Consider the following 288,358-nt stretch of genomic DNA (forward strand, 5'->3'; position numbering starts at 1 on the left):
TATCTATGAATTATTATTTATTTACTGCATTATTATACCCTCTTATTATGCACTGATGTACTCCGCACAGATTACATATACCCTGATGTACTCCGCACAGATTACATGTGCCCCCACATTATAAACTGAAACACCAGTAAAACCCTAAACAGAACTATTACCAAGCAAAATCTGCGCTCCAAAAGCAAAATGCCGCTCCCTCCCTTCTGACCCCTGCAGCGTACCCAAACAGCACTTTGCGCCCACATATATGGCATCACCATACCCGGGAGAACCCGCTTAACATTTTATGAGGTATTTGTCTTCAGTGGCACAAACTGGGCACAACATATTATGCACTAAAATGGCATATCAGTGGAAAATTGCAATATTCACTTTGAACCATCCGCTGTGCATTAACCACCTTGCGCACTATGACTTAATTGCACTTCACGGTGCGGGGGTTGATGTATGGAGCGGGCTCATGTGCTGAGCCCGCTCCATACACTGCAGGTGTCAGTTGTCTATTACAGCTGACACCCAGGACTAACGGACAGGAACAGCGATCGTGCTATTTACGAAGCCTGTAAAAATAACAATATACTGCAATACATTAGTATTGCAGTATATTGTACCAGCGATCCAATGATCGCTGGTTCAAGTCCCCTAAGGGGACTAATAAAATGTGTAGAAGAATTAAAGTTTTTAGTAGTGAGAGAAAAAAAATTTAACGTTAAAAAAAACAAAACTTTTCCCATTTTTCTTCTAAAGTAATGTAAAAAAATAAACAAAATTGGTATCGCTATGTCCGTAAAAGGCCAAACTATTACAATATACCATTATTTAACTCGCGCGGTGAACACCGTATAAAACTTAAATAATTTAAACGGCCAAAATCGTTGTTTTTTTTGTCACCTTAGCTCTCAAAAAAAATTTAATACAACTTTTTAATCACTTTTTATGTACCAAAAATGGTACCAATAAAAACTACGGCTCGTCCCGCAAAGAATATGTCCTCCCACCGCTCAATCAACCAAAAAATAAAAAAGTTATGGCTCTCAGCATGTGGTGAAACAAAACTATTTTTATTTTAACAATTCGATTTTTCTTTGTAAAAGTAGTATAATATAAAAAACTATATTAATTTGGTATCACCTTAATTGTATTGAGCCACAGAATAAAGTAAAGTTGTCGTTTTTACGGCACGGCGAAAGCTGTAAAAAGGAAACCCCCAAAAAATAGAATCAGATTTTTTCCAATTTCAGCCAGCAAATAATTTTTTTTCAGTTTCCCAGTACATTTTATGGTACTTTAAATTGTGTTAATAGAAACTACAACTCCTCCAGTGAAAAACGAAAATAAGAAAGCAAAAAAATGGATCAGTCCTGAAAGGGTTAATTCATTTCTAATGAAAAAATGTATGACCACATGTGGGGTATTTCCGTACTCGGGAAAAATTGCTTTACAAAAATTGTTTTGTTTTTTTTCCTTTATCCCTTGTGAAAATGAGAAAATTCAACATTTTAGTGGAAAAAATTGTGATATTCATTTTCGCGGCCTAATTCTAATAAATTCTGCAAAAAACCTGTGGGGTCTAAATGCTCACTATACCCCTAGAAAAATTCCTTGAGGTGTGTTTCCAAAATGGGGTCACTTTTGGGCGGTTTCTACTGTTTTGGTCCCTCCAGGGCATTGCAAACGCGACATGGCACTGAAAACCAATCCAGCAAAATCCGTGCTCCAAAATCCAAAAGGCGCTCCTTCCCTTCTGAGCGCTGCCATGGGTCCAATCAGCAATTTATTACCACATATGGGGTATTGCCGTAATCAGGAGAAAATGTTTTACAAGTGTTTTGGTTCTTTTTTCTTTTATGCCTTGTATAAATGAAAAATGTCTATGTTTTTTCAGAAAAAAAGTAGATTTTCATTTTTACAGACTAATTCCAATATATTTAGCGAAAAACCTGTGTGGTCAAAGTGCTAACTACACCCTTAGATACATTTCTTGAGATGTGTAGTTTCCAAAATGGGGTCACTTTTGGGGTGTTTCCACTGTTTTGGTACCACAAGACCTCTTCAAACCTGACATGGTGCCTAAAATATATTCTATAAAAAAGGAGGCCCAAAATCCACCAGGTGCTTCTTTGCTTCTGAGGCCGGTGTTTCAGTCCATTAGCGCACTAGGACCACATGTGGGATATTTCTAAAAACTGCAGAATCTGGGCAATAAAATATTGAATTGCATTTCTCTGGTAAAACCTTCTGTGTTACAAAAAAAAAATGTACTAGAAATGAATTTCGGCAAAAAAATAATAATTTGTAAATTTCACCTCTACTTTGCTTTAATTCCTGTGAAACGCCTAAAGGGTTAAAACACTTTGTGAATGCTGATTCGAATACCTTGAGGGGTGCAGTTTTCAAAATGGGGTAATTTATGGGGATTTTCTAATATATAAGGCCCTCAAAGCCACTTCAGAACTGAACTGGTCCCTGAAAAAATGGCCTTTTGAAATTTTCTTTAAAACATGAGAAATTGCTGCTAAAGTTCTAAGCCTCGTAACGTCCTAGAAAAATAAAAGTACGTTCAAAAAACGATGCAAATATAAAGTAGACATATGGGAAATGTTAATTAGTAACTATTTTGTGTGGTATTACTATCTGTTTTACAAGCAGATACGTTTCAATTTAGAAAAATGCTAATTTTTGCAAATTTTCTCAAAATGTTGGTGTTTTTCAGAAATAAATACCAAATTTAACGACCAAATTTTTTCACTAACATAAATTACAACATGTCACGAGAAAACAATCTCAGAATCGCTTGGATAGGAAAAAGCATTCCGAAGTTATTACCACATAAAGTAACACATGTCAGATTTGAAAAAATCGGGTGTGTCCTGAAGTCCAAAACATTCTGGGTCCTGAAGGGGTTAACCAAAGGGCTTTTGTTTTTTACAGGGAAGACATGACAGGTTGAGTACAAGTAAAAAAGCCACTGCTAAGATTGCAAAAAAAAAAAAAGACTTGCCTGGGCCAAGCAGCACCTCCAGTGGATTACTGAAGAGGGGAAGAAGGTCCTCATGGACTGATTAATCAAAATGTTACATCTTTGGTACATCACACAGGGTTTTTGTACGTCGTCAAGTACGTGGAAGGGTAACTCAGTTAGTGACACCAACTGTCAAACATAGAGGAGGAAGCGTGATGGTCTGGGGCTCTTTTGCTGGATCCAGAGTTGGCAACTTGCACAGCGTTACTGGCACACTGGATAAAAAGGTCCACCACTGCATTTTGATGCGCCATGCAATACCCTCTGGTATACGCCTACTTGGTCAAGGGTTCATATTACAGCATATTCAAAACATACATCTAGGTTATGTCAGAACTACCTAAGAAGACAAGAAGAAGCCGATAGGCTTTTAAGAATGGAATGGCCTGCACAGTCTCCAGACTTAAACCCCATTGAGCTTGTTTGGGATGAACTGGACAGAAGAGTGAAAGCAAAGCAACCTACAAGTGCAGCACATTTGTGGGAACTTCTGCAACAATGTTGGAAAGAAATTTCTGAACAATATTTGAATGCAATTGTAGAAAGAATGCCTCGATTGTGTAAAGGTGTTATATCAGCTAGAGGATACTACTTTCAAGAGTCAAAAATCTAGATTTAATTTGTTGAAACAAAGCTAATCCTTATTTTTATTCATCTTAACTTATTTATTTCTTCATTTCAAAATACATTTGAGACATTAAACTGTGTAAATATCAACAAAAACTAGAAAAATGTATGTGTTCTATAACTTTTGACTGGTAGTGTATTTGTAACACATTTCTGGATGACGACCTAATATTGCATGACCTCTGTTTCAGCGTTTTTGAGAGGACAAGGTCTTCACACCTTAATTATTTTTGCATTGTTTTTGTGTATAGAACTCTGCTTGTATGTAAGTTTTAGGCGCAAATGTATGTCATAATGCATTTCCTTTTTAAAAGAATTCCTGTTTGTCACAAGGTTACGTGAAGGTAGACATGCCTGCCTACAGTACGTCAAGAAAACGGCAATTCTCAGGTTGTCTACTTTCAGGAAATAAATAGGGTTTGGGGGATGCACTTACTTTTTAAGGTGTGTTATTCCTGTATTTTATAGGTTATTACCGTTTTAAGATTTTCAACCTAAAACCAGATTTTTGGTCTCTTCAATTCTGGTGATTTTATGAAGTTAAGTGCATGTAGACTTACATATGGTATGGTATGTATGAACTCTGCAGATATTGAACTTTTATTTTTAGGATGTATGGTGCATCAAATTTTCTGCTTGGGTCACACTTTAAGCCACAAATATCAGTTTTTATACTTTTTTTTTTAAATGAAAAATTGCACTTTGATACAAATTGGCATGACGGTGCCTGTGTGTTTAAAGTGCTGAGTGGCATTTTGACAATGTTTTTAAAGTGTCTACTTTCAGAAAACATATTGGTATCGAGGTTTAGTATGATTTTTTTCATTTCGTTTTATTTCTACCTTTCAAAAGTGTGAAAATTGTCCTGGCTACCAGAGGTGGAAAATGTCCAAAAACTCCTGCCAGTAAAAGGGTTAAGCCCTGCCCCTTTTTAACTAAACCACGCTTCATTTTCTTCTAGGCCACGCAAGATGCAAAAAGTGTCTAAAACAGTAACAGGAATTCTGGCTTAATTTGAAAGTATATCTGCCACAGTATTTGACAAAATTCTTTAAATGTGTTTGTCTGAAACATAGATTAGGGTGTAGTGTAAAACGAGAATGTTCCTACCAAAGCCTCCTATTTAGCTGAAGCAAAGATGCCTTTGTATGAATTCTTTAAAGAGGGTGGAGAAGACTAACTGGTTCTACTGCAAGGAATGATGGGTGTAATCAGAACATGGAATATATTACTTTTTCTATAATGGCAAGTCAAAGAAACCTCTAGAACAGTGCTTCTCAAACTGTGAAGTGCCCCCAGTTTTGGTGAGGTGCAGCTGGGGAGGCCATTTTGACAGAAGTGAATGTATATGATGCCCTAGTCGTCTTCTAGCTGCAGCTATTTCTGGTTTATTAACTAACTGACTCCATTTGTGCTTATGTAATGCTAAATGGGATTCAATTTTTTTGACACAGACTATGCCCAATGCTAAGGTCCAGACATTAACATGTGGAGCTGGTGAGGCCCCAGTAGAGAAAGACAATGTTCCATAAGTGTTTTTTTTTTTTATTATACTGTACATTTATTATTTAGTTTATGTCTGATTTTGGAGGAAATTTTCCAGGTTATAAATTTGCATCTAAAGTTTGCGACATATGTCTGCTGGCTCCAAAAAATAAAACATTCGAGAAAGGTGGTCGTGGGCAAACTGTAAATCTAATTTTAGCCCTATTTGTCAATGCAAAAAGAGGTGCAAAATAGTGGCGCAAATGTATGGCTACTCATAGCAGACATAAATAGTCAGATAATTCTAAATATACCAGACTTATAAACAGGTCTGCACCTCTTAATAAAATAGGCACAATTCTCACCAACTACTCTCTCAAATTTTATTGATACAAAACACGGCATTATCAATAAATGTGGGCCAATACATTTATATTTACATTTGTTTGTTTGTGTTTGTATGACCAGCCCCAGACAGTTATCCTTTTATATTCAATAAGAAGCAGGTTAATTGTTCCACAGGCTTGATGTGACACTCTGTGTTATACAGTATTATTGTATAATCTTTTGGGTCTTCCTACTAAGGGCTTTATGGAATATTTCACAGAAGACTGGGGAGACTAAAGGTCCCCTTACATGGCCAGACGTGGGCCGTGGAAATGAGCGCCGATCAACGAGACGGCTCGTTGATCGGCGCTTGATTGCTCCTTTCACAAGGAGCAAGTATGAGGACAAGAGCTCGTTACTCTGATCGCTCGTCCCCATACATTTATAACATGTCGGCAGCACATCAGATAGATGTGCTGCCGACAACGATAATATTTTTGCCATTTAAAACCATACAATTAGATGAACGAACACTTGCTCATTCATCGGCTGGTCATTGCCCTGTTTCCACAGGGCAATTATCGGGAATGAGCGTTCTGTGAGAGCTCATTTGCCCAATAATTGGCTGGTGTAAAAGGGCCCTTAATTTTAATGCCAGTTAAAGAATAAGAGACAATTTTATTAACATAAATTATTAAAACATTTACAACCGCTTTACTGAAATTTGTCATGTGTTAAATTTACAGATTCTAAGGCAAAAGAATGCAACGTGTGAAGATATAATTTTCCTAAAAAGTCGAGTAACTTAGTAAAATCATTGCATTACTTATCATGTATTGGTTTACAGCCCGTATTATAATGCAGAGCTACATTCACAATTCTGAGGTGACTGGCAGCGGCTTACTCCCCTTTCTCCATTTGGAATATATGCATGCTCAGCCAAGTGTGAATGTGTACAAGGGTCCAGGAGGAAAAGCTGTCAGCTGAAGAGCATTTGGCCGAGAAGCTATCTAATGTGTATGGGCAGCCTAAGGCCTGTCTGCAGTTGGTGACTCCACATATCAACTATTGACAATACTAAAACTATCTTTCATACCCTTTGGAATTCGTATCAGATGGTTGAGATTGGATGCAATTTATAGAAGGTAGGTTATTATCTTTATTTATTTATATAGCGCCAACATATTACGCAGCACTTTACAATTTATATTTATTATACAAAGTTGGGCCTCTAGAACATGGCAAAAAAATAATAATCTGTAGGCGCTATTCTACCGTAGAAGCAATACTCCACATGAAATCAGAGGCAAGCGAAGGTATGTGCCATATTATGGCTCCGTACAATTCGAAGATTGTTTGGAGCTGTAATACGGTCACGTGCATGAGGGTCAATGATTTTTATTCAGCATCTGTATAGAACAATAGTTGCCATTTCTGAATCACAGGGTTAAATACTTGTTAGTACCCTTCAGCCCTAAAGCTTGTAACATGATAAGCAGCATTCTCCGGGTTCTTCGGTGTCTACCCTCCAGCACTATATATATGAAGTAGTTATGTGTCTATGAGATTTTAGCATACCATAATAAAAGTTGTATTGGTAAATGTACTTATTCTAAAACACAAAACATCACAGAGGGTGCAGCCCCTGGCCTATGAATTACTGATTTTCTGTAGTTATGACAAAAATGTGAAAGAGCTTTGACACACACACAAACTTAGCAGGTCGAAGGAATTTGCAGGTAACACCCTTTCCACACCCCGCCTCCCAGAAGACTGAGTCATAATCTATGAGGTAGAAGTCATACGGATGTTTTTTGCCTTCAGTCACTAGAGTCTGTCTATACCTACACAAGAGGTGACTACTATACCTACTTGATCAGAGCACTGGTCCTTCTGCAGAGTGAGTAGTATATATACTTTTCTCACTGTTGCTTACTGTTTCATATATATATATATAACTGCATTCCTTATAATCTTGGAAATTCAGTTATCTTGCTCGGCTGGATTATTTTGTCATCAAGAGTAAATGTGTACATAATGATATCTTCTGTGTGGGTTACAGTACTTGATTAGTTATATTTGACATGTAAGTATCTTTTCAGTTATTGTAATTTCTACAAATCCTTTAGTCACCAATAACATGTCAATTACACACACAGGAACAGCAACACTACCACCAACAAATGCACTGATATGTGTTTACATGATTGAAGTTAGATACTTTAATTACAAAAAACACTATAAAGTTATTTACATACATAGTGTTGCTGTTCTTTTATCATTTCATGATTATATCTTACATATGAGTACTCTAGGATTAGGACTAGTTCTTTTGGTTACTTTTGTGTTGTTTTATTTATTTATTTATATGTACTTTGTATAACGTTTGCTTATGGATTTGAGCAAATATATATATATATATATATATATATATATATATATATATATATATATATATACACTTAGATCTGTTCTGGCAAACATTGCTAAATTAGTGTTCAAGATGGGTACTAATATTGTACATAAATAATTTATTTTAATACAGTATATGTCGTTGCTATTGAATTATTTAACACTGAATAAATAATGTAATTAGATGTCAATTTATAATAGATCCAATCATTTTGCACAAATGATTGTAATAATGACATCTCTCTTGGGAATGTGCAGAGTGCCTCTGAAATGACGCAATACAATTAGTGTTCTCCCCTTCACTCTGTACAGGCCACTTATAAAAAGACAGGCTTACCCACCCTAACCTGGAAAAACCAGTTCACTTACTCTTCATAGTCATGAGTAGACAGAGATTGCATTTGTAGAAATATCTGCACTTTTCTTGCCTAATGATTCTAAATTGTCAAATTTGTCAGACTAGGTGGGATCATCTGGGCTTACAAGACAGGCATGATTATAATTGTTGTTGGTTATGATGTGGTATTTTTAGGCTGCTAATACTGTTCAATTTACTGCGTTGGTAATAACAACTCCATTCATTACTACAGTAGCTCTGCTAAAGAAAATCCCTGTGGGATATGAAAAATAGATTTTCAAAATTGTTACCAAGACCTTTTCTGTGGGTGGTGTAAACTATAGCATCATAAAATCCATCTACAATGAAAGGTCGGATTTGGCATACCCAGCTAAACATGGCAGTGGCGTCAAAGCTCAATGGGAGCATGCCAGTACAAGAGGACTCAAGCTGTGTTCACACTGGGTTGATCTATTGTTAAAGAGTCACATTAGTGTTATATAGACAAGTTTTATTAGAAGTGTTTGTACTGTAATTACATACTCAGCAGCATTTCACTCTTACAACCATAAAAAAACTACATGACTGATGGAAATTACATATCTCAGCATTTATTGGATACTTAACTTCTAGAGCTAACATGTGAATTTTATAGATGTAATGGAAATATGTATGGGAAGAGAGAATTATTGCAATAATAATATCTCAGCATATTCGCAATATCACTGTTCTCCTGAAGTATCTAAGCACATAGTGGGTACAACGTTACTTCTGAATTTTAACTAGTTGGCAGTGTTTTTATAACACATTAGAAATAGTGTATTGACTATGACTAATAGGTTCAGTGAGGCATTCACTTTTTTAAGGTAAAAACCAAGAAAAGAGCCTTCAACTTCCACCATAGGGATCCTGGTTTCACAATTGACCAGGACAACATCTGCTTGGAGTCTGCATATGTACGGTGTGTTTGTGAAGCTACCCTCTAGGTAGAGTTTCCTCCCACACGATAAAAACATGATGGTTTGCTAACTGGCTTTCTACAAGATTGTATGCAGGTGTATGTCTGAAAGATAGGACTAGAAGGTGAACCCTATTGAGAACAGAGACAGATGTGAGTGTATACAACACTGTGGAATACGTTGGTGCTATATAAATAACAAGAGAGAATTTTCACATGGCAGGCGTCAACCTGACGGGTGTTAACCACTTCGCTACAGCCAGTTATTTTTTTCATTTTCGTTTTTTCTTGCACGTCTTTCAGGATATTTTTTTTTTTTTGCAGGAGGAGTTGTTGTCACCATTGAATGTACAGGGTGGGCCATTTATATGGATACAGCTAAATAAAATGGGAATGGTTGGTGATATTAACTTCCTGTTTGTGGCACATTAGCAACACCGCAGAAGAAATGCCTCCCGATCTGACCCCCTTAGACTTTTATCTTTGGGGTCATCTGAAGGCAATTGTCTATGCTGTGAAGATACAAGGTGTGCAGCAACTGAAACTACGGATACTGGAAGCCTGTGCTAGCATTTCTTCTGCGGTGTTGCTATCAATGTGTGAAGAGTGGGAGAAGAGGGTTGCATTGACAATCCAACACAATGGGCAGCACTTTGAACAGATTTTATAAGTGGTCAGAAACTTGTAAATAACTCATGAAAGAATAAAGTAACGTTAAAACCAAGCACACCATTGTTTTTCTTGTGAAATTCTCGATAAGTTTGACGTGTCACATGACCCTCTTCCCATTGAAAAAAACTAAAGTTGGATACAAAATGGCCGACTTCAAAATGGCCGCCATGGTCAACACCCAGCTTGAAAAGTTTCCCCACTCCCATATACTAATGTGCCACAAACAGGAAGTTAATATCACCAACCATTCCCATTTTATTTAGGTTTATCCATATAAATGGCCCACCCTGTACAATAGAATGTACTGAGAAACTTAAACAAAAATATTTTGAGGGATAAAATTTAAAAATAAAAACAGCATTTCCTCCATAGTTTTTTGGGTTTTATTTTTACGGGGTTCAGCGTGCGGTAAAAATAATATGTTAACTCTAAGGGTCAATACGATTATGCCAATAACAAATGTATAATTTTTTTATGTTTTACTACTTTAACAAAAAAAACAATTTGTTCAAAAAAAATTGCATTGTGTTGCCATATTCTGAGACTCATATCATTTTTATTTTTTCATCCATAGAACTGTGTGAGGGCTTGTTTATTTTTGCAGTGCAAGCTCCAGTTTTTATTCATTTTCAGGTACATATGACTTTATGATCATCCATGTTTTTAGGAGTAGAGGTAACCCACTAGCAGTTCTGGCCTTTTTAATTTGTTTATCTTTTACAGTGTTCACCGTGCGGAAAAGAAAACATTATATTGTTTTAGTTCAGATTGTTACGGATGTGTCAATACCAATTAAGTTTATTTTTTATTGTTTACTATTATTTTTCAGTAATATTTTTTTATTAAACACATTTTTTTTTCTTTTAGTCCCACTAGGGGACTTGAACGTATGATCGTTTGATCGTTTGCACAATACGCTTCAAACAATGTATTGTAGTGTATTGTGCTTTTTGAGTTCCACTATTAAGCCCTGCTTCTGGTAGGGCTCAATAGAAGTACCAAGATGGCAGACCTGCCAATGCATCAGCACCCTGTGATCGGTTCCCCCCCTCTGACGGCCTAGGTGCTGCTTTCACTATTGACGGCAGCATCTAAGTGGTCAAATGGCCAGAATTGGAGTTTTCTCCAATCCCGGCCGATAGTGTGGGGTGTCAGAGGTAATATACAGCTATGAATGAAGCGGGTTCAGCTGCTGATCTTGCTTTATACGTGCCCTTCTCGACTATGACATACATGTTTGTCAAATGTCAGGAAGGGGTTAATGGCTAGGCATGTCAACAAGAAATCAGTTGTTTATCATATTTAATATTTAGTGTACATCATGTTTGTTTGAACCTAGTGGAGAAAACTGGAGTGTTGGCTGTGAGTTGTCCATTTACCAAAATGTTACAAATTTCTGGGAATTATTAGGACAGCTTCAGTACATCCTATGTTCAGACTCTGCGGAAAATCTGCATGTGAAAGATAGACCTTACTAGCAATGTTAAGAGGGTCAGATGTAGTCAAATAAGGATCTCCAAGTGCACATGGATACCTATGAGATCTTAAAGAATAAACTTCCACTCTTTAAGATATTACTATTATGCTACAATACTGATCACACGTGGATGTAAACAAGGAAGGGGTACAGAATGTTCCTGTAACAAAAATATCACTAAAAATCAGTTTGGTGCAGAACATAACAGATGCCTTCACCGGATAGGAATATATCAAGTTAATGAGTAGCTCTTGACAGATTATCTTTAAATCTGGTCACATGTTACCGAATGTTCGCTAAATCTTTCTCAATCCTTCTTTCATATCTAGACATTAGGTCTATACGCAGGAAAAAGTCTTCTCCAGTTGACCAACAAAGCTGATATTTAGCCTTTCACCAGTTTATGGAATATTATCATGGCTAGGAGGTCATCCTTAGGGTATGTTCACACGAGGTCACTACGTCCGTAATTGACGGACGTATTTCGGCCGCAAGTCCTGGACCGAACACAGTGCAGGGAGCCGGGCTCCTAGCATCATAGTTATGTACAATGCTAGGAGTCCTTGCCTCTCTGCAGGACAACTGTCCCGTACTGTAATCATGTTTTCAGTACGGGACAGTAAATGCACGGAGAGGCAGGGACTCCTAGCGTCGTACATAACTATGATGCTAGGAGCCCGGCTCCCTGCACTGAGTTCGGTCCGGGACTTCCGGCCGAAATACGTCCGTCCATTACGGACTTTAATGTGCTCGTGTGAACCCAGCCTTAGAGTATGCTGGAAAGTTATTTTTAGATTTTATTTATTGCATGTCATATCATTGCAACTCAGTCAACGCTGATTTCCATGGTGTATGGTAACTACTTTAAAAATTAGGTAATTTAACCCCTCTTTGAAATTAAGCGTTCCCAGCAATCAGCCATACAAATCTAGTATTAGATGTCTACCATTCAAATAAATAGCAAGCCATGTGGTAAATGGACGGGCCTGGTATTCACTGTACGCTCTCTATGATGTCGATATGCCCTAATAGAGCAGATGAAAATGGGTTGTCTTAGTGAGACAACCCCTTTAAATTTGATAGAAATTCTGTCAGTATTATTGAATTTGATCAAATTGATCAATGTATGAGGTGGAACTTTAAAAGTATTTTTTTTTATATCCTTTCATGAAAATGCCTTTACTATTTTATAACTCAGGAGTTGCACCATGAAAAGATCATTTAAACATATTTTCATCATCACGCCAGCTAACCAATATCTTCCATTACATGTAACCAGTTTATCTTGAAATGCAACAACGAGTAAAGATCTAGTATAACTGAAAACTTGACTCAACAGTTTGGATTGTTCTTTAAGCAGAGACAAGCCTATTTCACACACCCATTATTTTTAGCAGAGTAAAATACTTTCCTGAGAGACAGAATTCAGAAATAGGACTTGTTTCATATCTCTAATATACAGTATTTGCCAATTAACTTTAACTTGAAAGGAAATTTTCCATCTACTACATTTGGATATTAAAAAGAAATATTCATGAATTTCATGAATTCATACAATTTTGTATGAGATCTATGCTCATTTTTAATTTCATCTTGTTTTATATGTATTTGGTAATAAATTGAGTTTAGTTTTCAATGTTAAAAGATGGGATATGACATAAATGTTTGATAATTGGGAGTCCAGGGTGAATCCTTTCTTCTCTATGGGAGATGGAGCCATGTGATTGGCTGTTTCTGTATCTCATCTGGAATGCCGCAAGTGTGACATAGGGGAGTGGGATATCTGGGTACTGTAAGGGTATGTTCGCGCGCAAACTCAAAAAAGTCTGAAAAGATGAAGCTGTTTTCAAGAGAAAACAGCTCCTAATTTTCAGAAGTTTTTTTAATAACTCGCGATTTTCGCAGCGTTTTTTACGGCCGTTTTTGGAGCTGTTTTTCAATAGAGTCTATGAAAAACGGCTCCAAAAATGGCTCAAGAAGTGACATGCACTTCTTTTTCGCAGCCGGTTTTTTTACGCGGCCGTCGGATTACGCGCCTGAAAAACGGCCGAAAATAAGCCGTGTGAACATATCGTTACTGTGTTCACATCCTGAGTTTTTAGGCTTTGAGTAGAATAAGGCCCTGTTCACACTGAGTTTTTTTACAGGTTTTTCTTTGATGCAGAATCCGCGTCGGAAACCGTGTCGGAAAACGCGCCTAAAAACAGCCGAAAGTGCCTCCCATTGATTTCAATGGAAGGCGGAGGTGTTTTTTACCGCGAGAGGAAAAACAGTTTCGTGGGAAAAAGAAGCGATATGCCCTATCTTCGGGCATTTATGTCCCTGACCTCCCATTGACATCAATGGGAGGCAAAGAAAGTGTTTTTCGCTGCGTTTTTGCCCACGGCGCTCGAAGACGGAATTTTGAGGCAGCATTTTCTGCCTGCAAAAAACTCAGTGTGAACAGGGCCTAAGGCTTCAAGTTTTAAGTGACACTGAATGCTCTGTTTTGGTAACATTGCCTGTCGAGCTGCTATAAACATGGAGATAATTTACTAGATAATATCTCCCATAGAAAATGGGAGTTGGATGCAAATGTAATGTGATTTGTAGCAAACCTCAAGTTACCTTTGCAACAAAATTTAATAAAAGTGGAGCTTCTGCATTTATACTATTGCAGACAAAAAGTGGAACAGTTGCCCATAGTAGCCAATCGGATACCAACGTTTTTTGTTTTTTTTAAATCCTGAGTAGGTTAGAAAATTAAAGCAGCTTTATGTTTAAAATGTAATTCTATATTTAACGTTTCACATTTAAAACTTACCTAGCTTAATGGGGGTCTGTCACCAGGACAGCCATCTTTAACTTAGGGCATCTGCCTTAGAAAAGCAAGTCTAACACCACAAGAAAGAATAGAACCTATGTAAAATGAAATGTTTTGCTGTGCTGATTGGCTGAGAGGAACTATGTGGCCACACCCATGGCACTGTAGCATGTAAAGTGCCATGGGAACACCCATGTACTTCCACTCGGTTAGTTATCCAAACTGTTAGATGACCTAAATAAAAAGGACTTTCCTCTTGGCAGATTCCCTATGAGTAACTAGTAAGTATTAATAAATATTTTCTTTACTGTTTTTGGTCCGATTGTGAATTATTATTTTTTTAATTTTCTCCCTTCTTTTAAGTGAATGCTCTTAAAATTCTGCTTAGAATTCTCCTTAGAGATAGATAATGATTTCGCTTCATTTCATAGTCAGACATGTGACCTAACAGCTGAGCTCTAAGGCCAAGGCCAGACATGGTGAATATTTTCTGCGGCATAGTAAATAGTGAAATCTTTGGTAAAAATCCGCAGCAGCATTCTAAATTTAGCTTTAGGTTTGAATAGAGGAGAAAGCCTGATGCAGCGTCATGAATCATCAAGAAAGTGAATGAAATGTGTAAGGCATTGTTCACATCTGCGTTCAGTGGTTCCATCGAGGCTTTCATTGGAATTTCCAGTATTTTTAGTGGCAATATTAGTGCAGATGTTATCCGTGGAATAATGTAAATTGTTGTTCAAAAGAGTTTTCCTTTAAACTGGAAGGCTATTAACCAAGGTAATAAAGTTTATAAATGTGCTCATTATTGCTCATTATAACCTAATTCAACTTATACTAACAATAAAAACATTATTGCTTAAAAAAATTACATATGTCACTGGTGGCTGGTTATGTAACTACAATGGACAACCATTTAACTATTTTACAGGTTCAGTCTAGGTTGAGATTTGGTTTAAATTTATGCCCAAGTAACTAGGCCAAGGTACATATATTGTCCACTTATAAACTATGTACTTTTTTTAATATTTCAGTTTACCTCAAATGTACATTTTTCCATTTTAGTATTAAGAAAAGTTATAGTGGGAGAAGGAAAGAACATTATATATGTTGCAGAGAGAAGGTTCAGATTTAGGCATCTTCTGACATGTCATTGACACAACAGAAGATGTCATTTAGGGGCTTAGTGGAAATCCTCACCATTTGTAAAATTGAAAGAGACCACAGCACTCTTCATATATCTGTTATTCCAAAGAGTGAGTTATCCCAAAATCAATTGGACTTTAATGTAAATTAAAGGAGTTGTCTCATGACAGACATTTATGGCATATCCCCAGGATATGTCATAAATGTGATAGGTCCCACCTCTCAGACCCGCACTTATCTTCCAAATTGGGGCTCGCCAGCTCACCAACCCTGTCCCCGTCTGGTGAGGCAACTACTGGGCACCGCATCCAGGTGGAGAATCAGTGTAGAGCAGGATGGGATTCCGGAAACAGCGGAGCTTGCTGAGCTACGCTGTTTCCGTAATTCTAATAGAAGTACATGGGAGTTATGGACACGGCATATCAAAACAAAGTATTTGCGCAAATTGCAACTTTTCTACGCCAAAAAGCTGGCGTCGAGTGTTTTATAAATCCCCCCTACAGTGCTTTCTTTACGTCGTCCGTTATAATATTATTAGTGTTAATCTACAGCCATTTTTTGACGGCAGGCGAAAAGGCACAGAAGCTTTTTGATTCAGTGGTTTGTAGAGACTAGAGACATTGCATATGTAAAGGCCCATTTACACTGGTCAGTTATTATCATGATCCACTCGTTTCTGAACTGTCGTAACAATTATTTCCCAGTGTGAATGCAGGAAATGGTCAGTGATAAATAATCAATAAGAATAAAAAAATCATTGTTATTGATAGCACAACCTATATGTAAATGCTGTAATTCATATTTACTATAGGCATTGTTGTCTGGCATAAGAGCCGTCGCTAAGTAGTAAAGATACTCCTTGCTCTGCCGGTAGAGAATTCCTACCTGCCGCCTGCAAGCATCGTTCTGATGGAAATGTCCATCATATTCTTACCAATGATTTTTCAAACTACAATCGTTCCTTCATGGTTTGAAAAACTGTTGCATGTAGGCACCTAAAGACACTTTTTCTTGACATTACAGTGAGTACAACATTTATTTGAAGGAAAACACACTGAAGGCCATTTCTGAGAAAGGGTTGTAAGGCAACAGCAAGAAAAAGACCTCTGCTCAATAACTTACGTGTTAAAGTTACATTTTAATATAGGCACAGTACCTTGTAACATCTACGTAGATGAGTTCCATTGGCAGGATCAATAACTTTATAAACTGCTGGAGGACTGATTTTCATTTACATATACTGTATTCAGAGGAGATTTTCTGCCTTAGGCCTCATGCACACTTCCATCACCGTTTTATCGGCCGTTTTTGACGGATCCGTGTGTCCGTTTTTGTTTCCGTGTGCACTCCGTTTCCGTTTCGTGTTTCCGTTTTACACGGATGTTGTGCTTCCATTTGGCTTCCGTTTTTCCGTTTAAAAAACGGAAAGTAAACGTCATTAGAACTTGTCCCAGAAAACACCAATAGGAAGGTTACAAGAAGTTTTTGGTGCTGTTTTCTGTACCTTTCAGAGCATGGAGAACAGTTTGAGATTACTCTGCTTGGCTTGCTTTAGTTTTTTTGGATTTTTGGAGTGAAATGTGTGCATTTACTTACTTATGTTGTGACGCTGGGCACTAGTTCCCTGCTGCCATCTGTACGTCAAAAGCTCCTTGGCAAGTTCCTCCCACGTGGCGCCCTTTTTATAGTGGTCGTGGTAGCATTCTGCCCGCGTATCCCACAGTTCTCTGTGATCATGCACCAATGCTATGAGTCTCACCACATCCATCTTCAGGAATGGATGTGTACTGTAGTCTGTGAACTTTGGCTCACCCAGCCATTGCTATGGCAACAGATCCGTCAGGAATGGACGGCACACGGAAGCCTTCCGTGTGCCATCCGTTTTTTGGACTGACCCATTGACTTCTATGGGCCACACGGTCGCTGAATCACTGACCAAAGTACGACATGCTCTACTTTTGACGGAACGGAACAACGGACCCGTTTAAATAACTGAAGTGTGCATGGGCCCATTGAAATGAATGGGTTCAGGGTGCTATCAGTGAAACAAACGGATAGCACCCTGAAGAAAAAGACTGAAGTGGGCATGAAGCCTTAGAAGTACAAATTTTGCTGAAAAAGGCATAAAACATTTGGGGCTTGTCATTGTGCAGATTTTTTGTTACCCTCACTGGTGCCATGTATTTAGCCCAACACTTTTAGAATTTTATATATGACCCCAGTTCATAGCCCTCTGTACATTACCTGTCTAAAATACTATATAATATGGAAACAATATATATATATATATATATATATATATATATATATATAGATCTGTAAAAAAAAGAGGGAAGTTGCAAATGATATCACCAACATGTTGCATAGCAATGCTTCCGTAAATACGGATGGTTTACGGATGCACATCCATAGCCGTGCGTATTTACGGAAGCTCCCATAGGCTCCTATGGGAGAGTCCGTGCCATAATTACGGACAAGAATAGGACAGGTTCTATATTTTTTTCAGCATGGACACCCATCCGTAAAAATACTGAAAGGTGTCCGTGGCGAATAGAAATGAATGGGTCCGTAATTATAGATGAAATATCCGGTCGTGTGCATGGGGCCTAGGAATGTTTGGTAAATCAGTTGCACAAATCTCCCTAACACAAACAAAATTTGCTTGTGTTGGTAAAAGTGGCATAGGACCTTCATAGATATGGCATTTTTTCAATACAATTATGCCATATAACTAGTGTAATTGGATTGATATAATGAGGTGTAAGAGTGGGAGCACCCACATCCTGTTCACCAGCGCAACAACACTGTACCATGAAAGAGAGCAGACATTTATTCAATTACTTGTTCCCCACTCTAAAATCTCGAGTTTGCATGGCCCAACAGTTACAGAGACACCTATGTACACATGTTCTCATGTTTCTACGCTTTCATATTGGGAATAAGCTCTTATATATATATGAGGCCCATTTTGTGTCATAAATTACCTTTATGAAAACACCTAAATGCTATATAGTATGTTTCATGGTTTATTCATTTTACTGTGCTACAAATTAGTCAGCAATTGTCTCTAAATGTGACAATAGCAATAATAATGTAATAAAATAGTGTAATAAAAATGTAATTTCTTCATATACAGTAGGTATAAAGATTAGTCATTGGTGAATGTTTCCTTGCAATTCTGATTTCAAATCCCACATGGACAGTAACTGTATGGGGTTTGTATGTTCCCCCCAGTGCTTGAATGGATTTTCTCTGGATATTCTAATGTATAAAACATATTTGTATAGGTCATTTGGCTTTCTATAAAATTGCAAGTAGTATGTGTGTGAACTAGGTGAGTGAATCAGCTTTATTAAGGACAGGAAATTATATGATCATTTTGGCCTGAGGTTCTATTTTGATTTTGACCTTTTTGTTACATGAGCGAACGTGACAGATGCCATCTGAAGACATACATATCTATGGAATAGTTGATCTGCTGTGTTTTCAGTTGTGGTTGGGTAGAGTCAAAGTAAAGTCATTCATGTTAAATGACAGATCTGTATCCCATTGATAGAAGTCCAAACCAGTCCACAAATCAAGGCAGAGATCTATCATTGAGTTAACGTTTTAACTTATGGCGTTGTCGTCCAAATCGACAACCTCCATAGACTGACCATGATGGACAGCTTTAGTTTATGATATAATTTTTGGTTTGGGTTAAAGGGGTTTTCACATCTCATAAAGTAATTGAATTTTGCTAGGATATTCCATTATTTTATAATCGGTGGGGGTCCCGACAGTTGGTCTTCCACTCCTGAGAATGAAGGGGTCACAGTGTTTAGCACCGCATCCCCTTTACAGTTGTGCTGCTTTTCCTTGCCTGGTCGGTGTCTAGGAGCGCTGCTCTGCAGTAAAACAACTGAAGGGGAGCTAAACCAGTGCAATGGCTGCTTCATTCCCAGGATTGATGGGGACAATCAGTCACAAAGTGATGCCATATCTTAGCTACCCACAGATTACACCCATGGCGGGTTGCAGGAGGTACAAGTTCTCCCCCTCAATTACGTTGATAATTATCCTGAACACAGATCAATGTGCCCAGTCAATCTGGAATCTGTAAGACCCAAAAGATTACCACTCTGAGCCCAAATAAAAAAAAAAAAACAATGGGACAAAAAGGAGAATTTACTGACTTTGAAAAGTCAAAAATTCTTAAAAGTATTTTAGAGGGATGCAGCACTCTTGAAATTGCTAAGACATTGGGGCGTGATCACAGCACCATCCAAAGTTTTAATGCAATTAGTCATGCAAATGTTGAGAAAAAACCCCGCAAATTAACTGTCAAGGATTTGAGAAGAATCAAACGTGAAGCGACCAGGAACCCATTATCCTCAGTGCTGTCATATTCCGGAATTGCATCCTCCCTGGAGTACAAAGTGTTTAGTGCTCGGAGACATGCCCCAGGTAAGGAAGCCTGAAACACGACCACCACTGAACAAGACACATAAGTTGAAAAGTCAAGACTAGGCCAAGAAATATCTGAAGATAGATTTTTCAAAGGTTTTATGGACTGATGAGATGAGAGTGACTCTTGACGGACCAGATGGATGGGCCCGTGGCTGGATCAGTGACGGGCAGAGAGCTCCATTTAGACTCAGGCACCAGCAAGGTGGAGGTGGGGTACTGCTATGGGCTGGTATTATTAAAGATGAGCTAGTTGGACCTTTTCGTGTTGAAGATGGACTAAAAATCAACTCCCAAACCTACTGCCAGTTTTTAGAAGACAATTTCATCAAGCAGTGGTACAGGAAAAAAATCTGCATCTTTCAAGAAAACCATGATTTTTATGTAGGACAATGCTCCATTGCATGCATCGAAGTACTCCACTGCATGGCTAGCCACTAAAGGCCTTAAAGGTGAAAAAATAATGACATGACCCACTTCCTCACCTGACCTAAACCTTATTGAGGACTTGTGGGCCCTTCTTAAACGGCAGGTTTACGGTGAAGGAAACCGGTACACCTCTCTGAACAGAGTCTGGGTGACTGTGGTTGCTGCTGCACAAAAAGTTGATCGTCAACAGATTAAGAAACTGACAGACTCCATGGATGGAAGGCTTATGACTCTTATTGAAAAGAAGGGGGGGGGGCTATATTAGTCATAGTTTTGTTTTTTTCGGAAATGTCAGAAATGTGTATTTGTAAATTTTGAGTTGTTTGGTTATTATTCTCACTTTAACAGATGAAAATAAACAAGTGAAATGCGAAAATTTTCCTTTTTCATTTAGTTACATAATAATTCTGCACACTAATAGTTGCCTAATAATTATGCACGCAGATATTCTCCTAAGAAAGCTAAAACCTCACTTTCCTAAATATTCAGATTTGAGGTTTATTAACATTTGGGTTTTCCCATTAGAGACATTTATGATATATCCACAGGATATGTCATAAATGTCAGATAGATGCGGGTCCCAGCACTGGGACCCGCACCTATCTTTAGAACGGGGTCCCCTAAACCCCATTCTAGTTTTTTGCGTTCACGCTGCCTCTCGAACACTTACCGATTAAATGGTCGGGAGATACGGAAACAGCGTAACTCGATGATCTACGCTGTTCCATAACTCCCATAGAACTGCATAGTAGTTACGGAAACAGCGTAGCTCACATGCTACGCTGCTTCCGTTACTGCCATTCACTACTATGGAAGTTATGGAAATAGCGTAGCTCATCGAGTTACGCTGTTTCCATAACTTCCGACCATATCCCGACCATGTAATGAGGAAGTGGCCGGGAGTCAGTGTGAGCCTAAAAAGCTAGAACAGGGTTTAGGGGACCCCGTTCTAGAAATAGGTGCTGGTCCCAGAGGTGGGACCCTCATCTATCTGACATTTATGACATATCCTATGGATATGTCATAAATGTCCCTCATGGGAAAACCTCTTTAATCCTCAAAAATACAACTTGTCTAATAATTGTGCACACAGTGTATATAGAAATAATGAAAATAATACCAAATAACTACACAGCATATATGCATATTTAAATGTTATGTTATGACTTAATGAGATAATGGAAATTAAACTGGTGTTTTTTTCCGTATATAAGTACAGCAGGTTGTTTGACCATAAACTGCCAGATTTATTAATTATTTCATATTTCATAAATAATTATCTCCATTTTATTGTACAGACAGTCGCTACTAAATTAGGAGAGCAAATGGTACCTTGCCAAGACAGGGGGTGTAGATGTAATTGGAATGCCTGAGGAGTAGCAAGAACAGTACATATGTATAATATATTATGCCAGGAACACAAGCACAATTTACAGCATGCTGTTCATGAAGTTCCTGAAGAATTTAAAGAGAGCGTTCGACATAGGAAAAACTAAACCAGTTAAGTAACCACCATCTTAGTGCTTAGGTCTCAGTGTGTGGTGGAAGTACTGTACATATTTTTACCCACAAAATGATGTATGTACAGATAGTACTTCCTCCCTCATTCATCACTATGCAGTGAAGGAAGGAACTCCCTGACACACCAGACTGCTCTGTAGCTCTCATAACCAATTTAGCTTTAGAACATAGGCCCTGTACTGAATTTAAGGAGACACCAGATTATCTGTTCTTCATTTTATGGACATGAACAATTCCAGGCTGCAATATCAGAACACAGGAGGGTAGTTATCTAGTTGGATAGTCAGTTGGCTAAAGACATATTTTTTAAAATACATATTCTAAGTTCTGCAAAATATATATATACATTTTACGTCACTCGAGGTACATTTTAAGGGTGGTGGACGTGCAATAATAAAGGTAGAAAACAGAGATGGTAACAGCACACCGTGTGATGTGCTTGTGGTTCTATGGTGCACGCCAAGTTGGTACCATACAATAATAAAGGAGAACTATTGGGAGACCAATACTTTTTCACAGGACTGTCTAAATTGTATAGTCTTAGGCTTCGTTCACATGTGCGTCAGGGCTCTGTTCTGACGTTTCGTCTGAGCTTTCCGTCGGAACAGAGCTCTGACTGACGCAAACGGAAACCATAGGTTTCCGTTTCCATCACCATTGATTTCAATGGTGACGGATCCCGTGCCAATGGTTTTTGTTCCTGTCAGTTGTGCAAGGGTTCTGTCATTTTGACAGAATGAATACTGTAGTTGACTGCGCTATTCTTTCCTTGAAAACGACAGAACCCTTGCACAACTGACACAAACGAAAACCATTGGCATCGGATCCGTTTCCATTGAAATCAATGGTGATGGAAACGGAAACCTATGGGCTCCGTTCCGACATTCCGCCGGAACGGAGCCCATAGGTGTGAACGAAGCCTTAGTAATACAACCTTAATATAGCCCCAAAAGATCTTCAATGACTTATATCGACCTTATCACATACTTGAAAGAGGGTGGGGATTATTTTACACAAAAAAAAAATCTTTCCTTTCTGACATAGTACCTATCTCAGGAAAAACAGGGTGGATTATGGGAGTGCCCTGAGAGTAATTACAGGGGATGCTGAGTTCACTATAAGGGCAAGAGATTAGTAATTCTATTCAAGGAGGGAATAGTGAATTTGTGGAGAAATTTACATATGGGAGAAGCACACGTTAAAGTGACAGCTATGAATAACCACGTTAGAAAAGACTATCTGTTTACGTCAAACACCTCAAACACAAACCCATGTGCAGAAAACTTTCTCCAATAATTTCTCTTTAAGATCCCTACATTTCTTAAATTACTTGAGTAGCATCTGAATCTCCTCCCCTCTCGTTCAATATTATGCAATATTTATATTTTTTTCACACTACCCCAAATTCTATTGGTATTGTTTTCACTTACTCAATTGTTTCCCTCTGAATAAGCTACGCTACTATGGTGACAAGCTCACAATAGTACGATATGCATGCAACGCAAATGGTTAAAGCAAGTGTAAGGGCAAAGCCACACGTGGCGGAATTGCTCTTGAATTCCGCTGCGGACACTCCGCAGCGCTAATCCGCAGCGGAGCCGTTTCTCCATTGACTTCCACTTCTATTTAGTAGGGATCGTTTAGACGAGGCTGAAAATTCCGCTGCGGAGCATAGGCTGCGTTGCGGAATTTGGTGTCCGCAGCATGCAATGGATGTTGCGGAGTTGTGGCGGACTGGTTGCGGACTCATGGCGGAATTTCTCCATTGACTTCAATGGAGATTCTAATTTCCGCAATGAAGTCCGCAGCTGTCATGCATATGTTATGTGTGCTGCGGATGCGTCTTGCTTTTTTGACATGATATTTCTTCATTCTGGCTGGACCTATGTATTTCTAGGTCTACAGCCAGACTGAGGAAGTCAATGGGGCTCCCGTAATTACGGGAGCGTTGCTTGGAGACGTCAGTAAATAGTCACTGTCCAGGGTGCTGAAAGAGTTAAGCGATCGGCAGTAACTGTTTCTGCACTCTGGACAGTGACTACCGATCCCAATATACAGCAACCTGTAAAAAAAATAGAAGTTCATACTTACCGAGAACTCCCTGCTTCTGTCTCCAGTCCGGCTTCCCAGGATGACGTTTCAGTCTAAGTGACGGCTGCAGCCAATCACAGGCTGCAGCGGTCACATGGACTGCCGCGTCATCCAGGGAGGTCGGGCTGGATGCCGAAAGAGGGACGCGTCACCAAGACAACGGCCGGTAAGTATGAAATTCTTTTACTTTCACTAGGGAAAGTGCTGTCCCTTCTCTCTATCCTGCACTGATAGAGAGAAGGGAAGTACTTTTCCCGCAATACGCAGCAGCTAGTCCGCATCAATTTACTGCACATTTTGGGCAGATCCGCCACAGACTCTGCAACGCAGATTCTGTGCGGCATTGATGCGGACAGTTGCGGAGGAAATCCGTCACGTGTGGGCATGCCCTAATAGTTACCGGCTAGATCAGCAAGGTCAGAAAGAAAACATGCTGTAACTACAGCACCTCTTTGATCTCCATATAGGTTTCACTAGCTAGATGTCATGGATCTCACTAATAGATCTAGCTCGTTGCATGACGATATTCCAACATATTGGAACATTTCTGTACAGTTCTGTTCATGGTCTGAAGTGCTTTGTGCTATATGCAGCTTAATTCTCCCAAGCCTGCTGGGTTGGTCTGTAGAATTTATTTGTGTTTAGTCAGCCGGACACAGATATGTCAGTTACAGAATTGTGACAATGTCTACGTGAGGTACGTCAAATACAGGGTCATATTTTTACCTAAAGCCTGCAGGGCTATTGTTTTGCATAATTTGGCATTGGTCCTGGCACTATCGTTGAAACGTATTGCATGTATGTATGTCTTTTTTTTTATTAAGGTCATAGATTTTATTTATACATTAACTAAAAGGCAATAAAAACAAGAGATAACTAAACTTGTCTGGTTGCCTGTCAATGTCTTTTCCACCTGGCAATGTTCCATGTTCGTTGATAAGTTGAATAGGTATTATTCAACAATATATTAGCTTCTAAATCCATCAGTGGACATTGTCCTGATGTGGATATCATGACGGATACCCGATTTTCAGGTCCTAATTTTTAACCCATTGTAATAACCTCAGGTGGCCAGGTATTGAGGCATCACATCTAGTAGTATTTATATGCTTGTCCCATAATAATTAATCCTGGAGAGACACACACAACTGTTTGTGATATTTTATGATACAATAAGCTGTAACTATGTTATTATTAGGACACAAAATGGACAAAGGCAACAAAGCCATAAGCCTAGGGCAGCAGAATTGCTGGACTGACAGGTTATTACATTCTTATTAACTCTGTATAAGCTGCATTACTGTAGTGGAGAGACTGGTACGATAGAAATATGCCCTTCCCAGAATACAAATATCAAATGTTATTCATAATATAATTTTTTTTACATTTCATAATATAGTATGAGTATATTTAGAATAAATTGTTCAGCGGAATACACAGGGATGGAACTATCAAAAAGTTTTACAATAAAAGTATCTGCCATGCTCATGAATTATAAATGAGAAATCAGTATTGACCCTGCTGTATAAAGGCTGTCCTAAACGTCATGGTCAATAGTCAACAGTTGCTAGTTCCCAATATTATGCTTCAGCAAACCATTTTTTATATTAAACCTAAAATTTTAATAAAATAACCAACGTGGTAAATTGTAAATCATTTAAGTTTCCAAACTACTGTATGTCAGATTTGTTGTCGAAGTTAAAATGTCCATAGATGCCTTTATTTTAGCCCTGATTATTATCTTAAAGGGAATCTGTTATGTCAAACAAGCAGTTAGATCTGTTTGCAGAATGCTATAGAACAGAAGGAGCTGAGCAAATTCATATATAGTTGTGTGTGAAAAGGATCAGTATAACCTGCATTTATTGATTGAAATCCCCGCTAACTCTAGGCTTAAGAGTCCAGTGTGTGGTCCTACTAATTTGTTGCTGTCATTTGTTTTAAAGGCGTTATCAAGGAATTGATTTTTTTTTAGTAGAGGCTGCAAATGAAATAAATAAACTGAAAAAAATACTTATCTATGATTTCCCCTAGCGATCCAGCACTGAGGCTCCGGCGGCACTAACGCTGGTTGTTTACATGCACGTTGCATGTAACCACTGCAGCCAATCAGAGGGCTCAGCAGGGCTTTGCGGTGACGAATCGTATTTCTGTCATAATGCCAGAAATACAGCATATGGCCGCTGAGCCCTCTGATTGACTGCAGTGGTCACATGCTACATGCATGTAAACAAGTACCGGTAGTGCCACCGGAACCTCAGTGCTGGATCGCCAGGGGAAAGGATAGGGAAGTATTGTTTTTTTTGGTTTATTTATTTAATTTGCATCCCCTACTAAAAAAAATATCACTTCCCAGATTACCCCTTTAACTACCATCAGTACAGAATTTGTGTTGAAATTTGTTTGTATCATTTTATGCCTTCAATACAGTTGTTCTTCTATGACAGTCGTTATGTATATAGTACTGTCATTAGAAACAAGTATCTGAACAGTCAAAGAAAATATTTGGCAACATGCAATGCAGGAGTGACTGTAAAACCCGCCAGTTTCACTGAGTGTATCTGCATATTTTACAGAGGTGTGGAGTCTGAGTCATCTTCATTTAATCCGCCATCATGCTTTAGAAGTTAAACAGACTTTAGTGTCTAGAGTTTAGACTCTATAAAGAAACATCTAGAAGTTTTGATGAGAAGAGAAAAAAAAACTAAAGTTTTTCAGTTACTAAAAGATTCATCCTGGTCTAACCATTACAAAAAGCTCAAACATTGTACATGGTTTATTATATACCTGTCCATATAGTAATAATCAGTCAATAATTATTATTATTGAAAAAATATTCTAAATTAATTTTGCATGGAAAAGCAGTTTCTATTTGGAGCATTTTAAAGTCTGAGCAGGATTGGATACCGTAGAGTACATCATTATTGTCACAGTTTGTAAGTCATTCTTTTGTTTTATATTTTTTCAGGTTCGAAACACCAAACAAGATGTCTACTTTCAGCTTTAACAAATCTGAAAACGGTAATGTTTTTATAAAGAATTTATATAAGCAAATAAATAAAACTTTGCATGGTTTAAAAGAATATGTATTAAAGAGACACTCCAGCGACTTTTTTTTTTTATTATTGCTACGGTTTGTACAGTACACCTGGTAAAAGGTTGTGCAGGTCACCCTCTTACCGGGAAATTTGTTTCAGAAATATCATGTGACCGCATGGTGACCGACCGATTTATACTGCGTCTGCTGTGTGGACTGGAAGGCTCTTTCTCCGTGCATTCCTATGAGATTCACATTGAGCGTCTCATAGGAATGCTTAAAGAAAGAGACTTCCGGTCCACACAGCAGACTCTGTATGAATCGGCCGGTCAAAATGCGGTTACGTGATCGCATTGCGACCGGGATATTTCTGAAACAAAGCACCCAGTAAGAGGATGGCCTGCCCAACCTTTTACCAGATGTACTGTACAAACGATAGTAATAGTAAAAAAAAATTAAAAAAAATCGCTGGAGTGTCTCTTTAAGAAATTAATGGAGACAGTCAGAATTATATTGAGCTAGTATCAAGAAAGTTAAAAGTTAAAGCGTAATATAGAGCAGTGTTTCTTAAAGTTTCTAAGCCTTGAGCCCCTTTCTCAAATAAATAGCATCAAAGTACCTCCAAAGCTTTGACCATATACTGTGCTGCACATTAAAAAGCACTTCATTAGGACAGTGCGAGTACCCTTAAGATATTTGACGTACACCGTCTGGGGTACTCTAAGTCTTTTTTTTTTTATCACTTTTGTTATTAAAAAAAAAATGGGTAACAATTTCTCAATTAGAGGTCTCTACAGGCAAATAATTCAGTTTTTTTTCTCTGTCCCACTGAATAGATGCCAAAAGTAACACGCTGGGATCGATGAACAGGCAGAATGTAATACAGGAGACAAACAAAAAAAGAACCCTGCTAAAGGACAGTAGCTGGATAAAAAGCCGACCAGAAGAGGAAGACGAAAAGATGTAAAAAGACATAGCTACCATACCATCATCATTATGTTCCAGTGTTTAGGTTATTTCTGTTTGTGTGAACAAACTCTCTTTCTATTTGTTACAGCAAAGATGAAAACTTTGGGAAAAGCATTCTAAACAGATATAAGTCACAGGAGGACTTGGACAGGTAATACTTTTTTGGAGATATTGTATTTGAGGCTTTACTCCTGAAAATCCTTTACTTGTCCTGATATAATTGCAACAGATTTGTCAAGTGCTACTTTCCTTTGGTTAGGAGCCTTAAAGGGGGTGTCCCACCATTAAATATCAAATTCATTGTATAGATCCTAAAAAAAAATTTACATGCTGTTCAACAAACGAAGTGACATTTACTTCCATAGTATGACGCCACCTGGTGTTCAAAGTGTATAGCAATGTTCAGCTTATGAGCAGAGTGCTGGTAGACACACATGCTCAGTCACTCTCCCCACAGCCAGTTCCCCTCATACTATACCTAAATGGAGAACACCAAGAGAATCCCTAGAATGCTCATTGTAAATATACAGTACATCCCAATTGATGTGTGATGTCTGAAGGGAAACGGGCAATCAAGCCCATAGTAAGCATGGTGGTAACGGTGAAACCCGCTGAATGAAACAAATACCTAAAGATTGGAGTCTGACACACCAAAGATTAATTAAAACAATATAAATTTATTGAATCAATTATAAAAAATAAACACATTAAAAACATAGAGATGATTGCCACAGTGCAGATAGACAACTAGCTAATACAGTACAGAAAATGTTACAAGTGCACATGGGAAGTTATTATGTAAGTGTTTAAAAACTAGTAATGGGTATGGTGAATTATACGTAAAATATATATATATATGTATGTATATATTTGTACATACATATATACATGATCCATTGTGTATGTCTGAGCATATCAGACTATGGAAAATTGTGATAATAATCACCAGATACTGGCAATTTATCAGTTAGGAAGGTGAAAAATGATAAAATAAAATATATAAAATATAAAATAAATAAAATATAATATGACAAAGTGACAAACTAAAAAGCCATGAATGATAAAATATAATAATAATGAATGGGATTTAAACATAGTGACAATGTCTATCTGCACTGTGGCAATCATCTCTATGTTTTTAATGAGTTTATTTTTTATAATTGATTCAATAAATTTATATTGTTTTAATTAATCTTTGGTGTGTCAGACTCCAATCTTTAGGTATTTGTTTCAGTTCTCTGCATAGTCATCCTCTGTTCACTGCGGGTCAGCCAATAGAATAACTTTCTTCCCTGCTTGTCAGGGAAGGAGCAGGTCCTCTGCAGTCGAATGGCAGTATAGCTGAGTAAACTCCTCAGCTTTTTAGGACTGCAAAGCTCTAAATCTTGTTAGCATATATGAACCCTGCGCATGCCCACTCAGTCTTTAGTGTTTTATATTATTAGATTTTCATTGATTTCTAAGAGAGTGCATACTGTCCCACAGTTTATAAATTCATTTCTCTGGATTCCATGTTACCTAAATGAGGAAAAAGTAAGAAGGGACTATATTGTCAGCTGCCAGATGGGGAAGGAGAGTGATTCTGCTCAGAGACTTTCCCCCAGCACAGATTAGTAGCAGCACCAAGTAGCAGAACCAGGGGGAAGCAAAAAAAAAAAAAAAAGATGAGTAAGCTCTGTATGCGCTGACTTCCTGGTGAGTTTGTGATAGACCTGTGTTTATATAAAGCAGCCAATCTGAAGAAGCAGAACTGCAGTGGGGAGGGAGAGAGAAGCAGCCTGAACCAATGATAAGACAGGAGGTGGAATTCAGATTATCACAGAACCTGTGTGGGCACTGTAGCTAAGCGGTAGTCATAGATCACAGCTTTGCCCTAATGGATCTGAGCAAAAAGCAGCCTAGCATCAAGCACTGAGGAAAGACATAGCAGGTATATGTCACCTAGTATTGACTTGGCAGTCACTTTAATGTGTGGCAATAAATGTGAAGAACCCAACTTTATCCATATCCATTGCATGCACTCATGGTCAGCTACATTTTGGAAATATCTCATTAACTTAAGAAAACAAAACAAAACATACAAATGTGGTATCATATTGGATTATACTCATGAGGCTGTTTTCTACACTGGTAGGAGAAGGATTCCAAGCCATAGGCAGGTTAGTTGCCATAGCTATGCCTTGAATTCCCTATTAGTTAAACATATTGATTTCATTTTCAGTCATTGTGAGTTGTTGTATTATATATGTGGAGTGCTACTTGCAATATACCCGTTTAGGGTATGCTCACACTTGTCCAATTTGCCATATGCATATCTGACACGTATTTCCTGCAGGATCCACGTCAAAAATCCTATCAACTACGAAAACCTCATTCGCATTCATGGGATTCAAATTATCATCAGATTTGACACGGATTCTGGTGCGGAATCTGCGCTGTAATCTGTATCGAATCCTGAACGTATGGTCAGGCTCTAACTGTGAAACTTTAGATTCTTGTAGGGGTTGAAGGTAGTAGTTAGCTACACTGCACTCGATTGTACTGGGATTTCCAAGTTCATATGGCCCTTTAGTTTTGCTATATTTTTATTTTCCTCACAAATACAGATAGACATAAGGTAATATTAAGTGCTGTTGACTTCCAGATGGATTTTGGAGAAGGATTGTTACTTGCAGATAATGACATATTTAATGGATTAATTATCATATATTAATAATATAAGAAGGACAACGCCTTTGAAACTGAATTTCCTAAGTCAGTCTATTGTGTGCCTATTGTATACCAATATCTGCAATGTTGAAATGGCAGAAGTCTCAACTGGGTCAGATAATTTCCAAAACAACTGAAATGCTTTAAATAGAACCAGATTTGGATGTTTTATTTCAACATAAACTGTGGTCTATGTTGTGTTGCAGCGCCTTTGGTAAAGAAGAGAAGAAACCTATACACAACCGATTCAAGTCGGATGATGCTTTAGACAGGTATGTCGTTCGATGTTATATTTGTATATTTCTAGCAGTCATCAGATTTCTGTGGATAATATATCATTACATTGATTATTTCAAGATGTTTTCCTTAATAATAAATGCCGATGACTTAACTCTCCTACTATCCCAAAAAGGGATGTTATTTTAACCCATCTTTCAAACTATGCGGTGGGTTTCTATATATCTGAACTGCTTTGTTTAGACCACAATGGAAGGACTATTATTTGAAGTTGTAGATTAATTAAAGTGTACCTTCAATTATATATTAAAAATAATATGCAGCAGGACTTACCATGGTGTGCTACATTATATATCTCACGTTCTGTGCAGCGTTGAAGTTAGAATAGCACACACTGTCCAATGACACTGCTGCTCGCTGCAATCTGATAGAGCGGACGCTGCTTCCAAGGATCCCGTATTCAGTACTGGAGCTCCCTGAGTGGCTACTGTTACAATGATGAGAAGTTTTGCGGCAAAAATCCCAAACTGAATATAACATCCAAGGAGATAGAGACCACGCAACAGTCAACCAAAAGGCTGCCGACATCATTAATGAAGAATATTACACATAATGGTATGTCCTGTCACATATTATTATTATAGCATTGGAGGTACCCAATAGTTTTCCATTTGGAATTGGAAATCATGGGATTGTCATGGAATTGCATCACTTTGCCTTCTTTGTCACAGATTCACAGTAGCACTCAGTGAGTTTAAATGTGTATTTTCTAAATCCCCAAGACAATACATATTGAAGATGCCTATATCTGGACTGTATCTGTAACAAATTCTATAAATATGTAAAAATGTTTGCTCACCTACAGACCCCGTCTGTCATTAGACCCAAGGCAGAATATTGTCAGTTCTCTTCTGTGTTCTAGTAAATAGATCCATAGAGTCATAATAAAGGAAAGTTGGGAGTATAAGCTGTCTCTTCATGTAGTGCGAAAACATGCAATACTTGGAATATATATGTCACATTTTAGATCAGATTTTAACTTTTTTTTTTTTTACTATCCCAAGATTTGGACCGCTCATGGGTCCAGTGAACTGAACTTAGATTGGTAGGGGGTTCTACAGGGATCTAAATTCAGTTCAGCAGAATTATGGGGGGGACCCGGGTGTTGTGGCCGCAATACAGATATTAAAATAAGGTTATATTATGGCTGACTGAAACCGGTATAATAGACAGGCCGGCATAGCTAGATAGTTCCAGTTCCCCACTCTGTGACCATGGGAAATCAGCAGGAGGTTTTTGATAGTCTTCACCATGAACAAGTATTCGCCAATATTAATTAGGCGATATGACCACTAATCACAATTTATACAAAGTTACAAACATAAGTTTATGCATATATTAACGTCAATGGTGAATTATTTATGTAGAATCCCTTTCATATAGTATCATTTCAGTAATGTAGCTGCAGAAAGAACGAAGCATGTCTTGTAAGGAATGATTTTGTTATTTGAAGTTATACTATATATGCATTTCTATTTTCTGTCTTGGTAGCTTAATGTATGGATATATCAATAAGAAGCAAAGTAAACTATGAAATAGAATCAACCGTTTGGTTATGTATTTAAAATGTAATTTGAAATGTGTCATATGTAATCCATACAGTATATGACGCAACTCATTTGCATGTTTTATCCTTTTCTTACTAATAACTTACATGACTTAATACCGTGTAACACTATTAATACGATGCTGCAGTACTATGACTTTAAAACTCCATTCTCCTATTTCATGAGTTGTGAGTAACTATAATGAGTGAGGACAATACCCAATCTTTATTAATGGAAATTATATAAGAATGATAATATCAGGCATTATCAATGTCATCATCCTAATCCTTGCAAACCCTGGTATCTCATAAAGTTAAAGTGGATCTGACATCAGACTATGCTGCCCAATATAAGGACAGCCTAGTATGGAGAAAGGTCCGCTCTCCTATTAGCCAAAATGGCACAAACAATATTTGTCTCTATTGCTAAAGGAGCGTTCAAACACTACACCAGACTCATAGTTACAAGTCTGGTGTATTCTTGAGGGGAGTTCTCTGCCTGTCTCTTCCAGCCTCCCCTGGGAGCACTGCCCGCATGAATATTCTATGAATCCGGTGTATCCTTTGATCTATCCTATTAGCCATATGGCACTATATTCTTTTATGCCATTTTGGCTATTAGGAAAGGACCTGTCCCCATACTATACTGCACTTACATAAGACAGCATTGTCTGATGACATATTCACTTTAAGATGTATATATTGCAATCATTCAACTAAGATCTACTTAGAAGAAAAGGATCATTCCATATAGCATGAGTCTGATCAGAGGTTTTCATTGAATGTTATGATTACTTTTGTTTTGGCACCAAAATATCGGATTCAAGTTACATTTTAGATGTCCTCAATATCTAGATGTTGTAGATGTTGTATGCTAAATGCACTTTCTTAATGGCCTCGAACGAGCCTCTTTGTAGTAAAAAAATATTTTTAAGGAAAGAACGGTAAGAAGATACAATGTGTGCAGATAAAGCAGTGTAACACCCTATGCAAAGGCCTATTTCCCCAAAGTCATGCACCAGCACTGGAAAGTGGGGAAAGGTGTGTGTGCATGTGTGTGTGTGTATGTGTGTGTGTGTGTGTCTGGTGTTGAAAATGTATGTAAACTGTGGGTATCGGGGGCAAATAAATATCTCCTTTTTCCCTATTTTTCCACATATATGAGTAGGTGGCAAATATGATCTAAGTAGAGGATGAGGTAGTGTTTCTCGTGTTATTTTTAAGTTATAATTTCTTTACTTGTTCCATTATGGTATGGCTCACTGTACTTGAACGATGGTTTAGTAGGAGGAATAGTAAGATAATTCCCTAAGGCTGCCCTTACCTTGCTTGGCTGCAGGAAGAAAGTGGATGGACAAAGGTGCCAGAAATGTATATTCTTTTTGGTTTTGAGCTTCCAACGTAAGAAGTTGGAAACCCAACTGGTATCTTAAAAAACCTGGCAAATGATTGGGATCTGAATGGCCAAATGTTTGCATCTTGTTGATGGATTGGTACAATACACTTCTATAAACATAATGACTGGGTGTAATTCAATTTTTAAATATGTCAAAATTCAACTATAGAGAGAATCAACATTCTACAGATTTTTTAGAATCGATTCACTGTATTTTAACCTTTACAATTTCATTGCAGCATATTCTACAGTACACCATGTTACCATTTTAGCATTAAACTACAGTAACACAGATTATCAAAAAAAGAATCTGTGATAACTTTTTTTTTACTACCTGTGGTTCCATATTTCCTCACAGAATTCCATCAAGAAGTACATTTGAAGGAGGAAATAAAGCAGCCACTCTGGAAAGAGTACCCATGAGGTAGTTCCTAGTGAATAAAGGAGTGCGCAGAGTTGCCTTTAATGGTGGATGATTGTTACCCTAGCACTGGGCAGTTAGCTGTAAAGCTTGGCAGTATTGCATTTGTATCTAGAGCATTGATCTAAGGCTACACTTCTGCCATTTAATCAATGTTCATTATCTTAACACTACGGAGCTCACAATACAAGTTGTCTTATTTAGCCAAGCTAATAACATTGACAAAAACATGACATGTTATTTACAAGACAAAAACGTCTGTATGGGAAAATTTATTTTCTTAGTCTTAAAAAATGTGAACCCTTGGCTATATTTAAAAAACTTGTATTTAAGTTTGGTGGCTTTTTATAAATTCGCTGTACCTGAGATATTTGACATTCTGACAAATCCTATTTTGCTACTTCTTTTTTTTTCCCCAGTGATATTCTGACCACTTGTGACCACATGTGGGGAATTGGTGGTTCATCATTGGTGTTATGAATGTTGTCAATTGGTTGGCACAGGTTGATTCCATTGTCACAACATTGAAATATAAGGTTCATGAATAGAATGAGGTGTCTTTATCTATTTTTTGTTCAGTGTAATACAAAGCTCAATAAAAAATATTGAACTTATTATACACCTGTTAATATGTGGTATTTACTACAGGAGAAGAACCAATTATATGTTAATTAAAGAACCACCTGTAATGATACTGGCTAGCAATTTCCATGTTAAACATGTTCACCTATAGTAAGTACATTATAATAGATGTACATGTATTAGCGCTACACCCTCATCTGGGTAAATGTGTGTCAAACCACTTCTTAACATTTAACTGTTTCAGAACATTGGGAATGATGTATCAAATTGCTGGTCTAATGAAGTGACCAACTGAGGTTAAATGATACAAGAACATGTCAGACGTTAAAGGTCACGACTACAGCCCCCTATGAAAGTTCCATTCGCAGAATACAGGCTGCTATATATGGTACTTTTATTCTGATGATGTCATCTCCAGGAAAGTGGTTCGGGATTTAATTTAGCCACAGCCTTTCGGCTTATTATCAAAATCACTAACATATTGTATGTAAAGCAGGCAATATCGATAATATACTAATATAAAGGAATTGTTCATATTGTATAATAAAAAGTTATGCAACATTGTAATATACTTTGTGTTCCAATTCCTCACTATTTTCAAGCTCTCTGCTAGCTGTCATTGAATTATTGTTTACATCTAAAAACTGAATATCTGTTTTGACCTAGTGCTTCCCACACCTGTTAGTTTGTTACATTGTATCGATGTAGGCAATCTAGCTGCAGGAATTCATCTCCCGTCCTGGACTCCAGGCTGAAAGCGCTTACCAAAACGGATGCATTATAACAAAGTGCAGCTCTTTGGGCAGAGATACTGATGGGGTTTGAGCCTCTGAGAGTAAGACATGTACCTGTGGCACACTACTCATCTCTCTTCCTGTAACCCCCCTACCACCATCTGTTTAAGTTTCAGATATGGAACTGCTTCTCAGTCGATAACGATGTTGTTCAAGTTCCTTTACCGCTTCGGCTCCCATGCTTTGGAGTTTGCGAATATTGGTTGGAATTTTGTTTCAACATAGGTTTGTTACTAAGATGGTAGTAGAGGTTGAGATCAGACTGCAGCAACTGTATGTCATCCCGCTATTGGTATATAATGCGTTTCACTTCTTTTAACATTCGAGGTTTCAATACACCACAAAAGCATAGCCAAATTTTTACTCTATTACGATAGTCCAAGGTGGACGTGGTCTTTTTTCAAAAGACACATTTTCACTTTATTCATATTCTGGACCTTTTACACAGATGGTTCCCGAGCTGGTATATCAGTGCCTTCTCTACAGCCTCTAGAGGCACTAGTATAGCCTTCAAATGTCATGTACCTTTTAAACAGTATTGGAAAAAGTATCCCTCTTCACCAAGGGAACTCTAATTTTTGGAGGGGATATGAACACGATTCTAGCCCCACCTTGGATTCATTCTTGAGCAATTGTGCTCCCTCCCATAAATTATTAAGGAAGGTGAAACTTTTGTTTGTCATCTCTTGATCTCAGAGATGCTTGGAGAAGCTTTAATGAGAATCGGAAAGATTTTCCCTTTTTTCTCAGGTAGATATTAGTAATATCACAGGTTGGATTATATATATTTCATTCTGAGTGAATGTTACCAGCAGTAGTCAACACTAATAGTAAGTAGATATCTTAAAAATAGTGAGAAATTGGAACACAAAGCATATAAAAAAAGTTGCATAACCTTTATGCAAGATAACACTAGAGAACCCCCTTCAATGGGCTGCAAATTAGAACTTCCCCTTAAATTTATCAGTGCTTATAACTTTTTGAGTTCTACAAAGAAACAGACAATAATAAACACTGCAACCTACTTTTTACAGCGGCTAATGGTTGTTTAGATTGAGCTTCCTATTTCTACTGAACAGTTTCTATTCCTACGCTTTGGCTGTTGATCAATCATATTGATTTTATTATATATCTTTTGATTTGCATGCTTAGCGCAAGCTCCATACAGAAGATGGCTTTATGCTCATGTGTGAGTTCAAGTGTGTTTGCAGTACTTATTGTATGTAAAAAAAAAAATTCTGTTTTTATGAAAAGCAAGGCTTGTATCATCTGGTTTTTAAAAATGAAGAGCTATTTTATGGTAATCTTATAATTTTGTTATATAGTGTCAGAAGCAAATAGTAGGCTAGGCTAATTTACTTATCACACAGTCCTATGCTCTTTGTTACTGAGGTAGACATATTATAAAATATAAATTATATGCTATTTTAATATACTTCCATCTTATAGCGGGTGGCTCTGAGCGGACGATAATGCTAATAAGGGTTCTTTGCAAAAATTAAATGCAATGTGTGAAAAAATTGTATTCATATTTAGTCTGTTTCAAATGGTTATAGTCCATACGCCTAATTTCTAACAACATTTGTTTTTGCATGATAATCACCTAATCCCAGGCTTTACACCACATATATTAATTTCCGACTTTATTTTAACATATGTTTTACCCCTAAAACTGTTCCATTAATCATAGTTTATTTTTGGTTTAACCGTTCATATTAACAACATCCTTAACTGGCGTCTCTATAAACAGAAGTCACTTTGCAGATATACATGTAAATATATTTTATCTTAGAGATTTAACCTTGCGTTAAAGAAAACAGCAGGGACCATAACAGTGGGAATTTCCTCAAGAGACAGTGAACTACTAAAGTTATTCGATAGATATGATCATTATCACAGTTAATAGCGCCACCTATTGGGCACCAACGGCTTTTCTCCTGACTGAAGTAGAATATGTCATGACTAAGACACCTCCAGCATGTGATTTTATTACCTTTGGTAATGAATATGATCCTTTTCTTATAATAGTCCTGTAAATATGGCAGATGAAAACGCAAGTAATAATGATATTTCTACACAGTAACCTTCGTACAAGCCTTGTAGACCTTGGATTTATTTGTGTTTAAGATTTGGCAGCCTTACGTATATTCTTGGCTGAGGTTTTCTTAATGCCACTCCTCTTTTTTATTTCTATTTAGTGGAACAGAAGTCACCAACAAAAGGTAGGTTTCTCATTTATGGGTTTAGTTTGATGTGCACATCACATTTTTTTGTTAGGCAGTGAATCTGACACAATAAATTAATCTTTACATTTTTACAGACAATCCTGGGCTCCAAGTAACAAGACATCAACTACAACAACGACTACAGAGGAATCCAAAAGGTACAGTATGTATGACAGCAACAGATAATGCCCCCTCACGGTCATGTATTGCTGTTATGTGCCCTTCAACGGAGAACCCTTCTAGAGATCCCTATCTTCACAACTCAGTAGTGTCTAAATATTTTTGAGGGGAAAAAAACTAAAAAAATTAGTCAATAATTTTTGTTACAATGCCTTTAATTGTTCATTACAGTATTCATTAAATATATTAATAATCTATCTTTTAAGGAAAAAAAATAGTGACAGACTGGACATTAAGTGTATGTTCAGTCACTTAGGCACCTGACTGCAGCGTTCCTTTAACTACAGAAAGAGAGAGGGGGAGGCCCATAGGAAAAATCTAAATGGCCCCTCTTCCCCCTTCCCAGTGCTCATTCTCATCATTTTTCCTTCCTATCTGTTGTACCTCCAGTTTGATTTCTAGTGGCACATGTGGAAAGACTTAGCCTTGGGCAAGTTCCTGCCATCCATAAGGAAATGGAATTAAGTCGATCAGAGATTCTGGCTTTCATTTCCACAAGCACCAAAGTATATACAAGGGCTATCTTACCGGTGTATATACCATTGCCTTTAAAGAAAACTTGTTAGGTCATATTAGGCACCTAAACTGCCACCACACTGTTATACATGACGTTACAATGTTTCCACGGATGCGCTGTGGCCTTGTACACCCCGGGCATGTGCAGTGTGTTGATGTAGCCGGGGCACAGTACACCTAACTACACTGCGCATGCCCGGGGAGTAAAGGGCACTGGCGCATCCATGCAAGTTGGAGGAGGCTGGTAGTGACATAGAACTGCCATGGGGAAGGTCAATCAAGCCTGAAAAGGCGGGTATGGAAACAGGACTGTGTGACTCTTCACCACCCACATGACTCCTCAATGGCATGTACCGTTTTAAAAGTTAATTTTCTAGATTTTGCTGCATCTGAAAAAACATACAGGGACATGTTTGGAAACATTGTCAGATCATGTATATGGAATTATGGCGGTTTAGGGTCTAAAACGATCTGACAGGTTCCTTTAACTACAGAAAAAAAATCATAATATGAATGGTTGGCAACATCTCCTTCCATTTATCTTAGGGTAAGGCTTGAATGTCATATATAAAATGCTACAGTTTGGCAATACTTTTACATTGATGAAAGGTAAAGCACTATGTATGGTTTACCTATCACATATCATAGCTTAAATAGCAGAATACTATTGTACAAATCTCAAGGGTGGGTTTTACTACTCCTGCGTGATATTACCACAATAGTCAAACAAAATGCTACATTTTAATTTTATTTAATGTAACACATTAACCTGCACTTTTATATCATAAAAAGGTACGAATAGTGTAGGTGGTTATTTTTAGATATTATTTTTGTGTTGATGAAGTAAAAAACTCTTTGCAAAAACTGCATTAGAGCCTGCTCACATTAGTGTTTGCCTTCCATTTGGGTTTTCCATTCATCTGATCCGTCAGAGGAACGGATAATCGGAAAGACAAACGGAAAGTATTGTTTCCGTTTGCAATACCATTGATTTCAATGGTATTTTTTTGGTTTCAGTTTGTTTCAGCTTGCGTTCGTTTTGCTAGGTTTCCGTTTTTTTCACAGAAACAGTAGAGCAGCACACTACGCTATTGTTTTCGTGACAAAAAAAAAAGAAACCTAGCGGAACGGACGCAAACTGAAACAAATTAAAACCCCAAAAATACCATTGAAATCAATGGTATTGCAAACGGAAACAATATTTTCCGTTTATATTTCCATTCATCTGTTCCTCTAAAAGAAAGTCGAAAGCAAGGCAGACGCTGATGTAAACAGGCGCTTACACTACCATTTATGACACATTGTAACTGCATGTAAAGTGCATAGGATTTGTAAGGCTGGGTTCACACACACTATTTACAGACATAATTCGGGCGTTTTAACCTCGAATTACGTTCAAAAATACGGCACCAAAGCGTCGGCAAACATCTGCCCATTCATTTGAATGGGCTTTACGATGTTCTGTGCCGACGGTCATTTTTTTTATGCGCCGCTGTCAAAAGACGGTGCGTAAAAAAGACGCCAGCGTCAAAGAAGTGCCTGTCACTTCTTGAGACGTAATTGGAGCAGTTTTCCATTGATACCATGGAAAACAGCTCCAATTACGTCCGTAATGGACGCAGTGAAAAGCGCCTGCACTTGCCATTACGTCTGAAATGCCGGAGCTGTTTTCTCCTGAAAACAGCTCCGTAATTTCAGCCGTAACGGAGGCTGCCGTGTGAACATACCCTAAGGCTTAGGGTATATTCACATGGCAGCGTCCGATATGGCTGAAATTACAGAGCTGTTTTCAGGAGAAAACAGCTCCGGCTTTTCAGACGTAATGGCATGTTGCAGGCGCTTTTCGCTGTGTCCATTACGGATGTAATTGGAGCTGTTTTTCCATGGTGTCAATGGAAAACGGCTCAAATTAAGTCTCAAGAAGTGACAGGCACTTCTTTGACGCGGGCGTCTTTTTTACGAGCCGCCTTTTGACAGCGGCGCGTAAAAAAAATGACCGTCGGCACAGAACATCGTAAAGCCCATTCAAATGAATGGGCAGATGTTTACCGACGCTTTGGAGCCATATTTTCGGACGTAATTCGAGGCTAAACGCCCGAATTACATCCGTAAATAGGGTGTGTCAACCCAGCCTTAGAATTAGTTCTAATTTATTTGCTGTACTATCAAATCACAGCTAGATATCAGGGTTTCCCAGTGGACACATTTTTAACAAAAATAATAGAATCCAAGGATATGCATAAGTGCTATGGCGTTCAGCTAGTCAAAAATAAAACAGGGTAACAGAAAGGTGGGAATACTCATAAAGCAGCACAATAATACAACACTGTAGAGAGGTACATCAAAGTGTCCCCAAGTCCAGAGGCGTAGCTAGGTTCTCCTGCACCCGGGGCAAAGATTCAGATTGGCGCCCCCCAACTTCTTTCCCGACATCGCCTTCCCCCTCGCCATGTTTACTTTCTCTACCAATCAATGAGGTGTAATTTTTTCACAATTCTTTATAATGTAACTTGAGCATAAAACCATTCCTACATTTTACAAGCAATATAGTTATATAAGGTAGTTTAACATAACAATAAATTAAAAGAAAATTAATTAAAGAGGCTACACACAGCCCCCTTGTAGATAGTGCCACACAGCCCCCTGTAAATAGCGCCACACATAGCCCCTTGTAGATAGCGCCACACACAGCCGGCTTGTAGATAGCGCCACAAACACAGCCCCTTTGTAGATAGCGCCACACACACAGCCCCCTTGTAGATAGCGCCACACACACAGCCCCTTTGTAGATAGCGCCACATACACAGCCCCTTTGTAGATAACTCCACACACAGGCCCCTTGTAGATAGCGCCAAACACAGCCCTCTTGTAGTTAGCGCTACACACAGCCCCCTTGTAGATAGCGCCACACACAGCCCCCTTGTAGATAGCACCACACAGCCCGCTTGAAGATAGCGCCACAACTCCGCCCTTGGAAATAGCTCCACACACAGCCCACCCCTTGTAGATAGTGCCGCACACAGCCCCTCTCTTGTAGTTAACGCCACACATATCACCTCTCTTGTATATAATGCCACACAGCTCCCCTCTTGTAGATAGCGCCACACAGCCCCCTCTTGTAGACAGCGCCACACACAGCCCCCCTTATAAATAGAACCACACATTGCCCCCCCGTGTAGATAGTGCCACACACAGCCCCCTGTAGATAGCACCACACACACCCCCTTGTACTTAGTACCACATCCCCCCTTGTACTTAGTGCCACACTGCCCCCCTTGTACTAAGTGCCCCACTACCCCCTTGTACTTAGTGCCACACCCCCGTGGTACTTAGTACCACACTGACACCCCTTGTACTTAGTGCCACACAACCCCCCTCCCCATTGTACTTAGTGCCACACTGCCACCAGAGAGGAGAGCAGGTCTGCCTGACGTGACTCACCATTTGGAGGAGCCAGGAGGTCATGCGGCGGCATTCTGACTGGGGTCGGTGCCAGCCCGGGAGTGGACCAGTCCACTCAGACCGCTGCATGACCTCCTGGCTCCTCCTCCTAAAGCTGATTGCTGCTGCAGCCGTTCGGCATACAGGGCACCTTTCAGCAGCGATCAGCTGTTTTTATACGGCTGCTCTGCAGCGCCCCCCCTTTCCTACATCCTAGTTGCTCACGGAGCGCATGCCCCGTCTGCACACCCTAGCTACGCCCCTGTCCAAGTCTATGATCATACACTGTGCTGCACCTACTAAAAGCACAGCATGAGGACAGCACAAGTACCCCCTAGAGACATGGCATATACCTCCTCAAGTGGAGTACCGCAGGTTGAAAATATAGGCTCTAGAGCACCGATGTCCAACTGGCGGCCCAGAGTCTTCACTTCAGGTCAATGTACGCCTCTCTTGATGTTTTTCTCATGGAGTACCTACAATTTTATTGTAAGTTTTAAATACATTTTCTAACCCAAGGCTCTGACTATATAAAAATAAATATGTCTACTTGTAATTATTTTTCATGTTTCACTCATATGTATTTGATCTTAATATTACATTCAACTAATAGAGATAGCAATGTAAATCCAAAAGGCATCATGTATCAAAACTGTCTCTGGGAAAAAATGGCCAATTTGCACACAGCAACTAACAAAAATCCATGTGTCACGTTTCCCAGTGCAGTTTACAAAATGAAGGCTGAACTCACTGTTCAGATATAATTGGAACTACAGTACTATTATCTTGCTTTACTACACAGCTCAGCATTTGTTACTAAGTGTTTTCTTATCCTAGTAACCTAGCGAGCATGTCCTTAGAGAATACTATGACCTTTCTATGTCAGTTTAAGCTATTTACTAAATCTCCTCTGCACTTATAATATTTAGAGTGCTTAAATTTAGAGTGCTTAAATTCAGGATAAACTGTACTTTTAGGCTACATGCACAAGTTCGCTGCAAAATACGCACCAAAACCGCACCAATACGAAGGAATTTGGCAGGTAAAAACCGCACCGGATCACGTTTTTTTATGCGTTTTTCATAGCAGTTTATACGTTTTGATGCGTAAATCGCTGCGTGTTCATGCTGCGTGTTTTTGGTTAGTTTTTCCGCTGCACTACGTAGATAGAATTCGCAAGCCAAAATGCAAGATAAATTGACATGCTGCGGAAAAATACTGCAGCGTGTACATCAGATTTCAGAGAATCTCATTGTCTATGCTGGTACTGTATTACGTTACCACATGTAATTACCTTTAGGCCACACACACACACACACACACACACACACACTAAACGTGCCCATAGGGCTCCATTAGTCCAACGGTGGCCAAAAGAGTGTTCTATGTCAGAGTACTTTTTTTGCGGAAGGAATGGCATAGTAGACTCTGCTTTTCCATACCAAGGAAGTCTGTAGGAAACATCAATACCGCGCAGTATAATTTTTTTTAAATGGGAGCTTATGGGTGATGTATGTCACTGTGTGGCATACGTCACAAGTATACGTTTAACGTATACGTCATGGGCTTTTTCATTGTCTTTCATTACGTGTACGTTAAATGGATACTATTAAATTCTATGGTTGATTTATGCGTTAAACAGTTGCCTAACAGTGGCATCCGATACCCATAGACTGCAATGGTATCTGTTTAAGTCATAAACAGGGTCATGAGAGTCCATGACGTATGCGTTTAACGTATACCATTAAACCTTATGGTGACGGATTCCACTTTTAGGGCATCCGTTTAATGTATAAGTCAGGAGCTTTTTCTGGCTAGACATTTTCTGGCTAGGTTAAACGTTGGCAAAAAATGTGATATGCACAGAGCCTAAAACTGGCGTATGAAATGCCAATCTTAGTAAATCTGCCCTTTTGTTCTCTTGTTAAAGTGGATCTGTCAGCTGAATATGCTGCTCTATGTTAGGGCAGAATATTAAGGCCCTATGCATTTTTACGGTCGTGTGCATGGGGCCTAAAGCTACAATTCCATACTCCTACTAGCCAAAATGGCACAAAAAACATTTGTGCTGTTTGGCTAATAGGAGAGCTGAAAGAATACAGTGGACTCATTCTTATGAATCCACTATATTCGTGAGCAGGAGTGCTCCCCCCACCTCTCCCCTTCAGGCCCGGGATTTACAGGCTGTTGTGTTTATGTGCGTACAGAGCTGACTGTCAGTAACCGCAGAGAGTGGGGCAAGGAGAGGCGGGGGAGCGCTCCTCTCATGAATGCAGTAGACCGTTTTTGTTGCCGTTCTGGCTGCTTGGAGTATGGATCTGTAGCTGTAATGTGCTGCCCTTACAGCTGACAGATCCACTATAATAATTCCCATGCTCCTCCATACAACAATAAGGGTATGTTCACACGGCAGCGTCCGATACGGCTGAAATTACGGAGCTGTTTTCAGGAGAAAACCGCTCCGTAATTTCAGACGTAATTGCTCGTACTCACATTTTGCGAGGCGTTATTGACGGCCGTAATTTAGAGCTGTTCTTTATTGATGTCAATGAAAAAACGCTCAAATTACGTCCAAAGAAGTGTCCTGCAGTCATTTTACGCATCGTCGTTTGACAGCTGTCAAACGACGACGCGTAAATTACAGGTCGTCGGCACAGTACGTCGGCAAACCCATTCAAATGAATGGGCAGTTGTTTGCCGACATATTGGAGCCGTATTTTCAGGCGTAAATCGAGGCATAATACGCCTAGTTTACGGCTGAAAATAGGTCGTGTGAACCCAGCCTTAGGGTATGTTCACACGGCAGCCTCCTTTACGGCTGAAATTACGGAGCTGTTTTCAAGAGAAAACAGCTCCGGAATTTCAGATGTAATGGCATGTTGCAGGCGTTTTTTACTGCGTCCATTACGGACGTAATTGGAGCTGTTTTTCCATGGAGTCAATGGAAAACGGCTCCATTTACGTCTCAAGAAGTGACAGGCACTTCTTTGACGCGGGCGTCTTTTTTACACACCGTCTTTTGACAGCGGCGCGTAAAAAAAATGACCGTCGGCACAGAACATCGTAACCCCATTCTAATGAATGGGCAGATGTTTGCCGACGCTTTGGAGCCGCATTTTCGGACGTAATTCGAGGCTAAAACGGCAGAATTACGTCCGTAAATAGGGTGTGTGAACACAGCCTTAGAATGACCTCTTATGTCAAGGCATTTACAGTCTCTTCTGTTTGCTTTCATTGTTGATTTTAAGATTACCCTATGGATACAAATTATGCATGATTTATTTTAAACATCTTGTTCCCCGGATGTAATATTATTACAAAGCTTTGTCAGTGTATTACCAAAATTACTTCTGTTCCACACTTCCATTTCCCAGTGCCCCTCCAATTCCATCTGGGATTGACACTATTACCAGGGCATTAATGCTATTGTATACAGCAAATCAAGGATTGTATGGATTACAATCCTGCCTGAAGTTTAGTATTTAGCTAGCACCTTTACCACACATGACTTCAAGAAGTAACATTGCATTTTGTGAATCATTCATTTTGATAGGCCAGGAAGTATATTCTAAGGCCCCATGCATACGACTGTAGATTTCGTCCGTTATTACGGCAATTACGGTCCGTAATTAGAAAACTTCCGTAAAAAAATTTCCTATTTTTTTATTTTACGGATTGTGCTCCCATACTTTCTAATCTGTCCGCAGCCGCTACGGCTGGCCGAGCCCGTAATCACAGACTATGATTACGGGCACGGTTGTGTGCATGGGATCAGGTAATTATAGATCAAATTGCGAACCCATTCATTTCTACTGGCCACGGACACCTTACCGTATATTTACGGACGTGTGTTCGGGCCGTAGAAATTATTTGCAAAATATAGAACGTGTCTTATACTTGTTCGCAATTGTGTCACTGACCCGTTCATAGAAGTATATGGGCACTTCTGCCATTGCGGACGCCTACGTGTTTGTGGATCCGTATTTGCGGACAGTAAAAACCCTAAGGCCTCATGCACATGACCGTAGCCATGTGCACGCCTGTGATTTTCGGGTCGGCCGGCAAGCCGCCCACAAATCGCGGGCAATGCACATGGCCGCGGCCATTATTTTCAGTGAGCCCAGACCGCAGAAGACGGCCGTAATAAGACATGTCCGTTCTTTCTGCGGTGCGGGCTACCGGGCCATGCACAGACCGTAAAAACTACGGTCGTGTGCATGGCCCCATAGAAATGAATGGGGCCGCAATTCTCCCGTGGATTTTCGAGGGAATTGCGGCCGCAAAAGCACGTTCGTATGCATGGGACCTTTGGCCCCATGCACACGACCGTAAAAAACCTCAGTTTTTTGGACCCATTCAATTTCATTGAACGCGGACACCTTTCCGTAGCGCTATGGGTGGGTGTCCGTGCCATAGAAATGTTCAGAAAATTATGGAACATGTCCGTTCTTTTGCATTTTGCGGGCCGTGCTCCCATACTTTGTATGGGAGCATGGCCCGGAAATGCGCGTGGCAGTCGGCGGCCGGCCGTGCCCGCAATCACGGTTCCCGAAATACTGTCCGTAAATACTGATCCGTATGCATCCGTATTCCATCTGTATATGTGGACGGGTGTCCGTAAATACGGTCCGTATTGCTTCCGTATTCCATCCGTGTATACGGATCCGTGCAAAAAGAGGGAGGTTGCAAATGATGTCATCAACATGTTGCCTAGCAATGTTTCCGTATATACGGACAGGTTACGGATGCACATCAATAGCCGTCCATATTTACGGAAGCTCCCATAGAATTCTATGGAAGAGTCCTTTCCGTAATTACTGACAAGAATAGGACATGTTCTATAATTTTTTCAGGACGGACACCCATCAGTAAAAATACTGAAAGATGTCCGTGGCCATTAGAAATGAATTGGTCCGTAATTACTGTCAGTAATTACTGTCCATAATTACTAATGTAAAATACTGTTCTCCACACATTCTAAAAGCCATAACTTTTCTATTTTTCAATCGATAATGCCATATGAGGGCTTGATTTAGAGTTGTAGTTTTTCATTGCGCCATTTACTGTACCATACTGGAAATCGAGAAATAAATTCTTTGTGGAGTAGAATAGGAGAAAAAAACAGCAATTCCTCCAAATTGTTTTTTGGGTTTCGTTTCAACATCATAAACCGTGCAATATAAACAACATGTTAACTTAATTCTGCGAGTCAATACGATTACGGCGATACCAAATATATATATTTTTTTATTTTCTACTACCTTTACAAGGGAAAAACGAATTGTTAAAAATAAAATTTGTTTTGTGTCGCAATATTAGAAGACCAATAACTTTATTATTTTGCCTTTAGTTGAGCGGTATGAGGGCTTGTTTTTTGTGGGTCGATTTTTATTGGTACCATTTTTGGGTACATAGGTGCATTTGATCACTTTCTATTCTATTTTTATTGGGAGACGAGGTGACCAAAAAACAGCAATTTTTGCGTTTTTTTTTTGTTTTTTTTACGCCGTTCACATTGCCGGTTAAACAATGTTAAATTGTAATAGTTCAGACTTTTACGGACGCAGCGATACCAATTATGTTTTTTTTTTGTTCTTTACATTGCTTTGTCCCCCAATGGGAAAAAGTTTTTTTTTTCAAAATTATAAATTGGTTTTGTTTTGTATGGAAAAAAAGGTAATTATTTTTTTATTAGTCCCCCTAGGAGACTTGAACAGCTATCGTTGGATTGCTTGCCCCATATACTGCAATACTAATGTATTGAAGTATATCGTAATTTTTACAGGCTCCTATTAAGCCCTTTCTCTGGTAGGGCTTAATAGGATCACAAAGATGACAGACCTGGGGGCCTTCATTAGGCCCCCGGCCGGCCATGACAACCATTGGCACATCGCCATCTTATCGTGAGGGAGCGGATGGGACATCAGAGGAGGCTACAACATTCACTTAGTATAGAGCGGGCTTAAGGTCCTCTTACATAGCCCGACTTGGGCTGTGTAAACGAGTGCCGATCAATGAGATAGCTCGTTGATCGGCGCTCATTTGCTCCTTTCACAAGGAGCCATGTATGGGGACGAACGCTCGTTACTCCGATTGCTCATCCCCATACAGTTGTATCATGTCGGCAGCACATCCCTAGGGAGATGTGTTGCCGACAACGATAAAAGTTTATGCATTTAAAACTATGCAATCAGCCTGTGTATGAGCATTTGCTCGTTTATCGGCTGATCATTGCCCTGTTTACACAAAGCAATTATCGGGAAAGAGCGTTCTATGAACACTCGTTTGCCCAATAATTGGCCAGTGTAAATAGGCCTTTAGCTCCATACTTCCCCTAGCTGACTATTTTGTAAGTGTACGTCAAATGTTGACAAGGGGTTAATGACCAGTGCTTCCATTCAACAGCAAAGAAGCAGTAAGGGTATGTTTACATGAGTAGTTTTAGTTGTTGTGGTTTTTGACGAAATCATGGTTATCACTGCAAAAGTGCAAATTTTTTTTGTAAAAACCTACTTTTTTTGCAGCGATTCCATAAAGTGTGACAAAAAAAAACGTATCAGGTGAACATAACTGGAGTCAGCACTTTTAGCATTGCTTTTTAAACAGCATATTCATCCTTGCAAATCATTCAAAATTCTTTGCTGATTAATTTCATAATATATCTTTATAAAGGTTGGAGCTCTGTTTTTCTGATACAGAGCTCCAGATTCCTGAAAGAGACATATATTTTGGGTGACTACAACCACCATTAGGGGGAGCTAAAAAGCCTATTGCATACTGCTTTATAATTGCTTTCAATGTATAAACAGTGTGCAGTGATCTCCTATGCTCATGCTAGTAATGGCTGCAGGGGGGCAGAATTTTATCATGTAACTCTACGTCGCTACAGGGGATTTGGAGCTCTGTATTATAAAAAGTAGTTCTGACCGCTTTAAAGATATATTAAAAAGTTAATCAGCATAGAATTTTGGATGCAGTTTCTTTAAGCAGTTACCTTGCTGACTTTCTAGTTTGGGGAAGTATACCATGCACTTTTTTGGAACCACTGTCTAATCATTTATGAAATTACATGACACCATACATGACATCATACATGATGATTTTAAGCTGTAACGGATCTGTCTATGTACAGTATAACAATAAAATATTAATGTTACAATAAAAATGACGCAATTTCTTGCAAAGTACAATTTTTACCACAGCAAATTCATATATTGCTCATGCATCTCTTTTATGTTCCATCTGAATTTTTCAAATATCCTTATCGAATTGACTTTGGATAACTATTCTTTAATGGAAGGTATGGCCGTGTCCTTCAAGTATTTTAGGAGTAATGCTTTTGTTGCATTAAGTAGATGTGGAATTGCTGATTTGCGGTTTAAGATTTTACGCGTTATGTCAATGTTGAGAAGAACCACAGTTATAGTTTGATTGTGATATGCTCAGACTCCCACGAGCTCTTTCAGTATAATTATGACATATGACATACGGTCTTTAAAGAGGTTTTCCAGTCATTTAAAATGTATGGCCTATCCTCAAGATAGGCCATCAATATCTGATAGGTCGAGGTCCGACTCCCGTGACCCCTGCTGATCAGCTGTTTTGAAGAGGGTGCAGCGCTCGTACGAGCGCTGCTTCTGTTCATTTCTACTTTATGGCCTATGCTGATGATAGGCCATCCGTTTTTAGGGACTGGAAAACCTGTTTAATAAGAAATACAGGTTACCCAAGTTTAATAGATTCTAATAGTGCAATAGTGTTTTAATGAGACTGCATCTGTGGGAATCTTCTGTTTGGATTATTTTTATAATGAACAATCGTATGAATCACTGTTTGTGCTGGACAAGCGTTGCTTACTTTGGCTTTATTCTAAACATTGTACTTCATAGTTACAGAAGAATCATGAATGAATTCAGTGTTCTTTGCAGTCAGCACTGCTATTGTCTTTAGTTTAGTAAAATAAATGAATAAGGCGACACTAATAGTGACCATAATATATGCATCGAAGTGCAAATTGTAATGCAGACAAAGTAGGCACTTTTTTAAAACATTTTTTACATTACGATTGAAAAATGTATAAAAAAACAACTTTTTGTCTATTAATCCAATGTACAATATCCATTGTGCAGTTGGAATATATGCACGGAGCATCCTATAAGTACAATAAGGATTTATTAATATATTTTCTCATCATTCTTAAGTATAAATATGCATTTTGTTTTGGCTATTACAATTGTTGTATAATTGAAATGACCTTTAGAATCATATATCAAGTATAATCATTGTTTTGTTTCACATACAGAAAATCCTGGGCTCCTACAAACAGGAACAACACTACTACTACTACGACTACAACAACAACTGAGAATAGACAGTAAGAGAAATAACAAGTTAAACAATTGTTGCAAAAAAATTTGGGAGTTTGCGGTTTACATTTTTAGCCTTCATTTAAATTTTACCCTCAGCATCTACATAACTGCAGTATTAAAAATCAAAATACCCAAAAGTCTAGTGCTGAATCTCAGCTGCCATATTTCTCTCCTTGGCAGCTGAGACCAGAAGTAGTGCTAGTGTGTATAAATATGACCACAGCCGGGTAGGACACATCAGATTTTGTTCAGTGTAAACTATATGCCATGGCTTGAAAATTGGACCAAACAGCACCTTTACCCAGAGGTGCAGTGTGCCCTGGCATCTGCCCAACTTGGTGCTGATACCGGCCATATATACATTTCTCAAGAGGACTTAGTTATGCTATTACAAAAGTAGCTTTTACTTGATTATATATATATATATATATATATATATATATATATATATATATATATATATATACACACAGTGAAGGAAATAAGTATTTGATCCCTTGCTGATTTTGTAAGTTTGCCCACTGTCAAAGACATGAACAGTCTAGAATTTTTAGGCTAGGTTAATTTTACCAGTGAGAGATAGATTATATTTAAAAAAAACAGAAAATCACATTGTCAATTATATATATATTTATTTGCATTGTGCACAGAGAAATAAATATTTGATCCCTTTGGCAAACAAGACTTAATACTTGGTGGCAAAACCCTTGTTGGCAAGCACAGCAGTCAGACGTTTTTTGTAGTTGATGATGAGGTTTGCACACATGTTAGATGGAATTTTGGCCCACTCCTCTTTGCAGATCATCTGTAAATCATTACGATTTTGAGGCTGTCGCTTGGCAACTTGGATCTTCAGCTCCCTCCATAAATTTTCGATGGGATTAAGGTCTTTAGACTGGCTAGGCCACTCGATGACCTTAATGTGCTTCTTTTTGAGCCACTCCTTTGTTGCCTTGGCTGTATATTTCGGGTCATTGTTGTGCTGGAAGACCCAGCCACGAGCCATTTTTAATGTCCTGGTGGAGGGAAGGAGGTTGTCACTCAGGATTTGACGGTACATGGCTCCATCCATTCTCCCATTGATGCGGTGAAGTAGTCCTGTGCCCTTAGCAGAGAAACACCCCCAAAACATAATATTTCCACCTCCATGCTTGACAGTGGAGACGGTGTTCTTTGGGTCATAGGCAGCATTTCTCTTCCTCCAAACACGGCGAGTTGAGTTAATGCCAAAGAGCTCAATTTTAGTCTCATCTGACCACAGCACCTTCTCCCAATCACTCTCAGAATCATCCAGATGTTCATTTGCAAACTTCAGACGGGCCTGTACATGTGCCTTCTTGAGCAGGGGGACCTTGCGGGCACTGCAGGATTTTAATCCATTACGGCGTAATGTGTTACCAATGGTTTTCTTGGTGACTGTGGTCCCAGCTGCCTTGAGATCATTAACAAGTTCCCCCCGTGTAGTTTTCGGCTGAGCTCTCACCTTCCTCAGGATCAAGGATACCCCACGAGGTGAGATTTTGCATGGAGCCCCAGATCGATGTCGATTGACAGCCATTTTGTATGTCTTCCATTTTCTTACTATTGCACCAACAGTTGTCTCCTTCTCACCCAGCATCTTACTTATGGTTTTGTAGCCCATTCCAGCCTTGTGCAGGTCTATGATCTTGTCCCTGACATCCTTAGAAAGCTCTTTGGTCTTGCCCATGTTGTAGAGGTTAGAGTCAGACTGATTAATTGAGTCTGTGGACAGGAGTCTTTTATACAGGTGACCATTTAAGACAGCTGTCTTTAATGCAGGCACCAAGTTGATTTGGAGCGTGGAACTGGTCTGGAGGAGGCTGAACTCTTAATGGTTGGTAGGGGATCAAATACTTATTTCTCTGTGCACAATGCAAATAAATATATATAATTTTGACTATGTGATTTTCTGTTTTTTTTTTTTATATAATCTATCTCTCACTGGTAAGAATTAACCTAGCCTAAAAATTCTAGACTGTTCATGACTTTGACAGTGGGCAAACTTACAAAATCAGCAAGGGATCAAATACTTATTTCCTTCACTGTGTATATATATATATATATATATATATATAAACAGGGCCAGCTCCAGGTTTATGTGGGCCCTCGGGTGACACAGACTTAGTAGGCCCCTTTGCGGGGAAACTCACGGGGCCAGTAAAATGGCAGAAAACTTCACTTTGTGCCCCCATATAAACGTTAGGCCCTGTTTATGTGCCCATATAGAAGTTAGGCCCCCAGTTTGTACCCCCATAAATTTAGTCCCCTCCCAGATAGTACAACACAGCCCCCCAGGTAGTGCCACACAGCTCCTACCTCTCAGGTAGTGCCACACAGCCCCCCTCCCAGGTAGTGCCACACAGACCCTCCTCCCAGGTAGTGCCCACAGCCCCTCCTCCCAGGTATTGCCACACAGCCCCCTCCTCCCAGGTAGTGCCACACAGCCCCCTCCCTAGAAGTGCCACCGAGCCACCCTCCCTGGTAGTGCCACACAGCCAACCTCTCTGTAGGTAGCGCCTTTGGGGTTCCCTCTAGGAATTGAAACCCCAGCCAGAGCATTGCCGACGCTCTGCCTGGGGATTCCGCTTCAGGAGAAGCCCCTGACGTCACTGTCCATATATCGACAGTGTTGTCAGGGGCAACCCCAGAGCCATAGTCCTGGGCAGAGCACTACTAGCACTCTGCCTGGGACTCCTGCTCTGCTCCTGATATCACTGTCCATATATGGATAGTGATGTCCGGAGCAGAGCTGAAGTCCTGGGCAGAGGACTAGTAAAGGCTCTGCTCTGGTACTCTGGCTCTGGGGAAGCCCCTGACATCACTGTCCATATACGGCTAGTGATGTCAGGGGCAACCCCAGAGCCAAAGTCCCGGCAGAGCGCTACTAGCACTCTGCCTGGGACACTGCTCTGCTCCTGGCAACACTGTCCATATATGGACAGTGATGTCAGGGGCTTCCCCAGAGACTGAGTCCCGGAGCAGAGCCGCTTCTAGCTCTCTTCCTGTGACGCCTTCTCTCCTCCTGACATCACTGTCCATATATGGACACTGATGTCAGGAGAGAAGGAGTCCTCCTGACATCACTGTCCATATATCGACAGTGATGTCAGAAGAGGAGAAGGAGTCCCTGGCAGAGCGCTAGAAGCAGCTCTTCTCCGGGACTCCATGTCTGGGGGGTGCCCCTGACAGTCAGGGACTTCCCCAGAAATGGAGTCCCGGAGCAGCGCCACTTCTAGCGCTCTGCCTGGGACTCCTCCTCTCCTCCTGACATCACTGTCCATATATGGACAGTGATGTCAGGGGCTTCCCCAGAGACAGAGTCCCTGAGCAGAGCCGCTAACGCTCTGTCTGGGACTCCTTCTCTAATCCTGACATCACTGTCCATATATGGACAGTGATGCCGTGACTATGGCAGCGTCAGCACCCGGAGGCCTAGTGGGCCCCCCAAGGGTAGTGGGAGGCTGTATCTGTAGACATCCGACTTTTAGGACCCACGCCTATCAGCAAAATGAAGGGGCAACTCCTGCTTCATGGGTTACTCAGGCACAGCACCGTTGATACAGTTGTGGCTGTGTCTTGTACTGCAGCCTAGTCCTATTTACTTAAAAGGGGGTTGTCGAGGTCATTCATTTAATTGAAGAGCACTACTGCATACAAATCTTTTCCTAGATGTAAAAATTATATATAACACTTGATTCAAGTTGCAATCTACTACATTGGTCTGAGCAGTCATCATTCATGCTTCAAACATTTCACGGTCATTAGTGGCAAACACTACGATAGCAGCATTTCCTGTACTATTTCTCAGAAAAGAATATGCAAATGCATGATCATCTCCATGATACAAAAAGTATGGCTATTTTAGGTTTAGTGAATCTTTGGAATTTACATAATCTGTCACTAAGACGATTTTAACCCTCACATTGACTCGATGTGTGAGCTTTGACTGGTGGGGTTTTTGGCATTTCATGTGAATTAATGGAAGACACTATCTCCTCATCATAAATGAAGGCATGTGTAAGATTCTCTACAAGTTTTTCTATAAAGGTGTATATCATGTAATCATGGCAGTTAATTACCCCCCCCCCCCCAACAGGGTTGTGCCAGGCAAACCAGAAGGACAAAAAATGTAAGTACTGCTCTTTTTTAACTTTTCAGGAAATTTTAAAGACTATAAATTCATAAGTACATTTAGGGGGAGTGAAATATTGAGGGATGTAAAGAAAAATGGAATTATACTTGAAAACACAATGATAAAACAGCAGCAATATGTTATCTCTAATTTCATTGTATTTTGTTGTAATACTCCACACATCATGGCTAGGTACTTGCTTTACAAAACAGAAACTTTCCAAACAAGAGTTCCTGTTTTTACTATTACCATATTAATTTTTTGCCTCAAGTGGTCAAATATTTAGGTCTAGGTCTCTGGTAAATACAATACATAAGACCTAGTCATTTGGTAACAGAGGTATTATAATAATCTCTAAGAATAAAACTCATAACATACTACTGGTGGACTGGACACCCACCTTAATGTAGTTTTTATTAATAAGTTGGATAAGAAATATTTTGGGTTAGTGTAATAACAGATGCTACTAAACACAAAATCATATTCATGCCAATCCATATTAATTAAATATAACTCTGCCATCTTATCCATTAGCACGATTTTCTCATCGGATACCAGGACAACGGATAAACAACCCAGAGGCAGCATTGTTGATAGTGCCAGATCAAGGTACAGTAAACTGATATTGTGAATCGGAATATTCTTTGTTTTCAAGTTAAAAAAATGTAGTAGCAAAGTAAAAAAAGTGGTAATGAAACAAAATTGTTGTAATAAAATGGAATATGTATATATATATATATATATATATATATATATATATATATATATATATATATATATATATATATATATATATATATACATATATATACAGCCATAGAGATCTATGTACATACCACTTGTATCAAGAGCTACTGTACCTGTGTGTGTGCATAAAATCCACCCCAGCAGTAAATTTATACCAATGCATATCAGAAAATGTTGGAGAGGGCAAAGCAGTGATATAAGTAAGCTCAATAAGCCGGGATTTTTGAGCCTGTGGAACAGTGGTTCTATTTGTTATAGTAAATTGCCTTCTATTCGATAGTGACTTAAAATTAAGCATTCTTTTTTTACATTTGCATATCTATATATGCTGTATGTATGTATCTATATATGTTATACTGTACGTACATTACTCTTTATATGTGTATGATTTCCATAGAGCATATCACAAATTACAATATTGATTCAGAGAGGTTGAGATAATTGTTACGTCATAAATAAGAGCACGGTATGTACTCTATTAGTTGATTTACTAAAACTTTCTGATTATGGTAGCTTCCTGGCTTCTTTTATGTCACATGTGATTTATCTGGTGTTATAGCATAGTCAAAAATGAACCCTCCCTTCAAATAGTAAATAAAGCACGGGAACCATGATGAAAATAAATATTAATAATAATAATATAATAAAGCCATGGACTTGTAGCACTTAGGCTGGGTTCACACGTGGCAGAATTTCACTTAAATTCCGCTGCGGACACTCCGCAGCGTTAATCCGCAGCGGAGCCGTTTGTCCATTGACTTACACTTTAATTTAGCAGTGTTCGTTTAGACGATGCGTACAATTCCGCTGCGGAGCATAGGCTGCGGAGCGGAATTTGGTGTCCGCAGCATGCTCTGTCTGTTGCGGAGCAGTGGCGGACTCATGGCGGAATTTCTCCATTGACTTCAATGGAGATTCTAATTTCCGCAATGAAGTCCGCAGATGTCATGCACATGTTATGTGTGCTGCGGATGCGTCTTGCTTTTTTAACTTGACATTTCTTCATTCTGGCTGGACCTATGTATTTCTAGGTCTACAGCCAGACTGAGGAAGTCAATGGGGCTCCCGTAATGACGGGAGCGTTGCTAGGAGACGTCTGTAAATAGTCACTGTCCAGGGTGCTGAAAGAGTTAAGCGATCGGCAGTAACTGTTTCTGCACCCGGGACAGTGACTACCGATCACAATATACATCAACCTGTAAAAAAATATAAGTTCATACTTACCGAGAACTCCCTGCTTCTGTCTCCAGTCCGGCCTCCCAGGATGACGTTTCGGTCTAAGTGACGGCTGCAGCCAATCACAGGCCAAGCACAGGCTGCAGCGGTCACATGGACTGCCGCGTCATCCAGGGAGGTCGGGCTGGATGCCGAAAGAGCGACGCGTCACCAAGACAACGGCCGGTAAGTATGAATTTCTTTGACTTTCACAAGGGAAAGTGCTGTCCCTTCTCTCTATCCTGCACTGATAGGGAGAAGGGAAGTACCTTTCCCGCAGTCCGCAGCAGCTAGTCCGCATCAATTTACTGCACATTTTGTGCAGATCCGCAGCAGAATCTGCAACGCAGATTCTGTGCGGCATTGATGCGGACAGTTGCGGAGGAAATCCGCCACGTGTGGTCATGCCCTAAGGCTATAAACAGGTGTGGAATAGTCGTTCAGTGAGTGCATAAAGGAGGAGGCTAGAGGACCAGGTAAGGAAATTTGTCGGTTAATATAACCAATTCTAGTGTAATTCTTTGCAGTTCACTGAAAGCGATAATTTACATTTTGTAGGTTGCTATGGTAACGGCTCGCCCTTTGAACTGCACATTCAGTGCATGATCCACAATGTCACTGTTGTAAGCAATACATTACTAATTGTCAAATTTGAACAAAACCACTGCTGGTAGATTGCATGCAATTAAAATAAGAAATACATATCGTGGGATACATAGGAAATAAAATAATTTAATGTTTTTTTTTTAGATTTGAAAAGACTGAGGAAAAGCCAATCCCACCCACCTCATCCAGGTAAAACGTTCACCTTTGTAACTTCTGGGTGTTCTTCAACTGTAGTCTTTTATTGACTTCCATGCATTTGTCATATATTAGTAGAATAATCTTCAAATGCAAGGTTAGTGACTAGTGCGTTAATGAAGATCCATTGTGGTTTCCGTTTATTTTTTACGGCATGAATAGCACATACTGGAACGATAAACATATCTGAAAAAATTGTCATAGTTCTGTTATAAATGGAAGTCATGACCCTATTGTGAGCACAGCCTAAGGGCATGACCACACATGGCGGAATTCCTCCGCAACTGTCCGCATCAATGCCGCACAGAATCTGCGTTGCAGATTCTGCAGCGGATCTGCACAAAATGTGCAGAAAATTGATGCGGACTGGCCGCTGCGGACTGCAGGAAAAGTGCTTCTCTTCTCCCTATTCAGTGCAGGATAGAGAGAAGGGACAGCACTTTCCCTAGTGAAAGTCAAAGAAATTCATACTTACCGCCCGTTGTCTTGGTGACGCGTCCTTCTTTCGGCATCCGGCCCGACCTCCCTGGATGACGCTCCAGTCCATGTGACCGCTGCAGCCTGTGCTTGGCCTGTGATTGGCTGCAGCCGTCACTTACACTGAAACGTCATCCTGGGAGGCCGGACTGGAGACAGACGCAGGGAGTTCTCGGTAAGTATGAACTTATATGTTTTTTTACAGATACATGTATATTGAGATCGGTAGTCACTGTCCCGGGTGCAGAAACAGTTACTGCCGATCGCGTAACTCTTTCAGCACCCTGGACAGTGACTATTTACAGACGTCTCCTAGCAACGCTCCCGTCATTACGGGAGCCCCATTGACTTCCTCAGTCTGGCTGTAGACCTAGAAATACATAGGTCCAGCCAGAATGAAGAAATGTCATGGTAGTAAAAACAATACGCTCCGCAGCACACATAAGATCTGCGGACTTCATTGCGGAATTTTGACTCTCCATTGAAGTCAATGGAGAAATTCCGCCATGAGTCCGCAACCAGTCCGCCACTGCTCCGCAACAGACAGAGCATGCTGCGGACACCAAATTCCGCTCCGCAGCCTATGCTCCGCAGCGGAATTGTACGCATCGTGTAAACGAACACTGCTAAATTAAAGTGAAAGTCAATGGAGAAACGGCTCCGCTGCGGATTAACGCTGCGGAGTGTCCGCAGCGGAATTTAAGTGAAATTCCGCTATGTGTGAACCCGCCCTAAGTGTATCAACCATCACCAGCATCAATGCTTTTATCTTAATTCCCAATTTTCGGCCAGTTTCTAATGTGGCATAACATCGCTTAAATCACATAGATAAATAAAATGACTACATCTATGACAGGTTTTGAAGGTCAATGCAGCATCCAGAATCATATAATTATTCTCAGCTCAAGATAGCTGGCTTATTTTATATGCCATCGTCCAATATATATGGAGTTCACAGACATTTTATCTTATCCAAGGATATGTTCACACGTGGCAGATTTATTGGCGAAATTTCTGTGACTGTTATTTATCTGAATGGGGTCTGAAAAAAAGTCATGGACATTCTGCAGAAACAACACCATTCAGATGTATGGAACACATTTTGAGATGTAGAATTTTCTACAACAAATTTTGCCATGTCAACATAACCTAACCCCTGTAAAATAGTCAATGTCTCCCAGAGATGTTATAGAGTTAGATCCATGGTACAAAGGGGAACAAAGTAACATACAAAGTTTTGCCATCTTGACAACAGATGGTCTAGCAGGTACTTGTTAAGTAGTATATCATTGGCCTCTTATCAGAGACACCCCGTTTCACATTGAAGCTGTCGCAGTAATCAGCTTCCCCGGCAGACAGCTGATATTGCTGGGCAAAGTCTTCTCTGACCACACATTTGGCAACAGACAGACATTTGTAGTATTACATAGCGGTCATTCAGATGAATAGCCTCCGGTGCGCCAGAACGGGAGCTGCTTTGACTGAGCGGTTCTCCGTTCTGGCTCATAGAGGCGGGTCCTGAGTCAGTTTAATAGGGCGCTTAGAAAATAGGGCATATGGAAAGGGATACTCTTCATGAGACAACCCATTTAGATATTGTAGTTATGCCTAGTGCAGGGCTTGAGGGGGTGGTAAATGACACATCAATTTTCTCTACGGTGTTCTTCAAACCCCTATGTCCTGTATCGTCAGCTTAGGGCCCTGTTCATACAGAGTTTTTTTGCAGGCAGAAAAATCTGCCTCACAATTCCTTGAGGAATTTTGTGTCAGATTTTGACCTGCCTGCAAATTCTTGCCGCGATTTTCGCTGCAATTTTTGCCCACGGCCGTTGTGCGCCGCGAGCAAAAACTCAGCAAAAAATGCTTTCAATTGATTTCAATGGGAAGTCAGAGGCGGAACCACGGCAAGAAAGAGCATGCCGCTTTTTTTACCGCAAGTGGCTAAAAACCGCCACGGAAAAAAACACTTCCGCCTCCCATTGAAATCAATGGGAGGTGGTTTCGGCCGTTTTTTGCCGCTGATTCCGACGTGGTTTCCGCGTCAAAATAAGCATAAAAAAACTCAGTGTGAACTGGGCCTAGGTCCTGTAGTAGACATAACACGGTGTATCAGTTTTGCTTGGAATGTTGTATAAATGTAGAAGCTCTACAAACATTGCCTTGATTTGATTGAGCGTGTTGGAAGTTGAGAGTGTAATTGATCAATATAAGATGCTTACAGTTTCACTTGAACTTCATCATTTGAACATAAGTGATGTCTGTCATCATTTGTAAAAAAATAAATAATATATGAGTTTTATCACTTTTGTCAGAGTTCCAAATGTTGATGAAAAGTCAAAGTTACCTCCCAGATCACCTAGTGGCAAAATTGATGACCGGTAAGTAAACTTTATTTTCTAACATAATTTACATAGATCTATGGTCAAGCTCTCATCATATTTGGCTTGGAGAACACTCTGGCTTTTTTGGATATCATGTAACCAGTTCATAATTTTATAGCCATATAATAAAAATAGTAATTCTTATTATCAACCATTGACTAGTAAACACAGGCAGATGGGTTATACAACTTGTGAGCTGCTGAGACATTAGTGATATGTAAAAGTTGAAAAGAACTATGTAAAAGATCAACAGAGAAAGCCATTCTTTGAGTTAGGGGTTCTCTATCTTTCCCAAAGGCTACAGCGGCAACAGCAAGGGGAATAATTAGACAGGAGAATACAGGTCCAATAGACGCAAAGCTAAGAGCAGACAGTAATGCATAGAGGATATAGGTTTAAGACCTGGAAAATCCTTACAGCAATATTTTCTTGGTCAGAAATAAATTTACACATAAAATATTTTATTTTAAAGTTACATTTTTAGAGATAGTTGGCAGCCATTGCCTCTTCGCCTTAAATTACATTCAAATATTGGTTAATAAAATGAAAAACATGCTTACACAAATATGTTATATTATAATTAATATCATCATAGGCCTTCATACCCCAGTAAGCGTGTTATTCCAGAGAATGGAGAAAGAAGAAGTGCAGTGGAAAGAAAGCAGAGGTATGGTTGATTCAAGTCAGCAGATTAACCTACAATGCATACTTTTCATATACATTTGTATAGATAGCTAGATAGAGCACTAATAAACTAATAATTGACAAAAAAAAAAAAGAAGCTCTATCTGTCCAATTCCTTAGGCCTTATTCACATGGACGTGTCCGTTTTGCGCGCGCAAAAGGTCCGTGTGGCATCAGCATATGGTGCGTGGCTGCGTGATTTCCGCACAGCCGGTATCATTATGACACTCTGTTTTTATGTTTACAAACAGAAAAGCACGAGGTGCTTTTCTGTTTTCATTCATTTATTTTACTACTGTAGCGCGCATCACGCGTGGCACCCGGAAGTGCTTCCGTGTGCCGTGAGTGATTTGCACACACCCATTGACTTCAATGGGTGCGTGCTGCGTGGAACACGGGCAAGTATAGGACATGTCATGAGTTTCACGCAGCGCACATACGCTGCGTGAAATTCACTGACAGTCTGAACGGCCCCATTCACTAACATAGGTCCGTGCGACGCGCGTGAAAATCACGCGCGTATCACGGACGTATAACACGTTCGTGTGAATAAGGCCTTATTATGTTGAACCCCCACAAATCTCCCACCACATGAACCCACGGGACTAAAAAAAAAATTACAAAATAAATATATCTAGTAAAATATGCTAGGACTACTATCCAGGGCTAGGAGCAGAGGAGTAACCCCGATATTGTACTAGCATATGGAGTGCAAATAGCCATACCATACAGCACTTACAGATGTGTCCTTCTTTAACTTATCTCTAAGGCTCAGTTCACATCTCGTTTTGTGCACGTTTGTACAGGGTGGGCCATTTATATGGATACACCTGAATAAAATGGGAATGGTTGGTGATATTAACTTCCTGTTTGAGGCACATTAGTATATGGGAGGGGGGAAACTTTTCAAGCTGGCCATGGTGTTGACCATGGCGGCCATTTTGAAGTCGGCCATTTTGTATCCAACTTTAGTTTTTTCAATGGGAAGAGGGTCATGTGACACATCAAACTTATCGAGAATTTCACAAGAAAAACAATGGTGTGCTTGGTTTTAATGTTACTTTATTCTTTCATGAGTTATTTACAAGTTTCTGACCACTTATAAAATCTGTTCAAAGTGCTGCCCATTGTGTTGGATTGTCAATGCAACCCTCTTCTCCCACTCTTCACACACTGATAGCAACACCGCAGAAGAAATGCCTCCCGATCTGACCCCCTTAGACTTTTATCTTTGTGGTCATCTGAAGGCAATTGTCTATGCTGTGAAGATACGAGATGTGCAGCAACTGAAACTACGGATACTGGAAGCCTGTGCTAGCATTTCTTCTGCGGTGTTGCTATCAGTGTGTGAAGAGTGGGAGAAGAGGGTTGCATTGACAATCACAGACTAATTCAAATAAATTTAGCAAAAAACATGTGGGGTTAAAAAGCTAACTGTACCCCTAGATAAATTCCCTGAGGGGTGTAGTTTCCAAAATGGGGTAACTTTTGGGTGGTTTCCACTGTTTTGGCACCACAAGACCTCTTCAAACCTGACATGGTGCCTAAAATATGTTCTTAAAAAGAGAAGGCCCCAAAATCCACTGGGTGCTCCTTTGCTTCTGAGGTCAGTGTTTCAGTCCATTAGCACACTAGGGTCACATGTGGGATATTTCTAAAAACTGCAGAATTATTGGCAATAAATATTAAGTTGCATTTCTTGGGTAAAACCTTCTGTGTTAGAGAAAAAAATGTATTACAAATGAATTTTGGCAAAAAAAATATGAAATTTGTAAATTTCTACTTTGCTTCAATTCCTGTGAAGCGCCTAAAGGGTTTAAACACTTTCTGAATACTGTTTTGAATACTACGAGGGGTGCAGTTTTCAAAATTGGGTGTTTTATGGGGGTTTCTAATATATGGGCCCGTCCCTGAAAATATTGCCTTTCGAAATTTTCTTGAAAATGTGAGAAATTGCTGCTAAAGTTCTAAGCCTTGTAACATCCTAGAAGAATAAAAGGATGTTCAAAAAACGATGGCAACATAAAGTAGACATATGATAAATGTTAATTAGTAACTATTTTGTGTGGAATTACTATCTGTCTTACAAGCAGATACATTTAAAATGAGAAAAATCATAGTTTTTTAAAATGTTCTCTAAATTTTGGAATTTTTCACAAATAAGCAATGAATTTATCAAACAAATTTTTCTACTAACATAAATTACAATTTTTCACGAGAAAATAATCTCAGAATCGCTTGGATAGGTTAAAGCATTCAGGAGTTATTACCATATAAAGTGACACGTCATATTTGAAAAAATGGGGCTGGTCCTGAAGGCCAAAATGAGCTTGGTCCTGAAGGGGTTAATGTAATTTAATTTAAGACACGTTTCACTGTGCCTAAAGACCCTGTTGCATCAGTGATAGTTAAACACTATATTTCCTCAGGAGGTCTGACTCAATGACTGTATATATTACTTGTTATAACTGAATTTTATGTATGCAGTACATGTCAATTATAATGTCTCCTATATTTGTTAACAGAAGTCAAGATATTGATAATCTCATTGACGTTTCAACCTCAAAGGTTTCCAACAATAAAGGGTAATCTATTTTTTATTTTCTAATGTATCTACATGAATGCAATAAATATATATTAACCTTTTATTTTTCCTATGTGCAGTCACTTCTTATAAGTGGTTTCTGAAATACTTTGTAGACATGCATTCAGCCATATTCAGGAGCTGCATCACATGGGTGCTGAATATGGTGCCCATAAAATTGCATGGGCAATAACATGGTGCCCAAAGAAGGGCATGGGCCATACTGTTCCTCAGTCTGCTTCTGGTTTTTACATGGAGGCACACAGAGTTTTTTTCAACTGATTCTGTGAGAATTCCGTGAGAAACAACATTGTGGCATGCTCCAACACATGTCATGTTACAGAGGTATTCTCCCCTAGAAGAATTGCTCCTAGTGGAGAATGCTGTGCCTCACAGAGGTTCACAGAGGCACATGGAGGCACCACACGGCAGCACACAGAGTGCAATACAGGTCCATACTACGTCCAATTCTTCTGTTTCTTCTATGGTGTGCTTGAGTCCTAATGTCTCAGATAACAGGTTGCAATATAAACTGAAGGTTCCGTGCACGTGAATGTGTGAACAAGCCCCAGTAGTGTTCTTCACCTCAGAAACAGAAAATCATTGGTAATTAGATCAAAATAGAAATCTCTGAATGAGCTAGTTTTTTTTTTTTAACATGTGGTTCTTATTATACATCTGTATAAAAGAGGTATAAAGCCACTTGCCATATGGCAACCTCATGCCATGGCAGGATAGCCTGGTGAGCAACCGTGGCACATCACAGCACAGAGTAGGGTCTCAGCTGTGACAAAGGCTGCTGCATAGCATTGCAGAGGGTTGTAGTTAGCTAAAGGGGTGCAGAAGTAGAAGTTACACCCAGACCCCAGTGACTGAGGGGGCCCAAAGGTTCCTCTACCACATAAATAGACACCAGTGTAATAAATAGCACATGGTAGTAGGGGGCCCTGTTACACATTTTACAAGATTCTACATGTAAGACCTCCGGCTTTGCACTCGTGTAAATAGATTTTTAAAAAAAATCTCCCCTCTGTTCTCTGTGTTGAGTGGGACTATTATTATTACATCTGTAATCTCTTTAGTACATTTAATAATGTAGTTAGAAAGTGTGACCAGCTGTGATCATCTGTTTTCGTGTCTGCTAAGGCATTTTTGGAATAGATTATGTTTTTTTACTCTTTGTTTTTTTTATTGATTTAATAGTACTCAAGATATTGACAACCTTATTGACATCAAACCCACCTCCGACAAAGGAAAGAAAAGGTAAATACAACCCAAGAAATGTATTGTGCATCATGAAGCCTCATAAGGTTTGACATTCGCACTGATCACGCAATATAAAATAATGATCAATATTGAAAAGAAAGATATTCAAGATTAGAAATAATACCTCAAATTTTAGGAAAAAAACGTCAAATATGATATTTATTCATACAAATATATCTATTATTACCAGGGCCAGATTAAGACTGCCAGCAGAATGGAGCAGTTATTTATGATGCCCCCCCACCCAACTAGCACAGGGTTCTCCACGACAATGCTTCTAGGCATTTGAAGCTTAGTACAATCTATTATAAACTGTGCCCCACAAAATAGAAGCCAGAGTGCTTGAGATATTAAAAGTCCACTAAGTTAAAAATTAGAAGCAGTGACTTACATTTGATGCCCATCGTTCTTCGCTCTGTACCCATAGATGGTGGGTGGCATGTAGTGAGTGTAAGTTCGTCTTTGCTAAGTGATAAAAAGAAATGCAGATAACATTACACATATTCATATACTGTATATACTGTATATTATATATAAAATATGTATAGTAAAATATGATTTCTCATCTCATAAATTGACTGCATATCCACAGGATAGCACAGCGAGCTACACTGTTTTCGTAACTCAGGAGTCTTATATATTATCTTATACATTTATGGTATATCCACAGAATAACACGCTGTGCTATTTGTTTAATCCAATTGACTTCTATTGGAGTTATGCAAACAGCTGAAAACAGCCTGTTCGGCTATTTCTGTACCTCCCGTCCACTTTAGAAGACATGACAGGTGTGAGGAGACCTGCGTTCTCGAGATGGATGCAGGTCCCAGAAGTGGTTCCTGCATCTATCAGACATTTATAGCATATCATGGGGATATACAATGAATTTATGAGATGGGATTCAAAAACCCATTTAATGACTGCAATATTTCTCAAAAGCAAAGAACAGTGAGGTTCTTGTCACACAGTTTAACTGCTTCCCGACTGCCCACAGTAAATTCACGTCGGCACTTGCTGGGCTCTGTGCAGCGCCAACATGAATTCACGGTGGGTGTTAAAAGCACGTTCCGGGTGTCTCAGAGTAGCGCTGACACCCGGATCCACTGTTAACCCCTGCCTCTGGTCCCAGAGACATGATCGGGACCTGATTGGTTCAGGTCCCGATCATGTGATCGCAGGGAAAGTTTGTTGTAGCAACGAACTGGAAAGTTTGTTACTATAACAAACTGGAAAGTTTGTTGCTACAACAAATTTCCCGGGGACCGATTGCGGGTGCTGCAGTCGGTTGCATGGCAAAACCGGAGGCCATACAACAGCCCCCGGGTCTGCCATGCACAGCAGCCAATGAGTACCAGCCGGAGGCCGGTCCTCATAGGCTTCCTTTCAGTGTGACTCTCAGCGTCACACTGACAGTTTATAATACGTTACACTACCTAGGTATTGTAATGTATTATAGCAGCTATCAGTGCTACAGGTCTTCAAGTAAAAAGTAAAAAAAATGTAATAAAAATGTTTTATAAAAGTGTAAAAACAAGTTATATGTTACAAAAACAAAAAATGCTTTTTTTCCTATAATAAGTCTTTTATTATAGGAAAAAAATGAAAATGTTAAAAAAGTAAACATATTTGGTATCACCGCGTTCACAACGACCCAAACTATAAAACAATAATAATATTTTTCCCGCACGGTGAACACCGCAAAAAAAAATAAAGAAGCAATATCGGGATCACTAGTTTTTTTGGTCATCAACCCTCCCAAAATATAGAATATAAAGTGATCATAAAGTTGCATGTACCCCAAAATAGTACCAATAAAAACTACAACCCATCCCGCAAAAAACAAGACCTTACATTACGCTTTTTTGACTGGAAAAATAAAAAAGTTATGGCTCTCAGAATATGGTGACACAAAAAAATAAATAATTTTATCGAAGTGATTTTATTGCGCAAACGCCACAAAACATAAAAAAATATATACATATGGTATCGCCGTAATCGTATCAACACGCAGAATAAAGTAAAATGTCATTTATAGTGCACGGTGAACACTGTAAAAAAAAAATGACAAAAAACATTGTCAGAATTTAAGTTTTTTTGTCACTTTGCTTGCCAAAAAAATCTAATAAAAAGTGATAAAAAAATCACATGTACCCTAAAATGAAACCAATGAGAAGCTACAGATTGTTCCGCAACAAATAAGGCCTCAAACAGCTCCGGTGAAGAAAAAATAAAAAAGCTCTGTCTCTCAGAATATAGCGACAGAAATTGTGCAGTGTCCAAAAGCGGATAAGATCGGGCGCCATTTATCAGTTCGACACCGGCCACATATCTATGAATTATTATTTATGTACCCCATTATTATACCCTCTTATTTTGCCCTGATGTACTCTGCCCAGCTTACATATACCCCCACATTATAAACTGAAATACCAGCAAAACCTCAAACAGAACTATTACCAAGAAAAATCTGCGCTCCAAAAGCCAAATGGCGCTCCCTATATTCTGAGCCCTACAGCGTGCCCAAACACCAGCTTACGTTCACATATATGACATTTTATATCCGGGAGAACCCGCTCAACATTGTATGAGGTATTTGTCTTCAGTGGCACAAACTGGGCACAACATATTGTGCACTAAAATGGCATATCAGTGGAAAATGTGAATTTTCACTTTGCACCATCCGCTGCGCATTGACGCCTTCGCGCACCACGACTTAATAGCTTGTCGTGGTGTGGGGGCTAATACATGGAGCGGGCTCATGCGCTGCACTAGCTCCATATTCTGCAGGTGTCAGCTGTGTATTATAGCTGACACCCGGGACTAACCGACAGAAACAGCGATCGCGCTGTTACAGGAGCCTGTAAAAATGACATTATACTGCAATACATTAGTATTGCAGTGTATTGTACCAGCGACCGAATGATGGGTCGTTCCAGTCCCCCAAAGGGACTTTTGGGAGGTTTCCACTGTTTTGGTACCTCAGGGGCTTTGCAAATGCGACATGACACCCGAAAACCATTCCTGCTAAATTTGAGCTCCAAAAGCCAAATATTGTTCCTTCCCTTCTGAGTCCTGCCATGGGTCCAAACAGCAGTTTATTACCGCATATGGCGTATTGCTGTAATCAGGACAAATTGCTTTACACATTTTGGGGTGACTTTTCTCCTTTATTCATTGTAAAAATTAAACATATCTTAGATTTTCATTTTCACGGTCTAATTCCACTAAATTCAGCAAAAAAACTGTGGGGTCAAAATGCTAACTATACCACTAGAAAAATTCCTTGAGGAGTGTAGTCTCCAAAATGGGGTCACTTTTGGGGGGGTTTCCACTGTTCTGGTCCCTCCAGGGTGTTGCAAACGTGACATGGCACTGAAAACCAATCCAGCAAAATCTGAGCTCCAAAATCAAAATGGCGCTCCTTCCCTTCTGAGCTCTGCCGTGGGTCCAAACAGCAGTTTAGTACCACATATGGGGTATTGCCGTAATCAGGAGAAGTAGCTTTACAAGTTTTGTGGTGCTTTTTATTCTTTATTCCTTGCAAATATAATTTTTTTTCAGAAAAAAATGTAGATTTTCACTTTCACAGACAAACTCCAATAAATATAGCAAAAAACCTGTGTGGTCAAGATGCTAACTATACCCCTAGATAAATTCCTTGCGGTGTGTAGTTTCCAAAACCGTGTCACTTTTGGGGTATTTCCAGTGTTTTGGTCCCAAAAGACCTCTTCAAATCTGACATGGTGCCTAAAATATATTCTAAAAAAAAAGGAGGCCCCAAAATGCACTAGGAGAACCTTTGCTTCTGAGGCCGATGTTTCAGTCCATTAACACACTAGAGCCACATGTGAGATATTTCTAAAAACTGCAGAATCTGGGCAATAAATATTGAGTTGCGCTTCTCTGGTAAAACCTTCTGTGTTACAGAATTTTTTTTATTACCAATTAATTTCAGCAAAAAAAATTTAATTTGTAAATTTCCCCTCTACATTGCTTTAATTCCTGTGAAGCGCCTAAAGGGTAAAGAAACTTTCTGAATGCTGTTTTGAATACTTTGAGGGGTGCAGTTTTTAATATGGGGTGATTTATGGGGTCTATCTAGTACATAAGGCCCTCAATACTAATGTATTTCAGTACATTGTTATTCTTACAGGCTTCTGTAACCGCACGATCGCTGTTCCTGTCCGTTAGTCCTCGGTGTCAGCTGTTTTACACTGGCTGACACCCGCAGCGTATAAAGCACGTGAGCCCGCACCATACATCAACCCCCGCACCATGACGTGTTATTAAGTCATAGTGCGCAAAGGGGTTAATGCACAGCGGATGGTGTGAATATTGCAATTTTCCACTGATATGCCAATTTAGTGCATAATATTTTGTGCCCAGTTTGTGCCACTGAAGACCAATACCTCATAAAACGTTAAGCGCGTTCTCCCGGGTAAGGCGATGCCATATATTTGGGCGCAAACTGCTGTTTGGGCACGCTGCAGGGCTCAGAAGGGAGGGAGCACCATTTTGCTTTTGGAGCGCAGATTTTGCTTGGTAGTAGTTCTGTTTGGGGTTTTGCTGGTATTTCATTTTATAATGTGGGGGGCATGTGTAAGCTGGGTAGAGTACATCAGGGCATAATAAGAGGGTATAATAAAGCGGTAAATAAATAATAATTCCTAGATGTGTGGCCAGTCTCGCACTGACAAATGGCGCCCGATCTTATCCGCTTTTGGAACACCATATTCTGAGAGCCAGAACTTTTTTATTTTTTCTCCTCTGGAGCTGTGTGAGGGCTTATTTGTTGCGGGACAATCTTTAGTTTTCATTGGTACCATTTTCGGGTACATGCGATTTGTTTGATCAGTTTTTATTCAATTTTATTGCAAGGCGGGTGACCATAAACAAACAATTCTGACAATGTTTTTTAGTTTATTTTTTGCGCTATAAATGACAGATCTGCAAATCGATAAGATTACGGCGATACCATATGTATATAGATTTTTTTATGTTTTGCAGCATTTGCGCAATAAAATCACTTTTTTATAAAATAATTTATTTTCTGTGTCACCATATTCTGAGAGCCATAACTTTTTTATTTTTTAGTCAAAAAATCTGTGTAAGGGCTTGTTTTTTGCGGGACGGGTTGTAGTTCTTATTGGTACATGCAAATTTTTGATCACTTTTTATTCTCTATTTTGGGAGGGGTGGTGACCAAAAAACAGCGATTCTGGTGTCGTTTTTTATAGATTTTTTTAGGGTGTTCATTGTGCGGGAAAAATAAGATTATAGTTTTATAGTTTGGGTCGTTACAAACGGGGCGATACCAAATATGTGTACTTTTTTTAACGTGTTCATTTTTTTCTATAATGAAAGTCTTATTATAGGAAAAAAAGCATTTTTTTGTTTATATAACATAACTTTTATTTTTACACTTTTTTAAAAAACATTTTTATTGCTTTTTTTTACTTGTTCCACTAGGGGACATTTAGACTTGCAGCTTTGATCGCTGCTAGAGTACATTGCACTACCTATGTAGTGTAATGTGTTCTAACTGTCATTGTGACGAGACAGTCATTCTGACAAGAAGGCTCGGAGAACCGGCCCGGAGGCTGCTCCTCCGAGGCTTCCATACATGGCAAACCGGAGGTCATTGTCTGGCCTCCGATTGCCACGCCAAGCATCGGCAGCCCTCACAATCACTTCGTGGGGGCTGCCGATGTGCTTCAAACCCCTTAAATGCGGCGATCGCAATCGGTCGCAGCATTTATGGGGTTATTTGCCGAAATCAGCGGTGATGGTCCGCTGACCGGCAAGACTGGAGTGTCAGCTGCCGGGGACAGCTGACCACCCGGTTCCCGGACACTGTCCGTTAGAACAGTGCGCGCCGGGAACCGCTTCGCAACGGTACGTCTTGGTGCGGGAAGCAAGCCCTCTGCAGGACGCACAGTTGCGGCGCAGCGCATGAAGAGGTTAAATAATAACTACACTGTAATCAAACTTTTGAAATGTCATAGACACATACCAGAAGTGGGTCTGGGTACTGAGACCGCCACCGCAAAATGAAGGTGCAGACGTACTCAGCTGAGAGCTTTGCATCTTCGTCTGTGAGTAGCTCTCCCTGTCAGACTGAAGACGGCTTACATAGAACATCTATGAGAGCCATCTTCAGCCTGACAATGAGCGCTGCTCACTGCCGAAAGTGCAAAGCGCTCAGCTGAGTACTTCTGCAGCTTCGTTTCAGCAACAGTGGCGGTCTCATTTAAAAAATTAATGTACTTTAGGCAGCATATTTCTATTTTTAAAGGGGTTGTCCAGGACTCTAAAAAAGTGTTGTTTTTTTAAACAGCATCACGTCGGTCCATGGGCTGCGTCTGGTATTGCAGCTCTGCTCCATTCACTTAAATGAGGATGACCTGAAATATGAGACAGCCCATGGACAGAGGGCTCTTAGCATATTTCATTGAGGCTGGTGTCACAGTTTTTTGTCACAGTTTTTTGAGTTAAACACAGAAGTGGATCCTAAAAGTATAAAGAAAATATAGATATGTCTCTCTTTTGTATACACTCCTGTGTTTGGCTAAAAAAATTGCTCAAAAACTGCCAGAAAAAAAAAGTGACATCAGGCTAACACAACCTATAAATCATCCCCTTTCTATCTAGAAGGGGCAAGTTCAATTCTATGCCAACTAGGCAGCCAGCACACAGGAAATACAGGTAGAAGGAGCCTGGAATCTACTAACACTAAGTAGAGTGGTCAGGTTCTTCACGTCATCTAAAGAAAAAAGTAAATACGTTAATACAGCTACTTTTTAACACATTAGTCAGTTCCTAACCTGTCCCACCTCATGATTTACTAACATAGCAGCATCACTTCCATTGCACCATGCCAATCAAGTATGAGCCCCTCCCCCAAAATGACTTTCAAATTGAAAAAAGTGATCTTGACCTATCCCACTCTGTTTAATACTACACTGTCTACACATAGGTTCGTCAAATACTCACCAGTTGTAAACTACACCAAAGGGACAAGTTAAATTTTATGCATGCTAGTGACGGCAGGGCGTTGCAAGCATCAACTGGGAACGGGACAATGTCAAATTATCGTTTGTGGCCTCCGACGGGGCCCAGCCGGGAGGCTATGTATATTAACATAATATGCATCTATACCAGGGGCGATGTTAGGGTCTTATAAGATCAGGGGCACAAGGCCCAAAACATGCACCACCTCCAAACAAAAAAAAAAAGATAAATACATCTAAAAGACTATGACTCCTATAGCTACACCACTGAATAGAATTAGATACATTGTCTCAGCAGACATTATCAGATATGATCGGATTAGATACCACAGTTCAGCAGTGTCAGACAATACATTTAGTTGCCGCTGCTCAGCAAACAGTATCATGATAAGATTAGATACAACAAATCAGCAGACAATATCACACGATAGGCTTAGATACAGCGGATCAGCAGACAGTATCACACATTGCCTCCTGTAGATAGTGCCACACAGTGACCTCTCTAGACAGTGTTACTCAGTGGCCCTGTAGACAGTGCCACACAGTGGCCCCTTTAGAGAGTGCCCCACCTCCGTCTGTAGATAGGGCCACCCCCCCTGTGGGTACTGCCACACATATCCCCTGTGGGTAGTGCCACACAGATCCACTGTAGGCAGTGCCACACACATCCACTGTAGGCAGTGCCACACACATCCACTGTAGGCAGTGCCACTCACGTCCACTGTAGGTAGTGCCACACACATCCACTGTAGAGAGTGCCACACATCCCACCTTGTAGATAGTGCCACAGAGCCCCCTCTTGTAGATAGTGCCACACAGCCCCCCTTGTACATCGTTCCATACACCCCCTCTTGTAGATCGTGCCATACACCCCCTCTCCCTGTAGATAGTGAAACACACACCTCCCTGCATATAGCACCCCCAAGAAATAATTAAAAAAAAACCTGTACTCACCGAGCCCGGGCCGTTCCCGTGATGGACCAAGCTCCAGCCTACTCAGCCACATTAGGATTAGGCCTGAAGCGTACACCAGAGCGATGACTTCATCGCGCCTGCGCAGGGATCCAATCCCTGTGTTCTATAGGTTGTAGCGAATAGCGAACAAGTTCGCTAGCTCCCTGCAGCTTGGTCGTTGTATTCAATTATACCTGCATCCTGAGAACGCAGGTACAGTTGAATATGGAAGTCGCCGGGGGCCGGGCCCCCCCCCTGAGCAAGGGGGAATGCGGGGCCTGGAGCTGGAGCTCCAAGAGCACCAATGATAATCCGGCCCTGATTATTACGGCTACAAGGTGGAGTCATTTATTTAGTGCCAAGGATGAGATTGGATCATATGGTGAATTTCGATCCTGTCCTTGGCAGAAAATATATTGTTCCTGAATTCAGGCCAGGGTATGTGCATTTAAATAACATGTCAAGAAACCTAGCAAAAATGCCTAAATTCACACATGCCATTTTTATTAGTGACATATTTTTATGTGTTTATTAGTAATATGTTTTTAATTGTTTATTAGTGGTATATCTTTTAAAATTGTGTCTTTTAGTACAAGTAGTTTTGTAATCATATTGAAAAGGCTATAAAGAAATGTGACTGAAAAATGCCATACCTTCAGCATGCTATATTTTGAGAAAAAAAACGTCATTGACCCCCAAAAAATGCAACTGTGTGTGAAAGCACCCAAAGGGCATGGCCAGACGTGGCGTATTTCTGCCGACACTGTCCGCATCAATGCCGTACATAATCTGCGTTGCAGATTCTGTTGCGGCTTTGCCTAAAATGTGCAGTAAATTGATGCGGATTAGTCGTTGCGTATTCAGGTGAAGAGTACTTCCTGCTGTCTTTTAAAACATTTCATCTAAGGCCCCATGCACACAAACGTAAAAACGCCCGTAATCACGGGCCGTAATTACGGCACGGGTAGGCCCATAGAAGTCTATGAGGCTCCCGTAATTACGGGTGACTACGTGTGTGCATGGGATAATCACTGTCCAGGGCGCTGAAAGAGTTAAACGATAGGCAGTAACTCTTTCAGCACACTGGACAGTGACTACCGATCACAATATAGATCAACGTGTAAAAAAAATAGAAGTTCATACTTACCCAGAACTCCTTGCTTCTTTCTCCAGTCCGGCCTCCCGGGGTGACGTTTCAGCCCATGTGACCGCTGCAGCCAATCACAGGCCAATCACAGGCTGCAGCGGTCACATGGACTGCCGCGTCATCCAGGGAGGTTGGGCTGGATGTTGAAAGAGGGACGCGTCACCAAGACAACGGCCGGGTAAGTATGAATTTCTTTTACTTTTACTACGGAAAGGGCTGCCCCTTATCTTTATCCTGCACTGAAAGAGAGAAGGGGCTGCCGATTAGTGCAGTGCAATTTTGCAGCGAAAACGTACCCGTAAATACTGGTGCAATACGGGTCGAATACGTGTGACCAAGGACCCGTATTTACGCCAATATTTACGGGAGGCAAAAAATAAGTTCGTGTGCATGAGACCTCAGTCTGGCTATAGACCTCGAAACACATAGGTCCAGCCAGAATGAAGAAATATCCTGTTTTCAAAACCAATACGCAACACAGCACACATAACATCTGCGGATTTCATTGCAGAATTTTGAAACTCTGTTGAAGTCAATGAAGAAATTCTGCAATAAGTCTGCAACAAGTACGCTACACGCCCGCAACAGCCAGTGTATGCTGCGGACACCAAATTCCGCACTGCAGCCTATGGTCCGCAGCGGAATTTTCCACAACGTGTGCACGAACCTTACTAAAAAGGTGTGGAATCCAATGGAGAAACTGTCCGCTGCGCATTTCCAGAGCAATTCCACCACGTAACGGAAGGGCTCGTCCACACGTAACGGAATTGCCGTGTTTTTTCCAGAAAGAATTTTGTCCAGAAAAAACCGCTGCAGAATACAGTAGCAGCATAGTGGGTGAGATGTAACAAATCTCATCCACATGCTGCGTAAATTTTCTGAGCTGAAATTGACCTGCCGTGCGTTATTTACAGACAGCAGCATGTCAATTCCTGCTACGGAAAATGTGCAGAATTGCTGCGTTTTTCAGAGGAAATGTCTCCATCTCTTAACATTGGGAAAAACGCAGCAATTTCCGCAATTTTGTGCTGTAAAAAACGCAGGAAATCGTTTTTGCCACAGCAGAAAGCCTTTGACTTTCAACGGAATTGATGCAGAAATATTCTGCAGCAATTACGTTGTGTGTGGACAAGCCCTAATAGTATTATAATTTTATTGTATACTTCCACTGATCCAATCCTGGCTTTGGCTAAAAAACTAAATTAAAAACTATATGTATGAGTCCACTCTGGTCCCTGTAACTCCATATACCTCAGATTCCATACGGAGGCATTCAGGCTTTTTTTCTGTTGGATTTTATATAAATGTGTCCATAGACTTTGGTGGGCAAATATGCCAAAAGGGTGTCCCGCAGCCCCAACTGTATTGAAAACTCATACTTCTCTGTATAAGTTTTATTTTATTTGGGCCCCTCAAAGCCACTTCAAAACTGTACTTGTCCCTGAAAATATAGCCCTTTGAAATTTTCTTGAAAATGTGAGAAATTGCTACTAAAGTTCTAACGCTTGTAACGTCCTAGAAGAATAAAAGTATGCTCAAAAAACTATCCCAACATAAAGTAGACATATGGAATATGTTAAATTGTAACTATTTTGTGTGGTATTACTATCTGTTTTACAAGCAAATACATTTAAAATGAGAAAAATCATACTTTTTGAAACATTTTCTCAATTTTTGTATTTTTCACAAATAAGCAATGAATTTATTAAACAAATTTTTCCACTAACATAAATTACAATGTGTCACAAGAAAACAATCTCAGAATCGCTTGGATAGGTAAAAGCATTCAGGAGTTATTACCATATAAAGTGACACGTCAGATTTGAAAAAATGGGGCTGGTCCTGAAGGCCAAAATGAGCTTGGTCCTGAAAGGGTTAATGTAATTCAATTTAAGACACGTTTCACTGTGCCTAAAGACCCTGTTGCATCAGTGATAGTTAAACACTATATTTCCTCAGGAGGTCTGACTGAATGACTATATATTACTTGTTATAACTGAATTTTATGTATGCAGTACATGTCAATTATAATATCTCCTATTTTTGTTAACAGAAGTCAAGATATTGATAATCTCATTGACGTTTCAACCTCAAAGGTTTCCAACAATAAAGGGTAATCTATTTTTCATTTTCTAATGTATCTACATGAATGCAATAAATATAATATATTAACCTTTTATTTTTCCTATGTGCAGTCACTTCTTATAAGTGGTTTCTGAAATACTTTGCAGACATGCATTCAGCCATATTCAGGAGCTGCATCACATGGGTGCTGAATATGGTGCCCATAAAATTGCATGGGCAATAACATGGTGCCCAAAGAAGGGCATGGGCCATACTGTTCCTCAGTTTGCTTCTGGTTTTCACATGGAGGCACACAGAGTTTTTTCAACTGATTCTGTGAGAAACAACATTGTGGCATGCTCCAACACATGTCATGTTACAGAGGTATTCTCCCCTAGAAGAATTGCTCCTAGTGGAGAATGCTGTGCCTCACAGAGGTTCACAGAGGCACATGGAGGCACCACACGGCAGCACACAGAGTGGAATACAGGTCCATACTACGTCCAATTCTTCTGTTTCTTCTATGGTGTGCTTGAGTCCTAATGTCTCAGATAACAGGTTGCAATATAAACTGAAGGTTCCGTGCACGTGCATGTCTGAACAAGCCCCAGTATGTTCTTTACCTCAGAAATAGAAAATCATTGGTAATTAGATCAAAATAGAAATCTCTGAATGATCTAGTTTGTTTTTTTAACATGTGGATCTTATTATACATCTGTATAAAACATGTATAAAGCCACTTGCCATATGGCAACCTCATGCCATGGCAGGATAGCATGGTGAGCAACCGTGGCACATCACAGCACAGAGTAGGGTCTCAGCTGTGACAAAGGCTGCTGCATAGCATTGCAGAGGGTTGTAGTTAGCTAAAGGGGTGCAGAAGTAGAAGTTACACCCAGACCCCAGTGACTGAGGGGGCCCAAAGGTTCCTCTACCACATAAATAGACACCAGTGTAATAAATAGCTCATGGTAGTAGGGGGCCCTGTTACACATTTTACAAGATTCTACATGTAAGACCTCCGGCTTTGCACTCGTGTAAATAGATTTAAAAAAATCTCCCCTCTGTTCTGTGTGTTGAGTGGGAATATTATTATTACATCTGTAATCTCTTTAGTACATTTAATAATGTAGTTAGAAAGTGTGACCAGCTGTGATCATCTGTTTTCGTGTCTGCTAAGGCATTTTTGGAATAGATTATGTTTTTTTACTCTTTGTGTTTTTATTGATTTAATAGTACTCAAGATATTGACAACCTTATTGACATCAAACCCACCTCCGACAAAGGAAAGAAAAGGTAAATACAACCCAAGTAATGTATTGTGCATCATGAAGCCTCATAAGGTTTGACATTCGCACTGATCACGCAATATAAAATAATGATCAATATTGAAAAGAAAGATATTCAAGATTAGAAATAATACCTCAAATTTTAGGAAAAAAAACGTCAACTATAATATTTATTCATACAAATATATCTATTATTACCAGGGCCAGATTAAGACTGCCAGCAGTATGGAGCAGTTACTTATGATGGCCCCCCCCCCCACCCAACTAACACAGGGTTCTCCGTGACAATGCTTCTAGGCATTTGAAGCTCAGTACAACCTATTATAAACTGTGCCCCACAAAATAGAAGCCAGAGTGCTTGAGATATTAAAAGTCCACTAAGTTAAAAATTAGAAGCAGTGACTTACATTTGATGCCCATCGTTCTTCGCTCTGTACCCATAGATGGTGGGTGGCATGTAGTGAGTGTAAGTTCGTCTTTCCTAAGTGATAAAAAGAAATGCAGATAACATTACACATATTCATATACTGTATATACTGTATATTATATATAAAATATGTATAATAAAAGATGTTTTCTCATCCCATAAATTGATTGCATATCCACAGGATAGCACAGCGAGCTACACTGTTTTCATAACTCAGGAGTCTTATATATTATGGTATATCCACAGGATAGCTCGCTATGCTATTTGTTTAATCCAATTGACTTCTATTGGAGTTATGCAAACAGCTGAAAACAGCCCGTTCGGCTATTTCTGTACCTCCCGTCCACTTTAGAAGACTTGACAGGTGTGAGGAGACCTGCGTTCTCGAGATGGATGCAGGTCCTAGAAGTGGTTCCTGCATCTATCAGACATTTATAGCATATCATGGGGATATACCATGAATTTATGAGATGGGATTCAAAAACCCATTTAATTACTGCAATATTTCTTAATAGCAAATAATAGTGAGGTTCTTGTCACACAGTTTAACTGCTTCCCGACTGCCCACAGTAAATTCACGTCGGCACTTGCTGGGCTCTGTGCAGCGCCAAAATGAATTCACGGTGGGTGTTAAAAGCGCGATCCGGATGTCTCAAAGTAGCGCTGACACCCGGATCGGCTGTTAAACCCTGCCTCTGGTTGTTACTATAACAAACTGGAAAGATTGTTGCTACAACAAACTTTCCCGGGGACCGTTTGCGGGTGCTGCAGTCGGTTGCATGGCAAAACCTGAGGCCATACAACAGCCCCCGGGTCTGCCATGCACGGCAGCCAATGAGTACCAGCCGGAGGCCGGTCCTCATAGGCTTCCTGTCAGTGTGACTCTCAGCGTCACACTGAGAGTTTATAATACGTTACACTGCCTAGGTAGTGTAATGTATTATAGCAGTTATCAGTGCTGCAGGTCTTCAAGTAAAACAAGTAAAAAGTAAAAAAAAATGTAATAAAAATGTTTTATAAAAGTGTAAAAACAAGTTATAAATTACAAAAACAAAAAATCCTTTTTTTCCTATAAGGGCATGACCACACGTGGCGGAATTGCTCTGGAATTCCGCTGCAGACAGTCAACAGCGGAAATCCGCAGCGTACACGTTACTCCATTGCCTTCCACAGCTTTTTAGTTGGGTTCGTTTACACGTTGCGGACAATTCCGCTGCGGAGCATAGGCTGCGGTGCGGAATTTGGTGTCATGCACTGACTGTTGCGGACGTGTAGTGAACTTGTTGCGGACTCATTACGGAATTTCTCCATTGACTACAATGGAGAGTCAAAATTCTGCAATGAAGTCTGCAGATGTTATGTGTGCTGCGGAGCGTATTGGTTTTACTACCATGAAATTTCTTCATTCTGGCTGGACCTATGTATTTCTAGGTCTACAGCCAGACTGAGGAAGTCAATGGGGCTCCCGTAATTACGGGTGACTACGTGTGTGCACCTGTAATTACGGGAGCGTTGCTAGGCGACGTCAGTAAATAGTCACTGTCCAGGGTGCTGAAAGAGTTAAGCGATCTACAGTAACTGTTTCAGCACCCTGGACAGTGACTTCCGATCAAAATATACATCAACCTGTAAAAAAATAGAAGTTCATACGTACCGAGAACTCCCTGCTTCTTCCTCCAGTCCAGCCTCCCAGGATGACGTTTCAGTCCAAGTGACGGCTGCAGCCAATCACAGGCTGCTGCGGTCACATGGACTGCCGCGTCATCCAGGGAGGTCGGGCTGGATGGCGAAAGAGGGACACGTCACCAAGACAACGGCCGGGTAAGTATGAATTTCTTTTTACTTTTACTAGGGAAAGGGCTGTCCCTTCTCTCTATCCTGCACTGATAGAGAGAAGGGAAGCCCTCTTCCCCTGAATACGCAATGGCTAGTCCGCATCAATTTAATGCCCATTTTAGGCAAAGCAGCAACAGAATCTGCAACGCAGATTTTGTGCGGCATTGATGCGGACAGTGGCGGAAGAACTCCGCCACGTCTGGGCATACCCTAATAAGTCTTTTATTATAGCAAAAAAATGAAAATGTTAAAAAAAAAAAACATATTTGGTATCACCGCGTTTGTAACGACCCAAACTATAAAACTATAATATTATTTTTCCCGCACGGTGAACAGCGCGAAAAAAAAACAATATTAGGATCACTAGTTTTTTTGGTCATCAACTCTCCCAAAATATAGAATAAAAAGTGATCAAAAAGTCGCATATACCCCAAAATAGTACCAATAAAACCCGTCCCGCAAAAAACAAGACCTTACATTACGCTTTTTTGACTGGCAAAATAAAAAAGTTATGGCTCGCAGAATATGGTGACACAAAAAATAAATAATTTTATCGAAAAGTGATTTTATTGCGCAAACGCCACAAAACATAAAAAAATATATACATATGGTATCGCCGTAATCGTATCGACACGCAGAATAAAGTAAAATGTCATTTATAGCGCACCGTGAACACTGTAAAAAAAAAAAAGACAAAAAACATTGTCAGTTTTTTTGTCACTTTGCTTGCCAAGAAAATGTAATAAAAAGTGATTAAAAAAATCACATGTACCCTAAAATGGTACCAATGAAAACTACAGATTGTTCCGCAACAGATAAGGCCTCAAACAGCTCCGGTGAAGAAAAAATAAAAATGTTCTGTCTCTCAGAATATAGCGACAGAAATTAACAGAAATTAAGCAGTGTCCAAAAGCGGATAAGATCGGGCGCCATTTATCAGTGTGACACCGGCCACATATCTATGAATTATTATTTATTTACCCCATTGTTTTACCCTCTTATTATGCCCTGATGTACTCTGCCCAGCTTACATATACCCCCACATTCTAAACTGAAATACCAGCAAAACCCCAAACTATTACCAAGCAAAATCTGCGCTCCAAAAGCCAAATGGCGCTCCCTCTCTTCTGAGCCCTACAGCGTGCCCAAACACCAGCTTACGTTCACATATATGACATTTTATATCCGGGAGAACCCGCTCAACATTGTATGAGGTATTTGTCTTCAGTGGCACAAACTGGGCACAACATATTGTGCACTAAAATGGCATATCAGTGGAAAATGTGAATTTTCACTTTGCACCATCCGCTGCGCATTATCGCCTTCGCGCACCACAACTTAATAGTATGTCGTGGTGTGGGGGGTTATATATGGAGCGGGCTCATGCGCTGCACTCGCTCCATATTCTGCAGGTGTCAGCTGTGTATTACAGCTGACACCCGGTACTAACAGACAGAAATAGCGATCGCGCTGTTACAGGAGCCTGTAAAAATGACATTATACTGCAATACATTAGTATTGCAGTGTATTGTACCAGCGACCGAATGATGGGTCGTTCCAGTCCCCCAAAGGGACTTTTGGGAGGTTTCCACTATTTTGGTACCTCAGGGGCTTTGCAAATGCGACATGACACCCGAAAACCATTCCAGCTAAATTTGAGCTCCAAAAGCCAAATATTGTTCCTTCCCTATTGAGTCCTGCCGTGGGTCCAAATAGCAGTTTTTTTTACCACATATGGCGTATTGCTGTAATCAGGACAAATTGCTTTACACATTTTGGGGTGACTTTTCTCCTTTATTCATTGTAAAAATTAAACATTTCTATGTTTTTTTCTGAAAAAAGAAGATTTTCATTTTCACGGTCTAATTCCACTAAATTCAGCCAAAAAACTGTGGGGGTCAAAATGCTAACTATACCACTAGAAAAATTCGTTGAGGAGTGTAGTCTCCAAAATGGGGTCAACAATGGGTTTCCACTGTTCTGGTCCCTCCAGGGTGTTGCATTCGCGACATGGCACTGAAAACCAATCCAGCAAAATCTGAGCTCCAAAATCCAAATGGCGCTCCTTCCCTTCTGAGCTCTGCCGTAAGTCCAAACAGCAGTTTAATACCACATATGGGGTATTTGTAATCGGGAGAAGTAGCTTTACAAGTTTTGGGGTGCTTTTTATTCTTTATTCCTTGCAAATATAATTTTTTTCAGAAAAAATTTAGATTTTCACTTTCACAGACAAACTCCAATAAATATAGCAAAAAACCTGTGGGGTCAAAATGCTAACTATACCCCTAGATAAATTCCTTGAGTTGTGTAGTTTCCAAAACCGTGTCACTTTTGGGGGATTTCCACTGTTTTGGTCCCACAAGACCTCTTCAAACCTGACATGGTATAAAATATATTCTAAAACAAAGGAGGCCCCAAAATGCTCTAGGTGCTCCTTTGCTTCTGAGACCGATGGTTCAGTCCATTAACACACTAGAGCCACATGTGGGATATTTCTAAAAACTGCAGAACCTGGGCAATAAATATTGAGTTGCGCTTCTCTGGTAAAACCTTCTGTGTTACAGAAAAAAATGTATTACAAATTAATTTCAGCAAAAAAAAAAAAATTTGTAAATTTCCCCTCTACATTGCTTTAATTCCTGTGAAGCGCCTAAAGGGTAAAGAAACTTTCGGAATGCTGTTTTGAATACTTTGAGGGGTGCAGTTTTTAATATTGGGTGATTTATGGGGTCTATCTAGTACATAAGGCCCTCAAAGCCACTTCAGAACTGAACTGGTCCTTGAAAAATAGCCTTTTGAAATTTTCTTGAAAATGTGAGAAATTGCTGCTAAAGTTCTAAGCCTTGTAATGTCCTAGAAAAATAAAATAATGTTCAAAAAACAATGCAAATATAAAGTAGACATATGGAATATGTGAAATAGTAACTATTTTGTGTGGTATTGCTATCTGTTTTACAAGCAGATACATTTAAAATTAGAAAAATCATAATTTTTGCAAATTTTCTCTAAACTTTGGTGTTATCCACAAATAAGCAATGAATTTATTGACAAAATTTTTCCACTAACATAAAGTACAATATGTCACGAGAAAAAAATTTGTGAATTGCTTGGATAGGCAAAAGCATTCCAGAGTTATTACCACATAAGTTGACACGTCAGATTTGAAAAAATGGGGCTGGTCCTGAAGGCCAAAATGAGCTCGGTCCTGAAAGGGTTAATCAAATTTTATAAAATTGTGTGAGTCCTCCTGCCCCGACAAGGCAGCCTCATTCAGATGGGTACAAGAAACGGCATGAGCAGCAGTGCTAACCAGTGCTTTCCTGACTAAGGGCACATTCAGACGTGGTGGAATTGCTGTGGAATTCCGCTGCGGACAGTCCGCAGTGGAATTCTCCAGCGGCCGTTTTTTACATTTGTTTCAATACATTTTTAGGCAAGTTATTTCAGACGTTGCGGAAAACTCAGCTGCTGACCATAGGCTGCGGTGCGGAATTTTCAGTCCACAGCATGCACTGTCTGTTGCGGAGAAGAAGCGGAATTTCATTGCGTATTTCAGCCTTTGCAATGCAAAAACTGAAATCTGTGGCAGGTCCGCTGTGTTTTCTGCAATGTCTGAATTACCTGTCAAATATGCAAATGTTGGTGCAGATTCATTGCGTAATTGCCCCAAATCTGCATCAACATTTTCAGCGGAAAAATTCCACCACGTCTGAACGTGCCCTAAAAAAAATATATTTTTTTAAAGGAAAAGCTGTACAAACTTTGCTAACAGCAACAGATTCTTGTTAAAAATCCAACATACTAAAATTCTGCTTTAAAACATGTTTTAACAATAACCCCTTCAGGACCCAGCCAGTTTTGGCCTTCAGGACACAGCCGATTTTTTCAAATCTGACATGAGTTACTTTATGTGGTAATAACTTCGGAATACTTTTACCTATCCAAGCGATTCTGAGACTGTTTTCTCATGACATGTTGTACTTTATGTTAGTGAAAAAATTTGGTCGATAATTTCGGTATTTATTTCTGAAAAACACCAAAATGTAGAAAAAAATGTGCAAAAATTTTCATTTTTCTAAACTTAAACGTATCCGCTTGTAAAACCTGATAGTAATACCACACAAAATATTTACTAGTTAACATTTCCTATATGTCTACTTTATGTTTGCATCGTTTTTTTGAACGTCCTTTTATAAAAGGATGTTACAAGGCTTAGAACTTTAGCAGCAATTTCTCATATTTTAAAGAAAATTTCAAAAGTCCATTTTTTCAGGTACCAGTTCAGTTCTGAAGTGGCTTTGAGGGCCTTATATTTGAGAAAATCCCCAGAAGTCATCCCATTTTGAAAACTGCACCCCTCAAGGTATTCGAATCAGCATTCACAAAGTGTTTTAACCCTTTAGGGCACGTCCAGACATGGCAGAGTTTTTCCGCTGCAAATGTTGGTGCAGATTTGGGGCACTTACGCAACGAATCTGCACCAACATTTGCATATTTGACAGGTAATTCAGACGTTGCAGAAAAGACAGCGGACTTGCCACAGTTTTCAGTTTTTGCATTGCAAAGGCTGAAATCCACAGTGAAATTCTGCTTCTTCTCCGCAACAGACAGTGCATGCTGCGGAGGGAAAATTCTGTGCCGCAGCGTATGGTCCGCAGTGGAGTTTTCCACAACGTCTGAACTAACTTGCCTGAAAATGTATGTAAACAACTGTAAAAAACGTCCGCTGGAGAATTCCACTGCGGACTGTCTGCAGTGGAATTCCACAGCAATTCAGCCACGTCTGGCCGTGCCCTTAGGCGTTTCACAGGAATTAAAGCAAAGTAGAAGTGACATTTACAAATTTTATTTTCTTTGCCGAAATTCATTTGTAATACATTTTTTTCTTGTAACACAGAAGGTTTTAGCCGAGAAATGCAACTCAATATTTTATTGCCCAGATTCTGCAGTTTTTAGAAATATCCCACATGTGACCCTAGTGCGCTAATGGACTGAAACACAGGCCTCAGAAGCAAAGGAGCACCCAGTGGATTTTGGGCCTCCTTTTTAAAAAAAATATATTTTAGGCACCTTGTCAGGTTTGAAGAGGTCTTGTGGTGCCAAAACAGTGGAAACACCCCAAAAGTTACCCAATTTCAGAAACTACACCCCTCAAGAAATTTATCTAGGGGTATAGTTAGCATTTTGACCACACAGGTTTTTTCGCAAAATTTATTGGAATTAGTCTGTAAAAATGAAAATCTACTTTTTTTCTGAAAATACATAGAACTTTTTAATATTTACAAGTAATAACGAAGAAAATGCACCCCAACATTTGTAAAGCAATGTCTCCCGATTACGGCAATACCCATTATGTGGTAATAAACTGCTGATTGAACCCACAGCAGGGCTCAGAAGGGAAGGGGCGCCATTTGGATTTTGGAGCACAGATTTTGCTGGAATGGTTTTCAGTGCCATGTCGCATTTGCAATGCCCTGGAGAGACCAAAACAGTGGAAACCCTCCAAAAGTGACCCCATTTTGGAAACTACACCTCTCAAGGAATTTATCTAGGGGTTTAGTTAGCGTTTTGACAACACAGGTTTTTTGCAGAATTTAGTGGAATTAGGCCGTGAAAATGAAATTCTACTTTGTTTCTGAAAATGCATAGAAATGTAAAATTTTTACAAGGAATAAAGGAGAAAAAGAACCACAACATTTGTAAAGCATTTTCTCCTGATTACGGCAATACCCCATATGTGGTAACAAACTGCTGATTGGACCCATGGCAGCTCTCAGAAGGGAAGGAGCGCCATTTCGATTTTGGAGCACAGATTTTGCTGGATTGGTTTTTGGTGCCTTGTTGCGTTTGCAACGGCCTGGAGGGACCAAAACAGTGGAAACACCTCAAGTTAACCCATTTTGGAAACACACCTCAAGGAATTTTACTAGGGGTATAGTGAGCATTTAGACCCCACAGGTTTTTTCAGAACTTATTAAAATTAGGCCGCAAAAATGAATATCACAATTTTTTTCCATTAAAATGTTGAATTTTCTCATTTTCACAAGGGATAAAGGAGAAAAACAACCAATTTTTGTAAAGCAATTTCTCCCGAGTAGGGAAATACCCCACATGTGGTGAAACGTTTTTTTTCCATTAGAAATTAATTAACCCTTTCATTTTTTGCTTTCTTATTTTAGTTTTTCACTCCCCGCATTCCAAGAGCCATAACTTTTTTCTTTTTCAGTCAACAGAGTGATGTGGGGGCTTATTTCTTGCAGGAGGAATTGTAGTTTCTATTGACACCATTTAAAGTGCCATAAAATGTACTGGGAAACTGATAAAAAAAACTTTGGGGGCTGATATAGGAAAAAAATCTGATTCCATTTTTTTGGGTTTCCGTTTTTACAGCTTTCGCCGTGCGGTAAAAACGAAAACGACAGCGATTTTGGCGGTTTCAATTATTTAAGTTTTTTACGGTGTTCACCGTGCGAGTTAAATAATGGTATATTGTAATAGTTTTCCTTTTACGGACGTAGCGATACCAATTTTGTTTATTTTTTTACATTACTTAAGAAAAATGGGAAAAGTTTTTTTTTTAAAACATTTTTCTTTCTCACTACTAATAACTTTAATTCTTCTACACATTTTATTAGTCCCCTTAGGGGACTTGAACCAGCGATCATTGGATTGCTGGTACAATATACTGCAATACTAATGTATTGCAGTATATTGTTATTTTTACAGGCTTCTGTAACCGCACGATCGCTGTTCCTGTCCGTTAGTCCTGGGTGTCAGCTGTAATACACAGCTGACACCCGCAGCGTATAAAGCGGGCTCAGCACGTGAGCCCGCTCCATACATCAACCCCCGCACCATGACGTGTTATTAAGTCATAGTTAGCAAAGGGGTTAATGCACAGCGGATGGTGTGAATATTGCAATTCTCCACTGATATGCCAATTTAGTGCATAATATGTTGTGCCCAGTTTGTGCCACTGAAGATAAATACCGCATAAAACGTTAAGCGGGTTCTCCCGGGTATGGCAATGCCACATATGTGGGCGCAAACTGCTGTTTGGGCACGCTGCAGGGCTCAGAAGGGAGGGAGTGCCATTTTGCTTTTGGAGCGCAGATTTTGCTTGGTAGTAGTTCTGTTTGGGGTTTTGCTGGTATTTCATTTTATAATGTGGGGGGCATGTGTAAGCTGGGTAGGGTACATCAGGGCATAATAAGAGGGTATAATAATGCGGTAAATAAATAATAATTCATAGATGTTTGGCCAGTGTCGCACTGATAAATGGCGCCGGATCTTATCCGCTTTTGGAACACTCTGCACATTTTGCATCGCCATATTCTGAGAGCCAGAACTTTTTTATTTTTTCTCCTCCGGAGCTGTGTGAGGGCTTATTTGTTGCGGGACAATCTGTAGTTTTCATTGGTACCGTTTTCTGGTACATGCGATTTGTTTGATCAGTTTTTATTCAATTTTTTTGCAAGCCGGGTGACCATAAACAAAGAATTCTGACAATGTTTTTTAGTTTATTTTTTTGCGGCGTTCACCGTGCGCTATAAATGACAATTTTACTTTATTCCTCAGATCGATACGATTATGGCGATACCATATGTATATAAGTTTTTTTTATGTTTTGCAGCGTTTGCGCAATAAAATCACTTTTTTTATAAAATAATTTATTTTCTGTGTCACCATTTTCTGAGAGCCATAACTTTTTTATTTTTTAGTCAAAAAATCTGTGTAAGGGCTTGTTTTTTGCGAGACGGGTTGTAGTTTTTATTGGTACATGCGACTTTTTGATCACTTTTATTCTCTATTTTGGGAGGGGTGGTGACCAAAAAATAGCAATTCTGGTTTAGTTTGTTAGTTTATTGATTTTTTTTTGGGGTGTTCATTGTGCGGGAAAAATAACATTATAGTTTTAGAGTTTGGGTCGTTACAAACGGGGCGATACCAAATATGTGTACTTTTTTTTAATGTGTTCATTTTTTTCCTATATTGAAAGTCTTATTATAGGAAAAAAAGCATTTTTTGTTTATATAACATAACTTTTATTTTTACACTTTTTTAAAAACATTTTTATTGCTTTTTTTTAATTGTCCCACTAGGGGACATTTAGACTTGCAGCTTTGATCGCTGCTAGAGTACATTACCCTACCTACGTAGTGTAATGTGTTCTAACTGTCATTGTGACGTGACAGTCACTCTGACAGGAAGGGTCGGAGGACCGGCCGGAGGCTGCTCCTCCGAGGCTTCCGGAGGTTATTGTCTGGCCTCCGATTGCCACGACAAGCATCGGCAGCCCTCACAATCACTTTGTGGGGGCTGCCGATGTGCTTCAAACCCCTTAAAAGCGGCGATCGCAAGCGGTCGCAGCATTTATGGGGTTATTTGCCGAAATCAGCGGCGATGGTCCGCTGACCGGCAAGACTGGAGTGTCAGCTGTCGGGGACTGCTGACTTCTCGGTTCGTTAGGGCAGTGTGCGCCGGGAACAGCTCCGTAACTGTACATCTTGGTACGGGAAGCAAGCCCTCTGCAGGATGTACAGTTGCGGCGCAGCGCGTGAAGAAGTTAAATAATAACTACACTGTGATCAAACTTTTGAAATGTCATAGACACATACCAGAAGTTGGTCTGGGTGCTTAGACCGCCACCGCTAAAACGAAGGTGCAGACGTACTCAGCTGAGAGCTTTGCATCTTCGTCTGTGAGCAGCTCTCCCTGTCAGACTGAAGACAGCTTAGATAGTACTTAGATAGACTGAGCCATCCTCAGTCTGACAATGAGCGCTGCTCACTGCCGAAAGTGCAAAGCGCTCAGCTGAGTACCTCTGCACCTTCGTTTCAGCAACAGTGGTGGTCTAATTTTTAAAGGGGTTTTCCAGGGCTCTAAAAAAGTGGTGTTTTTTTAAACAGCATCACGTCGGTCCATGGGCTGCGTCTGGTATTGTAGCTCAGCTCCATTCACTTAAATGAGGATGACCTGAAATATAAGACAGCACATGGACAGAGGGCTCTTAGCATATTTCCTTGAGGCTGGTGTCACAGTTTTTTGTCACAGTTTTTTTGAAGTGGATCCTAAAAGTACAGTATAAAGAAAAAATAGATATGTCTCTCTTTTGTATACACTCCTGTGTTTGGCTAAAAAAATTGCTCAAAAACTGCCAGAAAAAAAAGTGACATCAGGCTAACACAATCTATAAATCATCCCCTTCCTATCTAGTACAGTGTTATAAATAAGACAATTGACTACTCACCAGTTGTAAACTACACCAAAGGGGCAAGTTCAATTCTATGCCAACTGGGCAGCCAGCACACAGGAAATACAGGTAGAAGGAGCCTGGAATCTACTAACACCAAGTAGAGTGGTCAGGTTCTTCACGTCATCTAAAGAAAAAAGTAAATACGTTAATACAGCTACTTTTTAACACATTAGTCAGTTCCTAACCTGTCCCACCTCATGATTTACTAACATAGCAGCATCCACTTCCATTGCACCATGCCAATCAAGTATGAGCCCATCCCCCAAAATTAGTTTCAAATTGAAAAAAGTGATCTCGACCTATCCCACTCTGTTTAATACTACACTGTCTACACATAGGTTCGTCATCTACTCACCAGTTGTAAACTACACCAAAGGGACAAGTTAAATTTTATGCATTCTAGTGACGGTGGGGCGGTGCAAGCATCAACTGGGAACGGGGCAATGTCAAATTATCGTTTGCGGCCTTCGACCGGGCCCAGCCGGGAGGCTATGTATATTAACATAATATGCATCTATACCAGGGGCGATGTTAGGGTCTTATAAGATCAGGGGCACAAGGCCCAAAACATGCACCACCTCCAAACAAAAAAAAAGATATATAAATCTAAAAGACTATGACCCCTATAGCTACACCACTGAATAGAATTAAATACATTGTATCAGCAGAAATTATCAGATATGATAGAATTAGATACCACAGTTCAGCAGTGTCAGACAATACATTTAGATGCCGCGGCTCAGCAAACAGTATCATGATAAGATTAGATACAACAGCTCAGCAGACAATATCACATGATAGGCTTAGATTTAGCGGATCAGCAGACAGTATCACACATTGCCCCCTGTAGATAGTGCCACACAGTGACCTCTGTAGATAGTATCACTCAGTGGCCCCCGAATACAGTGCCACATAGTGGCCCCTGTAGAGAGTGCCCCACATCCGTCTGTAGATAGGGCCACACATATCCCCTGTAGGTAGTGCCACACACATCCAATGTAGGCAGTGCCACTCACATCCACTGTAGGCATTGCCATATACATCCACTGTAGGCAGTGCCACACACATCCACTGTAGGCAGTGCCACACACATCCACTGTAGGCAGTGCCACACACATCCACTGTAGGCAGTGCCACTCACATCCACTGTAGGCATTGCCATATACATCCACTGTAGGCAGTGCCACACACATCCACTGTAGGCAGTGCCACTCACATCCACTGTAGGTAGTGCCACACACATCCACTGTAGGTAGTGCCACACATCTCCCCTTGTAGATAGTGCCACAGAGCCCCCTCTTGTAGATAGTGCCACACAGTCCCCCTTGTAGATTGTTCCATACACCCCCTCTTGTAGATCGTACCATACATGCCCCCTTGTAGATCGTGCCATACACCCCCTCTCCCTGTAGATAGTGAAACACACACCTCCCTGCATATAGCACCCCCAAGAAATAATTTAAAAAAAACCTGTACTCATTGAGCCCGGGCCGATCCCGCGATGAAGCAAGCTCCAGCCTACTCAGCCACATTAGGCCTGAAGCGTACACCAGAGCGATGACTTCATCGCGCCTGCGCAGGGATCCAATCCCTGTGTTTTATAGGTTGTAGCGAATAGGGAACAAGTTCGCTAGCTCCCTGCAGCTCGGTCGTTGTATTCAATTGTACCTGCATCCTGAGAACGCAGGTACAATTGAATATGGAAGTCGCCGGGGTGACATATTTTCATGTGTTTATTTGTAATATGTTTTTAATTGTTTATTAGTGGTATATTTTTTTAAATTGTGTCTTTTAGTACAAGTAGTTTTGTAGTCATATTGAAAAGGCTATAAAGAAATTTGACTGAAAAATGCCATACCTTCAGCATGCTAAATTTTGAGAAAAAAAACTTCATTGACGCCCAAAAAATGCAGCTGTGTGTAAAAGCACCCAAAGGGCATGGCCAGACGTGGCGTATTTCTGCCGACACTGTCCGCATCAATGCCGCACATAATCTGCGTTGCAGATTCTGTTGCGGCTTTGCCTAAAATGTGCAGTAAATTGATGCGGATTAGCCGTTGCGTATTCAGGTGAAGAGTACTTCCTGCTGTGTTTTAAAACATTTCATCTAAGGCCCCATGCACAGAAACATAAAAACGGGCTGTAATTACGGCATGGGCAGGCTCATAGAAGTCTATGAGACTCCCGTAATTACGGGTGACTACGTGTGTTCATCCGTAATTACGGGAGCGTTGCTAGGTGACATCATGGGATAGTCACTCTCCAGGGTGCTGAAAGAGTAAAACGATAGGCAGTAACTCCTTCAGCACCCTGGACAGTGACTACCGATCACAATATAGATCAACGTGTAAAAAAAATAGAAGTTCATACTTACCCAGAACTCCTTGCTTCTTCCTCCAGTCCGGCCTCCCGGGATGACGTTTCAGCCCATGTGGCCGCTGCAGTCAATCACAGGCCAATCACAGGCTGCAGCGGTCACATGGACTGCCGCGTCACCCAGGGAGGTCGGGCTAGATGTTGAAAGAGGGAGGCGTCACCAAGACAACGGCCGGGTAAGTATGAATTTCTTTTACTTTTACTACGGAAAGGGCTGCCCGTTCTCTTTATCCTGCACTGATAGAGAGAAGGGGCTGCCGATTAGTGCAGTGCAATTTTGCAGCAAAATCGTGCCCGTAAATACTGGTGCAATACGGGTCGAATACGTGTGACCAAGGACCCGTATTTACGCCAGTATTTACGGGAGGCAAAAAATAAGTTCGTGTGCATGAGGCCTCAGTCTGGCTATAGACCTCGAAACACATACTGTAGGTCCAGCCAGAATGAAGAAATATCCTGTTTGTTAAACCAATACGCAACACAACACACATAACATCTGCGGATTTCATTGCAGAATTTTGAAACTCCATTGAAGTCAATGGAGAAATTACGCAATGAGTCCGCAACAAGTCCGCTACACATCCGCAACAGCCAGTGTATGCTGCGGACACCAAATTCCGCATGCAGAGTAATTCCACCACATCTGGCCATGCCCAAAGGGCTTGTCCACACGTAATAGAATTGCCGTGTTTTTTCCGGACAGAATTTTGGCCAGAAAAAAACGCTGCAGAATACAGTAGCAGCATAGTGGGTGAGATTTAACAAATCTCATCCACATGCTGCGTACATTTTCTGAGCCAAAATTGACCTGCCGTGCGTAATTTACAGACCGCAGCATGTCAATTCTTGCTACGGAGAATGTGCAGAATTGCTGCGTTTTTCAGAGGAAATGTCTCCATCTCTTAACATTGGGAAAAACGCAGCAATTTCTGCACCATTTTGTGCTGTAAAAAATGCAGGAAATCGTTTTTGCCACAGCGGAAAGCCTTTGACTTTCAATGGAATTGCTGCAGAAATATTCTGCAGCAATTACGTTGTGTGTGGACAAGCCCTAATAGTATTAGAATTTTATTGTATATTTCCACTGATCCAATCCTGGCTTTGGCTTAAAAACTAAATTAAAAACTACATGTGAGAGTCCACTCAGGTCCCTGTAACGCCATATACCTCAGATTCCATACGGAGGCATTCAGGGTTTTTTCTGTTGGATTTTATATAAATGTGTCTGTAGACTTTGGTAGACAAACTTATGCCAAAAGGGTGTCCCGCAGCCCCAACTGTATTGAAAACTCATACTTCTCAGTATATGTTTTATTTTATTTGGGCCCCTCAAAGCCACAAAACTGTACTCGTCCCTGAAAATATAGCCTTTTGACATTTTCTTGAAAATGTGAGAAATGGTGAGAAGTTGCTGCTAAAGTTCTAAGGCTTGTAACACCCTTGAAAAATAAAAGTATGCTCAAAAAATGATCCCAACATAAAGTAGACATATGGAATATGTTACATTGTAACTATTTTGTGTGGTATTACTATCTGTTTTACAAGCAAATACATTTAAAATGAGAAAAATCATACTTTTTTAAAAATTTTCTCCAACTTTTTGTATTTTTCACAAATAAGCAATGAATTTATCAACCAAATTTTTCCACTAACATAAATTACAATGTGTCACAAGAAAACAATCTCAGAATCGCTTGGATAGGTAAAAGCATTCAGGAGTTATTACCATATAAAGTGTCACTTCAGATTTGAAAAAATGGGGCTGGTCCTGAAGGCCAAAATGAGCTTGGTCCTGAAATTGTTAATGTAATTCAATTTAAGACACGTTTCACTGTGCCTAAAGACCCTGTTGCATCAGTGATAGTTAAACACTATATTTTCTCAGGAGGTCTGACTCAATGACTGTGTATATTATTTGTTATAACTGAGTTTTATGTATGCAGTACATGTCAATTATAATATCTCCTATTTTTGTTAACAGAAGTCAAGATATTGATAATCTCATTGACGTTTCAACCTCAAAGGTTTCCAGCAATAAGGGGTAATCTATTTTTCATTTTCTAAAGTATCTACATGAATGCAATAAATATGATATATTAACATTTTATTTTTTCTATGTGCAGTCACTTCTTATAAGTGGTTTCTGAAATACTTTGTAGACATGCATTCAGCCATATTCAGGAGCTGCATCACATGGGTGCTGAATATGGTGCCCATAAAATTGCATGGGCAATAACATGGTGCCCAAAGAAGGGCATGGGCCATACTGTTCCTCAGTTTGCTTCTAGTTTTCACATGGAGGCACACAGAGGTTTTTTTTAACTGATTCTGTGAAAATTCCGTGAGAAACAACATTGTGGCATGCTCCAACACGTCATGTTACAGAGGTATTCTCCCCTAGAAGAATTGCTCCTAGTGGAGAATGCTGTGCCTCACAGAGGTTCACAGAGGCACATGGAGGCACCAAACGGTAGCACACAGAGTGCAATACAGGTCCATACTACGTCCAATTCTTCTGTTTCTTCTACGGTGTGCTTGAGTCCTAATGTCTCAGATAACAGGCAATATAAACTGAAGCTTCCGTGCACGTGAATGTGTGAACAAGCCCCAGTAGTGTTCTTCACCTCAGAAACAGAAAATCATTGGTAATTAGATCAAAATAGAAATCTCTGAATGATCTAGTTTTTTTGTTTTAACATGTGGATCTTATTATACATCTGTATAAAACAGGTATAAAGCCACTTGCCATATGGCAACCTCATGCCATGGCAGAATAGCATGGTGAGCAACCGTGCCACAGCACAGCACAGAGTAGGGTCACAGCTGTGATAAAGGCTGCTGCATAGCATTGCAGAGGGTTGTAGTTAGCTAAAGGGGTGCAGAAGTAGAAGTTACACCCAGACCCCAGTGACTGAGGGGGCCCAAAGGTTCCTCTACCACATAAATAGACACCAGTGTAATAAATAGCACATGGTAGTAGGGGGCCCTGTTACACATTTTGCAAGGTTTTACAAGATTCTACATGTAAGACCTCCGGCTTCGCACTCGTGTAAATAGATTTAAAAAAATCTCCCCTCTGTTCTGTGTGTTGAGTGGGACTATTATTATTACATCTGTAATCTCTTTAGTACATTTAATAATGTAGTTAGAAAGTGTGACCAGCTGTGATCATCTGTTTTCGTGTCTGCTAAGGCATTTTCTGAATAGATTATGTTTTTTTACTCTTTGTGTTTTTATTGATTTAATAGTACTCAAAATATTGACAACCTTATTGACATCAAACCCACCTCCGACAAAGGAAAGAACAGGTAAATACAACCCAAGAAATGTATTGTGCATCATGAAGCCTCATACATGTAAGACCTCCGGCTTTGCACTCGTGTAAATAGATTTAAAAAAATCTCCCCTCTGTTCTGTGTGTTGAGTGGGACTATTATTATTACATCTGTAATCTCTTTAGTACATTTAATAATGTAGTTAGAAAGTGTGACCAGCTGTGATCATCTGTTTTCGTGTCTGCTAAGGCATTTTTGGAATAGATTTTTTTTTTTTACTCTTTGTGTTTTTATTTATTTAATAGTACTCAAAATATTGACAACCTTATTGACATCAAACCCACCTCCGACAAAGGAAAGAAAAGGTAAATACAACCCAAGTAATGTATTGTGCATCATGAAGCCTCATAAGGTTTGACATTCGCACTGATCACGCAATATAAAATAATGATCAATATTGAAAAGAAAGATATTCAAGATTAGAAATAATACCTCAAATTTTAGGAAAAAAAAACGTCAACTATAATATTTATTCATACAAATATATCTATTATTACCAGGGCCAGATTAAGACTGCCAGCAGTATGGAGCAGTTACTTATGATGGCCCCCCCCACCCAACTAGCACAGGGTTCTCCACGACAATGCTTCTAGGCATTTGAAGCTTAGTACAACCTATTATAAACTGTGCCCCACAAAATAGAAGCCAGAGTGCTTGAGATATTAAAAGTCCACTAAGTTAAAAATTAGAAGCAGTGACTTACATTTGATGCCCATCGTTCTTCGCTCTGTACCCATAGATGGTGGGTGGCATGTAGTGAGTGTAAGTTCGTCTTTCCTAAGTGATAAAAAGAAATGCAGATAACATTACACATATTCATATACTGTATATACTGTATATTATATATAAAATATGTATAATAAAAGATGTTTTCTCATCCCATAAATTGATTGCATATCCACAGGATAGCACAGCGAGCTACACTGTTTTCATAACTCAGGAGTCTTATATATTATGGTATATCCACAGGATAGCTCGCTATGCTATTTGTTTAATCCAATTGACTTCTATTGGAGTTATGCAAACAGCTGAAAACAGCCCGTTCGGCTATTTCTGTACCTCCCGTCCACTTTAGAAGACTTGACAGGTGTGAGGAGACCTGCATTCTCGAGATGGATGCAGGTCCTAGAAGTGGTTCCTGCATCTATCAGACATTTATAGCATATCATGGGGATATACCATGAATTTATGAGATGGGATTCAAAAACCCATTTAATTACTGCAATATTTCTTAATAGCAAATAATAGTGAGGTTCTTGTCATACAGTTTAACTGCTTCCCGACTGCCCACAGTAAATTCACGTCGGCAGTTGCTGGGCTCTGTGCAGCGCCAAAATGAATTCACGGTGGGTGTTAAAAGCGCGATCCGGATGTCTCAAAGTAGCGCTGACACCCGGATCGGCTGTTAAACCCTGCCTCTGGTTGTTACTATAACAAACTGGAAAGATTGTTGCTACAACAAACTTTCCCGGGGACCGTTTGCGGGTGCTGCAGTCGGTTGCATGGCAAAACCTGAGGCCATAAAACAGCCACCGGGTCTGCCATGCACGGCAGCCAATGAGTACCAGCCGGAGGCCGGTCCTCATAGGCTTCCTGTCAGTGTGACTCTCAGCGTCACACTGACAGTTTATAATACGTTACACTGCCTAGGTAGTGTAATGTATTATAGCAGCTATCAGTGCTGCAGGTCTTCAGGTAAAACAAGTAAAAAGTAAAAAAAAATGTAATAAAAATGTTTTATAAAAGTGTAAAAACAAGTTATAAATTACAAAAACAAAAAATCCTTTTTTTCCTATAAGGGCATGACCACACGTGGCGGAATTGCTCTGGAATTCCGCTGCAGACAGTCAACAGCGGAAATCCGCAGCGTACACGTTTCTCCATTGCCTTCCACAGCTTTTTAGTTGGGTTCGTTTACACATTGCGGACAATTTCGCTGCGGAGCATAGGCTGCGGTGCGGAATTTGGTGTCATACACTGACTGTTGCGGACGTGTAGCGGACTTGTTGCGGACTCATTACGGAATTTCTCCATTGACTACAATGGAGAGTCAAAATTCCGCAATGAAGTCTGCAGATGTTATGTGTGCTGCGGAGCGTATTGGTTTTACTACCATGAAATTTCTTCATTCTGGCTGGACCTATGTATTTCTAGGTCTACAGCCAGACTGAGGAAGTCAATGGGGCTCCCGTAATTACGGGTGACTACGTGTGTGCACCCGTAATTACGGATGACTACGTGTGTGCACCTGTAATTACGGGAGCGTTGCTAGGCGACGTCAGTAAATAGTCACTGTCCAGGGTGCTGAAAGAGTTAAGCGATCTGCAGTAACTGTTTCAGCACCCTGGACAGTGACTTCCGATCACAATATACATCAACCTGTAAAATAAATAGAAGTTCATACGTACCGAGAACTACTTGCTTCTTCCTCCAGTCCAGCCTCCCAGGATGACGTTTCAGTCCAAGTGACGGCTGCAGCCAATCACAGGCTGCTGCGGTCACATGGACTGCCGCGTCATCCAGGGAGGTCGGGCTGGATGGCGAAAGAGGGACGCGTCACCAAGACAACGGCCGGGTAAGTATGAATTTCTTTTTACTTTTACTAGGGAAAGGGCTGTCCCTTCTCTCTATCCTGCACTGATAGAGAGAAGGGAAGCCCTCTTCCCCTGAATACGCAGCGGCTAGTCCGCATCAATTTAATGCCCATTTTAGGCAAAGCAGCAACAGAATCTGCAACGCAGATTCTGTGCGGCATTGATGCGGACAGTGGCGGAAGAACTCCGCCACGTCTGGGCATACCCTAATAAGTCTTTTATTATAGCAAAAAAATTAAAATGTTAAAAAAAGTAAATATATTTGGTATCACCGCGTTCGTAACGACCCAAACTATAAAACTATAATATTATTTTTCCCGCACGGTGAACAGCGCAAAAAAAATAAAAAAACAATATTAGGATCACTCGTTTTTTTGGTCATCAACTCTCCCAAAATATAGAATAAAAAGTGATCAAAAAGTCGCATATACCCCAAAATAGTACCAATAAAACCCGTCCCGCAAAAAACAAGACCTTACATTACGCTTTTTTGACTGGCAAAATAAAAAAGTTATGGCTCGCAGAATATGGTGACACAAAAAATAAATAATTTTATCGAAAAGTGATTTTATTGCGCAAACGTTCTAAGTTCTAAGCCTTGTAATGTCCTAGAAAAATAAAATAATGTTCAAAAAACAATGCAAATATAAAGTAGACATATGGAATATGTGAAATAGTAACTATTTTGTGTGGTGTTACTATCTGTTTTACAAGCAGATACATTTAAAATTAGAAAAATCATAATTTTTGCAAATTTTCTCTAAACTTTGGTGTTATCCACAAATAAGCAATGAATTTATTGACCAAATTTTTCCACTAACATAAAGTACAATATGTCACGAGAAAAAAATCTCTGAATTGCTTGGATAGGCAAAAGCATTCCAGAGTTATTACCACATAAATTGACACGTCAGATTTGAAAAAATGGGGCTGGTCCTGAAGGCCAAAATGAGCTCGGTCCTGAAAGGGTTAATCAAATTTTATAAAATTGTGTGAGCCCACCTGCCCCGACAAGGCAGCCTCATTCAGATGGGTACAAGAAACGGCATGAGCAGCAGTGCTAACCAGTGCTTGCCTGACTAAGGGCACATTCAGACGTGGTGGAATTGCTGTGGAATTCCGCTGCGGACAGTCCGCAGTGGAATTCTCCAGCGGCCGTTTTTTACATTTGTTTCAATACATTTTTAGGCAAGTTATTTCAGACATTGCGGAAAACTCAGCTGCGGACCATAGGCTGCGGTGCGGAATTTTCAGTCCACAGCATGCACTGTCTGTTGCGGAGAAGAAGCGGAATTTAATTGCGTATTTCAGCCTTTGCAATGCAAAAACTGAAATCTGTGGCAGGTCCGCTGTGTTTTCTGCAATGTCTGAATTACCTGTCAAATATGCAAATGTTGGTGCAGATTCATTGCGTAATTGCCCCAAATCTGCATCAACATTTGCAGCGGAAAAATTCTGCCACGTCTGAACGTGCCCTAAAAAAAATATATTTTTTTAAAGGAAAAGCTGTACAAACTTTACTAACAGCAACAGATTCTTGTTAAAAATCCAACATACTAAAATTCTGCTTTAAAACATGTTTTAACAATAACCCCTTCAGGACCCAGCCTGTTTTGGCCTTCAGGACACAGCCGATTTTTTCAAATCTGACATGTGTTACTTTATGTGGTAATAACTTCGGAATACTTTTACCTATCCAAGCGATTCTGAGACTGTTTTCTCATGACATGTTGTACTTTATGTTAGTGAAAAAATTTGGTCGATAATTTCGGTATTTATTTCTGAAAAACACCAAAATGTAGAAAAAAATGTGCAAAAATTTTCATTTTTCTAAATTTAAACGTATCCGCTTGTAAAACCTGATAGTAATACCACACAAAATATTTACTAGCTAACATTTCCTATATGTCTACTTTATGTTTGCATCGTTTTTTTGAACGTCCTTTTATAAAAGGACGTTACAAGGCTTAGAACTTTAGCAGCAATTTCTCATATTTTAAAGACAATTTCAAAAGTCCATTTTTTCAGGTACCAGTTCAGTTCTGAAGTGGCTTTGAGGGCCTTATATTTTAGAAAATCCCCAGAAGTCATCCCATTTTGAAAACTGCACCCCTCAAGGTATTCGAATCAGCATTCACAAAGTGTTTTAACCCTTTAGGGCACGTCGAGACATGGCAGAGTTTTTCCGCTGCAAATGTTGGTGCAGATTTGGGGCACTTACGCAACGAATCTGCACCAACATTTGCATATTTGACAGGTAATTCAGACGTTGCAGAAAAGACAGCGGACTTGCCACAGATTTCAGTTTTTGCATTGCAAAGGCTGAAATCCGCAGTGAAATTCTGCTTTTTCTCCGCAACAGACAGTGCATGCTGCGGAGGGAAAATTCTGCGCCGCAGCGTATGGTCCGCAGTGGAGTTTTCCACAACGTCTGAACTAACTTGCCTGAAAATGTATGTAAACAACTGTAAAAAACGTCCGCTGGAGAATTCCACTGCGGACTGTCTGCAGTGGAATTCCACAGCAATTCAGCCACGTCTGGCCGTGCTCTTAGGCGTTTCACAGGAATTAAAGCAAAGTAGAAGTGACATTTACAAATTTTATTTTCTTTGCCGAAATTCATTTGTAATACATTTTTTTCTTGTAACACAGAAGGTTTTAGCCGAGAAATGCAACTCAATATTTTATTGCCCAGATTCTGCAGTTTTTAGAAATATCCCACATGTGACCCTAGTGCGCTAATGGACTGAAACACAGGCCTCAGAAGCAAAGGAGCACCCAGTGGATTTTGGGCCTCCTTTTTAAAAAAAATATATTTTAGGCACCTTGTCAGGTTTGAAGAGGTCTTGTGGTGCCAAAACAGTGGAAACACCCCAAAAGTTACCCAATTTCAGAAACTACACCCCTCAAGAAATTTATCTAGGGGTATAGTTAGCATTTTGACCACACAGGTTTTTTCGCAAAATTTATTGGAATTAGTCTGTAAAAATGAAAATCTACTTTTTTTCTGAAAATACATAGAACTTTTTAATATTTACAAGTAATAACGAAGAAAATGCACCCCAACATTTGTAAAGCAATGTCTCCCGATTACGGCAATACCCATTATGTGGTAATAAACTGCTGATTGAACCCACAGCAGGGCTCAGAAGGGAAGGGGCGCCATTTGGATTTTGGAGCACAGATTTTGCTGGAATGGTTTTCAGTGCCATGTCGCATTTGCAATGCCCTGGAGAGACCAAAACAGTGGAAACCCTCCAAAAGTGACCCCATTTTGGAAACTACACCTCTCAAGGAATTTATCTAGGGGTTTAGTTAGCGTTTTGACAACACAGGTTTTTTGCAGAATTTAGTGGAATTAGGCCGTGAAAATGAAATTCTACTTTGTTTCTGAAAATGCATAGAAATGTAAAATTTTTACAAGGAATAAAGGAGAAAAAGAACCACAACATTTGTAAAGCATTTTCTCCTGATTACGGCAATACCCCATATGTGGTAACAAACTGCTGATTGGACCCATGGCAGCTCTCAGAAGGGAAGGAGCGCCATTTCGATTTTGGAGCACAGACTTTGCTGGATTGGTTTTTGGTGCCTTGTTGCGTTTGCAACGGCCTGGAGGGACCAAAACAGTGGAAACACCCCAAGTTAACCCATTTTGGAAACACACCTCAAGGAATTTTTCTAGGGGTATAGTGAGCATTTAGACCCCACAGGTTTTTTCAGAACTTATTAAAATTCGGCCGCAAAAATGAATATCACAATTTTTTTTCCATTAAAATGTTGCATTTTCTCATTTTCACAAGGGATAAAGGAGAAAAACAACCAATTTTTGTAAAGCAATTTCTCCCGAGTAGGGAAATACCCCACATGTGGTGAAACTTTTTTTTTCCATTAGAAATGAATTAACCCTTTCATTTTTTGCTTTCTTATTTTAGTTTTTCACTCCCCGCATTCCAAGAGCCATAACTTTTTTCTTTTTCAGTCAACAGAGTGATGTGAGGGCTTATTTCTTGCAGGAGGAATTGTAGTTTCTATTGACACCATTTAAAGTGCCATAAAATGTACTGGGAAACTGAAAAAAAAAACTTTGGGGGCTGATATAGGAAAAAAATCTGATTCCATTTTTTGGGGTTTCCATTTTTACAGCTTTCGCCGTGCGGTAAGAACGAAAACGACAGCGATTTTGGCGGTTCCAATTATTTAAGTTTTTTACGGTGTTCACCGTGCGAGTTAAATAATGGTATATTGTAATAGTTTTCCTTTTACGGACGTAGCGATACCAATTTTGTTTATTTTTTTACATTACTTAAGAAAAATGGGAAAAGTTTTTTTTTTTAAAACATTTTTCTTTCTCATTACTAATAACTTTAATTCTTCTACACATTTTATTAGTCCCCTTAGGGGACTTGAACCAGCGATCATTGGATTGCTGGTACAATATACTGCAATACTAATGTATTGCAGTATATTGTTATTTTTACAGGCTTCTGTAACCGCACGATCGCTGTTCCTGTCCGTTAGTCCTGGGTGTCAGCTGTAATACACAGCTGACACCCGCAGCGTATAAAGCGGGCTCAGCACGTGAGCCCGCTCCATACATCAACCCCCGCACCATGACGTGTTATTAAGTCATAGTTAGCAAAGGGGTTAATGCGCATGGTGTGAATATTGCAATTCTCCACTGATATGCCAATTTAGTGCATAATATGTTGTGCCCAGTTTGTGCCACTGAAGATAAATACCGCATAAACGTTAAGCGGGTTCTCCCGGGTATGGCGATGCCACATATGTGGGCGCAAACTGCTGTTTGGGCACGCTGCAGGGCTCAGAAGGGAGGGAGTGCCATTTTGCTTTTGGAGCGCAGATTTTGCTTGGTAGTAGTTCTGTTTGGGGTTTTGCTGGTATTTCATTTTATAATGTGGGGGGCATGTGTAAGCTGGGTAGAGTACATCAGGGCATAATAAGAGGGTATAATAATGCGGTAAATAAATAATAATTCATAGAAGTTTGGCCAGTGTCGCACTGATAAATGGCGCCGGATCTTATCCGCTTTTGGAACACTGCACATTTTGCATCGCCATATTCTGAGAGCCAGAACTTTTTTATTTTTTCTCCTCCGGAGCTGTGTGAGGGCTTATTTGTTGCGGGACAATCTGTAGTTTTCATTGGTACCGTTTTCTGGTACATGCGATTTGTTTGATCAGTTTTTATTCAATTTTTTTGCAAGCCGGGTGACCATAAACAAACAATTCTGACAATGTTTTTTAGTTTATTTTTTTGCGGCGTTCACCGTGCGCTATAAATGAAAATTTAACTTTATTCCTCAGATCGATACGATTACGGCGATACCATATGTATATAAGGTTTTTTTTATGTTTTGCAGCGTTTGCGCAATAAAATCACTTTTTTTATAAAATAATTTATTTTCTGTCTCACCATATTCTGAGAGCCATAACTTTTTTATTTTTTAGTCAAAAAAACTGTGTAAGGGCTTGTTTTTTGCGGGACGGGTTATAGTTTTTATTGGTACATGCGACTTTTTGATCACTTTTATTCTCTATTTTGGGAGGGGTGGTGACCAAAAAATAAGGATTCTGGTTTAGTTTGTTAGTTTATTGATTTTTTTTGGGGGTGTTCATTGTGCGGGAAAAATAACATTATAGTTTTATAGTTTGGGTCGTTACAAATGGGGCGATACCAAATATGTGAACTTTTTTTTAATGTGTTAATTTTTTTCCTATATTGAAAGTCTTATTATAGGAAAAAAATCATTTTTTGTTTATATAACTTATAACCTTTATTTTTACACTTTTTATTAAAACATTTTTATTGCTTTTTTTTACTTTACCACTAGGGGACATTTAGACTTGCAGCTTTGATCGCTGCTAGAGTACATTACACTACCTACGTAGTGTAATGTGTTCTAACTGTCATTGTGACGTGAAAGTCACTCTGACAGGAAGGGTCGGAGGACCGGCCGGAGGCTGCTCCTCCGAGGCTTCCGTACATGGCAAACCGGAGGTTATTGTCTGGCCTCCGATTGCCACGACAAGCATCGGCAGCCCTCACAATCATTTTGTGGGGGCTGCCGATGTGCTTCAAACCCCTTAAAAGCGGCGATCGCAATCTGGAGTGTCAGCTGTCGGGGACTGCTGACCTCTCGGTTCGTTAGGGCAGTGTGCGCCGGGAACCGCTCCGTAACTGTACATCTTGGTACGGGAAGCAAGCCCTCTGCAGGATGTACAGTTACGGCGCAGCGCGTGAAGAAGTTAAATAATAAGTACACTGTGATCAAACTTTTGAAATGTCATAGACACATACCAGAAGTGGGTCTGGGTGCTTAGACCGCCACCGCTAAAACGAAGGTGCAGACGTACTCAGCTGAGAGCTTTGCATCTTCGTCTGTGAGCAGCTCTCCCTGTCAGACTGAAGACAGCTTAGATAGTACTTAGATAGACTGAGCCATCCTCAGTCTGACAATGAGCGCTGCTCACTGCCGAAAGTGCAAAGCGCTCAGCTGAGTACCTCTGCACCTTCGTTTCAGCAACAGTGGTGGTCTAATTTTTAAAGGGGTTTTCCAGGGCTCTAAAAAAGTAGTGATTTTTTAAACAGCATCACGTCGGTCCATGGGCTGGGTCTGGTATTGCAGCTCAGCTTCATTCACTTGAATGAGGATGACCTGAAATATGAGACAGCCCATGGACAGAGGGCTCTTGGCATATTTCCTTGAGGCTGGTGTCACAGTTTTTTGTCACAGTTTTTTTGAAGTCGATCCTAAAAGTACAGTATAAAGAAAAAATAGATATGTCTCTCTTTTGTATACACTCCTGTGTTTGGCTAAAAAAATGGCTCAAAAACTGCCAGAAAAAAAAGTGACATCAGGCTAACACAATCTATAAATCATCCCCTTTCTATCTAGTACAGTGTTATAAATAAGACAATTGACTACTCACCATTTGTAAACTACACCAAAGGGGCAAGTTCAATTCTATGCCAACTGGGCAGCCAGCACACAGGAAATACAGGTAGAAGGATCCTGGAATCTACTAACACTAAGTAGAGTGGTCAGGTTCTTCACGTCATCTAAAGAAAAAAGTAAATACGTTAATATAGCTACTTTTAACACATTAGTCAGTTCCTAACCTGTCCCACCTCATGATTTACTAACATAGCAGCATCACTTCCATTGCACCATGCCAATCAAGTATGAGCCCATCCACCAAAATGAGTTTCAAATTGAAAAAAGTGATCTTGACCTATCCCACTCTGTTTAATACTACACTGTCTACACATAGGTTCGTCATCTACTCACCAGTTGTAAACTACACCAAAGGGACAAGTTAAATTTTATGTATGCTAGTGACGGCGGGGCGGTGCAAGCGTCAACTGGGAACGGGGCAATGTCAAATTATCGTTTGCGGCCTTCGACGGGGCCCAGCCGGGAGGCTATGTATATTAACATAATATGCATCTATACCAGGGGCGATGTTAGGGTCTTATAAGATCAGGGGCACAAGGCCCAAAACATACACCACCTCCAAACAAAAAAAAAAGATATATAAATCTAAAAGACTATGACCCCTATAGCTACACCACTGAATAGAATTAGATACATTGTCTCAGCAGACATTATCAGATATTGTAATGATGGGGGTAGGGAAACGGACAAGTGAGCCCTAATCTACCCACCACTCTGTCCCTGCCTACTTGTAACGACCCGCCCTAGGCGACGGGGTACAACTGGGCGGCGGTCCTTACGCTCAGTAAGTGCACGAGACAAACAGACAAGGGTAAACAAAGCTAAGGGAAATGGGGCAGTTGCCCACGGCAACACCGTGAGCAACAAGAGTGGTGAACGAGCCGAGTCAAACCAGGAGTGAACGAGGTACCAAACGCAGAGCAGGAGAGTAGTCAGAAAGCCAGGGTCAGTATGGAGCAGGATCAAATAGTCAGAAGCTGTAGCTGGGCCAGGAAACCACACGAGAAGAATCACAAGCAAAGGAGGAACAGGAAAGGCAGGTATAAATAGACAGAGGGCCAGGCTGCGATAGGCTCTCCCACTCCTAAGCCTGCCATCCTGAGTGGTGGAAGATGGAGTCAGTCTCAGAGGCATAGACTCAGGTGCAGACTGATTACCTATGGGCGTATACACAGAAGTTGTGCCTGGCAGATCCTTTACAGTACCCCCCCTTTTATGAGGGGCCACCAGACCCTTTCTAAGTGGACCTGGTTTATTGGGGAAACGAAGGTGGAACTTCCTGACCAATACCCCAGCGTGAACTTCCCGGGCGGGTACCCAAGTCCTCTCCTCAGGCCCGTATCCTCTCCAATGGACCAGGTACTGAAGGGAGCCTTGGACCATCTTGCTGTCCACAATCTTGGCCACCTCGAATTCCACCCCCTCAGGGGTGAGAACGGGAACAGGAGGTTTCCTTGAGGGAGCCAAGGACGGGGAGCAGCGTTTAAGGAGGGAGGCATGAAACACGTTGTGTATTCGAAAAGATGGGGGTAACTCCAGTCGGAAGGAGACAGAATTGAGGACTTCAATGACCTTATACGGCCCAATAAACCGGGGAGCAAACTTCTTGGACGGGACCTTAAGGCGCAAGTTCCTAGACGATAACCACACCAGATCCCCGACCATAAACAAGGGGTTAGCAGAACGTCTTCTATCAGCCTGAGTTTTTTGTACGCTCTGGGACGCCTCTAGGTTCTTCTGAACCTGGGCCCAAACTGTGCACAGATGCCGATGAACGACCTCTACCTCGGGATTGTTGGAACTACCAGGTGAAACGGAGGAGAACCGTGGATTAAACCCAAAATTACAGAAAAAGGGGGAGACCCCTGATGAGTTACTGACCCGGTTATTAAGGGAAAATTCGGCGAGGGGAATGAATGAGACCCAATCATATTGACAGTCAGAGACAAAACACCTTAAATATTGTTCTAGAGATTGATTAGTCCTCTCCGTTTAGCTATTAGTTTCAGGATGGAAGGCAGAGGAGAAGGACAGATCAATCTCCAACTTTTTACAGAAGGCTCTCCAAAACAATGAAACAAATTGTACCCCTCTGTCAGAAACAATATTGACAGGGGCCCCATGGAGACGCAGGATGTGTTTGACAAACAAGGTAGCTAATGTCTTGGCATTGGGTAGTTTCTTGAGGGGCACAAAGTGGCACATCTTACTGAAGCGGTCTACTACAACCCACACCACCGACTTGCCTTGAGATGGAGGCAAATCGGTGATAAAATCCATGGAGATATGGGTCCAAGGTCTCTGGGGAATGGGCAAAGAATGTAGTAAGCCCGCTGGTCGGGACCTGGGAGTCTTGGACCTAGCACAAACCTCACAAGCGGCGACGTAAGCCTTAACGTCTTTAGGCAACCCAGGCCACCAATAGTTTCTGGCAATGAGGTGCTTGGTACCCAGGACGCCTGGATGACCCGATAGTGCGGAGTCATGATTCTCCCTAAGTACCTGTTAGGGATCTGCCAGGTACTTCATCTAGGTATACTCCTGGGATTAATCAATCCACACCTGAGGCCAGACCTGTTCGACTGACACCATCTCCCACCAACCAGGGTGGCAGGCTCAGGAGTGGGAGAGCCTATCGCGGCCTGGTCTGTCGGAGTTAGCTCCGCCCCCTGTCCTTTATTACCTGCCCTGTTCTCTCCCTCAGTGCTTGTAATTCTTTTGGATTTCTGGCCCCACTGCTGCTTGCTCCAGCCTGCTTCTGCCGTGCTTCTGCCTTGCTGCAGTTCTGCTTGACCTGCTTTGCTTTGCCCCTGGCTTGCTTCTGTCTCCTTGCCCGCTTGGGTGTACTCACTTCGTCCTGGTCCTGACTGTCCGTTCGCCGCTCCGTTTCCTCGTGGCAATCCGTGGCTACTGCCCCTTCCCTTGCATGTTCCCTGTTTGTTTTCCTGTGCACTTAGACAGCGTAGGGACCGCCGCCCAGTTGTACCTCGTCGCCTAGGGCGGGTCATTGCAAGTAGGCAGGGACAGGGCGGTGGGTAGATTAGGGCTCACTTTCCCTTCACCTCCTTCCGGCCATTACATAATTACAAGCCTTTACCTAGTCTACCATTTCTCCTACGCTGACGCTATCATGGACCCCCTTGAGACCCTGGCCCAGCAGATGCAGGGCCTCTCCCTACAGGTCCAGGCCCTGGCCCAAAGGGTCAATCAGGGTGACGCTGCTTTAGTAGTACCCCTCACCTCACCTCTAGAACCCGACCTCAAGTTACCTGACCGGTTCTCAGGGGACCGTAAGACGTTTCTCTCCTTCCGGGAGAGTTGCAGACTGTATTTCCGCCTAAAGCCCCACTCCTCAGGTTCCGAGAACCAGCGGGTGGGTATCATCATATCCCGACTCCAGGAAGGGCCCCAAGAGTGGGCCTTCTCCTTGGCTCCTGACGCCCCTGAACTTTCCTCTGTTGATCGTTTTTTCTCTGCCCTCGGACTCATTTACGACGAGACTGACAGGACTGCCTTAGCCGAGAGTCAGCTGGTGACCTTACGTCAGGGTAGGAGACCGGTTGAGGAATACTGTTCTGATTTTAGGAAGTGGTGCGTAGCTTCTCAGTGGAACGATCCGGCCCTAAGGTGCCAGTTTAGGTTAGGATTATCTGACGCCCTGAAGGATCTGCTGGTTAGCTACCCCTCGTCTGACTCCCTTGACCAGGTTATGGCCCTAGCAGTACGACTTGACCGACGTCTCAGGGAACGTCAGCTAGAACGCTTCAGTGTGCTCCCCTCTGACTTTTCTGCGATCCCCCCCGAGGTCCCGTCTCCTCGCCCCTCCACGGAGGACTCGGAGGTACCTATGCAACTCGGGGGCTCCATGTCCCCTCGACAACGTAGGGAGTTTCGCAGAATGAATGGTCTCTGCTTCTACTGTGGGGACGACAAGCATCTACTGAACACCTGTCCCAGGCGCAAGAATAAGAAGCCGGAAAACTTCCGCGCCTAAGTGATCATCGGGGAGGTCACTTGGGCGCACAGGTATTTCCCGTTAATGTGAAACGCAATAAAATTTTGCTTCCCTTTCAGGTCTCGTTTGCTGGCCGGGCTGCCACGGGCAGTGCTTTCGTGGATTCAGGGTCATCTGCTAATATCATGTCTGCGGAATTTGCTATGTCTCTAAAGATGCCTTGTATTGATTTACCTTATCCTATCCCTGTAGTAGGAATCGACTCAACTCCCCTTGCTAATGGTTATTTTACTCAGCATACTCCTGTTTTTGAACTCCTTGTTGGCTCCATGCATTTGGAGCAGTGCTCTGTACTGGTGATGCAGGGATTATCGTCTGATCTGGTATTAGGTCTTCCCTGGTTGCAGTTGCATAATCCCACGTTTGATTGGAATACTGGGGATCTCACCAAATGGGGTAGTGAATGTCTTATGTCATGTCTTTCTGTTAACTCTATTTCTCCCCGGGAGGAGGTAAACACGCTTCCTGAGTTTGTTCAGGACTTCGCCGATGTGTTTTCTAAGGAGGCCTCCGAGGTGTTGCCCCCCCATAGAGATTACGATTGCGCTATCGATTTGGTGCCTGGTGCCAAGCTTCCTAAGGGTAGGATATTTAATCTTTCATGTCCTGAACGTGAAGCCATGAGGGTGTATATCCAAGAATGCCTGGCCAAGGGTTTCATTCGCCCCTCGACTTCTCCTGTAGGTGCTGGCTTCTTCTTCGTGGGGAAGAAGGATGGTGGTCTTAGGCCGTGCATTGATTATCGTAACCTGAATAAGGTCACCGTAAGGAACCAGTACCCACTTCCTTTGATTCCGGATCTTTTTAATCAGGTTCAGGGAGCCCAATGGTTTTCTAAGTTCGATCTACGGGGGGCATATAACCTTATCCGCATCAAAGAGGGGGATGAGTGGAAAACTGCGTTCAACACACCCGAGGGTCATTTCGAATACCTGGTCATGCCCTTTGGGTTGTGTAATGCCCCTGCTGTCTTCCAGAATTTTATTAATGAAATCCTGAGAGAGTACCTGGGTAATTTTCTTGTTGTGTACCTTGATGACATACTGGTGTTTTCCAAGGACTGGTCCTCCCACGTGGAGCATGTCAGGAAGGTGCTCCAGGTCCTTCGGGAGAATAATCTGTTTGCTAAGACTGAAAAATGTGTCTTTGGGGTACAGGAGATACCATTTTTAGGGCAAATCCTCACTCCTCATGAATTCCGCATGGACCCTGCCAAGGTTCAGGCTGTGGCGGAATGGGTCCAACCTGCCTCCCTTAAGGCGTTACAGTGTTTTTTAGGGTTCGCCAACTATTACAGGAGATTTATTGCCAACTTCTCGGTCGTCGCTAAGCCTCTTACGGACCTTACCCGCAAGGGTGCTGATGTCCTCCATTGGCCCCCTGAGGCCGTCCTGGCCTTTGAGACCCTCAAGAAGTGCTTTATCTCGGCCCCCGTGCTGATTCAGCCCAACCAAGAGGAGCCATTTATTGTGGAGGTTGAGGCTTCCGAGGTGGGAGTGGGGGCCGTCTTGTCCCAGGGTACCAGGTCCCTCACCCATCTCCGCCCCTGTGCTTACTTCTCTAGGAAGTTTTCGCCCACGGAGAGTAACTATGATATTGGCAACCGCGAACTTCTAGCCATTAAATGGGCTTTTGAGGAGTGGCGGCACTTCCTGGAGGGGGCCAGACACCAGGTAACGGTCCTTACGGATCACAAGAATCTGGTTTTCCTAGAATCGGCCCGGAGGCTTAATCCTAGACAAGCTCGGTGGGCACTATTCTTTACCAGATTTAATTTCTTGGTTACCTATAGGGCTGGGTCCAAGAATATTAAGGCTGATGCTCTGTCACGTAGTTTCATGGCCAATCCTCCTTCTGAGAAGGATCCTGCTTGTATTTTACCCCCTGGTATAATCGTCTCTGCCACGGATTCTGATTTAGCTTCTGATATCGCGGCTGATCAGGGTGCAGCTCCCGGGAACGTCCCTGGGGACAAACTGTTTGTTCCCCTGCAATACCGGCTGAGGGTACTCAGGGAAAACCATGACTCCGCTCTATCTGGTCATCCTGGCATCTTGGGCACCAAACACCTCATTGCCAGAAACTATTGGTGGCCTGGGTTGCCTAAAGACGTTAGGGCTTACGTCGCCGCTTGTGAGGTTTGCGCTAGGTCCAAAACCCCTAGGTCCCGACCTGCGGGCCTACTACGTTCCTTGCCCATTCCCCAGAGACCTTGGACCCATATCTCCATGGATTTTATCACCGATTTGCCTCCATCTCAGGGCAAGTCGGTGGTGTGGGTGGTAGTCGACCGCTTCAGCAAGATGTGCCACTTTGTGCCCCTTAAGAAGCTACCTAACGCCAAGACGTTAGCTTCTTTGTTTGTGAAACACATCCTGCGTCTCCATGGGGCCCCAGTCAATATCGTTTCTGACAGAGGGGTACAATTTGTTTCCTTATTTTGGAGAGCTTTTTGTAAAAAGTTGGAGATTGATCTGTCCTTCTCCTCCGCCTTCCATCCCGAAACTAATGGCCAAACGGAAAGGACCAACCAATCCCTGGAACAATATTTAAGATGTTTCATCTCTGACTGTCAATTCGATTGGGTCTCATTCCTTCCCCTTGCTGAATTTTCCTTGAATAACCGGGTCAGTAACTCGTCAGGGGTCTCCCCGTTTTTCTGTAATTTCGGGTTTAACCCAAGATTCTCCTCCGTCTCCCCTGGTTGTTCCAATAATCCTGAGGTAGAGGATGTTCATCGGGAACTGTGCACTGTCTGGGCCCAGGTTCAGAAGAACCTAGAGGCGTCCCAGAGCGCACAAAAGATTCAGGCGGATAGTAGACGTTCTGCTAACCCCCGGTTTGTCGTCGGGGATTTGGTCTGGTTGTCGTCCAGGAACTTGCGCCTTAAGGTCCCGTCCAGGAAGTTTGCTCCCCGATTTATTGGACCTTATAAGATCATTGAAGTCCTCAACCCTGTATCCTTCCGTCTGGAGCTCCCCCCATCATTTCGCATACATGACGTCTTCCATGCCTCCCTCCTTAAACGCTGCTCCCCGTCCTGGTCCCCCTCGAGGATACCTCCTGTTCCCGTTCTCACCCCTGAGGGGGTGGAATTCGAGGTGGCCAAGATTATGGACAGTAGGATGGTCCAGGGCTCCCTCCAGTACCTGGTCCATTGGAGAGGATACGGGCCGGAGGAGAGGACTTGGGTACCTGCCCGTGATGTTCACGCTGGGGTATTGATCAGGAGGTTCCACCTTCTCTTCCCCACTAAACCGGGTCCCCTTAGTAAGGGTCCGGTGGCCCCTCATAAAAGGGGGAGTACTGTTAGGGATCTGCCAGGTACTTCATCTAGGTATACTCCTGGGATTAATCAATCCACACCTGAGGCCAGACCTGTTCGACTGACACCATCTCCCACCAACCAGGGTGGCAGGCTCAGGAGTGGGAGAGCCTATCGCGGCCTGGTCTGTCGGAGTTAGCTCCGCCCCCTGTCCTTTATTACCTGCCCTGTTCTCTCCCTCAGTGCTTGTAATTCTTTTGGATTCCTGGCCCCACTGCTGCTTGCTCCAGCCTGCTTCTGCCGTGCTTCTGCCTTGCTGCAGTTCTGCTTGACCTGCTTTGCTTTGCCCCTGGCTTGCTTCTGTCTCCTTGCCCGCTTGGGTGTACTCACTTCGTCCTGGTCCTGACTGTCCGTTCGCCGCTCCGTTTCCTCGTGGCAATCCGTGGCTACTGCCCCTTCCCTTGCATGTTCCCTGTTTGTTTTCCTGTGCACTTAGACAGCGTAGGGACCGCCGCCCAGTTGTACCTCGTCGCCTAGGGCGGGTCGTTGCAAGTAGGCAGGGACAGGGCGGTGGGTAGATTAGGGCTCACTTTCCCTTCACCTCCTTCCGGCCATTACAGTACCCTTAGCCGGAATTGCAGGGGAACAAACAGCTTGTCCTCAGGAAGGTTCCCGGGAGCGGAACCTTGATCGGCCGCAATTTCAGAGACTAAATCAGAATCAATAGAAGAAATGATTATACCAGGAGGCAAAATACAAGCAGGATCCTCCTCCGAAGGAGGGCTGGCCATGAAGCTACGCGACAGTGCATCAGCCTTAATATTTTTAGACCCAGCCCTATAGGTAACCAAAAAGTTGAATCTGGTAAAAAATAGTGCCCATCGAGCTTGTCTCGGGTTTAGCCTCCGGGCAGATTCTAGGAAAACCAGATTCTTGTGGTCCGTAAGGACCGTTACCTGGTGCCTAGCCCCCTCCAGGAAGTGGCGCCACTCTTCAAATGCCCATTTAATGGCTAAGAGTTCGCGGTTGCCAACATCAGAGTTACTCTCAGTGGGCGAAAACTTCCTCGAGAAGTAGGCACAGGGACGGAGATGGGTGAGGGACCTGGTACCCTGGGACAAGACAGCCCCCACTCCCACCTCGGATGCGTCAACTTCCACGATAAATGGCTCCATTTGGTTGGGCTGAACCAGCACCGGGGCCGAGATAAAGCACTTCTTAAGGACCTCAAAAGCCTGGATAGCCTCAGGAGGCCAGTGGAGGAGATCAGCACCTTTGCGAGTGAGGTCCGTAAGAGGCTTAGCGATGACCGAGATGTTAGCAATAAATCTCCTGTAATAATTAGCGAACCCCAAGAAACACTGTAACGCCTTCAGGGAGGCAGGTTGGACCCATTCCGCCACAGCCTGGACCTTGGCGGGGTCCATGCGGAATTCATGAGGAGTGAGGATTTGACCCAAAAATGGTATCTCCTGTACCCCAAACACACATTTTTCGGTTTTCGCAAACAGTTTGTTTTCCCGAAGGACCTGGAGCACCTTCCTGACATGCTCAATGTGGGAGGACAAGTCCTTGGAAAACACCAGTATGTCATCAAGGTACACTACAAGAAATACCCCCAGGTAATCTCTTAAAATCTCATTTATGAAATTCTGGAAGACCGCAGGAGCATTACACAACCCAAAGGGCATGACGAGGTATTCGAAATGACCTTCGGGCGTGTTAAACGCAGTCTCTCACTCATCCCCCTCTTTGATGCGGATAAGATTATACGCCCCCAGTAGATCAACCATTGGGCCCCCTGAACCTGATTAAAGAGATCAGGAATCAAAGGAAGGGAATACTGGTTCCTTACAGTGACCTTATTCAAGTTACGGTAGTCAATGCATGGCCTAAGACCACCATCCTTCTTCCCTACGAAGAAGAAGCCAGCACCTACCGGGGAGGTAGAGGGGCGAATGTAACCCTTGGCCAGGCATTCCTGGATATACTCTCTCATGGCTTCCCGTTCGGGACAAGAGAGATTAAATATCCTACCCTTAGGAAGCTTAGCTCCTGGTACCAATTCGATAGCGCAATCGTATTCTCTATGAGGAGGTAACACTTCGGAGGCCTCCTTAGAGAAAACATCAGTGAAGTCCTGAACAAACTCAGGTAGCGTGTTCACCTCCTCAGGGGGAGAAATAGAATTAACAGAAAAACATGACGTCAAGCATTCATTACCCCATTTGGTAAGCTCCCCAGTATTCCAGTCAAACATGGGATTATGCAACTGCAACCAGGGAAGGCCTAAAACCAAATCGGACGATAATCCCTGCATCAACAGTACAGAGCACTGCTCCAAATGCATGGAGCCAACAAGGAGTTCAAAAACAGGGGTATGCTGTGTAAAATAACCATTAGCAAGAGGAGTGGAGTCGATACCCACTACAGGGACAGGTTTAGGCAAATCAATCAAAGGCATAGCTAGAGACATAGCAAATTCCACAGACATGATATTAGCAGAAGACCCTGAATCCACGAAGGCACTGCCGGTAGCAGACCTACCACCAAAAGAGACCTGAAAGGGAAGCAAGATTTTATTACGTTTCATATTTACGGGAAATACCTGTGCGCCCAAGTGACCTCCCCGATGATCACTTAGGCACGGAAGTTTTCCCGCTGCTTATTCTCACGCCTAGGACAGGTGTTCACTTGATGCTTGTCATCCCCTCAATAGAAGCAGAGACCATTCTTCCTGCGGAACTCTCTACGTTGTCGGGGGGACACGGAGGCCCCGAGTTGCATAGGTACCTCCGAGTCTTCCGTGGAAGAGCGAAGCAACGGGACCTCGGGAGGCATCATGGGGGAGTCAGAGGGGAAAACACAAAAACGTTCAAGTTGTCGTTCCCTGAGACGTCGGTCAAGTCGTACCGCTAAAGCCATAACCTGGTCAAGGGAGTCAGAAGAGGGATAGCTAACTAGCAGGTCTTTCAGGGCGTTCGACAGGCCCAACCTAAACTGGCATCTTATGGCAGGGTCATTCCACCGAGAAGCTACGCACCACTTCCTAAAGTCAGCACAATACTCCTCAACAGGTCTCTTACCCTGACGTAAGGTCACCAGCTGACTCTCAGCAAAGGCAGTCCTGTCAGTCTCGTCATAAATGAGTCAGAGAGCAGAAAAGAAACGATCAACGGAGGAAAGTTCAGGGGCGTCAGGAGCCAAGGAGAAGGCCCACTCTTGGGGCCCTTCCTGGAGCCGGGACATAATTATACCCACCCGCTGGCTCTCAGAACCTGAGGAGTGAGGCTTTAAGCGAAAGTAGAGCCTACAACTCTCCCGAAAGGAGAGAAAAGTCCTCCGGTCCCCTGAGAACCGGTCAGGCAACTTGAGGTGGGGTTCAAGAGGTGAGGTGAGGGGCACTACCATGGTAGCGTCAGGCTGGTTGACCCTCTGAGCCAGGGCCTGGACCTGTAGGGAGAGACCCTGCATTTGCTGGGCCAGGGTCTCAAGGGGGTCCATAGTAGTGTCAGGGACCAGGGTAGACTAGGTATAGGGCTTGTGATTATGTAATGATGGGGGTAGGGAAACGGACAAGTGAGCCCTATTCTACCCGCCACTCTGTCCCTGCCTACTTGCAACGACCCGCCCTAGGCGACGGGGTACAACTGGGCGGCGGTCCCTACGCTCAGTAAGTGCACGAGACAAACAGACAAGGGTAAACAAAGCTAAGGGAAATGGGGCAGTTGCCCACGGCAACACCGTGAGCAACAAGAGTGGTGAACGAGCCGAGTCAAACCAGGAGTGAACGAGGTACCAAACGCAGAGCAGGAGAGTAGTCAGAAAGCCAGGGTCAGTATGGAGCAGGATCAAATAGCAAGAAGCTGTAGCTGGGCCAGGAAACCACACGAGAAGAATCACAAGCAAAGGAGGAACAGGAAAGGCAGGTATAAATAGACAGAGGGCGGGAGCTAGCTCCGACTGATTACCTATGGGCGTATACACAGAAGTTGTGCCTGGCAGATCCTTTACAGATATGATAGAATTAGATACCACAGTTCAGCAGTGTCAGACAATACATTTAGATGCCGCGGCTCATCAAACAGTATCATGATAAGATTAGATACAACAAATCAGCAGACAATATCACACGATAGGCTTAGATACAGCGGATCAGCAGACAGTATCACACATTGCCTCCTGTAGATAGTGCCACACAGTGACCTCTGTAGACAGTATCACTCAGTGGCCCCCGAATACAGTGCCACACAGTGGCCCCTGTAGAGAGTGCCCCACGTCCGTCTGTAGATAGGGCCACCCCCCCTGTGGGTAGTGCCACACATATCCCCTGTAGGTAGTGCCACACACATCCACTGTAGGCAGTGCCACTCACATCCACTGTAGGCATTGCCATATACATCCACTGTAGGCAGTGCCACACACATCTACTGTAGGCAGTGCCACACACATCCACTGTAGGCAGTGCCACTTACATCCACTGTAGGTAGTGCCACACACATCCACTGTAGGTAGTGCCACACATCTCCCCTTGTACATAGTGCCACAGAGCCCCCTCTTGTAGATAGTGCCACACAGCCCCCCTTGTAGATTGTTCCATACACCCCCTCTTGTAGATCGTACCATACATGCCCCTTTGTAGATCGTGCCATACACCCCCTCTCCCTGTAGATAGTGAAACACACACCTCCCTGCATATAGCACCCCCAAGAAATAATTTAAAAAAAACCTGTACTCACCGAGCCCGGGCTGTTCCCGCGATGAACCAAGCTCCAGCCTACTCAGCCACATTAGGCCTGAAGCGTACACCAGAGCGATGACTTCATCGCGCCTGCGCAGGGATCCAATCCCTGTGTTTTATAGGTTGTAGCGAATAGGGAACAAGTTCGCTAGCTCCCTGCAGCTCGGTCGTTGTATTCAATTGTACCTGCATCCTGAGAACGCAGGTACAATTGAATATGGATTCGCCGGGGTGACATATTTTCATGTGTTTATTAGTAATATGTTTTTAATTGTTTATTAGTGGTATATTTTTTAAAATTGTGTCTTTTAGTACAAGTAGTTTTGTAGTCATATTGAAAAGGCTATAAAGAAATTTGACTGAAAAATGCCATACCTTCAGCATGTTACATTTTGAGAAAAAAAACGTCATTGACCCCCAAAAAATGCAGCTGTGTGTGAAAGCACCCAAAGGGCATGGCCAGATGTGGCGTATTTCTGCCGACACTGTCCGCATCAATGCCGCACATAATCTGCGTTGCAGATTCTGTTGCGGCTTTGCCTAAAATGTGCAGTAAATTGATGCGGATTAGCCGTTGCGTATTCAGGTGAAGAGTACTTCCTGCTGTGTTTTAAAACATTTCATCTAAGGCCCCATGCACAGAAACATAAAAACGGGCTGTAATTACGGCATGGGCAGGCTCATAGAAGTCTATGAGACTCCCGTAATTACGGGTGACTACGTGTGTGCATCCGTAATTACGGGAGCGTTGCTAGGTGACATCATGGGATAGTCACTCTCCAGGGTGCTGAAAGAGTAAAACGATAGGCAGTAACTCCTTCAGCACCCTGGACAGTGACTACCGATCACAATATAGATCAACGTGTAAAAAGTTCATACTTTCCCAGAACTCCTTGCTTCTTCCTCCAGTCCGGCCTCCCGGGATGACATTTCAGCCCATGTGACCGCTGCAGTCAATCACAGGCCAATCACAGGCTGCAGCAGTCACATGGACTGCCGCGTCATCCAGGGAGGTCGGGCTAGATGTTGAAAGAGGGACGCGTCACCAAGACAACGGCCGGGTAAGTATGAATTTCTTTTACTTTTACTACGGAAAGGGCTGCCCCTTCTCTTTATCCTGCACTGATAGAGAGAAGGGTCTGCCGATTAGTGCAGTGCAATTTTGCAGCGAAAACGTGCCCGTAAATACTGGTGCAATACGTGTCGAATACGTGTGACCAAGGACCCGTATTTACGCCAGTATTTACGGGAGGCAAAAAATACGTTTGTGTGCATGAGGCCTCAGTCTGGCTATAGACCTCGAAACACATACTGTAGGTCCAGCCAGAATGAAGAAATATCCTGTTTGTTAAACCAATACGCAACGCAACACACATAACATCTGCGGATTTCATTGCAGAATTTTGAAACTCCATTGAAGTCAATGGAGAAATTACGCAATAAGTCCGCAATAAGTCCGCAACAGCCAGTATATGCTGCGGACACCAAATTTCGCATGCAGAGCAATTCCACCACATCTGGCCATGCCCAAAGGGCTCGTCCACACGTAATGGAATTGCCGTGTTTTTTCCGGACAGAATTTTGGCCAGAAAGAAACGCTGCAGAATACAGTAGCAGCATAGTGGGTGAGATTTAACAAATCTCATCCACATGCTGCGTACATTTTCTGAGCCGAAATTGACCTGCCGTGCGTAATTTACAGACCGCAGCATGTCAATTCTTGCTACGGAGAATGTGCAGAATTGCTGCCTTTTTCAGAGGAAATGTCTCCATCTCTTAGCATTGGGAAAAACGCAGCAATTTCTGCACCATTTTGTGCTGTAAAAAACGCAGGAAATCGTTTTTGCCACAGCGGAAAGCCTTTGACTTTCAATGGAATTGCTGCAGAAATATTCTGCAGCAATTACGTTGTGTGTGGAAAAGCCCTAATAGTATTATAATTTTATTGTATACTTCCACTGATCCAATCCTGGCTTTGGCTAAAAAACTAAATTAAAAACTACATGTATGAGTCCACTCAGGTCCCTGTAACTCCATATACCTCAGATTCCATACGGAGGCATTCAGGGTTTTTTCTGTTGGATTTTATATAAATGTGTCTGTAGACTTTGGTGGACAATCTTATGCCAAAAGGGTGTCCCGCAGCCCCAACTGTATTGAAAACTCATACTTCTCAGTATATGTTTTATTTTATTTGGGCCCCTCAAAGCCACAAAACTGTACTCGTCCCTAAAAATATAGCCTTTTGAAATTTTCTTGAAAATGTGAGAAATTGTGAGAAATTGCTGCTAAAGTTCCAAGGCTTGTAACACCCTTGAAAAATAAAAGTATGCTCAAAAAATTATCCCAACATAAAGTACACATATGGAATATGTTAAATTGTAACTATTTTGTGTGGTATTACTATCTGTTTTACAAGCAAATACATTTAAAATGAGAAAAATCATACTTTTTTAAAAAATTTCTCCAACTTTTTGTATTTTTCACAAATAAGCAATGAATTTATCAACCAAATTTTTCCACTAACATAAATTACAATGTGTCACAAGAAAACAATCTCAGAATCGCTTGGATAGGTAAAAGCATTCAGGAGTTATTACCATATAAAGTGACACGTCAGATTTGAAAAAATGGGGCTGGTCCTGAAGGCCAAAATGAGCTTGGTCCTGAAAGGGTTAATGTAATTCAATTTAAGACGCGTTTCACTGTGCCTAAAGACCCTGTTGCATCAGTGATAGTTAAACACTATATTTTCTCAGGAGGTCTGACTTAATGACTGTGTATATTATTTGTTATAACTGAATTTTATGTATGCAGTACATGTCAATTATAATATCTCCTATTTTTGTTAACAGAGGTCAAGATATTGATAATCTCATTGACGTTTCAACCTCAAAGGTTTCCAGCAATAAGGGGTAATCTATTTTTTATTTTCTAATGTATCTACATGAATGCAATAAATATGATATATTAACCTTTTATTTTTCCTATGTGCAGTCACTTCTTATAAGTGGTTTCTGAAATACTTTGTAGACATGCATTCAGCCATATTCAGGAGCTGCATCACATGGGTGCTGAATATGGTGCCCATAAAATTGCATGGGCAATAACATGGTGCCCAAAGAAGGGCATGGGCCATACTGTTCCTCAGTTTGCTTCTAGTTTTCACATGGAGGCACACAGAGGTTTTTTTTAACTGATTCTGTGAGAATTCCGTGAGAAACAACATTGTGGCATGCTCCAACACATGTCATGTTACAGAGGTATTCTCCCCTAGAATAATTGCTCCTAGTGGAGAATGCTGTGCCTCACAGAGGTTCACAGAGGCACATGGAGGCACCACACGGCAGCACACAGAGTGGAATACAGGTCCATACTACGTCCAATTCTTCTGTTTCTTCTATGGTGTGCTTGAGTCCTAATGTCTCAGATAACAGGTTGCAATATAAACTGAAGGTTCCGTGCACGTGCATGTCTGAACAAGCCCCAGTATGTTCTTTACCTCAGAAATAGAAAATCATTGGTAATTAGATCAAAATAGAAATCTCTGAATGATCTAGTTTGTTTTTTTAACATGTGGATCTTATTATACATCTGTATAAAAGAGGTATAAAGCCACTTGCCATATGGCAACCTCATGCCATGGCAGGATAGCATGGTGAGCAACCGTGCCACAGCACAGCACAGAGTAGGGTCTCAGCTGTGACAAAGGCTGCTGCATAGCATTGCAGAGGGTTGTAGTTAGCTAAAGGGGTGCAGAAGTAGAAGTTACACCCAGACCCCAGTGACTGAGGGGGCCCAAAGTTTCCTCTACCACATAAATAGACACCAGTGTAATAAATAGCACATGGTAGTAGGGGGCCCTGTTACACATTTTACAAGGTTCTACATGTAAGACCTCCGGCTTTGCACTCGTGTAAATAGATTTAAAAAAATCTCCCCTCTGTTCTGTGTGTTGAGTGGGACTATTATTATTACATCTGTAATCTCTTTAGTACATTTAATAATGTAGTTAGAAAGTGTGACCAGCTGTGATCATCTGTTTTCGTGTCTGCTAAGGCATTTTTGGAATAGATTTTTTTTTTTTACTCTTTGTGTTTTTATTTATTTAATAGTACTCAAAATATTGACAACCTTATTGACATCAAACCCACCTCCGACAAAGGAAAGAAAAGGTAAATACAACCCAAGTAATGTATTGTGCATCATGAAGCCTCATAAGGTTTGACATTCGCACTGATCACGCAATATAAAATAATGATCAATATTGAAAAGAAAGATATTCAAGATTAGAAATAATACCTCAAATTTTAGGAAAAAAACGGCAACTATGATATTTATTCATACAAATATATCTATTATTACGGCTACAAGGAGGAGTCATTTATTTAGTGCCAAGGATGAGATTGGACCATATGATGAATTTCGATCCTGTCCTTGGCAGAAAATATATGGTTCCTGAATGCAGGCCAGGGTATGTGCATTTTTTTTAAATGTTTATTAAAAATGCAACAAATAACATGGCAAGAAACCTACCGAAAATGCCTAAATTCACACATGCCATTTTTATTAGTGACATTTATTTATGTGTTTATTAGTGACATATTTTTAATTGTTTATTAGTGGTATCTTTTTTAAAATTGTGTCCTTTAGTACAATTAGTTTTGTAGTCATATTGAAAAGGCTATGAAGAAATTTGACTGAAAAATGCAATACCTTCAGCATGCTACATTTTGAGAAAAAAAACGTCATTGACCCCCAAAAAATGCAGCTGTGTGTGAAAGCACCCTAAGGGCTCTTCCACACGTAACAGAATTGCCGTGTTTTTTCCGGGCAGAATTTAGAATACAGTAGCAGCATAGTGGATGAGATTTAACAAATCTCATCCACATGCTGCGTAAAATTTCCGAGCTGGAATTGACCTGCAGTGCATATTTTTCGGACCGCAGCATGTAAAGTTCTTCTACGGAAAGTGTGCAGAATTGCTGCGTTATTCAGAGGAAATGTCTCCATCTCCTAACATTGGGAAAAATGCGGCAATTTCCGCACCATTTTGTGCCGTAAAAACCGCAGGAAATGGTGCATTTTTGCCACAGCGCAAAGCCTTTGGCTTTTAACGGAATTTCTGCAGAAATTTGCTGCAGCAATTCCGTTGTGTGTGGACAAGCCCTAATAATATTATAATTTTATTGTATACTTCCACTGATCCAATCCTGGCTTTGGCTAAAAAACGAAATTAAAAACTAAATGTATGAGTCCACTCAGGTCCCTGTAACTCCATATACCTCAGATTCCATACGGAGGCATTTAGGATTTTTTCTCTTGGATTTTATATAAATATGTCCGTAGACTTTGGTGGGCGAACTTATGCCAAAAGGGTGTCCCGCAGCCCCAACTGTATTGAAAACTCATACTTCTCAGTATATGTTTTATTTTATTTGCAGTCAATGGAAGATATATGCAAGTGTGTATGCATACGTCTGTCTATACATTTCAAACAGTCCCGCTGAACATGGTGTGACTTTAGCTTAACTGTTTTGAAGCAACTCTTAACAAATATGTAATTTTTGCTTTTTCCTCAAAATACCAACAAAACTACGCTTGCTCTAGTATCCTCTTTATTGTAAAATGACAATAGGAGCAAGAAACATAAAGTGATTTATAGCATTTATGTGAATTTTACATTGTGGATCACATTTTTCATATTGTAAGTTTTGTTTTAAGGGAACAGCTGGATGACTTTATTGAAATATCAGATAATGCAAAGAACTTTAAAAAAAAGTAAGTGTCAGAACAATCTCCAAAGACACATTCATGCATATTGTATTTCATCTTATGTCTGTACTATCTTAAAAAGCTTTATCATTGCATAATAACCAAGAACTTTTTATTTATAAATGTGTACAAAAAACACGTGGAGTTGCATAAAAACGTCTTCTATATATATAATGTTGAGCAAGAAAATGTCTCATGTGACACATAATTTTGTCTCAAGAAAATGTCTCATGCGTCATATGCATAAAAATGTCTCACATATGAGACCACTTATTATGAAAGCAACTTTTGTAATTGATGCATGGGAACAAAAATATTCACTGTTTACGTCTAGTGGCTGGAAACCTGTCCTTTTTAGAGGCAAATTTATCGTGGATTTTTTTTTTAGATTCTGCACCAAATGTACTGTACAATGATTTAGAGCAGTGGTTCCCAACCGGGGTGCCGTGAGAACTGTTCAGGGTGCCACGACACTCCGCTCATCCAACCCATTTTTGCAACAAGCTCCGCCCCTGATGCTTACTCCAACTATGCTTGTAGCAGACGTGACACATGCACGTCTTCTACAAGTACCACCCACCACTTCCCACTAGAGAGTAGCCATTAACGCTGGGTAGCGTAAGTATTTTTTCTATAGTTTGTTAGCAATTGTGTGAGAACTGGAGCCGGGGGAATGCTGGAAGTTGTAGTTCTCTCCTCTTATACCTTTTCCCTGTAATGTCCTCTGATATCACATAATAACAGCCTGGACATGCTAGGAGTTGTAGTTCTCTCCTCTTATACCTCCTCCCTGTAATGTCCTCTGATATCCCATAATAACAGCCTGGACATCCTGAGAGTTGTAGTTCTCTAATTTTATACTTCCTTATTTATTCCTTCCCCAGGAGTAAGCACTCTTTCTGTCTGTGATGGTCACTTTACTGGAGGGGCTGATGGTCATTTTACTGGGGGGGGGGCTGATGGTCTCTTTACTGGGGGGCTGATGGTCATTTTGCTGTGAGTGGGGGGCTGACGGTCACTTTACTGGGGGGGCTGAGGCTGATGGTCACTTTACTGGGGAGGCTGATGGTCACTTTACTGGGGGGGCTGAGGTTGATGGTCAATTTACTGTGGGGGGGGGGCTGAGGCTGATGGTCACTTTACTGGAGAGGCTGAGGCTGATGTTCACTTTACTGAAGGGTGCTGAGGCTGATGTCATTTTACTGTAAGTGGGGGGACTGATGGTCACTTTACTGTGAGAGGGGCTGATGGTCATTTTACTGTGAGTGGGAGGCTGATGGTCATTTTACTGTGAGTGGGGGGCTGACGGTCACTTTACTGGAGGGAGCTTATGGTCTCTTTACTGGAGGTGGCTTATGGTCTCTTTACTGGGGGAGCTGAGGCTGATGATCAGGCTGATGGTCATTTTACTGTGAGTGGGGGGCTGATGATCATTTTACTGTAAGTAGGGGGCTGATGGTCATTTTACTGTGAGTGAGGGTCTGATGGTCTTTGAGTGGTTTCCACCACTGACCTCCTATTGAAATTAATAGGATGCAGAAAAAACTTGCGGTGCTCATTTGGAGTGCTTTTTTTGCCTGCAGTTTTTGCATTAGCATCAACGGCTTAAAAAAAAACGTGGGCAAAAAACACAGCAAAAAAATAACGCAAAAAAAAAAAGCGTCAAACAATGCTGTCAATTCAAAATCTTCTCTTTAGGAATTTTGAGGCAGATTTTTATTTTCTGGCTTACAAAAAAACGCCATGTGAACATACCCAAGAGTGTAGTGCTTGCTTTTAAGCCATTTTTTAGGTGCCCTGAAGATTTTTTTTTCCAGGGGTGCCTCGAGCCTAAAAGGTTTGGGAGATTCTGTTTTAGAGAATCCCATTCACACAACTTAGAAAAATCTGCAATACGCTCTGTTCTGCTTCAGATTCCCCATAAAAATTTCACCCATTACATTGAAATGGAAGACACCTGTCCAACCATTTTCAGATCAATTATACACCATTCATGTCTAAATTATTTATAACTCTTACTGCCATTTGTCAGTAAATAATCATCTAGCCCTGTTTTAATGTGGTTATTGTATCTGCCATTACTACTTCTTGGGGTAGGGCATTTTATAGTAAAACTACTCTAAGGTCGGATTTACACGAGCGTGTGCGTTTTGCGCGCGCAAAAATGCGGCGTATTGCGCACGCAAAAGGTACTTAACAGCTCCGTGTGTCAGCCGCGTATGATGCGTGGTGCTTTTCTGTTTTCATTCATACTTTTTACTGCTGTTTCGCGAATCACACGCGTCACACAGAAGTGCTTCCGTGTGGTTCGCGTGATTTTAATGCACCCATTGACTTCAATGGGTGCGTGATGCGTGAACAACGCACAAATAAAGGATATGTCGTGAGTTTTACGCAGCGGACACACGCTGCGTGAGACTCACGGACAGTCTGCATGGCCCCATAGACTAACATAGGTCCGTGCGAGGTGCGTAAAAATCACGCGCGTTGCACGGACCTATTATACGTTCATCTAAATAAGTCCTAACTGTAAAGAACACTTTCCTATATTGATGTTTGAAATGCCTTTCCGTCACATATAAAGAATGTCCCCTGGTCCTTTGCACAGTTCTTGAATAATAAATCATATGCCAGTTCTTTGTATTGACCACACATATATTTATACAGCGTCTTTAAGTGTATGTTCACACGGCAGCGTCCAATACGCCTGAAATTTCAGAGCTGTTTTCAGGCGAAAACAGCTCCTGAATTTCAGACGTAATTGCTCGTACTCGCGTTTTTCGCGGCGTCCATTACAGACGTAATTGGAGCTGTTTTTCAATGGAGTCAATTGAAAACGGCTCCAATTACGTCTCAAGAAGTGACAGCGGCGCGTAAAAAAAAAGTCTGTTTGCACAAAACATCGTAACGCCATTGATTTCAATGGGCAGATGTTTGCCGGCGGTTTGGAGCCGTATTTTCGGACGTAATTCGAGGCGTAAAACACTAGAATTACGTCCGTAAATAGGGCGTGTGAACATACCCTTATCCAAGCTGTAATTTGAAAAAAATATATAATAATTTCAAAGGTGTACCTAGCCTTTAAGCATTACAGAGTGCCCATTCATATCTATGGGCTGTTTGTGTAGGACAGGATGGGGCCTCCAGATTGAGAGATGCACTTTGTAGATGCTCCTCACCTTGGCAAAGAGATGAGGATCCTGAACAGAGGACCCCCTCTATTAACTCAGAACTTCCTAATAGGATGTATGATAATGGGTTTTCTAAACTGGACAACCCCTTTAATAGAAAGATTAAATAGAATTGGACCCAACACAGATCTTTGTCGTACCACACTGCTGACTTTAGCCCATTTTGACCGTGTACCATTAATAAGGATTCTTTGTTTTCTGTTGAAAAACCAATTTTTTACAGAAAAAACATGAATAATCAATTCTTTATCTATTTACATACATTGCCAGTCCCTGCTTCTGCTGTCAAAATGTAATTTTCCATAAAAACATGCATGATTATATTATGTATTTGTTATGCAGATTTTCCGGTGGATTCCTTGTGGACCCTTGAATATGGCCATAATTTGCTACTCACAATTTGCATTTGTCCTTACAAGAGGGAGCTGTGATACACTAATGCCTCATGCACATGGCTGTGTGTGCCGGCCGGGTCCCGTCAGTGATCCGTGGAAAGATAGGACATATCCTATCTTTCCACTGATCGGAAAGTCGGTCTGTGAACTATCGGGTGCCACTCGGATGCCGTGAAAAACGTCCAGAGTGGCACTCGGTCGTGTGCAATGGGCATTAGGCTATTTTCACACATGGGAGATTTGTTGCAGGAGTTTCAGCAACTGAAAATTTGTTCCATACAATGTGCATGTGTCCTTACAAGAGAGAGCTGTGATACACTAATGCCAGGTCCCGTCAGTGATCCGTGGAAAGCTAGGACACAAAAATTGGAAATCCCCTTTAATTTTTGTCTATTATATAAAATATCTACTATAGCCTACAGTACTTAAAGTACATATTGCTTTGCATTGTTTTGCTATCCACATGTAAACCTGTATACATTTCTTTATTACATTTATAGGGATGACAACCTTGACAACTTGATTGAAATTAAAAAGTTTGATGTTAAAACCAGGTAACTATTCCTTCTTTGTTTCCTTTAGGGCAATAAGGCAAGAGCTATACATAGTGACTATTGTATCAGAGATGGTGTAAACTGAAAGCAAAGTAGTTTACCATATCAACCAATTAGGTCACTGCTTTCATTTTTCTGAGAGGTGAAATCTGATCAAATATGCAATTGTGAATGAGGCCTTATGATATGCACATTTTGCTGTGGATTTCACTCCTTTCAATACAAGGGATGAAATCCTAAGCATTTCATAGGAAATCTGCAGATAGGACATACTGAAGATTATAATTCCCCCAGTAACACGTTTTTTCTTCTCTTTTCAGAAACCAAAATCTTGATAACCTCATAGATATTAAAAGGACTACTTCTAGTTTAAAGAAAGGGTAAGGGAGATTTATGTTCATGTAACACTGAACTTAATTTGATATATATGGAATTTTCTAAAATACTGCTGGCATCTTTCCGTGTAATTAAAACTATGAAGCAATGCAATAATATAATACAATAGGAAGTAAACCAATTTTTGGCTGGGCCTTTTGCAGTCTACCATTATCCTAAACTAAAACAGTGTGGCTGGCATTAAATGGTTAGAAAAATGTATATTTTGAAGGAAGTTTACACTTAGGACACATGGACAAAGTAATTCCGTGAGCACGGATCCTGCAATGCGCTGCACAGACTGAAGTTTGGGTTCATAATACTGACTGAACGATTGGTTCCATAGATACTCTGGGGAATCCTTATTAATATTGTCTTAAAGAGAATGTATGACCTATATATTTTTGTATAATTAAAACCAGATAGTAAAACATATCCTTCTTTTTTTTATAGTGTATATTATTTTATATTTTATATCTTTTTTTTATTTTTATTGTAGATTTGTTTCAATTCTATTTTCTGTACATGATTATAGGGGCAGCCATCTTGCCTGAGCTGCTGTTGACAGTATTTAGGGATATGCTTTACAGCAGCCATGTGGACCATAGGAACTTGTGTACAGGAGGGGACACATTATGTGTCTATCACCTATTGTCAATGGTGGACCCTATGTTATCTATATATAGGTGTTACCATTCATTGTAAGCCTGTCTGTGATGATAATGAGATGACTGCTGAGAAGTGATCTCTACAAAACAGGAAGTGTCAGTCTATTATGCGGCTCAGTGGCCAATGTGAAAACGGCAAGATTTCAGTCTTTTTCAAATATAAATAGTGGCATAGAAAATGAAAAAAAAAATCACCAAAATTCCTAAAATGGATCATTTTCTCATGACACATTCCCATTAAAGATAGACAGTATAAAACTAGGCCATATGTCTCCAAGGGGTTAAATGTAATCTGCCATGTATTTTACAATCAAGCTGAGTTTTAAGTATCCTGCAAAATGTTGTATCATCAGCAAAAACTGATACTTTCCGTCCAATCCACAAGATCATTAAAGGGGTTTTCTCCATCTATAATCTGTAAGAAAACCAGGCAATAAGTGCTTGATTTCTCTGAAGTGCCACCACAGGAAAATTAGATATTATACTTTGTCCATTCAAATCTATGGGTTGTCTGTGTAATGCAGGACAGGACGGGGCCTCCAGAGTGAGGGATGCTTCTCTCCTTGGCCAAGAGATGAGGATCCTGAACAGAGGACCCCCTCTATTAACTCAGAACTTCCTAATAGGGTATATGAAAATGCGTTTTCTAAACTACTTCAATAGAAAAATGTAATAAAATCAGACCCAACACAGATCTATGTGGTACCACACTGCTGACTTTAGCCTATCTTGACTGTGTACCATTTATAACAACTCTTTGTTTTCTGTGCCATAACCCATTTTTTACCAAAAAAATATAAATAACCAAATCTTTACGCATGCTTACACACCTAGTCCCTGCTTTAGAGTTCAAATTTAGTGTCAAGTTTTCTGTAAAAACCTGCATGATTATCTTGTGGATTTTTCTATTCAGATTTTGAGGTGGACCACTTGTGGACCCTTATACGTGGCCATAATGTGCTACTCAAAATGTGCATGTGTCCTTACAAGAGAGAGCTGTGATAATATAAGGCCGAGACCACTCGCACAGTTTTGATGCAGTTTTTGGCTCTTTTTTTTTTAACCTAACACAGGAGTGAACCCAAAAGAAAGGAGATGTATTAGTCTTTTCTTTATACCTTTCCTTCCTTTTGGATCCACTTCTGGCTTTGGCGCAAAAAAAAAAAAAACAGCCAAAAACTGCACTATATACTGTGTGTGTGGTTCTGGCCTAAGGCTATTTCACACATGGGAGATTTCAGCAACTGAAAATCCATTCCATACAACTGAATGGGGATGTTTCTGCAACAAATCCGCGTGTGAATAAGGTCCATATTCACAAAAATGTGAAAACCCCTTTAATCAATCTTCTTTCTCTATTGTATAAAATATCTACTATAACCTACAGTACTAACGTACATATTGCTTTGCATTGTTTTGCTATCCACATGTAAACGTGTACAAATTTCTTTATTAAATTTATAGGGATGACAACTTTGACAACTTGATTGAAATTAAAAAGCCTGATGTTAAAACCAGGTAACTGTTCATTCTATGTTTCTTTTACAGTAGGTCACTAGGCAAATGCTACATGTAGGGGCTGATGTATCAAAAATAGTGCAAACGAAAAGCGGAGTAGTTTTCCATCTGAACCAATCAGGTCACTGTTTCATTTTTCTGAGAGGTGAAATCTAATAGGTTGCTATGGGCAACTACTCCACTTTTCCTTTGCACCAGTTTCAATACATATCACCCTATAAAAGATAGCAGATTGTCACGTAAGAGTTGCAATCCATAGAAACACATTGGCTCACAAATACATGCAATTTTTTATTATAATTGCAACTGCCATGCAACATATACTGTATATTAATAAGAGTTCACACCCTGTATTCTTTCTGTAGCATCCAAGTAAGGCTTCGTTCACATCTGCGTCAGGGCTCCAATTAGGTTTTTATTGGTATGGAATCAGGACTAAAATCTACATCAATTCAACAGCGTAAACGTGGCCTAGCAGTTCAATTTGAACTTCAATGTATTGTAATGTAATTGTATAATGTATTGTTATATTAGTCATTTGGTTTACTTTTAAAATAATTCTATTAGTACTAATGTTTTTTTCTTCTTTTTTCAGAAACCAAAATCTTGACAACCTCATAGATATTAAAAGTGCTACTTCGAGTGTAAAAAAAGGGTAAGGGAGATTTATGTTCACGTAACACTGAACATCATTTGATATAGAATTTTCTAAAATACTGCTGGCATCTTTCCATGTAATAAAAACTATGAAGCTCTGCAATAACTTAATACAATAGGTAGTAAACCAATTTTTGTCTGGGCCCTAAGAAGTCTACCATTATCCTAAACTGAAACCTCCATCACAGTGTGGCTGGCATTAATGTGGGTGAAGTCCTGCAAAATATATAAGGCACAATAGTAAAATGTATATTTTCAAGGGAGTTTACACTTAGGGCACATGGGGCACATGGACATAGCAATTCCGTGTGTACGGATCCTGTAAGGCGTTGCACAGACTGAACAACGGGTTCATAATACAGACTGATCTACAGGTTCATAATACAGACTGAACTATGGGTTCCAAAGACCCTCTGGGGGGTATTTATTAATATTGTCTGAAAGGGAATATATCAACTATATATTTTATTTTTCATATTCAAAACCAGGTAGTCTATTTTATAAAAAAAAAATAATTGTAGATTTTTTAATTTAATTTTCTATTCTATTGTACATGATTATGGGGGCAGCTATCTTGCCTGAGCTACTGTTAACAGCATTTAGAGTTATTATTTTAGAGCAGCCACATGGACCATAGGAACCTATGAATAGGAAGGGACCCATTGATTTTTATTGGAAAGTGCGTTAGGCATGCTCTGTGGGCTGTTCAGAGGTCATTGGTCAGGAAGGGATTGGAGGGGAGCTGTGTCCATCCCCTATTGTCAATGGTAGATCTTGTGTTATCTATCTATAGGTGTTACCTTTTGGTATAATCCTGCCTGTGATGATAATGAGATGACTGCTGAGAAATGATCTCTACAGAACAGGAAGGCTCAATCTATTGTGAGACTCAGTGGTCAGGGTGAAAACTGCAAGATTTCAGGATTCTTTTTAAATATACATAAATCTTTAACATATAAGGGCCCATGCACATGAACATGAATAACGTCAGTGTGCTGCGCATGGAAATCACGCGCAGCACACGGACCCATTGATTTCAATGGGGCCGTTCACACATGCATGTCCTATATTGGTGCGTTTTCTCGCACCTACGTGCACATTGAAGTCAATGGGTGCGTGAAAACCACGCACCACACACAGGTGCACATCCGCGTGCAGGTGCGTGATTTGTGAGTCAATTCAATTGAAAATAATAATAAAAAAGAAATAAAAAAAGATGTGCTTTGCAAGTGCATGAATAACGCATGCCACTTGCAAAGCACACTGATGCATAACGCAACACACACACACGGACCAGATTCACGCGCGTTTTTCACACGCGTGAATCTGATACGCTCGTGTGAGTGTAGTCTAACTTGATTTAAACCATGGATCATTTGTTGATGATACATTCCCTTTAAAGATAAGCAGTATAAAACTAGATCAGACAGGAATAAACTCCGCCAAATTTATCATAGTTGTGCACGCTGTATGATAATTTGGTGCATCTTGCTTGACATGTTAGACACTTTTCTCTTTCTTACACTACATCTTGGCTGGAGTACTTTACACTAATATTTTACACCAAAAAATGTGGATGCCATTAATAAATCTAGCTCATTTTGTCACTTTTTCCTGCCACGACCCCCTTTTCTAGAGACTTTTAAAAGCTGTCTAGGAAAGTGATTTTTTTTTTCTAAAACACATGATAAATTTGGTGCACACCATGTACACAACCTTTTTGGTGCAATTTTTGCCAGAATTCTGGTACATAGTAATTTTAGAAGTAATGCTTCTAGGGGAGAAAACCCATCACAATACAGCCTCTAAAGGAGCATGCTACAATATTTTTATGTTGTATTCAGTATAAAGTATGCTTTTATATGAAATCCGAGACATACAGAGGTACAGCAAGCCCCGATACACTTATTTGAGTGTTCTATTACAACTCCCTTCAACTCTGAGGATGTATAGAGTCATAACACAGTGATGTGCATGAGGCCTTAGAGATTATCTTGTTTGTGGGTTTAATTTGCTTATTTCCTATTAACCCCCCTACTGATTATCCCAAGCTTTGCTTGTTCAACTGGAAAAGGCCAGCAGTGTTTTGAATGATCACAGCTTGGCCCTCAGTGGACAGCTCAGTGGAGAACAATTAGTACAAATGTGTTCTTCCTTACCTTTCCTCTTATTTCAACATATCCTAAGATGAGAGGCGCAAGATGACCAGTTGCTGGAGCTGGAGCAAGGAGCTGACAGCTTCTTTCACCAGCATTCACTATGCCGTGAGCGGCTCGGCGCAGACAGGCACAATGGGGTGATGTCATCGCACCTGTCTGCGCTTTAGCCACACAATGCACAGACCGGAGGAGCAGACAAATCTCCTCCACCCGTTATGGGAATGGGCATAGGTGAGTATGTATTTTATTATTTATATTAGGCACAATTGGGGCTGTGTGGAGGCAGTTATGAGGGCATTATGCTGCGTGGGGGCAGCTGTGAGGTGGCAGATATGGGGAGGGCTTTATATTGTGAGGAGGGCAGCTATGGTGGTGGTTATGGGTATATCATAATGTGTGGGGACAGCTATCAGTGCATTTTACTGTGTAGGAGCAGCTATGGGGGGCATTATACTGTGGAGAGGACAGCTATAGGAGCATTATACTGTGTGGCGGCAGCTATAGGGGCCTTATCCTGTGTGGGAGCAGCTATTGGGGCATTATACTGTGTGGGGGCAGCTATAGGGGCATTATACTATGTGGGTCAGCTATGGGGGCATTATACTGTGTGGGGCAGCTATAGGGCATTATGCTGTGTGGGGGCAGCTATAGGGGCATTATACTGTGTGAGGGTAGCTATGGGGGTATTATACTGTGTGGGGGTGGCTACAGGGGCATCATACTGTGTCTGGGCAGCTATAGGGACATTATACTGTGTGGAGGCGGCTATAGGGGCATTATAGTATGTGGGGCAGCAATGAGAGAATTATTCTGTGCGGGCGCAGCTATAGGGCATTAAACTGTGTGTGGGGGCACTAATGGGTCATTATACTGTGTGTGGGCAGCTATGGGGGCATTATAGAGTGGGGGGGCACTAAGGGGTCATTATACTGTATAGCAATAGCTATGTGGGCATTATACTGTGTGGTGGCAGCTATAGGGGCATTACCCTGTGTGGGGGCAGCTATAAGGGCATTATACTGTGGGGGGGCACTAAGGGGTCATTATACTGTGTAGCAATAGCTATGTGAGCATTATACTGTGTGGTGGTGGCTATATGGGAATTATCCTGTGTGGAGGCAGCTATAAGGGCATTATACTGTGTGGGGGCCACTAAGGGGTCATTATACTGTTTGGGTGTCCACTGGGTTGGGCTCCACTAAGATGTGTTTCACCCCCCTGTGCTAAACCCCTAGCTAAGTCTCTGATGGCCACTAATGGATGGGCCGGGTCACATGACCCACCATCAGCAGTCATAGTTGGGCCTCAGCAACACACAGCAGCAGGATACCTTGAGCCTGCCCCATCCCCCACCCATACAATTGTCATTGTTTTTGATGTTGCAGGGACTTATTTTTCAAATGGAGCTAAGTACCGGCATCTAACTACGAATGATGTTGACATTATTTTTGTAATGGAGCTAAGTACCGGCATCTAACTGCGAATGATGTTGACACTATTTTTGTAATGGAGCTAAGTACCGGCATCTAACTGCGAATGATGTTAACATATGTCAGACGAAATGGGGCTAAGTACGATAGTGGGGGTCCTAAATAAAAGTCTTGGACAAAAGTGGGTCCCGCCCTCAGAGTTTGGGAACTACTAGTTTATGCTATATATGTCTGTGTGGCCACCCAGTGATTGTGATGTGAATTGCAGCCTGTCAAGGGTTTTGCTAGCATGTTGCGATATTGTATTGAGTTTTTTTCATTACAAATTGAAATCTTTACCAAATTTAAGCAAAGGTAAAGGTGATCACACAAGCTTAGGCTGATAGAAGATAAAATAGAGTAAAAGCATGAAATGCTCCTCCCTCTCCGACTCTCCGATGCTCCGTGCATATGGCCCCCATGACCACTTTCCCTTTCTGCATCTCCTCCATGCTGCCTCCTCCGTGCTGCTCTCTCTGCATATCTGTGTACTTGCGTCTCCTAATTCAGAGCCACCTCGTCAGCGGGCACAAGTCACTGACAGTTTGTGCTGCCCAGGCTGGATACATGTGCTGTGGCCTATGACAAGGAGGATCTGGACTAGTGTGATGATGTTACTTCTCACCTTCCTGTGGCTCTTGGTGTCTTGTGTAAAAAATCTGAGAATGCTATCTCGTACGCCGCTTTGCTTCCTTGATCCCTGCCTTTAGATACTTACCTTGGTGTTTTCCTCGATGTGGTCACTGCTGCTGCTGGTCCATGGATCCTCCCTCCTGGATGCTGGAACGCTGTCCTCTCGCCTCTTGGACTACTGGGACTGCTTGGCAATTAGATTTGTTCCTGGTGTCTTGAATTATTTCACTCCTCAGCCGGACTAGCTAGATGAAATCACCTCCTGGTACTTTTGTTGACCCTGGTGACCTGATATTCTCAAACAGTGGAGATACCAGCTTCTCTTCATGAGAAGACTGTATGACAAGGCTGCAGCTGCTCTAATTTCATTATCCCTGAGGTGGCAACCTTTTTTGCTGAACCTTGCTGGATCCTGAAGCCTGAAAGCACAGTACAAAATTTGTCAACTCTGATGGAATTTTCCGCCTACCAAGTAACGATATTAACCCTGGGTTTGGTGAGTGCCAAGTTGGGTGGCATTTAGAATTACTCTAGAACTATAACAGAGTGCATTTATCTTTATTAGTGTGTAACAAACATCTTGGCTAAAGGTCCAATTTCGCATGGGAGAGGTGTTTCAATATTGATTTTTGTTAACTACTCTACTTTTTACTGTTACTGCTACCACTATGACTTGAACTGCCAGTGCAACAAAACAAAAATCAACCAGGGTACAAACAGTCACCTGCTAAGAAAATGAATGCGGAGCAGGTAAAAGGCTTTGATGGTAAGTTGAAAAAGATTTGGAACTCCCCTGGCACATCTAAACTTTCTAAAAATGCAAAAGACTCTGCGGTGGGCAGGCATGGGGATTTCCCTACACATGTCATGGGGGGAAAGGTATTTACTACCTAATTCATCTCAAACCCCTTAGCCTGATACTGCATTGGCGCACACTAAAAATCTTGTAGACCAGGCATGTGTGGGACAAGCACTGTCATCTCAATCAGCTTTAAATACTTCTCCTCAGCCTACGCTTCGTGATACATCACTTCCCTTGCCGATCAAACAGTACATATTAAATCTAATATTTCTCTGCTGAGGATGGACATACAACAATATAGAGTGCAGCTGACTAAGACTGAGAACAGGATGGATGTGATGGAGGAGAAATTGACTAAAATGAGCAAACCGATTAGAAAATTAGCTACCACGAATGCTCAGCTGGAATCTAAAGTGACTGTTCTGGAAGATTGTTCTCGCTGGTGTAATCTCCGCTTTCAGGGGTTTCCAGAAGGCAGTAAATCTGGTACCCCTGTCACCTTCATTCATAATTGAATAATAGAGATATTTAGTCAGGAACGTCTGTCGGACCAATTCTGCATTAAAAGGGCAGGCCTCGAGCTATGCCCAATAAATGTCTGTCTTCAGTGGATAGAGACTTTCTGCTTTGTCAGGCGAGAAACAAAGATCTCACTTATTGCGAGACCAAAATAAGTGTTTATCTGGACTATGCTTCTATTACACAAAAAAAAGGGCATCTGAGGGTCATTTATTGAAATAAAACGCAGTTTTCAGGATGCACAGGAAGCATCTGATTGGCTGGACTCCATTCTATAATTACAACTGCTTGCTGCTTTTTTGTATCAACCTCTTTTAGTTATATGGAGGCACAAGGTTGATGAAGGCTTGAATCAACAATGTTATTTGCAGGAAGCATTTGAAAGTTTGGTAGTAGTTTATAATACTTGTTTGTAGCAATATGTTGTTCTTGTAAATCAATCTTTTATAGTTATTGGGGCATGAGATGTCTAATTCAACAATTTTCTTTTTGCAAGAAAAAATATTTTTTTTAGCTATTATATGGCATGACACGCAGGGATGGGGAGGTAGCAGAGTGTCATGAACCAATGGAGGTGGGATGGATAGGATCTTTTTTTTAATGAAAAGGTCAATCAGTGTTTTGTGCAACTTTATAATTAGTTTTTATTAAAAATTATTTTTATTTTTAGAGATACGGTTGCTTTTTATTCTGTATACAGTGCAGCTGTATCGTGGGCTAAGAGCTGATAACATGGATAACAGGTGCTTCCTTACAGCTATGAAAATAAAAATTGAAGGCATAAATGACTATTGCTGGCAGAAACGAACGTATTCTGGTGCCAGCTATAGAAACCCCCAAATACTACCTAAATGGAAACTGTGGAGTAATAGCTCGCTCAGCACATACCTGCAGATTTATAGGTTTATTTTCGAACCTAACATTTTCCTATTCCATTCCATTATCAGATCTAGACCAGAATCATTCTGTATTATTCTTGTACTAAATTTGTACTATTTCTGTGCTATTTTGTACCATTTCTGTACTATTTTTGTACTATATTCCATACTATGTTGTTATTTATTTTTCAGTTTTGTTACCTTTCAACAACTTGATAGGAAATCAATCAATGTGGGTTTTTTTTTTATTACTATATTTTGTAAAACTTTTAAGAATAGACTGGATTCTGCGTGTCGGAGACATGCAGGACCCGCTGGCACTGAACCCGTCAGTCCCGTGGACGGATGAAGTATGGACGGATGACTGTTCCAGATTTTAAAGGGTATTTTCTAGTGGCTTAGTCGCAACATTTGATAGGATGGTGGGAAAAACCTTTCTACAGCCTATGTTTAGCTCATGAACTAAATCCATTTTTGGGATATAATGTAGAGTGGGAGAGTGGGATTGTTGGCAAATTTTTGGTAAAAGGATTCAACAAGTTTGGGACACTAAAAAAACGTTTAGTGATAGGATTTTCTCTTTTTCCCCTATCTGGGGTTATAAATGGGGACACTTTGAAACACTTGACTGTAAGCCATTTTGGCATCAGAAAGGTTTATGATTTATGTTTGAATTTCCAGATGAAGATTTTCTAAGTTATCATCAGATGACGCTTGCTATATCTGCATAATGTGCACTCAAGGGGTTTAGGGAGGAATCTTCTGAATTTTTTAAATTCTTGTTTGACAGCAAAATAAAATTGGAAAAACGTGAAAATTTCAAGGTTATATAATACCTTGATAAGACACAATGTAGAAGAAATATGGGCTGATATTTAAAGAAAATGGGACACAGAAATAGGTAATTTTACTCAAGACAGATAGCGTAGAATACTCTACATAACACCATCGATGTTGAAAAGTAGTTCATATCAATCTTCACAGCTATTCACGATTCATATGGCTTATTATACCCCTAAACAGCTGAGGTACTTTTACATTTACAATAAGGAGGAAAGCAAATGCCTGAGATGTAACAACACAGGTGCGGATATGATTCACATGTACATGAGATACGCAAAGATAGTTGGATGCTGGAAGGATATTGAATTTGCATTGCAGGATATGTTCAAATTACAGATCAATATGGATGTAAATTCGTGTGTATTAGGTGAAGATTGGGCATTCCCAAGCTCCAGGGCAGACAAGAATGTTTGGATTACAGTACTCTTTTTGGCTATAAGAATAACTTCTTATAATTGGAATAAAAGCGCTCCTCCTGATTCAGCATGGGTCTTCTCTCAAGAGTGAGAATGACTAGAAAAGCTATATGTGAAAAAATACAGTGTAATTAATAGGGGAAGAAGCTCCATATCTATTGGAAAAAGTGGATGGAAAAAAATGTTTTGCAATAATTAAAATCTCTTTCTTTATTTATTTTTTTACTCCCTCCTCCCTTTGGTCGTTGTTGGGTGGGTGGGTAAGGGATACCAGCTTTTTCTTTGTTCTTCTGTATTTAAAAAAATGGCTCTTTTGCCGTTTACCTTTTAATAAAAATAGAAAAAAAAAATTCACCTTGGACCTTCTCTCCTCCTTGCCCCATCCTCTATCATCTCCTGCTCCATTTCACTTGTCGTCCAATGTCACTTATCCTTCAATGTGTCTTCTTCCTGCCTCAGTAAATTCAAGGGTTTGAGCCCCCTTCCCTTTTCTAAAACTATTTTCCTCACTCCTGGAGTGAGGATATTTAAAATGTATATTTTTTAAGTAACTTTTCAGGAAAATTGTGACAGTGAGAGGGTTAATCCTAAGTTAAAAATACAAACAACTTTTTTCCCTTACACAATGTTTTATTATTGAAAAAATAAAAAGAAGAAAAACCCCCCACACATAATTGGTATCTTTATAAAATCAACACATTATTTATCCCACATAGTAAACACCATAAAAAAAACTAAAAACATTGCCAGACTTGCTTTTTTTCTGCTTATCTCCCCTCTCAAAAGACAGGAATCAAAAATAATCACAAAGTTGTAAGTACCCCAAAATTTTACCATTGTAATCTACAATATGTCCCACTAAAAATAAGCCCTCATACGGCTCTGTCGATGAAAAAAGTAAAAATGTTACAAAAACAATTTATTTTTACAAAAAGTGTTTTTTAATAAAGTTTGCTTTTATGCTAAAGTTGTAAGACATAGCAAAAACTATATAAATTTGGTATCGCCGTAAACATAACAACTCGTAGAATAGAGTTAACATATTGTTTATACCACACGGGGAACACCGTAAAAATAAATCCCAAATAACAATAGCGAAATTGCACCTGAGTTATGTGCCAGGTGTATTTACTTGAGGTATAAATTCATGGAACTGTATTTTTGGCTTTTAATAGAATGCAGGCTAAAATAGAGATCTGTCTTTATGCCTCCATTGTCTTAAACATGGGAAATGGGGGTAGTTTGATGATCAGCGAACGTGTGAGCTTTTAGCATTTGCCTTATTAATTTACTATATATCTCAAAAACCAGGGTGAAGGAAGAAGCTAAAACATTTATTAGTCATAGTAAACAGTATGAGGGCACATTCACCATAGCGTCTTTTAAACCTGTATGAATGTATGTTCATATATAGAAGGAATTGGATGCGCAAAAGGGATTAAATGGGTTGATCAGGATTATCATTCTTTAGCTTTTAATTGTAATGTTTTAAAAAAAAAATCCCTCTCTTCCGACACACCATAGATTTGATCGCTGCTGCATGTAAACACTGCAAATGCACTCAGTCTGTACATTGCTGCCCCCACCCTCCCAGCCTGTATAATATATGGGACACCCTGTATTTTTTTCGCTGCGGCTGTGTCACATACTGTCACATAACGAGACGACTACTCCTTTTCTGTGCAATGTATGGGTTCCAGTGGGAAGCGAAGTACAGACTCCGCTGCAATGTTTACATGTAGCAGTGCTCATCTTCTCATGTCTAAAAGAAGACACTACTATAAAAGCTTACTCTTAATACATAGTGTTTTATAGGAAAAGGGATAGGCAAATATTACTACAATACAATCTTCTGCCCTTACGTAAAACCAATATGGAAATCTTTATATGTCTCAGCAAAGTAAAATCACTACTAACGCTTGATCAATTTGTAACTCAGTCTGTTTTAAATATTTAACATATCATGTTTTAGTCTAATGGCCTGCAGTAAGAACTGCATTGATTGACTTGCAGATGTCAGTACTATTGAGTTACTTATATAGCATTACAATGTTCTGAATATTAAGATACTAGAATAATTGAAACATTCAGTGTCCTATGTATTTGTTAATTGAAATGGTAAGTTGAGCACGCCAGTTGTAATGTGGTGGTCCCCGTAGGAAGGATATTGCAGCCCATAATATCTAGAAATATTTGACTCTCAAACAGGTTAGAGGAAAAAAATTTATTGTCCAATTTACAATCCAATATTCATATCCATAGTATAGTCAGCAGGAGAATGCGATACTTTCCAATATATCGGGATGTTTCAGGCCTAGACACTTGAAAGTTGAGGCCAAGACAGTAGGTAATTTTATATGAAGTCTTTGTTCACATCTGCATCCTGGTTTCAGTTTATAACGGAAACCAGGATGCAGTACTGGATCCATCGCATGGCGGATATCATTGGCGCCCGGCGTTCCCAATTGATTTATAATGAGTACCGTCATAGTCTGTCAAGGTGTCTGTCAAATGTCAGAATCTGTGGTGCTGATATGAACGTAATCTCAACACTGAAAGAGTTTATTGATCACGTTGCATTGCAAAACAATGCTATTATTCTTAGTGCAATACAATATTTTTTTTATACATTTCATAGTAATTCGTTTTTGTTGTGAAAGAGAAAGTCAGGAAGACACTTCTATAACCCTAGATACACTATTTTAAACACGTTGTCATTTTAGCTGTTGATGTTGGACAAATTCATGATTCCTTTATTTTGTATTTCATTATTTAAGAAGTCAAGATTTGGATGACCTCATTACCATAACTGGAGATGGAAATAAAGGGTAAGAATTGTATCTGTAAATGGAACTGAAATTGATTAATATACAATGACTTTATGGTATAGCACCTAGGAAACAAAGCATCCAACTATTAGTGATTTAACGTTCCAGTTCCTTGAAACCCAGTATCTAATTACTGATGAACTATGGGTACACCATCATGTCTGGTGAACAAGGGCAGAATTACCAATGTTTGGAGACTCAGTGGCACAGCATTCATTTTTTGATGACCTGATGCCAACACATGACCACATCATATCAAATCCCTGGATTTAATCTAAACCCAGTGATTCCTTCTCGGTGATGACCTAGTGATGTAATACTAAGTTCCATACTATTTTATAGTGGTCACTATACCGGAACAAAATTTTGGATAGGGTAAAATAAGAAAGGTGTTTCCCCCCTATAGGAAGTGATGACATATCACTTCCTAAGGATATGCCAAGACTTCCAAATCATTAGGACTGCCACTACCATGACCCCCCCATGATTCTCAAAATAAAGAGGTCGCAGCGCTAGTTAACTGTGCAGGGAACTACAACACAGTTCCCCAGCAAAGTAGGTGGCCGGGATCACTGTTGTGCAGGAGAACTGTTGAAGGGGCATATATTCCTTCATTTTAGGGATCTGTGGGTCCTTGAGTTTGGACCTCTACTAATCAGAATGTTATGGAATCTTCTAGCAATATGCTCTTACATTAGAACATGGGAATACCCATCTAAAAATTTATCTGGGTGTCTTTCTGTTACTTGCAATACTCTTATCATTAATAGCATTACCCTGTATATACTTCATGTTCACTATATGTCATTTTCACCCAGAAAAAAATCATGGTCATCCCCTTCGAACACTTACCTATTGCAACCAACCAGATCACTATTTGTGCCTTTGGAAACTAAAATCTGGATTCTGACTGGTTGCTATAGAAAAAGCTCCATTAATTAAAATAATAAACAAGTCTGGAACAAATTCAATGACAATGATCCATGTAAGCTGCAAAAGGAGCAATAGACCCTCATCTCTCTTGTTTATTTAAAAAAAAAAATCTGGAACTACAAATGGCAACTGAGTCCTTGATATACATGGAAATCATTAACAGGCATCAGAAAACATTGGGGGATGAACATTTGTGACTAATTTCAGCTGCACTAAAGTGATGCTTGCTAAATTTAGAGTCTGAATGTGGAGCATTATTATAGTTCATAATTACTGCCATTCACACACAGGATGCTTTGTCATGCTGTATACCAAATAATAGGCATGGAGAAGAGGAATATTCATTGTTACATGCATACTGAGCAGAAACACATCAAAGATAAAGATAATGCAAATGTCTAGTGGCCGTACAAAAAAGCAAAATTTTTTTTAATGAAGTTATTCTCTCCTAGTAGCATTGCTTTTTGGGGAGAATATTTCACTAACTATGGAGTCTGGCAGAGCTTGTACATTGAGGCTCTACGACTGTGTACTTAAGCTAGCCATACAGGCTTCATGCACTACCATACAGGCTCCATGCCAGAGTGCATGTGCTCTTAAAGTAATATTATTATCGGATTCTTGGTTTGTATGAAGCTTCTGATTATTACCTAAATATTGAATAGATGCAATAAAAGCTGGTCACAGGTGTGATATAGTATTTCTCTTGGCTCTAATCATCAACATGCACACTTGGCATGTTAGTTTCAATGGTAAGAGGATAATAAGTCACTCTCACACACTTTTAGCAGTGGTTGATCTCATGTAGAAAAAAAGGATCGGCAAGTTGAGATCCAACGTGCCTTTTGATCCCTCTTTCCCCTGACATCTGGGATGGAGGAGAGCCAGGAAGTTCCATACACATTAGACCTTTGGCAGATCCCAATGAAATTGGCAGCTTCGGATGACCTGTATATCATGTATATCATGTATATCATGTATATCACCTGTATATCACCTGTATATCAGCTTTATTTATTGATTTCACAATGCTGCTGCCTGCCTCTGGGCAATGAGGATCACCATGTAGTCCTAGCCTTGCAGTCCAGAGATACAGTAGTGTAATAGGGGTTCTCATTTTCCCCCTAGTACCTTAATATTAGTCCAAAGATTTGTAGCGATTGGTTGTGGAAGTACTTACATGATCATTTTATAGAGAATGTACAGTAGCTTTCAGCAGAGATTGCATGCTGTACCTGAAGGCTCCTCCTGAAATGTCATTAAAAACATTGGAAAACAAAAGTAACCCATTCACAGTAATCTAGGGTGCATTACATGTATTAAAATTATTATTTTATTTTATTATATTAGCACAACCAAGCCAGCTAGTAATAGTACGAATCTCCCAAATCGAAGTTCAACCACAACTACCACCTACAATATTAAGGAAGAAACCAATGATGCACCAAACAGACGTTCAACCACAACTACTACATACAATGCTAAGGAAAAAAACAATGATGCACCAAACAGAAGTTCAACCACAGCTACCACGTACAATGTTAAGGAAGAAATTAATGATGCACCAAACAGACGTTCAACCACAACCTCTAAAGTTACTGACTACCAGGATGGGCCAAGCAGACGGTCAACCCCATCATCAACCTACAAAGTCACTGAGGATAGCTATAATTCTCCCACTCGCCGTTCAACCACATCTTACAAGGACACCACTGATGGACAGAACTCTCGCTCAAATGTAACCGTCACTCAAGAGACAAGGTAATGTAATAACATAGTGAAATCTCTTATGTGAATTTGACCACTGTGAATATGACATTGTCTATTGTTATTTCTTAGGTTCTTTATTGCAACCATCTCCATTATAATAATTCCAATTCATTGTCAGTATTTATTTTGAATAATTGACAAACAGGATTTTAGAGAGAATTGAGAATGTTTTTCAAAATTAACAAACGTATTTGTCTATATTTTTCAGTTATTCATCTCTACCAAATTCATCTTATGGAGACGTAAGGTATAATTCATTTAGATCTATGTTCTAAATACAAATTTTTATTAGTTGAATAATCAGTGATATCCCACCCAAACATCAGCAGAGGAGCTTAAAAATTGTACATTTTCACCTCCGACACAAACATTGATGCTGTTGGCAATGAACTGACTGTCAATGATACATTTGCTTCTTACATACCAAATGGAAAACTGGCATAAGTGAAATTCAGTACAACTTCAGCAATGAGGAAGGCAGGGAAGAGGGTCTCTAAGATTACACTCTATTCCAACATACCAACTAAGTTATATATATGGCCAATACAAAATTATGAAAAATGAGTCCACCCTGGCATAGTATGTAATTATTAGAGACTTTGAATAGACTGGGTTATTGCTTGACTATTCGTAAACTGATTGTTTGCTATCAGCATCTCTATTCCTAGAGGTTCCTAAAATGTCCACCACTGAAATTGAAATAAACACTTTTATTAGAACAAATATAGAATCAATATTTTCCTGTCAGTTTAAAAAACAAAAAGTGGCAGATATGCAATAAAAATGCCACATGCGAACATAACCTGAGGGAAGAGATAATTGCTTTGAGTATATTTCTTTAACAAAAAATATTGACCACTTTTTACTACACAATCACTTATTACTGTAAGTTGTATGGAGCTGTAATATGATGCCTATATATTTCTATAGTGCCCTACTGTACCGACATATAACTCCAATTTCATTCGGAAACATACAGAGTTTCTTGTTTTTGTCGGATTCCATATGAATCCGACAGAAACAAAACTGAACCATATTATGGAAGTATTATGCCATGTTATGGAAAATCTGCGTTTTGCCGTGCCATACATAGCCACCATATGGCAGACACAAAGAGTGTCTCAGAAGCCAAAATGTTTCCATGTGCCTGCGCATAGCCTCCATGCACATGGCTCTGCTGTGTGAATGAGGCCTAATACTTCAACTTTCGAAAAAGATTTTCATATCTAAAGTTGCTTTAGGGGCATAAATATTAACATACATATAAATCAGACCAGTAGAATATGTAACACATTCTGTAAAATATTCTGTAATTTATTAATGATTCCCCACAGTTACACATATTTACATTAAAGTTGGCAATTTGATAAGTTGGTATATACAGTATAGTCAGAATTATTGCTAAATGGTGACCTCATGTGACCAGCATTAGGGCAGTTGGTTAAAGGGGTTCTCCGCTTTGGAAAATCCTTACTCGGTAGAAGGGTCTTGTCAAGGTCTGTAGCAAAGTTCAGTTCACAGAAAAGCGGCAATAGTTTCTAGCATGAGGCAGAGACGTGGTCATCCAAGTTTGGTACACAAAGAAGCAGCAATAGTTTGTAGAAAGGCAGCAAGGAACTACACAACATACATGTAGCTTAGTAGTCTGGCAATCAGAAAGTGCAAGGCCCAGGCCAAAAAGGGGAGACTAGTAAGGCAATTACGGTAAGGAATATAAAAAGGCAAGAATCAAGAGAACCTGTAGAATAGATCCAAAAGTGGAGCTGTCCAACATTTCAGATGGCTCAGCAGAAAAGAGCTACTGCCTGGGACACAGGAGCTTCCGAGTTTGAATCCTGACAGGTATCTTGATAATAAGCAGATCTTAAGTGTCCCCCTGTGGGCCTCCCAGCGATCAGCTGTTATCTGTGGGGAAACCTAGCAGTAATTATTTTATTTCCCTGCAGCACCGCCTCAGGGGAAAATAAGCATTACACAGTGCCCATTCAAATGAATGAGTTGCATGTGTAATGCAGGACAGGTCCTCCAGACCAAGAGATGTTCTTTGTAACTGCTCTCCACTCTGGTCAAGAGATGAAGATTCTGAACAGAGAACCCTCTCTATTAAGTCTATTAATTGGACAACACATCTATCTAGATTTTTCCTATGATGCTTTCTTTCCTCTATTGACCCGCAGTCTACAATCATATTCAAGTTTTATTGCAAATCCTACTTTGTCAGAAACACCAATACATTGACATTTTTAATAAAACAAATAATTTCTTTTAGCAGGAATTCCTCCTCTAATACATATGAAAAGAACATTGTATCAAATTCCATTAAAACTGTTTACTCTACATCTGACCGGTAAGTACCACTGGCATATTATTTTGCTGTTAAAATGTTATATATAACGCTACTATTTTTTATTTGTTATTGGAAACCAACAAGAAAAATAGATGATTTCAATAAGTTTCCTTTATGATCAACAAATACAGGTTTTAAAGTCAGATAGCAGGTTCAGGTATCATTTAAACTTTAAAAACTTTAAAGACCTACTAATAACACACAAAAATAGCCCACAACATTATATATACCGTATATATCGGCGTACAAGACGACTTTTTACACCCTTAAAAAAATTTCAAAAGTGTGGGGTCGTCTTATATGCCGGATATTGTCTACATTAGGGATGCACATTGCAGCCGCACAGCTCAGTATAATACACATGAATGTATGGGAGCGCGGCTGCGGCTGTGTAATTCAGCCACAGCCCCGCTCCTGAGTCATAAGTTCGCGGGGTCAGGATGATGCAATGCGGCCAGCGCTGCACTAATGAGCGGCGGCACTGGAGACAGAACATGGCGGGCGCGCTACAAAACACCCCCATGTTCTGTCTTCAGTGCCTGAACTGCCGCTCATTAGTGCAGCACCGGCCGCATCACCTCATGCTGACCGCGCGCGCACTTCCTGTCAGGAGCGGGGCAATGGCTGTATTACACAGCCGCAGCCCCGCTCTATAACGGCGGAGATCAGAGAAACCGCTCATCTCCGCCGTTCTTCCCCTGAATGCTGCGATCACAGCTGACTGCAGCATTCAGGGGAAAGTGAGAAGGGGGGATGCCCCTGGATCGCGTCACAGGGAATTCCTGTGACGCGACCGAGGGCCATACCATATATGGGCAGACAGCCCAGGGTCTATTGACGGACCCCAGGGCTGTCTTACCATATTTCTTGTTGTTAGGACATACCCAAGTATGTCCTAACAACTGCCTGTGTATTATCCGTCCACAGGTTAATGTACTGGCACATATCTGATATATGTCAGTACATTAAAGTTTAAAAATAAAGTAAAAACAAAGTATTGTTAAATTGTAAAAAAAAATACACCTTCACCTTTTTTACAATAAACATTAAAATAAGTCTCAATACATAAAATACACACATTCAGTAATGGCGCGGACAACAATGTTTTTGCATCATTTATGATGTGTACGCTGTAAAAAGGGCCCGCCCTTTCCTCTCATTCCCTGCCTCTCAGATCTCGCGCGATGAAGCAGCCTATCTGCGCATGCGCGAGTTCAAAGAGACAGAGAGTCCTGGGTCCTGCCGCCGATGGCCATAGTGAAGCGCTCCTGCACGAAATGGTGAGTATATCTTAAATTCTATATTTTAAGGGTAAAAGTTGGGGGTCGTCTTATACGCCCAGTCGTCTTATACGCCGACATATACGGTAATATAATCACCCCAAAAACCCTTCCCGTCCCTAACCCTAGACTCGACTGGAGGAGAGATGGCACAAAAAAAAATTAGATATATTTAAGAATCATTCATGACATAGGATTTTTCTCCCTCATTTAAGAAAGTGAACCAAGGCTTAAAGATAAAATATCCACCCATCAGTGCAAAGTGTGAACTTTCATAAAGAAGAGTCCTGTACACCTGTCCCTTACATTCAAGAAAATGTGGAGTTCCGTTTTTTAAGGATCTCTAGTCGTGCTAAAACCAGTAATCAAAGAATCAGCTGTACCTGAACTCTACTATATAGATTATCAATCTTAGTAGAATCTCCCAACAAAACTAAGGCACAGTCAGACTCAGCACAATGTGGAGCAATCCTTGTAACACATCCCAGCAGTCCAATATCGATGTCATTTAGGGCATCTCCAGAGAAGGTGTACAAGATCTGCATCAGAAGTACCAGACTTAAGGCAAACATCCATCGTTCTAAATCACATTTTGGCCAGTTTTTTTTGGAGTATAGTGTAACCTATTTATCACCATAAAGTGTGAAAATTGGTGGGCAACATTAGTGATATGCTCTCCACATTCCTATGGACAAATACCCATTGTGACTGAGAAATATTCCCCAGATCCACTTCCCATTTATTTCTATTAGTAAATTGAAATGTATTTTTCGCCCCTAAACACAAGTGTTTATAACAAAGTGAAATCACCCCTTTAAAATTTTTCTTATTTAACAGAATATCGCCAAGAAAAAAAGGTTTTATTCTGTATCTATTTTTATCTGTAGTGCAATTCCAAGCGTGCAGCAATTGAGAGTAAAATAACCAGCCAGAATTTGGGACTCCAAATTCTAGCTGGAGAACTTGAAAACTCCCATTTTCAAATAAATGTGAAATTTCTGTTATCCCATATTTAACCCAAAAGTGTACCTCTTGTAGTGTATAAAATTCATGCAAGTAAAACTTATTCCAAACTGGAGTGATCTCCAGACAACCCTCAAATGCTAACACATTCTTTGTCTCACACCATATTTTAGAGTATAACTTTGACACGGGCTTCGAGGAATATGGAAGTCTAGACATCACTCCTCACTCCAATATTTAAAGAGCGTTACTCCACTGACCCTGACCCTCCTCTTGGAGTATTAGTCTATTAACTGCTAGTGTATTTCAATGTATTAACTGTTGTAGTTGAGATGCCAAAAAGTAAGATAAGAAGTTGGGTAACGCAAACCCACCTTCCTGATATGCTAGAGTCCAGCATATTTAATGTGTCTTTGCTTGCCCCTCCATATAAGGTCGTTTATAATAGCTTCCAAAGTTTTATAGAAATTTTGGGGCATCCAAACTGGTGTGTTACCAAAAGTGTGAAGTACCAAAGGCAGAATTATCATCTTAACCAGAGCTATACGTGAGGCATATTGGGGCAATATTCTATTCCAGATCCTTCTGTCTTAAAGTTCTGAATAATGGAAGAATGTTCAATGTCACGTAATATATCAGTACATCTTTATACCCAAGTAGCACATGGAATCAACCACTTGGAGTTCAAACCCTTCCTCTGATACGAAATTATGATCAAAGGCCATTTTTCCCAGTTGATTTTTACCCCAGCAAGTGCTCCAAAGTAATCGTACATGCCGATGACATCCTCCACGTCCAGAATATTTCTAAGAAACAGTAACAAGTTATCAGCATATAAAGAGATCTTCTCTTCCACTACACCCACCGGGAGCCCCCTTATCCCCCCTTATCCGAGCATCAGATCTTTTTTTTTTTGCCGCCAAGACTTCGATAAGTAAAATAAGAGTAGAGTCCACTCATTCCTATCCTAGCCCTAGGACCGGAATATAATAATTTAATACATTTAATACATTTATCTCCACATCCAAAACCTTTGAGCACCCCCCCCCCGGGAAACCCCCACTCCACCATATCGAACGCCTTGACTGCATCTAGTGAATCTGTTGTTTTGACAATTAACAAAGCTCATTACCAAGTAAAATATGTAAAAATTTTAGTTGACTTTGCCAGTTATCCAAACTTATTCCCATCTTATAACGTGATTGCATATCGCTAGGAAATGCCATTACTTTATGATCGGTGGGGGTCTGACCTCTGGGACCCCATCAGTCCTGAGAACGAAGGGGCCACACCTCCTTTCTAAGTTTTCACTGTATGGCGTCAGTGTGCAGGGAAAACCAGTTAAGGCTATGTTCACATCTGCGTCAGGGCTCCTTTCCGACGTTCCGTCTGAGCTTTCCGTCAGAGCGAAGCCCTGACTGACACAAACGGAAACCATAGGAGTTCAATGGTGATCGATCCGGTGCCAATGGTTTCCGTTTGTCTCCGTTGTGCCGTAGTTGACTACGGTATTCATTCTGTCAAAATGTCAGAGCCCTTGCACAACGGAGACAAACGGAAACCATTGGCACCGGATCCGTCACCATAAAACTCAATGGTGATGGAAATGGAAAACATGTGGTTTCTGTTTGTGTCAGTCAGGGCTCCGTTCCGATGGAAAGTTCAGATGGAACGTTGGAATGGAGCCCTGAAGCAGATGTGAATGAAGCCTAAGTGGCAGAAACACCTTCATTCTCAGGATCGTTGGGGGTTCAAGAATTCAGACCCTAACCGATCATAAAGTGACCCTTTATAAGATGGAAATACCCCTTTATCTATAAAATAAATGGAATCTAGTAAACACTTGTAAATTTCTAATTGTAATAATTTATAATTCAGACTCCCCAGGAATAATTTTTCCATGACATGAGAATCTGTTGTAATTACAGCACATCCTCTGTTTGGGCCCATTTATTGAGATTATACTCCATGTCACAAAATCTAAACTTCCTCTAAATCAAGTTTATTACTGTGGGATGCACATATTTATTTCTACTTATAAAATTATTATTATTATTATTCTCTATATTTATATAGTTGTTTTGTTTTGTATTTTTGCTTTATCAGATATGTCATGGAAAAGGATACTTGTACTTACTGCCGCAAACCACTTGGCATTGATGCCAAAATGATTCTTAAAGACTTAAACATTTGCTGCCATGCAACATGCTTCAAGGTATGTATATCACTCACCATAACAGCTCCACTATCAGGTGGCATGTCATATGATGCTTACATTTCTGAGCACTCCATTGACAGAATACAGGCTGCTGTCAGCTCAAGATTTTCCATTAGGCACAAGAGGCACGTACCTACAGGACAACCCTCCGATTAAGGGTCAGGTGTGCAATGAGTACATTACAGTCAATGCAGTGGCAGTTGGTGCAGTAGTCTTCATCCAATTCTTATATTGTGTCTACCGGCCCTGGTGATTTACATGCTGCCCTATATAAAGCCTATATTCAGTTGATGGTGCCTACAAGGCATTTTAGTGTAATTGGGAATTTTTTTTTGGTTTTAGTTGATGAACTCCAATTGAAAGACATGGGTGTTTGTCTACCAAAAAAAACATAAAAAAACACAACAAAACCGCACAATGTGAACCCAGCCTTAAACTTCATAACAATTCTAAATAAAAACATGAAGAATAAAAAGTTGATAGCACAATTGCATTAAAATGAATAATACTAAACTGGCTGGTATGCAAGTAGTGCATTCGATTTTATTTTCATGATTATTTACGGGCATATTCTAAATAAATTCAACGCCTACTCTCTGATGTAATGTTTGACTAGTGTAATATTAGAATACTTCTTTGTATGTAGAATCTGGTCTACCGTTGAGATTAGATCTTTCTACAGCCACTTACTGAGAAGCTTATTGTACAGAAGCACACAAAGTAACTTTGTTTTCATTGTGTTCCTGTCATACAGTAGGATTTTATCACAAAATAATTATTTGAAAAAACTTGCATGTTAAGTACAAATCTTAGACTGATAATGCTTCTTCTGATTTGTTGAAGGGTAAACTTGTATTGCATGTACTCAATAGGGGAAATGTATCAAAACTAGTGCAAAGAGAAGTGGAGTACTTGACCATAACAACCAATCAGATTTTACCTTTTATTTTGCAGCGGTCCTTTCTAAAATGAAAGCAGAAACCTGATTGGTTGCCATGGGCAACGAATCCACTTTTCCTTTGCATCAGTTTTGGAAAATCCCCCAATAAATATAAATACTTTTACTTTTACATTTTCCTTACATATAGGGAGGAATTTATTAAGAGGGGTTACACCACATTAGTGGCAGACAAAAGTTGCAAGCATTTTGCACTTTTTACCTTTTTATGTCGCTCTCAACACTTTTCGTAAAAGTGGGTGGGCCTTAGTGAAGGGGTACGGGACCCCCAGTGGCCCGACAAATTTACTATGTTTTACGCAATAAATTGGTGTAAATTAGAGTGTAAATCTACGCCAGTTCGGGGCTGTATAAATTTCACTTTGATATTTCACAGGCAGGCCAAGATGCAATAAATTCATTAACAGGCGTGATCCTCTTGAAAAATTTTACACATCTTACTCCAGGCAGGCTAGAGACTTAGGGTATGTTCACACGAGGCCATTACGTCCGTAATTGACGGACGTATTTCGGCCGCAAGTACCGGACCGAACACAGTGCAGGGAGCCGGGCTCCTAGCATCATACTTATGTACGACGCTAGGAGTCCCTGCCTCGCTGCCGGACAACTGTCCCGTACTGAAAACATGATTACAATTAACAATTTCTGCGACTGAAAATCAGTTCCATTTATCTGAATGGGGTTGTTTATGCAGCAGGTGCATGGATTTCTGCAAGTTCCATTCAGAAATGTTTGCAATAAATCTGTTGCATGTGACTGCACCCTTAGTGAATCTGCGCCATAAAGTATATAGGAATGGTGATTGCTAGCAAGTATTGTGGATTGTCATTATTTTGAATAACCTGCATTAAGCTGTTGCGTAGGAAGATTAGACTGTCCAGGGGCAAATAATGGGGCCATTCCATGTTCTCAGCTTGAGTAGTTATAAGCAACAAATTGGTAGGTAGGTGATAAGTTGTCCATACACATGAAAATAAATATTATCGATACGACCGGAAAACATGGCTATTAAGGCTCTGTTCACACTGCTGTCATAGCTTCTAATTCTAAAGGATGGCATGACTCCGTGACAGATTAGTGGTATGACATATCTAAACAGTGCTTGACAGACCCCATTGAGTTATAACGGAGGTTTGTGGGGTCCCGTTGTTTTGACGGCAAGAATAGCCCTGCATCCTGCGCTATTCTTGCCTTAAAAAAGTGAGACGTTAACTCCTAACAGGAAGCACAAATGCAAATGTTAACATAGTTTAATGATTATAGGTATGTGTATAGTGCTGAAACAATAGTTTCTGACCAATAAACATGTTTTTAATTGGTCATAACAGATTTAGCTCTTATTAGTGCTGATATTCTAAAAATAACACATACATGGATGAGGAACCCAGAGAAAATTCATCTAAATAACAGAAACTATATAAAAACATATACCATTTTAAATGAATTATGGAGCTAGGCTCTTCATTCATTTATTACACACACCTGTAAATATCTGAAACATTTTAACCTCTTCTCTTTAGTGTGAAGCATGTTCTGGTGCTTTGGGAAATCTTAAGGCTGGAGACAGTATGTGGATTTATAAGCAGACCATCCACTGTGAACCTTGCTATTTTTCTGCAAGAGGTAAGTAAAACATGTACATACAGAAACTCTACTAAACCCCTTGCACACCTCGTTTCTGCCCTGTATGTAGCCTGTACATCATGAAAGCTCTCTGTGTATACGCGTAAACTGGCTATAGGGCTCCATTATCCCAACGGTGGCCAGAAGAGTGTAGTTTTGTCCTCTGTCGGGTGGGTATACATTGGTATACCTTTTTCTGAAGGATGAAATAGCATAGTTTACTACACTATTTCCTCCTGAGGAATGCTGCAAAAAAAATTTTTGTTTATTTTATCATGAGAGCCTATGTCTGACACTGTGCCACTGTATTCAATCCGTCACAGGTATACTTTAAATGTATATGTGGGTGCGCTTCACCAAGGCTGGAGTCCTGGGGCAGAGCGCTTCCTATGCTCTCGACGGGGACTACCACATTATAAGCTCCTGACCTCACTGTCCATATGTGGACAGTAACGTATGGAGCTTCCTCGGCACATCAATGGAAGGTATATGGACTGGTCGCCAAAAATTTTAATCTATCGGAGGCACACATATTAATTTTTTTTCTCTGCATTTTGCACATTTTGTGTAATACATACACTACCGTTCAAAAGTTTAGGGTCACTTAGAAATTTCCTTATTTTTGAAAGAAAAGCAGTTTTTTTCAATGAAGATAACATTAAATTAATCAGAAATACACTCTATACATTGTTAATGTGCTAAATGACTATTCTAGCTGCAAACGTCTGGTTTTTAATGCAATATCTACCTAGGTGTATAGAGGCCCATTTACAGCAACCATCACTCCAGTGTTCTAATGGTACATTGTGTTTGCTAACTGTGTTAGAAGGCTAATGGATGATTAGAAAACATTTGAAAACCCCTGTGCAATTATGTTAGCACCGCTGTAAACCGGTTTGCTGTTTAGAGGAGCTATGAAACGGACCTTCCTTTGAGCTAGTTGAGAATCTGGAGCATTACATTTGTGAGTTCGATTAAACTCTCAAAATGGCTAGTAAAAGAGAGCTTTCATGTGAAACTCGACAGTCTATTCTTGTTCTTGGAAATAAAGGCTATTCCATGCGAGAAATTGCCAAGAAACTGAAGATTTCCTACAACGGTGTGTACTACTCCCTTCAGAGGATAGCACACACAGGCTCTAACCAGAGTAGAAAGAGAAGTGGGAGGCCCCGCTGCACAACTGAGCAACAAGACAAGTACATTAGGGTCTCTAGTTTGAGAAATAGACGCCTCACAGGTCCTCAACTGGCAGCTTCATTAAATAATACCCGCAAAATGCCAGTGTCAACGTCTACAGTGAAGATTCGACTCCGGGATGCTGGCCTTCAGGGCAGAGTGGCAAAGAAAAAGCCATATCTGAGACTGGCTAATAAAAGGAAAAGATGAATATGAGCAAAAGCACACAGACATTGGACAGAGGAAGATTGGAAAAAAGTGTTATGGACAGACGAATCGAAGTTTGAGGTGTTTGGATCACACCAGAAGAACATTTGTGAGACACAGAACAACTGAAAAGATGCTGGAAGTGTGCCTGACGCCATCTGTCAAGCATGGTGGAGGTAATGTGATGGTCTGGGGTTGCTTTGGTGCTGGTAAAGTGGGAGATTTGTACAAGGTAAAAGGGATTTTGAATAAGGAAGGCTATCACTTCATTTTGCAACGCCATGCCATACCCTGTGGACAGCGCTTGATTGGAGCCAATTTCATCCTACAACAGGACAATGACCCAAAGCACACCTCCAAATTATGCAAGAACTATTTAGGGAAGAAGCAGGTAGCTGGTATTCTATCTGTAATGGAGTGGCCAGCGCAGTCACCAGATCTCAACCCCATAGAGCTGTTGTGGGAGCAGCTTGACCGTATGGAACGCAAGAAGTGCCCATCAAGCCAATCCAACTTGTGGGAGGGGCTTCTGGAAGAATGGGGTGAAATTTCTCCCGATTACCTCAGCAAATTAACAGCTAGAATGCCAAAGGTCTGCAATGCTGTAATTGCTGCAAATGGAGCATTCTTTGACAAAAGCAAAGTTTGAAGGAGAAAATTATTATTTCAAATAAAAATCATTATTTCTAACCTTGTCAATGTCTTGACTATATTTTCTAGTCATTTTGCAACTCATTTGATAAATATAAGTGTGAGTTTTCATGGAAAACACAAAATTGTCTGGGTGACCCCAAACTTTTGAACGGTAGTGTATATGCTTGGTAACTTAGTTGATAATAAGATATATTGTTAACTGTGCATTAGAAACCATTAATTAAACAATTTCCTATAGAGTTAGGTAAAAAATGAAAGGGGCTGTCCACTTTTGGTAATCTATTTTTGTTAGAACGTGCCCCAACAATAAATTAATCCCAGGTTGCTACGCTGCTAGGACCCCCGCTGTAATCTGTTGTGAAACATGGCAACAAATGTGCAATTTTCAAACATGGCTCAGCAAGACCACATTGCCAATATTTGGTGCTGATTTCATCATCTTATAATTTGATAAAGTTTATTATCTTCTTTTAATAAATATCTATATCTATTTATGGTAAGTCAAAATCAATTTGGGTTTCTTTAGAAATCTTGAAAATGTTTCACTACTGTGGAAACCATACGGTAAGTCTTAAAATCTCTTCAAGATTTTTTTTAACATGCCCAGTTGATTTTGACCTAGGGTATGTTCACACGGCTTATCTACCGGAGTATTTCTGAGCGTAAAACCGCTCGTATTACATTCTAAAATACACTGGAAATACGCCTCAAAACAGTTTCCCATTGATTTCAATGGGAAATATACTGTGTAGTTCATATGAAATGTATTTCATATGCCCACACCTATCTCCAGAACAGGGGTCACTGCCACATCCAGGCGGAAAATTAATGGATTGGTGGCCGGGCATGTGCGCAACTCTCTCCATTTACTTCAATGGGAGTTACAGAAACAGCCAAGCAAGTGTGCTCAACTGATTCTGTAACTCCCATTGAAGTTAATGTACCTTCTGGGACCCACATCTATCAGATATTTAGGGCATATCCTGTGGATATGCAATAAATGTTAAAGTTGGGAATACTGCTTTTACAGTAAGGGTATGTTCACACACAGCATATTCTTTGAAAAAAATGTTGTGACTGAAAAATCCATTTCATACATGTAAATGTTTTTTTTTCTGCAGCATGTGCATGGATCTCTGCAAAGCCTATTTAGATATTTGCATAGGGAAGATTCTGCAGCAAATCAGCCGTGTGTGAACATATCCTTATACATGTTACTAATAGTACAAAGACTGATGTAATGAAAAATCTTAGGGCCTGTTCATGTCAGTGTCGGGTTCCGTTTTGGGTTTCCGTTCATCTATTTTGTCAGAGGAACAGATGAATGGAAAGCCGAACAGAAACTATAGTTTGTAGTCTGCATTACCATTGATTTCAATGGTAATGTTTTAGTTGGTTTCCGTTTGCATCCGTTCCGTAAAGTTTCTGTTTCGACGCTGATGTGAACAGACACGTTTGTCAGCAGTGAACAAATGAGTGGAAGAGCAACAACAGTTACAAATCACATTAGCGCTGGTTATTTGGTATACAATCCGTGTTTTATTAAATAGATTAGTGTAAATAGATTAGTGTGTTTATCTATCGGCCTTTGGTACCCTGATGTGTTGCATAAGGCAATATCGTATTATTTTGAAGCAGCTTATAAAACATTTTCTTTTTTTCTATTTCAGAGAAATGGATCATCTGAATACAAAATCTGAAACACTAAAACAAAAGATCAAATATGAAACATGGATCAATGCATATCTTTCATAGCTTAGTACAGACAACAGGGGGGATATATGAAATAACGGTTCAACTGATGTTCCTGATTAAATATATTGGGCTTTATGGAATAATAATGTAATGCTGTTTAAGTAGTGTTAAAGCCAGAACATCCTGTTGTATCATGGTTTGAATAACACAAAGAGAGAATTGTTGTCTAAAAATAAAGTTTATAGGATTACTATGGTTTAGCCTCTGTAGTCTACACAATTCAGAATAAATGCACGCAGAATTAAGTTTAAGTGGTTTTTTTTTGCAAATAAACTACTAATATATGATGGGTTATGTCAGGGAGCACTGGAGCAGCTTTTTACACAGTATTTTTACTCTACGTTTGTAGCCCATTAGTCTAATCAAGATATGTAAGGCATGTGTTTTATTATTAGGAATTTAGGCCCGATGGGCATTTGCATAGGGAAATTATTCCTTATATATTATCTATCTATCTAATAATATATTTAGCACTTAATAGTGCACATAAGTTACCTTTTCTAGACTAAACAACAATTCAAAAATTGTTAGTATTCTACTATCGTTACTCCAACTTTCTTAAGTTTTTATCTCCATTTTTTCTCTTCTATTACATGATTTAATAAACAAATTGCAAAATTTATCAATAATTCTCTACATAGACTATAAATTCTCTACATGGGTCATATTGAAAATAATGTTCTGAGGCTTCTTATATTAAGCACTTACAGTGGCAGAAAGACATTGTCTACTTTTAACAAGGTGTATCTTTATTCTTTTAACATTAAAACCCTGTTTTATTATGACAAATGTAAATTTTATTCAAAGATTTTACTTTGTCACTTTTTATGTGTTATTATATATTAAATGTCAAATATAAGGAAAAAATAAACAAAATATTTTAACCCCTTAATGACCGGGCATGTTTGTACCTTAATGACCAAGCCAGATTTGTCAAATCTGGTATGTCTGACTTTATCAGAGAATAACTCTGTGAAAGTTTTGAATATCCAAGTAATTCTGACATTGTTTTTTCGTCACATGTTGTACTTTATTTTAGTGGTAAAAGTAGACTGATACGATTTGCGGAAATTAATTAAAAAATAGAAAAATTGAAGAAATTTTGTAAAAATTACCATTTTCCCCTATTTTTAACTGCAATATGTCACATATGTACACACATACTGTACAATTTTTTTAATTAAATATATATTTCTATCTCTTTACTCCATTTTGGCAGCACTTTTGAAAAAATAAAATACATTTCCAGCAATTTAGAGGACTTACAAATTGAATAATAATTTTATAAATTTTGAAGTACATTTTGTTTTCCGGCACCAAGCCAGGTTTTCAGAGGCTCATAGGTCTCAGAGTGATGGAAACCCCCACAAATGACCCCATATAGAAAACTAGACCCCTTAAGGTATTTACCTAAGGGTATAGTAAGTATTTTGACCCCACAGTTTTTTGCTAAATTTAATACATAGCAGGTGAAAAAAAAAAAAAAAACACTTTTTTCATAAAAGTATCAGTTTGAAGACCAATTTCTTTGTAAAGCGACCATGAGAATGAAGAAACACACCACAAAATCTATCACCCTGTTTCTCCTGTTTTCAAAAATACCAACATTGTGGCCCTAATGCGCTGCCTGGACACACGGCAGGACCCAAAATGAAGGGAACACCCAGAGGCTTTCAGGACTCATATTTTGCTTGAAAATGTTTTAGGCCCCACTGTACATTTGGAGAGGCTTTGAGCTGCCAAAACGATAGAAACTCCCCATAAACGACCCCATTTAGAAAACTAGACCCCATAAGGTATTTATTTAGGGGTATAGTAATTATTTTGACCACACAGTTCTTTGCTAAATTTAATGCATAGCAGGTGAAAAAAATAATAATTTCACTTTTTTCATAAAAGTATTTGTTTGAAGACCGATTTCTTTGTAAAGCGACCATGAAAATGAAGAAACACACCCCAAAATCTATCACCCTCTTTCTCCTGTTTTCAAAAATACCCACATTGTGGCCCTAATGCGTTGTTTGGACACACGGCAGGGCCCCAAAGGAAGGGAACACCCGGAGACTTTCAGGACTCATATTTTGCTTGAAAATGTTTTAGGCCCCAATGTACATTTGGAGAAGCTTTGAGCTGCCAGAATGATAGAAACTCCCCATAAACGACCCCATTTCGAAAACTAGACCCCTTAAGGTATTTATCTAGGGGTATAGTTAGCATTTTGACCACACAGGTTTTTCGCTAAATATATTGAAATTAGTCTGTAAGAATTAAAATGTACTTTTTTTCTGAAACAACATAGAAATTTTTATTATTTACAAGGAATAACGAAGAAAATGCACCCCAACATTTGTAAAGCAATGTCTCCCGATTACGACAATACCCCATATGTGGTAATAAACTGCTGTTTGGACCCACAGCAGGGCTCAGAATGGAAGGAGCGCCATTTGGATTTATGATTTTGCTGGAATGGTTTTCGGTGCCATGTCGCATTTGCAATGCACTGGAGGGACCAAAACAGTGGAAACCCACCAAAAGTGACCCCATTTTGGAAAAACCTTCAAGGAATTTTTCTAGGGGTATAGTGAGCATTTACACCCCACGGGTCTTTTGCAGAGTTTATTAGAATTAGGGCGCGAAAATTAATATCAAAATTTTTTCCACTAAAATGTTGAATTTTCTCATTTTCACAAGGGTTAAAGGAGGAAAAAAACAACCATTTTTTTATAAAGCAATTTCTCCCGAGTATGGAAATACCCCACATGTGGTCATACGGTTTTTCATTAGAAATGAATTAACCCTTTCAGGACTGATCCATTTTTTGCTTTCATATTTTAGATTTTCACTCCCCGCTTTCCAAGAGCCATAACTTTTTTATTTTTCCATCAATAGAGCGGTGTGAAGGCTTATTTGTTGCGGGACAATCTGTAGTTTTCATTGGTACCATTTTGGGGTACATGCGATTTTTTTTGATCACTTTTTATTCAATTTTTTTGCAATCCTGAGCAAAAAACAGGAATTCTGACACCGTTTTTTTAGGTTTTTTTTTTGCGGCGCTCACCGTACGCAATAAATGACATTTTTAATTTATTCTGCGGGTTGGTACGATTACGGCGATACCATATGTATATAGGTTTGGTCCTTTTTTTTAGCGTTTGCTAAAGAAAAAATTTCTGTGTCACCATATTCTGAGAGCCATAATTTTTTAATTTTTTAGTCAAAAAAGCTGTGTAAGGGCTTGTTTTTTGCGGGACGGATAGAAGTTTTTATTGGTACTATTTTCGGGTACATGCGACTTTTTGATCACTTTTTATTCTTTATTTAGGGAGCGGTGGTGACCCAAAAAATTGCGATTCTGTCGTAGTTTTTTATAGATTTTTTTTGGGCTGTTCATCGTGCGGGAAAAATAACATTATAGTTTTATAGTTGGGTTCGTTACGAACGCGGTGATACCAGATATGTGTACTTTTTTAACGTGTTCATTTTTTTTCTATAATAAAAGTCTTATTATAGGAAAAAAAGCATTTAGTGTTTATAGAACTTATAACTTTTATTTTTACACTTTTTTTAAAACATTTTTATTACTTTTTTTTACTTTTTTAACTTGTCCCACTAGGGGACACTTAGTCTTGCAGCTTTGATCGCTGCTAGAGTACATCACACTACACACGTAGTGTAATGTACTCCAACTGTCATTGTGACGTGACTGTCACACTGACAGGAAGCAGAGGAGGAACGGCCGGAGGCTGTTCCTCCGAGGCTTCCGTGCATGGCAACCCGGAGGTCATTATCTGACCTCCGATTGCCGTGACAAGCATCGGTAGCCCCCACGATCACTTCGTGGGGGCTGCTGATGTGCTTCAAACCACTTAAATGCGGCGACGGCAATCCGTCGCCGCACTTAAGGGGTTAACTGCCGAAATCAGCGGCGATGGTCCGCTGTCCGGCGAGGCTGATGTCTCAGCTGTCGGGGACAGCTGTCAGCGCGGGTCTGTCACTCTGTGTTTACACAGAGTGACAGTTTGAAATGCGGACGAAAATGTACGTCATGGTGCGGGAACTAGCAGCCGACCATGACGTACATTTTCGTCCTTGGTCGTTAAGGGGTTAATACCAGTTCCTTGTTTAGATTTATTTGCCTTCTCATTTCAGTATGAGAATGATGGACACATTACATATCAGTAAACTACTGACTTGAGAGTTGGACCCACAAACATCAGGAATATTATTCTGCTTCCAGTGTCAAACAATAAGGGCATGACCAGACGTGGCGGAATTGCTCTGGAATTCCGCTGCGGACAGCCCGCTGCGGAAATCCGCAGCGTACACGTTTCTCCATTGCTTTCCACAGCTTTTTAGTGAGGTTCGTTTACGTTGCGGAAAACTCTGCTGCGGACCATAGGCTGCGGTGCGGAATTTGGTGTCCGCAGCATACACTGGTTGTTGCGGACGTGTAGCGGACTTGTTGCGGACTCATTGCGGAATTTCTCCATTGACTTCAATGGAGAGTCAAAATTCTGCAATGAAGTCCGCAGATGTTATGTGTGTTGCGTAGCGTATTTGTTTTACGAACATGATATTTGTTCATTCTGGCTGGACCTAACGTAAAAACGCCCGTAATCACGTGCCGTTATTACGGCACGGGCAGGCCCATAGAAGTAAATGGGGCCCCCGTAATTACGGGTGACTACGTGTGTGCACCCGTAATTACGGGAGCGTTGCTAGGCGATGTCAGTACTGGCGACGTCAGTAAATAGTCACTGTCCAGGGTGCTGAAAGAGTTAAACGATCGGCAGTAACTGTTTCAGCACCCTGGACAGTGACTTCCGATCACAATATACATCAACCTGTAAAAAAAATAGAAGTTTCTACTTACCGAGAACTCCTTGCTTCTTCCTCCAGTCCGGCCCTCCGGGATGACGTTTCAGTCCAAGTGACCGCTGCAGCCAATCACAGGCTGCAGCGGTCACATGGACTGCCGCGTCATCCAGGGAGGTCGGGCTGGATGTTGAAAGAGGGACGTGTCACCAAGACAACGGCCGGGTAAGTATGAATTTCTTTGACTAGGGAAAGGGCTGTCCCTCCTCTCTATCCTGCACTGATAGAGAGAAGGGAAGTACTTTCACCTCAATACGCAACGGCTAGTCCGCATCAATTTAATGCCAATTTTAGGCAAAGCCGCAACAGAATCTGCAACGCAGATTATGTGCGGCATTGATGCGGACAGTGGCGGAAGAAATACGCCACGTCTGGTCATGCCCTAAGAGAAACAATCAAAAACCTTTTAAAATCCCCACAAAAATCTTATCACCTAAATAGGTGATAAATCTTTCTTCCCTGGGGTTCCACAGCTGGGACCCCCACTGATCCAGAGAACAGGGTTCCTGAGTCCCCTGTATGAACAGAGTGGCAGGTCATGCATGCACGCTTCTGCTACATTCATTCTCTATGGTGCCACCCCCCAACGATCAAACACATTACCTATCCTGTGGAAAGCTGATAAGTTGTTTTGGTGGAATAACCCCTTTTAACGTTTAATAATACAATGAAAAACAATCTACCCACAAAAATACCGCCATTTCTTGTAATAAAGGAGAAAAGAGCAATAAATGGGGACATCACAAATATATTCTACAACTGCCCCTATAGCATCCTAGCTCACGCTTAGTGGCAGAGCGAAATAGCTGATAAGGATGACTCTTAGGCCCCATGCACACGACCGTGCCAGTAATCACGGCCCGCAATTGCAGGCACGGCCCGTAAAACATGAAAAACTGACATACGCCATAATTCCCGGCACAGTTCTACGGCACGGACACCCATCCGTAGCGATACGGAAAGGTGTCCGCGGGCAATAGAACTGAATGGGTCCGTAAAACCGTATTACGGTCCGCGGTTTTATGGTCGTGTGCATGGGGTCTTACTAGATTACAGTATGTCAATAATAGTAGAAAATAAACAAGATATACATATAAACACTTTCTTACAATATAGAAAAACATAATAATGTATTGCTCTAAATCATCTAAAATAAAAAAATGAAGTTGTCTTGATTAAAAATATACCAATTTGTGTCTACAACTCCTATGCAGATCTATGATTGCAAGATCCGACTACACAGATATTGTTTGTAGTCAGTAACCATGGAAACTCATAGATCTGCAAGGGAGCTGTAAACACAAAACAGTATTATATTTGAAATCAAAACTACTTGCAAAGTAGCTTTTTTTTTATTTTAGCTGTATTGGAACAACAAAAAATATTGTTATAAAGGGCATAGAGCCTTTAACTAAACAGAATACACTTGAACATGACTGCTTGGTAAGCTTGTAGTTGTTATAAAGGTATATGGGCTGGTAGCTAAAGATTTTATGCTATCAGAGACACATATTTTTTTAATTTCTGCATTTTGCACATTTTGTGTAATACATATATGCTTGGTAATTTAGTTGATAATGAGATACATGGGTAACAATGTATTTTTACTTGTGCATTAGAAGCAATTAATTAAACAATTTCCTATAAAGTTAGTTAAGAAATGAAAGGGGGTGTCCACTTTGGGTGATCCATTTTTGTTAGAAGATTCTGCAACAATAAGCTGATCCCTGGTTGCCCCATTTCTAGGACCCCCAGCGATCTGCTGTAATCTGTGGTAAAACCTGTCAACTAATGCTCAATTTTCCTGCAGCGCGACAACATTGAAAATGATGATTTACACAGAAATCAATGCAGTGTCCATGTGTGCACACGACCTCTTTCAGACGTAATGGAGGCGTTTTCCGCCTCGAATTATGCCTGAAAAGACGGCTCCAATATGTCGGCAAACATCTGCCCATTGCTTGCAATGGGTCTTACGATGTTCTGTGCAGAAAAGCTGTCATTTTACGCGTCGCATCAAAGAAGTGCAGTACACTTCTTGGGAAGTAATTGGAGCCGTTTTTCATTGACTCCAATGAAAACCAGCTCCAATTACGTCCGTAAAAGACGCAGCGAAAAATGCGTGCACTTGTAAAAACGTCTGAAATTCTGGAGCTGTTTTCTCCTGAAAACAGCTCCGTAATTTCAGACGTATTTGGCATTGTCGTGTGCACATACCCTAAGGGTATGTGCACACGATTAACAAAATACGTCTGAAAATACTGAGCTGTTTTCAAGGGAAAACAGCTCCTGATTTTCAGAAGTTTTTTGAGCAAAAAGCGTTTTTCGCTGCATTTTCGCAGCGTTTTTTATGGCCGTTTTCGAAAGAGTCTATGGAAAAACGGCTCCAAAAACGTCCCAAGAAGTGTCCTGCACTTCTTTTGACGAGCCGTCATTTTACGCGCCGTATTTTGACAGTGACAAGTAAAATGAGTCGTCTGCACAGAACATCGTAAGACCCATTGCAGGCAATCGGCAGATGTTTGCCGACGTATTGGAGCCATCTTTTCAGGCGTAATTCGAGGCGTAAAATGCCTCCATTACGTCTGAAAAGAGGTCGTGTGCACATACTCTAAGGGTATGTTCACACGCAGAGTCAAAAAGGTCTCAAAATACGGGGCGGTTTTCAAGAGAAAACAGCTCCTGATTTTCAGAAGTTTTTTGTCACACTTGCAATTTTCGCTGCGTTTTTTACTGCCATTTTTGGAGTTTTTTTCACTACAGTCTGTGAAAAACGGCTCAAAAAACGTCCCAAGAAGTGTCCTATACTTCTTTTTCGCGGCCGTCTTTTTAACGTGTAAAAAAAAGCCGCGAGAAACGCTCCGTCGGAACAGAACTCCGTTTTCCCATTGAAATCAATGGGCAGATGTTTGGAGGCGTTCTGCTTCCGATTTTTCGGCCGTTTTTCGTTAAATCTGCAGAACCCGGGCAATAAATATTGAGTTGTGTTTCTCTGGTAAAACTTTGTGTTGAAAAAAAAAATTGATTAAAAATGTATTTCTGCAAAAAAAAAATAAATGAATTTTTTACATTTCAGCTCTACTTTGGTTTAATTCCTGGGAAACATCTAAAGGGTTAAGAACAGTGGTGTAACTACCGTGGTAGCAGCCGTAGTGGCTGCTACGGGGCCCGGGGCTTGAGGGGCCCCGTGTCGCCAGCCGACACGCCCAACATATGCCCGGTGGCGCCGCTAGCAGCTGTTATGGCTGTTTCAGTGGTAGCGCCGCTACTATGGGGCCCGTGCCGCCGAGCCTCCAACAAGTATGGGCCGGGCGACACAGGCCCTCTCATGCCTGTAAGTGTCGCTAGCACCGGAGGGTGCCCCGATGCTAGCAACAGCCAAATACATGCATTAGCACTGAATGGCCGGGCATGTTCCGAGCCCGACCATCCAGTGCCTTACAATGACGCTGATTGGCTAGCGGTGCGATGACATCATCGCGCCGCTTCCATGTTTGAAAAGCACTGATTGACGGGGCAAGTCATTCTGCCCCCCAATCAGCGTCATTGGATGACGCTCGTTCAGCTCCAGCAGACATGCTCTGAAGAGAGCATGTCTGCATCGCCAGTGAACAGCGTGGGAACGGGATCATGTGAGTATGTCAAGTTTATGTATTTTTTCTCATAAAACTGTGAGTGGCATTATCTATAGTGGGGGCTCTATCTACAGGGTGGTCATCTATATGTGGGCCACTATATACAGGGGGGGTCTATATGTGGGCCACTATATGCAGGGCATAGTCTATATGTGGGGCACTAGCTACAGGGTCGGTCTGTATGTGGGGATGTGGGGCACAATCTAGAGGGGGGTCTATATGTGGGGATGTGGGCCATTATATACAAGGGGCTCTATATGTGGGCCACTATATACAGGGGGCTCTATATGTGGGCCACTATATACAGGGGGCTCTATATGTGGGCCACTATCTACAGGGGGGTCTATTTGTGGGGATGTGGAGCACTATCTACAGGGGGGTCTATATGTGGGGCACTATATGTGAGACACTATACAGGGGTGGGCTATATGTAGAGCACTATCTATAGGGGAGCTATTTTTTAGGGTACTTTCTATAGGGGTGGGATATATGTGGGACACTATATACAGGGGTGGGTTACCTGTGGGGCACTAGCAACAGGGTGGCTATATGTAGTGCACAGTCTACAGGGGTGGGCTATATGTGGGACACTATATATAGGGGGAGATATATGTGAGACACTATATACAGAGGTGGGCTATACGTGGAGCACTATCTATAGGGGAAGCTATATGTAGGGCAGCACGGTGGCTCAGTGGTTAGAACTATTGCCTTGCAGCTCTGGAGTCCATATGTGGGCACTATTTACAGGAGCTTCTATGTAGGACACTATCTACAGGGGCTACTATGTAGGTCACTATCTACAGAGGCTCTATGGGGGTCACTATCTACAGGGGGCTATGGGGGCACTATCTACAGGTGGCACGGTGCATGTGTGTGTGTGCGTGTGTGTGTGTGTGTGTGTGTGTGACAGTGTATGGTACTATTATAATTAGGGACACAGTGTATGGCGCTATTATAGTTAGAGGTGCAGCATATGGTGCTTTATTATATTTAGAGGTGTTGAGAATTTTAACTTTGTTTATAGTTGCAGAAATGTTTTAAAAGTGAGAAGCTGAAGACATCTCAGCGGAAAAATGCAGAAATGGTTCATTGCCGGTAGAAATCCATCATAGATGTCTGGACCGGAAGGAGAAGAAAATAACTAGAATCTGAGACGTCACCGGTGAGTTACTTAATGTAAATGTTTATCCTGCCTCTAATCAGTATTGTAGTCACTGTGTGATCTGCAGCGAGATGATGGTGGTGTGATTTTTTTTTTGTGAAACAGCATCTCCCAGCATATCCTTACCATTGTTTGGGCCATGCTGGGAGCTGTAGTTTTACGCCGTACAAACCTATACGGCAGGGGTTGCACTAAATTGAGCTGTATTTGTTCTGGTGTTGTATATATGTACTGATCTTGGTTCTGATGCTGTATGTAAGTACTGAGCTTGGTTCTGGTGCTGTATATACGTATGAGATTGGTTGTAGTGCTGTATTTATGTACTGAGGTTGGTTCTGGTGCTGTATATATGTACTGAGCTTTGTTCTGGTGCTGTATTTATGTCAGAGCTTGGTTCTAGTGTGTACTGAGCTTAGTTCTAGCGCTGTATTTATGTACTGAGCTTGGTTCTCGTACTGTATATATGTCAGAGCTTTGTTCTGGTGCTGTATATATGTACTGAGCTTTGTTCTGGTGCTGTATATACAGTGGAGGAAATAAGTATTTGATCCCTTGCTGATTTTGTAAGTTTGCCCACTGTCCAAGTCATGAACAGTCTAGAATTTTTAGGCTAGGTTAATTTTACCAGTGAGAGATAGATTATATATAAAAAAAAAAAAAGAAAATCACATAGTCAAGATTATATATATTTATTTGCATTGTGCACAGAGAAATAAGTATTTGATCCCCTACCAACCATTAAGAGTTCAGCCTCCTCCAGACCAGTTACACGCTCCAAATCAACTTGGTGCCTGCATTAAAGACAGCTGTCTTACATGGTCACCTGTATAAAAGACTCCTGTCCACAGACTCAATTAATCAGTCTGACTCTAACCTCTACAACATGGGCAAGACCAAAGAGCTTTCTAAGGATGTCAGGGACAAGATCATAGACCTGCACAAGGCTGGAATGGGCTACAAAACCATAAGTAAGACGCTGGGTGAGAAGGAGACAACTGTTGGTGCAATAGTAAGAAAATGGAAGACATACAAAATGACTGTCAATCGACATCGATCTGGGGCTCCATGCAAAATCTCACCTCGTGGGGTATCCTTGATCCTGAGGAAGGTGAGAGCTCATCCGAAAACTACACGGGGGGAACTTGTTAATGATCTCAAGGCAGCTGGGACCACAGTCACCAAGAAAACCATTGGTAACACATTACGCCGTAATGGATTAAAATCCTGCAGTGCCCGCAAGGTCCCCCTGCTCAAGAAGGTACATGTACAGGCCCGTCTGAAGTTTGCAAATGAACATCTGGATGATTCTGAGAGTGATTGGGAGAAGATGCTGTGGTCAGATGAGACTAAAATTGAGCTCTTTGGCATTAACTCAACTCGCCGTTTTTGGAGGAAGAGAAATGCTGCCTATGACCCAAAGAACACCGTACCCACTGTCAAGCATGGAGGTGGAAACATTATGTTTTGGGGGTGTTTCTCTGCTAAGGGCACAGGACTACTTCACCACATCAATGGGAGAATGGATGGAGCCATACACTGTCAAATCCTGAGTGACAACCTCCTTCCCATTAAAAATGTCTCGTGGCTGGGTCTTCCAGCACGACAATTACACGAAACATACAGCCAAGGCAACAAAGGAGTTGCTCAAAAAGAAGCACATTAAGGTCATGGAGTGGCCTAGCCAGTCTCCAGACCTTAATCCCATCGAAAACTTATGGAGGGAGCTGAAGATCCGAGTTGCCAAGGGACAGCCTCGAAATCTTAATGATTTACAGATAATCTGCAAAGAGGAGTGGGCCAAAATTCCATCTAACATGTGTGCAAACCTCATCATCAACTACTAAAAATGTCTGACTGCTGTGCGTGCCAACAAGGGTTTTGCCACCAAGTATTAAGTCTTGTTTGCCAAAGGGATCAAATACTTATTTCTCTGTGCACAATGCAAATAAATATATATAATTTTGACAATGCGATTTTTTTTAATTTTTTTTATATAGTCTATCTCTCACTGGTAAAATTAACCTAGCCTAAAAATTCTAGACTGTTCATGTCTTTGACAGTGGGCAAACTTACAAAATCAGCAAGGGATCAAATACTTATTTCCTTCACTGTATGTACTGAGCTTTGTTCTGGTGCTGTATTTATGTACTGAGCTTTGTTCTGGTACTGTATACATGTCAGAGCTTGGTCCTGCTGCTTTAATTATATAGGATATATTTATAATAACAAAATTGCAGGGCAGATGGAATTGTTCTCAATTCATTGTATATTTAATGGGAATCTGTCAGGTAGTTTTAACCCCTTGAACCGCCACCATGCAGTAATACATGACCTGACAATATTTCCAAACATTCCCTTGTATGTTTTTTTCAGATGCAGCAAAATCCTTAAAATCCACTTTTAAAACGGCGCACACTATATGCTAATTACTCATTAGAGGGTCATGGGGTGGTGCCGCTATGCTGAAGAGTCACATAGTCCTGCCTCCAAACCCACCTTTCCATGTTTGAGTGACATCTCCCTGGCTTATACAACTTTCCCGAATGCGCCATTGCTTTGTGGCACTATACACAAGGGGGGGGGGCTGTGTGGCACTATACACAAAGGGGGGCTGTGTGGCACTATACACAAGGGGGAGCTGTGTGGTACTATACACAAGGGGGAGCTATGTGGCACTATACACATGGGGAACTGTATGCACTATTTACAAGGGGGGGGGGGCTGTGGCTCTATCTACAGGGGGCTGAGTGTGGCACAATCTACAGGGGTCTGTGTGCTGAACTTTCTACTAAGCGGGTCTGTGTGGCACTGTATACAAGGGAGTGGGGCTGTGTGGCACCATATACAGTGGGGGCTGTGCAGCGCTATATACAGTGGGGGCTTTATGGCAATATCTACAGTGGGCTGTATGGCACTATCTACAAGGGGGAGGTGGGGGCACTATCTACAAATGGGGTGTTACACTGTCTATAGGCGGGGCTATATAGCACTCGCTACAGGGGGTTGTATGGCACATTCTACAGTGGCACTATTTATAAGGGGGGCTGCTTTTGGCACCCCGGGGGGGGGGGGGGCCTGGTCAAGAGTTTGCTATGGGGCCTAGTCTTTCCTAGTTACGCCCCTGGATAAGAAGCTTTCTAAATGCTGTTTTGAATACTTTGAGGGGTGAAGTTTTTAAAATGGGGTGACCTATTGGGGGTTTCTAATATATAAGGCCCTAAAAGCCCCTTCACACTTGAACTGGTCCCTGAAAATTTAGCCTTTTGAAATTTTAGTGAAAATTTGAGAAATTGCTGCTAAAGTTCTAAGCCTTGTAAAGTCCTAGAAAAATAAAAGGATGTTCAAAAAACTATGCCAATCTAAAGTAGACATATGGGGGATGTTAATTAGCAAAAATTTTTGTGGTATAACTGCCTAACTTACAATCAGATAGATTTAAATTTAGAAAAATGCTAATTTTTGCAGTTTTTCACAAAATGTTGGTGTTTTTCACAATTAAATACTAAATGTACCAAGCAAATGTTAACAGTAATATAAAGTCCAATGTGTCACGAGAAAATAATCTCAGAATCGCTTGGATAGGTAAAAGCATTCCGAAGTTATAAAAGTGACACATGTCAGATCTGAAAAAAGAGGCTCTGTCAGGAAGGTCAAAAGTGGCCAAAGCGGGGAGGGGTTAAATAGGCTTTATGTATATTGATGTTGACATAAAAATGTATACTACATGACGCATATTTTTTATAGCTAATATACAAGAGAACTTCACAAAATGTAAATATGATATTGCAATGTCAGTTGTTCTTCTGAATTTAATTATTATATTACAAAGTAAACTACTACTAATAGACCAGTAAAATAGTTTGGCAGAAAATCTATTTGCTCTTTTGTATTATAGGGGAAGAACTGAAATTGTAGAAGAGAATGCGAATAAAATTTGTTATTACTGTGATTAATATTGGATTATTATTGTATTTCGGAACCTCAAGGGTTAAATGCAAAACTGCACCTGCATTCAGAAGCTGAGTAGAAGGCTTTCAATCTGTAATTTTCATTTCGATCATGTGAAGGGTCTGTAATTGTAGACTTGATAATATCATCTTTAATTATAGCTCATAAGCCAGAAGAATTGTCTCTTTGGGGCGGAACTCTATTATGTAAATCCACAACCATTTTGCAAGACTAACAATGACAATTAGTGAAATCCATGTACAGTAGCCTTTCTGTCCTAATGACATAGAATATGAATGTTACAGTTAAACATCATTGTAGATATTCCCTGCTGTTTATTTTTCTCTATTGGTTATAACTAGATACAATAATTCACATGAATGAATAGAAAACCATGATACAGGACGTCTGGTCTCGGACAGAGGCAGTGTCTTGTTATAGAAAAGTAAGATCCCTCTAATAAATGCAATACAAAGATATATATACTTGTTCTTTGCTCCTGATATATACAGTGAAGGAAATAAGTATTTGATCCCTTGCTGATTTTGTAAGTTTGCCCACTGTTAAAGACATGAACAGTCTAGAATTTTTAGGCTAGGTTAATTTTACCAGTGAGAGATAGATTATATAAAAAAAAAAAAAAAGAAAATCACATAGTCAAAATTATATATATTTATTTGCATTGTGCACAGAGAAATAAGTATTTGATCCCTTTGGCAAACAAGACTTAATACTTGGTGGAAAAACCCTTGTTGGCAAGCACAGCAGTCAAACATTTATTGTGGTTGATGATGAGGTTTGCACACGTTAGATGGAATTTTGGCCCACTCCTCTTTGCAGATCATCTGTAAATCATTACGATTTCGAGGCTGTCGCTTGGCAACTCGGATCTTCAGCTCTCTCCATAAATTTTCGATGGGATTAAGGTCTGGAGACTGGCTAGGCCACTCCATGACCTTAATGTGCTTCTTTTTAAGCCACTCCTTTGTTGCCTTGGCTGTATGTTTCGGGTCATTGTCGTGCTGGAAGACCCAGCCACGAGACATTTTTAATGTCCTGGTGGAGGGAAGGAGGTTGTCACTAAGGATTTGACGGTACATGGCTCCATCCATTCTCCCATTGATGCGGTGAAGTAGTCCTGTGCCCTTAGCAGAGAAACACCCCCAAAACATAATGTTTCCACCTCCATGCTTGACAGTGGGGATGGTGGTCTTTGGGTCATAGGCAGCATTTCTCTTCCTCCAAACACGGCGAGTAGAGTTAATGCCAAAGAGCTAAATTTTAGTCTCATCTGACCACAGCACCTTCTCCCAATCACTCTCAGAATCATCCAGATGTTCATTTGCAAACTTCAGACGGGCCTGTACATGTGCCTTCTTGAGCAGGGGGACCTTGCGGGCACTGCAGGATTTTAATCCATTACGGCGTAATGTGTTACCAATGGTTTTCTTGGTGACTGTGGTCCCAGCTGCCTTGAGATCATTAACAAGTTCCCCCCGTGTAGTTTTCGACTGAGCTCTCACCTTCCTCAGGATCAAGGATACCCCACGAGGTGAGATTTTGCATGGAGCCCCATATCGATGTCGATTGACAGTCATTTTGTATGTCTTCCATTTTCTTACTATTGCACCAACAGTTGTCTCCTTCTCACCCAGCGTCTTACTTATGGTTTTGTAGCCCATTCCAGCCTTGTGCAGGTCTATGATCTTGTCCCTGACATCCTTAGAAAGCTCTTCGGTCTTGCCCATGTTGTAGAGGTTAGAGTCAGACTGATTAATTGAGTCTGTGGACAGGAGTCTTTTATACAGGTGACCATTTAAGACAGCTGTCTTTAATGCAGGCACCAAGTTGATTTGGAGCGTGTAACTGGTAAGGAGGAGGCTGAACTCTTAATGGTTGGTAGGGGATCAAATACTTATTTCTCTGTGCACAATGCAAATAAATATATATAATTTTGACTATGTGATTTTCTTTTTTTTTTTTTATATATAATCTATCTCTCACTGGTAAAATTAACCTAGCCTAAAAATTCTAGACTGTTCATGACTTGGACAGTGGACAAACTTACAAAATCAGCAAGGGATCAAATACTTATTTCCTTCACTGTATATATATATATATATATATAGAACATATATATCAGGAACAAAGAACAAGTAATGGCACCAGGACTTCAATGTTGGGGAGATGTTGGTTTATTCACCACCAGGTGGAAAGAATGAGTAACGTTTCGGTTCACACCTGAACCTTTCTCAAGCTAATTACAATGCATAGTGCCACATATATATAGGGATACATAGGATATACATTCAACAGTGCAATTAATAATATATATGTAAAAAAAATCCATTAATATACAACATATAGTTATACAAATGTAGACATCTGCCAATATGTGTGTCCAATAAATGTGTTTAGGAAACAACATCTCATAATATATGATAAGCAATACAGGGAAATAAGGTAATGTTATAATTACCCTAATCAAAAGCACCAGCTCATAATGAAGGGGGAGGAGCAGAGGGAATGTTCCAACGCAATTATAGTGGAAAATAAGTAATATTATATCATAAAACTTACAGTGTCAGCTCTCGGTGATGCATGGAATAAACCATGGCGTCCCGCGGTCGATAATGCGCATGCGCAAAATGGCGAATTGCCGGAAATGCGTCATGTGGAACGCATATCTGGAACACAGTATAGCCGCGCATGCGCAGACAGTGAATTCTGTCCCGACGTATGTTTACATCAATATGTAAAAAGACTCAAAAGAGTATATAGCCAGCAATCTATAGTTTTTTATATATAGATAGCCCACATTAGATATATATATATGGGGGATTTATTTAAATGTCTATAACAAAAGACTCATTTATGTAGTCTAAAAGGAAATGGCCACGACCACAACATAAATGGAGAGAACGGCTACACCTAAAAATAGGTGGCCATATCTCACAGAGACAACATAGTCTCAACCACCCACTCATATATTTTTGAATTCAGGACCAGGTTATAGACATAGATAGAAAAGTAATGATTTGTTACAAATATTGATTATAATTTATTCCATATGATTTCCACAGAGAGCATATAATACACATAGAAAGTTTCTGATTTACATCAAAGAAAATCTGTATATAATCCTTGGAACAAAATTGATTAAGAAACGTGACCTCTGCTCCCATGATGTACATCCCTTCATATAAGTTGGTATCTGTGAATAGAAAAAAAAAGTGTATAAAGTGAGAAATATGTATATAAAAATAAATATAAATAAAAATTCCCATCTGTATTTATATAGATTTAAAAAAAATGTAAAAAAGATCCCACCTACACTCAAAAGAATGGATCGGATATGGATGTATCAGACTCATAATAGATCATGTCAAATATACATGAACTTTCAGATATGTGGGAAATATGTATATTCTACATTAAGTCCCTTTGGGGACATGGTTTCAAAAGTAAAAATCCACTCAAGTTCTTTACGTTTGAGGGCCAGCTCTCTATCACCTCCTCGTCTGTTTAGGGGTACTGAATCAATAATTTTAAAGCGCATTTGGGATACATTATGTCTACAGTCTACAAAATGTCTAGAGACTGGTAGATCTCATCTCTTGGTGTTAATACTAGATTTGTGGTTCCTCATTCTAAGCGTTACTTCCGTAGTGGTCTCACCCACATAATATAGGCCACATGGACAAATCAATAGGTAGATTGCAAAGGTGGTTTTACAGGTATAGAAGCCCTGAATTTTGAAAGTTTTACCTGTTTGTGGATGACAGAAACTATCTCCCTTAATCATATGATTACACATATTGCATCTCAGGCACGGAAAGCATCCATATTTTGGAGGGGCTAGAACACTCTGTGACATCTTAGTTTTGGATCCAATATCTGCCCTTACTAGCCTATTTCTGATGGTTTTACCTTTACGGTATGGTAATAATTGTGGCTCTTGGAATTCCTTAATAAGGGGAAAACCCCTAGTTAATAGACACCATTCTCTCGGGCTTGATGTAGAAAAAGTTGAGACAAATGGTATACGAACATTTTTCTTATGCACCACTGTCTGTTTATCTAAAAGTTGTATATATATATATATATATATATATATATATATATATATATATATATATATATATATATATATATACATATATATATGTATATATACAATGGAAAAGCAGCAGCACTCACAATGCAATTCCAAGATGGTCTCAGGTGCAAGCAGGTAATCCCGATCCACGGGATATAGATCAATATTGAAGAAAATCCCACAGCACTCCGTGTTAGTGAAAAAAATGGTGGTTTATTAAGCCAGCACAAGCTGCAATGTTTCCGTCCTGCTATAGGACCTTTATCAAGCATGATAAAGGTCCTATAGCAGGACGTAAACGTTGCAGCTTGTGCTGGCTTAATAAACCACAATTTTTTTCACTAACACGGAGTGCTGTGGGATTTTCTTCAATATATATATATATTCCCCTGAATTTAATATATATATATTAAAGGCTATGGAACAGCTGTATCTTTCGTTTTACACTGAATTCGTCTGTGACACGCAGGATCCACCTGTAATCATTCACATCTAAGTTCATAACGCAGGACCCGTCAAGACTGAACCCGTCATGTCCGCAGGACTGACGGATTCAGTGTAAAACGAGAGATACAGCTGTTCTGTATAGAGAATATGGAACAGCTGCATCTCCAAATGTAAAATGAATTTTTAACAAAAACTAATTACAAAGTTACACTAAACACAATGACTAATCTATATATATATATATATATATATATATATATATACATATATATGGTAAACAGTCAGTAGGAAGACTGGTAGAAGGTAGGTATGTGCCACTGAGATTTCTTATCTCAGTGGTGTGAATCTCTGGGAAGTTACTTGCTCAGCAAGGCTAGTTGGTGAGCAGGAGTTTTTTAGGCTGGATTTCAGGGTCCGAGATTTAGGAATGGCTGTTTAGATTATGGATTCCCATACCTCCACTCCAGGTTTTGGTTTCTAGAGGTTCTGAGTCTCAGCTGGCCCTGATTAAAAGGGAAGCTGACAGTGTGAAGAGAAAGAGAGAGTGAGGAGGAAGGAGATTGTTGTTCCTCCAGAGAGACTGCTATGAACGAAACACCTAACAAATGGCACTTGCACGCTCAGGTGGTGGCTTCTACAGGGTGAGAACTTTAAAGATTGTTTTTCCACAAGTTATATTGTTTTTTTTTTGTTGCTGATCTATGTAGCCATCTTTAATTTGATTCTGATAACTTGCTGCAGCATGAGATCACACAACAAAAGTCATTGAAAAAGTCAAGATAAGAGATCTAGCCACTGTTTATTTAATGAGTTAAAAGTCAAGGAAAAGACGGCTACATCGGTGTCACGATGCGGGGTGTGGACCCTCTGGGCTGTACCACGTAGCGGGATGGCAGCTGGCCAAACAGGTAAAGTACAGAGTTCAATAGTTCAGTGAGGATACCTGAGGCAACGTAGACAGCAGCAAGGCAGGCACGTCTGGGACCATGCGGCGGGAAGACGTCAGGTGAGGCGTAACAAACAGGCGTAGACCACAGCAACAACACGGCAACAGTACAGCACGGCACTAGAACTGCGTAACACGGAAACAGAATACGAGATACAGGAACAAGGTACATTGGGAAACTGGAAGACACTGGGAGACCATTAGCACGACAAACTTCGGGTAACAAACAACGCTCTGGCAAAGAGCCAGAGGGCAGAGCCCTTTTTATAGCCCAGGGCTAGATTGCAGACTTCATGCAATATGCGCGCACTGGTCCTTTAAGGCCATGCACGCGCGGGCGCGCGCGCCCTCCAGAAACAGTCTCGATGTCCGGAAGTGAGTTCCGGCGCCTCACAGGAGGACGATGCTGCACACAGGTAGGATGTCCATGGCCACGGCCGTCGAGGTTTAAGTCAGAACGACGGGCCGTGTCCATAGACGTTACAGTATCCCCCCTCTTACGCCCCCTCTTCTTGGGACTAGAGTGGGAGAGAAACTTCCTCACAAGGACAGGAGCATCGATGTTCTCCTCTGGCTCCCAAGACCTCTCTTCTGGGCCAAACCCCCTCCAATGCACTAAATAAAATGTCCTTCTTCCCACCTTCTTGGTGGCCAGAATCTCCTTTACTTCGAAAGTCCCAGATGAGCCGCCAGGAACCACTGTGGAACTAGGAGTCCTGGAGTAGCTGTTCAGGACCACAGGCTTCAGCAAGGAGACATGGAAGGAGTTAGGAATCTTGAGGGCAGGGGGAAGTCGCAGCTTGTAGTATACCGGGTTGATCTTTAGCAGGATTTCGAAGGGTCCGAGGAACCTAGGGGCAAATTTGCACGACTGCACCCTCAGCCGGATATTCCTAGAAGACAACCAGACTTTAGTCCCTTGAAGGAACTGCGGAGGAGCCCGTATTCTTGTATCTGCCTTTCTCTTCATGTGGTCCACCGCCAACAGGATAGAAGATCGGGTCTTTTGCCATATCTGTAGAAAGTCCCTGAAGGTTGAGTTGGCTGCAGTCACCTGGGACATAGTAGAGGCAGGAAGAGGTATACGAGGGTGTTGGCCGTAGACGATGAAGAATGGACTGGAAGTGGTCGACTCACTGGTGTGGTTATTATAAGATAGCTCTGCCCACGGGAGCAACTGCACCCAGTCATCATGCCGCTTGGAAACAAAGTGACGTAGATAGTTCTCCATAATCTGGTTAACCCTCTCGACTTGCCCATTGGACTGGGGATGATAGGCCGCAGAGTGCTCTCCAAAACTTAGAGGTTAACTGGACCCCTCGGTCCAGGGGTAAGCCGTGCAGATGGAAGTTGTGCTGGATGAAGAGGTCAGCCAATCGCGCAGCAGACGGCAGGCCGGTCAAAGGGATGAAATGAGCCATCTTGGAAAATCTATCCACTACCACCCAGATCACACTGCAACCCGCAGAAGGAGGAAGGTCCGTGACAAAGTCCATAGCGACATGTTGCCAGGGGTCAACGGGCACAGGCAGTGCTTGGAGCAAGTCAGCAGGTCTGGAGTGAGCAACGTTATTTGCTGTGCATACCGTGCATGAGGTGACAAAGTCCATAACATATTTGGGTAGCGTGGGCCACCAGAACTGACGGGTGATTAGATCTTGGGTCTTACGAGCACCTGCGTGACCTGCCAGCTTAGAACTGTGACCCCAGCGAAGAATTCTTCCTCTGTCTGCCAGACGCACAAAAGTCCTTCCCGGAGGAATTTCTCTAACTTGCAGGGGATTCACAGAGAAGATGCAGGACGGATCAATAATATTCTGTGGGGATTCCATAGAGTCCTCAGTTTCAAAGACCTAGACAAGGCGTCGGCCCTCACATTCTTGTCGGCGGGTCGGTAATGGGGTTCGAACCGGAACCGAGCAAAGAACAATGACCACCTGGCTTGACGAGGATTCAACCGCTGGGCCGTCTGTAGGTAGGTCAAATTCTTGTGATCCGTGAAGACCAGGATAGGATGAACTGCGCCCTCCAGTAGATGTCTCCACTCCTGCAGAGCCAGCTTGATGGCCAGTAACTCCCGATCCCCAATCGAGTAGTTGCGCTCTGCGGAAGAAAACAGCTTGGAGTAATAGCCACTTACCACAGCCTTGCCTGGCAGACGTGAAGGCTTTCTTTAAGGATTAAATTGTGGCTTCAGCCTCCGGAGTCCACATTTTGGCATTCATACCCTTCTTAGTGAGGGTGGAGATAGGATCAGTCAAAGATGAGAAGTTGGGAATGAACAGCAGCTAGAAGTTGGCGAATCCTAGGAAGCATTGTATGGCCCTTAAGCCTTGTGGGCGTGGCCACTCCAGGACAGCCTTAACCTTCTGGGGTTCCATCTTGAGGCCCTGATCGGAGATGATATAGCCCAGGAAGGATAGAGACTTCTTCTCAAACACACACTTCTCCACCTTGGCATAAAGGCGATTCTCTCTTAGACGGAGCAACACCTGGTGGACATGACTTTGATGAATTACTGAATCTGGGGAAAAAATAAAAATGTCATCGAGATACACCACAACACAAACATAAAGGAGATCACGAAAAATTTAATTGACAAATTCTTGAAATACTGCGGAGACGTTACACAGGCCGAAGGGCATAACTAAGTAATTCGTAGTGTCCATCACGAGTATTAAAGGCAGTCTTCCACTCGTCACCTCGACGAATCCGGATCAGATTGTAGGCCCCCGCAGGTCCAGGTTAGAAAAAAATGTAGCCCCCCGTATGCGATCATACAGTTCAGAGATCAAAGGCAGAGAGTACCTGTTCTTTACTGTGATCTGATTCAGACCTCGGTGGTCAATGCAAGGTCGTAGCGATCCATCTTTTTTCTTATCAAAGAAGAACCCAGCTCCGGCCGGGGATGAGGATTTACGAATGAAACCCCTCTCCAGGTTCTCCTTAATGTAGGCTGACATGGACTGGGTCTCTGGCAAGGAGAGAGGGTACACTCTACCATGAGGAGGAGACGATTCAGGAACCAGGTCGATCGGACTATCATACGTCGCAGCCTCCTTTTATTGAAGACATTGCAGAACATGGAGAAACAAGAAGGCAACCCTGCCAATGTCTGAAGAGGAGCAGGCTCTAGCGACTGGATATGACCCAGACAGCGGTCAAGACACTTCGGGCCCCACTGGAGAACCTCTCCAGAGTTCCAATCCAGGACGAGGGCATGCAGACAGAGCCAAGGCAAACCCAGCAGCACGGGGTTGATGGTCTTTGACAGGACGAACAGGGAGATGAGCTCAGCATGAAGAGCTCCCACTTGGAGTCTCAATGGTTTAGTCACGGACACAACTGGGTCAGGCAATGGCAATGGCAGTCCATCCACAGAGGCAACGATCAACGGCCTTTCAAGCAGGATATTAGGCAACTGAAGAAGATCCACAAGGTCTTGGCAGATGAAGTTGGCTGCAGAGCCGGAGTCCAGGTAGGCAGAGACTGGATTGGACCTCTCGCCACCTATGATGGTTACGGGAATGAATAGTTTGGAAGAGAGTTCTCGATTCAATGCATTGTCTCTCCAACCAAACCTAGGCGCTGGGATGTTTTGGCCTCTGAGGACACAGATGCACAACATGGCCAGCGAGGACGCAATACGTATAAACAGAGTCCACAGGTGCGCCTGCGCTGTTTCTCCTGGACCGATGATTTTAGACGGTCTACTTGCATCGAGACCTCGGGTACAGCAATAGAAGCAGGCAAGAGGGGTTGCTGGAAGTTGGGCGCCAGTCTAGGACGCCATTGCTCCTGACAAACCTCATGAGATCTCTCCCTCAGCCTTATGTCTACCCGAGTGGCAGGAGGCAGGTCTCGAGCGGCCTTGATCTTGGACGACAGACCATGCCAAAAGGATGCCACCAAGGCCTCATTATTCCAGGATAGCTCTCCTGCCAGAGTCCGGAACTGGATCGTATATTCGCCCACGAAGGTGTCCTCTTGGCGAAGGTTGAAGATAGTAGTGGCTGCCGACGAGACTCGCCCTGGCTTCTCGAAAATAGTCCGGAATGATCGCACAAACCCCTGGAAATCTTGGGTCCCTGACGTCCCAGATAGGATTAGCCCAGGCCAGGGCCTTGCCGGCCAGTAGGGATATGATGAATGCGATCTTGACTCCGTCCAACGGAAATGCTCGGGAGTGCAGGGTAAAATGAATGTGGCATTGGTTCAGAAACCCCCGACATGCACTGGCGTCTCCATCGAACCGAGAGGGCAATAGCAGCGAGAACCGAGGATCCGGGACAGGTAAAGTACAGAGTTCAATAGTTCAATGAGGATAACTGAGGCAACGTAGACAGCAGCAAGGCAGGCACGTCTGGGACCAGGCGGCGGGAAGATGTCAGGTGAGGCATGGCAAACAGGCGTAGACCGCAGCAACAACACGGCAACAGCACAGCACGGCACTAGAACTGGGTAACACGGAAACAGGATACAGGAACAAGGTATACTGGGAAACTGGAAGACACTGGGAGACCATTAGAACGACAAACTTTGGGTAACAAACAACGCTCTGGAAAGAGCAAGAGGGCAGAGCCCTTTTAATAGTCCAGGGCATCCTGGGCTAGATTGCAGACTTCCTGCAATATGCGCGCACTGGCCCTTTAAGGCCACGCACGCGAGGGCACGCGCGCCCTCCGGAGACAGTCTCAATGTCCGGAAGTGAGTGCCGGCGCCTCACAGGAGGACGACGCTGCATCAGCTGCAGGAGCAGGATGGACAGGAACTTTTTATGGAAAATTGTTTGAATATTGTAGGTTTCAGCAGAGAAATGTGGAAGGAATTAGAGATTTTCAGAGACTGGGGAAGGGGAAGTCTGAAAGTCACTGGATTAATCTGTTCTGTTATCTCATAAGGACCCAGAAAACGAGGAGCGAGTTTGTAACAAGGGGTCTTCAGTCGTATGTACCGGGTGGACAGCCAGACTTTATCCCCAGGAAAGAGCTGCGGTGGTATCCTGCTTTTTTTTATCCGCGTTTCTCTTGAACCTGGCTACAGCTTTGTGGATGGAGTCCTTGGCCTCCTGCCATATATGTTCAAATTCACGGTGGACCATGTTAGCAGCTGGAACCTCAGAAGGTACAGAAATTGGTAGAGGTAATCCTGGGTGCTGGCCATACACCAAGAAGAAAGGGGAAGAGCGGGTAGATTCCCCCGTATGGTTGTTGTAGGCAAATTCGGCCCATGGAAGTAGACTTGCCCAGTCGTCTTGTCGTGGAGACACAAAATTCCTGAGGAAACGTTCAAATATTTGATTTATCCGAACTAATTGACCAGTAAAGTTTGACCTCCAGCAGTTTGCACAAGGCTCTCCAGAACTTGGATGTGAACTGTACTCCTCTCAGAAACAATATGTTTAGGAAGACCATGAAGGCGAAAGATGTGCTTGATAAACAGCGTTGCCAGTCGGGAAGATGACTGCAGGTCTGAGAGAGGTACAAAATGCACCATTTTGGAAAAGCGATCCACGACTTCCCAGATCACGGTACACCCAGCAGAACTTGGCAGATCAGTAATGAAGTCCATAGCAATGTGCGACCAGGGAGAGTCAGGCACGGGAAGAGGATGTAAAAGACCTGCAGGTCTTAAATGGGAGACTTTATTCTGAGAGCAGATGGAGCAGGCTGAAATAAAGTTTTTAGTATCTTGGAAAATGGAAGGCCACCAGTACTGACGGCTAATCAAATTGAGAGTCTTTTTGATGCCAGGGTGCCCAGAAACCCTGGAGGCATGACCCCAGCGAAGAACACAATCCCTTTGTCTAGGGGTATGTAGGTCTTCCATCAGGGAATGTGTACCACTTCAGCCGGGGCAGCGATCATAATGCGTTCTGGATCTATAATGAACTGGGGACTGGGCTCTTGATCTGTGGGGTCAAAAGAGCGAGATAAGGCGTCAGCCTTGGTATTCTTTCCAGCGGGTCTGTAGTGAAGATCGAAATCAAATCTGGAGAAGAATAATGCCCACCGTGCTTGGCGAGGATTTAGGCGTTGAGCAGATTGCAGGTAAATGAGGTTTTTATGATCTGTGTAGCTGATGATAGGATGCTGTGCACCCTCTAGCAAATGTCTCCACTCCTCCAGGACCAATTTAATAGCCAAAAGTTCTTTATCTCCAATACCATAATTTTTCTCCGCAGGTGTAAATGATTTGGAGAAAAAGCCACAGGCCACATGTTTCCCTCCACAAGTCTTTTGTGAAAGAATAGTTCCGACTCCCACAGATGAAGCATCGACTTCCAGAACAAAGTGTTTGGTGGAATCCGGTCTATGTAGGACTGAAGCAGAAGAGAAGGCAAATTTAAGAACTTGGAATGCGGCTTCGGCCTCCGTGGTTCAGTCTTTGGCATTAACCCCCTTTTTGGTCAGTGCAGAAATAGGAGCTGTCGTAGGGGAGAAGTGAGGAATAATAATTTGCGAATCCCGTTGGACAGCTTTGAGTCCTTGCGGATGAGGCCAGTTGAGAATTGAGGACAGCTTGGCTGGATCCATTTGAAGTCCCTGGTCGGAAATGAAATACCCCAGGAAAGGCAGGCTAGTTTTCTCGAAGAGGCATTTCTCCAGTTTAGCAAACAAAGAGTTCTGACGCAGACGCTGTAACACTTCGCTCACATGCATACGATGACTATTAGGAGAAAAGATTAAAATGTCATCTAGGTATACCACTACACAGCTGTACAACAGATCCTGAAAAATGTCATTAACAAAGGCCTGGAAAACCGCAGGAGTATTACAAAGTCCAAATGGCATGACGAGGTATTCAAAATGCCCATCACGAGTGTTGAACGCGGTTTTCCATTCGTCTCCTTCGCGGATACGAATCAGGTTATAATCTCCACGAAGGTATGGTTTGGTGAAATACCATTTACTTACTATTGTACCAACAGTTGTCTCCTTCTCACCCAGCGTCTTACTTATGGTTTTGTAGCCCATTCCAGCCTTGTGCAGGTCTATGATCTTGTCCCTGACATCCTTAGAAAGCTCTTTGGTCTTGCCCATGTTGTAGAGGTTAGTCAGACTGATTAATTGAGTCTGTGGACAGGAGTCTTTTATACAGGTGACCATTTAAGACAGCTGTCTTTAATGCAGGCACCAAGTTGATTTGGAGCGTGTAACTGGTCTGGAGGAGGCTGAACTCTTAATGGTTGGTAGGGGATCAAATACTTATTTCTCTGTGCACAATGCAAATAAATATATATAATTTTGACAATGTGATTTTCTGTTTTTTTTTAAATATAATCTATCTCTCACTGGTAAAATTAACCTATCCTAAAAATTCTAGACTGTTCATGTCTTTGACAGTGGGCAAACTTACAAAATCAGCAAGGGATCAAATACTTATTTCCTTCACTGTATATAGTCCAAGCACAAGGGTACCGGTAGCAGTTCAGGCAGTAGCAACGGCTAGGCTCAGATGGGACCTTGGCAGCAGACACCAGGCGTGATGTAACACAGCAGGCGTGACCGGTGGCTCTAACATGACTTTCTATAGCACAGGAACAAGGAAGCATGGGGAATACAAGATACAGGTAGCAGGTACGGGAACACTGGGAACAGGATTAAAGATTAAGGGACCATTTGCGAGACTAACACGGGTAAACACAACAATGCTCAGACAAGGAGTACAGGGGCAGGGCCCTTCTTATAGTCCAGGGTGATCACGGGCTAATTGATGATTATTTTCATGTGTGCGCACCGTACGGGACACAGCTGAGCGGAGCGGAAATGAGCGCTGGCGTCTACTAGGGAGGAGATGTGGGCCAGCGCTCTCAGATTCATGGCTGCGGCCGTCGGGTGGGGGGGTGAGTAATCCCGACGGTCCGTGGCTGTGGACGCTACACACATACAGCACCAGAACCAAGCTCAGTACATAAATACACCAGAACTAAGCTCTGGTCATATATACAGCATCAGCAGAAATACAGCTCAATTTAGTGCATCCCCTGCCGTATAGTTTATACGGCTTAAAACTGCAGCTCCCAGCATTACCCAAACAATGGTAAGGATATGCTGTTTCACAAAAAAAATATACCAACCATCATCTTGCTGCAGATCATACAGTGAGTACAGTGCTGATTAGACGCAGAGTAAATATTTACATTAAGAGACTCACAGGTGACGTCTCAGATTCTAGTTCTTTTTTTCTTTTCTTCTCTATTCGGTCCAGATCTCATGACAACTTCTCCCGGCCACAGCCCATTTCTGGAGTTTGCCGCTCAGATGTCTTCAGCTTCTCACTTCTCAAACATTTCTGCACCTATAAACGAAGATAAAATTCTCATGGTGCCACACACTACACCCCTAAATATAAAAGCGCCATACACTGTGTCCCACACACACACACACACACACACACACACACACACATACACACACACACACTCAGCGCCCCCTGTAGATAGTGCCCCCCATAGAGCCCCCTGTAGATAGTGCCCTACATAGATCCCCCTGTAGATAGTGACCCCCATAATATATAGCTCCCCCTGTAGATAGTGCTTCAAATATTGCTCCCCCTGTAGATAGTGTTTCATATATTGCCCATCCCTGTAGATAGTGCCCCACATATAGCTTATTCCTGTAGTTAGTGCCCCACATATAGTCCCCCTGTATATAATGCCCTACATATAGTACCCCCTGTAGATAGTGCCTCACATATAGCCCCCCTGTAGAGAGTGCAATACATATACCCCCCTGTAGATAGTGCACTACATATAGCCCCTCTGTATATAGAACCCCCCTGTAGATAATGCCACTCACACTTTTATTAGAAAAAAAACAACCTTTACATACTCCCCTGATCCCATTCCCTGTGGCAATGCAGGCCTGCTCTCTTTTGAGCAGATCTGCTGGGGCTGAACAATGCAGACGGCACAATGCCGTCATCACGCCGCTTGCGTCGTTGAAAGGCGCTGATTGAAAGGGCAAGTCATTTTGCCCTGCCAATCAGCGCCTTTCAACCATACAAGCGGCACGATGACGTCATCGCGCTGCTTGCGTCCTTGAAAGGCGCTGATTGGCAGGGCAAGTCATTCTACTCTGCCAATCAGCGCCTTTCAACGATGCAAGTGGCGCGATCGTACCGCTTGCATCATTGAAAGGCGCTAAATGACTGGGCACAGAATGTGTCCAGCCATTCAGCACTTATGCATGTAATTGTATCTGCATCCTATAGGCGCAGGTACAATTATAGTGCAAGAGGGGGGGCGGCGGCTGGATTCAGTGGCGCCGCCGCCCCCTTAGAGAGGCAGCAGGCCGCCGTCTGAGGCGAGAAGCTCATCTCGCCTCATGGACAGTGCAGCAGGAAGAAAAAAAACATTGATGGAAATGGAGGAAATGGCTAAAAGTTACATATGTAAATTAGATTCTAGGACCTAGTGACTAGTCCTCTTTAAGTTATATTTAGATTCAAGAGATCTGGCAGTAATCATGCCTGGTTGTGGCTAGTTAAAATTAATCCAGATGTCAATTAAATTAGTTTAACTGGTTGATTTAGTAGCTCAGGGGCAAGTACTTGTTCACATAGGGCCAGGTAGATATAAACATTATTTTAACCTTATAAGTAACTTTACATGTTTATGTCATGTTTTCACTCGTTTTCACAAACATATTTTTTTCCTCCCATAAATACTGGCGTAAATACGGGTCCATTGCCACACTTATTCGACCCGTATTTCACCAGTAGTTACGGACCCGTGCCCGCAAATACGGGTCCGGTGTCACCAGTATTTCACCCGTATTTACGGACCCATTTTCTCTGCACTAATCAGCAGCCCCTTCGTGCACAGTTTCCGCAGCTTTTGAAAGTAAAAAAAAGTTCATACGTACCCTGGCCGCTGTCTTGGTGACGCGTCCCTCTTTTGACATCCAGTCCGACCTCCCTGGATGACGCGGCAGTCCATGTGACCGGGATGCCGGACTGGAGGAAGAAGAAGAAGAGTTCTGGGTAAGTTAACTTTTAATACTATTATCTCCAGCGGTAGTCACTGTCCCGGGTGCTGAAAGAGTTACCGCCGATCAGTTAACTCTTTCAGCACCCTGGACAGTGACTATCCCCTGACGTCGCCTAGCAACGCTCCCATAATTACGGGTGCACACATTACGGGTGCACACATTACGGGAGCCCCATAGACTTCTATGGGCCTGCCCGTGCCGTAACTACGGAACTGAAATAGGACATGTTCCATATTTTTCAACGGCCCGGGCACCTTCCCGTAAGCAAACGGGAAGGTATCCATGGCCAATAGAAGTCTATGGGCCCGTAATTACGGGCGTTTTTACGTTTTTACATTATTCATATGTACAAATCAAACTTCAATATGCACTGTCTATTTGTTTTTCAGGTACATAACCGTCCCGAATTGTGGGACACCTCCAGTGCAGGGTATAGTGAGCGCAACACACGGGATCAAGGCTGGACCTATGTGTGTCGAGGTCTATACCCAGACTGAGATGGAATGTTTGAAAGAGAGCAGGGTGTGATCTGAACCTGAATCCGCAACGACAAATCTGCAGCATTTTACCTAACATTTTAGCCAAATCCGCAACGGTATCCGCAACACGTATTATGTGCGCCATTGATGCGGACAGTGTCTGCAGCAATTCCGCCACATCTGAACATGCCCTATTAGAGGCACCCAGGTCTGCCATCAGTAACTGCCTATTAGGCCATGCCGGAGGTATGGCCTTAGCTTGCCTGTCAGTTTTACACTAAGAGGCAATAATGCTTTGGTATACTAAATATTCCAAAGCATTATACAAGCGATCAAAGAATAGCGATCACAGAATCGCTGCTTCAAACCCCTAAAAAAAAAAAAAAAAAAGAAATTAACCTACCCAATAAACAAATAAATTAAACGCTTTTTTCATTAAAAATGAGTGGATTTCTTTAAAAATGGATCAGTGTAAAAAACACAACCTACATATTAGGTACTACCGCAATCATAACGACCCGTAGAAAAAACATAACTTATTAGTTATTCTGCACTGGCTCATGTCTCATGGCGTAAAAAAAACGTGCACGAAACATTGGCGAAATTGCGAAATTTTTTTTTGCTTTTCCCCTCAAAAAAAATATAAAAGTTAATCAATAAGTTATATGTACACCAAAATGGTACCAATAAAAACTACAAGTCAATAAAAAAGTCCTCAAACTGCTATATCAATGGAAAAATTAAAAAGTCATGGATCTCGGAATGTGGCAACACAAACATAACGTTTTTCACTAAAATATATTTTATTGTGCAAAAGTTCTAAAACCTAAAATAGACTAAACATATTTGGGATCGCTACATTTATACCTACCTGTAAAGATAACATGTTATTTTTAACGCATGGTAAACGACGAAAAAAACCTGCAAAAACAGACATAATTGCTACGTTTTTTTTCAAATTCCCTAAAAAACTAAAATTTTTAAAAATTAAAAGAATGAAAGCGAAATCAATAAATTATATGAACCCTAAAATGGTGCCATTAAACCCTTCCCGTCACAAACAATTTTTAGATTTTAATTTAAATTTTTTCCTCCTCACATTCCAAAAGCCATAACTTTTTCATTTTTCTATCGATATATTCCTTGATTTTTGCAGGACGAGTTGTAGTTTTTTGTGGCACCATTTATTGGGCCATATAATGTACTAGGAAACAGGGAAAAAAATATTTGATGGGTACAAAATGAAAAAAAACAGCGAAACTGTCCTTTTGCGCTTCGTTTTTACGGAATTCATTGTGCAATTAAAACAACATGCTAACTTTATTCTGTGGGTCAATCCGATTACGGCGATACCAAATATATATAGTTTTTTCTATGTTTTACTACTTTTACATGGAAAAAACGAAGTGTAAAAAATAAATCTCATAACTTTTTTATTTTAAGTTGATTCAAGGACTTATTTTTTGCGGGATAAGCTGTAGTTTTTAATGCCTTTATTTTGAGTTACATGCGAGGTTTTGATCACTTTTTATTCTATTTTTTGTGTGAGATGAGGTGACCAAAAAACAGCGATTCTGGCGTTTACATTTTTTCTTTTTTTTTTACGGTGCACACCGTGCGGGTTAAATAATGATATATTGAAATAATTCAGACTTTTGCGGATGCGGCGATACCAATTATGTTTATTTATTTGTTTACAATGCTTTAGGGGGAAATTGAGAAAAGGTTTTTTTTTACTTTTAATATTTTATTTTTTTTACATAAAAACAACAACTTTATTTTAATAATTTTTACTTTTTTTTAATTAATCCCCCTAGGTGTCTTCAACCAGTTGGATCGCTTGCACTATATACTGCAATACTAACGTATATCATCTCTCTGACAGGCTTCTATTAAGCGGCTTAATAGAAGCACAAAGATGGCAGACCTAGGGGCCTTCATTAGGCCCCCAGGCTGCCATAGCAACCATTGCCGCCCCACTATTGCATTGCGGGGGCGCGATGAGCTGCTAGAGAGCGTCGCCCCCTCATTCTAATGATTTTAAATGCCGCGCTTGCTATTGGCCACAGCATTTAACGGCTTAAACAAGCGAGATCGCGTTTGAGCGCGATCCCGCTCGTTACTGTAAAGTGTCGGCTGTAACATACAGCTGACACCCGCATCGTATGAAGTGGGCTCACTACGTGAGCCCGCTCCATACTTCCCCTACCCAGCTATGACGTAGCCATACGTCAAATATCGGGAAGGGGTTATAAATAAAACTCATCCCGCAAAAAACAAGTGCTCTTACAGAAACATCGACGGAAAAATACAAAAGTCAACACCTTAACGGTCGTCAACACCTTAACGGTCAGTGACGTACGATTCCGTCATGGAAACCATCACGTTCACGCTCCATGACGGAATAGTACGTCACGGAAGTAACAGCCATTTCGGCCGTCTTCCCGACACACCGGAGCTGTGACAGCTGCTGTCTTGTACAGCGGTTGTCGCAGCTCCTATAGAGGGGACCGATTGCTGTGTCCCCGCTGATTAACCCCTTAAAAGCCCCGTTCAATAGCGATCGCGGCTTCTTAGGGGTTAAACCACCATCAACGGCCCGCTACATGATAGCGGCCAGCGATGGTTGCTATGGCAACCGGACGTCTAACAATTGCGTCCGGCTATGCCATCTACGGAAGCCTAGTGGGTCCCGACAAAGTCAGGATCCACTATGCTTGCTGTCAGTGAGTAGCTGACAGCTCTAATACACTGCACTACGCATGTAGTGCAGTGTATTAGAATTGCGATCAGGGCCTCCTGCCTTCAAGTTCCCTAGTGGGAAAAGTAAAAAAGTAAAAAAAAGTTGTGTAAAAATAAGAAAATAAAAGTTTTCAAAGTAATAAAAGTAAAAACCCCCTTTTTCCCTTATCAGTCCTTTATTATTAATAAAAATATATAAATAAACAAATAAACTAAGCATAATTGGTATCGCCGCGTCCGTAACGGCCTGAACTACAAAATTATTTTGTTATTTGTCCCGTCCGGTGAACGCCGTAAAAGAAAATAATAATAAACTGCATCAGAATCACAATTGTTTGGTCATTTCACCTACTAAAAAATTGAATAAAAAGAGATCAAAAAGTCGCATGTACCTAAAAATGGTGCTGATCGAACCTAGAGTTCCTTACGCAAAAAACAAGTCCTCGCATGTCTTGCTTGATGGAAAAATAAAAAAGTTATGGCTCTTAGAATAAGGTAACACAAAAAGTAAATGATTTATTACAACAAGTATTTTATTGTGCAAACGCCATAAGACATAAAAAAACTATAAACATATAGTATCGCCGTAGAATAAAGTGAATGTGTCATTTATAGCGCACGGTGAACGCTGTAAAAAAAATAGAATAAAAAAACAATAGTAGAATTGCTGTTTTTTAGTCACCACGCCACTCAAAAATAGAATTAAAACTGATTAAAAAAGTCGCATGCACCCCATGAAAACTACAATGAATTCCTCAAGGGGTCTAGTTTCCAAAATAGGGTCACTTTTGGGGGGTTTCCACTGTTTTGGCACCACAAGACCTCTTCAAACCGCACATGGTGCCTAATAAAAAGGAAGCCTCCTAATCCTCTAGGTGCTCCTTTGCTTCGGAGGCCGGTGCTTCAGTCCATTATCACACTCGGGCCACATGTGGGATATTTCTCAAAACTGGAGAATCTGGGCAATAAATATTGAGTTGCGTTTCTCTGGTAAAACCTTCTGTTTTACAGAAAGAAAATGGAATAAAAAGGATTTTCTGACAAAAAAAAAATATGTACATTTCACCTCTACTTTGCTCTAAATTCCTGTGAAACACCTAAAGGGTTAATAAACTTTCTATATGCTGTTGTGAATACTTTGAGGGGTCTAGTTTCTAAAATGGGGTGTTTGATAGGGGTTTCTAATATATAGGCCCCTTAAAGCAACTTCAGAACTGAACTGGAACCTAAAAAAAAAAATGAGGCAATACTTGGCTTCTTGTATTATACTGATAATGAGCAGTGCCCATCCCCAGATGACCCCAGTTTTGACCGTTTGTATAAATGGAGAACCCTATCAGACCGTTTCAGTGCCCGGTTTTCCCAAGCATACACCCCCGAGTAGTGTATTTTTATTGATGAGTCCTTGCTACATTTTAAAGGGAGGCTTCAATTCCGCCAGTACCTGCCGAGTAAGAGGGCAAGGTATGGCGTGAAGATGTATAAGCTGTGCGAGAGTGCATCAGGGTATACCTACATATTTAGGATATATGAAGGGAAGGACAACAGTATTCAGCCTCCAGAATGCCCCCCCTTACTGGGAGTTAATGCAAAAATTGTGGGATTTGGTGCACCCACTGCTGGACCAGGGTTACCACCTCTACCTGGATCATTTCTATACCAGCGTCCCTCTCTTCAAGTGCCTCGCTTTCAGAAGTACTGCGGCAAGCGGCACTGCTAGAAGAAATCTGAGAGGCCTCCCTAAGACACTGCTTGGGCAAACACTCAGAAGGGGTGAGAGCAGGGCACATTATAGCAGCAACATATTGTGTGTCAAGTACAAGACAAGAGAGATGTCCTTGTATTGACAACAATACATGGCCACACCAGTACCCATGTGCAAGTATGAGGTACCAGTACAGAGGCCCCCAAACCAGACTGCATTTTGGACTACAATAGGTACGTGCACTGGCGTAGCTATAGGGGTCGCAGCGGTCGCAATTGCGACCGGGCCCCGAAGCCAGGGGGGCCCACGGCCCCCCGCACTACATCAATAAAAAGTTACTATAGTAACTCGGGCCGCGGGCCCCTGTTACTATAGTAACATACTTTACTTACCTTCCTGGTTCCGGACGGCAGCGGAGGTCCTGACGTAAAGCGCTGTGCGCAGCGCATGACGTCACCACGCTATGCGCCGCGCACAGCATCGAGACGACAGAACTCCCGCCGCGGCTGAAGAGGAAGGTAAGGTTAGCCCTGACTGGCGGGGTCCGACTCCCGGGACCCGCCAATCAGCTGTTTTGAAGGGGCTGCAGCACTCGTACGAGAGCTGCTCCCCTTCATTCCTGTCACTTCATTCCGGTCACACTGTGAATCGGTGTCGGCGATTCACAGCATGGGCGAGTAGTGAAATGAAGGGGAAGCAGCTCTCGTACGAGTGCTGCGGCCCCTTCAAAACAGCTGATTGGCGGGTCCCGGGAGACACATCAGCTATTGATGGCCTATCCTGTGGATAGGCCATCAATGTTTAGGGACTGTACAACCCCTAAGCCTACGATGTAGCAGGCTTAGGGGGCCCATGAGACAGGATCACAGATTGTGTGATCCTGTCTGCTGGGCCCTGTATCTAAGCCAATCACATGGTAGGCTTAGATACATGGCCCATGCGTGATCCTGTCTGCTGGGCCCTGTATCTAAGCCAATCACATGGTAGGCTTAGATACATGGCCCATGCGTGATCCTGTCTGCTGGGCCCTGTATCTAAGCCAATCACATGGTAGGCTTAGATACATGGCCCATGTGTGATCCTGTCTGATGGGCCCTGTATATAAGCCAATCACATGGTAGGCTTAGATACATGGCCCATGCGTGATCCTGTCTGATGGGCCCTGTATATAAGCCTACCACACTGTAGGTTTAGATACAGGGCCCCAGCACACAGTAATCTTATACTGTATAAGATTACTGTCTGCTGGACCCTGAATCTAAGCCTACGTTGTGGTAGGCTTAGATACAGGGTCCCACAGACAGTATCACACATGGGCCCTGTATCTAAGCCTAACACACGTGTTACTAATCATTTTGTGTGTGTTTTCTTACAGGTTCGGTCGTTGGACTACGGCGGATTCCAGGACTACTTCGATGACGGCTTTTTTTTTATTAATAAAATGGTTAATGAGGGCTGTGTGGGTTTTTTTTATTTCAATAAAATATTTTTTCTATGTCTTTGTGTTTTTTTTTAAACTATATTACTACCGCCTTAGTAATGGCCGCCGGCTGATTGACAGCATCCATTGCTAAGGCGGGGCTTAGTGTTAGCCGGTGCAGAGGCTAACACTAACCCCCTTTATTACCCCGGTACCCACCGCCACCAGGGGTGCTGGGAAGAGCCGGGTACGATCCAGTACCTGACCATCTGTAGTGATGGTCGGCCACTGGGGTGGCCGCAGGCTGGTATTAGCAGGAGGGGAAAGGCCAAAAACAGTGGCCCTTCCCACCCTGGTGATGCTAGGCGGCTGCTGCTTTATTGTATCTGGCTGGTTATGAAAAATGGGGGGGAACCCACGTTATTTAAAAAAAAAAACAATTGGAAAGAACGATGTGGGGTCCCCCCCAATTTTCATAACCAGCCAGATACAACACAGCAGCAGCAGCAGGCAGCATTACCAGGGTGGTAGGTGCCACTGTTTTTGGCCTTCCCCAGCCTAATACTACCAGCCTGCGGTCACCCCGGTGCCTGCCCGTCACTACAGATGGTCGGGTACTGGTTCGTACCCAGCTCTTCCCAGTACCCCTGGTGGCGGTGGGTACCGGGGTAATAATGGAGGTTAGTATAGCCTCTGCACCGGCTAACATTAAGCCTCGCCTTAGTAATGGAGGTTGTCAATCAGCCAGCGGCCATTACTAAGGCGGTGATAAGAAAGTTTAAAAAGATACAAGCACATAGAAAAATATTTTATTGAAATAAAAAAACACAACCCTCATTAACCATTTTATTGAGAATAAAAAAACCGGCGTCATTGAAGTCCTCGAATCCGAAGTCCAACAACCGAACCTGTAAAAAAAACACAAACACACAAAAATAATCAGTAACACATAAAGAAGCAAAAATATTATTCTTACCTTTCCTGGGTCCAGCGCTGGAGACGCAATGTCAGCGAGCTGAGCCCTGTATCTAATCCAATCATGTGTGATACTGTCTGCTGAGCTGTGTATCTAATCCAATCATGTGTGATACTGTCTGCTGGGCCCTATATCTAATCGTATCTTGTGTGATACTGTCTGCTGGACCACTGTATCTAATCCAATCATGTGTGATACTGTCTTCTGGGCCCTATATCTAATCGTATCTTGTGTGATACTGTCTGCTGGGCCACTGTATCTAATCCAATCATGTGTGATACTGTCTGCTGGGCCCTATATCTAATCGTATCTTGTGTGATACTGTCTGCTGGGCCACTGTATCTAATCCTATCATGTGTGATACTGCCTTCTGAGCCACTGTATCTAATCCTATCATGTGTGGTACTGTCTGCTGAGCCACTGTATCTAATCCTATCATGTGTGGTACTGTCTGCTGAGCCACTGTATCTAATCCTATCATGTGTGATACTGTCTGCTGAGCCACTGTATCTAATCCTCTCATGTGTGATACTGTCTGCTGAGCCACTGTATCTAATCCTATCATGTGTGATACTGTCTGCTGGGCCACTGTATCTAAACCTATTATGTGTGATACTGCCTTCTGAGCCACTGTATCTAATCCTATCATGTGTGATACTGTCTGCTGAGCCACTGTATCTAATCCTATCCATAGTTTATAGGGTCGTAGTGCTATAGATATGCTATGCTGTCTCATATACACACTTTTTTTTGGGCGGACACATATGTATTGGGGCTATTTCCCTGACATTTTAAGCCCTGAGGGTATGTTCACACGGCAGCGTCTGTTACGGCTGAAATTACGGTGCTGTTTTCAGGAGAAAACAGCACCGTAATTTCAGCCGTAATGGCATGTGCAGGCGTCTTTCGCTGCGTCCATTACGGACGTAATTGGAGCTGTTTTTCTATGGAGTCCATGGAAAACGGCTCCATTTAGGTCTGAAGAAGTGACAGGCACTTCTTTGACGCGAGCGTCTTTTTTACGCTCCGCCTTTTGACAGCGGCGCGTAAAAAAAAATGACCGTCGGCACAGAACATCGTAAGACCCATTCAAATGAATGGGCAGATGTTTGCCTATGCTATTGAGCCGCACTTTCGGACGTAATTCAATGCTAAAACGCCCGAATTACGTCCGTAAATAGGGTGTGTGAACCCAGCCTTAGTGACGCCCCGGCTGCTAGTGCTGCATTGTTGGGTCACTTAGGAGACCCAGCGATGCAGCTGAAAGCTGCGGACCGTCGGCCATGAGAAGTTTGCGGGGGGAGGGGGGGGGCAGTAAGAATTTTTGCATCAGGGCCCATGAGCCTTTAGCTACGCCCCTGGGTACGTGGGAGGGGTGGACTTGTCATATCAAGTCCTGAAGCCCTACAGCGCCATGCGGTGTGGTATAAGAAGCTGGCCGTGCACATCATTATTAAGAAACTAATATTTAGGGACCAGGAAGGGGGGCACCCAGTACTTCTGGAAGCGAGGCCACACGCACCGTACCGGGGCAACACTTTCCAGGAGAAGTTCCCCAAACTGGCAAGAAGGGAAAAAGTCAAAAGAGGTGCAAAGTCTGCTATAAGAGGGGGATAAGGAAGGACACAATATACCAATGTGACACGTGTCCTGAAAAACCAGGGCTCTGTGTGAAAGAGTGTTTTAAAATTTATCATACATCCCTTGATTATTAATCTACCCCAGTTTTACTTACCCTGATGCCCTCCGCACAGCTTTTCCCCCTCATCTTTCCCTTCTGAGCCCTGCTGTGTGCCCAGGCAGCTGTTAACAGCCACATGTAGGGTATTGCCATACCCGGGAGAACCCACATTACAGTTTATGGGGTGTATGTCTCCGGTCAAAATGCTCACTACACCTCTAGATGAATGCCTTAATAGGTGTCGTTTTTAAAACGGGGTCACTTCTCGGGGGTTTCAACTGTACTGGTACCTCAGGGGCTTCTGCATATATGACTTCGCACCAGAAAATCCCCAGTAGGCCAAATGGTGGTCCTTTCCTTCTGAGCCCTCCCATGGACCCAAACGTCAGTTTATCACCACAAATGGGGTATTGCCGCACCCAGGACTAATTGGGCAACAAAATGTGGTATTTTATTTCTTGTGAAAATAAGAAATTTTGAGTCAAAACTACATATTATTGGAAAAAATTTCATTTTTTTAAAATTCCCAGCCCACTTCAAATAAGTACTGTGAAAAAACTATGGTGTCTAAATTGTCACAACACCCATAAATGAATTCCTTGAGGGGTGTATTTTCCATAATGGGGTAATTTCTGGTGGGTTTCCATTGCTTTGAAGTCTCTGGGGCTCTGCAAATGCGACATGGCACCCGAAAATCAATCCAGCAAAATCTGCACTCCAAAAAACACACAGCGCTTCTTCCCTTCTGAGCCCTCCCATTGGCCCAAACGGCAGTTTATCACCACAAATGAGGTATTGCTGCACTCAGGAGAAATTGGGCAACAAAATGGGGTATTTTGTTCCCTGTGAAAATAAGAAATTTTGATGAAAAATGACAACTTATTGGAAAAACTTAATTTTTTAAATTTCACAGCTCAATTCAAATATGTGCTGTGTAAAAACTGTGGGGTCAAAATGGTAACAACAACCATAAATTAATTCCTTGAGGGGTGTAGTTTCCAAAATGGGGTCACTTTTGGGGGATTCCTACTGTTTTGGCACCTCAACACCTCTTCAAATCTGGCATGCTGTCTAAAATATATTCTAATAAAAAAAGAGGCCTCAAAATGCACTAGGTGCTTCTTTGCTTCTGGGGCTTGTGTTTTAGTCCACGAGCGCAGTAGGGCCACATGTGGGACATTTCTAAAAACTGCAGAATCTGGGCAACACATATTTAGTAGTGTTTCTCTGGTAAAACCTTCTGTGTAACCGAAAACAATTGAATAAAATTGAAATTCAGAAAGAAAAATTAAATTTGCAAATTTCACCTCCACTTTGCTTTAATTCCTGTGAAATACCTAAAGGGTTAAATAATCTTTCTAAATGCTTTTTAAACTGGGGTGTTTTATGCGGGTTTCTAATATATAGGCCCCTCAAAGCCACTTCAAAACTGAACAGGTACCTTAAAAAAAAGCTTTTGAAATTTTCTTAAAAATATGAGAAATTGCTGTTTATGTTCTAAGCCTTGTAACGTCCAAGAAAAATAAAAGAATGTTCAAAAAATGATGCCAATCTAAATTAGGGCTTATTCAGACGAACGTGATATACGTCCGTGCAACGCGCATGATTTTCACGCGCCTCCCACGGACCTATATTAGTCTGTGGGGCCGTGCAGACAGTACCTGTTTTTTACGCAGCGGGTGTCCGCTGCGTAAAACGCACGACATGTCCTATATTTCTGCGTTTTTCACGCATCACGCACCCATTGAAGTCAGTTTGGTGCGTTTTTTCAACCAGAATTCTCTGCGGCCACTGGGGCGGATAAGTAGTGTAACTTTATGCAGCGTATCCGCCCCGTGTGAACTCAGCCATAATGTGTTATTTCGCAATGCAACCTTGTAATCCTGGTGTAGCGCGTCCAAAGTTGACGCTCTAGCCTTATTGTGGCTAGTTTCATAGTGAGTAGACCGTGATCAAATCAGAAAATCCATCTCAGTGTTAAATAGCTGGGACTTATTTTGCTTTTGTAGACTTTTTTTTTACTATTCAATCGTTTCCAATCTAAAATATATCGGTCATATATAACTGAATTTAAGCATAGCCTAAGACAAACTCAAAAATACCCTAAAAGTAGTCATCAAAAGAATAAAGACATGTATTGCTGTTAATTCACTCTGAATATAGGAAAGACACACCAAACACATAAAATTAAGCAGAATGCTAAGGGTATGTTCACACGCAGAGTCAAAAACTTCTCAAACTATGGAGCTGTTTTCAAGAGAAAACAGCTCCTGATTTTCAGACATTTTTTGTGCCACTCGCGTTTTTCGCTGCGTTTTTCGCGGCGTTTTTTAAGGCCATTTTTGGAGCTTTTTTCAATAGAGTCTATGGAAAACTGATCCAGAAGCATCCCAAGAAGTGTCCTGCACTACTTTTTTGCGGCCGTTTTTTACGCGTAAAAAAAATTCAGCCAAAAACGCTCCCTCGGAACAGAATGCCGATTTCCCATTGAAATCAATGGGCAGATGTTTGGAGGCGTTCTGCTTTTCGATTTTTCGGCCGTTTTTCGGGCGTTTACAGGCCGAAAAACGGCCGAAAATAGGTCGTGTGAACATACCCTAAGTGTTGGATGGAGTGGTATTAGGGTATATTCACACTACCTATTTTCGGCCGTTTTTCGGTTCGTAAACGCCCGAAAAACGGCTGAAAAATCAGAAGCAGAACGCCTCCAAACATCTGCCCATTGATTTCAATAGGAAAACGGCGTTCTGTTCCGAGGGAGCGTTTTTCGAAACCAGCTCCTGAATTTCAGACGTAATTGCATGTACTCGCATTTTTCGCGGCGTCTTTTTAAGGACGTAATTGGAGCTTTTCTTCATTGTAGTCAATGAAAAACGGCTCCAATTACGTCCCAAGAAGTGTCCTGCACTTCTTTGACGCGGCCGTAATTTTACGCGCCGTCTTTTGACAGCGATGCGTAAAATGACAGCTCGTCTGCACAGAACATCGTAAGACCCATTGCAAGCAATGGGCAGATGTTTGCCGATGTAATGGAGCCGTCTTTTCAGGCGTAATTTGAGGCGTAAAACGCCTCCATTACGCCTGAAAATTGGTCGTGTGCACATACCCTTAGTCAGAACTTCTCTTCCAACATCAGTGTCTGACCTCATAAATGCTCTTTTGGATGAATGGGCACAAATTCCCACAGACACACTCTTCAGACACAAAATCTTGTGGAACGTCTTCCCAGAAGAGTCGAGGATGTTATAACCAGCCCAAAAAGTGCCAACCATGGTGCACCTCCATAAGAGCGGCAGCAACAGCAATGCCCCTGTACATTATCAGTCACAATGCCCCTAAAAGGGCTAGCCCCAATGCCCCTTCCATGGATGCCCATAGTGAGAATAACAATGCCCCCATACAGGGCAAGCCACAGTACCTTCCTAAACAGTATCAAACAGGACCTGGATACTGTTCCGCCAAAATGCTCAGAAAAGAGTAGCAGCCATAAATACCACAAATGTCAGCCACAATGACCCAAATAGTACTAGCCTTAGTGCTTCCCTCAATGATGTCAATCAGGGCCAGCCACAATACCTTCAAACTTTGTCGGCCAGTGTCCCCAAAAAGTAATAGACATAGTGCCCGCCACCCCAAACTGTGGCAATAACAAGAAAAATATTTCCTTTGTGCTGTTCCCCTCTAAAGTTACATTTAATAGCCATTTTATGCCCGCTCATTCGTTATTTTTTGTGTGCCAGAGGTAAGCACAGAAAGTGGCAGAAGTGGTGTGTTTTTTTATATAATACCATGTCATTGTTAGATTCTGTAAATGTATAAATCATGGTGATGCAGGGGCGTAGCTAAGGGGGGGGGGGGGCAGGCGGGGCATGTGCCCCGGGCGCAGCTTAGAGGGGGGCGCCAGCGCCCCCTCCTCCTGCACTATAATTGTACCTGTGTCGCAAGGACACAGGTCCAATTAGAAGCAATGAATGACCTGGCACGTTCTGTGCCCGGCCATTCAGCGCCTTTCCACGAATGAAGCAACTGGTACCTTTTGTACCAGTGAAGCTTCCGTCGATGAAAGGCGCTGACTGACTGACAGGGAAAGTCATCCTGCCCAGCCAATCAGCTTTCATAGACGCTGCGTTCAACCCCCTGGAGACCTGCGCAGAAGAGAGCCGGTCTCCATGGCTGCCGGACGGCGTGGGAACGGGAATAAGGTGAGTTTGAATATTTTTCTTTTTTTTAATTGTAATAGAAGTGTGTGGCTGTATCTGCGGGGGGGCTTTATCTACAAGGGGGACTTTGTCTACACGGGGGGGGGGGCTTTATCTACAAGGGGGACTTTGTCTACACGGGGGGGCTTTATCTACAAGGGGGACTTTGTCTACACAGGGGGGGGCTTTATCTACACGCGGGGGGCTTTATCTACTGGGGGTGTCTATCTACAGGGGGGGCTATATACTCGGGTGGCCTATCTATGGAGCACCATATACAGGGGTGGGCTATAGCTACAGGGGGGCTATATAGTATATAGCCCACCCCTGTATATAGCCCCCCTGTCGATATAGCCCCCCTGTAGATATAGCCCACCCCTGCAGATATAGCCCACCCCTGTAGATATAGTCCCCCTGTAGATATAGTCCCCCTGTAGATATAGTCCCCCTGTAGATGTAGCCCCCCTGTAGATCCCCTGTAGATGTAGCCCCCCTGTAGATGTAGCCCCCCTGTAGATGTATCACCCCTGTAGATGTAGCCCCCCTGTAGATGTAGCCCCCCTGTAGATATAGCCCCCTGTAGATATAGCCCCCTGTAGATATAGCCCACCCCTGTAGATATAGCCCACCCCTGTAGATATAGTCCACCCCTGTAGATATAGCCCACCCCTGTAGATATAGTCCCCCCCTGTAGATATAGTCCCCCTGTAGATATAGTCCCCCTGTAGATGTAGCCCTCCTGTAGATGTAGCCCCCCTGTAGATATAGCCCCCTGTAGATATAGCCCACCCCTGTAGATATAGCCCACCCCTGTAGATATAGTCCCCCTGTAGATATAGTCCCCCTGTATATAGCCCCCTGTAGATATAGCCCACCCCTGTATATATAGCCCCCCTGTAGATGTTGCCCCCTGTAGATGTAGACCTCCTGTAGATATAGCCCACCCCTGTAGATATAGCCCACCCCTGTAGATATAGCCCACCCCTGTAAATATAGTCCCCCTCTGTATATAGCCCACCCCTGTATATAGCCCACCCCTGTATATAGCCCACCCCTGTAGATATGGTCCCCCTGTAGATATGGTCCCCCTGTAGATATAGCCCACCCCGGTATATAGTCCCCCTGAAGATATAGTCCCCCTGAAGATATAGTCCCCCTGTAGATATAGCCCACCCCTGAAGATATAGTCCCCCTGTAGATATAGCCCACCCCTGTATATAGTATCCCACAAATAGCTCCCCCTATAGTGCACCACAGAAAGCCCACCCCTGTATATAGCCCCCTTGTACATATAGTCCACCCCTGTATATAGTGCTCCACAGATAGCCCACCCCTGTTTATAGTATATACAGGGGTGGGCCATCTGTGGAGCACTATATACAGGGGTGGACTATCTAGTGGAGCACTATACACAGGGGTGGACTATATGTACAAGAGGGCTATATACAGGGGTGGGCTATCTGTGAAACACTATATACAGTGGTGGACTATATATGGAGCACTATATACAAGGGTGGGCTATATCTACAGGGGGGCTACATACATGGTTGGGATATCTGTGCACTATATACAGGGGTAGGCTATATCTACAGGGGGGCGATATACAGGGTTGGGCTATATCTACAGGGGGGCTATATACAGGGGTGGGCTATCTGTAGAGCACTATATACAGGGGGCTATATACAGGGTTGGGCTATACGTGGAGCACTATATACAGGGGGCTATATACAGGGTTGGGCTATACGTGGAGAACTATATACAGGGTTGGGCTATATCTACAGGGGGCTATATACAGGGGTGGGCTATCTGTAGAGCACTATAGGGGGAGTTATTTGTGGGACACTATATACAGTGGTGGGCTATATGGGGGCACTATCTACAGGGGGCTCTATGGCAGGCACTATCTACAGGGGGCACAGTGTGTGTGGGACACGGTGTATGGTGCTATTATAATTAGAGGTGCAGTGTATGGCGCTATTATATTTAGGGCCGTAGTGTGTGGTGTGGTATAATGATAACTTTATATTTATTTATAGGTGCAGAAATGTTGGTAAAGTGAGAAGCTGAAGACATGTGAGCGGCAAACTGCAGAAATGGTCTGTGACCGGGAGAATTCATCATAGAGGTCTGGACCGGATGGAGAAAAAGAACTAGAATCTGAGACGTCACCGGTGAGTCACTTAATGTAAATGTTCATTCTGCCTCTAATCAGCACTGTAGTCACTGTGTGATCTGCAGCGAGATGATGGGTGGTGTGATTATAATATGATTTATTTTTTGTGAAACAGCATCTCCCAGCATATCCTTACCATTGTTCGGGCTATGCTGGGAGCTGTAGTTTTACGCCGTACATACCTATACGGCAGGGGTTGCACTAAATTGAGCTGTATATTGTGCTGTATATACATATTGAGCTTGGTTCTGGTGTTGTGTATAGAACCATGTTGCTTGTATAATGTACAAATGTTTTTATGCTCGCGTTACATAAAAAGAAATAACACGTCGATTGGTAGAGAAAACAAACACGGCGAGGGGGAAGGAGATGTCGGGAAAGAGGTTGGGGGGGGGGGGGCGCCAAACTGAATCTTTGCCCCGGGTGCTGGAGAACCTAGCTACGCCTCTGGGTGATGTGTAATTCGTGTTTATTTTAACATTACAAAGATTATATAAGGGGAACAGTCAATGATTTTGTATCTGTTTATAGGAGAAATGATGGGGGCAGCAGCGGTAATCCCATTTCAGATTATATTTTTCATTCAGTTGCCTCATAACCAGCTCAAGTGACTTATAATTGGATATAACAAGACAATTTTTACAAAGGCTGAAATTTGCATTATAGTTGGGTTTAGAAGGTTTATCTGTCAGTTGAGATTTTTAAGGATACCCTTGCTGTAAGCTTATTATGACGAGGGGTGTGAATTTACAAGTGTTTATCGTATAAATTTGTATTTTGTAATAACGTAACCTAATTAATTATAACATAAATGAAGACATAACAATCATAATGTAAGCTAATTATTTGTAACATAATAATAAGGCCCCATGCACACGACAGCAAAAAACCTCCGTTTTTGCGGACCGCAATTGCGGTCCGCAAAAACGGAGCCATTCGCTTTCATTGAACACTGACACCTTTCCGTAGCACTACGGAAGGGTGTCAGTGCCGTGGAAATGTTCCGGGAATTATGGAACATGTCCGTTCTTTTGATTTTTTGCGGGCCGTGCTCCCATACTTTGTATGGGAGCACGGCCCGAAAATGCGGCTGTCAGTCAGCGGCCGGCCGTGCCCGCAATCGCGGGCCGTGATTGCGGGCACGGTCGTGTGCATGGGGCCTTACAATAACCACAAGGATCAATGCTTATAATAAAATAGTGTCAAATAGTGTAATATCACTCAACTCTATGTATAAGGCCTTATTCACATGAACGTGTTATACGTCCGTGATACGCGCGTGATTTTCACGCACGTCGCACGGACCTATGTTAATGAATGGGGCCGTTCAGACTGTCAGTAATTTTCAAGCAGGTTATATGCGCTGCGTAAAACTCACAACATGTCCTATACTTGCCCGTGTTTTCGCGCAGCACGCACCCATTGAAGTCAATGGGTGCGTGCAAATCGCGCACGGCACACGGAAGCACTTCCGGGTGCCGCGCGTGATTCGCGCAATAGTAGTAAAAACTATGAATGAACACAGAAAACCACCTCCTGCTTTTCTGTTTGTAAACATAAAAACAGAGTGTCATAATGATGCCGGCTGCGCGAAAATCACGCAGCCACGCACCATATGCTGATGACACACAGAGCTTTTGCGCGCGCAAAACGCCGCATTTTTTGCGCGCGCAAAACAGACACGTCCGTGTGAATAAGGCCTAAGGCTGGGTTCACACGACTATGTTACGTCCGTAATGGACGCAACGTATTTCGGCCGGAGGTCCCGGACTGAACACACTGCAGGGAGCCGGGCTCCTAGCATCATAGTTATGTACGACGCTAGGAGTCCCTGCCTCTCCGTGGAACTACTGTCCCGTACTGAAAACATGATTACAGTACGGGACAGTAGTTCCACAGAGAGGCAGGGACTCCTAGCGTCGTACATAACTATGATGCTGGGAGCCCAGCTCTCTGCAGTGTGTTCGGTCCGGGACTTGCGGCCGAAATACGTTCCATCCTTTACAGACCGAACATGCTCGTGTGAATCCAGCCTTAGGCTGGGTTCACACGACCACATTAACGTCCGTAATGGACGGACGTATTTCGGCCGGAAGTCCCGGACCGAACTCAGTGCAGGGAGTCGGGCTCCTAGCATCATAGTTATGTACGATGCTAGGAGTCCCTGCCTCTTCGTGGAACTACTGTCCCGTACTGAAAACATGATTACAGTACGGGACAGTTGTCCTGCAGAGAGGCAGGGACTCCTAGCATCGTACATAACTATGATGCTAGGAGCCCGACTCCCTGCACTGAGTTCGGTCCGGGACTTCCGGCCGAAATACGTCCGTCCATTACGGACGTTAATGTGGTCGTGTGAACCCAGCCTTACTGTCATGGAGTCTAGGAGGTGGTCCAATGCAGAACTATGTTTCCCCTAAGCACTATTTCCAAATTCAGGGTGATAGTTATTAGTGTATGACTGCAGAGATGTAACTTGAAGCTCCTGTGCCCCTATACAAACTCTATACTGCGGCCCCTTGATATCAAGTGCCATTTCTAACACTAGTGTCCTCATAAATGGCAGAGGGTAGGCGGAGGGTTCATTGGGTTTCGTTAGACACCATGGCTGGGAGTGACCTCTGTCTATAGATACAGCCCTGCAGAAAGACCCATTCAAACCATTCCCCTCTTTATAAGATATACTAAATGCACCAAAATTCGGTCTCAAATTGCTTCAAAAAGCTGGTTGTACTGGTTATACCAAAATGTATTATGTGTATTAGAAACTTTTACGTCTCACTAGATAGTTTAGAACATTTTCTGGAAAAGTGGCAAGGGTCCTAAAATGCATCATATTTATTAATAGCGTGCACCATTCTTTTGGTGCAAAATGTTGGTATAAAGTACCTCTGCCATGAGGTGGTGTATGGGAGTGAAGAGTGTCTGAGGCTGTGTTCACATCACTTTATAACCAGGCGTATAGGCCGAGAAAAGCTCCTGCCATATGCGCCAAACGTATCAATAGGGCTTTATTCACCCAACGGAGGCCAAACGAGTGTCCTTTTATTCTCCGTCAGGATGATGGTATATGTTTTTTTTAGCTGTATAGAAAAGTCGACTACGCTTTTCTATGCAGAGGCATTCCACAAGCAAAGTAATCTGCCCGGTATACATATTGTTTATCATGGGTGCCTATGGGTGGCGCAGTCTACTGTCTGCCTATACAGCGGCATACATCAGAGTCTATACGTCAGGCAATACTCCCGAGGTATACATCTGAAGGAAGGCTCCGACATGATGTAAACAGAGTCTAAGGCTAAGTTCACATGGAGTTTTTTGCTGGCAGAAATTCTGCCTCAAAATTCCGTTTGGAATTTTGAGGCAGATTTTCATCTGCCAGAACGCCGTTTGCCGCGTTTTTCGCTCTCGCCCATTGAGTGCCACGGGCAAAAACGCCGCGAAATACGCTTTCTCTGCCTCCCATTGATGTCAATGGGAGGTCAGAGGCGTAAACGCTCGAAGATAGGGCATGTCACTTCTTTTTACCGCGTGCGTCCGCCTCCCATTGAAATCAATGGGAGGCATTTTCTGAAGTTTTTTGGCGCGGTTCCCGACGCGGTTTCTGCGTAAAAAAAAACTCCGTGTGAACAGGGTCTAAGGCCGTCTTCACACGGCATATTTTCAGGCGTCTTTTGGAGAGTAAAACGCTCGTATTGCGCTTCGAAATATAATTGAAATATGCTTTCCAATGGAAAATACAAATATCTAGTTCATATTTTTATGCTGCTGAATAAAAAAATCAGTTGTAAAAATACTCTCCAAAAAAAAATAACCCGTTTATGTGCACCTTTTTCCACCGACTGTCCTACGCACTTCCCTAGTTGGACTATATGGTAACTACAGGGGTTTGTGTGATTTATACACCCTCTTTTTTTATTGCAGGTCCCCCAGAGTCAAGCTCACTGCTGCTGGGACCACTGAGGTTAGAAAGACTCAACCACCCAGCTTTCCAGGCCCCTGTATAACCTGCCTACTTATGAAGGGACCTGGAAAAGCTGGGTAACTCTATAAGAAGACTACAGTCAGCCTCTCCATAGCCTGAAGTGGCTGCTTACAGAGAACACTAGAGTGCATAGTACATGGAAATAGGTGCACAGCGTGTAGGTCTACAATGTGTGGGGTGGAAGTGAGCGATATTGATTGCTATAGAGGAGCAGAACCTCCCATGGAAATATCCGGGCCCCACCTCTCCCCAGCTGTGATGGACGGGGGTTATAGTGGGATCACTCTTATCAGTCAGCAGTCCCCAGAGTCTGGCTTCTCTTTGTTCCCATTGTGTCCCCCCCTCTCTCAGCAATAGTGGGAGGGAGCCCGGCGTTCACATCAATATTCCCAGCGCTGACAGGAGGCGCATCCACTCTGAGCAGAGGAGGATGCAGCCTGAGCACAAGTGCAGCAGCCATCAGCGTCCCTGACTGACTGAGCCCGGAATCCTACACCGCGCCGCTCATCACCTCCGAGCCTGGGAGTGGGCAGGGTGCGGGCTGTGCCATGGCGGAGGTGAAGTGCGGCACCACAGCGGGCACTCCCGCCGCCACTAAGATGGTAAACGCAGAGCTGGAGGTGAAGAAGCTGCAAGAGCTGGTCAGGAAGCTGGAAAAGCAGAATGAGCAGCTGAGGAACCGGGCGAGCGCTGTCAGCAACTGCACTGCCAGCCCGCACCTGCTGCTGCTGCCTCCTCCCGCAATGCTGTCGGCTCCGACCCTGGCACGGCCCGCTGGACTATGTCTGCCCAGCCCTGTGCCCACTCTGCTATGCACCTCCTCTATCGGGGGAAGCCTGTACCCTCCAGATAATATAGGCTATTACAGTACTAGACCACAGCTGTCTTGTCTGAGTGCCACTGAGGGGCCACTGATTAACCACTCTAATACTGGTGCCAACATCCTGGATGAGGTGGAGATATTGGACCTGGAAGCTGGGTATTGTAGTGAAGATGAAGACTCCTGGTAATCATTCTCCCTGGCATGGAACCATCATGCCAATAGCTTATACTGGTCGTAATATTGTGCTGGGTTGGTAGGAACAGGTTGGCTCTGGGTGGACGGTGCATGGCATGAATGCAGATGAGCTTGCAGTGATGAAGCTGTATATTCTAGAATGTCTACTGGCACAGTATGTATTTAACCCAGCTTTAGAGGAAGCAGAGCGGAGTTTGTCTTCTAGCATCCCTCACTGTATTGTGGTTTAAGCAGAGCTGAGTGTGTCTTCTAGCACCCCTCACTCTATTGTGGTTTAAGCAGAGCTGAGTGTGTCTTCTAGCACCCCTCACTGTATTGTGGTTTAAGCAGAGCTGAGTGTGTCTTCTAGCACCCCTCACTCTATTGTGGTTTAAGCAGAGCTGAGTGTGTCTTCTAGCACCCCTCACTGTATTGTGGTTTAAGCAGAGCTGAGTGTGTCTTCTAGCACCCCTCACTGTATTGTGGTTTAAGCAGAGCTGAGTGTGTCTTCTAGCACCCCTCACTTTGATGTGGTTTTTACATAGGACCTCACTTCATGTAGACTTACTCACAGAACATGCAGCCTCTACATGATTAATGACACATTCACCTCTGCTACATCTGTAGTCCTGAGCTGTCTGCACACTGGAAAGGCCTTTATTAGCCCAAGAGGATTTACCCTGTCATTGGCAGCAGGAATACAATCTGTTCCAGGCAATAGGATTTGGGTTTATCACAGGCTAAATCTTCCCGAGCTGCTTCAGTTGGTTTCTTGCTATAAATGGTTTTACTCTGTTGGTTGTTGGAATACTGCGGCTCTACATTGCATTGTTTCATTTATTTATTCTGAATGGAAAAGCGTCATCTGTTTTTCTACTATGGTGCATGGGATTGGTGGGCATGGACGTGGGGCGTTTTGTTTTGTATCACACCATCTCCTTGGTCCTATGCAGTGCATCAGAAATCTGGTATTTATAGGATACATTGTCGGATACGCTCCTAAGATTCTCTTCTGTATTAAAGAATGGCAGAAGAATGTTTTTATTTCATTGCCAATCGTCATTCAATAAGGACAAACCTTGTAATAAATGGCCTTTACATACCACTTAAGGTGTGACCGTCTTCAATTAAATGTTACCTGGGCAGCCGATCATGTTTGGTATAGGCATTGATTATTTTTACACCACGTCGTTTCTGCCCTCTTTATTTAGCACCACATGGCACATGTATGTATATGACCGAAAACCCAAGGGGAGGCAATTGCCTTCCTAATGGTCTTTTAATCTATCTATCTAGGTAATGGGATTGGGTTACAAGAGACATCTGTACAAGTGAAACGCTGGCACTCCAGGCTGCATTTATCTGCATTGCTTCTGCTGGATTCTTGTAATGTTATTCAGAGCAGTGATTCTTACTGATCATTTGCTGGGTGTCAATCAGGATCTTTATCTGATAATACAAATTGAAAATGTAACTAGTCTAAGATGGCAGCTCGGAACAGGAGAAATCGTTTACATAATGGCAAAATGAACCCTGCTACTCCCCACAATGGGGTCTCCATTCCACTCATCATTTATAGGCTGCAATAATAACATGTTTGTAACCAAAACCTCCAGATGATGAGAGGATTGTTAACCCTAGCATTTACTGGTACGACAAGACATGGGCTGAAGCCACTTTCACACGGCAGTATTTTGATCCGTATCTGGAAGCCAAAACCAGGAGCGGAACCTACAAAGAAGAAAAGTTTAATTTGCACCCCTTCTGTGTTTTGGTCCCACTCCTGGCTTTGTCTTACAAATACGGATGAAAATACTGCCGTGTGAAAGAGACCTTTTGGTTAGTATTGTGCATCAGTATTTGGAAGCGAAAACCAGGAATGGAACAAAAACGAGAAAGCATAATGGAAAGGTTTTTAACGTTTCTGTGTTTAAGGGCCTGTTCACATCAGCGTTGGGCTTCCGTTTGGCTTTCCGTTCATCTGTTCCACCAAAGGAACAAACGGAAAGCCTTGTTTACATTTCCATTTACTATTGATTTCAATGTTTTTTGTTTGTTTGACTCCGATTCATTAGGTTTCCGTTTTTTGATGGAAAGAATAGCGTAGCACACAGTGCTATTCTTTTCGTCAGAAAAACGGAAACCTATCGAAACGAAGCCAAATTGATTCAAACTGAGACAAAAAAAAATACAATTGAAATCATTGGTAAATGCCAATGGAAATGATGCTTTTCTTTTTTTGTCTGTTCCTCTGACAGAACTGATGAACAGAAAGCCAAGCGGAAGCCCAACGCTGAAGTGAACAGGCCCTTAGACCCACTCCTGATTTTTGGCTTACAAATACTAATCTAAAATATGCCCGTGTGTAAGTGGCCAAAGTGTGTCACTAACGTCTTTGTGTGATCACATTTCCCCTGCAGAGAAACAAACAAGTGACAGTTCCCTGAAATGACTATTCCAATTTAAATCTGGGTTCCCATGTTCCCATGCAACGGAATTCTGTGCGGAAGTTCCGCAACATTTACAGTAGCAGCAAAGTGGATGAGATTTAAACAAATCTCATCCATACGCAGAAAAAATGTGCTACAAAAACGTTCATAAATTGACCTGCGGTGCGGCTTTTAAATTTGCAGCATGTCAATTTATGCTGTGGAAACGTTTCTCTTTTTTTGCGAGCTTTCCCCATTTGAATTAAAACTAGTAAAAAAAAAAAAAAAAAAAAAAGCAAATACTCCCCCCCACCCCACCCCACCCCACCCCTGGTCGTTGTCATAGCGAAATGTTCCTCTGAGTGCAGCCTGGCCTCCTGGGATGACTTTTCAATCCATTCTACTGCTTCAGCCAATCACAGGCTGCAATGTTATTTTAGGAGACTCGGCTGCACAGAGAACAGAGGGTCTTGTCGCTATGACAACGCCAGGGGGTAAGTATTAACATTTTTTTTTCACTACTGTTTCCAATGGAGATTCCACCCGAAAGACTGCACCACAATTTGGTGCGGTTTTAGGCTAGGTTTCCCTGCAGGTTTTGGTCAGGTACGCTGCGTGGTTTTATGCACCGTACGCGATCTGTGGGATCCCAGCCTAAGGCTTTATTCACACAGTGCAGTCATGTTGTGCTTTTTTAAATTCTTTATTGTGCCGTGATTTTTGCTAAATCATCGTAAAACCGCAGCATGAGGGCTTATTCAGACGAACGTATAATAGGTCCGTGCAACGCGCGTGATTTTCACGCGCCTCGCACGGAGCTATGTTAGTCAATGGGGCCGTGCAGATTATCCGTGAATGTCCTATATTTGTGCATTGTTCGCACATCACGCACCCATTGAAGTCAATGGGTGCGTGAAAATCACGCGCAGCACACGGAAGCACTTCCGTTTGACGCGTGTGATTCGCGCAACAGCAGTAAAAACTATGAATGAAAACAGAAAAGCACCACATGCTTTTCTGTTTACAAACATACAGATTGTCATAATGATGGCGGCTGCGCGAAAATCACGCAGCCACGCATTATACACACAGCTGTTAAGTACCTTTTGCGCGCGCAAAATGCACACGCTCGTGTAAATCCGGCCTTATGCTGTAATTTCACTAAAATAGGTGCAAAAACCTCTATATGACCGCTACGGTTGCCAACCTGATTTTATTTATTTTTTAATCCAAAAATCAAATCATGGACAGCCAAATTTTTTTACAGACAAATGGAAAACCATAATGAATCATAAAGTGATACATGTCTATAGCTTAATATAGTCACATGAACACAGCAGCATTTACTGAACTAAAAATTATCTGTACAAGATCCTTTATCTTAAAAACAAAAATCATGAACATGTCCGTGTTTTATTTATTTTACGAACATTGGGGAAAAAAAAAGTCCACTTTTTTTACGGACTGTCCAGGAATTTACAAAAGGTGGACAACCCCGATGATGACGCCATGTAAATAGACCCTAAGGTTATGTTCACACGGCTTAACAAAATACGTCTGAAATTACGGATCTGTTTTCAGGCGAAAACAGCTCCTGATTTTCAGACCTTTTTGTAACTACTCACGTGTTTCGCGGCGTATTTTACGAACGTTATTGGAGCTGTTTTTCAGTGGAGTCAATGAAAAATGGCTCCAAAAACGTCCCAGGAAGTGACATGCACTTCTTTGACGTGGGCGTCTTTTTACGCGCCGTCTTTTGACAGCGACGCGTAAAATTACACCTCGTGGGAACAGAACATCGTAAAAAACCCATTGCAAGCAATGGACAGATATTTGTGGGCATAATGGAGCCGTTTTTTTAGGCGTAATTCGAGGTGTAAAACGCCCGAATTACATCTGAAAACAGTGCGTGTGAACATATCCTTACAATGGAATGACATATCACTCGGATATGTCCTAACAATCTGATCGGTGGTTGTTTTCTGCACATCGAGTGGCCGGAGGCTTTGCTGTGCAAAGAATAAGCCGAATTTACCCTGGTCCCTTTATTCTCATGATCAGTCAGATCGGGCGCCCCTTTGCCATCTTGTCATTTTGTGGTTATAAAATAATAAAAATTAACAACCAATGCTTGTAAGGAGAATACCTGCTTAAATACAGCATCCAATGAGCATGCCACCAGAAAAATTGCCCATTTGCCTCTGTATAAAATTGAATGGCATACTGAGGTACAGTAAAGGTCCCATGTGCTAAAATAGGAGCCCTATAACAGCTTCACACAAAACTGAGCCATAATACGAATGTGCTCATGAGGCCACTCTGTATATAATCTAAATGCTCGTTTGCTGTAGTTAGCCAATGAGGTGGAGCTGGTTTTCTTGCCTCTTGTGCTGACTAATCAGCGCGAGGCAGCTTGAGGATAGTTCACGCCCTGTTGGCTAACTACAGCGATTTAGCATATAGGGAGCCCACACAACGTTGGGCCATATTTCTGGTCCAGGAAGAAAAAAAAAACGCTCTGGAATAGGGGACACCGCTATATTCAGGTCAGTTAACCAGTTCAACTTATATGACCTAGTGACCGCTCCTCTTTAAATAGTGAAAACCACCGAGTTATGCTACGCTGGTGTAGGAATTTACAAGACATCCATTGTTCTACAAGATGAAACGCTATCCTCCTCCTATCTTGTTGACCTTGCCACAGGTATCTTCTGTTTATCCAGATCTGTGTATGTGGTGATCAAAAATGTACAATATTGTTAAAGTTTATAATAACACACAACACACTAGTAACCTGGGAAAATAGAGAAGATCTCGGTACTAAAATTAGATTTCTAGAATTGATTTCTTTTACCTATTGAAAAGTCGTCTTATTTGAAGAGCGTGGCCTACTTTTACTTGTTTTCTTCTTCACTACTGAACCTTTTCAGGCTATTGGTGCTTTTCTCTAAGTGGGTCAAGAATTGAGTAAAACATTCTTTATACACAAAGCCTTTAGATTAGCTCCTCATTCAAGGCATGTGACAAACTGCTCTTGTAGTAGGACAAGAAAGTAACTTCTCCTGTGTCATATAGACAAGGGAAAATGTTACATGTGTATTAGAAATCTGTGCCTTCATGGCAGCGCTTCCGGCTAGTAACGAAAACGTCCTTCCCTGTATTTCAGAGCTGTCTGGGATGGTCTTTGATCCCAGATTGCTTTTAGGATGTAACAAAGCTCAAATCAGGAATTCAGGTGTTCAACGTAGTTTATATTTCAGATTATTGAAGGGTTATTCCAGCCTTGAGAATTTTCACCGCTGTGCACAGCTGTTTCAGTCAAACCCATAGACTTTGAATAAAGAAGCATGCCCAGCCTGTGCTCCGTTCAAACCCCAAGCCGCCGTTTTGTGGCTGGGGCGCCCGGGGTCCTATATTTTGTCAATTTAGTAAGGGTCCCAGCGGTTGGACTCACACCGATCTGTCTGGATTAGTATGATTAACCCTGTTGTTAGTGGACACTGAACAGATTTTGTGCCCATTGGTACCAAGTTAGTTGTAATATCTGATTTAAAATAATTTTAGATAATTCTACGCTGTAAATTTAGGACCTGTAAGGTAGTATTTTCTGAAATTCTGTATGTATCGCTGTCCACAATAGTTAGTCATAAATTCTTGAAGAGCGGAAAGCTGTATGTTTATGGAGAACTGGGCAGACTTCTCGTGTAGGTTACAGATATTGCATTAGAGACGTGGAGCGCCTGCAAGGGGAGGTTGATTTTGAGGAGTGTTTAGTGGCATTATCTTGATTTTAATTAAATAAAGCTTAATCCTTATATATTGGAATGATAGGCAACTTGCTAATATATTTTTTGTTTAAATATATTGAAAATCTCGCTTGCTGCAAATATTTGAACGTATGTGGGTAGGAAATTGACGAAGGGAGTTTAAACTATCTTCCAACGCCAGACTTAAACTAATGTATGTCAGTATCAAATGTGTCAAATTTATTAAGAGGAGCAAATAATGGTAATTCTGTTGGTTCACAGGAGGCACCGCCTCCCCCACTATATCCTGCCCAACTTATCCTTACATTTACGACTTTTTAACACCAGAAAAGTGGCGTAAGCCATTAATAAATTCCCCCCATGGTGTATTACAAAGGTACGTAACTTTTTGTTACGTAATAAATAAGCTTTATGTAATTAAAAGCAGAAAAGAGCTATAAGCTAGGGATTTTGGGGAAAGGTGGCGAAACAGTGGTCGGAGGGTTTAGAACAGTTACTAGGAATGTATCTAAAACCAAAATTTGGAATAGAAGAGGCTTTTTTTAAAACATTTTATTAGAGAAAAATCTCATCTTCCAGCAGCCTGTAGTTTCAGGTGACTGTTCAAAAACGTACAGATCTATATTCGGTTCCATTTAACGTATACCACTCTGCCTGCCACTGATGTCCCAGGGAGTGTGTGGCTTGTTTTAGTAGGTCACTACATTGATTAATGATCTTGATGACTTCTGGAATAAAAGCTCCATGTTTGCTGAAACTATTATGTATATGTAGAGTAATGAGCACAGGAGAGTTTTATTCTTTAGAGATATTCCATATAATGGAATCCCGTAAAATAACATATACCGTGCAGTGTGTATATATATATATATATATATATATATTTTAACATGGGAATTTATGGTTGACAGATGCTACTGTATGGCACTGTCACAGGCATCTAATTAATGTATACGTCATGAGCTTTTCATGAAGTACACATTGAACGGATGTCATAATAGCCTATGGGAGAAGGATGCCACTGGTAGGTAAATGTCACAGCCTACATTAAGACATACGTCAGGAGATTTTTCCTGCACATGTGCTTAACATGGCCAAAAAAACGTGATGTGAATGAGACCTAACCGCTTAATTAGGAATCTGCTTCTAAGGCATACAAGATCATGACCTAGATGCACATGATGAAAGCAGAGTGTATATTTTCTTCAATAGTTAGACCTCACATTAATACGGTTTTGGGTAGCAGTGTATAAGCAAAACATAGCAGAGCTTGGGGTGAACAGAGGCGTGCAGCCTTTTAAAGGGTAACCGTGACATGTCAGAAGTTTTGATAGGTGGGGGTCTGATCACTGAGACCCCCACCAATCGCTGAAATGAAGCGGCAGAAACGCTCGTGTGAGCGCTGAGCCACTTCATTTCTGTTCGGCTTTTCTCTGAAAGCCAATGTAGCGGTGTATGGGCTCAGAGACTTTCCATTGAGTCCGTACACCGCTACATCGACTTTCCGAGAAAAGCCGAACAGAAACTAAGCTGCTCAGCACTTACACGAGCGCTTCTGCCGCTTCTTTTTAGTGATTAGTGGGGTCTCCGTGCTCGGACCCCCACGATCAAAACTTCTGACATTTCACTACGACATGTCAGAAGTTTGTTGAAGGTTTAGTTACTCTTTAAGGGATTAGGGGGATTGGGGTATCAAAAGGAATTTGCAAAATTGGGTTTATATACTGTGTAACCCAATTATTATGTATAAATATATTCAGGTCAATTACATAATCTGTCCAATTACCATTTTATACCTAGTCTTGTTACCATAGCAAGGGGACATCCAATACATTTTAAAGGAAAATGCTCCACTCTCAGCACAGATGTCCTTTTTCAGTTTTTTTATTATAATATTGAAGTATGAACCGCTCCATCTGTGGAGGTTATAGCTGATTCATTAAATGGAGTCTGGATGTGGTCTGTGCGCCTCTCTTGAAAAATATCATGTTACAAGATACTGTGGTCAATCTCATTTTGTGGTTAACAAGATGGTGGCTTGGTGTGGTCAAGACGCTGCAGAGTCTTTACTATGCTAACCAGTTTACAGGCAATGCGACAGCTAAAACCAGCTCTTTAGTGTGGAGCCTCCTGTAGTCACTGTATAGAGTCTATACAGTGACTACAGGAGGCTCCACACTAAAGAGCTGGTTTTAGCTGTCGCATTGCCTGTAAACTGGTTAGAATAATAAAGACTCTGCTATACTATAGAGGAAACGTTCTACAGCTTTCTAATATCATTTGGGGCAGTATTACAATGAATTTTGGTTTAAATTCAGCTAAAAAAAACTGCATAGATACTTTTTTTTTTCTTTGTGTCTAAAAAGAGGATGTAGACTCGTCAAATACGCCAGATTTATTAATGGCATGTGCCGTAATGTTGGTGCAAAATAATGGCGTAAAGTAAGCCAACCAAGAGGTGGCGTCAGAAATAGAAGAGTGTCTAATCTCTAAATAGATGTGCAAAATGTATCACATAACGTGTGCAAAATGTATCACAACGTGCGCCAAAGTAGTAAATTTGGCTCATCTTCTGCCTATCTCCTCCTAGTTTATGCTGTGTTTGTTAGGGTATGTTCAAACGTACACGTCCGATATGCCTGAAATTACAAAGCTGTTTTCAGGCGAAAACAGCTCCTGAATTGCAGACGTAATGGCATGTGCAGGCGCTTTTCGCAGCGTCCATTACGGACGTAATTGGAGCTGTTTTCTATGTAGTCAATGGAAAACGGCTCCAATTACGTCCCTAGAAGTGACATGCACTTGACGCGGGTGTCTTTTTTACGCGCCGTCTTTTGACAGCGGCGCGTAAAAAAAAATACTGTCTGCACAGAACATCGTAAAACCCATTCAAATGAATGGGCAGATGTTTGCCGACGCTTTCAAGCCGTATTTTCGGGCGTAAAACGCCTGAATTATGTCCGTAAATAGTGTGTGTGAACATACCCTTACAGTGTTAACAAATCTGCGCCTTTTTATGTTTAAATTTGTTACTATATTCAAGGTATTTGTTTGCTGTCAGTGAATGAGAACAGTATTGTTTACTTTCACAGGCTGCAAACTAATATGACACAATTGTATCTACAGGCAGCAGCTGCACAAATCTCTCTGGTAGTTTGCTGCATTGTATCAGTCTGGAGTGTAAATTTTAGCCCAGAGAATTTTCTAAACAAGCTACAATTGTATCCACTTCTCGGCTGACAGCAGGACTAGTTATGTAGGGATTTGTTGCCTCTGAATGTAAACAAGAGTCTTCTCGTTTATTGACCGCAAACAAATACTCTCAATGGGTTGTCCGGGCACGCGGTGGTTTATCATACTGATAATCTATCCACTGGATAGGTCATCAGTATATGATCGTGGGGGCCGACGCCTGGACCCCGCACAGATCAGGTGCTCCAACTGCCTCCAGGCACCGGATGTTATGCAGTTGCGGGTTTCTGAAGCAGAATGCTCCGACTGCAGTATAGCGGCCGTGCTGCAGTACTGCAACTTCACTTGAATAGGAGCAGAGCTGCAGTACCGCAGCACGGCCGCTATACTGTGACCGGAGCCATCTACTTCTGGCACAGACATCTGGTTCCCGCCGAAACAGCTGATCGGTCTGAGTGTCGGACCCCCACCGATCATCAGTATGAAAAACCACTCCGTGCTCGGACAACCCCTTTAAAGATGGCGAGGAATGAAGCAATTTGCGACTCTTCTGTTTTACGATGCTCTCATGTATATTCAAAAGTGTTGAAAAAGGAGGGGAAGTTTTTTCAGGAGGGGGCATGGCCTTCCTCAGACTGACAGATTTGCTATTATGGCGCATGGACAGGCAAAGATGTGCCAAATTTCTTAAGTGACGTACGCCAACCTATTTTGGTTTTAGACTAGCATATGAGACTCAAGTCTAATTAATTAAGCTTTATTTATGTAAAACCGGACATAATATGAGATCCAACTGGTTTACTCTCTGTTTTTTCCAGGCTTTATGTGTCCCCTACTAAGAAGCAGAAACCATTTGCGTCCACCCTTAACCCATTAGAGTGGTGTAGGCAAGTTCTGGATCATCCAAGTCCTGAAATAGAAGCAGCAAAGAGATCACTATGCTTCCGACTTGAGCAAGGTAATCAATATAATATTGATGTGTGCTATTTTTAACACGGAGTCCTGCTAGAATTGTGTTTGTGTTTTAGAAAATCTGATCTTCCTGAATTTCTCAGATGATGCACATTATCATGGATTAAGTGCAGCTTGGCATATCTGCAAGACTGTCTAGAATTTGTCTTGTAAGGTGGAAGTACTGTAGGTCACAAAATGTTGTGAGCCCTGGGAGCTTCTTAACATATCAATACCTTCCAGTCAATTTGTTAATTGCTCTCTAAATACTTCCGTGGTGTTCTGGTAACCAGGGTGGGCTTTACTGGCAATGTGCGCAGAGAAACATGAATGCAGAAGAGTGATGTCACCGTCAATGGTAATAGATCTCATGATTTTGAACTCGCCCAGAGATTCATCACAAATAGTCTAGAACTTCAAAAACATGACAAAATGACCTTTCTCTGTAGAATTTACTTTATTTATTTCTTTTGTTTAATTTGACCATTTTAAAGTTAACCGGGACAGACCGCTACAGTCAGTGAAGTTTTGTGCTGTACGCTTATAAGTGTAAAAATGTAGGGTAAGCTAGGGTGGGTTTAGATGTGGCACAATATTTCCTCGTGGCATTGTGCCACATAATGGCATGCCTTAGATTTGAAGACTTACAACATGTTGATTGTTTTTCTCACTCTGTGTAGATGGGATTTTGAAAATCCTCATCCACATGTTTTGCAGTGTAAAAAGTTAAAGATCTAAATCAACCTAAGAGTTTATTCACATGTTGAGGTGCGGTTAGAACCGCATCAAAAACCGTATCCGAAAACCGCATGCATTCTATGCGAATGCGTTTGTTAAAAACGCATCAAATCGTGGTAAAACACATGGTTTTTCAGATGTTTTAATCATACCTCAACCACAGTGTCTGAGTAGACCCTTAGGGTCAGTTTATACGTTGCGTAAATACTGCGGCTTTTTTGCAACGGAATTTGTTGCAGAACATCTGCAGCAAATTCAGTAGCAGCAAAGTGGATGAGATGTAACAAATCTCATCCACGCTGCGTAAATACTGAGCTGAAAAAAACGCTCAAATTGACATGCTGTGCGAAATTTTATTCCTCAGCATGTCAATTGTATTTTCGTAATCGCTGCTTATTTGTTGCGGGTTTTCCTCAGTGATTTCAATGGGGAGTTAAACCCCACAACAAATAGCAGTTGTTGCGTTTTATTATTGCGGGTTCGCAGCGATTCCACCGCAAAAAACGCAACTCTGAAAAAAAAAATCTTATACTTACCCAGGAGTCTGTGTGTCTTCCTCCAAGCTGGCCTCCTGGGATGACGTTTCAGCAAATCACAGGTTGTAGCAGCGGTCACATGGGATGAAACGTCATCCCAAGAGGCCGGCCTGGATGACGTCAGAGGGCCGGCCTCCTGGGATGACCCTTCATCCCATGTGACCGCCGCTGCAGCCAATCACAGGCTGCAGTGGTCTCCTGGGATGAAACATCATCCCAGGAGGCTGGCCTGGTAGCAGGCTGTCTAAGTGCTGCAGTTTTCCACAGTGGACATCCCGGGTGAAAAAACTGCACCCGGAATTCCCTGCAGCGCACAGGGCGGATACCCTGCGTCCTTTTTTGCAGCGTATCCACCTCGTGTGAACTGAGACTTACGCTGATTCATACAGGCAGTTTTTTTATTCGTTTTTTTATGTCAAAGCCAGGAGTGATCACAAAAGGAGGAAAAGTATAAAGGAAAATATAATTTTTCTTTTTGTTGTGTCCAGCAAAAATCCAGCCTTACTTCCTGCTATGCTGCTTAATAACATTGTAATTATTATAAGTCATGTTCAGTTGTGAGATACGAACTGTATATCGGACGTATTTCCTGGAACGAACACCGTTCAGGGAGCCGGGCCCCTAGCATCAAAATTATCTATGATGCTAGGAGTCACTGCCTCCACGAGGGAATATTGCCCCATAATGTAATCATGTTTTCAGTAGGGGACAGAACCCCCGCGGGCGGCAGTCACTCATAGCATTGGATAACTTTGATGCTAGGAGCCTGGCTCCAGGAACTGTGTTCGGTCAGGGAAATACGGTCGATATACGGGCCGTATCTCATGGACCGAACACAGCCACGTGAAGCAGACCTTAGAAGCACTTTAAGGCAATATGCACATGCAGTCGATTGGTTAGAGATTTTGCATACTATTTTGCCACTGAAATGCCACAATAAAAGTACAGTACCATCTATCCGATTGGTATTTCACAAAATCCCAAACATAATTCTGAAAAAATGTGCACAGAATCTGCTATGCGAAGGGTGAAATATGCGTTTAATATATAGATCTGCATGATTCTACATGTAACACATTATCCTGTGTGTGTGTGTGCACATGGCCTAATTGTGAAATTAAATAACATTACAAGCATCATGTTAGTATAAAATGATCGCTCCTTTTAATTTAGTATAAAATTAGTGTAAAATGATTGCTCCTCTTACAGTCAGGATGACCTAATAATAGTCTGCGAGCTGCAGAAAGATAATATTCCTTGCTGCTTTCTTGCAGATGCATTCTGCAGAATACAGACACAGTTAAAGTGCGCCTGTTCTGAGTCCCCTTCCTCTTGAGAAGGATTAAAACATACTAAAAATAATACACATGTAACAATTCATGTGTATGAGGACCTAAAGGGAGGCGTTGCTGTGGGTACAAGATAATGATGATGACCAGTAGTTAGCGATAAATAAACTAGATTTAATAGTGATAAGCAGGCAACGCGTTTCAAAGTTGGACTAACGTCTTCATCAGGCCAATAATAGCGGAACACAATGGGACCTCTATCTTGTCTTTGAGAGCTGTGTACAATGTATAAAACAATGTCCTAAGTTAAAAAAAATCATGCATCTATGGTTGGAACAGGACGTGCGTCTTTTTCAGCACCTTTGTAGTTAAGCTGGATTCTGGGCAGACGTATCCCTACATGTCTCTGCAGTCAGCCTAATGCCCTACATACAAAGGCAAGATGCAGGTCCCCCCCAATGGTAGCCTATATTCTATAAAGGGCATTCTGATAAGTGCCGCAGTAGTGTGTACACAACATCAGAATTTTATCAATGAAAATATTAGGAATTTCTAATTATTTTGCTAGTTTACTAGTGCCCAATTGGAGGCATGGAAGCAATATAGAGCACTCTAACTTTTACCTGTGATCTTTGGCTTTGAGTAATAATACATGAAGGAAATAGCCTATGGCAAGGCTACCGGTAACAAACAGTTGTTGTATTGTTAGATTTACTAGGAGAATTATGAACCGAAATTTTACACTTCAATTTTCTTGCCAGATTAGAGGCGTAACTTAAAGATCGAGGGCTCCCCACCTGCCATTTATAATACTGGTGCCCTGTTATGTGGCAAAGGGGTCTTAAGGCCGACTCCGGCCCCAGAGCCCTAGTGTGACTATTAGGGTATGTGCACACACAAACTAAAAAACGTCTGAAAATACGGAGCTGTTTTCAAGGGAAAACAGCTCCTGATTTTCAGCCGTTTTTTTAGCAATTCGTGTTTTTCGCTGCGTTTTTTTACGCCCACTTTTGTAGCTGTTTTTCTATAGCGTCAATGAAAAACAGCACAAGAAGTGACATGCACTTTTTCTTGGGCATCTTTTCACGCGCCGTTTTTAAAAAATGAGGCGTAAAAAAAATGCCCCGTTTGAACAGAACGCCGTATTTCCCATTGAAATCAATGGGCAGATGTTTGGAGGTGTTCTGCTTCCGAGTTTTCAGCCTTTTTTCGGGTCGTTTACGGCCGAAAATAGTCTGTGTGAACATACCTTTATGTTTTCACCCCCCCCCCCATGCTCCTGACATATAGTGTTAGTATTATTTCAGTTTATTTTTGCACAGTTTACAACAAAAAAAATTTATTGTCTGGCACTGCTATATTTTTCCTCTTATTTGAATTGTGTTTCATTTTTTGTGTTCTACCCATGGATAAGGACATGTTTGACTAAATAAGTTTCCTGCTACATAAAGTAGATAGACATGATAGGACCTTTATCCCAAACTAACACATTTACTTTCCATTTCCTGCACAAACCACCACAATCCATCCCTCTCTAACTTACTAGCTATGAGCATAAAGTGGCTAAATGTCTTTTTATGAGACTATGTAAATGTAAACCTCTGGCTGCCATGGCCAAGTCTTAGGCTATATGTGTGTTATGTATTGGAATGCTAGATAACATATTTCCTTGCAGAATGCATTAGTTCTTACTGTACAACTCTTGATACCATGTTTTTCCATTCAGCGTCTTTTAAATAAAGCCGCATTAGTCCAATAAGTCATTACTATGTCCATTCCTTTCATTTGATGCAATATAAAATCTAAAAAGCGTGAATTATAAACCCCTCCCCCTGCTCCCCATGTAGTGTAAGATACAGAACATCTTGGCCAAGCTCTCGCTGAACCGGAAAGGTAATGTGCACGTTTCCTCCCTAGATACATTATTATTCAAGCTGTTATTGTGAAGTCTTTTAAGGCCCCATTCAAATCTCGTATTTTGTCTATATTTAACGCACACGCCGGGAAAATCTCCCGACAGATACGGTTAACATTGGCTGTGATGGATAACTGACAGTGGCATCAGTCACCCATATTCTATAATGGTTTCCGTTTGTTAGGTACGTCATGAAAAGGGGTCATGAGCGTTCATGATGTACCTATTAAATAGAGCTCATTATAGTCTATGGGTGACAAATGCCAAAGCTGGGCAGGATCGGATGTTAGGCATCCATCACCCATAGACTATAATGGTATCCGTTTAACATATATGTCTTGAAAAGCAAGAAAATCTGAAGAGATATATGTTTAACGGATCCCTGGGACCGTGTACTAAGCTGTTTTTTAGATTTCAAAAAAAGGTATACCAGTCTGGTGGAGGCAAAAAGGACACTCTTGTGGCCACCGTCGGGCTAACATTTAGTGTGTACATCGGAAACTCTCTCAATATACACACTAAACAAAGGGTTAAAACGTGATGTAAATGGGGTCTTATTTGATTCTTTCACAGGCAGGGGTGTTTGGAAGCTTACGGCTGCTAACTGTAGAAAATCCTCTATGAATTATGCACATAGCTGCACAAATCTTTCTCCTTCACTGATAGTTCACTGCAATGTATCAATGCAAGTAAAAGTTGAGTCTGGAGCCAAGACAGTTTTGCTCATAGAAGACTGCCTAGATTAGGTACACTGTAGTGAAATATAAGCATCGCTAATTCAGATTCTAAATGTATATGAGAGATAAAAAACACAGCGCCACATAGTGTAGATTACCCGGGGTAAAGAGGTACAAAATCCAGAAATCCAATTAGGTGCTCACCTAGGATCAGAGGACAACGAACAGTGGAGAGAATCGTTGCCTGATGAAGATGCCGGTGCGGCATTGAAACGCGTAGCATTGTTTTCAATAAAATACTTTTACATCACATATCCTTCATGCTCATTGCCTTCCCTGTGCAGCAGCGCCTTGGAGACTCCATTTTTTTCTGTACATCAGTATAAATGTATATGAGAATGATTCCATTCATTCACAGGAAGCATAAATCTTAAAAATGGTGAACACTTGAAACACAAAATATGTTAGAAAATTCCATACGTTGTATTTATGCAGTGATTTATATAAGATTAGATAAGTCCTTTCTATCTATTACAACAAAATTATACTCTGATTATGGCTTTTTTTTCATGGCCCATGCCGAACCATTTCCAATACGAACACGCTGTGTAGTCACTGCCAACCTCTCCAGAGCTCTCACCTCAGTTGACTGTAAATATTACTCTTGCATGGTTTAAAAAAAAAAAAAAAAAAAAATATACATGTTAGACTGTCGGTAATGTTTCTTCTCACTCTACTTTCTTGTATCAATATTATATCCCGGTATACCCTCCAAGGTGAAGCACACGTTGAGCCTCTGCATTGCACTGCATAAAGCATGCTAAACATTTTGTACAAAGATGGAGGCTGATCATCTGGAACGTTCCTTGCTTGTATGAACAGCAAGCACAAATTTATAGCACATAATGGTTCAAATGATTTATTAAACAGGAGCATGGCTGAGTGATGGCGATTCCGTTTTATAGGAAGATGTGATGCAGCACATTCATGTAGCGGGAGGAGGATGGGATATATTCTGGGATCGCTTCACTGGTTTGTGTGAGAAATTGCTTGGCTTTCACGATTCACCTGAATAGTTTGGTGCTTCCTTAATCGCTGCAATCTTGTTTCTGTCTTGAGGCTCTGAAGTTTGTAACAATTTTCTCAAGTCATGGTTGAGTTCCTCTCTGAATTGAGGATGATGAACTATAGCCAATCTGCCTTTTATCCTTTTGAATTTTGTCTTTATCCTTCCAAACTATTTTTGTGACTAGGAATTTGCCAAAATTAAAGCGTTACTGAATGTTCGACAAACTTCTGACATGTCATAAGTTTTGATCGGTGGGGGTATGAGCACTGAGACCCCCACTGATCGCTAGAACGAAGCGGCAGAAGCGCTCGTGTGAGCGCTGAGCCACTTCGTGTCTGTTCGTCCTTTCTCGGAAAGCCAATGTAGCGGTGTGGTAGGGCTCATAGACTTTCCATTGAGCCTGTACAACACTACATCGACTTTTTGAGAAAAGCCTTACAGAAACGAAGCTGCTCAGCACTCAAATGGGCGCTTCTGCCGATTTCGTTTTCACGATTGGTGGGGTCTCCGTGCTCAGACCACAACCAATCGAAAATTCTGACATGTCACTATGACATGTCAGGGGTTTGTTGAATGTTTAGTTACCATTTAAGTTACTAACCCCTGCTAAAAAAAAATAATAATCTAATAAACACATTACACTTGGTTGTTCAGCAGGGTACATGGAAAGCATTTTTGCAATTTGAAGTGAAGAAAAGAAAAGTCTCTTAAACTCAAAACTATTATTCAATTTTGAGCACCAGCATATAATAGAGAAGTCAGTCAGGGCTGCTTTCTGCAGTGGTGTCTTTGATACATAGGCACTGAAAAGCTCCGGAAGAGCATGTACTCTAAGTGTCTGCACTGCGCAGACATGTGTAAAGCGAAGGGAAACCATCACAAACAGAATTTGCATATTAATAAACTAGGTAAACCAAGCCTCAGACCTCAAGCCTGTAAAGTGAAGCTCCAGGTTTGTGATTCTATAAATATTATAATTTAGTAAGGGTATTGATGTTTCACAAGCATGAATGATAGGTCAGGTTGTGCCAAGCTGTGTGGATGTTCCATTTGCAAAATACAGGTGCTGCAAGTGGTGTTTGTATTCAACTGACGGTTAACTGATGTTAATGGAAGTCTTAAAGAGGCTCTGTCACCAGATTTTGCAACCCCTATCTGCTATTGCAGCAGATCGGCGCTGCAATGGAGATAAGAGTAACGTTTTTATTTTTTAAAAAACGAGCATTTTTGGCCAAGTTATGACCATTTTTGTATTTATGCAAATGAGGCTTGCAAAAGTACAACTGGGCGTGTTGAAAAGTAAAAGTACAACTGGGCGTGTATTATGTGTGTACATCGGGGCGTTTTTACTTCTTTTACTAGCTGGGCGTTAGGAATGGAAGTGTATGATGCTGACGAATCAGCATCATCCACTTCTGTTCGTTAACACCCAGCTTCTGGCAGTGCAGACACACAGCGTGTTCTCGAGAGATCACGCTGTGACGTCACTCACTTCCTGCCCCAGGTCCTGCATCGTGTCCGCACCAGAGGCTACAGTTGATTCTGCAGCAGCATCGGCGTTTGCAGGTAAGTAGCTACATCGACTTACCTGCAAACGCCGATGCTGCTGCAGAATCAACTGTAGCCTCTGGTGCCGATGTGTCCTCGCTCGTCCGACACGATGCATGACCTGGGGCAGGAAGTGAGTGACGTCACAGCGTGATCTCTCGAGAACACGCTGTGTGTCTGCACTGCCAGAAGCTGGGCGTTCTGAAGAGAAGTGGATGATACTTCTATTGACAACGCCCAGCTAGTAAAAGAAGTAAAAACGCCCAGATGTAACACACATAATACACGCCCAGTTGGACTTTTACTTTAAACACGCCCAGTTGGACTTTAGCAAGCCTCATTTGCATAAATACAAAAATGGTCATAACTTGGCCAAAAATGCTCGTTTTTTAAAAATAAAAACGTTACTCTTATCTACATTGCAGCGCCGATCTGCTGCAATAGGAGATAGGGGTTGCAAAATCTGGAGACAGAGCCTCTTTAAATAACGTTTAAATGGGATGTTCCATAAAACACATGTATTCCCATCCACAGGATAGAGGATACATGTGTGATAGATGGGGAATCGACCGTTGGGACCCCCCAGTGAAAAGGAGAAGGGGGGACTGAAAGTCACCCAGAGCGTTACATGAGAAGCTTGGACTTCCAGGTTCTGTGTCCATTGATTTCTATGGAGCTGCCGAACAAATAAGCTGGGCACAGAACCCGTAAGTCCAAGCTTCTCATGTAGCTCTCTGGGTGACTTTCAGTCCCCCCTTCTCCTTATCGCTAGGGGTCCCAACTGACAGACCCCCAGCGATCAGACATTTATCCCCTATCCTCTGGATAGGGGATACCTGTGTTTAATGGCACAACCCCTTTAAAGGAACTCCACTTAAGATGAATCAGTCACTAAGACATATAACAGATGCTGGGAGAAAAAACCTGACTGGTTGCCCGGAAGTTTTGTATGGGGAGCTTTAAGAAAACGTACCCTCTGTGCAAATTGTGATTACTGATGGGCATCATTCTCAGAAATGCAGTATGTAAGGTGCAGTAGATGTGGCCACGTGGTCCTGCCAATTGTTTGTGACCTGCTGCAAACGTTAAAGGTTCCCTTTTAAAGTCCAAGCCTAGTGACCAAACAACCTTTGACTTGTTTGTGTAAATGCAACATGCCCTGCAATATGATTTCAGTGACTTTCTGGTGCCTCATTCTGTTCCAAAGGCTGTCTTCCTCTCCAAGCCAGAATTGGTTATGAAAGATGGCTTCCAGTCATGGGATAAGTTGGGGGACATATGTTGGAACTAAGGAATGGAATGCAGATAAGTAGAAAGAAAGGTGGTAATGTATATAGTTAGGGGTTTTGTTATATTGGTAAAGGAGTTTTTGTGGCGGAGTAAGGCTTTAAAGATCACCTGTCACTAGGATATACTGACCTGAATAGAGCTATTTTTTTTTCTTCCTAGCCCCTCCCATTCCAGAGATATGTCACACTGTTCTGTTGGCTCCCTCTATTATAATTTGCTGTAGTTAGCCAACAGGGTGGGTACTACCCTTTGGCTGCCTGATTGGTCAGCATGAGAGGCAGGGAAGCTAGCTAAATACAGCGCATTAACATATAGGGAGCCAACACAACAGTGAGCCATATCTCTGGAACGTGTGTAGGGTGTGGGGGTCCAGGAAAAAACAGAATAACAGCGCTGGATTCAGGGTAATAGAGTGATTCAGTTAACCAGTTCAACTTCTGACCTATGTAGTGACAAGTCCTTTTTTAAATAAGCAAATGAATGGGGTGTTAACACTGTAACAATTACTAGTATTGTATGGTTGATTTGTGCAATTACTACAGTAGGTCTCTGGCTCCTACTCAATTTAAAGGGTTTGTCCAGTTTTTCATACTGATGACCTATCTACAGGATCAATCATCCGTATATGATCGGTGGGGGTCCGTCACTCATACCCGGCACCGATTAGCTGTTCCGCTTGCCTCCGGACACCGGATGTTATGCAGTGTTCAATGCCAGAAGCAGACAGCTGGCCGTGCTGCAGAACTGCAACTCTGCTCCTATTCACTTGAATAGGAGTAGAGCTGCAGTACTGCAACACGTTGGCTATACGGTGACTGGAGCAGCTGATCGGTGCGGGGTCTGAGTGTCGGAACCCCACTGATCATATACTAATGACCTATGCTGTTGATAGGTCATCAGTATGAAAAACCGCCCCGTGCCCGGACAACCCCTTTAACCATATACACATGCAGTGGCTTCGATGCTGAGGCAACCCAGCAGCTGGATGTTACACTGTATTGGATAGGATTTTACAAAAACCGATTCACACAGTGTAGTTAAAAAACACAAAAACCCTGTGAATTGCAGGGTGTTTGCGTGCATGCGTGCGTTCGTTTGGTTTGTTTTTTGTTTTGTTTTTTAAAAACTGCATCATATCCTCTTAGTGGGGTTTTTTTTATTTTATGCCAATTGAGAAAACTCATGCATTGGATGCTGCATGTAAAAAAACAGACTCCGTTTTAGGAAAATGTTTCTAGGGCTGTGTCCTTTATTAAACTGCAGAAATAGATACGTGTGGTTTTCACGGGGTGGTAATGGTGTGACTTTCTGCTGCACCATCTCTGACGTGTATGTACTCTTATATAAGAAAATAGACTGGAGCTCTTAAATAATCCTAGCCGAAATGATACACGTATATAGATATATATTTTTATGTTTGTGTATATGTAATCTACATGTAGCATATTATTAACAGACATACAACCACTGCAGGATCCTGAACAAAGACAGGCTATTGTTTGCAGTCCTTGTGATTGTATCAATTCATGAACGCAGTTTGGTTAGGGCTCTGCTGTGTGGGATTTCTCTTGATAGAAAAATACTGATATATTTGTTTTACTGGCACAAGATCAAGTTGTGACCGTGTTGCCGAAATTGGAGTTCTTTTGTATTTAGAGGGTTGGGGCAGTGACTAGTATCAAATCTAAATAATAGGAAATGATATTCTTGGCATCCTCCAAGGTCATATGTCTGTCCTTTCTTTTCAGTATCCGTAACCCCTAAGGAATGAAATGTGAGCGCGTCAATATAAGCCACTTAGTGATCTGTATTTACGCTTTCCACTAAAATCATACAACACATGCCTATTATGTTAATCTCTATTCCTTATGGTAAATGAATTTTATGAATGTAAAGTTAATTGGGTCAAATTATTGTCACCAGTGCTAGAATTTTATTATTTGATACGGTTGAATGTTACACATTATTCTTAGTTTGTGGGGGTGGGGAAGGTTAAAATAAAAAGTTAGCTTAACGCTAGAGGTGGCTTTACACAATGCATTTTCTAAAGATTCGATGTCTGGTCACATTTTGATTTTTAAAGAAAACCTATTGATTAGCAAGTATTTAGCACATCTCTACACATATCGTTCTTTAGCTTAACAGTAATATCTTAATCACATTTGCTAAGAATATTTTCACTCATGTCCATCTTAATAGTGATGATTGTTTTTTCTAACAATTGTACTGACAATCGCCTGTTAAAACCAATCCATGATACACATTTACACGTTCCGACTATTGATAGTAAGGATGTGTTAAGCATCTTTAGAAGGGTGATGGCAGTCAGAACAGTCAATGCTCAATAACAGTTTGGGAATGTTTATTCAGTTTACGTCTGATTTCACTACATACAAGTTGTATATTGCAATATTTGATAGTGACAGACTTACCCCACCTAAAAATGTTAAATTCAGCTTTTACTTTGGTTAACCCCAATTCCGCCACACTGAGGACTACATTTACTGAAACCTGATCTTTATGTATGCAGCACATCCATAGAGGGACTCCCCTACACCTAAGTTAATGAAACGTGACAGAATATAACTTACAAACTAATAGAATTTTTGTGGTCTATTACAAAATTATATAACCCTTACTGTACTTACATAGAATACTAGTTGTTGCTAAAAGTATTTTATTGAAGAAGTGCATTTGACTCTTATTGTAACCAATTTACAAAAGTTACAAGGTGATGGGATTTTTTTTTTTCAATCTGATCCATGTCATATTTTAGGTATTGTTTTACAATCCGTTCTAATCGGTAATTTTTGTTCCTTTTTATATTTAGCTGGTCGCTGGAGGAGTCTCTTTTCTACTCCTGTTTCCTCTTTCCCATATAGTCCAGTTGCGAGACTCACTCCATTTTGCAACGGCTTAAATTCTCCCAGCATCCTTAAAACCCCAACTAAAGCAATACTAACACCAGAAAAGACAGGTAAACCTGCAACTTATTGTTTTCAATTTTGTATTAGAAATGTTGTGGGTTTTGGTTATCTTCAGCAAATTATTTAACTTTTTTTTTTTCAATCTGTGATGGTTTTTGTGATTTACATTTTTAACATCTCTATGTTCTCATTGTAATTTTTTGTTTTTTACATCATGGCTTTACTTAAATTGCTGATATTTAATACTGGTTGAAAAGCTGAACATTGTATTACATGTAGAACCTGGCTTTCTTCAATAAATTTAAATTTATGTGTCTGAGTATTCATCAAAGTAGCTCAAAAAGTGGAGCTATGTTTTTTTTAAATACATAGTGAATTACTTAAATGACAGTTCCTCTCTGGCTACAAGCTCTGTACTTCAATATTTGGCACTCTAGGGAGAACATTGAATGACTGACTGTGGGTCAAACAAGCATTTGCTATTATGACCATATATTTGAGAATTTATTACTATTTATCTAAAGTAGCTAGAAGTTTTGATCTTAAAGAGGCTCTGTCACCACATTATAAGTGCCCTATCTCCTATATAAGGAGCTCGGTGCTATAATGTAGGTGACAGTAATGCTTTTTATTTGGAAAAACGATCTATTTGAAACCACTTTATGGGCGATTTTTCACTTTATGCTAATGAGTTTCTTAATACCCAAGTGGGTGTGTTTTACTTTAGACCAAGTGGGCGTTGTACAGAGGAGTGTATGACGCTGACCAATCAGCGTCATGCACTTCTCTCCATTCATTTACACTGCACTAGCGATATAGTTATGTCGCTATGTGCAGCCACATACACAAACACTAACATTACTGTAGTGTCCTGATAATGAATATACATCACTACCAGCAGGGACGTGATGTTTATTCAAAATCCTGACACCTCTGAATCTTTTCTGTGAGATTCCAGCAAGGCAAACGTAATCTCGTTTGAAATGACAGGTTACATCGTAATCTCGCGAGATTAAGTTTGCCTTGCTGTAAATCTTACAGAGACGCTACAGACGTGTCAGGATTCTGAATACACATCACGTCCAGGCTGGTAGGGATGTATATTCATTATCAGGACGCTGCAATAATGTTAGTGTGTGTGTATGAGGCTGCAGATAGCGATATAGCTATATCGCTAGTGCAGTGTAAAAGAATGGAGAGAAGTGCATGACGCTGATTGGTCAGCGTCATACACTCCTCTGTACAACGCTCACTTGGTCTAAAGTAAAAACACGCCCACTTGGGCATTAAGAAACTCATTAGCATAAAGCAAAAAATCGCTCACAAAGTGGTTTCAAATAGATTGTTTTTCTAAATAAAAAGCATTACTGTCACCTACATTACAGTGCCGATCTCCTTATGTAGGATATAGGGCACTTATAATGTGGTGACAGAGTCTCTTGAAGTTCTGCCAACATATGTAATGGATGGTTGCTAAGTTCTTCAGTGTAATACATTGAACATCATATTTTTTTTATAATTATTTCTATTCTACTAGTAAAAGTGTTGTCGGCCATTTAAAGTTTAGAGTTCACGTTAACCAGACATCTGCAAAGAAATTAGTTTTCATTATTGTCGTCCGAATAAATGGCTGAACATGAACACATGGAGGGCCTATGACACTGTTTACACATTCTCTAGAATACTGCATGTGCATAATTAGTGTACATAACTGCCACTTTTTGCAATCTACTCCTTCACCCTACTCTGGTGACCTGCACTATGTGGTGCCGTGCATTTTTCCTTTTTTTTTTCTTTTTCTTCTATACCCATAATTTGTGCTGGGCTGTGAGTGAATGGATACAATTCAGGAAACCCTGATGTCATAACATGTTGGGATCAATCTTTTGGATGTAGTATAGATGGGAATAATTTTGAGGAACATTTTCAGGGACCTGCAAGCTCCTGGTTTAAAATATATTTTTATGACTGTAAAGAGCACTTAGAAGTTCCTGTAATTGGCATTAATTGTAGTAGAGAATGACCACACATCCTTGGCCATATTTGCATTGAGATCTGGGACCAGATCACTTTTGAGATCTGAGTTTATTGACGTATTAGAATTCACAAGAGAGAATGAACTGTATACTAATACTCTGTCCTACTAAATCTGCACACAGAGTCACATCAGGGATTTGTTCAGGTCCACTCGTATCAAATCCTCAAAAAGAATAGAAGACAACAGCAACCAAACTCTATGTAGTGATACTATTAGACTCTATTGAGCTTGAAAAAGGCTCCGCAAAAGCCAAAATGTTACATTAGGGAACATTATGGCACAAAACGGATCACTACATGGAGCTCGGGTTGCTGTTTATTTTTAAAAATATTTTAGGGGAGTCCTAAAAGTCTATTTTGGGGAACTCCTTTCAAGATGTAATGATGCTTGGCACATTTATCCATAGGAAAGTTGTGCCACTGTTATGTTCAGCATTTTACAATGTTGCATGCAGAGCATGAGAGGCTACGCATCCACATTCGGTAGCTTTCCTTTTATATTTTCCTCTAACAAATGCAAGAAAATGTAAAAAGGTAACTGATCACAGCACTATGGACAATGGAGGGAAATATTCCTAAAGTTTACCTTTTGGAATTATTTCCATTGTACCCCCGTTCTAGGATTCTTTCTCAATTTCAGTTCAAGAGGAGATAAGATCTTTTAAATGTCCGGGTGAATACTTGCCTTTGGAAGCATATTTCAACAAATACGATATTCTGTGCAGATTTAGTGACCTACGCTTCTCTTCTTTGGTTTTGTTCAGTACCACTGAGTCAATGTGCAATGTAAAGGTCACTGTACCTGTTCTTCTCATTTTAGTTTTTGTGTCACCAGTATTTTGGGATTATGCATGAGCTAATTTACCCCTATTGTTAACTACAAGAATATTAGAGGTCACTAAAGAGTTCAATGATCATATGGAAACACAGGGACCAAACGCATGTTGCTGATCAGAGGTTAGCATAGTAGGGTCGAGGACTGCTTCTCCCCAGAGAGCGATAAGTATTGCCTATGATCCCCACTCATTTTTATATAACCAGCGTGTTCTGATGGCAGAATCAATTTTAGACATACAGAACTGTACCTTTTTATATTTGGACGATTTGGAAGCCGTTGCCTTCCTCAACCTCCAAACATCTTTTTTTCCTTTTCTATTTGATATAAATTATTGCAAGCCATCAAAAATATTATACAAGTAAAATAAAATATATTAAAAAAAGAAAAAATAATTACAATAGTTCTATGTGGACTATCTTCTTTTCAACGTCCAAGTCGGGTTTGACTAATAGGGTGCTCTCCTGAGGGGAAACTTACGTAATGAATTAAAAAAAAACAACCTCATTTACCACTGTCCATTTGGGGAGTAGAAAAGTCAATGTGAGTTCTATGGTTGACTCCATATTTTTTTTTACATACAAAAGTGATCATACTATTTGATAATATTCCTGTATAATTTAACCTAAAATTATATGGATCGGTATCAAATGTGATATGATGGCTACTATATTTAGTGCTGATATAGTATTATGTCACACGATGCATTATTGGCTATAAGCTGCCTTGCTCTATGTATCCTGTCTTAGAGGCCACATAAAGGTGGTTACAAAAACTGAAATGTGGAACTGTTTTTCACTCCACCAGTCTCTTTGCTATTTTCTTATGATTTTATTTTGGTGGCCGAGTGTATATGTTATGGACTCTATTTCCTTATGGTAAATACCTATAAGAATTTTCTTTTTTTTTTTTCAGGTTATAATATGAAGACTTCTCCTTTGAGCCCACAGTCTTCAATAGATAGTGAACTCAGCACATCTGAGCTAGAAGATGATTCAATCTCTATGGGATACAAACTACAGGACCTTACTGATGTCCAGATCATGGCAAGATTACAAGAAGAAAGTAAGACATTTCAGCATTTTCTTGTGGCGTACAGTACGTGCATGTGGTTTAATATTTTACTTGTCCATGCATCTCATTCTCCTATCCATATCAAAGTCAGAAAAAATATTTTTAAATCTTCTGTGAACTTTAAAGGCAAAACTACTTTTTCACTATAAGGCTATGTTCACACAGAGTTTTTTTTGCAGGTGGAATTTCTGCCTCAAAATTCCGTTTGGAAGTTTGAGGCAGATTTTCCTCTCCCTGCGCGCTGATTTTCGCGGTGTTTTTCGCCCGCGGCCATTGAGTGCCTCGGGCATAAAACGCCGCAAAATATGCTTTCTCTGCCTCCCATTGATGTCAATGGGAGATCAGAGGCATAAATGCCCGAAGATAGGACTTGTCCCTTCTTTCTCCCGCGAGACGGTTTTACCGGTCGCGGGAAAAAGACTCCTCCGCCTCCCATTGAAATCAATGGGAGCCATTTTCGGGCCGTTCTTGACGAGTTTTGCGGCGTGGTTTCTGGGTCAAAAAACTCGTCAAACTCTGTGTGAATATAGCCTAATGCTTAAAGGTTGGGTCCATCTGTGAGCATAATTTTATAGTTTATACCTACAATTCGGAAAGACTTCAGACCCTTTCAAATTTTTCACATTTTGTTATCTTGAGGCCTTGTGCTAAAATAAAAAAACAATTTCAAGTTTTTTTCCACATCATTCTGCACTCAATACCCCATAATGACAAAGTGAAAACAGAATGTTAGTAATCTTTGCTAATTTATTGATAAGTAAAAACTAAAATATTGCATTGACATAAGTATTCAGACCCTTTACTCAGTACTTGGTTGAAGCACCTTTGACAGCGATAACAGCCTCCAGTCTTCTTTGGCATAATGCCACAAGTTTTGCACACCTTGATTTGGGGATTTTCTGCCATTCTTCTCTGCAGATCCTCCCGAGCTTTGTCATTTCGGATGGGGACCGTCGGTGGACGGCCATTTTTAGATCTTTCCAGAAATGTTCGATTGGGTTCAAGTCAGGGCTCTGGCTGGGCCACTCAAGTACATTAACAGAGTTGTCCCTAAGCCACTCATGTGTTGCCTTTGCTGTGTGCTTAGGGTCCTTGCATTGTTGGAAGGTGAACCTTCAGCCCAGTCTGAGATCCAGAGCACTCTGGATCAGGTTTTCACTAATAATATATCTGTACCTTGCAACATTCATTTTCCTTCAACTCTGACAAGTCTCCCTGTCCCAGCCACTGAAAAACACCCCCACAGCATGATGCCGCCACCACCATTCTTCACTGTAGGGATGATATTGGGCAGGTGATTAGCAGTGCCTGGTTTTCTCCAGACATTACTCTTAGAATTGAGGCCAAAAAGTTAAATCCTGGTTTCATCAGACCACAGAATCTTGTTTCTCACAGTCCGAGTCCTTTAGGTGCTTTTCTGCAAACTTCAGGTGGGCTTTCATGTGTGTTTTTTTTTTTTTTTTTTTATACGGAGGAGAGGCTTCCTTCTGGCCACTCTGCCATAATGCCCAGATTGGAGGAGTGCTGCAGTGATTGTTGAGGTTTCTCCCATCTGCACACAGGTACTTTGCAGCTCAGCCAGAGTGACCATTGTGTTCTTGGTCACCTCTCTTATCAAGGCCCTTGTCCCCCTGAGTACTTAGTTTGGTGGGGTGGCCAGCTCTAGGAAGAGTCCAAGTTGCTCCAAACTCTTTTCATTTAAGAATTATAGAGGCCACTTTGCTCTTGGTAACGTTCAGTGCAGCAGAGATTATGTACCCTTCCCCAGATCTGTGACTCCACACAATCCTGTCTCTGAGCTTTACAGGCAGTTCTTTCTTCCTAATGGCTTGTTTTTGCTCTGATATGCATTGTCGGCTGTGAGACCTTATAAAGTAAGGGGTGTGTCTTTCCAAATCATGTCCAATCAAATGAATTTACCACAAGTGGAATCCAATCAAGGTGTGGAAACATTTCAAAGATGATCTAGAGAAATGGCGGGTGCTACCTACAAGGGGGCTGTGTAGCGCTACCTACAAGAGGGCTGTGTGGTGCTACCTGTGAGTGGCAGGCTGATGGTCTTCAAGTGGTTTCCAACACTGACCTACAATTGAAATTAATAGGAGGCAGAAAATACCTGCGGCGCTCGTTTGGTGCTTTTTTGCCTGCGTATTTTGCATTCACTTCATGGGCTTAAAAAGAACGCAAAAAAAAGGTCAAACAACGCTGTCAGTTAAAAATCTGCCATATCATATGAGGCTTATTTTTTTTGCCTTACGAAAAACGCTGTGTGAACATACCCTAAGAGTGTGGTGCTTGTTTGTTGCCATTTTCTGTCCTTCTCGAAACGCTCCTTCAGCGAAGACTGATTGCGGTGTCCCCGCTGATTAACCCCTTAGAAGCTGCGTTCAAAAGCGATCGTGTCTTCTTAGGGGTTAAGCCACCATCGACGGCCCGCTACATGATAGCGGGCGGCGATGGTTGCTATGGCAACCGGAGACCTAACAATGGCCTCCGGCTATGCCATCTACGGAAGCTTAGTGGGTCCTGACAAAGTCGCATGTAGTGCAGTGTATTATAATTGTGATCAGGGCCTCCTTCCTTCAAGTCACGTAGTGGGACAAAATAAAAAAGTAAAAAAAAAGTTGTGTAAAAATAAAAAAATTTAATAAGTAAAAATCCCCCTTTTTTCCCTTATCAGTCATTTTTTATATAAATAAACAAATAAAGTATACATAATTGGTATCACCGAGTCCGTTACGGCCTGAACTACAAAACTATTTTGTCATTTATCCCATGCGTTGAATGCCATAAAAGAAAATAATAATAAACCATACCAGAATCACAATTGTTTGGTCACTTCACCTCCCAAAAGCTGGAATAAAAAGAGGTAAAAAAGCCACATGTACCACAAAAAACAAGCCCTCACACAGCTTTCTTGATGGAAAAATAAAAAAGTTATGGCTCTTCGAATATGACAACACAACAAGTAAATGATCTTTTATAAAAAGTATTTTACTGTGCAAACGCCATAAAAACTATATGTTGTATTATTATTATTATTATTATTATGTGAGTGTGAGGTTGTTTAAGAGTGAGGAAAATGGAATGGCAAATAAGTGACCCATGGCAGTGAATATATATAGTCTGCCTTGCACTTAATACAGCAAGTTCTGCAGGTATATGGGTTCTGTTCACCTAATTGTACATCCTTGAATTTCCACTAGTGTTGTCCTTGATAAATTCTGAATGGTGTTAGAAATGTAAAAAGATGACAAATGTTTTCCCTAGTCTGCATCAAAACTGTGAATGGTTAATAAATAGAAACCACTTATATGCATAAAATTAGTCTTTAGCACAAGATAACCTAAATGTAAATAATTTTTTTTCCATTAACTTTTGTTGCAGGCCTTAGGCAAGATTTTGCATCTACCTCCACTTGTAGTTCAGTATCAAGACATCGCTCAAGCCTTTCTCTGTACCCTGGAAAAAAAATGTCATGTGCCAATAGTGATCAGGAATCGGACCGTTATAGTGTTGACGATGATGATGAAGAGTTTGATCTATTACCACCACCTCAACCAAGACTCAGTCGGTGCTCGCCGCTCCAACGAGGCATTCCTCATTCGCAAACTTTCTCTAGTATTCGGGATTGCAGGAGAAGCCCCAGTTCCCCGTACCTGAATGGATATCAGCAATACAGTTTTACTTCTCCAGCTCAGACTCCAGAGCAACCACAAAATAGAACTATTGCAGGTATTTGATCACAGAGATTATATACATAAATGGGTTTATTTTTGTAGAATGTTGATTAGTAGATCCAAACACTGAGCATACATTGCAAGCATAACTTAAGTATATGAATAATCCAGTGTTCAAGGTAAGAGATTCCACATATTTGTGGTTCCTGAGCTAAGCTGACAATTAAGTAATAACCAGAGACTTTGACAGAGCCTACATTGTGGTTTAGCGGAATCCACTTTTGGACTGATTAAGTTGTATAATGAATAATCTCAATGGATCACATTTTAATTTACAAAAGGAAATGGCTCAAAACCCAATTGCCGTTTGTGTATTTAGATGGAGATTAAATATATTTATTTTTTTAACTTTATACATAGATGCAGACAAGGCTCTAAGCAACTGAAAATTAAATGGCAATGTTGTAAAAAAAAACATTTAAATAAGCTCATTACTTGTATATTGTTGCAAGTGCAACCATGGCGTTATGTAGTGTATGTCGGTACATGATGAGCCAACAGAAATACACAAATAATCACACTATGCCTGATATCCCCAAGGATAATCGTGTAACCTGATGTGACTTCTCGGTGATGTCACATGAACAGGTACATATGTATCAGAAAAACTTGGACATCAGATATGCAGGTATTCATTAAATGGGTTTCTGTTTTCCTATGTGCCTTATCCTATACTGTTCCAGATATTGGAAAAATTCCCTACCAGTGCCACTAAGGCACGACGGTTGCCATCAGGGCCGCCATCAGGAATTTCAGGGCCCCCTACAGCTAAATTTTCTGGGCCCCCCTACCGTGGCACCGCCTGTTAACGGTACTCCGTCCAGCACTATATCATGGTACCCAGGGCCGCCATGAGGGGGGGTATTATGGGTACTGATGTGAGAGGCCCGGCCAAACCTAATTGAAAGGGGGGCCCGGCAACTGCCGCGACTTGCCTTTGGTAGAAAAAAAACAGGCCCCTGTAATGGGGCCCGTTTTTTTCACCAAAAGAATGTCGTGAGCTGCGGGCCCCCCTTTCAATTAGGTTTGGCCGGGCCTCTCACATCAGTACCCATAATACCCCCCCTGATGGCGACCCTGGGTAGCATGGGGGTCGTCATGGGGGCCGTCAAACACTGCCGCCCGTGCGACCGATCGCGCGCACCGGCAAACTCCCGCGCACCCGCGACCGCCTGGAACCGCGCACCGAATTTTGAGGCAGATTTTGACCTGCCCACACTATCTTGCCGCGTTTTTTGCCCGCGGCGATTGATGACAGCAGACAAAAAACGCAGGGAAAAATGCATTTTCTGCCTCCCATTGATTTCGATGGCAGGTCAGAGGCAGAACCGCGGCAAGAAAGGACGTGCTGCTTTTTCTTTTTTCCGCGACTGGCTCCCATTGATTTCAGACTAAATCAATGGGAGGCAGTTTTGGAAGTTGTTTGGTGCTGATTCTGACGCAGTGTCCGAGTCAATATCAAGGGCCAAAAACTCTGTGAACTGGGCCTTATTGTTAGGGCTTATTCAGACGAACGTGTAATACATCCGTGCAACGCGCGTGATTTTCACGTGGCTCGCACGGACCTATGTTACTCTATGGGGCCGTTCAGACGGTCAGTGATTTTCATGCAGCGTGTGTCCGTGTGTCCGCTGCGTAAAACTCACGACATGTCCGATATTTGTGCATTGTTCGCGCATCACGCACCCATTGAAGTCAATGGGTGCGTGAAAATCACACCCAGCACTTCCGCAGCAGTATAAACTATGAATGAAAACAGAAAAGCACCACGTGCTACAAACATACAAACAGAGTGTCATAATGATGGCGGCTGCGCGAAAATCACGCAGCCGCGCATCATACGCTGCTGACACACGGAGCGGTTATGACCTTTTGCATGCACAAAACGCCACGTTTTGGCGCACACAAAAAGCACACGCTCGTGTAAATCCGGCCTTAGGGTAGGAACACACTAGGCATTAACGCTGCAGTTTTTATGCAACACGTTTTATTGTGGAAAATCCGCAGCGTATCACAGTCGCAGCAGAGTGGATGAGGTTTAAACAAATGTCATCCACACGCTGCAAAAAAAATGGACCTGCAGTGTGACTTTTTAAGCCGCAGCATGTCAATGTATTCTGTGGAATCGCTGCTCCTCTGTTGCGGAAATGCTGCGTTTCTGCCGCAAAAATCACAAATGAGAAAAAATAAAAAAGGCACTTTTTTAAATTTATACAAAGTTTCGACTTGCCCCGGCCGTAGTTTAGGTGACGCGATCCTCTATTCTTAGCGCAGCCCCGCCTCCAGTCATGACGTTTCATCCCATGTGACTGCTGCAGGTCACATGGTCTACAGCGTCGTCCCAGGAGGCGGGGCTACGTTCAGAAGAGAGAGATGCGTCACCTAAACTACGGCCGGGGCAAGTCGAAACTTTTATTTCCCTGCAGGATTCCCTGCAGGATTCCCGCAACGGACACGCCTCACGAAACCTGCGCCACTATTTGGTGCGGTTTTGCTGGCGGAATTCCCTGCGGCTACCGGGGCGGATAAGCTGTGTAGTTTTACTCAGCATATCCGCCTAGTGTGTCCCTTATGATGTCGCTCCTGGAGCTGCTGCCGGTCTCTAAATAGGCAGTTGGTCCAGTAGAATTTGGAATTATTTTTTTTTGTGAACCAGCTTAAAAAAAGACAAAACTTTTTTGTTAGGGCCTGTTCACATCACCGTTCGCTTCTGTTCCGTCTGAGGTTTCCGTCGGGTGAACCCCGCAACGGAAAGTGAAAGCTTCCGTTTCCGTCACCATTAGCGCAGTCGACTACGCTATTGATTCCGTCCGAAAACCTGCCGAGATCAATGGTGACTGAAACGGAAGCTGTGCTGTCACTTTCACTTTCCGTTGCGGGGTTCACCCGACAGAAACCTCAGACGGAACCCCGGAGCGGAAGCGAACGGTGATGTGAACAGGCCCTAACACAAAAGTTTTGTGTTTTTTTAAGCTGGTTCACAAAAAAAAATAATTCCAAATTCTACTGGACCAACTGCCTATTTAGAGACCGGCAGCAGCTCCAGGAGCGACATCATAAGGGACACACTAGGCGGATATGCTGAGTAAAACTACACAGCTTATCCGCCCCGGAAGCCGCAGGGAATTCCGCCAGCAAAACCGCACCAAATAGTGGCGCAGGTTTCGTGAGGCATGTCCGCTGCGGGAATCCTGCAGGGAAAAAAAAGTTTAGACTTGCCCCGGCCGTAGTTTAGATGACGTATCTCTCTTCTGAACGTAGCCCCGCCTCCTGGGATGACGCTGTAGACCATGTGACCGCTGCAGCAGTCACATGGGATGAAACGTCATGACAGGAGGCCGAGCTGCGCTAAGAATAGAGGATCGCGTCACCAGGACTACGGCCGGGGCAAGTCTAAACTTTTTTATAAATGTAAAAAAGTACCTTTTTTTTTTCTCATGTGTGATTTTTGCGGCAGAACCGCAGCATTTCCGCAACAGAGCAGCGGCGATTCCACAGAATAAATTGACATGCTGCGGCTTAAAAAGCCAAAAGCCACACGGCAGGTCCATTTTTTTTGCAGCGTGTGGATGAGATTTGTTTAAACCTCATCCACTCGGCTGCGACTGTGATACGCTGCGGATTTTCCACAATAAAATGTGTTGCATAAAATCCGCAGTGTTCATGCCTAGTGTGTTCCTACCCTGAGGCCGGATTTACACGAGCATGTGCTTTTTGTGTGCGCAAAAACGTGGCGTTTTGTGCATGCAAAAGGTCATAACCGCTCCGTGTGTCAGCAGCGTATGATGCGCGGCTGCGTGATTATCATTATGACACTCTGTTTGTATGTTTGTAGCACGTGGTGCTTTTCTGTTTTCATTCATAGTTTATACTGCTGTGGAAGTGCTGGGCGTGATTTTCACGCACCCATTGACTTCAATGGGTGCGTGATGCGCGAACAATGCACAAATATCGGACATGTCGTGAGTTTTACGCAGCGGACACACGGACACACGCTGCGTGAAAATCACTGACCGTCTGAACGACCCCATAGAGTAACACAGGTCCGTGCGAGGCGCGTGAAAATCACGCGCGTTGCACGGATGTATTACACGTTCGTCTGAATAAGCCCTAACAATAAGGCCCAGTTCACACAGTTTTTGGGCCTTGATATTGACTCGGACACTGCGTCAGAATCGGCACCAAAAAACTTCCAAAACTGCCTCCCATTGATTTAATCTGAAATCAATGGGAGCCAGTCGCGGAAAAAAGAAAAAGCAGCACGTCCTTTCTTGCCGCGGTTCCGCCTCTGACCTCCCATCGAAATCAATGGGAGGCAGAAAATGCATTTTTTGCTGCATTTGTCTGCTGTCCTCAATCGCAGCGGGCAAAAAACGCGGCAAGATAGTGTGGGCAGGTCAAAATCTGCCTCAAAATTCTTTAAGGAATTTTGAGGCAGATTTTTTCGGCCTGCAAAATACTCTGTGTGAACAGGGCCATACATAAACAGCACTTTGAGACACTTTACTCACCGTGTCAGAAGAGCTGCTCCCACTCCAGTCCTCTTCATGCGATGTCTTCGGTCCAGATGTCATCCTTCACCTTCACCTCCAGGCTCCAGAAAATGGCGGGGATCGTAGAACTGCCGCCGCTCAACAACTAGACTCCTCCCCCTCTCCTTACGCAGCCACGCTCTGGACGAGGAGGCGGAGTCGGACGAGGAGGCGGAAGAGGACGAGGAGGACGAGTCAGAGGCGGGCCAGCAGGTAAGTAGACTGCGCCGCTGTCCAGTGTGGCTGTGCTGTCCTGTCCTTCCCCCTGGATCTTGTGTTGCGGGCGCACCGCCTCCCTCTCGGCGGCGCGCCTGGACGCGCGCGCTTGCGGTCGTTCGCGCGCTCGCTCGCGGTCGTTCGCGCGCTCGCTCGTACGCGCGCAAGCGGGCGGTGTTTCGCGGCGGTGATAAGAGGGGGGCCTGCAGCTCACGGCGGTGTTAAACGAGAGGGGGGCCCGCAGCTCACGACATTGTTTTGGTGAAAAAAAACAGGCCCCATTGCAGGGGCCTGTTTTTTTCTACCAAAGGCAAGTCGCGGCAGTTGCCGGGCCCCCCTTTCAATTAAGTTTGGCCGGGCCCCCTACACTACTACCCCTAATACCCCCCTGATGGCGGCCCTGGTTGCCATCACCTATCTTGTATATTCGTTACATTCTCATGGAGCATTTACAATGTACTTTTTAGGTGTACAGTTTAGAATTCATAGTCTTTTCTCCATGGCCTCCACCTGGCCATCTGTACTCCCATTTACAGGACCGCAAAGGGTTCACTTTTCTAAGTATCGATACTGTACCTTTTTATATGTATTGAAATGCAGAATTGTTTTTACATTCATATATGTGTGCCACTGCTTTACCTTGTAAGATGAAATTTGGATACTTTTTCTGATGTACATTGTTTCTGCATTATGTTCACAGAGTTTGATAAAGGTCGTGTGTCTAGGCCGAAACGTTACAAACCTTATTTTTCCCTGTTCCAAATAAATCTTTTTTGCATATCATAATGGAGTGCCCCAGTTTATCTTCGCAATATTGATGGGGTGGGTGCCTACAGCAGCCAGAAAATATACACCGAGTGCTACAGATAATATTTGCATTCATCAATCATACAACATAACGTCATCCATTGATGGATATGTCATAAAAAGCCCATGACGTACAGTATACATTAAACCGATGCCTGTGATGTGTGCCATCCATTACCCACAGGATACCATGTAAAAAAAAGTTTTCGGAATACTTTTCTAGAATTAATAAGTAGATGTGCAATAAACAATATATTATAATGAAACCATGCATTTTTTTCTTGTTTCTAGACAAATTGCGTAGAAGTATGCCTAATCTGGCTCGAATGGCCAGCACAACGACAACCACTGTGCTTTCTCCAGTTACTGTACGCAATAGCCAAAGTTTTGATTCCAATCTGCATGGTGCAGCAAATGGTTTATCCAGATTGCAAACAAGTTGTAAGTATCCTTGCCTGTCTACCAAATTTGTACTGAATATAAACGTACATTTTAAACCTCAGTGAAATCTAAAAAAGAATATGCATCATGGACTACCATACATAAAGTCTGACAGTGTTGGCTTTGTCTTCTTGGATCCTGCGTGTAGAATTAGACTTTTGCTTCAAAGCTCCTATGCGTTTTAACCATAGCCACACAGGGAGGTCCAATACCAATATTAAAAAAAATATATTTTTTCTTTTTGAGATACAGCTGCTTTGTAACCTGTATACAGAGCAGCAGTATCTAGCGCTGGAACCTGTATCTGTTAGCTCAATGGCACTGACGTGTTCAGTGACAGCAGGTTCTGTGTGTCTCTGACACTCAGGATCGAGCTGTTACTGATCACATCTAAGTTCATAACTTAGATGTGATCGGTAACAGGTCTCCACGCAAGATACAGCTGAAATATTTAGAAAGTAACACTCTGATAGACATAGTTTTTGTTTTGTTTTTTTTAATAAAAATATTTCAAAGGTGTACATAGACTTTAATTTGCTAAAACTGGACAACCTCTTTAAGGCCAAAACTCCCGCCGGCGCTGTAAATGTACTGTAGAGTGTGGATAGGAAGTTAACTAGGGATGTACAATATTGCACTTTATGGAAAGTCCTGCAACAGATAGAATTTTTCAGATATCATTGGAGTTGCACGTTATATTTCCAAGTAAGATTTTCCTATTCGTACTAACATTTTCTATAGTTGATGCTTTTGGTAAAAAACAGCAATTTGGTAATCTTTTTGCAATTTTCTAAACTGTTAAATTATCATATGCACTTGGAGAGAGTGTTGTGTTGTCCATTACAGAAGACCAGACTCTTTACACTGTAAACTGGAACAGTAAATATAGTTCACTATTGCACAACTGTCACATACAATTTCTTGTTCCTAACCTAAGAGAAATGTATTTTTCACAACTAGATTCACCATCAACAGCAATTTAAATTCCAACAGTTTGCAGAATAAATTCTTGGAAACATTTTATTTGTATAAGCACACAATTAAATCCGTAGCATACTTACCAGAGCAAATAACTGGTATGATGCCCATGGTAGGAGGGGCTTCCATCTGTCTTCTACCTTACATACATTTGGTAGGCTAGAAAGAAATATGGTCAGATCGGTGTATGACTGCAGAATCAGACTACACAGGGTTCATTTTTAGTTTGTAACCCTGGAGACATATTAAGAATGGAATTTCATACGCTAGTCTTAATATAAAGATTGCTTGAGTACAATGCTCCTAATTTAATAAGAGGTGAACTCTTCTTAATAAATTAGGCTCAACTCAGGCTGTCTGTATGCATGGAAGGAAAATCTATGCCAGCTACGAGCTGGTGTAGATTTCCCCTACAATTTCCACCAGTTTATGATTCTTTCATGATGCCCCTCCTTTTTTTGAAAAAGGGGTGTGGGCAGCATAAATGCATCAAAAGTCATAACTTTTGCGACGTTCAATACCATTAACTTTGTAATACCACGAATGTCTGATAAATCCGGGTCCTAGCTCTGGGATGCACACCTGTATAGAGAATGGCAAACGCTCCACCTAGTCCCCGCCTGGACTCGGCAGCCAGCACCGCCTCGCCTGGCGCGGGGGGGGCGGGGGTTGAGTAATCTCTGTTCTCGATATAGGTGCAGGTCCAAGAGTTGGGACCTGCATCTATCAGACATTTATTGCATATCCTGTGGCTATGCCCTAAATGTCTGAGTTTAAAGTAAACTTTTAATACCACATTTCATAAAAGCAAAGCATTATGTTGCCGCATTTCGAGAGCCATAACTTTTTAGTTTTTCCATCGATGCAGCCATTTGAGGGTTGTTGTTGTTTTTTTTTCTTTGCGGGACAAGTCATAATTTTTAATAGAACCATTTTGGGGTACATATGAACAATTGATTACCTTTTTTGTTATTCTTTTGGGTGGGTTATTAAGAAAATTTAAAAAAGCAATTCTGCGATTTCGTTTTTTTAAAAAATGTATGTATTTTTTACGCCGTTCACTATGAGGTTTAGGTAACATGTCATGTCTATTGAAGTTTTTAAATTTACAGAACGTAAGAAAAGTCCAAAAAAAACAAACCAAACAATGGCAAAGAACAATGCAGAAAGTATCATAAACAGAGTAAACGTTGCAAACATTTGACTATACAATTCATGTGGTATATGCAGTATTGACACCAGGGAGAGACACAAGCAATTATTTTCAATCACAAAGAGAAAAATAAGGGAAAAAGAAATGTATTTAAAAAATGCAATTCCTATAGTAAAAGGCTGAAGGGGTCAAAGGGCGTATTAGAAGTTTCTGTCCAGTTTCAAATGCTTAATTCTGGTGTATTGCTATGACTCTTTTGTACATACAAGTGGAGCTAACCAGGTCAATTACTACCCTAATATAAGGCACGGTGGACAGTTTCTAATAGCAGGTTATGACCAAATTGGCCGACATCAAAAGATGAGCAACAATGTGGGTGAATTTTGCCACAGTTTCATAAAATATGTAGGAGGATGCTGGGGAGTCTGCAAAAAAGTTAGGAGAGCTAGTGGGAAGCATTCGACTCACTCTTTGTAGGAGTATAATAGCATCTAAGGCACATTTTGAAGGCTGCCTATTGGTGAGAGGTGCCTCTGAACGATCGGTATATAGTGTAGAAGGACTTTTGCCATTGAGCAACTGTAAAGCTTAGATTCAAATCTTTTTCCCAGTTATTTTCACAAAAGTTGATTTACAGTTCGGTCCAGAATTATTTGGACGGTGACACAATCTTCATGATTTGGGCTCTGCATGCCACCACATTGGATTTGAAATGAAACAACTGAGATACAATTGAAGTGTAGACTTTCAGGTTTAATTCATGGAGTTGCACAAAAATATCCTGTGAAACGTTTAGGAATTGCAACCATTTTTCTACACAGCCTCCTCCTTTCAGGGGCTCAAAAGTAATTGGACAAATTAACATTACCATAAATATAATGGTTTTTTTAATACTTTGTAGTGAATCCTTTGCAGGCAATGACTGCCTGAAGTCTGGAACCCATGGACATCCCCAAACGCTGGGTTTCCTCCTTTGTGATGCTTTGCCAGGCCTTTTCTGCAGATGTCTTCAGTTGTTGCTTGTTTGTGGGTCTTTCTGACTTAAGTTTTCTCTTAAGCAAGTGAAATGCATGCTCGATCGGGTTGAGACCTGGTGATTGACTTGGCCATTGCAAAATATTCCACTTCTTTGCCTTTAACTCCTGGGTTGCTTTTGCAGTATTTTTTGGGTTGTTGTCCATCTGTACTGTAAAGCGACGTCCAATCAGCCTTGCTGCATTTGGTTGAATCTGAGCAGAAAGTATATCTCTGAACATGTCAGAATTCCTTCGGCTCCTTCTGTCTTCAGTCACATCATCAATAAACACTAGTGCCCCAGTGCCTTTGGCAGCCATGCATGCCCATGCCATCACACTGCCTCCACCATGTTTTACAGAGGATGTGGTGTGCTTTGGATCATGAGCCGTTCCAAGTCTTCTCCATACTTACTTTCTCCCATTATTCTGGTACAGGTTGATCTTAGTTTCATCTGTCCAAAGAATTCTGTTTCAGAACTCGGCGGCTTCTTTACATGTTCTTTGGCAAAGTCTAATCTGGCTTTTCTATTTTTGAGGCTGATTAATGGTTTGCACCTTGTTGTGAACCCTCTGTATTTGCTCTTATGAAGTCTTCTCTTTATGGTAGACTTAGATACTGATACACCTGCTTCCAGGAGAATTTCCTTCACTTGGGTAGATGTTGTGATGGATTTTTTGTTTTTATCACCATTGAAGGATTCTGTGATCATCCACCACTGTTGTCTTCTGTGGATGTCCAGGCCTTTTGGAGTTCACGAGATCACCAGTGCACTCCTTTTTTTTAACCTCCTGTTGTGGGTTCACCGCAACAGCTTCCAAATGCAAATGCCACACCTGGAATCAATTCTAGACCTTTTACCTGCTTAATTGATGATGGAGGGAATAGCCCATGCAGCCCATTAAATAGTTTTTGAGATAATTGTCCAATTTCCTTTTGGTCCATTGAAAAAGAGGCAGCTACATATAAAAGAGATGTAATTCCTAAAACCTTCCTCAAATTAGGATGTGAATACCCTCAAATTAAAGATGAGAGTCTGCACTTTAAGCCCCTATTGATTATATAACTGTATATTCAATATGTTTTGGTAAACCGCTAAAATGCAGAAACTTGTGTCACTGTCCAAATAATTCTGGACCTAACTATATAACTGAGAGTGTGATCGCAAAATAGATTCCCCCAATCTTCTTGGATTTAAGTACTGAAGGCCTGTATTAACAGAGATGTTGGGAATTGAGTTATGTTGCAGAAATTACCTAATTTGCAGGAATTTATAAAATTCTTTATGGGAAATGGGGAAGCAGTCCTGTAAATATTGGAAATGGAAACGACCAACTTTGTCGTAAAGGCTTTGAATAGCACAAATACCCTCTGATACATTCTAATCTAAATGATTTATGTAGGGTATTTGGTTGTCTAGTATTGCGATGGGAATCGAAGAGGGTTAGGTTGTCGTGGTCTTCGGTGTGACTTTTTAAAAAGAAGGTGCCAGACCTTATGAGGAATTTGAATAGAGGTCAAGTAAGTTGGGGAAGCTTTCTATTGCCACACATATATGTAATGATTCTCATCTGTAAAGATTCTTGGCTGCACAGGTGGTTTTCAGGGGTCACCCAATTCTTACCAGCCATTTAGTGCCACCAATGGGTTAGTTGATCAAAGATGCAGACATGATGGTAGTCCTTCAAATTGGATACCCCTAGTCCTCCTGTCAACCTATGTTTAAGGATGGAAGCCAAAACGCGGGGTCTTTTGTTCGAGACAAAGCAGACATTCATTTTTGTGCTGAGGAAAAAGGGTTGCGGCAATGGGATTGGAATGGTTTTAACAGGTTCCCGACCGCTGGCCGTATTTATACGGCCAGCGGTCAGGGTCTCTGAAGTCCGCCGTATAGACTAATTACGGCGGCACTTCAGAGACTGTGCACGCGCGATTGCGTGCACACAGCTCTATGCCCTGGCTGTTGCTAACAGCCATGGGCACTGGGCAGAATGTCAGGGGCCAATCTGATGGTCCCTGAACATGTGGTCGCTGTGAAAACCTATCGCAGCGACCACATTTGTTTTATTTTGACTTTTCTGGCAGTAAATCTCCTGCCTCTTTTTTCTTCTCCTCAAACATTGTTTCAGTTTGAGGAGAAGAAGAGACTCGAGAGAATTGCTGCCAGAAGATTACAGTGAAAAAAAATACAGTTATACTCTAAAACATTCTCTGTATAGATAGATTTCTATCTATCTATACAATCTATCTATCCATCTATCTTTTTTTCTATCTATCTACCTTTCTTTCTTTTATTCTATTAGAATAGGCAGGTAGGGAGATATAATTCTATATATATATATATATATAATATATATAACAATAGCGGTTTATTTTTTTGTTCGCGGTAGTGTAGATATATATATATACCAGTTGGTTTGTGTGTTTTATAAAAAAAAAATAAAAATTTGTTTAGTTAGTGTTAGTTACGCTATGGCGAGGAAGTTGTTTAGCGCCGAGGAGGCATACGCCATGCTGTGGTCTGAGTCGGAGACCGCATCAGAGATGGCGTCCGAGATGGAACCTGTTTTAGGTAGTGACGATGACAGTGTCACTTCAGGTTCATCTTCAGGGGACGTTGTCCCTGATGCAGTTGAAACTGCAGAACATGAAAGCGCAGGGCCAAGTAGCGCTGTAGCACGGGACAGCCTGGTCCCTCCAGTCCAGGCTCTTGTATGGGCACCTGCCCCATCTTTTGGGCCTAGAATCCACGGATTTACTGCCACTCCTGGCATAACCGTGGACAATACAAATTTTGACCAAATGGATTACTTCCATTTATTTATAACGGACGACATCCTAAATCAGATTGTCCACGAAACTAATTTATATGCCACTCAATATATAAGGCAGAAACCTTCATCCACCCATGCCAGAGATTGGACGCCCACCAATTTGCAGGAATTAAAAACATTTTTGGGGCTCACCCTAAATATGGGTATTGTCAAAAAGCCGTCCATTAGGTCTTACTGGTCAACAAGACCCGCCCAAGCCACTCCAGTATATTCTGCAGTAATGCCCAGGTCTCGTTATGAGACAATAATGAGGTTCCTCCACTTCAATGACAACGCACAGGCCCCCCCAAGTACCGATGCAAACCGGGATCGGTTGTTCAAAATAAGACCGCTAATAAATTCCCTGAATAATTTATTTCTGCAACTCTACACCCCTGAGCAGAATGTAAGTGTGGACGAATCCCTCCTCAACTTTCATGGCAGACTTAGCTTTCGCCGAATATCTACCTTCCAAAAGGGCAAGATATGGCATTAAGCTCTACAAATTGTGTGAAAGCGGGTCAGGATATACCACCGCCTTCAGGATTTATGAAGGGCGGGACCGCACAATAAATGTTCCTGGATGCCCCCCTGATCTTTCCACCAGCAGTAAGATCGTGTGGGAGATAATGCAGCCTCTGCTTCACAAGGGGTACCACCTGTACTGCGACAATTTTTATTCCAGTGTGCCCCTGTTTAGGCATTTGCATGCTGCAAGGACTGGGGCATGTGGTACCATGCGCAAAAACCGAATTGGTTTTCCACAGCAATTAGTGGGGAAGCGCATGGTAAAGGGGGACTCCTGTGCTTATGCATCTGAGGAATTGCTGGCGGTCAAGTTCAGGGATCGCAAAGACATGTATGTGCTAAGCACGATTCATACCGCAGGAACAGTGGCAGTGAGGGAAAGAGGGGCAACATCGGACAAGCACAAACCAGTGAGCGTGTCCGAATATAACAAGTACATAGGGGGGGTGGATTTAAGCGACCAGGTTTTACAGCCCTATTTAGTAAAATGCAAAACTAAAACCTGGTACAAAAAAGTGGCCATTTATTTGTTACAGGTGGCCATCCACAACTCATTTGTGCTCTATAAAAAAAACAGAGGCAGAGACACATACCTGGATTTCCAGGAAAAAATTATTGAAGGCCTCATTTTTGATGTTCAGGAAACCCGAGAATGCCCCCAGTCTGAGGATGTCACGCGACTGACTGAAAGACACATCATCAGTCGGATTCCCCCAACACCAACCAGAAGCAACCCCCAGAAAAAGTGCCGCGTCTGCAGAAAAGACGGCACCGCAAAGATTCCCGATATTTCTGTCCCTCGCAACCAGGCCTGTGCATTGAGCCATGTTTTAAAAAATACCACACTGTTCTGAATTATTAGATTTTAGTTAATTCGTTGAAAATATATTTGCCCTACATTACTTTTTTATTTTTCCCCTGATTTTACCAAGGGTGAGGGAGGGAATGGGTGGGGGGTGGATGTCATGTTTGATGTTTTCTACAGTTCATCTGCTGGATAGTTCCATTTGCATAAACCTGCAATTTCTTATTTTAGAAAACCCCAAAAAATAAATTCCCATTATACCCCTAGATGAATATTTTGGGAATTCTGCTTCAAGAGCAGATATTTTGGAAGTGTTATAGAAACTCTGTTGAGTTTTGTACAACCAGCTTTGAAAAAAAGCGATTTGTGAAATAAGCTCCTACATCTCTATGCGATAATAAGGCCCACATATTTGGTATCCCCATGCACAGGAGAAGTGGCAGAATGTGAGAGGAGATTAATTTTGGCCGTGGTCTATACCGTGTGTGAAAAATGCTATCATAAACTGACGCATTTGCTAAAAAAGCGCTGATTTTATTTTGTTCCATCTTATTCAAGAAACTTTCAGAAGAAAACTGGACTGTCTAAAAATATGATAAACCCCTAGAAGGAAACCTTGTGGGGTCTACTTGTGTGAATGAAGTCATTTATGGGGTGTTTCTAATGTTTCAGCAGCATTACGCCCCCCAGAAAACAGTATGCGGCTATAAAATCAAATGCAAAATTCCTGGACCGAAAAAGCCAAAAAGCCTCCTTTTATGCCAAGCCATGGCACATGCCCGCACAGTGAATAAGGCACACCTATTTGGTATCCCCATGCACGGGAGAAATGGAAGAATGTGAAAGGAGATTAATTTTGTCCGTGGTCCATACCGTGTGTGAAAAATGCTGGCATAAACTGACGCAATTGCTAAATTCTTGCATTTTTTTCCAATTTTGCCCACTTTAGAGAAAAAAATAAAAATGATATATACTGACAAATGCCACTAAAACAAAGCCCTATCTGTCCTTTAAAAAGAGTGTAAAATTCAAAGATGAACTTTATTCACCTGCAGAGTTATAGTCATCTAAAGAAGCGCATAGCAAAATTGTGAAATTTGCTCTGGTCATTTAGCTGTAAAACAGCCTAGTCCTTAAAGAGGCTCTGTCACCAGATTTTGCAGCCCCTATCTGCTATTGCACCAGATCGGCGCTGCAATGTAGATTACAGTAACGTTTTTATTTTTAAAAAACGAGCATTTTTGGCCAAGTTATGACCATTTTTGTATTTATGCAAATGAGGCTTGCAAAAGTCCAAGTGGGCGTGTTTAAAGTTAAATTTTCAACTGGGCGTGTATTATGTGCGTACATCGGGGCGTTTTTACTACTTTTACTAGCTTGGCGTTCTGACGAGAAGTATCATCCACTTCTCTTCACAACGCCCAGCTTCTTGCAATGCAGACACACAGCGTGTTCTCGAGAGATCACGCTGTGACATCACTCACTTCCTGTCCCAGGTCCTGCATCGTGTCAGCCACATCGTCACCAGAGGCTACAGTTGATTCTGCAGCAGCATCAGCGTTTGCAGGTAAGTAGCTACATCGACTTACCTGCAAACGCCGATGCTGCTGCAGAATCAACTGTAGCCTCTGGTGCCGATGTGTCCTCGCTCGTCCGACACGATGCAGGACCTGGGGCAGGAAGTGAGTGACGTCACAGCGTGATCTCTCGAGAACACGCTGTGTCTGCACTGCCAGAAGCTGGGCGTTGTGAAGAGAAGTGGATGATACTTCTATACACAACGCCCAGCTAGTAAAAGAAGTAAAAACGCCCAGATGTGTACACACAATACACGCCCAGTTGGACTTTTACTTTAAACACGCCCACTTGGACTTTTGCAAGCCTCATTTGCATAAATACAAAAATGGTCATAACTTGGCACAAAATGCTCGTTTTTTTAAAATTAAAAACGTTACAATAATCTACACTGCAGCGCCTATCTGCTGCAATAGCAGATAGGGGTTGCAAAATCTGGTGACAGAGCCTCTTTAACCGGTTAAATAAGTCATTTTGTAGGCTGCCACTCTCCTAAACCAGAAAAAGATGAATTTGGAGTATTGTCAATTTTTTTTTTTCTAGGATGTCAAGGAGTGGTGGGAAGTTAGCTAGATAGAAATCCTATGTGGGTGTCACCAGTGTGATGCCGTGGTATTTACTCTCTTCCTTGTTCCTGTCGAAGCGATATAAAGTTTGCAGCTTATGAAGAAGTTGGAGGGTTGTGTTAATCGGCAGTATTTGAGATTTGCTTTAGCTAATTTTGTGATAAGAGATCTCACTGAATTGACGTAAGACTTCGAAAGCAGCCTCCTTGGACGTAGCGGGGTTTGGGCATCATCAGCGAACCATGCAAGTTTTTATGGTTGCAGGCACCTACCTTGATTTCCTGAATGTAAGGGTTCACCTGTATAGCCTCTGCCAAGCGCTCAAATGAGAGTACGAAGAAGAGAGGGGGGCAACAATGCCTAGTTCTGATCGTGAGGGCAAATTCACCTGAATTGTCCCATTATCAAAGCCCTTTGCACTAGGCTTACAATATAGAGTTTTTGTTGCGGAGAGTACTGGTCCTAGAAATGCAAAATTATCTAGGACAAAAGGCGTAGTTCCTTGAGTTGGCTTTTTTTCTAGTACGGTTTGATTTGTAACATGGTGTTTAATCGCTGGTATTCCAGATGTAAGAGCTAGTGATTTGAGTCTAGGAGCCTGGAGTGCCCTATATTTGTTCTCTGGGGAGTAGTAGCGGGTGTTTGGACCTTCTCCTATATGTGTGAGGTCATCTTTCTTTTGCAAGTTCTAAAGTCAGGTAGATTTGTTTTATTTTCATCTAAATCTGCTGAATGGTGGTAAGGGAAGATTGGACATCCTTATCGGTCTCTTTTTAAGCCTGCTGCCAAGTTTGATAAAAGGCTCTCTGCTATATGTCTTATGGGCGTTCCAGATTGTCTGAAATGTAATTGAAGGAAAAGCATTCATTTAAAGCTATTTCTATTTGTTGAGATGAGTCCTACAATATAATATAGGAATTTGCCGTCCATAGGCAAGTAAAGGTTTAGGGAATTGCTAATTGTAATTATTTATTTTTTTTATTTTTTTTATATGGAACCACTTTTTTTTTTTTAAACTTTTGTTATTTAGTCCAAATAGAGGACTTTAACATGCGACCATTTGATTGCTTCTACATTGCTTTGGTATACTCTGTATACCAAAGCATTACTGCCTCTGAGTAACAAAGTGAGCAATCTATCAGACCGTGCCACTTTCATGGCAACCCATCTATGCATTGCGGGGCACCAATGGATGACAAAAGGAGCCTCCTCCCTCTGTCTAACCACCTAGATGCCACGGTCGCTATTGACCGCCGCATCTGAGTTAAGCGGCTAGGATCAGAAGTAACTGCAATCCTGGCCATTGCAGCAGAATTTGGGCTGTATACTAGAGCCAACACCCGCTGCAGATGGCTTTGGGCACATCTCCTGTGCCGGCATCATAATTATATCCATTTGCAGAAAGGCACCGCCAAAATGGATGTACCGTTAGGACCAAATGTGGGAAACAGGATATTAAGTGTCAGGGTGCCCAGCAAGTAGTCCTGATCCTTGGACTGTATAAGGTATTCAAAAGAAGATCTTGCAGCACTCCAATCAGACCTGAATAAACTACAATTTTTTTGTATCGCCTATTGAGTGCTGCAAGATCTTCTTTTTAATACTTTATACAGTCCAAGGATCAGGACTGTATAAAGTATATTGGAATATATTCCATATATTTTTAAATCTAATCTTAATCAGCATGTTGATAGTAGTTCTCTCATGAGTAATAAACTATACAGATGGTTTGTCTATTAATTTGCAAGAATTGCTTATTATATATGATCTCTCTTTTTTAGTACCATCACCAGGTCAACTTCAGCAAAGAGTACACAGTTTGGGGAATTTCCCAGTGTCTGTGAGGCCACTGCTGAAAGCAACAGCCTATGTCAGCCCAACTATACAAGGCAATAGTGGCATTCCTCAGTCGACTAGTCTACAATCTTTATCAAGTTCTGGGATCCCAATGCCCAACAAGACTACAAGTTCATTGCCTCTTGCAAGAAGTGGTCTACCAAGACCAGCTTTGTCTAGCGCTGGTGCAAGTAGTATTCCACGCAGCAAGATTGCTACACTACCACGCAGGTAATTTGGAATTTTACAGACATTTAACTATGGTACTACTTTTTTTTTGTAGACTGTTCTGCTCTTTTTTTTATTCTGTTTCTGCTCCTTACACCTTATTGTACTTCTGCCTCGTTCCATAGGACACATTACTGGCTGTATGTTATGGGACCTCTTTACATATAAGTGACAAAACCATGCCACTGATATGTCTGCTCTCTATGGGTGGGATGTGCCATTTGTTTCCCATCATTTGAACGTTGGACTGTAGCAGTCATCTTTAGGGTATGTTCACACGTAGTCAACCAAAACGTCTGAAAATCCAGAGCTGTTTTCAAGGGAAAACAGACCCTGCTTTTCAGACGTTTTTTTACCAACTCGCATTTTTACCAACTCATTTTTTTACCAACTCGTTTTTGGAGCTGTTTTCATTGGAGTCTATGAGAAAACAGCTCCAAAAACGTCTGAAAGAAGTGTCCTGCACTTCTTTTGACGAGGCTGTATTTTTACGAGTCGTCGTTTGACAGCTGTCAAACGACGACGCGTAAATAACAGGTCGTCTGCACAGTACGTCAGCAAACCCATTCAAATGAATGGGCAGATGTTTGCCGACGTATTGTAGCCATATTTTCAGACGTAAAACGAGGCATAATACGCCTCGTATACGTCTGAAATTTGGCCGTGTGAACATACCCTAAATATGGCCACTGACAGCATCTGAAATGATCTGCTGTCAAAATTATGTTTTATTGAGACTTATGCCGTGTTCGCACGGGCCGCATACGCTGGTTAAAACTACGCAGCATATCGGACCTAGAACTCACAGAACATTCCATCCGAAAACCGCACCACATCGTAATGCAGTTTTTTGGGCGGAATTTGCACTGCTGAAAGGAGCGCAAGAAAAAAAACAACGTTCCATACTTACCCCGGCGACGCATCCCTCTGACGTTCTGAAGCTCGGCCTCCTGGGCGATGTTTTATCAGATGTGACTGCTGCAGCCTGTGATAGGCTGCAGCAGTCACATGGGATAAGGCGTCATCCCTGAAGGCCAGGTTGGAGCGGACAGAGTTCTGGGTAAGTATGAGGTTTTTTTTTCCCCCCTACTTGCGATTCTGCTGCAAAAGTCGCAACACTTGGCTATTTGTTGCAGGTTTTACTTCAACCTTAAAGTCAATGGGAAAAACTCACAAAAGAAAAGCAAAGAAAATTTACTCAAAATGTAAAAATCCGTACCGCAGGTCAATTTATGACCGTTTTCCCTGATTTTCTTTTACGCAACGCGGGCACAAGATTTTTGAAATATCATACACTTTGCTGGTACTGTAAATGCTGCGGAAATTCTGCACAGAATTCCACACAGGGTGGATACGCTGCGTAAAAGTACACACCGTATCCGCTCTGGCGGCCGCAGGGAAAAATTGTCGTCCAGTTTTTCTGCCAGAATGAACGCCTGGAAAAATAGAAGTAAAAAAAAAAAAACCCCATACTTACCCTATGACGTCCTGCAGACCGGCCTCCTGGAATGACGTTTCATCTTATGTGACCACTGTAGCCTATGATTGGCTGCGGTGGTCACATGGGATGAAATGTTATTCCAGAGGGGGCGGCCTGGATGAAGAAGCACAGAATTCTGGGTAAGTATAATTTTTTTTCTGAATTGCGATTCTTTGCGGCGGAATCGCAGCTTTTCCGCTGCAAAAATTGCAAAATCTGCTGTTTGTTGCGGGTTTTACCTTTCTATTTAATTTAATGGGTAAAACCCGCAACATAAGAGCAGCTATTAAGCAAATACAATTGACATGCTGCAGATTAAAATTTCTGAGCGTTTTTTCTGCTTCTCATTTACGCAGCGTATGGATGGGATCTTTTCAAATACGTTGAACGAAATACGTTGTGGAAAATCCGTAGAATTTACGCTACGTGTGAGCCAAGCCTAACAGTGACTCATGCCACAGAAAGGCATGAGAGAGCTCTTATGCATAAAGTAATTTTAAGCTAACTATACAAAACTTTAACAAACAAACAAGACCTTTGAGTAACAAAGAAAGTTGTGATAGGCTTGCAATCACAGATAGGTCCTTGTTTCCCAGAACATGAATATTTTGGTGTACCTGGACTTTATCTCCATGTATATTTGTTTTTGAGATTATAACGACAGTATAAAAAGCCTTAGATCTAGATGTGTGTTTTACCTTTAGCTGATCATATTTTGGGGGAAATGACAGGAGCTGATCTAACTATATTATATTAAATATGGAAGCCCTGTCTATTTTACCTGGTTCCTCCTATATAATGTTAATACTGGACTGAAATCACATAAAACTGAACATGTACAATTGCTATACAACTGAAGCATTAAAAAAAAAAAAAAAAAAAAAACCTGGTCCTGAAGCAGTGTAAACCTACAGCTCATGAAGGAGTTTTTTCTTCAACTATTCTTCTAAATATTGTAATCTCCAATATAATCCGTCAAAACAGACTTAATTTGTAATTTCCGGAGATGGTAAAGGGAGACTGTGATAATTTTCAGGTAACACCAAAGGAGTTTTCCCAGTTCCCCCAGTGATCATACTGTAGCTGAGACCCCTATATTATCTGTTCATTTCCATACTGTTAGCTTTAATTAAATGTAATAAAACCATGTAGAACATTTAATTAAAAAAAGTAAACAAAAGTTTAGGAGTCTGTTAAAACACTCAAGGATTGAGGCAATTAGAATTTTTATAGACCCAATACAAAACAACCCAAAATCATAGATGCCAACAATACATTTCTAGACACCGTGACCACCTCGCTCCTGGGATTTGTCCAGCCCTGCTGGAGGTAGTATTGTCAGATCATCTGGTCAGTATACCAACTGGGAATATAAAATGTGTTGCTTGTTAATTTTTCCAACAAAGATTGATCTCGGGTTATGTGAAGGAACACCCAAAACCACCAGAGCCACAAAGCAAGATTAATCTCTGTGAGAAAAAGGAACCAGTCAAACATGTTTTGGATTTCTGGATTTGTTGGTATGCTTAATGTACCTTATGATTTGATAGTGGTTTGCTCTAACTATCTTATGTTTCTGAATATAAAGGTGGTGAGCCACATAGAGGTGTTTTCAAGACTGTAAGAACATTGCGGTAGCAGAATTATTCAGATTCTGAACATTATACTACTTGGGAGGTTTTTGATTGATAAAATGCCAGTTTACATATAAATATACACCAAGGACATAAACATAACTGGCATATTATCAGGCTAAAACGTGTAGAGTAGATAAGGGCAGAGCTGGGTTTGCCACCATTGCTCAGAATCAAAATGACTTGAGCCTTTATAATATTTTCTGACCTGTCTCAATGACCTATCCAGATTTTGAAAGTCAGTGTGAAATATTCCCTTAGGTTTAGTGGAACTGCTACAAAATACCAACATCTGTTTAATAACATACATACAGTATCAGAATTTTATCAGTAATTGATGGTATTTTAGGGATATTCGAACAAATGTAAAACTTTATACAGTTTATTTTTCCTCCCTCAAATGCGCTTTTTTACAATTTTTTTTTTAGTTTCATTCAGCCTCCGAAGACCCTTTCACCACTGAGCACTCTACGCGATGGAAACTGGAGGGATGGATGCTACTGAGCTGTTATGAATAATGATTTTATGAGTAATGGGTATCCCAGCTGGCTGGGAATAAGACCTGTACGACAACCCTGTTCTTTAATTTTTAATATTTGTAACGTGTGTTTTGTGAGCGTGCTATCAAAGACAACGTAGCTCCTTAATGTTTGCTGTGGACTCATATGCATTTCATAACGATAACTTTGTTTAACAAAATGTATAATGTATGGAACGTATGCAAAGATGCATCAGCAAATAATATCATTCATGTACATTTTTTTTTTTTTTTTTTTTTCTTCACACTTTTACACTTTTTTTTTTTGTATTTTTACCTTGCCAATGCACTTAATCTGTTTTTGTACACCGAAGTAAGCACTGCAATATTGGTCACTACAGCCTGTGGGGATTCTGTGTATTTAATGTAAAATGATATAACACATTGAATGACAATTCACCTCTCAAGACGCTGCTTCACTTTTGTGCCATAAAAATATTGTTAAATACATTTTTTTACCACATTGTATAGTATGAGATTTATTAGTAAAACACATAACACATTTTTGTTTCAAAGCACAAGGGTCATGAAGAAGAATCACTGTAATGTTTTACAAACCACCTTAAATAGGTATTGTTGCTTTTTTATGTTTCATGTTAATTTATTATTATTTAATGATTTTTCATTAAAAATGGAATTGCTCTGCAGCACTACTGCATTGGGGAGTGGGGTTTTCTTATGTATACAATTTTACTTAATCAAAATACAAAAAAAAAAAAATCAAAGGTCTCAATGGACATAAAACTTTTTGATAGGCGTTTTACAAAATTAAATTGCACTAATGCTTTAATAAGACAGTATTGGTTTCATAACAATGACCTCTGTATACTGCAGTTTTGGAATGTTTCAGTAATAAAGATTATTTTTCAGCATTTGTCTGATAGGTTTTTAATTTGTCTATATGCTTGATGGTTTAGTCAGATCATATCATTACATCCAGCTTATATCAAGAGCTACCCCTTTTTCATTCAAATTAGTCAGTCTTTATATGTGCTAACTTATTCCACTACACCGTATGCAAAGAATATGTTCATTCATTTATTTCTGTTAAAGGAGTTTTTACCAGAATTGCAAGAATGGGGGTCCCGAGTCTCTTGTTCCTCCTCACTTCTTGACTGCACTGAGGAGGGGCTTAAATGTAGCAGCGGGTGAGCATGTATGCTCCCGCTCCGATCAAAGTCTGTATGGGAATGACGGCAACAGCTAAGTACAGCGCTCTGCTGTTTCAGACCCATAAACCTTGAATGGATGGTCGGCGCATGCTCGATCGCCGCTATATTAAAGCCACTCCTCCCTGCAGGGGGTGCACTGAGGAGGAATGGGTTCAGGACCTTGTTCTCGCGATCGGTGGGGGTCCCAGTGGTGGGGTGCCCAGCGATCGGACTATTATCACCAACCCTATGGATAAGTAGTAATTTTGGATTCTGGTACAACCCCTTTAATAAAGATCGCTACAGATAATCTAGTATAAAACAAAAAACGCCAGATTTTCAGAGTTTAAAGAGGCTCTGTCACCAGATTTTGCAGCCCCTATCTGCTATTGCAGCAGATAGGCGCTGCAATGTAGATTACAGTAACGTTTTTATTTTTAAAAAACGAGCATTTTTGGCCAAGTTATGACCATTTTTGTAGTTATGCAAATGAGGCTTGCAAAAGTCCAACTGGGCGTGTTTAAAGTAAAAGTCCAAGTGGGCGTGTATTATGTGCGTACATCGGGGCGTTTTTAATACTTTTACTAGCTGGCCGTTCTGATGAGAAGTATCATCCACTTCTCTTCAGAACGCCCAGCTTCTGGCAGTGCAGACACAGCGTGTTCTCGAGAGATCACGCTGTGTCGTCACTCACAGGTCCTGCATCGTGTCAGACGAGCGGGGACACATCGGCACCAGAGGCTACAGATGATTCTGCAGCAGCATCGGCGTTTGCAGGTAAGTAGCTACATCGACTTACCTGCAAACGCCGATGCTGCTGCAGAATCAACTGTAGCCTCTGGTGCCGATGTGTCCGACACGATGCAGGACCTCTGAGTGATGTCACAGATCTGCACTGCCAGAAGCTGGGCGTTCTGAAGAGAAGTGGATGATACTTCTCGTCAAAGCGCCCAGCTAGTAAAAGTATTAAAAACGCCCCGATGTACGCACATAATACACGCCCACTTGGACTTTTACTTTTAAACACACCCACTTGGACTTTTGCAAGCCTCATTTGCATAACTACAAAAATGGTCATAACTTGGCCAAAAATGCTCGTTTTTTAAAAATAAAAACGTTACTGTAATCTACATTGCAGCGCCTATCTGCTGCAATAGCAGATAGGGGCTGCAAAATCTGGTGACAGAGCCTCTTTAAAGGTGTATTCTACTTTATTGAATGTGCTGGTTGGAAACTTCTGTGACTTTTTGAATCCCTAGCACAACACTACTTTGGAAAAATTAAAGATTTAATTGGTGCCTTATAGCTTATATATATATATATTCATTCATATTTGGTGGCAGAGCATTGTGTTGCAGGTCCTGGTTAGAAGTAGGCTTGTAGCAACACTTTGGGCACAACTAATACCATGTTACACCTCGTGCAGGGGCCGTGGGGGCGGTTAAATCCCTGTGTCAGGCACCGATCCCTCCGGCACTGCACTAGGCATAACACTGTGCATATGTTTTCGGAGTGATCCTTTAAGATGGTAAAGGTACCAATACATTTACCAAGCTGTTATTTTATGACGATTATATTGGTTATATCTGTTTTCTAGAATTGGGCTGCTGTACATCATACATACATCTAGCACCTGAAGATGAGCATGAAGAATTAGTTTATATTTTGTCACAACGGGTTTTGTTTTTTTCAGTGAAAGTAATCCCAAGAAAACAATGTATTGTAGAAAGGCTACTTTTAACACTACAACTAAATAACTAGTTGGATTATTTAAAGAGGCTCTGTCACCAGATTTTGCAGCCCCTATCTGCTATTGCAGCAGATAGGCGCTGCAATGTAGATTACAGTAACGTTTTTATTTTTAAAAAACGAGCATTTTTGGCCAAGTTATGACCATTTTTGTATTTATGCAAATGAGGCTTGCAAAAGTCCAAGTGGGTGTGTTTAAAAGTAAAAGTCCAACTGGGCGTATATTATGTGCGTACATCGGGGCGTTTTTATTACTTTTACTAGCTGGGCGCTCTGACGAGAAGTATCATCCACTTCTCTTCAGAACGCCCAGCTTCTGGCAGTGCAGATCTGTGACGTCACTCACAGGTCCTGCATCGTATCGGACACATCGGCACCAGAAGCTTCAGTTGATTCTGCAGCAGCATCGGCGTTAGCAGGTAAGTCGATGTAGCTACTTACCTGCAAACGCCGATGCTGCTGCAGAATCATCTGTAGCCTCTGGTGCCGATGTGTCCCCGCTCGTCTGACACGATGCAGGACCTGTGAGTGACGACACAGCGTGATCTCTCGAGAACACGGCTGTGTCTGCACTGCCAGAAGCTGGGCGTTCTGAAGAGAAGTGGATGATACTTCTCATCAGAACGGCCAGCTAGTAAAAGTATTAAAAACGCCCCGATGTACGCACACATAATACACGCCCACTTGGACTTTTACTTTTAAACACACCCACTTGGACTTTTGCAAGCCTCATTTGCATAACTACAAAAATGGTCATAACTTGGCCAAAAATGCTCGTTTTTTAAAAATAACGTTACTGTAATCTACATTGCAGCGCCTATCTGCTGCAATAGCAGATAGGGGCTGCAAAATCTGGTGACAGAGCCTCTTTAAGTACACATAAGGGGTTATTCTTATTCAACTATTTATTGATAATGTAATTTGAGTTTTGTATGATTACATGTAGTACTTGTCTCAGTCATGCTGCACAGCGTATCCGCCCTGAACATTGCAGGGAATGCCGTCCGAAAATCTGCATATTGTTGTGCGTTTATTTGGGCGGGATTTCGACACTGAAAAGCAGCACCAAGAAAAAACCCAAAGTGCTCCTACTTATCGCCTCCCTTTTTTTCTGTGCGTGGTCTGGCCTCTTGGGATGCCGTTGTGGGTCCTGTGATTGGCTGCAGCGATTACATGAGATTAAATCTCACCCCAGGAGGCCAAACTGGAGAAGAAGCAGAGAACTCTTGGTAAGTATACATTTTTTTTTTTTACTTTTGATTTTTGCGGTGGAATCGCTGCGATAATGTCGCAACACACACTACTTTGTTGTGGGTTCAAGCACCCCATTGAATTCAATGGGGATACCCGCAACAGAAGAGCAGCGATTCCACAGCATTAATTGAAATGCTGCGGCTGAAGAAACCACACCTCAGGTCAAATTATGTGCGGTTTTTTTTGGCGGCTTTTTTCTGCTGTGTGGAGACGAGATTTGTTGAAATCTCACCCGCACTGCTGTTACTGCAATGTGCTTTGGATTTGCCGTAATTAATCCGTTGTGGAAAATCCACAGTGTTTACACCGTGTGTTCCTACCCTTAAAGGGGTTATGAGTAAAGCAGTAGAAAAAAAAGCATTTATTCAGAAACACAGCTTGTCTTCAGTTATATAAGGCTAAGCTCTCCCTCTAAAAAACATGTAATGGGGCACTTGCATAGTTTCTCCTAGAGAGCAGGCAGTGACACAGAATAATTTGCCTATACAAGCTATGATAGGGAGGGGGAGGAGCTGCAGCAGAAATTACACGTCCCCTGAACTGCCAACCTAAGAAAAATCTAGCAGCTAAATGAATGTGGAGATCTGTGGATCCATGTAAGATACGGGGCTGGTTCTAGCTTTGTAAAAAAGAAATTGCTGTGCACTAAATTATGTCTGATTTTTCTTTGTTTTTCATTAATTCTGGGACAACCACTTTAACCAGGGCTTGATAATGTCTCATAACATCCACGGCCTTAATTCCCCGAATAAAAGGAACAAAGCCTTTCTACAAGTCTATGCATGTTGATATTTTGTTTTTACAGGACACTCCTTTCTATTCACGATCCTGATTGGCACTATCTCTTGATTTCAAGGGCGATCAAAGGTAATCCTGTTACGTTACTTATCTTCTATGCCACCGATAAAAATAAATACTTTTTTTTTGTTACCAAATGCTAGATGCGGTACTCCTTTACATTTCCGGTTCTCTCACAATGAAAGGTGATACTAATTTGGATATTGACCTTTCCCTGGGCAAATCCGATCCCGTACGTACTAAGCAATTTTTTACAGAAAGAACCGTGAATAAGAAAATACAACTAAAAAGTAATATTTAATAGGTATATGTTAAGATAATAGTGGCACCCAATGTTTAAAAATTGTGATTGATATTCAATCACCGACAGCTTGAATATCCTGACGTACCACAGAATTCCTAACTGGTGGATAAGTGATAGTGGGATTATTATTAAGGGTACAGTCTAATGCCAATGAAGCCCTTCAACTGAATTGGCTGATGCACTAGAATGATACCCTGTTTTCCTAATATCAGCTTGTCTGAATTGTATACACAATGTTGCAATTGATTAAGCATTCATTCTCTACGCGTTTCCCCGTCCCTGTATGTAAGAGGGATCATCAGGGGATTACAATGCATTGATTGGACATTTGAGCAGTTAAAACTGATATTTAACAGTTGGGGTATGTTCACACTCAAAATGGCTTTAAAATACGGAGCTGTTTTCAAGGTAAAATGGCTCAAGTAGTGACATGCAGTTCATTTTTTATGGGGCGTTTTTTTACGCTGCATTTTTACAAATGCCTGTGTAACAAAACACCCCGTAGGAACGAGACACCGTTTTTGCCATTGAAATCAATGGGCAGATGTTTGGAGGCGTTCAGCCTCTATTTTTTGTCATTTTTCGGGGCGTGTACGCCTGAAAATAAGCTGTGTGAACATACCCTCGATGGAAAAGTAGTTAAAACTGCTGACCAAGAGCCCTGATGGTGGAGTCTTCCTGCTCGATGTTAAGCCGCACACAGTGGCCAGAATGCCAGTTATTTAAAGATAGAGCCACATCCGGCCGCACACCTCCAAACCCCACGTCATTAGGTTTCTGATAGGCCTGACGAACGTGTGGGTGTGTATATGATGATGATGCGGCCGAAAGCGTGTGTTCGTTGCTATAGACGCTGCTCTGCTCAACAGACTGAATCACAACAAACAGCCATGTCTACCTCCCTACACAATAAAGGGAGCATATGAATGGAGTCATTAAGTCCCAATAGTTTGATTCATTTAAGCCTACATGTTCATTGGGATTTGTGCGCAAAAGATAATTATCCAAGTTGCCACCTCTCAAGGAAGGATGCATCCTTTCTATGCCTCGAAACTTAATGCAGCCAGGGTCTCCCCCATGACATTGACAAACGTGTCTGGCTAAGGGAGGATCTTCCTCCCTTAGGATATTCCCTATATGGTCAAGAATAGGCCGTCCAAATTGGTGGATAGTCTTGCCCACATAGTTAATGGGGCATGGGCAAGTAACCAAATACACTATCCCAGGAGTCTTGAAATTGACAAAGTCCCAGTTAGAATATTCCTTTCCTGTGGTGACACTCTTGAAGGTTTTCCCTCTACAGATATATTGGCAGGCCTTACAAGACCTGCACCCGTAGGTGCCCTTCATATTAGTATGAACCAACCACATAGTATTACTACTCAGAGGGACTAGATGGCTCTTGACAAGGCGGTCCCTTAAATTACAGCCTCTGCGATATGTCACATTTGGCTTAGATGTCACCACTTCATTCACATATTCCCCAATATGATTTTAACATAACACGTTTAGATTCACAGTCGAATGTACCTATCATCCGAAGCATACTATCATTACTATCACGTGGATGTGTTACCAGTAGGTCCATTGTAGTTGAAGCCACTGCGTGATCACGTGCCCCACTAGGAATTATTCTTGGGTACCCTCGCCTCAAAAACCTGCCTTCCAGTTTATCCGCCTTTACATTAAAGTCGGAAAGGGAGGAACAGTTTGTCCTAACGCGAAGGAACTGTCCCTTCGGAATTGCACGTTTTGAGGGGACCTGGGTGATGGCTACACCAAGAAAGTAGACGATTGGTGGCTGTGGATTTGCTGAACACCCTTTTAAACGGTGATAGTGTAGATCCGGTGGCCGCTGGTCTCACTCACCCCAGCAGCCGCCAACCTCTTTGTCCTCTGTGCCGACGTCTCTCCACACTGGGACGCCGGTGCACTCTGCTCTCTCCAGCGCTTTGTGTCCGTAGGGTGCACGTGCACTTGTCCCCGTTTATAGGGGGCCAGCGCTTGCATCAGGAATATTGACCACAGCCTATGCCAGCACACCCTGGACTTTAAAATGAGCCCTGCCCACTACCTCTTTGCCTGAGCAATGTGTCTTTTCCAGTGTTTGTCTGCAAAGGTTCCCAAGCTGTATCCTGTATTCCCGTATCTAGTATCTGTGCATGGTTTTTGAACCTAGTCGAGTGTCTGAGACGAATGCACTATTCATATCCGGTGTCTGAGCCAAGTCCAGTGTCTGAGACGACTGCACTATCCCTGTCCAGTGTCCGAGATGACTGCACTATCTGTGTCTGGTGTCCGTGTTTAGGTAGTGTCTGAGATTACTTCAGTGTTCAGGTCCATTTATCCAGCACAAGCCTGCTTCCGGTAGACACTAGGGCGAGAGTACCTGGCTTGTGCTCTGTCATGAACTTTCCATGTCAACAGCTGCTACTCCGCTATGGCGGATCGGCCCCGTAGGTCCACACCCCACAGTTGTGACAGTTTGCTCAGGCCATGGACCCTGCTGGTCAATTCAAGACGCCGGTCCAAGCAATGCAAGCAGATATGTGAGATCTCCGAGCATGCCAGGATCAGCTTTTGCTAGAAGTCAATGCTGTTGCCACACGCATGGATCTTACTTCAGTTGCTGCACCACCTACTCCACTTCCCGCCAGCTCTTCACTCAGTTCTGTGTCTGAAATTTCCTTGCCACTTTCTCCTCGTTACAATCGAGACGCAACAACCTGTAGGGGCTTTCTCAACCAGTGAAAGATCCACTTCCAGTTGTATGCACACCTCTTCCTGTCTGATCTTACCAAGGTTGCCTTTACTGTCTCCCTCCTCTTTGGCAAAGCTCTGGCATGGCCAAACCCTATCTGGGAACGTGAGGGGCCGGAATCTTCCAACCTCCAGCTGTTCCTGGAAAATTTTTGCACAGTGTTTGAAGAACTGGGCCAAACGTCTTCTGCATATGCTTCACTTCCAACTCTCGCCAAGGGGAGACGACGGTTGGAGAGTATGCTATCCAGTTCCATACTTTGGCAGCAGAGCTTGCCTGGAATATTGAGGCCTTGGTGGTAACCTTCTGGCAAGGATTCGCTCCTTAACTAAAAGATGAACTGGAGGCCCGAGATCTTTCGTGTTCCTTGGATGCCCTAATTCTTCTGGCTACTCAGATCGACATGAGGTTTGAAGAATATGCCCAAGAAGTTCGTAGGGAAAAATGGTACTACAGACTGGTGCCTAGGTTCCAGAGACCTCTGCTACATACTTTGGTTGTTGTCCCTGAAAAGCCGATGCAGGTGGACAGACTCGGGCTGTCTGACCAAGAGTGGCAGCACAGACGTTCAGCAGGGTTATGTTCGTACTGTGGCCATAAGGGTAATTTTGTTCATCAATGCCCCCAGAAGCCGGGAAACTCCAGCACCTAGGGTTGGTAGGAGAGACAACCCTAGGTGGATCGAATCCTACTGCAGAATTCTCTCCCAAGTGATCGATTCCTGTAACAATCCCCTCTGGTGATGAATTGCACTCCGTTTCTGCTTATCTGGATTCTGGAGCGGCTGCGAATTTCAACCAACAGGCCTTAATGGAACGTCTCCACTTACCCACGACTCCTCTGGAGAAACCACTAGCAGTCACTTTGGTGAATGGTCACCTCTGCCGGACCAAATTCTTGCCAGTACTGAACCTCTGAAGTTGCAAGTGGGAGTTCTTCATTCGGAACTAATAGCTTTTAATGTTCTGCCAAAAGCTATTAACCCTATTCTGCTGGGACTACCTTGGCTTCGTCAACACGCTCCTGTCCTCGATGGGAATTCCGGAGAAGTACTCCAGTGGGGATCCCGATTTCTTCACCGCTGCCTCCCTCAGGTTCGTCCTGTCCAGTCCCCAATACCTCAGTCACGCGCTTGTCTGCCTTCACACTATACCTGTTTTGCAGATGTCTTCAGTAAGAAGGATATATCCAAAGAAGAAAATTTACCACAACACTGGACCACAGATGGGTGCACGCCTCAATAGGACCGGATCCATGGTCCCCGATACCAGATAGACCAAAACAGATGAGGAGACAGCATTTCCAACATATGCCAGCTTTTTAATCACCCGTGCGACGTTTCAGTCCAACAGGACCTTTCTCAAGCATAGTGAACACAGCAATACAAAAGTATTTAAGGACTCGCAGAGTCAACAGTAATAAAAATGTGATTAGTACAAAAACAGTTTAAAAGTATCTGTGTATCATAAAACAGTGTAATTTAAAATCACAATCAAACAACCTAGGTGCTTATGTATGGATCTATAAAAACAGTAAGGGACTGGTACATCAATAAGCAGTCTGAATATAAAGTATTATGTTAATAAGTAACAAACTCACCAAGTTTGTGTGTGTGTTCAAAATCGATTGCAGGATATTGTATCTAGATGCCAGATGGATCTACTCCTGGTGGATTACGGCGTCCCGGAAGTATAACATCCACGTGTATAAGGTAAATAACTACGTATACATCTTGAATTCAAACTGCGCATGCTCAAAAAGCAGTATCGCGCGAGACTACGCTAGTTATTACTCGGGCATGCACAGAACATGTATTCACTGCACGGCGGCCATTTTGGAAAGTGGCAACAACCAAAATAGAAGCCAATGGGGATCGTCATCGGAAATGTAAGTATTATTGTACTATTTCACAAAAGGGAATAATTGGTAGGACAAACAGGAGTAAGGGACTATAATGTAATTATCTATGTTAAATCATAGAAAGTGGCACATACATACTAATGTGTATACATTCAGACAGGGTGCACGTTTAAAGCAATGGCATTATTTATATTTCCCACATAGTCTCATAAAAAGTTCCTAATTCCACAGAAAATGTCAATTTAATTTTTATCCCTTGGCCTAATCCGTAAGGGACAGAATAATTATGTCTAACCACAAATATTTCATGTATATTATCGCCGCAGGAAGAGATATATTCACAGGATTCCGAAAACCAGAAGAAGCAGTCCATTCAACAAATTGAATCTGCAATAATAATAAAAAGAGATATTCATTTAGATATATATATATATATATATATATATATATATATATATATAAATGAATCAGAATTTAAAATGTGTTAAATTCACATAAAGACAGATGATGTATAAAGATCAAGTAAGGTACATAGGGGGAACACGCACGTTCCAATATATGACATGCTCAAGTGACTACACCGACTTTGAAATCTATTTTTAAACCATATGGGGCAAAGCAATTCAACTTGAAGATCCATTCAAGTTCTCTCAGTTTAAGTCTGGAGACTCTGTCCCCACCCCTTCTGTGTAGGGGTATATGGTCAATGATCCAAAATTTTAGATTACCGACCACATTCCCCGCCGATACAAAATGTGCTGACACTGGGAGTTCTAATTTTTTAGTTCTAATGGTAGATCTATGTTTATTGAGACGAGCCCGACATTCCTGGGTAGTTTCCCCTACATATAGAAACTTGCATGGACACTGTAAAACATAGATGACATGAGATGACGCACATGTCAAAAAATGTTTAATGGGATAAGTCTTGCCATTAGTCGGGTAAACCAACGTGTTCCCTTTTATCATGTTGTTGCAGTTAATGCAATTGAGACACAGGAAACAACTGACGGTTCATGTGAAGAGGCCCGACATCAGCATGGACAAGACGATCCCTTAAATTTTTCTGTCGTCTAAATGCCATCCTAGGGGGACAACCAAATTGGGGACCAGATTTAGTAAGATTTGTACAAGGAGAGGAGGGCGCCAACACAGGAGGAGGTACAAATCCAAGACCAGAGAGAACGAGACGTCAATGGCAGTCGGCACCTGGAAAGGAAAAGAAAGCCAATTAGAACAACTTGCGGTAAATATTTCCTCACGTCCTCTTTCCGACACTGAGTTGAAGTTGTTGAACAAGGGACTGTCTTTTTGCCCTGCATCTAAAATTGACTGGTTCCAGTTAGAACTAGATTTACATGCTTTTTTCCGCAGGATTAAATTGAAACATTTTTTTGGTACCCAGAGCGTGCCTCAGGGCAGTAGTGCACAATGTGAATTTGCGTTGAGTAAAGCAGGTCTTTTTTAAAAAAAATCAGTATGGCAACCATATGTCTGTGAACCAATTATAGATGCATTTACAACTATAGTCAAACAAAAGGTAAACAGACTTCGGAATGAGTTGGGTGAATCATCATTGTTGCACCCTAATTTAACCAGTGCCGAATTGAGTGCTTTGAAGGATTTGTCTGGTGACGTGTTGTAAAGGATCTGCCAGACACAGCTTCTGTGTCGACGCCCGTGGTTAATCAGTCTGCACCTGCTCCTAAGTCTGATAGAGTGACTCGATCTGCTACCACTCAGGCTGGTAGGCTCAGGAGTGGGAGAAACTATCACAGCCTGGCCAGATGGTTCTAGCTCCCGCCCTCGGTCTATTTATACCTTCATTTCCTGCTTGTCTCTGCCTGTGATTCTTTCCTGTTTCCTGGCTCTGCTGCTCCTGCTATCATTATTGACCTTGCTTCATTTTGACCCTGGCTTTACTGACTACGCTCCTGCTCTGGGTTTGGTACCTCGTACACTCCTGGTTTGACTCGGCTTGTTCACTCCTCTTGTTGCTCACGGTCTTGCCGTGGGCAACTGCCCCATTTCCCTTAGCTTCTGTGTACCCTTGTCTGTCGTGCACATATTGAGCGTAGGGACCATTGCCCAGTTGCACTCCGTCGCCTAGGACGGGCCGTGCAAGTAGGCAGGGACTGAGTGGCGGGTAGTTTAGGGCTCACCTGTCTGTCTCCCTACCCCGTTATTTCACTTGTCCCTGACGATCAAGCCGGCCGACAAGGGCGGGGCCTTGGTCATCATAGACACGTCGCTATACCTGGATGAAATCGGAGGCCAAGTTTATGTCATCAATGTATATACAAAGGTCTCGGGTGACCCTATGTTTAGGATCCAGAATAGGATCGCGCATATCCTCTCACAGGCTTTGTTAGCAGGGATTATTGATAAAGATTTATCAGAATTCCTTGTCGTTACACATCCAGTTACTCCTGTCATATACTGCCTTCCCAAGATACATGAGTGTCTAAATAAACCTCCAGGACATCCTATAGTTTCGGGGAGAGACTCTATGTTTAACCCTATATCAATATTCTTGGATAAGATACTTAGAGTGTTTGCCATTTCAGCGTCCTCATATATACAAGATACAACTGATTTTATAGTGAAGCTATCACACATTTCTCTGACTAGCGATATAATTTTGGTGTCTTTTGACGTCTGCAGTTTATACACGTCCATTAACCATAGTAGGGGTCTTAGTGTAGTGAATGATGCCCTACGTAGGTCAGAATACTCGGCTGAGGGTATGCAATTTTTTATGGACCTCTTTGAGGTGATTCTCACGGAAAATAATTTTTTATTTGCGGACTCCGATGTTCAGAGGAGGGGGACCGTCATGGGCTCGAATGTGGCTCCCACATATGCCAACATGTTCATGGCGGCCCTTGAGGAGCGCCATGTCTGTGTCCCACCACTTCAACCATGTTCTGAGGTGGTGGAGGTACATAGACGATGTGTTCGTGATTTGGACCGGTAATATGTCACAATTGGAAGACTTTTTGGGTTCCTTAACCGCTTCCCGACCGCCCACTGTATATTCACGTCGGCACTTGCTGGGCTCTGTGCAGTGCCGACGTGAATTCACGGTGGGTGTTAAAAGCACGATCCGGGAGTCTCAGAGTAGCGCTGACACCCGGATCGCGCTGTTATCACCTGCCTCTGGTCCCGGAGATATGATCGGGACCTGATTAGTTCAGGTCCCGGTCATGTGATCGCAGGGAAAGTGTGTTGTAGCAACGAACTGGAAAGTTTGTTGCTATAACAAACTGGAAAGTTTGTTGCTACAACAAACTTTCCCGGGGACCGATTGCTGGTGCTGCAGTCGGTTATAAGGCAGAATCGGGGGCCATATAACAGCCCCCGGGTCTGCCATGCACAGCAGCCTATGAGAACCAGCCGGATGCTGGTTCTCATAAGCTTCCTGTCAGTGTGACTCTCAGCGTCACACTGACAGTTTATAATACGTTACACTACCTAGGTAGTGTAATGCATTATAGCAGCGATCAGTGCTGCCAGTCTTCAAGTAAAACAAGTAAAAAGTAAAAAATAAAGCAATAAAAAAGTTTTATAAAAGTGTAAAAACAAGTTATAAAAGTTACAAAAAAAATAATGCTTTTTTTCCTATAATAAGTCTTTTATTATAGGAAAAAAATGAAAATGTAAAAAAAAGTACACATATTTGGTATCACCGCGTTCGTAACGACCGAAACTATAAAACTATAATATTATTTTTCCCGCACGGTGAACACCGCAAAAAAATAATTAAAAAACAATGTCAGAATCACTTTTTTTTGGTCATCAACCCTCCCAAAATAAAGAATAAAAAGTGATCAAAAAGTCGCATGTACCCCAAAATAGTACCAATAAAAACTACAACCCGTCCCGCAAAAAACAAGCCCTTACATCGCTTTTTTGACGGAAAAATATAAAATTATGACTCTCAGAATACGGTGACACAAAAAATAAATAATTTTATCAAAGTGATTTTATTGCGCAATCGCCACAAAACATAAAAAACCTATATACATATGGTATCGCCGTAATCGTACCGACCCGCAGAATAAAGTAAAATGTCATTTATACCACACGGTGAAAAGTGTAAAAAAAAACATTGTCAGAATTTATGTTTCTTTGTCACTTTGCTTCCAAAAAAATGTAATAAAAAATGATAAAAAAAATCACATGTACCCTAAAATGGTAGCAATGAAAAGTACAGATTGTTCCGCAACAAATAAGCCCTCACACGGCTCCGTTGGAGAAAAAAATAAAAAAGTTCTGGCTCTCAGAATATAGCGACGCAAAATGTGCAGCGCGTTCCAAAAGCAGATGAGATCGGGCGACCATTTATCAGTGCGACACCGGCCACATATCTGCGGATTATTATTTATGTACCCAATTATTATACCCTCTTATTATGTCCTGATGTTCTCCGCACAGGTTACATATGCCCCCACATCATAACTGAAATACCAGCAAAACCCCAAACAGAACAGTTACCAAGCAAAATCTGCGCTCCAAAAGCCAAATGGCGTTTCCTCCCTTCTGAGCCCCACAGCGTGCCCAAACACCAGCTTAGGTCCACATATATGATATTTTATATCCGGGAGAACCCGCTCAACATTGTATGAGGTATTTGTCTTCAGTGGCACAAACTGGGCACAACGTATTGTGCATTAAAATGGCATATCAGTGGAAAATTTTAATTTCCAATTTGCACCATCCGTTGCGCATTAACGCCTTGGCGCACCACGACTTAATAGCATGTCGTGGTGCGAGGGGTTATATATGGAGCGGACTCACCCGCTGCGCCCGCTCCATATTCTGCAGGTGTCAGCTGTGTATTACAGCTGACACCCGGGACTAACGGACAGGAACAGAGATCGCTCTTACAGGAGCCTGTAAAATGACATTATACTGCAATACATTAGTACTGCAGTGTATTGTACCAGCGACCTAATGATCGCTCGTTCCAGTGGGAGGTTTCCACTGTTTTGGTACCTCAGGGGCTTTGCAAATGCGACATGACACCCGAAAACCATTCCAGCTAAATTTGAGCTCCAAAAGCCAAATATTGTTCCTTCCCTTCTGAGCCCTGCCGTGTGTCCAAACAGCAGTTTATTACCACATATGGCATATTGCTGTAATCAGGACAAATTGCTTTACAAATTTTGGGGTGATTTTTCTACTTTATTCATTGTAAAAATTAAACATTTCTATGTTTTTTCAGAAAAAAGTAGATTTTCATTTTCATGGCCTATTTCCACTAAATTCAGCAAAAAACCTGTGGGGTCAAAATGCTAACTATACCCCTAGAAAAATTCCTTGAGGGGTGGTAGTCTTCAAAATGGAGTCAGTTTTGGGGGGATTCCACTGTTTTGCTCCCTCCAGGGCGTTGCAAACGCGACATGGCACTGAAAACCAATCCAGCAAAATCTGCACTTCAAAATTCCAAATGGCGCTCCTTCCCTTCTGAGCTCTGCTGTGGGTCCAAACAGCAGTTTAGTACCACATATGGGGTATTGGCGTAATCGGGAGAAGTAGCTTTACAAGTTTTGGGGTGCTTTTTAATCTTTATTCCTTGCAAATATTTTTTTTTATATTTTTTCAGAAAAAAAGTATATTTTCACTTTCACAGACTTACTCCAATAAATATAGCAAAAGACCTGTGGGGTCAAGATGCTAACTATACCCCTAGATAAATTCCTTGAGGTGTGTAGTTTCCAAAACCGTCTCACTTTTGGGGGATTTCCACTGTTTTGGCACCACAAGACCTCTTCAAACCTGACATGGTGCCTAAAATATATTCTAAAAAAAGGAGGCCCCAAAATCCACTAGGTGCTCCTTTGCTTCTGAGGCCGGTGTTTCAGTAAATTAGCGCACTAGGGCCACATGTGGGATATTTCTAAAAACTGCAGAATCTGGGCAATAAATATTGAGTTGCATTTCTCGGGTAAAACCTTCTGTGTTACAGAAAAAAATGTATTACAAATGAATTTCAGCAATAAAAAGAAAATTTGTAAATTTCACCTCTACTTTTGCTTGAATTCCTGTGAAGCGCCTAAAGGGTTAAGAAACTTTCTGAATGCTGTTTTGAATACTTTGAGGGGTGCAATTTTTAATATGTGGTGATTTATGGGGTCTATCTAGTACATAAGGCCCTCAAAGCCACTTCAGAACTGAACTGGCCCCTGTAAAAATAGCCTTTTGAAATTTTCTTGAAAATGTGAGAAATTGCTGGTAAAGTACTAAGCCGTGTAACGTCCTAGAAAAATAAAATAATGTTCAAAAAACAATGCAAATATAAAGTATACATATGGAATATGTAAAATAGTAACTATTTTGTGTGGTATTACTATCTGTTTTACAAGCAGATACATTTAAAATGAGAAAAATCATAATTTTTGCAAATTTTCTCTAAATTTTGGTGTTTTTCCACAAATAAGCAATGAATTTATTGATCAAATTTTTCCACTATCATAAAGCACAATATGTCACGAGAAAACAATCTCAGAATCGCTTGGATAGGCAAAAGCATTCCAGAGTTATTAACACATAAATTGACACATGTCAGATTTGAGAAAATGGGGCTGGTCATGAAGGTCAAAATGAGCTCAGTCTTGAAAGGGTTAATTCTATCGATGACCTCAAAGTTTACGATGGAATCATCAACTACACACTTACATTTTTTGGATACCCTAGTCTACAGGGAGGGTGATAAGTTAATCACTGATCTTTACAACAAAGTGACTGACCGCAACAGTTTACTGCGATACGACAGTCAACATCCCCGTCGGATGGTACAGTCCTTACCCTTTAGCCAGATGTTAAGGGTTAAACGTGTAGTGACCGAACCACAACATCTTACACTACGTTTAGATGAAATGAGTGACAAATTTGCCTGACGGAAATATCCATTGTCCCTCTTACAAAAGCAGAGGGACAGAGTTGAAACCATTGACCACATACCCCTACACTGAAGGGGTGGGGACAGAGTCTCCAGACTTAAACGGAGAGAACTTGAATGGATCTTCAAGTTCAATTGCCTTGCCCCATATGGTTTAAACATAGATTTCAAAGTCGGTGTAGTCACTTGAGCATGTCCTATATTGGAACGTGCGTGTTCCCCCTATGTACCTTGCTTGATCTTTATACATCATCTGTCTTTATGTGAATTTAACACATTTTAAATGATGATTCATTAATATATATATACACATATATCTTTTATCATCATTGCAGATTCGATTTGTTAAATGGACTGCTTCTTCTGGTTTTCGGAATCCTGTGAATATATCTCTTTATATACGTGAAATATTTGTGGTTAGACATAATTATCCAGTCCCTTACTGATTAGGCCAAGGTATATAACAATTGATTGCCATTTTCTGTGGAATTAGGAACTTTTTGTGAGTCTATGTGGGACATATAAATAATTCCATTGCTTTAAACGTGCACCCTGTCTGAATGTATACACATTAGTATATGTGTGCCGTTTCTATGATTTAACATAGATAATTACATTATAGTCCCTTACTCCTGTTTGTCCTAAGTATTCCTTTTTGTGAAATAGTACAATAATACTTACATTTCCGATGACGATCCCCCATTGGCTTCTTTCTATTTTGGTCGTTGACACTTTCCAAAATGGCTGCCGTGCAGTTAATACATGTGCTGCGCATGCGTGGGAAATAACTAGTGTAGTCTCGCGCGATACTGCTTTTAGAGCATGTGCAGTTTGAATTCAGGAAGTATATGTAATTATTTACCTTATACACGTGGGTTTTATACTTCCAGGATCCATCCGGCATCTAGATACAATATCCTGCAATCGATTTTGATCACACACACAAACTTGGTGAGTTTGTTACTTATTAACATAATACTTTATATTCAGACTGCTTATTAATGTACCCGCCCCTTACTGTTTTTATAGATCCATACATAAGCACCTAGGTTGTTTGATTGTGATTTTAAATGACACTGTTTTATGATACACAGATACTTTTAAACTGTTTTTGTACTAATCACATTTTTATTACTGTTGACTCTGCGAGTCCTTATATACTTTTGTATTGCTGTGTTCACTATGCTTGAGAAAGGTCCTGTTGGACTGAAACGTCGCACGGGTGATTAAAAAAGCTGGCATATGTTGTAAATGCTGTCTCCTCGTCTGTTTTTGTCTATTCAGTAAGGAGGCGGTCCTTCCGTCCCTCCCATCGTCCGTACGATTTTCCAATTGAATTGCTCCCTGAAGCTTCACCTACTTGTGGATGGGTTTATCCTCTCTCCTTGCCTGAGACCCAAGCTATGTCAGCCTACATCAAGGAGAACCTCAATGAGGGGTTTATCATGAAGTCTACTTCTCCAGCCAGAGCAGGATTCTTCTTTGTAGAAAAGAAAGGTGGATCTCTCCAGCCATGTATCGACTAACGTGGTTTAAACCAAATCACTGTCAAGAACAAATACCCCTTGCCGCTAATCTCTGAGCTCTTCAACAGAATTTGTGGGCCAATATTTTCCTAAAGCTGGATCTATGCGAGGCTTATAACTTGATCCGTATCCACAAAGGTGATTAATGGAAAACCGCATTCAATACCCGACTTGGTCACTACGAATATCTCGTGATGCCCTTTGGATTGTGTAACGCTCCAGCTGTGTTCCAGGAATTCGTAAACTACATCTTACGGGATCTACTGTATGTCTGTGTGCTGGTATATCTGGACGACATCTTGATTTATTCACCAGATCTGGCGACTAACCGGAACCATGTTCGCCAAGTCCTGTTGCGGTTAAGGGGGAACAGTCTCTATGCTAAATTTGAAAAGTGCGTGTTTGAAATGAAAACCTTGCCCTTTCTGGGCTATATAATTTCAGATCATGGACTCCAGATGGATTCGGGGAAAGTGAAGTCTCTCTTAGAGTGGCCTCAGAGATTTTCTTGGTTTCGCAAATGTCTACCGCCAGTTCATCCCAAACTTCTCTTCACTTACCGCTCCTATCTCTGCGCTTGCCAAGAAGGGAGCGAACGCTATGGTCTGGACCCCTGCGACAGAGTCTGCATTCTCCAACCTCAAGAGAGCATTCACTTCACTTCAGCTTCCGTTCTATGTGTCTCAGCAATTCTCGTTAGGGGTTGACGCTTCTTCCATTGGTGCTGGAGCACTTCTCTTCCAAAGAAACTCCAAGTGTAAGGATCCTGTTGCCTTTTCTCAAAGCTCTTCTCTCCTGCAGAACAAAACTACTCCATTTGGGGACCATGAATTACTGGCCATCAAATTAGCCTTGGAAGGGTGGAGGCATTTGCTAGAGGGGGCTGCTCATCCTATTATCATCTACACCGACCACAAGGACCTCACTTATTTCTTATTTACAGTCTGCACAACGACTGAACCCTCATCAAGCCAGATGGTCATTGTTCTTTGCCAGATTTCAGTTCCAGCTTAATTTCCATCCTGCTGATAACAATATAAAGGCTGATGCACTGTCTCGGTCACTTGAGACAAATGACTCAGAAGAGGATCCTCAACATATCGTTGACCCTTCTAGGATTATTTCTGTGAACCCTCTGCAGATTAATGACATTCCTCCTGGAAAAATCTTTGTTCGTCCCACTGACAGGAAGAAAATTCTCCTCGGGGGTCATAATTCCAAGGTGGCAGGGCACTCTGGTATCTGTAAGACTCAGGACTGTATTTCTCATCATTACTGGTGGCCCACGCTGCCCAAAGCTGTTGTGGACTATGTCTCTTCATGTACCAACTGTGTCCAAAACAAAGCTATCCATTCCAAACCTGCGGGTCTACTCCAAACCCTGCATGTTCCTGATGGTCCTTGGCAACTTATTGCCATGGATTTTATTACAGTTCTTCCTCCTTCTGCTGGGTGTACCACTGTCTTGGTGGATCATTTTTCTAAGATGGCACATTTTGTTCCTCTGTATGGTCTTCCCTCAGCTCCTCTCCTAGTAAATTTGTTTGTTCAACATATATTTTCCGTCTACACGGACTGGCCCTCCATATCGTGTCTGATCTGGGTGTACAATTAATGTCTAAGTTCTGGAGAGCCCTGTGTAAACTCGTGGACGTAAAATTGGACTTTCATCTGCATATCACCCACAATCCAACGGCGAAGTTGAAAGTTTCATTCAAGTGCTAGAAAATTATCTCCGTCATATCATATCTGTTCAACACGACAATTGGGTGCATCTTCTTTCATGGGCTGAATTCTCTTACAATAATCACACGAGTGAGTCTACTGCTTCTTTTCCATTTTTTATTGTTTACAGCCAACATCCATGTGTTCCTCTCCTTTACCAGCTACATCTCAAGTGCCTGCAGCCAATTCTTCGTTCGGTAGCTTTCTTCAGGTCTGGCAGTACGCGATCCTGCAGGCAGTGAGTCGTATGAAGAAATATGCCGATAGGTAGAGAAGACTTCCTCCTCAGTTTCTTTCCGGAGTCCAAGTCTGGTTGTCTTCAAAACATATTTGTCTTAAAATTCCCACCTACAAATTCACTCTAAGATGTCTTGGTCCCTTTGAAGTTCTGCAACAAATCAACCCGTCGTCTAAGGGTATGTTCACACGCTAGCTGGCTTTTACGGCTGAAATGACAGCCTGTATTCAGAAGAAAACAGCTGCGTCGTTTCAGCCGTAAATGCTCCTCCTCGTAATATACGAGGCGTCTGTAACGCTCGTATATCTTGAGCTTCTCTTCATTGAGTTCAATGAAGAACAGCTCAAATTACGTGGCAAAGAATTGCCCTGCACTTCTTTGCCGAGGCAGTCAATTTACGCGTCGTCGTTTGACAGCTGTCAAACGACGACACGTAAATTACAGGTCGTCTGCACAATACGTCGGCAAACCCATTCAAATGAATGGGCAGATGTTTGCTGACGTATTGTAGCCCTATTTTCAGGCGTAAAACGAGGCACAATACGCCTCGTTTACGCCTGAAAATAGGTTGTGTGAACCCAGCCTTACAAGTTACGTCTACCCCCTACTCTTAAGATTCCCAACTCCTTCCATGTGGCTTTTCTAAAGCCTGTGATCCTCAACCTGTACAGTAAATCTCCTGGCTCTGCAATTGTTCCTCACCGGTTCTATTGATGTTTTCAATGTCAAGGAAATCCTGGACTACAAGAAGGTAGAAGGGAAGACCTTCTATCTGGTAGATTGGAAGGGTTTTGGTCCTGAGGAAAGGTCTTGGGAGCCCAAAGTGAATGGATGCTCGAGCTCTCATCAAAAAAATTCTCTTATGCTCTGGACCTAAGAAGAGGGGTTGTAAGGGGGGGAGGTGCACTCTGCTCTCTCCACTGCTCTGTGCCCGTTCCCAAAGGGCCAGCGTGCGCACCAGGAATATTGGCCCCAGCCTCTCTCAGCCCACATTGGACATTTTAAAGGAGCCCTGCCCACTACCTCTTTGCCTGAACAATGTTGTATCTTCCCAGTGTTTGTCTGCAAAGGTTCCCTAGCTGTATCCCATATCTTTTACTCCCGTATCCAGTATCCTATGTTTGGTGTTCGAACCTAGTCAAGTGTCCAAGATGACTGCACTATTCGTGTTCGAGCCAAGTGCAGTGTCTGAGATGACTGCACTATCTGTGTCTGAGCCAAGTTTGGTATCTGAGAGGACTGCACTATCCGTATCTGGTGTCCGAGCTAAGTCAAGTGTCCGAGACTACTGCACTGTCTGTGTCCGGTGTCCGTGTCAAGTCAAGTGTCTGAAACGACTTCAGTGTTCAAGTGTGTTTATCCAGCACAAGCCTGCTTCCAATAGTCCGGCACAAGCCAGGTACTCTTGCCCTAGTGTCTGTCATAGACTATCCGTTTTACCAGTTGCTACTACGCTACGACAGAGTGGCCCAGTAGGTCCACATACCCAACAGTCGTGACATATCCAGGAAAGAGATCTTGTGATCATCAATTTCCTTCCTAAATCTAAGTTCAATGTCATTAACATTAAGAGTGACAAAAAATCCCAGAAATTGCTCCTCACTACCCATCCATAGAATAAGGACGTCATCCAGAGTGCCACCGACGACATCCAGATCTCTTCGGTGAACACAACTCGCTCCTCCCACCAACCCAGGAGCAAATTGGCTGCAGGAGTAAATGCGCCCCTCAAAGAGAAAAAAAACTCCTCTGCAGGACAAAATCCAGAAGACTCATAATAAATTCATTGTGTTGCTGTAGGTGTAACCCCTAGTACCTAAGATGTATTGAACTACTCCACACCCCTTGTCATGGGGGATGGAACTATAAAATGCCTCCATGTCGAGCCTAGCCAAGACAGTACCAGGGCTTAGTTGTAAATCCTCGATGCGTCTCAGAACCTCCATGTTGTCTTTGACATATAAGGGGCAATGTCAAGACAAAAAATCTCAACACAGTATCAAGATAAGTGCTAATCCCATGGGAAAAGCTACCGATAATGGAGACAATGGGTCGTCCCCTCAAAGGACTATATCCTTTGTGCACTTTAGGCAAACCATAGAATGTGGCTCTTTTGAGTTCAGGTTGGTTTCAAAAAGGCCATTTCCCATTTACTAACCAAGTTGTCTTGAAGTGCTTGATTTAGAATCACTTCAAGTTTTTTTTTTTTAGTAAAGATAGCTTTAGATAAATAGATTTGGATCTGAATCGAAAATTCTGTAGCATTCCCCATGGGATATTATTTCCAAGCACATGTTAATATACTGTGGCCTATCAAGAATAACAATATCGCCCCCTTGTCAAAGGGCATGATTATTATTGAGTCATCTTTGTCTAACTCCAGTAAAGATTTAAAATGGATCTTACTCAGGTTACTATACTCAGTGTCACCCTTTGTCATTGATGACAGCCCCTCCACCAACATTTTCTCAAAGATATCTATATATTGTGTATCAAAGACACGGGGCGGGGGGGGGGGGTGATTTTGTGCTCTTTTGGCTCACTTTGTCTAGTCTGCCACAAATCTTCTACGCTTAGTCAATTCCAAATCGCGACACTTATTCCTGTTTGCGATTTTCATGAATTTCACCCCATCTTAATTTTCTAGTGAATAGAGCTACATCCTCGACCCATGTAAATAAGTCAAAGCGAGCAGTCGGGACAAAAGATAAACTTTTTGATAGCAATTCGATATCATACTGATTTAAGGCCTCATGCACATATCCGTATTCTGGTCAGTATTTTGCGTCAGTATTTGGAAGCCAGGAGTGGGTCCAAACCACAGAAGAGGTGCAAATCTTTTAAGTTTTCTCTGTTTATGTGCCACTACTGGTTTTGGCTTCCAAATACTGAAGCAAAATACTGACCGGAATACTTACCTGAGCATAAGGCCTAAGAGCTTTACTGGAAAGATTTATAATCTGTAAGTCATCCTGCATCTTGGGTGATCTAGTTGTGTTCATGGAGGAGGAACATCTAGAACAATAAGAACTAGATAGCTTTGCTGTGGTTCTACCTATGGATTTTGAGGATCCTTGCCATCCCGTAACAGGTATTGCATGATTGGGGGGCCTTGTGGCAAAAAATGTGGTGTTCACTTTGAGGAGCCTTGTGCAGTTCCACCTCTCCCCAATTGTTGTGTCCTAATACTACCTCTTATTCCTTATTCCATATCGTATGCTCCCTTTATTGTGTAGGGGGGTAGACACTCCTACACTTTCTGTACCTTGTTCCATTGTTCTCTGGTCTGTATATTTATCCCCTCCTCCTTTTTTGCTCTCCACCCCTCTGTTGTATATGGGGAGAGTGATGGTTGAGATCGCAGTATTTCTGTTGAATGGCGTGATACTGAGTAATAAGCGATCTCTCTCTGCATTACTAATGTATGACATAATACAGGTGTTACCGTATTTGTGACATCTTGCATGGTATTTATGGGGAGAGCTGGTCTGCGGGGTGATGTGAGAGAGGAAGGATACTACACCTCTGGAGATATTTCCACTTCAGATCAGTCACTGGATGTCATCTGTTAGATATTTATCATAGCCTGTAACATCGCTGCTGTTTGTTGCGATTCAGTATGTTGAGCAGAGCAGCGTCTGTGTTGCTATAGCAACGAGCACACGCTTCCGGCCGTGTCATCATCATATACACACCAACACGTTCGTCAGGCCTATCGGAGACCTAATGACGTGGGGTTTGGAGGTGTGCGGGAGGCTGTGGCTCTATCTTTAAATAGCTGGCGTTCTGGCCACCGTGCGCGTCTTAACATCGAGCAGCCAGAGTCCACCATCAGGGCTCTTGCTCAGCAGTTTTAACTACTTTACCATCTAACAGTAAGGCCCCACGTACACGACCGTAGCTTTCATCCGTAATTGCGTTCCACTATTACAGACCAGTTCATTTCTATTGACCACGGCTACCTTCCCGTATATTTACGTGAAGGTGTCCAGGCCATAGAAAGCCGCCGCAAAAGATAGGACATGTCCTATCTTTTGCTTTTTACGGACGGTGCTCCCATGCTTTGTATGGGAGCACGAGCCGAATATGTGGGTGGGTGGCTGTCTGCGGCCAGTTGTGCCCACAAACACGTGCAGTGATTACGGGAACGGCCGTGTGCATGAGGCCTTAAATAGCAGTTTTAACGGCTCAAATGTCCTATCGATGCATTGTAATCTCCTGATTATCCTTCTTACATACAGGGACTGGGAAACGAGTAGAGAACGAATGCTTAATCATTTGCGACAAGCTGATATTAGGGAAACAGTGTATCATTCTAGTGCATCAGTCAATTCAGTTGGAAGGCTTCAGTTACCTTCCAGGGCGAGATCGGCATTAGACTGTACCCTTAATAATTATCCCACTATCACATATCCACCAGTTAGGAATTCTGTGGTAGGTTGGAATATCAATCACAATTTTTAAACATTGCGTGCCAATATTATCTTAACATATACCAAGGGCCACCATCAGGGCATTACTACTGGTACTGCCGTCAGGGACCCGGCCACAATAATGAAAAATAGGGGCCCACTTCTCAGCAACCAACATTTGAATGAGGGCCCCATTGTTAGTAACTTGGAGAAAGGAACAGACCCTGCAATGTAATAGGGCCCGTTCCTAACTCTGAAGTATCTAACGTTGGGGCCCTGAGAGGACTAACAGAAGGGGAAGATGCAGCATGAGAAAGAGAAGCTCTGTATAGAGAGATCCCGCCCCCAGACACGTCGTCCTCTACACAGCCGACGGGACCCTGCAGACTGGTGAGTGTTTCCTCCATTTCCATCCTGCTTCACATTCCTCCTGACCCCACTTTAAGAATACTGTATATAAAGTACAGTATGTTTAAAAAAAAAAAAAATTCCCTAGTGTTTTTTTGCCACGATTGTCGCAATCGCTGCAAAACTGTGTGATTTGCGCCGCGATTACAAAAATTGCATGAAAAAATGTACAAAACATGAAAAAAAAAAACTCTGCTGTTAGGCTATATTGTCACAGTGCAGTCAAATTACGTTTTTGTCGCGATTTTGCTAAAATTGTGGCAAAAAATGAGCTTTGACCGCACTGTGTAAATAGACGAAGGCCTTATTGAGACAGTTCTGTTCGGTCCGTGTTATATGGAGCGTTTATTGGCTGTATTTTCCGGACCGACCACAATTCAGGGAGCCGGGCTTCTAGCATCATAGTTATCAATAATGCTAGAATTACTGTCCTTTACTGTAATTATAATATAAGGCTAAATTCAGACAAACGTGTGCGAAATAACGTCCGTTTTTCACGACCGATTTGCACCCATGCGGGACCAGTTTTCACGGATCCCTCAAACTTGAGTCTAATGAGGGATCCGTGAAAACTGACAAAAATACGACGTCCTATTTTTTCACAACCCGTTAACACAACAACCACGTGAATAGCCCCATAGAAATACATGCAATCGTGCGACGGCCGTTAAAAAAAAAACTGCCGTCACACGGACGATTAACACGTTTATATGAATAAGCTGTAACTCATGTGAATGGCGTTTTCAAAACCCCATGCACATGCAGCAGAAAAAAATCTGCATGGAATTTAGGACATGCTGCTGATTTCTAGCCTAATAGCGCGGTTTTTTATAGTGTTTTTAGGTGCCGTTTTTACACTTTGATGCGGCAATAGGTGCAGGTTTTATGCTGAGGATTTTGGATTTTTTTTATTTTCTAAACTGGTCAGATACAATTTGCAAGCGTAAACGTAAGATAAGTTGACATGCTGCGGATTTATAAATATGCACCGTAGGTGATTTTATGTGCAAAAAAATATGCAACGTGTAAATGAGATTTCTTGAGGTCTCATTTACTTTGCTGCTGCTGTATTATGCTGCGGATTTGTCACACTAAAATACGATTGGTAATTCCGCACGTAGTACGCATCGTGTGCATTTGGCCTAACAGAGTTGTTTTTTAAAGCGGATCTGTTACCAGTTTATTAATTCCCTATCTCCTAACTAATCTAATAGGCGCTATGATGCTGATAACTACAGTGTGATTTGTTTTTCAAAAACTTTTATTTGCAAAGTTCTGAGCATTTTCTAAATATGCTAATTTGGCTCTAATAGCCAAATAGGAGGTGACTCTTACTTTTCACTCTGGGCAATGTAATGTTTCGGTATGACGCTGTCCAATCAGCTTCTCCCCCTTCCCTGCCCAACAACAGAGCGTGATCATTTAGTATACAGCTTCCATTCCAGACTGTGTTTTCAACTGGTGATACCTCTGGTCGTTTCACAGCTAGAACTAGAATTTCATCTTTCATATGCCACCAGTTCTAGGTGGTCCACAGCCGGAGATATGGCTATTTGAAGTGATCCCCTTCCCTCCACCCTCAGTCTCTCACACTGTGTGAAGCAGCTTAATGCTGATAGGACGGCGTCAGAGGCTGTGAGGTAGCTTCACCTCAGGAGAATCGCTGGTGTTGATGTCCATTTGCATATTTAGAAAAAAACCTCATAACTTTTAAAGTAATTAACTTTTTGGGACACAACTTTCACTAGTATTATCAAAGTGGCAGCGCCTATTAGATTAGCTATGAGATTGGGCATTACTAAACTAGTGACAGATCCTTTTTAACTTACTGTAAGGCCTCGTTCACACGTGTTGGATTTGAGACGGATTCCGATAACATTCTGCATTCCATGCATATGAGGTTTCCGCAACCCAGTTCACATGCTTTGAAAAAGTGGCTCAGCAGACCGTATCACACATGATAGGATTAGATATAGGGCCCAGCTTGCTGACATTGCGGCTCCAGCGCTGTACCTACGAAAAGTAAATATAAGAATTATTTTCCTTTTTTGTGTATTTGTGTTTTTTTACAAGTTTGGTAGTTGGACTGCTTCAGATTCGGGGACTACTGCTATAACTGAGTTTTTTTATTCTCAATAAAATGGATAACGAGGATTGTATGGTGGGATTTTTATTTCAATAAAATATTGAAACTTTTTAACTACAACCTTAGTAATAGCTGCTGGCTGATTGACAACGCCCATTACTAAGGCGGGTTTTAATGTTTAATCCACATTATTACCCTGGTACCCACCGCCACCAGGGGTACTGGGAGGAGCCGGGTACGATCCAGTACCTGAACATCTGTAATGATGGAGGGGCACTGGGGCATCCGCAGGCTCGTATGATTAGGCTGGGAAAGCACAAAAACAGTGGCCCTTCCCACCCTGGTAATACTAGCCTGCTGCTGCTGTGTTGTATCTGGCTGGTTATAAAAATGGGGGAACCCAACATTGTGCTGTCCAATTGTTTATCAAAAAAACATGGGGTCCCCCCCATTTTTCATAACCAGCAAAATACAACGCAGCAGCAGCCTAGCATTACCAGGGTGGGAAGGGCCACTGCTTTGGCCTTTCTCAGCCTAATACCAGCCTGCGGCTGCCCCAGCGTCTGACCATCACTACAGATGGTCGGGTACTGGATCGTACCTGTCACTTCCTGACTCCCCTGGTGTCGGTGGGTACCGGGGTAATAATAATAATGGGGGTTAGTGTTAGCTTTTTCACCAACTAACTCTAAGGCCTCATGCACACCACCATAGCGATGTGCGCGGCCGTGATTTTCACACGCATAGCTGCTGGGTCATGCACGCACCGTGGAAACCACGGTCGTGTGCATGGTCTCCTAGGAATGAATGGGGCCGCAATTCTCCCATGGATTTTCGGGGAAATTGCAGCCTCAAAAGCACGTTCGTGTGCATGGGGCTTAAATAATGGACACTGTCAATCAGTCAGCGGCCATTTGTAAAAAAATACAAAGACATAGAAAAAATAGCTTTATTTAAATAAAAAAAAAACAAAACACACAGCCCTCATTAACCATTTTATTGAGAATAAAAAAGCAGTCATGACAGTAGTCCTCGAATCCGACGTAGTCCAACGACCGAACCTGTAAAAAAAAAAAACGAAAAAACATTAGTAAGGACCTCTTCACATCACCGCTGCCCTTCTGTTGAGGGGTTCCATTGGGTTAACCCCTCAATAGAAAGGCAAACTGAAAACTCCGCTTCCGTTTCCCTCTCCATTGATCTCAATGGTGATGGAAGCGTTGCTAAAGGTGTAAAGGATCTGCCAGACACAGCTTCTGTGTCGACGCCCGTGGTTAATCAGTCTGCATCTGTCCCTAGGTCTGATAGAGTGACTCGATCTGCTACCACTCAGGCTGGTAGGCTGAGGAGTTGGAGAACCTATCGCAGCCTGGCCAGACGGTTCTAGCTCCCACCCTTGGTCTATTTATACCTTCATTTGCTGTCTGTCCTTTGCCTGTGATTCTTGTGTTTCCTGGCTCTGCTGTTCCTGCTAATACCATTGACCTCTGCTTCTTATTGACCCTGCTTCATTAACTATTCTCCTGCTCTGCTTTTGTTACCGCGTACTCGTATAGCAGGGAGAACTGTCAAGGTGCCACAAAGATGCACCCCCAGGCAATTATACCCATTTCAGGGACTGCAGATTGATTTTATACAATTGCCAAAGGTGGGTACCTATGAGTATGTGTTGGTATGCATTGTTTTTCTCTCTGGATGGCCTACAACCAAAGCCACAGCAAAAACTGTACCAAAAAAACTTTGTCGGAAATGGGGTGCAGCTATGGTGTACCTGAGGTTATAGAAAGTGACAGAGGTACACACTTCACTGGAGAAGTACTTCAAGAAATAATGACAGCCTTAGAGATCACTCAAACATTCCATACACCATACTACCCACAAAGCAGTGGCAAGGTTAAGAGATTAAATGGAACATTAAAGCTGAAAATTCAGTTGACAGACATGGGAAGACCATGGACAGAGTATCTCTCACTAGCACTGTACTCAGTTAGAACTACAGCCAATAGAAAGACTATACTTAGTCCTTATGAAGTGTTGTATGGTGGACAGGCTTATACTTTCCACAGCAATTGCAGAATTTACATTTAGAGTTGACTACATTTGTGGGTGCTTTACAAAATAATTGACAACCGGTGCATCACCATGTTTTTAGTTCTATTCCAGATTCGGACTACATGACAGGTACCCATTTTCTCGAGCCTGGAGATTGGGTGACAATTAAGAGGCATGTCAGGAAAGCACTGGAACCCAGATTTGACTGTCCTTACCAAGTCCAGGTTACAACACCTACGTCTGTAAAGGTGGAAGGCAAGCCTACGTGGAACCACGCATCTCATTGTAAAAGATTTCTGAAGAAGCCCCTCCGTGAACAAACATAATGAAGTTGATTTATATGGCTCTCTGCCATTGTTTTTTGCTTTCTACACACACACACACACACACACACACACACACACACACACACACACACACACACACACACACACACACACACACACACACACACACACACACACACACACACACACACACACACACATTTATATGCACCATGATATACTTTAATAAATGTGCCAAATACTGGTAGAAGAACAAAAAGGATTTAGATAAACTCCACACATGACCGAACTCAAGACAATTTTGCATGTTCAGCCAATTCCCAATGTAAAGTAGTTATGGTCATTGTAAGAGGAATAAAGACCTTATGGAAGTTGGTAGAAAAATGTTTCCCGATTCCAGGAAGGATGTTGATAGAACCCAAAGGGAACTTGATTCAAGTGACCCTGCATAATGAAACTAGGATAAAATTTTGCATTTTTCACAAGTCCTAGTTATCAAAGCGAGGGACACAAAAAAATGACAGGTTTATATCTGATTGATAGATGCCAAAATAGTAGTAACTATTATAACAAAACAATAGCTGTTCCCATGGATAAAACATTATGGTGTTAGAATGATTCCACAATCACAACCTGGGGAGAATACATCACAGTCCTAAATACAAAACCAAAGGTAATTATTGATAATATGAAGTGCCCTCGACATGTATAGCTACAGCAAACCAGTTACAAAAGAATATAATTACCTTCAACATTACATTCCTAGAAAATGTAGACTCAAAGGAGCCTGGTATGACACCTGTTGTTAGGAGGAACAGGATTAGGCCTTTTGAATAGTATAGATATAGAATCATTGAATGGAAAGATTGGTGGATTTGGCCAAGATGTATCCACAGCTATGCATATATAAGCAGTTGTTTACCTACCACATTTATCACCCAGAGGCAGTCAATAAATCGGGATAAGGAAGTTTTTAAGTTCTTCAATGATTCACAATTAACAGCATTAAAAGTTTCTACAAATGTCACAAATTTCATAAAGTAGACTACCGGAGTGTAAAAGCACTATATGAGAAGATGCAGAAGAATAATGCACAAGTTAGTCTTATGACTAACAATGAACAGGTATGGAGTAAAATGTTTGGTTCCTACCCGTGTTAATCCGTGCCATACCACAGTAGCCACTGTAACTCATGATAGGTAGATTCCCTAATCTAATGGCCACTATACTAGTGAAGGAAGTGATAGGAAGATTTGAGCTTCCATAGGGGTATCGGATACAATGGGGACAGAATAGTGGAATACAGTATTTTGTAAAAAAAAAAGAAAGGGAAATGTAAGACTAATTGAGATTAAGGTTTATTAAGTTTATAGCTTTTTCTTTAATGCATAAAGATTGACAAGACTCTAGTAATAATACATGGTATAACAAGACGAGACCATGAATGCTGGATCACATGTAAAAGTTGAAAAGCTGTATATGCTAACACAAAAGTCTAAAAATGGCCTTAATGAGGCTTCGTAAATGAACATTCTATTCCCACATAGAAGTTACCGTACTAGTCAGGAGGGAAAAGGAGAAAGTGCCTGCCAGTGCATACTAATAGCAAAAGTATATTTTAAAAAACAGCCTTACCCATTTCAGCATAAAGAATGGCCTCGCGCAACCACTGTAACCCCATATTCTAGAAGAATTGATGATGTTTTGAAGGCAAAGGGTGGTTACACCAAATATTGATTTGATTTAGATTTCTCTCCTGCACATTCACTGTGCATTTTTTTAAATTGATTAATAAAAACAACTATTGACACTTCTATTTTTGAAAGCATTCTTAGCTTGCAGCATTATCCCGCAACTGCCTAAAACTTTTGCACAGTACTGTGTGTGTGTGTGTGTGTATACAGGGTGGGCCATTTATATGGATACACCTAAATAAAATGGGAATGGTTGGTGATATTAACTTCCTGTTTGTGGCACATTAGTATATGGGAGGGGGAAACTTTTCAAGCTGGGTGTTGACCATGGCAGCCATTTTGAAGTCGGCCATTTTGTATCCAACTTTCATTTTTTCAATGGGAAGAGGGTCATGTGACACATCAAACGTATCGAGAATTTCACAAGAAAAACAATGGTGTGCTTGGTTTTAACGTTACTTTATTCTTTCATGAGTTATTTACAAGCTTTTCTTTGTTTACAGCCATTGACATGTCGCAGAGGTTAACACGTGAGGAGCGGATAGAAATTGTGTTGATGTCTGGTGAACGCAGTACCCGGGTCATTGCAGCATATTTCAATGCAAGACACCCTACGAGACCACCCATCTCCCATGCTACAGTTTGCAAACTGCTTGCCAAGTTTCGTGAAACTGGTTCAGTGTTGGATTTGCCCAAATGTGGACGCATGAAAACTGTCACTAATGAAGAAACGTCAGTGGCTGTCCTAGCTTCATTCAGCAAGAGCCCACAGCATTGCGCTCGCCGCATGTCACTGGAGAGTGGCATCAGTCGAACATCCCTTCGGCGGATATTAGCTACTCACAAATGGCACCCTTACAAACTCCAGCTGCTGCAGCAGCTCAACGAGGATGACCCAGATCGGCGCACGGAATTTGCAGAATGGGCAAAACAAAAATGGAACAGGACCCTCAGTTTACACAGAACATTTTGTTCAGTGATGAGGCAAACTTTTATGTGAATGGTGAAGTTAACAAACAAAACCACCGCTATTGGTCTGACACTAACCCACATTGGATAGATCCCTCCAAGACTGTTGGAACACAAAAATTGATGGTATGGTGTGGTATATGGGGTACAAAGATAGTGG

General features: G+C 41.5%; 2 protein-coding genes and 1 long non-coding RNA gene across 7 annotated transcripts; 2 read left to right on the plus strand and 1 right to left on the minus strand.

The window, feature by feature from the left end:
• Positions 1-7,301: 7,301 nt before the first annotated feature.
• Positions 7,302-155,894, plus strand: SCEL (sciellin). 3 transcript variants are annotated; one of them, XM_075852368.1, is made up of 35 exons: positions 7,302-7,364; positions 26,722-26,774; positions 27,627-27,753; positions 27,848-27,910; positions 30,675-30,740; positions 34,066-34,131; positions 37,703-37,726; positions 37,825-37,887; positions 50,169-50,240; positions 54,353-54,385; positions 54,923-54,997; positions 57,101-57,145; positions 59,941-60,006; positions 60,605-60,676; positions 63,219-63,278; positions 64,481-64,540; positions 75,708-75,767; positions 76,955-77,014; positions 92,884-92,943; positions 94,151-94,210; positions 94,483-94,542; positions 118,687-118,746; positions 119,947-120,006; positions 121,556-121,612; positions 125,693-125,746; positions 126,067-126,126; positions 128,254-128,307; positions 128,903-128,962; positions 139,461-139,511; positions 141,795-142,205; positions 142,423-142,461; positions 144,484-144,561; positions 148,911-149,019; positions 151,501-151,603; positions 155,311-155,894. In XM_075852368.1, exons 2-35 carry the CDS (start codon positions 26,741-26,743, stop codon positions 155,325-155,327), a joined length of 2,439 nt encoding a protein of 812 aa, XP_075708483.1. In that variant the 5' UTR covers positions 7,302-7,364; positions 26,722-26,740; the 3' UTR covers positions 155,328-155,894. The 3 variants fall into 3 exon arrangements, with proteins under 3 accessions (XP_075708483.1, XP_075708484.1, XP_075708485.1); XM_075852369.1 differs by having other exon boundaries at positions 144,487-144,561; XM_075852370.1 differs by lacking the exon at positions 34,066-34,131.
• LOC142742528 (uncharacterized) lies at positions 77,410-103,904 on the minus strand. The gene is made up of 4 exons (XR_012881403.1): positions 103,785-103,904; positions 94,941-95,014; positions 88,521-88,650; positions 77,410-77,488 (listed from the first exon to the last, which is right to left on the minus strand). It is a non-coding gene; the product is annotated as an uncharacterized LOC142742528 (long non-coding RNA).
• A 48,296-nt stretch (positions 155,895-204,190) lies between the features above and the next one.
• Positions 204,191-256,889, plus strand: SLAIN1 (SLAIN motif family member 1). 3 transcript variants are annotated; one of them, XM_075852371.1, is made up of 8 exons: positions 204,192-204,871; positions 215,069-215,208; positions 227,094-227,240; positions 230,978-231,127; positions 234,524-234,871; positions 240,723-240,872; positions 252,086-252,371; positions 255,911-256,889. In XM_075852371.1, the coding sequence occupies exons 1-8, from the start codon at positions 204,414-204,416 to the stop codon at positions 255,984-255,986; spliced, it is 1,755 nt and encodes a 584-aa protein (XP_075708486.1). In that variant the 5' UTR covers positions 204,192-204,413; the 3' UTR covers positions 255,987-256,889. The 3 variants fall into 3 exon arrangements, with proteins under 3 accessions (XP_075708487.1, XP_075708486.1, XP_075708488.1); XM_075852372.1 differs by lacking the exon at positions 227,094-227,240 and having other exon boundaries at positions 204,191-204,871; XM_075852373.1 differs by lacking the exons at positions 204,192-204,871; positions 227,094-227,240 and adding an exon at positions 214,698-214,946.
• Positions 256,890-288,358: the final 31,469 nt, after the last annotated feature.

This window comes from Rhinoderma darwinii, chromosome 2 (genome assembly GCF_050947455.1).
Source record: "Rhinoderma darwinii isolate aRhiDar2 chromosome 2, aRhiDar2.hap1, whole genome shotgun sequence".
Classification (NCBI taxonomy): domain Eukaryota; kingdom Metazoa; phylum Chordata; class Amphibia; order Anura; family Rhinodermatidae; genus Rhinoderma; species Rhinoderma darwinii.

Coding starts and splice junctions, on each gene's coding strand:
- SCEL (XM_075852368.1), top strand. CDS start 26,741: ATGTCTACTTTCAGCTTTAACAAATCTGAAAACG. Junction 26,775..27,626: donor CTTTAACAAATCTGAAAACG/GTAATGTTTTTA, acceptor CCCACTGAATAG/ATGCCAAAAGTAACACGCTG. Junction 27,754..27,847: donor GAAGAGGAAGACGAAAAGAT/GTAAAAAGACAT, acceptor TATTTGTTACAG/CAAAGATGAAAACTTTGGGA.
- SLAIN1 (XM_075852371.1), top strand. CDS start 204,414: ATGGCGGAGGTGAAGTGCGGCACCACAGCGGGCACTCCCGCCGCCACT. Junction 204,872..215,068: donor AGTGAAGATGAAGACTCCTG/GTAATCATTCTC, acceptor TGTTTTTTCCAG/GCTTTATGTGTCCCCTACTA. Junction 252,372..255,910: donor ATTGCTACACTACCACGCAG/GTAATTTGGAAT, acceptor TTTTTTTTTTAG/TTTCATTCAGCCTCCGAAGA.